We start from the raw sequence: 266,252 nt of genomic DNA on the forward strand, positions 1-266,252 counted from the left end.
CCTCTCCAAGGTCACCTTGGAAGTAAGTTAGGGAGACAGGACTCAAAGGAAGGCAGCTTGACACAGCCTGCACCGGAACATCTTCACTGCTATGGCAGTGAAAACAGACAGCAAAGACGAGAAGTGAGACCAGCAGTCCTTACACTTAGGATCGTTCATTTTCTGTGCCACCTTGACTCAGTGGCTGCCCACATATTCAGTCTGACATTATTCTGGGTATTCTGTGAGGGTGCTCGTCACTTTACTTGAAAGTGACATTTAAATTGGCAGATTAAGTAAAGCAGACGACCTCCTTAGCATGAGTGGGCCTAATCCAGTCTCTGAAAGGCCTGATGAGAACAAAAGCTGATCCTTCACCTAGCAACAAAATTACTGTGGCCTGACTGTCTCCAGACTGGTACTCCAGGCTGCCAACCTCTGGACCAGAATTGCAAACCAGCTTTCTGGAAACCAAGGCTTCAGACTAGACTTGAAATACACCATCAGCTCTACTGGGTTCATCATTGTGATGCCCCACTGCACCTTAGGAATGTGTTAGCCTCCATAAATTTCCTTTATAATACATAAAGCCTAACCTTTATAATACATCTCTATCTATCGCTCTCTCTCTCTCTCCAGACAGACAGACAGACAGATCTGCAGATATATTTAGATATACACAGAAGTAGGAATTTGAGATAGCTGGTCACATTGTATCTGCAGTTACACTATATCTACAGAAAACAAGAGATGTGTGCAGGCCAGTGCTCACTTTGATCTCTTCTTTGTATTCGCTCCAGATTCCAGTGCATGAAATGGCTCTCACATTCAGGTGGGAGCTTCCCACTTCAATTGGTCCAGTTAAAAAAAAAGTTTCTCACAGTAAAGCCAAGCTCATCTAAACTCACTAAGATTCTTCCCAGGTGTGGTGGTTTGAGTGAAAACGGCCCCCATAGGCACATAGGGAGTGGTACTATTAGGAGATGCGGCCTTCTTAGAGTGGGCACGGCAGTGTTGGAAGAAGTGTGTCACTGGGGGATAGACTTTGAGGTTTCAGAAGCTCAAGCAACGCCCTGTGTCTCACTCTCTTTCTCTCCCTGCTGCCTGCTGATCCAGATGTAGAACTCTTAGCTCCTGCTCAAACACCATGTGTGCCTGTGTGCTGACATGCTTCCTGTCATGATGGTAATGGACTAAGCTTCTAAACCTGTAAGCCAGTCCCAATTAAATATTTTTCTTTATAAGAGATATTTCAATCTTCACAGCAATAGAAATCCTAAGACACCAGGTAATTCTAGATTGTGTCAAGTTGACTAGTATTAACTAGTCATTACAATGAATAGACCCAGTTAGTTCTATTTCTATGAAGCATCCTTGTGAATATAATACATCATCACCATGTGCCGTGGAGATGGAGGTTCTTTATTAAGGTCCTTTGAGTTGTTCAAAGGAAAAATGAATATTTCATCATTATCCTTTCAAAATGTAAAAACATACCTGACCTTGTATTATAATTTACAAGTCTGGAAGTTTTTAGATATTCATATAAAAACTGATTTGAAATTTAATTTCCAAATGATCAACTTCAATACGTAAGAGTTCAGCAATTAGTATTCATATCTCAATTTAGTCACATAACAAACACTCTAGAAATAAAATTTGAATAAAGGTGGGGTGCTGCCTTTGAAAATTTGTTAAAATGTGGGAATAATTTAGGTTTTCAGATGTCACTATTTTTTACATTATCTATTTATTTGGAGAAAAAGGGCGAGGCAGAAGAAGGAGAGAGAGAAGGAGAGAATGTGTGTGCTGGCACCATGGTGCACATGTGAACATCAAAGAAAAACTTGCAGGAGTCAGTTCTCTCCTTCTACCATGTGCTCTGTGGTAATTTGAAAGAAAATGACTCCCAAAGGGAGTGGCACTACTAAGAGGTGTAGTTGATGTAGTGGGTGTGATCTTGTTGGAGGAAGTGTATCGCTGTGGAGGAGGGCTTTGAGGTCGCATCTATACTCAAGATACACTGAGTGTCACAGCCCACTCCCTGATGCTTGTACTAGATGTAGAACTCTCAGGTACCTCACCAGCACCATGACTGCTTACACACTAAAACATTCCAACATGATGATCATGGGCTGAGCCTCTGAACTGCAAGGCATCCAATTAAATGTTTTCCTTTATAAGAGTTGCTGTGGTCATGGTGTCTCCTCACAACAATAAAAGCCCTCATTAAGACAGAGTTTCAGTGATCAGACTCAGATTTGTCAGCCTTGACAGCAAACACCTTTACCTGTGTGCCTTCTTGTTGGCCTAATGGTAACCCATTTTAAGGGATAAAGTGTTTTTTGTTTTTCCACTTTTGAATGTGTTCTTCCTCTGAAACATTTAATCTATTAGTCTGTAACTTGATTTTGCTTTAGGCTCAAGAAGAAAGCTGTTCTCGGTTGCTTCCTTCTTAAGCAAGTCTCAACCATCCCCACATACCTTCCAATTTTTATTTGCAGGTCTGATTACCACATGAGCTTTGGGACTTGATTTTCAACCAAGAAATCTTACTCTTGGGAGCTGTTCACTCATGTACTTAATTGATCAAATACATAATCTCATGTTGAAATAGCATCTGAAATGTCAACAGCCTGTGGTTTAGTTCCTTATATGGCTATTTCAGGATAATTTATTCCTCTTGTTGATAAACAAGTTTTGACAAAGAATGTGTTCTCTCATAGTTAGTGTTCTGAGGTCTAAATAGATAAACGTCTAACTATTTCCTTTGCTTTATGGCCTCTTAAAAATTGCTCTTTGGAACATGAAGATTAGATGAATCTTAATCAAAACATTAAAAATAGAACTTCTCAGAATATAAACTAATATGTCTATGGTTTTCTAATGCTGTTATTCCTCTAATATAATATTTACAAAATAGAGCCTCATTAGATATAATTGCATTTTTTGAATTGAATCAAGGGGCCTGGGCAGATGGTGCCATGGGCAAGGCGCTTGCTCTGCAAGCATAAGGACTTGAGTTTCACACCCCCAACTCTAACCCCAGCATAGAGAAGCAAGGCTTTCATTTTTACCATATTCTGATTTCTCATGCCACAGGTTTCCAGGATGTGATCTTTCTTTATTGACTTTTTTTTTTTATCCTTTTCACTTTCTTCCCTGGGGGAAAAATGAAGGCACTATGTAGCATATCATTTTCAAATCAGCTGTTATTTCTGTTCAGTTTGTTTGATTTCATGTTTGTGACAAGGATTTTGGCTTTTTTTTGGGGGGGGGGTGATGGTTGTTTTACATTACAGCATTTTTTTAAAATGTGTGTGTGTTGCATGTGTATGTGTGTCTATATGTCTGTGTGTATGTGCACGTGTGCTGAGAACACGACTCGAGTTTTAGCTGAGTTGTTTGGTATGGAGCTCTATCGAAACAGAGAAATAGATGTAGTAGTTACACCAGTTCATTAGCCTAGGGACACAGTGCTCCTAACATCACAGTTGAGTAGATCCAGCATTGAGGGTAAAACCAGGATTTTACTTTCTGTTTAACAGGACAATGACATGCTTGATTGCTGAACGCATCTTAAAATGGAGAAATGAAGGACTTGATTTGGCCGTTTAGAGGCCAGTGGGAGAAGCAGTTTGCAGGAAATATTAGCATAGTTCGAGTGTAAGTCGAGGCTTTCACACGTTTCCTACAAGGTTAATGTTACTAGCTGTGAGTGATAGACTGTTCACAAGATAAGACCCCCTAGGAGCACCAGCGGGCAATGCTCAGAACACATTGCTTCCCTCCAGTTATCTACTCTGACAAGATTAGAGAGCCTCTGGGGGCTTGGCATTCCTCTGCATTGAGCCAGAAGTCAGATGGAAAACCACAGAACTGAGAGTACAGAAAACTCTCTTTCTGGAAAAAAAAAAAGAACAAATAGTAGTTGATGGTATATACAGATTTGTATAGGAAATGCTGTTAATAATTCAAATAAAATTAACCATTGGTGCCTGTCAGATATTCAAGAAGGAAGAGTTAATGCAAGTATTTGCAACTGCCATTGTTCATCAGCGGCAGAACATCTGAGGTATACAAGAACACTTAAAACTGTCAAATAGATTGCAGAGACAAAACATACAGGAGATAAGGCAGTATTGCTACGATTCACTCTCAGCAGGCCAAACACAGAGCAGAGCACTCTGTATGGTACAGTGAATAGGTCTTACAACAATCTGAAAGTTAAGAATCAATACGCTGATTGTGCAGGTGAAAAAATGGGTGTTGGTTACACAGCACACCGTCAGGTGTCAAGTCACAGTGTCACCGACTCCTTTCAGTCAGTCTATAGCTTTGCCTGGTCCTGGCTCATCACAGATGAATGTGTGCTGCAGAGAGATTACCAGCCTGTTTGAGTTATTTGGGGGCACCACAGGGTGGAGGAACCACGCCGGGAGGCAGGATTAGCCAAAGCACCAGGCAATTCTCAAATCAGTTATTTTAACTTGGATTTTGTTTTGTTTCCTTGCTCACATTCAAAATAGGGATTTCTGAGAAGTAGGTAGCTTTCATATAAGCAACGATTCAGCTCCTTCCTGCCAGGGGCTGGTCAGGTGTCCATTTTGCCCTTTCTGTTGTGTGGAAATGGAACATGCCAGAAGATGTAAGCCCTCACTGAAGGTGAGTCTTCTGGTGCTTTGGTCTTGAATTTTCCAGCCTTCAAGATGTAAGAGACACATTTCTGTGATTTGTAAATTATGCAGCTCATTCCCATAGATCAGTCATCATCAGAGAGGCTTCTTCTTGCAATAGGTGGGAATTAACACAAACACAACAGGACAATGTATAGAAAGACAGACTTTGGAGCATACGGTCTTACATGGGATATCTTCATTAAACCCTTCCTCAAAGCTCAGGGGTCTTTGTGGAAGAGGCAGAAAGATTCTAAGAATCAGAGGTGGTTATGACTGTAAGAAAACAGTGTTGTTCAGACACAACAGGACGTATGAACTCACAGAGAATGTGGCATCATGCACCGACCTCTGCAGACTCAAGACTGACAGAATCCCAACACTGAAAAAAAAAAGTGGACACAAAGTTCCACCCCTAATCAAGAAGCTGTTTGCAAATGACACCTGATAGGAAATAGAAAATTGGTTTCTCCCATGGCATGTCACTGGATGTATCGACCACAGCCAGGCCCTAAGCCCAGGAGTAGTTAACCAACACAAAAATGGACTCCATGTTTGTTTGTTGGCTTTTGTGGACTTTTTGTTTTGTTTGTGCAGTTTTTTTTGTTTTATTGGTTTTTATTTGTTTTGATTTGATCTTAGTGTTTTTGTTTGTTTTTGAGAAAGAGAAAAATCATGAAGTTGGTTACTTAGGGAGGTAGAAGGGATTTGGGGGAGGGTAAAACTTGATAAAAGTATATTATGTGGAAAAATTAATAAAAAAGAAAAGGAATATATATTTACATACATATTTCATTATAGAAGTAAAAATGCACTAAAATACTGAATTATCTATAAGAGGGATTGAGTTTGAGACTCTGGCTTGCTGTCATCAAGAATAGAGATACCTCAGCCCGCCCACACTTCCTGGCCATCCTACAGGGGCTATACTGCCCAAACCCCCTCTCTCTTCCTATCCCACTCAGCTTACATCCAGATCCCCACACCCCCTGTCTCCCTCCCTCCTTTGGGGCATAGCGCCTCCCTGCCCAGCCTGCCAGGGCGCTGGGACCGAATCTGAACCGGGAGGACATAGGGGTGGCCGGTAGCTCCTTTGTTCCCATAGCCTGCCCGCAGCAAGCAGGGTGGGCCCTTTGTTCGCGAGCTAACCAAGCAGCGTGGAGTTTCGTTCTGGGCACCGAGTGAAACATCATTGTGGAGAAACATCTCTGGGGAGTGACATCACTGGGAAGGTACATCAGGGGGCAAGAAGACCTGATCCTATAAAAGAAGATCCAAAGGGGAGTATTGGGAGGAAGAGATGGGCAGACGCCAATGCAGGAATTCTCCCAACAATCTGAAAAACAACACGAAACCACCAGAAGCCAGTGACCCCACGACAGGAGGACATGAACACCCTAATCAAGAAGAAGTAGAAAAAACTGACTTCATGAAAGTGATTGACACCCTTCAACAGCATATAAAAAACGCCCTTATAGAAATGGATGAGAAGTATAATAGAAAGTTCGAGGAATTGAGTAAATCAGTGAATGATACCCTAGGAAACCAAGGAAAAACAATCAAGCAGATAAAGGAAACAGTTCATGACTTGAAAACTGAAATGGAGGCAAAGAAGAAAACACAAACAGAGGGCCGACTGGACATGGAAAATCTAGGTAAACGAATAGAGACTACAGAATCAAGTATAACCAGCAGAATACAAGAGATAGAAGAAAGAATCTCAGATTCTGAGGATAACATAGAGAAAATAAATACTCTGATCAAAGAAAACAGCAAGTCCAACAAACTCTCATCACAAAACATTCAGGAAATATGGGACACAATAAAAAGACCAAACCTAAGAATAATTGGAGTAGAAGAAGGAGAAGAAGTGCAGCTCAACGGTACAGAAAATATACTTAATAAAATTATAGAAGAAAACTTTCCCAACCTGAAGACAGATGTACCTATGAAGGTTCAAGAAGCATACAGAACACCAAATAGGCTGGATCAAAAGAAAACATCCCCTCGCCATATAATAATCAAAACACAAAATATACAGAATAAAGAAAGAATATTAAGAGCCGCAAAGGAAAAAGGCCAAGTTACTTATAAAGGTAAACCTATCAGACTTACACCTGACTTCTCTATGGAAACCATGAAAGCCAGAAGGTCCTGGATAGATGTTCTCCAAAAACTAAGAGACCACGGATGCAAGCCCAGACTACTATATCCAGCCAAACTTTCATTCACTATATATGGAGAAAACAAAATTTTCCAGGATAAAAACAAATTTAAACAATACGCAGCCACAAATCCAGCCTTACAGAAAATAATAGAAGGAAAATCACTAACCAAGGAGTCCAACAATGACCACAATAACTCAGACATCTAGAGACTCTTCACCAGCGCAAATCAAAGAAGGAAAACACACAAACCCTACTACTTAAAAAGTGACCGGAGTTAACAACCACTGGTCATTAATATCACTTAATATCAATGGGCTCAACTCACCTATAAAAAGGCACAGGCTAAGAGATTGGATAAGAAAACAGGATCCAACATTCTGCTGTCTACAAGAAACACACCTCAACCACAAAGACAGGCACCTACTCAAAGTAAAGGGCTGGGAAAAGGCTTATCAAGCAAATGGACCTAAGAAACAAGCAGGTGTGGCCATACTAATTTCTAACAAAGTTGACTTCAAACTTAAATCAATCAGAAGAGATAAAGAGGGACATTTTATACTCATAACAGGAACAATTCATCAGGAAGAAGTCTCAATCCTGAATATCTATGCCCCTAATATAAAAGCACCCACGTACGTAAAAGAAACATTACTAAAACTCAAGGCAGCCATCAAACCGCACACACTAATAGTAGGAGACTTCAACACTGCTCTCTCACCAATGGACAGGTCAATCAGACAGAAACCTAACAGAGAAATTAGAGAATTAATGGAGGTAATGAAGCAAATGGACTTAACAGACATCTATAGATTATTCCACCCAAAGAGGAAAGAATATACCTTCTTCTCTGCAGCTCATGGAACCTTCTCGAAAATTGACCACATACTTGGTTACAAAGCGAACTTACACAGTTACAAAAAAATATTAGTAACCACCTGTGTCTTATCAGATCACCATGGATTAAAGTTAGAATTCAACAACAATGCTACCCCCAGAAAGCCTACAAAGTCATGGAAACTGAACAGTCATCTACTGAACCATACCTGGATTAAGGAAGAAATAAAGAAAGAAATTAAAGTCTTCCTTGAATTCAATGAAAATAAAGAAACAACATACTCGAACTTATGGGACACTATGAAAGCAGTCCTGAGAGGAAAGTTCATAGCACTAAGTGCCCACCTAAAGAAAACAGAGAAAGCACATATTGGAGACTTAACAGCCCACTTGAAAGCTCTAGAAAAAAAAGAAGCAGACTCACCTAGGAGGAGTAGAAGACTGGAAATAATCAAATTGAGGGCTGAAATCAACAAAATAGAAACACAGAAAACAATCCAAAGAATCAATGAAACAAAAAGCTGGTTCCTGGAGAAAATCAACAAGATAGATAAACCCCTATCCAAACTAATCAAACGAAAGAGAGAGAACACGCAAATTAATAAGATCAGAAATGAAAAGGGGGACATAACCACAGACAAAGAGGAAATTCAGAGAGTCATTAGATCTTACTACAAAAGCCTATATGCCACAAAACTGGAAAATGTAAAAGAAATGGACGCTTTTTTAGATAAATACCATTTACCAAAACTAAACCAGGACCAGGTGAACAATCTAAACAGACCTGTAAGTCGCGAAGAATTAGAAGCTGTTATCAAAAACCTCCCTACCAAAAAAAGCCTAGGACCAGATGGTTTCAATGCAGAATTCTACCAGAACTTCCAAGAAGACCTAATACCTATACTCCTTAATGTATTCCACAATATAGAATCAGAAGGGTCATTACCAAATTCCTTTTATGAAGCCACAATTACTCTGATACCAAAACCACTCAAAGACTCAACCAGGAAAGAGAACTACAGGCCAATCTCACTCATGAATATCGACGCAAAAATCCTCAACAAAATACTGGTAAATCGAATCCAAGAACACATCCGAAAAATTATCCATTATGATCAAGTAGGCTTCATTCCTCAGATGCAGGGCTGGTTCAACATACGAAAATCTATCAATGTAATCCAGCATATAAATAAACTGAAAGAAAAAAACCATATGATCATTTCATTAGATGCTGAAAAAGCATTTGACAAAATTCAACATCCATTTATGTTAAAAAGTCTTGGAGAGATTAGGGATACAAGGGTCATACCTAAATATAATAAAAGCTATATACAGCAAGCCGACAGCTAACATCAAATTAAACGGAGAGAAACTCAAAGCCATCCCGCTTAACTCAGGAACACGGCAAGGCTGTCCACTCTCACCATACCTCTTCAATATAGTGCTTGAAGTTCTAGCAATAGCAATAAGACAACATAATGGGATCAAGGGGATTCGAATTGGAAAGGAAGAAGTTAAACTTTCGTTATTTGCAGATGATATGATAGTGTACATAAGCGACCCCAAAAACTCCACCAAAGAACTTTTACAGCTGATAAACAGCTTTAGTAATGTGGCAGGATACAAGATCAACTCCAAAAAATCAGTTGCCCTCTAATACACAAAGGATAGGGAAGCAGAGAGGGAAATCAGAGAAGCTTCACCATTCACGATAGCCACAAACAGCATAAAATATCTGGGGGTAAATCTAACCAAGGAAGTGAAAGATCTATTTGACAAGAACTTTAAGGCATTAAAGAAAGAAATTGAAGAGGATACCAAAAAATGGATGGACCTCCCTTGCTCTTGGATTGGGAGGATCAACATAGTAAAAATGGCAATTCTACCAAAGGCAATTTATAGATTCAATGCAATCCCCATCAAGATCCCATCAAAATTCTTCACAGATCTGGAGAAGACAATAATCAACTTTATATGGAAAAACAAAAAACCCAGGATAGCCAAAACAATCCTATACAATAAAGGATCTTCTGGAGGCATTACCATCCCTGACTTCAAACTCTATTACAGAGCTACAGTAATGAAAACAGTGTGGTACTGGCATAAAAACAGAGAAGTCGACCAATGGAATCGTATAGAAGACCCGGATTTTATCCCACAAACCTATGAACACCTCATTTTCGATAAAGGAGCTAAAAGTATGCAATGGAAGAAAGAAAGCATCTTCAACAAATGGTGCTGGCACAACTGGATGTCAACCTGTAGAAGAATGAAAATAGACCCATATCTCTCACCGTGCACAAAACTCAAGTCCAAATGGATTAAAGACCTCAATATCAGTCCGAACACAGTGAACCTGATAGAAGAGAAAGTGGGAAATACCCTACAACAGATGGGCACAGGAGATCGCTTCCTATGTATAACCCCAGAAGCACAGACATTAAGGGCAACATTGAATAAATGGGACCTACTTAAACTGAGAAGCTTCTGTAAAGCAAAGGACACTGTCACTAAGACACAAAGGCAGCCTACTGACTGGGAGAAGATCTTCACCAACCCCGCAACAGACAAAGGTCTGATCTCCAAAATATATAGAGAACTCAAGAAACTAGACTTTAAAATGCTAATTAACCCAATTAAAAAATGGGGCACTGAACTGAACAGAGAATTCTCAACAGAAGAAGTTCAAATGGCCAAAAGACACTTAAGGTCGTGCTCAAATTCCTTAGGAATCAGGGAAATGCAAATCAAAACAACTTTGAGATATCATCTTAAACCTGTCAGAATGGCTAAACTCAAAAACACCAAGGATAACCTTTGCTGGAGAGGCTGTGGAAGAACGGGTACCCTCATCCATTGCTGGTGGGAATGCAATCTTGTGCAACCACTGTGGAAGTCAGTGTTTCGGTTTCTCAGGAAATTCGGGATCAACTTACCCCTGGACCCAGCAATACCACTCTTGGGAATATACCCAAGAGATGCTCTATCAAATGACAAAAGCATTTGTTCAACTATGTTCATAGCAGTATTATTTGTAATAGCCAGAACCTGGAAACAACCTAGATGCCCTTCAATGGAAGAATGGATGAAGAAAGTATGGAATATATACACGCTAGAGTACTATGCTGCGGTAAAAAACAATGACTTCTCGAATTTTGCATGCAAATGGATGGAAATAGAAAACACTATCCTGAGTGAGGTGTCCTAGACCCAAAAAGATGAATATGGGATGTACTCACTCATAATTGGTTTCTAGCCATAAATAAGGACCACGGAGTCTACAATAGGTGAACCTAAAGAAGCTAAGGAAGAAGGTGAACCGAAGGAAAAACATATAGTTGTCCTCTTCGCTAAGGGAAGTAGACCAAATTTCCGGGGAGAAAATGGAATCTTGGGGGGGGGTGGGATGGGGGTAAGGGGAGATGGGGAGAGAAAAGGTAGAAGGGAAGGAGGGGGGACCTGGGAAACGGGAGAATTGGGATAAAGGAAAGGTGGATAGGGGAGCACGGAACCACAATTCTTAGTTAAGGGAGCCACTTTAGGGTGGGCAAGCGACTTGACCCTAGAGGGGCTCCCTAGTGCCCAAGATGAGGTTCCCAGTTAGTTCCTTGGGCAGCTGAGGATTGGGAACCTGAAATGACCCTATCCTAGAGCAATACTGTCGAATACCTTGCATATCATCATAGAATCTTCATCTGGTGATGGACAGAGATCAAGACAGTGACCCACACAGGAGCACTGGACTGAGCTCCCAAGGTCCCAAGGAGGAGCAGAAGGAGGGAGAACATGAGCAAAGAATTCGGGACCACGAGGCGTGCATCCACCCACTGAGACAGAGGAGCTGATCTACGGGGAGCTCACCAAGGCCAGCTGGACTGTGACCGAAAAAGCATGGGATAAAACCGGACTCTCTGAACATGGCGAACAATGAGGGCTGATGAGACACCAAGGACAATGGCAGGGGGTTTTGATCCTACTTAATGTGCTGGCTTTGTGGGAGCCTAGCCAGTTTGGATGTTCACCTTCCTAGATATGGACGGAGAGGACCTAGGACTTAACACAGGGCAGGGAACCCGGACTGCTCTGTGGACTGGAGAAGGAGGGGGAGAGGAGTGGGGGGAGGGGGAGAAGGGTGGGAGGAGGGGGAGAAGGGTGGGAGGAGGGGGAGAAGGGTGGGAGGAGGGGAAGGGAAATGGGAGGCTGGGAGGAGGTGGAAACTTGTTTTTTGTTTATGTTTTTTTTTCTTCTTTTCGCAATAAAAAAAAAAAGATCTGTAAGGATCTAAAGAAAAAAAAAGAAAAAAAAAGAATAGAACTACTGTTTTAGTTAGGGTTCTATTACCGTGAAGACACCATGACCATAGCAACTCTTACAAAAGGAAACATTTAACTGGGGTAGCTTACCGTTTCAGAGGGTTAGTCCATTATCATGTCGGAACATGGTGACATGCAGGCAGACACGGTGCTGGAGAAGGAGCTAAGTTACATCTTGATCTGCAGGCAACAAGAAGTGGACTGTATCTATACTGAGCATAGCGTGAGCATAGGAGACCTCAAAGCCCACTCTCACAGTGACACATTTCCTCCAACTAGGCTATACCTAGTCCAACAAAGCCATACCTCCTAATAGTGCCACTCCTGATAAGCTACACTCAAATTACCACAGCTGCAGAGGCACACAATTGATTTAGTACTGATAGCGAAAAATTGTTGCCCTTTTGTATACTTAACTGACCACTGTCTTTGATTCTCATTTTAAAGGTACTTTTGCTAGTGCTTTCCTTCCCTGTCCATGTTTTTTTTTTTTTATACTCTGTCTACTGAGAGATTTTTCTCAAATAGCTATTTCAAAACAGTACACACAAGGGCTATGCATATGTGTGCATGTTTGTAAACTTGAACTTTTCAGAGTTGCATAAATGTAATTTTGACTTGTTTTTTGTGTGTGTGCCTGCATGTGTGTGTGTGTGTGTGTTTATGTTCGTGAATGGAGGCATGTGTAGCCCATGGCATACATGTGGATGTCAGATGACAACCTTAGGTTCACATTCGATCTCATCAGCGTTTCTTGTAGCTGACCCACAAGCTTCCTGGTATTCTGTTTCTACTTTGGAAATGCTCAGATTATAGATGGACACGTCTGAATCTGATCTTCCTGAGCTATGGGAGCTGAGCTTAGTTCTCATGCTTTCTTAGCAAGTAACCGCATCTAGCTCTTAGAATCGTTCTGCCTCTCCTTTTAATTCCCCACCAAGTAACCAACACCATCTTCCTAGCCCTTGTTTTTTGTTTTTATTGTTACAGTGATTTTTCTTTTTCACACGACAAATACATCAATTACAAATATACCAAAATATTATTTTATAGAAACGAAAGTATTAATAAAATGTGTGCTTCTGCTGGAATAAAATAACAGAAAAAAAATGCCTTTTATATTTAACAGCTGAGCATGGAGCAATAAATTTAAACGGAGACTTTTCTGTTACGGAGTATCTGTCCGTTAGTGCCATCGTGCTATTCTATAGTTTGGATCTGGAGATTTCTCCCGAGGCCATGTCTTAAGTGCTTACTCCTCACTCAGCATGGTCCTATTGGAAGGTGGTGGGACCTTATCCATGGTCGGGGGCAGTGGGAAATGGTAGGTCCTGGGGTGTGGGTGGACTTTATACAAGACCGTGGAATAACAGGTACCCTATCCTGTACCCCTTTCCTTCCAGGGCTGAAGACATAGAACTAAGTGAATCTGTGTTTCTAAATTGACAGTTTCAGGTATTTTGTTTCACACTGGGAAAGTAGCTAGCAGGATCCTCACCAACAAAAACAATACATTGAGAAGACAGAACTTGCACTTACTCTTATAAGAGACAATTGAAGAGAGAAGAACATGCCAAGGTCTATAGGGGTCTCCAGAAGGATTTGGCTGAGTTCTGATTTTTAAGTAAAAATAATTAGAAAGAGGCAGTTCCGCCGGCACAAGAAATCCAATTAGGTCAAATCAAACCAAATCAAAATGCCCATCGTTTTATTAGGAACGATGCTCTCGAGTGGTTGAGCACATGGCAAGGAGACAGAAAAGCAGGGAGCCCATGCAGACCACGTGTTTCTACTCTGGGAGCACACTTACATAATCTGTAGGAGTGGTCCAGGGAGGGGGTCAGGACCTGGCATGCTGGGATTTGGAGTCCAGACCAAAGCAACTCCCAGGCCAGGGGGCCTGGGATGGATGCCAGGGTCTGGGGCTATGCTCCCAACTTAACACTGATGTGCATATGTATGAGATGAAACTACCCTTCACATCTTAGGAAAGAAAGGCCTTTAGCAAACAGTAAGCAAAGAATTCACACAGAACTGGTGATCCTGTGTTCTCACCAGCTGGAGTGGACAAGCCTTGAAACACACAAGCGCTGGGTACAATCCTCAGAGAGAGAGAGAGATCTCCTAATTAGTGACTAGCATAACTTAGATCTAGTCTAAAAGTCTCTCTGGACACATCCTACAAAAGTTAAAGCTAGCTTGAAAGCCTAACTAATTCTAAGCGGTTTAACTTTTTTTTTTAAGCCTGTACTGTTTAAAGGGATATAACAAAGTACAGCACAAGGTTTACAAGCCAAAAATCACTATGGTATTTGAAGACAGAGGAACACATACACACGCAAACAAAAATCAGGAACATATCCTATCCACAGACATAGATGTAGACATGATAAGGTAATGAAACAAGGAGATTTTAAGAACACTGAGACTCACTTTAAATATGACTTTCATGTTCAAAATAGCATGAAAAAGATAAATGATACAGAAATGCAGAAGATTTCAAAAGGTTAGAAATTGTTTAGATTAATAGTGCAGTTTATACAATGAAAGTACACTGGATTAATTAGATAATTAGCAGCACATTGGACACTACAGTAAGATCACTGAGTTAACATAAATACATGTCTACAGAAATTAGCCAAAATGAAAAAGGCAATTTTTTATATTCATGAACAGATTTCCTGACATGAAACACAGTATTATGTTCTTTGTTGTTGTTTGTGTTTTGTTTCTTTTGCTTTGTGTTAAAGAAAGAGTCTCATGTAACCCAGGTTGGCTTCAGATTCAGTGTGTAGACTGGGATGGCCATGAGCCTTTGACTTCCTCTATTCACCGCTGAAGAGTGTTATGAGTTACAGGTGTGCCAACATGCCTAGCTCCTGGTATTAGGTGTTCTGACATACACATAAGTGGAATCCTAGGATGGGAAGAGGAACATGGGAAACTAGTTGTAGCACTAGTTCCAAATTTAACAAGAAACATAAACCTATAGATTACAGAGAGTCAATAAACCCCAAGCAAAATAAATTCAACAGGTCAACACCACAAATACGTTTGCTGTGTCCGGTTGGTGCTGAGCTGAAGACCATAGGTCAGTGAGAAAGCCCTGCAATTGGTTGCAAGTGTGAATGGCAGATGCCTGTAATCCTAGCACTCAAAATGCTGAGGCAGAAGAATCCTGAGTTACAGGTCAGCCTGGGCTACATAGTGCAAAGTACCCAGTGTTTGGAAAAAAGAAAAGAAAGGTATTGCATTGTGGGATAATCTTTGGTGCACTGTGAAGAAGTGCCAATCAGAAGGTACGTTGGCAGAGAGAGGAACTGGGGGAAGAATCTGAAGCTTGCAGGATTCGTGGCCTGCAAGACACAGAGAGTGTAGGACACGCGGTATTGCGGAGAGATAATGAGCCACATGACAGAATGTGGATTAATATAAATGAGTTAATTTAAGTTTTAAGAGCTAGTTGGGAACAAGCCTAAGGTTTCCATGCCATTACCTGGAAGCTGGCAGTCAAAAGAAAGTCCGATTACAGTTTTGTCAAAGAAAAGTATCTTAAGGGCAGCTTGAGAGGAAAGAAAAGGAAACACAAAGTTAAAAATAAAAAACTTCTTGTCAGTGAACAGGGACCAATATAATTTTAATTTTTTGTTTGTTTGTTTGTCTGAGACAAAGTGATGTAGCCTAGGGATCCTAGTTACGCTTCCCTCCACTGCCCTTGTAGCATGATATGCTCCTGCCTCAGCCTCCTGAGTGCCGGCATCACAGAACAATATTTCTGAAGTACTGAAAGGCAACAGCAAACCCCCTGATCAAGGATAGACACACAGGGAAAATCTGTTAAATATATTTCAAGAATAAAAGTAAACTAAATGACATTTTCCTGGCAAACAAAAGCCAAGCAAGTTAAACAAACAAACAAATTGAAATTATAAAGTAAAGGAAGTTCACCAGCAGAAGTAAAATGATACCAGATAAAGACACTAAAGAAAAGTCCCTGTTCCAGGAGATGTTCAAAAGTGGATAAAAACACATGGCCTGCAAGTGTGAGGACCTCAGTTCAAATCTAAGAACCATATAAAAACAGGTCACATAGCAAGAGTGTCTGTAATCCCAGCACTCCTACAGAGCATGTATATGCCCACACACATAGAGGAATATTATATATACATTGTACAAATACACAAGCCAAAAACAAAAAGGAAAAAATTTATAATTTGAAAAATCACATCATCACAAATATTGAGTTGACACTGTGAGCTGGTGGCCACCCTTGAAATAAGATCCTAGAATGGAGATAAGGTCACTCTCTGGAAAAGCATGAAGGCAAGGAATCTACTAGTAGAACAGCGCCCTGTTCCAGGAATTCCAGGATTGCGAGCATTCATAGAAGCCTAATCTGTTCACTATAGGAATCTGCTAAAATGTTCCCGGCAGCTTTGGCTGCTCTCTTACCTAAACAGAAAGAGTGATTCATTGCAGCTAGTCCACTAACTGACTTCATGCTGAAGGCATCAGGTAATATGGCAAGCTGGAACACTTGTAATTGCTACCTAGCTCCAAAGCGCAAACAAACAGGCCACCTTGACGATCTAATGAAGGCCAACTGGTTCTGGACTTAGGCTTCACTGTGTAAAGGACAGATGACAAATACTTTAGAGAGGGATGTGTGTGAACGGTTTTAGAGTCTGAGGCAGAGCATATCAAGCTACAAGGGCAGTGGAGGGAAGCGTAGCTAGGATAAAAAGGAGGCTTTAAACTAGGGAGCATGTTGGAGCTCCTGCCAGAAAGAAAGTTAGAAGGAGCTGAGGTTGCACCTGTCTGTCTTAAGGCTCACAAAAGGCTTGAGTGACTTTAATGCTCTGCTAAGCTTTTCTTTCTGGCTGTTTATTTACCATCTGGTTACTTATTTGCCATTTAAAGACTTAATTCTTATTACATTGTTACTAGTCTATTTAGAAGTTCTCCCATACAAGGAAGTCATTAACAAGGTTCAAAAACTTGAATGAACACAGTGATACAGAAGAGAGAAAACTGAGCCATCTTCCCCAATGATCGTCCTTACTACCAACCCCTCAATGGCTGTCGCAATGCAGTGACACCCACCCTACTCCCCAGGGCCTACAGTCCTAGGCTCAGCTGGTCTTTATATTTCTGACCACACACTTAGTTCCTCTCCCACTGATTTGCTGTGATTCTTGACCTCTCTGCAATGCTGAAAACATTACATGTACATAATGATAGATGTTTTTATTCTTTGCTTAGATATTCTTCTTAGATCTTTGTGTGTCTCATTCTACTATATCACCCAGTAGTCTGTCTGCTTATATATCAGCTGTTTGGAAAGCCCTTGCCCAGATATTACCCCGGCAGATCATTATCTTGATCCCCTTACCCTTCTTTAGTAGTTTGTATAGCATTTGTTTTCACTTTAATGGAGTCTATTCATCCTTTTTTTGCCCATAAGACACACCAAATGTTAGCTCCTTGAGATTATGGATTCTCTTTGGTGACATCCAAGAAAGTACCCAATGAATGAATGAATGAATGAATGAATGACTTTCAGCAATGGTAAGTAGATATTTTGATGAAATGTTTCCTATCGTTTATTTCCTATATCCCCACGATTCTGTGTACAAGGCACAAACAAAACTGGAAATGTCTATTGTTTTCATTTGGAAAGAAAGCAAGGAAGGCACTAATCGAAAATAACTGAACCAATGCCGTTTCTGGTAATTAAAATACTGCCAACAATCCAGCACACTAGAATGAGTGATTAATTATGTGTTGAAAACTGAGTCCCAAAGTAGGTAAAGGGAAAACAATACCAATGAGCACAACATTAATGTTTGTGTTCTTAGAAGACCGTTTATTTCATTTATCCTGTTTAGACGGTGCTAAGCGTCTCCAAAGGAAAGCAAGTTTCATGTGTGTTGACCACACACGTGTTTGCTATGAACAGTCTCCTGGCTTTCCCCAGGCTTCAGCAATGCCATTCTATATTAAGCTGGACACTCCAGTACAGCAAGTTTTGGAACACTGCCAAAGCCATGGATGTCTTCAAAGGCCATTTTCAAATTGCAGGGAGGAGCTGTGTTCTCTAGGAGCTTACTTGTGTTCTTCTAGATGTTGATGATGACCTTTTCCCAACTCCAGCCATTGCTCAAATATGCCTGCAACCTATGACTGCCCCAAGAACTCTCTACATAACCCAGAAAGGTGACGTCTAACCGCCTTTTCCGTCATTCTGTTTTAGCAAATGGGATACTGGAGTCAATAGCTCCCTTATTAACCTCTCTCTGAGCAACTGTAGCGATCCAGTCCTGTGCTCTACACTGCAGTTTATAAGGCAGATGATACCTAGTGAATAAGTAAGACAGCTGGTTGAGGAAAAAATGTTTTCTCTATGGTTTCTGAAGTAGTACATAGTATTCTTTTTTTTTAAATCAGTGTTTTAGTCTAAAACATCTGTAAGAATGGGATTGTCGAAACTCCACATATTTAGATGTGCTTTGCAAGTATTACATGGTAAAATGGCTCTCTTTTTACCAGGAAAGCAATAGAACTTTCAAACATGCCAATAACTTTAGGAATCACTGTTGTAAAATGGCGGGAGGTGGACCTTGACAGGTGAGGGCCAGAGGTCTGACGGTAGGCGGGAGACAAATGCACCAAGCAGACAGAGCTTGAGTACTGAGTTTATCGAGAGAAGGGTAAAGGGGAGGGGAGAAAGAGACCCAGAAAAATAAACACAGAGAGAGACCTGCTTGCCTCTTCAGGACAGCGGGAAGAGAGCAGGCGTAGGCAGGGCTTGTCTCTTAAAGTGACCTTTGTACCTGCGTACAGTCAGGGTGCTTCCTGCCATGCACAGAGGAGTGACACACTGTGCCAGGTTCCCAAATGGATGCGAACAATCACCTCTTGATTTGCAGTAATGAAATTTTAAACCTGCATATATGAAGAAGGTGGATAGCAAGAATGAGCACAACAAATCTGACTGTAAACTTCTGCCTTAAGCCTAAGGCTCTGTAAACTGTCTAAATTGGTCAGAGAAGGATACAAAAGCAGCACCGCTGAGAACCTTTGGCAATTGCTGCCAACAAGCCTCAGAGCCAATAAAAAACACCAAGTGTTTCTGGATGTCACTGTTATATCTGGAGATGGGACAACTGATTCATGCCAAACTCAAGCAAGTATAAGATTCACCAAAGTTTTTTTTTTTCCTTTTTCCCCAAGTGCTGGGATTTTAGGAATGTGCCCCCACAGCCTGGCAGGATTTACAACAGTTAAATGCCAGGGTACTTATTCAGTCCAACTCGTTTGGTCCTTTACTCTCATGTTAGTGTCCTGTGTGGACAAATGACACCTTAACCAGGAAAATGTTTGGAAGATCATGCTGAAACTATAACAAACCTGAGCTTGGCCCTCAGCTAGCACAAATCGCCAGTCAATAAATCCTTTTCCTGCCACTTCATATGTTATCTTATCTTAGAAATGATGCTTGTGGTGTTTGTTTAGATGCTATATCACTTTTATCTTTATCATTTGCTAGAAAGTACTATGAAATAAAACACACACAAAAAACTTTATTCCCAGACTTCTGTTACCACATTCGGAAAGTCTATGAGTATTTAATTTACAGTTTCCTAACTTAGTGATTGTATGAAAGTGCTGTGAAATCAGTAGAAACTTTTTTTTTTTATTTTATCCTGGACTAGAGAAAGGTAAAATGAGATTTTCAGCAGCAGTGAGCCACAGCTTTATCCAAAACCTGCTCATGAGACTGAACAGCTGGGACACTTGCAAAATCGACTCTGCTGCTACACTATGATGTCCAATGCATTATATGTATACTGCTAAGTGCGTTTCCAACTTAAAATGTTTTCTATTTCTAGTGAGTATATTGTGATATAGCCTGACACTAGTCAAGGCGCATGATCTTAGAGCTTCCTTTAAAATTTCATTTATGGTCAGAAATTGCGGTGCACACATTGATCCCAGCATTTGAGACAGAAGCAAATGGATTGCCATGCATTTGGGGCTAACTCAGTCTACATACTGGAGTTCCAAACCAGGCAGAGCTACATAGAGAGACTTTGTCTCAAACAAAAGTTATTTATAACTTTAAAGGGAATAAAAAGTAAAAATGACTCAGTCAGTAGTGAAGTAGTAGAGCTGAGGTAAGGATCTTTGGCAATGCCCTTGCAAAGAGCCATGATAATCCCATATTAAAATGCCAATAAGCTTGCACAAAGAGCTCCCCGCTACTGTGTGGCATGTTACTCAGCCTGCAAGGAGGCTCTTTTGTTCTTTTTATCTCAAGGGCTCTACAGCACTTAGGGTTTAAACAGTGGGTGTTACTTGTCATTCTTCGACAGGCAACAATAACAGCAACAAAGGCATCCCTCGGAAAGAAAAGAAAAATTCAGTTTAATTTATCTATGATTGTATTCGTCTCCATTTTTTTTTCAAGGACATCAGAATGGTTTCTTTAGATGAGAATACAATTGTATTACATAGTAATTTTATCAGTAATTTTATAATTTTAACTACTGAGCTTTAAAAACAGCCACTGAACTTTTAAAAACTTCAAGGGAAGGAGAAATCGAGAGTTATCTAATTAGTATAAAGTCTTGATTACTAAGGTAATAGGTTGTAAAGCTCTAGAATGGTTATAAACTGCACAGTGGAATGCTGGTAGTTAATTATGCTTTTAAATTGCTGGAGTAGATCTCACACTAATTTTATGTTCACTGTTAGAAAACCCCAAATGGACTCAGTATTGGGAAATTATGACTATGTCTATGAGCTTGATTCTGATGCCAGTGTCTTAAAGTGTATACACATGACAAAAGTCAGCAAATTATACAAATAAAATATATACAGTTGACTTCTAAATAAATTGTACTGAAGAAGGCAACATAGATCCCCTTCAGTGATGATTCAATATGGAAGTGTGAATTTTAGTCAGTGCAATTTAGTCAATTTGAATACCATTATGTGGCCAAGCCCCTTCTAAGATTTGGGCATACTGAAAGCAGGAACCAAAGTCCTGGCCCTGTGGAGCCCAGATTCTCTTGAAGGAGGATTAATCTCGAGCCCCCTTCAGAACACCACACCCTGGAGAGATTCAGTAAGGATCTCAGCAGCTACATTTGCTTTCTTGATGCCGAGAAGATAGCAGTGAGACATCTGTCAAGGCACAGATGTAGGTTAATTTAAGAGATATGATGATATGATGCACGTCATTACAATCATGTCCTCGTCATGCAGAGTCTAAAAACGGGAGAAGCTTAGTGGTAAGAAACTGCAAATCTTTGCCTCCAAAGAGAATAGTAACTGAGGACCAAGAACATGAGATGGGAGCTGGAAAGAAGGTTCAGTAGTTAAGAGCACTGGCTGCTCTTTCAGAAGATCCTTTTTATTCCCAGTACTCACATATAACTTACAACTGTACATGGCTACAGTTCCAGGGCACTCAAAAGCCTCTTCTGACTTCCTTGGACACCACTCATGCAGAAGGTTTACATGCATACTTGCAAACAAGCTAATACACATAAAATAAAATTAAAACATTTTAAAAGAACTTAAAAAGGCCTCTTTGCAAAATGGTGTCTTAGTAACTTCAGTTATAAACCATGGACTGCTTCATAACATGTCCACAGAAGACCCCAGAGTTTTAAATTAAATTCACTTCAAAATAAACAGAAGAAATATAAATTTTGACACACACACTGTTTTGCATTACAGCATTAGGGGGCTGGGGATTTGGCTCAGTGGTAGAGCATATGCTTAGCATGTGTGAGGCTCTGTGTTTAATTACCAGCACGCGGCGTGAGTATGAGCACGCGGTTATACACACATGCACACACACTCGCAAGCACACACGCACGCACGCACACACACTGGGGATCCTTTTTCCAAGAATTCAAAATACAAACTGACAAGGTAGACAGGGGTGCATTAGATATGTTATTATGGAAAATTACATGATGCTCTCTGAACTCCTCATTGCTGTCCGTAATACCACACTCCATTTTATTACTTTACCCTCATTGGTACCATAAGGAAAAACAACAGAAATATCATTTCTCTTTTTGAGCCCACAGAAATGAAGACACCAGTGGTCTTGGCTGCACGTGCTTATAACCCCAGCATTGAGAACAAGGCAGTCAGATCTGGAGAGTTCACTGGCCAGCCAGTCTAACTGAAATGACAAACTTCTGGTTCATTGCCAGACCTTGTTACGGGGCAGTAAGACAGAGAACAGGAGAGAAAATGCACAGTTTCTTCCTCTGGCCTTCCCACATCCATACTTGGATATGCATGCCTGCACACACACTTGCTTGCATACTTATCTCTCTCTGTCTCTCTGCTTCTCTCTCTCTGTCTCTCTCTGTCTCTGTCTGTCTCTCTCTCATACACACACACACACACACACACACACACACACACACATGCGCGCACACACAAGAAAAAGAACAAAACCAAAGTACTGTTTCATTTCAATCAACGGCCAGTGCCGTATGGAAATCAGAGCTTGAAAACATTGACTTTTATCAGCAGGCTTAAATGCCAGTGTGGTGAGGTTGAGATCTTATCCACAGGATCCAATGTGGGAGAATCTGATGCTGGACATTCGCTAGAAAAAATAGTGGTTCCTTCCCCCACCTCTTCCCTGGTATGAAAGGTAGAAAAATTACTCCTTGAATAATAAACTTTGGTGGCCTCATCTGTAACTGTAAATAAAAATTGTAGCTGCTTCATAGAGTTGTCAGAATACAAATGTACCCCAGAGCCCTCCCCCCAAACACTGCCATTGCTATTGCTCTTGATTGCCCACCATAACTAGATGGTAAGACCCTCTTGCTGAAGACACAGCACGCTTTGGTTGCAGGGCATGGAGAGAGGTGGAGCTGGCCTGGAAACGTCTTCCCTGCTGGCTAGCTTTCAAAGTGCTAAGCAGGTCACTGGGAGAAGGCAGTCATTAATGGATTTACCTGGCAGTAGACACTGCATGCTATACTACACAATAGTGACAATATAATTATGGGGATAATCAACTAGTTTCTGATTAGATCTGAGACCTGCTCCACCAAAGGGAATTCACGTATGGTTTTGTAACCCAAGCCCAAGGTCAGAGAAGTCTGTAGGGGAACCTACTACTGTTGTTTCGCTGAGGACATGTAGTCACACTGCCTTCTAAGTAGTTACATGTATATCCCTGTGTCCGTACCACTCTCAACTTTGGCTAGAGTCACTTCTTTTGGCGGTGGGCAGCAGTCACTGCAGAGACTCACAAACGGTCAAAACTCTGAGAATCAGTGACTGTCGAGTGCTTGGCCCTCAATGAGACATCTATATTAACTCCTGCAGTGGTCAGCACTCTTCCCGTCTTCTAGCTCCTGCATTCTTCTGCTGAGAAATGCTTTCTTCTGGGCATGACACGACTCTTGCCCTCATGAACTCTCAGCAGCTGTCTGTCAGACAGGCACAAGATCAAGCCTGCCAATAACTCCACATGGGAATGGGGAGGGACTCACATGGCTCCATCACAGTTTAGGAGTTACTGGCAATTCATAGCTTCTTTTGGAGCGGCAGCCATTTTGCTCCAGGGGTGTGGCCATTGGTGGTTGTCCATGTACTTGCAGACAGGGTTAATAGGACTCAACAGGTTGTTTTCAAAGAAAGAGAGGGCATGCAGGTGGAAGGGGCACATGTATGCGTGTGGGGGCTGTCAGGAGGAATGGGGAAAGGGAGTTAGGGGGTTGGGATAGATATGCTCAACAGACATTGTGTATGTTATGAAATTGACAAAGAATAAATTACAAATGGTTTAGAAAAAAGACATGTGAAACAACTCTGCCTCCTATCTTGAACATCTGTTCACAGTTTTAAAAAAGGGGGCGGAGTCTTTATTATTTGCTATTTTTCTTAAGCCAAGTATGCAAAAACCAGATGCAATTACAATGAAACATTTGCTTGTTAAATAAATATTTAATGAATATGTATCATGTTGCTTAGTACTTGCTTACTGCTAGGGGCAATATAGTGAAGTAACAAAAGACCACATTTCCCCTGAAGATACTATTATTTAAAAATGATAGATTATTTTCCATTGTCTCCACAGTCTGAAACTATTACTGTAGATATCAAATTGTTATACTCAGAATCAACATAGGAAAACTTTATTTAGTGGACTATATTAAAATTGTGGGCTATAGAATTTTAAACACATAGCTTACAAAGTCGAGGTCCTGTGCCTGTTTACATGAAGATGTATCCAGCTTTGTTTTCTTTGGATAGTTTCTTTACATGTTTGTATTTTTGGACATCACTGCAGCATGGAAAGAACACTGACGTCAGGAGGTCTGGGTTCTATTTCTGACTGTTGATCTTCTCCTGCGAAGCCATGAGGGAGGCATTTTATTAAAGGGGGTATTACTTACTTAGGTCACAGAAGCTTAACACAGAACTACCAGCTCAAGCGAGGACAGCATGTGTTCGCGACAGAGGGTTCCTCAGACCTCTCTCTTCTTTCGTGTCAGCATTGCACAGATCTTCCTTTCAGCTTAAGCACCTCTTTGGGGAAGGAAGGATCTTATTACCTTAAGATTGAAAGGAAAGGAAGAAAAGACCCTAGCAGTTCTTGATAATGAATAATTAAATTGGAGCATAACGAACTTGAGAGAAAGAGAAGATGAGAATCGGGGGCTTCAAGCTACATGAGAAGTATCACCTCCTCAGTGATTCTGGTGGACCTCTCACCGGCAATAATCATGTTGCTCTGAAACCCATTCCTGTTTTCTCAGAATGTCATTTTCTCCAGTTTGTTTTTTGTCAGCAAGCTAGATACCCCCTTTCTCTGCTCATTCCTTGTCTCCTCTTTTTCCTTCTCTACTGCTTTCTTTTCCTGCTTAGCCTATTTTCCTCTCTTGATTGATTGCTTTACCCCACAAGAGTATGATCATTCAATAAAAGCCTTAATAAACAATCAAAGCAAAAATCTGTCATAATAAAAGACTCAAAAATTGCTACTCAGTGTTATGACAACATACCAGGATAGCAAAGTTGCAACAAGTAACACCCAAAGGCCATTCATTGCTCATGTCCCCAAGAGGTACTTACAAGGCTCTCACTTACAAGAAGCAATATTCTGTCACATGATGCTACTTAAAAAATTTTAAAGAAGCCAGGTGGTTGTGGCACACGCCTTTAATCCCAGCACTCAGGAGACAGAAGCAGGCAGATCTCTATGACTTTGAGGCCAGCCTGGTCTACGTGAGCTAGTTCCAGGACAGACACCAAAGCTATAGAGAGAAACCCTGTCTTGAAAAACCAATAATAATACTAATATAAAAGTATGGAGATTAATAAGAATTATATTTATGTTCAATGTATAAGTCACTCTGAGCTAAATATAACTCTTGATACAGTAAGATACTTTTATGCCATTCTGTATTGGCACTGCAAAGAGATTATCTGTAAGAGTTGTAATTGCATAGACAAGAAAACAAATACAGGTAAATGCATGTGAACAAAAATGTTTGATTTAGATTTCACAGGATTAGCTGTAGGATTTCTTTACATTTAAAAACTAAAAAGAGAATTACTTCTGACCAGAATACTTACATCCAACATTTTATTTGTATGTATGATATTAAACTGTGATCCTTTCAGAGTTATTACTAATAAAAACATGCTATCACAAGAAAATTTTTTATCAACCCCACTGCCTAGGTACTATATGGTTCTCTTGCCAGCCACCATGGTGAAGGAGAAAAATCCCCTTTTGGTAAGCATCACAACCAATTGTGTCAGCAACCTATAGAGGAGAGGTTTCTCCTCTTTCTCAATGTTTTTCTTTTGTTTGGGAGAGGGGAGGAAGAAAGGGGAGTGGGAAAATGTATAGCTCAATAAAAACAATAAAAAAGAAAAAAAGAATATGCATCAACTGACATTAATGGAATGTTAGACCTTCTACCCCAAAATATGATACCATGGCATTTTAGAAAGCAGAAGAAATGGGAATTTAGGTCTCCATGTCCCACAGGAATAGGTCACAAAAGAATTTTGACTTTCCTGGGAAGCAAGAATATCCTGATGAGAGGCACCGTCTTTAAAACATAACCTAGGGTTATGATTCTTGCTAAGTTCCTCTCAGCTTCTTATAAGCAGATCAGTTTTTCCCAATACAACTTTTTCCCAATCCTCTGCTTGTTCATCAAACTTCAAACCACTCAGACTTCACTATTTCTTCACCATTTTTGAAGACTATATCACACAAAGCTTAGAGTGGGTTTGTGTGTTTTGTTTCCTTGTCAAGTTGTCCTTTGTTGTGGGTGATTCAGCCACAACACTAGCAATCTTGTTTTCCCTATGATGACATGGTTGGTCAGGACGAATTCTAAAGGATTAGCAAGGGCTGGCTTGGGGAGGAATCCACTCAGGACAATGAAAGAAGTTATAAGATGTCTCGCTATGATGGCAGAGTACATCTACTTTGTGAGTCCTCTGCTGATTTGTACGAGAGAGAGCTAATCAAAGAGAAATTCAGATAATCCAAACCCTCTTGAAATTGTTGCCATATTCTCCAAGTATGATGGTGCTGGAGGATAAGGGAGGAGGAGGATGATGAATTCTTGACCTTCATGGACTGTCTCAAAACATGTCCAGTTTCAAGATGCTTGTAAAGAGGGTTAGTATAGCAATTTAGATTGATATCATGTGAATACCTGAAGGGAAAATCCATTCTAATAATTTCACAGATAAATATTAACAAAATCATTAAATGGACAAAAAGACAAAGCCATTTTTTTTAATGTTGTTCAGCTTGAGAACCATGCATGAACCTTGAATCCTTGATAAGTTCTCATAGAGATAGGGTTACTATTCTGTCCTCCTTTATTTGTCTTCTTAATTGCCATGTAATGTGGTGTGTGTGTTTGTGTGTGTGTGTGTGTGCATGCGCGTGCATGTGGTTTGTCTGTGTGAGTTCTGGAGATCATATACAATAGCACACATGGAAGTAGGCAGACAATCTCAGATGCTTATCCTTGCCTTCCCCCACAAGTGAGTGCTCTTTATCACCAAGTATGCAAGGCAGTTGGCTCATTAGCTTCCAGAGATAGCCCTGTCTTTACCTTCCATTTTGCTGTAGGAGAGCTGGGATTGAAGATGAACAACAGTTTTTGTGGATTCTGGGGTTGTATAGTCACATGCTCTCACTGGCACAGCCGGTGCTTCAACCCCAAGTCATTTCCCCAGCTCTCTTCTCTTTACGCGCTTTGGGAAAAGAAGAAGAAAATAGGCTAGAGTTCTTTCTCTGACATCCACAGAAGTTGGAAAATTCTGAGATTATGTTTTCCAGCATTCAATTCTAAATGGCAAATGATAGGAAGGCGGTAGATTGTATAGTCAGAGGTCAATAGTAGTGGATCAGGTTTCTTCCTGAAGTACAGCAATGTGCCTTGGAGTTTCACTCAACATAGAGGACTTTAATATAAAATGGCATTCCCATAGATAAGCTGTAGTCATAGCAGTGGCATGCCTCTGTGTTTCAGTAACAGAAAAAAACAGAAACCAAACAAGTTGAAAATGAAGATTTGAAACTCAGCTGTTAGAGGCTGTCAAGCCCTGGGATGGGAAGAGGTGTTATGACTATCCTACATTCCTTACAGAAGTGAACACCCATGGGAAGAGTCCATCCCCTATAACAGCTACCATCCATGGGAAAACCCCATCTCTCACAACAGCTACCATCCATGGGAAGAGTCCATCCCTTACAACAGCTTACATCCATGGGAAGAGTCCATCCCTTACAACAGTTACCACCCATGGGAAGAGTCCATTCCTTACAACAGCTATGATCCATGGGAAGAGTCCATCCCTTACAACAGCTACCACCCATGGGAAGAGTCCATCCCTTACAACAGCTACCAACCATGGGAAGAGTCTATCTCTTGCCTTAACAACATGACTTCCTGAAATGCTTGCCTCTCTCTTAATTTCAATCCATATGTCAGCAATGTTCTTATCAAATTGTATTTTCCTGTTACAGTTTTCTTCATGTAAGATAGCTGAAAGACTGAAGAATGCCTTATAAGCATCTTTTTAGTGTGAATTAACAGAGAGATGTTCTAGGCTTTTATCACCTTCTAGCAAGATTGTTTCCTAGCATGAATGGGTCTTGGCATACCTTTCAATTATATAATTGGACTAATAAAAGTGAGTCTCTGAACATACTTAGTTTTAATTAAAGAACATCTCTCACCCCCTCACATGTACTTGCCCTGGGAATTTAAATCTGAAAAGAACCTGTTAAGTCCTCTCATTACCAAATTTTAAATACAACATTAATGAACTAAAACTCTTACTATTTTATGTAGCATAAGAAGCAACCTGTGAGATCTTGTCAGGAATAATGTTTTTTTTTTTTTTTTTTTTTGGTTTTTCGAGACAGGGTTTCTTTGTGGCTTTGGAGCCTGTCCTGGAACTAGCTCTGTAGACCAGGCTGGTCTCGAACTCACAGAGATCCGCCTGCCTCTGCCTCCCGAGTGCTGGGATTAAAGGCGTGCGCCACCATCGCCCGGCTCAGGAATAATGTTTTATTTAACTAAAGCTATATACAATTTTTTGATGCATCAATGATAGTAATTAGTGAGTCTAGATAATGAATACATTGGAGTTTATTATAGCATTCTTTCTATTTTGTACAAATTTGGCAAGTCCATAACAATAAATTAAAACAAGAACAAAAAGCAAACAAAAAGACACACCAGAAGATTTAAAAGACATTTTCAAAGAAATTCCCACAGTAGAGGCAATGTGGTTTGTTCTCTGCCTGGGTTCTTCTTGTATCTGTCTCCATAACAAGGAAAACTTTAGCTCCAGTTACACGGGCAGTGGTATCAGGTGTCTACTCTGCCTCCGGCTCTGTGTATTCCTTTGCCAGAAGGCACTATATTTGGATCTGTGTCTAACTGTCGACACTCTGGTTCAAGTTGTAAAGAATCAACTTGTTTCTTTTCTAGGTGGGATTGATTCTTGTCTGCCTTTGCCAATGATTTTGAAATATCTGTGGCAGAGGATTTAAATTTTCCTAGGAGATGTTTCCGCTCTCTTGATAAAATACTAGAAATTTTCTTACAATGCCAATTAATGCATTTTATTTTAACCAAACCCATCACTTACTTCCTCCCTCCAACGTCAGCTGGGTCTCTCCTTCTACAGCCACCAGAAATTCTGTCCCTCTGCCTCTCTGCCTCTCTTTCTCTCTGACTGTCTCTCCCCCTGCCACCAAAACAAAAAACCTAACTGAGTCCAACTAGAGTTGACTGCAGTGCACATGGGTATAAGGCTGTCCACAACCTGAACAACCAGAACTTACTCCTGAAAACCTACTTTTTCTCCTCCAGGAGCCATAGACTGTCCATAGCTTCTCAACTAGGTGTAATGCCTTGTAAGCCTACTCACCCATTGCATAGCAGAATATTGACAAGGTAGACCTTGTGTGGGTCTTTCGTAGTCAACCAGAGGTATTGCAGGTTCACCAGTGCAACTGTCAGTAATGTCCAGAAGACAGTGTTCCATGGCAGGCATATCTATTGTAACACCATGTTACAATAGATTCCACATTGTTTCTTGAGCCCTGGGGGATTGAAGAATATAGACACTCCCTTTGGAGTGTTCACTTCTCAGTCACTCATTCCCCATGCCTCGATTGTTTATGGGTCTCTGTGTTAACCTCTGTCCACCACAAAAAGAAGCTTCTCTGAGGAGAGATGAGAGCTGGACTCATCTATAGATGTAAGGATAGTATTTAGAAAGCAGTTGCACACCATACCAGTTTATCAAAATTATAGTAGTAAGTCCTTAGCTAGTGCTTATGGCCTCTCTAGCCACAGGTTCTTGGTCAGATTTCTCAGCTTGTTTGTCCTTTGTGTATAGGAGGGCTACTCATTTGTGTGTGTGTGTTAATTTTATATCCTACTATTTCCCTAGAAGTGCTTATCAGAAATTTCTTGGTGGAGTTTTTAGGTTGTTTTCTGTATACATTATATGATTACAAATATAGATACTTTGACTTTTTTGTTTTCTATTTGTATCTTCTTGATCTCCAGTAGGTATTGAGAGTGGATATCTGTAGATAGTGGCTGCTTGTTCGTTCCCAGCTGCCCAGACCCAAAACAATCACACAGAAATTGTATTAATTAAAACACTGCTTGGACAATCACTTGCTAGCTAGCTCTTATATCATAAATTAAACCATTTCTATTCATCTGTGTATTACCAGGAGGCCATGGACTACTGGAAATGTTCCAGTGGACTCCCATGAGCATCTTTCTCCTTTGGCAGCTACATGGTGTCTTTCTGACTCCACTTATTTTCTCCTCCTGTATCTGATTGGAATCTCTGCCTTGCTTTATTCTGTGCTCCAACAGGCCCAAAGCAGCTTTTTTATTAACCAATGGTATTCACAGCATACAGAGGGGAAGCCCACATCAGATGTCCTTAGCTTGTTTCTGATTTATTTTCCTTTTAGGTTGCTGTTGGTCATTAGGTTGCTGTAAACTACTTTTATTATGTTGAAGTATGCCTTTGTATCCCTAGCCTCCCAGGGACGTTTATCATGAAGGAATATTGGCTTTTTTTTTTTTCAGTCAATGAGATGATCATCGGTTTTTGTCTTTAAACTGTATTGTGAATTACATGTATCAATTTATGTATGTTTAACAGTCCTACATCTCTGGAATTAAGTCATCCTGATTTCATGAATTCTTAGCTCTAACTTGCAAGTATTTTATTAAGAATTTTTGTATCTATTTTCATAAGGGATATTGGTTTGTAACTTTCTCTGTTGGGTCTCTGTATGGTTTTAATAACAGGCTTTGTGAAAAGAATTTGGTAATGTTCCTTCTGTTTCTATTTTGTGAAATAATTTGAGGAATATTGGAATTAATTCTTCTTTGAAGGTCTGGCAGTATTCTGTACTGAATCCATCTGGCTCTGGGATTGTTTTGGCTGGAAGATTATTAATTACTGCTTCTATTTCACTAGGAGCTGTGGGTATATTTAAATTCTTTGTTTTGTCTTGATTTAACTTTGGTAGGTTGTATTTACCCAGAAATTTACCCATTTCTTTTAGGTTTTTTATTTTAGTAGAATAAAAAAATGTAAAAGTGTGTTCTTATAATTTTCTGAATTTTCTCAGTATCTGTTGTAATGTCCCTTGTTATCTCTAATTTTATTAAATTAGAGCTTCTCTGCATATATTTTGCTTAGTGTGGCTAAGTGTTTGAAATTTTTGTTGATTTTCTCAAAGCACTAACTCTTCATTTCATTGATTCTTGGTACTTTTTGTTTATGTTTCATTGATTTCTGCCCAGAGTCTGATTATTTCTTTCTGTTCACTCTTTTCGGATGCCATTTCCTCTTATTTTTCTAGACCTGACTGGTGTGTCATTAAGTTACTAATATGAAATCTCTCCCTTTTTGTACATAGACTTGGTCCTATGAATGTGCCTCTTAGAAATGCCTTTGTTTGAATCCTATTTTAGGTATGTTGTGTTTTCATTTTCATTCAGTTTGAAAAGGCTCAAATTTAATTAATGAAAAGGTTCAAATTTAGGTAGAAATTGCTTGTTTGTTTTTATCCACAGATGTTTTTCTTTACTGAGTATAATTGATAATTTTGCTGGGGATAGTAGTCTGGGTGGTCCTTAGAGCTTTTAGAATAACTGCCCAGTTCCTTCTGGATTTCATAGTCTCTACTGAAAGTCATGTTTTTGAACCTGCCTTTATATGTGACTTTGTGTTTTTCTCTTACAGGTTTCAGTATCCTTTCCTTGTTCTGTATATGTTTTGTTTTGATTATTATGTATCCTGGGGAATTTCTTTCCTTGTTTTCTCTATTTGGAGTTCTGTATGCTTTTTGTACTTTGATAGACATCTCTTTCTTTAGATTGGGAAATTTTTCTTCAATAATTTTATTTAAAATATTTTCTTATCTTTGACTTGGGTTTCTTCTCCTTCCTTTATTTCTATATTTTTTAGATTTGGTATTTTCATAGTGTTCCAGCTTTCTTGTTTTTTTGTGCCTGGATTTTTTATATTTAACATTTTCTTTGACTGAGCTATACATTTCTCCTACCTTATTTTCAAGACCTGAAATTCTCTCTTCCATGCTTTGTAATTTGTTGGTGAGGCTTATTTCTCAGGTTTTTTGTTTGACATTCTAAGTTTTTCTTTTCTAATTTTTTTTTTTAAATTTCAATGTTCTTAGTGATTCTATTTCTTTGTTAAATTCTACTCTCAAGTCAGGAAATGTCTTCATGGTTTTATTCAAGCTGTTTGTATTTTCATGGTCTTAATGAAGTCATTTATTATAATCTCTTAAAGGTCTTTGAATATATTTATAATTGCTATTTTGAAGTCCTTGTCTCATGCTTCAGCTAAATTGTTTTTCTCAGGCCTGTTGCAATAGTGTTGCTGACTTCTTGGTGATACATATTGTCTTGGCTGTTAATGATTTTGTTTTGCACTGAGACCCAGGCAGCTGGAGCTATGATGTCTGAAGTGTTTCTTGGTGTAGATATCTGGTCTCATCTTTGTTGACTGGGTATTACATTTTTTGGTTGCTCTTAGCCATTCTGGATCCTAACCAAGTGTGGTGCCTGTAGAGTCTCTTGTGGGAAGTGCCTCTGTTGGTTGGCAGTTACACAAAAGAATCAAATGGATCAGAAGGAAAGGCTTGATGGGGCAGTGGGAAAGAACTAGGGGTTCCTTGGTTCACACCAGGAGGCACAGTCCCCAGAGGAAGGAGAGGGGTGGGAGAAGAGGATCCTGTAGCTAGGCTGCAGCAGAACTAACAGACTGGAGTGGAGTATAAGAAAGACAATAAAGGCACCTACTGATTCCCAGCCTATGAGGCTATTGGGGGTCCCCATTAGAGAGTGGTTTTGCGAGCCTGTGGGTGATACAAAGGAATGGATATGGGTCCAAGGAAGGGCTGAGATGGGTGGCAGAAGAGATCTGGTGGCACCGTGGGTGTTCACCAAGGTGTGTATTGTTCAGAAAATGGGTGTGAGGAGCCAGGAGAAGCATCTGCAGGCAGGCAGCAGCGGATTCTTGAACCATAGTTTTAATTAATTATTAGATAACTTTCAGCACTCCATCCCTTAGGTTTGGCAAAGAATGGCATACCTTAATGCTTTCCACTGTGCCTACCTTCCAATAAAAACAACAGTTCTCTTGCTTTCCCCACATATGTAAAGGGATTCTAAACACCTTTAGCAGAGGTACTATTTTTTTGGATGGTGAGGTTTCACTGTAAATAAAGTATGGTAAGATTATGTTTCCCCAAGGATATTTCTAATCCAAAATACTACTTAAGACCTCATTTGTCCATGAGCTTGTTAATTATGTCCTTATAACTCTACCCTTGATGGAGAAATGTGTGGAAAGGTGTGACATTCAAAACCTACTGCACATAAATCTAAGAAAGACTGTTTAATGAGTCAGCAGATTAATTTTTTTGCCACAACCAATTAGTAAGGTCTGCTCCAGGTCCATTTTTTTTTTTTTTTTCTTTTCTTGACTTCCTCCTCAAACATCTTCTTCTGCCAGGTCTTTTCAATTACTGCCCACATATTACCTCCGAAATCACTCATGGTTTGGAACCTTTCAACCACCGTGTGAGAACTCAATGGGTTCACCGAGGAAAACAGGGGCCATGTGAGAAATTTTCCTCTCACACAATCGCAGACACAGGGTTCTCTGCACGTCTTTCCATTCTCAATTCCCAGTCACAGCTTATTTATCAACCCAGTCTTTTTGTTCACTAGAAACTGTCAGCAGGATACACTGTCTCTTCGAGAGTATTCCTTTTCCTTTGGTAGCAATTCTTAATATCACTTCCGAAGGAGAGACTTGAATCCCTGAAGCTAACTGAAACCCTTCCTTCTTACTCAGTTGTATGTTTCCTCAGTTGCCTAGGTGATCTGGTTTTATATTCGCTCTCCTTCTTCTTTTCTGTTTCCCATCCCATGTTCCTTCTGTTCTCTCCATACCTAGCCTAGTTCCTTGGAGTCCCTTCTTCCGTGGTTCCTCGGAGTGCCTTTAATTCCCTTTAGAATAACACAGTCTTTTCTGTTTCTCCTCAATGCTGAATAGTAAAGTGTGAGACTAGGTAACTCTGCTGTTCTGTCCTAGATTTTAACTGTTAAATAGTCTCACCCTGCTATTGCTTTGAAGACTTAGAAGAAAAATTGACATAGAGCAATTAGAAACCTTTAAAAGACTGGTGGTTTATAAAAGTTCATCACGGCCACGTCATCTTGCAATTAAAAGTTTCTGTTATTTTTGAAGGACTGCAGAGGTTCTGAGTCATATATTGGATAATAAAATGCTAAAGCAAACATTTGTACACGTAGGTAAAGACTATATTTAGATGGAATAGTCTGCAAACGCTTCAGCCAAGTTGGATAATCTTTTGATCCCCACTCCCTTCTTCTCTTCCAGCTGGTTTTGGTGGAGTTGGGAATATGGTTTCTTCTTTGGTCAGTGCCTCATTGTTTTGCCTGTGAGAGTTAACAAGGCTGCTGATTTTGTTTCCCAATGGTTACTTCTCTTCCTGCTTGTTCCAAGTCAAAGACTGTCCTTCAAATCATGACCAACCATTTTATAAATGGTGGGTATAAAGAAGATGGACGAGGGGAGTCAGATGGGTCAATGGCAGTTCACAATAAGGCAAGTCAAGGCATCTGTTCTCTGGGATGTGGTTCAGAAGTTCATTTTCCCTCTTGTTGGATGGATCTTCGGTAGAATTAGAGAGCGGTTGGGTACAAGGTGTGTGTGCCCCTATTGTAACCTTAAGGATATCAAGACATTCATTTAAGGTTCATTGGCCTCATAGTTGTGTAGGGCTGTTGGTTGTTTCCCTCCTTTGGAATTTCTCATGTAGATCTACCTGGTAACACGAAAACTAGTCCTCAGGGAGGAAGCTTTGAGACCAGATCTAGCTCAGGTCCTCTGGGTCCTGTGTCAGAAACGCATGGTGTCTTCAGCAATAAGGACTTACCTTGTGCTTCTGTGGGCAACTAAATGCAACCTAGGATGTTTTGGGAATCTCCTGGAAACCCTGACCCTCAAAAAAGAATTCTCATGCCTTGTCTTGTTAGATAGTCTATGGCTCTTGAGGAGAGAGCAGTGTGTTCTACCTGCATGTAAGTCTATTTACCATATGAATACCCTGTGCTCTCATGGCCAGAAGAGGGTATTAGATCCCTTGGAACTGAAATTACAGATGATTGTGAGATACCATGTAAGTTATGGGGATTAAACTCCAGTCTTCTGGAGAAGCAACCAGTGCTCTTAACTGCTGAGCCATCCCTCCAGCCCCATAGCTACCATTACGTTTAATCATGCCCTTCAAGTGTTTGTTTCCAGCTCTGAAAAATACATGGTTGAAAGAATTAAATAAGATACTTGTACATAAAGAACCATAAACACAGTGCATGCATAGAGGGTGCTGGAGTTCTCCACTTGTCTTTTATGATTCAGCAATCTAATCACTTAATTAGGGAAGTTTTATATAGCTATCATTTAACACCTACTTGGTGCCAAGCATGTTTTGTATATATGGGCCACCCTCTGTAGCTGGAGTTTTGAATCAGAGGATTCAACTAAGCACAGATGTATACTGTTAGAAAGGATTTCATGACTATACTGAATATCTACAGACTTTATTTCTTGTCACTTTCTCTATAATGTAACATAATAGCTGTTCACCCTGTGTACCAGAACTATATACATAGTCTATATGCAAACTGCACAGCATTTAACACAATTAATGTTAGCATCTAAGAACTTTCATATTGGAAGGCATTCTGGAACCAATAAAGTAATATAGTTAGTATCAAGCAATACAATGGAATCACTTGATAACCTCACAGTTATTTATGATTTCCTTCAAGATGAAGCAACAGATAAGCACTAATCATCTAGTCACTGAATACAGTTAACTGGGATCCAAAAACATTTCTAGGGAAGTAGTTTTTCTTTTTAGGGGGGTGGTGTTATTGGTGCTGGGGGTGGTGGTGGTAGAAGTGATGGTGGTAAAGGTGATGGCGGTGGTGGTGGTGGCAGTGGATGTGTTGGTGAGAGCAGTGATGCTTAGGATAGAACCAGGACCTCATAGATGCCACACAAACCCTCTATGTCTTCGAGGCATACACAGATAGGGAAATAACTTTGGAGCATTATAGTTTGATAATTCCTTGGAAATGTGACAGGTACTGTTTGTTTAAAAGGAAGACTTTTTTCAGAGCCATATGCTAAGATTCTGTGTGGATGAAACCCAGAAAAAAGTGGGCTTTCCAGGAGAGCAATTGGATAAATATCAATTTATGCATAACATGCTCATTTTATACCAGAGGCTTTGGACTGCAGTGGGAGTGGGGGAGGAGGTTCAGGGTCAACTTTGGAATAAGGGCTAAAATTCCATTTATATTTGGGACACTATTTACTCTCAGAGATTCCTTCATCATCTCAAGATGCTTATTCTCTTCTGATACTGCTTGTCACGCTAGTGAGATTTCCTTGATCTAGGCTCAACTTTGCTCTGTCAGCCACAAACAGGTGAGGGCGTGAAGAGATGAACTCTTACAGGGTAACACTAGTGACTGACTTGTTACAAGTGGGTCTATCACATTATATAATCTGTTGTAACTTCAGTTTTTAAAAATTGTAAATAAGGATGATATTCATCTTATGAAGGCAACTGTAACACTTTCTATTTTGCCTAGCATGGTATTCGTAAAATGTTAACTGATTTTAACAATTTGTTTTACTTTTGAATGAGATGTGAAACATAATATATATCAAAGAACTCTGAACGGTAAAACACAGTAGTCAAATCTCCCACTGGAAAAATCTTCCAACAAAAATAGGCGAGTCACACTCATAATAAAATTTCTAGTATACACATTAAAAGATAACATTAATTTTAATGTTTTAAATAAACAGATAACATAATTTCAATATGTAATCAACACACATATTTTTAAATTTAAAAAGATTTAAAATCCCAGTACATATGTGTCAAGTTAGTCATTAAATGTTCAACAGTATAGTGAAATGTCATCCTACTGAAAGTTATATAATAATGGAAATAGTATCCTACCTGTTTGTAAATTTAGATTCATTAGAATAATATAAAACATTTCCAAGGTGATTTAAACTCAAACTCTAAAAATTTCAAATAGTCATAGCCACCTGTGGGCAGTGGCTTCTACTTATTTAGCTTCGCTCCCATTCTAGAATTTTGCTTGCACCTCTAAAGAATCATGGATTTCTGTGAGTTTTATTTTTGTTTGATCCACTACTTGACTAACACTTGTCTTTTTAACATTTCAAAAGACAATTCAAAGGGTAAGAGAAAACTGCAAGTTTCTTTTGGAGTGTCGACTGAACAATTATTAATGTTTGCTTGTGAGTAAACTCTCTGGGCAAAACCAAACAACTTTACAGAAGTAGGTAAATGTGTTGTTGATTTGAACTTAGAAAAAGAAGTCGAGGATATAGTGCCTGAATCACTTTTGGCCTCTACTTTCTATGGCTGTCTTCTAGCGCGACGACAGATTTAACTTCTGCCTATTAGGGTTAGCGATTTTCACCTTGCTGACAAGCAAACTTCAGAGTTTGCACTTCTCAGAGTACACAGACGTCTTTCACGAAACCAGGCGGTAGTCGCTGAACTTGCGTCGCGAGAGATTCAGCCAAAGCCCCTTTCTATTTTTAGCTAGACCAACTGCGGGTCAATTCAAGTTTCTGCAGAGTGAAAAGCGCTCAGACACAAAACAGAGAAGCGGAAGCCTAGCTCTCTGCCAGGTACCATTCGAAATCCCCGGAGACTACACCCACCGAAACTCCACAGGGGAATTGTTTTGAGGCCGCAGCAGCCAGCCCCAGCAAGTCCCGGCACCCTGCCTGGAGAAGCCGCCGCCTTCTAAACCCTGCTAGGCGCGGCCCCGCCCAGCCCGGCTTCGGGGTGTGGCCAGGCGCGGAGGGGCGTGGCCAGCCTCGGGGCGAGGCGGGGCGAGCGCGGAGGCGGAAGTTCCCCGCCGGTCTGAGAGGGGACAGCGCACAGGCACCGGGAGCCACTTGTCAGCGCTGATCGGAGGCGGAGGCTGCGCCGCGCGGGTCCGGAGGTGAGCGGCGGCGGGCGGCGGAGGAGCGCGTCATGATCCGCTCCGGGGGAGAGGAGGCGAAGGAGGTGGCGGGGTGTTGCGCGCCGGGGACCGCGGGGCTGGAGGAGGATCGGGCGCGCGTCCCCCCGGGGAGCCGCGGCTCCTCAGGTGCTCTGGGTGCGCGCGGTGGCGGAGGTGGCAGAGGTCCCCGGGGCAGGGAGGGCGGCGCGGGAGCAGGCGCGCGGCGGGCAGGAGGGAGCCCCGCAGTCGGGGCTGTCGGGGACTGGCGCTCGGGAGAGCCGGGCGCGCCAGGGGGCGCCCGCCGTGAGCGCGGGCAGGCGGCGAGGGGCAGCACCTCGGGCCCCCCGGGACGCTCGGGCGTGCGGAGAAGGTGCGCCTGTATGGGAGAGCGGCGCTGTTTTGTTTGCTGGATTCCAGGCGACGGAGAAGCGCTTCTTTCCCCTCCGTTCATTTTTTGCCATTGTGTAACCTGCTGGGGGCAAAGTCGTTGCGCCCAGAAATAAAGCCCATCTGGCAAATTGGTCGTGATCGCCGGGGTTTTGAAATCGGTTTACTTTGTTGGGGCTTTTGCCGGACGGCGCTTCTGCTGCGTTTGACAATGAGTGGAAAAAGGAAGGGCGTCTGGACTGGGCAGAACTTGGAAAGAAAATTCGTGGCTGGGCTGGGCAGGGCAGGTCTAGGGTGTGATCGCCGGATCCTATCCCAGGTCCTCCTCCTTGACCCGAGGACGTCTGAACCCGCCTGCCACGGAAATTGCTGGCTGGGGAACCTTATTTGGCCAACAGGGCTAGGCGTGAACCTCAGCTGGGAAACGTCTGGTCCGCTTTCCTCTTGCGCCTGAGTTCTTCAACCCTCTCACCATTCTATCTCAGCAGGGGAGAAAGAATCTCTAGACAGTCTTCTTTAAATGAAGGGCTTGTCCCTAGAGGTGGGTCTCTCTCCCTTTTCGCTCACCAAGGAAGCGAACTTAGAAGTGTGGGGAAACCACCTCCAGCCTCCCTCACTAGCTCTAGATGGAAGAATAATTTAGATAGTCCCCCTCCCTCCAAAACCCCCCAGAACTCCGCAGAAATTCCAACATTTTTACTTGTTTGAAAGCAGAATAAGCTGTTATTTCCTGCCTGTTCTGTTGGTATTTTAGGGTTTAGGGTTTGGGCTCTAATAACCACATGGAGGAGACTTGGAAAAGGCCAATAAAAATATTGTCATTGCTTAAGGATCAGAGTATTTAAAGACAAATGAATTCCAAGTGAAGCTAGCAGAAGGGGAAGTTAGAGAAAAAGACAACCGGTTTTATGGTGTGGCTGACCTGGCCAGTGCTAGAAATTTTAATAACAAATGGGAGAAATCGGGAAGGGAGTCCCTAAGAAAAGGGAAAATACATGGATGCCAGTTGATACATACATAAAATACCTTCTCTCCTAGGGAAGCGTGGAACCGGGAGGAAATTCAGCATAACTTTCACGTTCTTCCCTTGACATAGTTAAAGATTAGAAAAGGACAGTGGCCTGTGAAGTATAGGTTGGCTTACAGATTTATTTGTACTGCATGTCATTATCAAGACTGCCTCTGCTGGTCTTTCTCTACTGTTCCTGCAGAGATCTTTTTCTAAGGGAAAAGCGATATTGTGTGGCATGTTATTAATTCCCTCCCATTCGTTTTTCACCTGCAGTTTAACGGTTTGACTTCTGACGCCCTTTGGGTATGGCCATTGCTTACTGTCTTTTTTTTAATCTTTACCTGAGCCAAGGGAAGAATGTGAAGGCTATGCCGAGCTTCCTCCAGCTCCTTGCTTCCCTGGGAGAGTGTCTGTGCTAAAGCAATGGCACTCTGTAGTAGTTCAGCGCTACCTCTCCATCTGAAAAGCTTCACATTGCACATTGTCCCTCAAGTCACTTTCCTTTAGAAACTAGATTTTTACCCTTTTGAGAAGAAGGAATTTGTTTGCCTTCTGCTCAGGGGCACATCTGCTGCTGGCCTTGATAGGATGGCTAGACCTCTGTGTGGATTTAAAACATAGTATATGAAGGTGGTTGATATAGCATGACAGATTTTCTATGGAAGTCAGAAATATATTTTTGTTTGCTTGTTTGTTTTTGCACTGGGAATTGGTCCTAAGCTCTCACAGATGCTTGACAAACTCTACCATTGAGCTATATTTCCATCCCTTAAAGCTTTGTTTTGACAAGTGTTTTTAAAGTTATGAAATTATACTGCCATACTTTTTAAATGGAATGACTGTATGTCTTTAATATTCTTTTTAAGGAGGAAACTACCTTCATTCTTCCCAATGCCTTCAATTATTAATAGGACACTGTTAAGTAAATTTTGAAAGATCTACCCTGGAGTCATTATGAGCCTCACTACAACAAGACAGGGGAAAAAAGGACAGTATCATGGTAATTTTTAAAGGCTCCAATTTGGTTTCATTAAGGTTAACCTTGTATTTCAGTTATGGTTAGTATAGCCTCATTTACTGGCTCAGGAGACTTACTCTCTGCTGGATGATATGAGTATAAAAGAAAACAAAAATTTAGACTAAAATACCACTTGTTCTAGAATATAGCCTAGCATTGCCTGTATAAAAAGACAATAAGGCCTTAGGTTCAATTCTCACCCCAGAAACAAACAAATCAACAAAGAACAACAACACAAAACCCCCAGTTTAAGACAAGCATCATTCTTCCTTAGAAAATCTGAACCGATAACATCAGCCGCCTTATCTTTCCTGCCTTAATATACTTTTCTACTTTTAAAACCCACTGAAACTTCTGTCCCAGCATACTAAATTCAGAAGCACAAGTAGATGTCTGAACCCACTGAGAGTAGAGCAACACTTGAAATTCCCTTGACTGTGGGAACTACCATATTCCTGTAGAAGAGACTATGAGTTACCGTCCTTAATTAGAATCGTTTGGGCTCATCTCATCTTTGAATAGTTAATTATTTAGAAGACACAAACAGAGCCAACAGACCTGCAGTTCTGTGATGTGGTCACATGACTGAAGTGAGTGAGATCCAAAGTGTTCCTGCTGAGGACAGTTGCAGCAGGACAGTCACACTGAGTTATAGTCAACGTAAAATCACATTCTGTCTGGGTATATAATTCCGCCAATAAGATATTGAAGTTCGTATGTGAGAACCCACAAAGTTTGGTTTTTGCAATTTGTAAACCTGGACAGATGTCTAAGAGTACTTTCTGACGGGGAGTTGGCATGAGCATTAAATAAATGTTGATTAGCTCATGGATTCCTTTTCCTCAGCTGAGATTAATCAAGAGTTTGCTAGATATAATCTGTATGTCCTTTCATCCCAACCCAAAATACTGAATAGTTTTGTTGGCTTGATAGACAATGCATTGATTATATGTAATTCGGTTTCTAATAAACATTTTTACTAACCATCTAACTTTCTTTTGTAGTTTCTTGCATTTTTTCTGGAACTCCACATCGAACCTTGGAACCATGAGCAACTACAGTGTGTCGTTGGTCGGCCCAGCCCCTTGGGGCTTCCGTCTCCAAGGTGGCAAGGATTTCAACATGCCCCTGACAATCTCTAGTGTAAGCACCCTTTTCAGATGTTACTCCATTCATCCACTGTTTGGTCCTGGGACCCTCAGGACTGTGCTACTCAAGTCTCTGTTGACTTGTACTACACTTTCTACACGTGTGGGATCTTTGTTTCCTCTTATCAAGTTTGGCTATCTAATAAAGATGACGAGGGAAGGTACTTAACAAGGACAATTTTATTTCTGTTCAACTTGTTTTCACTTCCTCCGATATTAACAAAACCAAAATAGAAAACCTCTAACCTAGGAGCTAATGCTAAGATTTTGAATTGCCCCTAGTTTGGGAAATTCTCTGGGCTTTAGTTTCTTCAAAAATACTGTGTGGCATTGTACTATCAAATTTCAGTGGCTCCTTTCAGTTCCCAACACTGTCATGACTGGATTTGGTATTGTTTCCTCACCCCATATTCTGGTGGAGGCAATAGTCATGAGTAAGATGGAAAAAAGCCACTCAGATCTGTGGAGAGAGTGAAGGGTGTGGATCTCCCGCTAGACTGTCAGCCTATGACTAGTTGGGATTTGACTTTTTACCCCATTGGGATTTAGCTGAATGCAGTGTGTGTGTGTGTGTGTGTGTGTGTGTGTGTGAGAGAGAGAGAGAGAGAGAGAGAGAGAGAGAGAGAGAGAAAAGGAATGAGTCATGGGAGAAAATAGTTGAGACTCACTGTAGCTCTGGATGGCCTGGAACTTGCTGTGTAGAGCAGGCTTGCGTTGAACTCATAGTGATACACTGAACTCTAACTCCTGAGTGCTGAGAGTAGAGGTGTCTGACTTTAGAATGTCTTAATGATTCTGAAAAAGGAATAATTAAGACTTCTATTTATTGGGACTGTGTCAAGCACAGTTTCACTCACCAAAAGGGAATTATTATTATTATTTATTTGCATAACTTCCTTGTGTGTGTGTGTGTGTGTGTGTGTATTTGTACGTATGTGAGTATTGGTGTGCACACTCATGGACAGGCCAGACAGGAAGTTGGGTGTCTGCCTCCATCACTGTTTGCCTTACTGCTGTGAGACAGGGAATCCCTGAACCATAAGTTCACCATTAGACTGGTTGGTCAGTGAGCTTTCTTGGGATGGCCTGTCTGCCCACTGACACAGCCTTTTAAATACGGGTGTCAGAGGCCTGCACAGCAAGCATTTTTACTCAGTGAGCCATCTTCCCAGCCTTCTACTTGTTACATAGTCTTCTGAATAGGAAACGAAAAGTTAATATTAAAAAAGTTACGATAAAACCTTGATTTCCTCTCTAAGTTTCTTTAGAGTCACATTCCCCCCATCTCCTTTTCACCCTACATACCTCCTGGCCTCCCTCCCTCCCTCCCTCTCTCCTTTCCTTTTCACCCTACATACCTCCTGGCCTTCTTTCTTCCTTCCCTCCCTCCCTCCCTCCTTCCCTCCCTTCCTTTTCACCCTACATACCTCCTGGCCTTCTTTTCTTCCTTCTCCCTCCCTCCCTCCCTCCCTCCCTTCCTCCCTTCCTCCCTCTCTCCTTTCCTTTTCACCCTACATACCTCCTGGCCTTCTTTCTTCCTTCCCTCCCTCCCTCCCTCCCTCCCTCCCTCCCTCCCTCCCTCCTTCCCTCCCTTCCTTTTCACCCTACATACCTCCTGGCCTTCTTTTCTTCCTTCTCCCTCCCTCCCTCCCTCCCTCCCTCCCTCCCTTCCTCCCTCTCTCCTTTCCTCCTTTCCTTCTTTGTTTTTTCTTCTTCTCCTCCTTTTATTTAAGTAAAGTTTATGCCTCCTGCTTATTACAGATATTACAAATCTCCTTTTAAATAATGGAGTTCTATTATTTCTTGGCAGCAAATTTACAAATAGCTTATTTTTAACTGTTGCAAATATTTTTTTTTTTAGATTTTAGGTTAATTGTATTTTTCAGGAGAGTGTATTTAAATAATATTCTAAGACTTTGTGTTTCATTTTAAATGTGCAGTTTCCATGTGAAAGTGTTGTGTTAGGATTTAGTTTAGTCATGTGAGGTAGGACTTCTGTACTGAAGATCTGTGATGAGGGTGAAATATTACGGTTTTATCGTAACTTTTTTAATATTAACGTTTCGTTTCCTATTTTAATTTACTAAAGAAATTGTTGTTTAAAAGCTTCTTCCAGTACGTATTGTTTACTTGTGTGTGCGTGCATGTGCATGCATGCGAGTACTTGTGCTGGAGCATGCTGTGGTACAGGGTACAAGTCAGAGGACAACTTGCAGGAGTCTCTTCTCTCCTTCCCCCTGGGACTTCCTGGGACTGAGCTCAGGGACCTTTTGCCTGCTCAGCCGTCTCACCACCCTTAGTTTAAAGTATTTCAAGCTTTGCTGAGAAAAGGGCCAGAAATTGTACCTCAATGAAGCAAACTCCATCATTGCTTTGTTGCTTGGTAATAAGGGTGTAAAACATACATATCTGTTGTGTTGTGCCAACATCACAGAGTTTTCTGTGCTCCAGTTCCCTGGCAGACAGTGAGGTGCTAGCTCAATGTTGCGATGCCGATACAAGGGAACACTGCATATATACATGCATGCATGTTTTTCCCTGGCCCACAAATGCTTTCCCTGTGTAGACAGAGTGCTAATTAAAGGATTTTGAACACACTGATTAAAAGCAACCACGATAACAAAGCTGCTGAGTTATTTCTGTTCTCTTACAAAAGTGTCTGCCATCTCCTGTGACCTTTTTGGGCCTGAGCAGTGGGGCATGCAATTCATTCTGGACTGGACAGGATTGGGAGGGGAGGGGAGGAGAGAAGGGAATGTTGGCTCAACTTGGCTGCAAGGCTCTTGGCCTTTTAGTGTAGTTATTTTTAACCCCTTGTATGATTTATTTTAAACATGCCCAATAATAATGTCTAATGAAAAATTTGTGCCTAATAACATTTATATTGCGTTAAGATTATTAATGCTACAAATGCTTTACTTATTTTAATTACCCCTCTGATTACATTTATTCTGCTTTTTTATGTAGAATTGCAGGATTTTTTTTGTGATCACCGTGTTCTTTAATTAATAGCATTAAGAAGCAGTTAAAACCTGACAGTGTGCCTTAAGATATGTAATTTAGTGATTGTTTTATGTAATGATGCATATGAAAATTTTAGCAAAGTTTGATACATTAAAATCTCTCAGTTAATGTCTTTTGTAATAATGTGTAATAAAAATGAAAGTTATTTAGGAGTGTGAAACAAATCCCTCAGTTCTAGGGAATATGGCAGTTAATATATTGTTAATTAATATTTTTACTTAAGGTATGTTATAATTGAAAATGGAGAAAAAGAGAAACCCAGACGCTTGTGTATCTTTATTTTTAGAATTCAGAAGCACACAGTTTTTCTTGGGATAGGATGTGTTGAACTAAAGGGCCATTTCCATTTCTTAGAACACTGAAACTTTGGGGTATTAAGTTAACTTTGAGGTAAGTAAGCTGCTGGCAAGGACTTGAACATTCTATTTCTCCGAAATTTTGTTATATTAGTGTTTAGTGTATTAATATGCTGAACTGGTTCATAAAGAATGCAAACTAAGCTTCACATTTCTTGGTTCATCATCTGTATTGTGCAGTATTTTGTTGGTAGGTTTCTAAGGTAGGCTGGGCAGTGCCTGCTGACTTTTCTAAAGGATGCTCAGACTGTGAGAACAGCACGTTCTGCCACTGTCTTCAGTTTTCTCTTTAACTGGAGTGTTGCTGCTGGAGTTTGCAGGCCGCTTTTCATGACCCTGTGTTTATGGGAATAGCCCTGAAGCCATGGAATGTGGGATGGATGGGTTTCTCTGGAGCACTGTGGGTTCGTTGGTCTTTGCCAGTGTATTTTATAAGAAGAAATAGGAGACTAGTTGCACAATTCAAGGCTATATTTTGACAAGCTGTTTTTTTTCTTCTTCTTGGTGGAGTTATAAGGACCTTTTAGATATAAGCGTTTTTTTTTTTTGATTTAGGATCTCAAAGTTGCAGTACCTGCTGTGTCGTTATTTGCTGTGTGACCCCAGAGAGTCTTCATTACTAGAATTTGGATTTCTCCAGTGATCACCCAGTTCTCCATTAGACATGTTTTAGAAGTTGCTTTAGGAGTTTAGAATGAGGTTAGATTTTTTTTAAAAAAATATTCCATTGATTCTCAAGGGTTAGAGGAGAAGAAATTGTTTTAAATTCATACAGTTTCATTTCGAGTTAAAAAGTTTAATAAATAGACCATTTTCTCAAGTATGGAACTCAGTTTGGTGAGATATCATAGAATATAGAAAGACAGTTGTGAAACACTTGGCTGGGAATTCATATACTTGGAAGTCATGGACATTCCTCCTAGAAGCCACTGAGGAAGATACCAAGTTCTGAGGAGTACAGAATTAATATGCTAAAGAACTAAGCACCACCCTGCAGTACTGGATAGTCTGTTACACCTATCTCATGAAATGACAAACATGTTGGCCAGTGTTTTTCAGGTTTGGTGTGTGTAAATCTTTTGTATTTGGAGGGATTTACTTTAAAAAAAGGCATTAATTGAAATGGTCCTCAAGGGATGAAATTTGAATACCTCCACTTTTTCTGCCATTTTTCAGTACACTGTCGTGGCTTGACTCCCAGCTAAGCCGTGAATACAGGGAACGCTTCTCCAGCCAGGCCAGCTGCAGTTGCTCTCCTGGATAACAGGCTGAAACACCCTGCAGGCCCCTTAAGCCAGATTTAGATGAACAAACATGACACGCGCATGTGACAAATGCAACACGCATGAAAAGCACAACAGGCGTGGTCGAGCCTACACACACGCCAGATGCAGCACGCGCGGCAGATACGACATGCAGCACGCGTGTTGGGGCGCGCTCGCATTCCCGATGCTGCACACCTGCCACATTCGGCGCGCCGGTCGAAGGCGACATGCATGTTGTATCCGTCACGGCAGCCACACTGGACACACGTGATGGCCCTGACGTACATGTCGTTTTGGCCACACGTGCCGTTTCGGTCACGCGTGGCATGTCATCTGACACGCGTGTCGAATCGGCAACGCATGTTGCGCTTTTCATGCGTGTCATGTTTGCCGCATGTGTAGCTTTGTCGCGTGTGTCATGTTTGTCGGTCTTGAACGGTTCAGACCGGTTCAGACCGGCTCAAACCAGTTCAGACCAGTTTAAAGAAAGGAAGAGAACTATCTTACTTTGAATAAACGGGTTCATTGTTAGTTTAAAGCTGTTGACTCACGGTGTCCAGTTACAATGTTAATTTAGTTTATATAAGTACATAATGTATATTTCCTATGTATATTCACTCTCTGCTTTTAAAATATTGCTTTTTTTTTGAGAGGGGGTAGGTGGGGGGAGGGACTCAGAATTCTGACTTGTCTGATGTGGTTTTCTCTTTGTGGTCACAAATGTGCAACCACCTTTAGATAATTCTGAAAATGCTTTTCTATTGTAAAGCAATAAAATCAATGTATTTTATTACAAATGAGTAATTTTAAAGAATTTTAAGCTTATTTGCTTTTTACCAAACACTGGTTTTTTTAGTGTTTTTAGAGAAGTTATTTTTAAGAAGAGAATTTTATGGGTAAGAAGGACTCTTATCTCCTGGAAGAAACAATACTGTAGGGCTTTAAACTTAAGTAGAGAAGAGAAGAAAAGGATTTCATTACTTAAGAGTTAGTATTGCTCACATAAATGAAGAGGGCTGACTGAAGCCTGTGGCTTTTTTGGTTAGTTCTGAGACCTTTTTTGGTGGTTGTGGGCCAGGTGCATGTGAGCATGCGGTCAGCCTGCTGCCTTTGTTTCTAACATCCTACGTGTAGTCCTTCTTGCCTGCGTTCCCATTTCCTCAAGTTGAGTCATAGCCTTTCTCCCAGTTCTGACTGAATGGCGGAGAAATCTTGGTAAGATTCATGAACCTAGATGCTAATACTGGTTTTGACAGAAAGGAGCCTGTTTCTTTGGCTTCTTCAAGGGGATTATTTATTGTGCTTCAGTTTTGGTAAGTGAGACTCTAGGCCCTTATTTCAGTTCCTGAGCTGGAACAGAGATTGAGTATGGGTGGAAGAACTTGACAAAGTGATACACTGTCATGCGAAATAGCAGTGTTTGTCTGTGTGCGGAAGTAAATGATGTAGGGGAAATGGAAGGGAAACGTTAATTGAGTAACTAAAGGGCAGTCACTTCATTGATCCTCAGCTGCTTCAGAGGCAGAGCACCGCCCAGCCAACACTGAGAAGGCGGTTCAATTTCTACACGAAGAGAGAAAATCAGAGTGTTTCTTTAGGTAATAAATGAAATGGACAAAGCAGTACATGCTGTTTAAGTGGACTTTCTTTTTTTCCCCCTTAAAGATGCATTTATTTTTACTTTATGTGTATGAGTGTTTTGTGAGCATGAATGTAAGTGGACTGCAGGTGTCACAGAAGCCAGAAGAAAGTACTGGGTTCCCCACTGGCACTGGAGTTAGGGTCTGTTGTAAGTCATCACGTAGGTTCTAGGAGTCAAACCTAGGTCCTCTGCTAGAGCAGCAATGTTCTTAACTGCTGAGCCATCTGCCCAGTCAGTTTTAGTATTCACATTGCCCTTTCTTCTTTACCTTTCGTGTTGAGTAAGTGGAGTAATCTACACTTTCAACAGATACTCTAGTTTCTTTTATTGCCCATAGATATGTTGCTATCCATTTATCTATCTGTCAGTTACTGGGACAGAGTTTACCCTGTTTGTTGGCATTTAGGCTTCTAGTGCTCACTGAGGGCTAAATAGTGGCAGCACATGGCCCAGGGAGGCTTAAATAAACGCAGGGTCATAAAGTGAATATTGAGCATTAACAGGAAAGAATGTAAAAAAAAAAGTGAAAAGAGAAAAAAGTTGAGAGCCTACAGACTTCGTCAAATTTGGTGTTTAAGAAATCTTGCTTAATCTTTTACCCCTTCCTGCTATAAACGTTTTCTTCAGAAAAACATTCATATAGATTAGAATTTAAAGATGTGAATGTTTTTGCCCTGTTACTCATTTCTTTCTGAAACTTTCAGTTTTAGTAATTTCTTGTTTATATTTCTGGAGATAATGTGTACATCACATAACTAATAACATATCCTTTTCATAACACAAGAACTAATATTACAATAAAGAAAATTTTTGCAGTCTCTTTTTTTTCTTTTAAAATCAGTTAGCATATCTTTATTTTTTTAAAAAAAACCCTGTGTTTGGATATGTCATAATTTGTGTTAGCAGTTTATATCATTGGACTCTTAGGTTTATCCTAAGTCTTTTGTATTTACTGACACAGGTATAATTTTTGCATGCAAGTGCGCACACAGACACACCATTATATTTGTTAGAAGAATTCCTAGAAATGGAACAGCAAGTTAAATGCTTGAATACGTTTGTAATTTTGGTTGGTATTGCAAAATGTCTCTGTAGACTCATACCTGTGATATGAGCCTGGCTGTTTCCCCATCCCTGTGAGTCTCAGCAGACTTTGATCTTTGTCAATCAGATGGGCCAAGTTCCAGCTGTTTTCCTTTTTCAGGTTTAATTACAAGTGATACACTACGATTTCTCCATCTTAAAGTGGTTCATTATTTTCTACTTGCAATCAGATGAAAGAAAATTGTTCTGTCTTTGGAAATGAAATAGCTAATTTCTTAGGGATTTAAAAATTTCTTTATCCAGAAATTTTATTAATAGTTTTTTCTTTCTTGCTTTTTTTAAAAGCAGATTTTCTCTCTGTTACCACAGTTCTCCCAATACATGACAAAAGATGATTGTGTGTGTGTGTGCGCGTGTGCGCTTGTGAAGGCCAGAGGTCAACAACTGATACTCAGCCACTTAACATCTTATTTTTTGAGACTAGGTCTTTCACCAAATGTGGAGTGCATGGATTTGGCTAGGCTGGTTGTCAGGGAGCCCCAGGGATCCTCTTGTCTCTGCTGCTCCTGGATTACAGGCATAGGCTCTTTTACCTGCTTTTGTTTCTGTCTTTTTAAATGTGAGTGCTAACCTTAGGTTCTCCTGTTGGCTTTGCAAGCACATTACTGACAGCTGTTTCTCCACTTTTCTACCCCTGCCCCTTTCTGGAATCATTTTTTGACACAGCTCTGTCATAGCTGTTTGAACAGTTAAGCAAACCATATTTAAGAGTTTGAAAGTTGTTACTTTTGGAGTTGCTCTAGCTGCCTGGTGCACTGCATGGTTTTGTGTCCCACTCTTCTGCCGCTCTCTTTAATGATTTGACAAGGTGCTGGCCTTTAGAAGGTGCTTGGTCAGCTTGTGGAGCGTGATAAATTCACCCTTTATTGTACTGCTGTAAATACTTAAATGTGAAGAGTTTTGAATTTCTGTGAACTGTTGCGTGCTCTTTAAAATGTCTGACAAGGCACCCTTCCTTGGGACTCCTTCCTTTTCTGTATTAAACCGTGGTGGTGGAAACATGCTGACACTTATGAGCCCTTGTTTTTGTCTACGTCCTATTGCAGGTGTTTTGTTCATGTGTAACAGTATATTAATTCCTCTTAACATTTCCAGTGGAAAGTATCTTCATTTTAAATCTCTTAATTTATAGATGAAGAAACATGCAAGTTAAGTAATATAGTCTAAGTTGTATACTAATAACCAAATAAGTAATATATTATAAGCTACATACTAATAACTAGATAGGCCCAGGACTTGAAACCAGCTGAACTGTAGTAAAAATTCTTTTAATCTTTATACCCTGTCACCAGGGACAGCTGAGTATGTGTGTTCTACTGGCCATGTCAGTACACACCTCTAATCTTGCCCAGTGTAGAAGATAGGTAGAGTTTAATTGCAGAGTAAATTACTGCAGCACTCTCAACAGCTGTGAGCAAGCATTGGCCAAAGAGATCATTGTACCAATCTATATTCTAGGAAAGTTCTATATTGTATCTAAAATCTCTAGAACAAATAGCTTTTCCCAAGGGGTATTTTCCCAACCTGCTGACTGACAGGTCCATTTGGGGACTTATGGGGAGGACTGGTATGCCCTTGTTCTTTACCAGATAGCTTCTGGCTAGATGGTAATCCTGTGATGTTCTGTGCAGTCAGAATAATTTTATATGGATTTGACCCAGCAGTTCTAATTCTGCCCTTTAGTGCTATGCACAAAAGATACTTATGGCCCCATATTCCAACATTTCACATAGTTCAATGAGTTATGTTTCTCCAGAGGGCAAATTGCTTAGCATGCCCAAGGAATAGAAAGTTTTGGGACTGAAGTAAGCAAGAGAAAGGCAGAGGTAGATGAGGGGATTGTACAGTGTGTCTAAAGCAGAATGAGCAATAAAGAGGTTCATATGGTGATGAGGATGGTGTTAGGAGTGACGATAGGCAGTCCACAGATTGAGAAAAGGTTTCCATTTGATTGGGTTGTAGGCAGGCAAGTGTATAGGGAATTTTCTTCATTAGTGATTGGTAGCTGAGGGTTCAGCCCATTGTGGATGGGAACACCCTGGACTGGTGGTCCTGGGTTCTATAAAAAAGAAGGCTGAACAAGTCACGGGGAGCAAGCCAGTAATCAGCACCCCTCCATGGTGTTGCATTAGCTCCTGCCTCCAGGTTCCTGTCCTGTTTGAATTTCTGCTCTGACTTCCTTCAGTGATGAACAATAATATGGAATCATAAGCAAAATAAACCCTTTCTTTTCCAAGACTCTTCTTATTGTGTTGTTTTATCACAGCAGTAGAAAACCTAGCTAAGACTGTGGTTCATTTTCTTATTACATCTGTCATGGCATAAACTATCATCAAAGAGATTTGAAAGAAAGTCTGATACCCTGGTGCATCCCACTAGACAGACAACTATCCACAGTGATAGGCAGTCATTGTAGGTTTTTTTGTTTGTTTGTTTGATTTTGTTTTTCCTTTCAAAGTGACATGATAGAGTGTATTTCTAATGAGAAGCGGTTGTTTTAGGGAATAGTTTTCACTTGTGGTAAAGAATAAGTTTAGTTATAAATAAATGTATAGTCTAGAGAAGATAAGCCATGTCTGCTATTTGTCCTATTGCTTTCCAGGAGTGCTGTCAGTATCAACAGCCCTTGTGTGTAACTTTCTACATCCCTTATCTCTTGTCTGAGCCACAGCCAGCTTTCTGGATATGGGATGAGTGCCTGACCAATATGAATCCATTTATGGACAAAATGAGGAGATTAGTATTTGACCATGCTAGTTGCGGGCTGCAAGAAGTTCATGAAGTCCAAAGTTCAGCTAGTCAGAGCTTTAGTCATGTTAGTACATAGAAATAATTGTTGCTCCCTCTTAATTTATTTATCCGTTCTACAAATATTTATTAAATTTTTAATATGCTAGATAGTCTAGGAAATGACATAATAATACAAATAAAACAAAGATCTTGATGTCTCACATCCATATTTAGGGACTCAAGGAAGAGACAATAAAGACAGCTGATAATAAAACAGTGTTTTAGATTGTTCCGTACCATTTGAAATTGCTTTTGTATATTTTACTTTAAGGAATGCTTTGGTTTTCTCCATTTACACTTGGCAATAATGACCTCTTGAAGACATTAATACAGTGAAGACACTGTACATACACACTAGTAAACTTCTTTGGAGTGTACCCAATAGATACTAGAATTTCTCAACTTCCTGTTTCAAGCTAAATTAAGTCTAAAAGATAAAAACCTTTCATAAAGGCAAAAAATTTATTTCATCTTAATGTTATAGGATGTTATCAATGGAAAAAAGGGTACAGTCACCATCCCATAAGTTATCAGTGAAATACATTTACTCCCATCCTACAATCCTACGGAACAATGTAAATGCCTGTAAACAGAGACTATTCTTTCATTTTCCTGTACCCAAACTTGAATAATCATACAGAAGCTATATTAATTACCATACCATTTGGCCGATGGCTCAGGTGTATTTCTAGCTAACTCTTACATCTTAAATTAATCCATTTCTTTTACTTTATATATTACTGTGAAACTTGTGGTTTGTCACTCCTTGCTTCTTGAGCAGGTACATGATGTCTCCCTGACTTTACTTCCTTTCCCCCTCTATCTCTGCTTGGATTTCCTGCCTTGTTCTATTCTTCCCTGCCATAGGCCAAAGAAACTTCTTTATTAACCAGTGCTAATAAAATATATTCATAGCATACAGAGGGGAATCCCACATCATTTACCTCCTGAAGCTAATTTATCTAATGAACTGGTAACCATAGGTCAGTTGTCTTGGCTTCTGTTACACTCACCAAAATGGTTTGGTTCAATTTTAAACGGGGAAATATTTTCTTTTGAGAGGGCAGTTTTTTAAAAGTGTTTTTATTTTGTTATTTCAAACCTTCATTTCCATTAAGATACACATTTTTTTTCTAGATAATTATCTAACTTATCCTAATTAAACATCTTATACTTTTGTTATTCATTTACTCTCTTAGTATAACCCTGCCCCCCTTTTGGCTGAAGGAGGTATAGAGGTGGGGATGAGGGAGATATAGAATGCATATGAAATAAAAGCTGGAAAGAGGTTACTGTGCTGGAAAAATACAGGCTGGAGGAGGAGGATAAACAAAACCAGTTATTTTTTGAAACTTAATTCTTTGCCAATTGAAAATGATTAATAAAAGAAATTTCCTTATTTAAGGAGCTTGCTGTAAAAAGAAGGAAGGGATCCATTCTAAGTTTAGTTCACTGGCAGTGCTCTAGATGCAGAGTGCCTCCCCAGACCTGGTGACGATTTTACAGTTCCATCTCAGTGATGATGGTTTCTTAAAAACCTGGGAGCCGATTTAGCAAGTGGCTTAGTTTCATGTCTTGGTATATAGATGTGGCTATATGTATTAGGATTGTTACTCTTATTACTGCTTTTACTTAGAGTTAGTTGTGCCTGGATACTTAGTGATTAAGCTTGTACAGCAAATGGGAAAATAGCAGCATTTTGACATGGACTAGAAATTAAAAATGTTGACAAGTTGATGTAATTTTTTTTTTATAAATGATGTATACAAAGTGAATAGCTTATAAGTTTTTGTTTCTTATTGGATTAGAAATACATATATTTTTTGAAAGATTTTATGTATGAGTATTTTCCTGCAATAATGTCTCTACACCATGTGTGCATGAAAAAAATTGATCCCTGGGACTGGAGTTGCAGCTGACTCCAGATACCTGGTCTGAAACCCATGATGGAGATATTCAGCCATAGCTGGCAACAGGTTACCAGTTTCTTGACATTGTGCTTCGTGATCCACCTTGTGCATGCTGGGAAGGAAATTTGGGTCCTCTGGAGAGCAGCAAGTATTCTTAGCTGCTGAGCCATCTCCAGCTCCCATCTTACTATCATTTTATGCTTTTTATGATGTGTTTGTGTCTTAGTAAGCATTCTGTTGCTGTGAAGAGTAACCATGACGGCAGCAGCTCATGAAAAAAAGCATTTAGTTGGGACTTTTAGTCCATTATCCTCATGGCAGGAAGCATGAAGGCATGCAGGCAGACATGGTACTGGAGAAGTAGCTGAGATTTCTACATCCACAGGCAGCAGGAAGAGAGAGAGAGCTGGGTCTGGCTTGGGCTTTTGAAACCTCAAATCCCACCCCTAGTGACAACAATGCCACACCTACTGCATCAAGGCCATACCTCCCGTTCCCTCTCAAGTAGTGCCACTCCTGTGGTAACTAAGCATTTATATATGCTGTCCACAGAAGATATACATAAGGATTGTTAAGTGCTTTTTTTTCCAGGTTACAAGTAATAATTGCATCTGTTTTCTGAGTTTGAATGTTGTTCTCTAACCCCCTTACCCGGCAAACACAGGCAAAGATGCAGCAGTCACGACTTTGTATTGTCTCTTCTCTTGAAAAAAGAGGTCTTGCTTTAGGTTCTAAGTAAGCCAGAGACTTGTTAGTAAAGTAAAACCTCTAGATCCTTTAAGTAAGAAAATTTCATATGGATATAAAATAAATTGTGGTATGCCGAGAAGGGCACATTGGTGAGCAACTAAAATAGGCAACAGCGAAAAATCAGGGCCATTCTTAGGGCTGAGGGGTGACGGAATGTGATATTACCAGAGCCTGCATGTAGGGCTATCTGGCAGGAGTGGAGACAGCATAGAAGGCCTGGAAACAGAGCTACCAGGACCCAGGAGCAATCTGACTATTGGTCAGACTTACCTAGAAGCTCGAGAGCTAGGAATCCTGGGGAATGTAGTTCCTTGTTACACAAAGAAAGGCAAAGCAAGGCAGGGATAGGTCTAAAAGCATGGACCAGTGGGAGGAGGTAAACAAGCAAATAGGTGAATTCGTTGCTGAAGCTGGTGTTATTAGTGCTTTTGTATTCTAAGACAATTTTCTTTCCTCAAGGCTCAGGATTCTTTATGAAGGAAGGAAAATTTTATATGTGGTACATTTTCATAATGCTTGGTACGGAGAAGCAGTAAATCGTTTGCTGCGTTATTTTCTACCGGTCTTGTAGGTTGTTTATATATATCATGCAATGAAGATAAGATAAATTTATATTTCCATTTGTTGATTATTTTTAAAAAAATACTTCTTCAAACTTTGAAAGTCATTTATACTGTCATACTTGCTTTTTTAAGTTTTAAAAAGATTTGTTTGCTTGTTTTTTGAGATAGAGTTTTGTTCTGTTAAGCCCATGTTGGCCTTAAGCTGGATTTGGCCTTCCCATCTTGAGAGTATTGGGATTGCTGGCATGCTTCACCATACCTGGCTGATTTTCAATATTTTTATTGATAAGCTTGAATTACTCTGCAATTAGTTTTGGCATAGGATTAATATATTATTTTTTATATAGGTAGCTTAAAACAGCTTGTAACATTTTATTTAAAAAATAATCATTTTTTCCCTTAGATAGTTTTGTTTGTCTCTGCTGGGCTTATGTAAGTTTATTAACGATCTATGATTATAGTCTAAACAACATTTGGCTTAAAAATTGCGTTCATCTTTGGTTTGTCTTGAGAGTAGCTATCAGCATTTTACCTCCATTATATGAAGTAAAATGTCTAATATGTCAGGTGTTTGGGTTAACTTAAGGCGTTTAATATTAGCCAACAAATAGCTCAGTTCAGTACTGGTACATGCATAGTTCTTTTTATGAGTATCAGCGAAGAATTAGCGTGATTGTTGTTTTATCAGTTTAGTCTTTGGGAAGGTAAGATTTTGAGCAGTGAATGTCTAAGAGTATCCTGTTTTGGATTAACATTTTAAAAATTAGTTACTGTAATCATATTTTCAGATATTTGTGGACATTGTCTAAATGTGGTGGACAGAAAGTAAAATCCCGAGCATCAAGAGGAGGGATGATGATGTAGTTAATTTAATGATTAACTTATTGATTTGCGCCGGCTTTATTTATATATTTTAACATTTGAATCAAGATTCAGATAAGGCTTATAGTTTGGTATTCTGTAAATTTAAGTCCATTTTTCCCCTGTAAGTTTTTTTCATAGTTATTGCTTGGGATTTTATATTAAACTAGGAAACATTGAATAACACATTCTTTGATGGATAACATGGAAAAGATGAGTGGCTTGATGTCAGTATTTAATAAATTGGCTGTTTGTTGCTATAGTCATAATTACTGACATAATCTAGATTTGTCATTTGTCTACTTTTCTGATTATTGTCCTATTTTTAAAATAAAACTCTGTGTTCTGAAATCATTCTAATTCATATTTGTAGAATCATGCACTTGATGTGTTTATCATAAATACTTAACTATGAAGATAAATTTTTTATTCATTTACTATCTAAAGTCACCTTGAACAGCACACACTGGGAAACTCTGCTGTAATATTAACACTTCTCCCGTTCCATCCACTCACCTCCTGGGTTGATATCTAATCAGGTACCTTAGGCGGGACCTATTTGAAACCTTAGAAACCTTTCCTGTACGTGTCCAGAAAGAAGGTACATTTTGTACAATGGTTTTATTGCTAGTGAGGTTTGGTACCACTATGAGATCCTGGTTTAGCCAGCTCAACATTTTTTATCTTTCAGGTTCAAATTCCATTACTGTGACATGTCAACAGCTTTGCAGAGGGTGGAATAGAAACAGGAGCCTGCCTTTGGATTGCTATTGGAGCTTAAGTTTGTTATTGATAAATGAAGTTAAACAATGACTGGAAACATTTCTCTGCTGAATAGGATTCAGTTTATAGGAAAAGTCAAACAGCGATTTAAAGGAAAATAGCGATTTAAAAGGAACCTGAAAATTGTGAGGAGGGTAATTCAGTCAGCTCTTATTTGCTTAAAGATAATGAACTTTGTAGGGAAATAGAATTTCTTGATATGCCTTATGTAGATTTTTGTATGTAACTATGCATATATAAGTACTGTTGTTTACATTTAAAAGTAAGCATATTGTAAATAAGATTTAATGTTCTTATGTTCACAGAGTTATCCTTATTTTTAAACTCTGCAGCTAGAGTTGCAGAGGACAGAAAGAGAAGGGTAAAGAGGAGCTCATGTTTAGAGAACTGACTCCCCAGGCAAATACATGCCTGGCTACTTGTTACCTGGTGCTAATAGGAGCAGCAATCGTTATAAAGGTGAATGCAGACCATGGCCCTTTTGATTGTGGCCATGGTCAGTAGTCTTCAAGTGCATTTCTCTGAGGCATCACCTTTACTAATGTCGGTTCTCTAGATTTTGAGTACAGTGTGTCTTCCTTAGGATGCATGTTATTATTGTGTTGGACCTATGCCATTCTCTGTCTTATAAAATAGTCTAGAAAGGTATTTATTTACACAGCATGTGGTTTATACGACATGATTTTACAATATTATGTGGTTGAAGTTAGTGAGCCTAAGGACTTTTTAAGCCTTGTTTTTAATGAAAAGCTTGATTACTAGTGGGCTTTTTAGTTAAATCAGGTAACATCTCTGTGGGTAAAGGGCAGTTAATTCTGAGTGAAGATTAAGCGTGGATATGTGGCCCAAAGCCTTCTGTGTCCTCATGCTCTTCCCAACTTCGCAGAACATAGCTGTAGGCTGTTTGCTGGGACTATCTAGTTTGGTACTGGTATTCTTTCTTTCGAACAATCTTTACATTTGTTTTTGCATTTGAAAACATGACCAAACATTAAAATACTATATGTCTTTTAGCTCGAGATGGGCTAGGCAAAGTTTTACAAGTAGTCTGCTCACTTATACTGTATGGCTGAAGTCTAGGTGATGAAAAGAATACCCTTTGTAAGCAGATAGTGATGTATGAGACTGAGAAGGTCTACTAAGTACTTTCCATCCCTTCTCATGAGTAGACTGTGTCTTTTACTAAACATGATGGTTACTGACTGGCTGCATTGGCTGGCCAGTGCTCCTCCTCAGGCCTCCTGTGTCCACCTTCCAGTGCTGAGATTACAGGCATGTACTGCCATGCCTGGCGTGTTTTTACATGGATGTTAGGAATCTGATCTAAGCCATCTCATAAGCCTCTGGGAGACTGTATTCTAGCAGTCGAAGTGATGTAAGGGCAGAAATGTTCAGGAAATACTATTATTTTTAATCTTGTAGATTGTGCAGGTCCAGCACAGGCCTCTGTATTCTAGTGTCAGATCAGCCTGTCTCTTTAGACAAGTGCATCTCCCTGTTGATACTGACAGTAAAGCACTCTAGCCTGCTGAATAGTGGCTTTGTAATATGAAATCTACTTTTAGCTTGTTTTTATGTGACTCCTTAGTATTTGAGGAAATATTTTTCTTGGAATAATTGAAACTATTCTTGAATGGAAACAACCTGGTTTTCTACGGTTGGCTAAGGAATTGGTTTTCCATTAATGGTGCTTGCCCAATTTGTAGGATTTATTTTCAGGCTTTCCAGAAACTCTCATTTCCTTCATTTAATTGGGGAAATTTCTCTCTCTCTCTCTCTCTCTCTCTCTCTCTCTCTCTTTCTCTCTCTCTCTTCTTATTTATAAGTGTTAACTTTAGTCACTCTTTCCCTAGAACACTTGCAGATGATTCTCTTTTTAGTTAAAAACAGTATAGCTTACTTACATTTTGAGTGGTTTTTAATAATATAGTATTATTTCTAGACCCTATTTTTGGCTTTAAATGTATATCACAGATAGCTATGGAACAAACACTTTTTCTTTTCCTATTTTTTCTGATATAAATTTCACTTCCAAATAAAACACATAAGCAAGCACACCTTTATATGCATGTGTAAATGTGCACAGTAAAGTAAAACTTTGCACATATTTTGAAATGTTCCCACCTGTTGTGTAAGTTCTTTAGTCTAGCTGGGAGATGTTTTTGAGGGCTTCTTGTTGAGCATGTGGTTTGCATTCCTACTCTCCACCCTCTTTGTTTATTAGGTTTTTATTCATCCTAAAATGCTTTACTCTTTACTGAAGCACATGCTATAAAGGAGCTGCCTTAGGGCAATTACTTTTCTATGAGTAACATACAGGAAGAGCCTCGTGGAGGTAAAGCAAACAGTATACTTCATCTCCTTTTATGGAAAGTAATTTTGCAGGAAGAATCACTTTGTCATCCTTAAGAGTCAGGCATTTCAGAAAATGGCCTTTTGGTATGGTACTAAAGGTGTCTTTTCTTCTCTTGATGAAATATAAATAGACCTTGAAGATTTGGCAGTCCTTCACTCTTGGACTTGTGGGCTGTCTTTGGTCTTCAGGGAATAGATAGTCTAACAAGACAAACATCTATCCAAGCAACTATAAATCAGGCCTATATCAGTCTGGGACATTCTGTTCCTGGTTTGGGAACTTTACAGGCCCTGGCAGTATCTGTCTGTAGGTTATACAATGTGCAGTTCATTGGAATGCATGTGCATGTCTGTGATACATACCTTGGACAGAATTACATAGGAGTGTAAAGTTGGGTGTGTATTAAAACAGTTCTAGAATTTGTTGTTTTATGGTTTGGGTCACAATATAATCTTTCCTAATTAGGTGCAGAATGTTCAGAATATTTAGTGGAGTCTTGTAACATCTTTTTTTTAAAACAAACACATAAATGCATATTCTAAAAATTAGTGATTAATAATTTGTAAAATATTAACATCTAAGATAAACATTTCTTAGCTTCTTTCAGCTTCTCTCTTCTTTGATGAAGTCTTGTTTTACTTTTATTCTGTGCTGTACCTTGTGCCACTATCCTCTGTAAATGTATGGTCTGCAACCTTTCTCATTATTTGACATATACCATGGGTTTATTATCACAGTAATACATATAAGCATCTATTTGTGTATCAACATTTTTGGTCATAGTAATTGTTTATATCAAGTTTAAAAAATGATTGCTTATCCTTCCCTAACACACACACACACACACACACACACACACACACCTTTATATTTGTGTAAATAAGGAAAATTAGATTCAAAGTATTATTCGTTTCCTGGTGAGTATTATTTGCAATTTTACTTAAAATAAGTAAACATTTTCAAAATGTTTTATAGAAGAATATTGAGGACAGGCAATGTCTTACTCTTCTGCTTCTGTGATAGACACCATGACCAAGGCAGCTTATAAAAGAAAGCATTTAATTGGTTTAGAGTTTCACAGGGTTAGACTCCATGATACCAAAGCATGATGGCAGGAATAGCCAAGAGCACGCATCTTAATCTGCAGGTAGGAGGCAGAGCACTAGTTCAAAATGGCATGAGTCTTTTTAAGTATCAGAGCCCACCCACAATGACATACTTCCTCCTGCAAGGCCACACCTCCTAATCCTCCCTGAGTGTCCAACAGGGAGCCAAGTGTTCAGGCATGAGCTCGTGTGGTCCTTTCTTATTCAAACCACCACAGTAAAGTATATGGGAACTCTACTTTCTAGTTTACTATTTTGAAAGTGGTCAAAAAAGAAAATCTGTGGAAAAAAAAATTAACAAAACACATCCATTAAAACAAATGCCTTTCCTAGTTATCTGTGTATTTAACAAGTCCAACTCAAGGTTGTGTGTTAGTTTCACGGAGGCGGGAGGCAAGGCCACCTTGGTGGGTTAGAGCCAAGGGGCCCCTCAGAGTAGCACCATAAACAGAACTCATGGGGGGTTTATTGGAGGGAGGAGGAAGTGCAGAGGCAGTCCTCTGAGCTAGAGAGACAGGAGGGCCTCGCATTTTTATAAGGGGCTAAGGAGCATGCACATAGGGAGAGTGCTTTCCTAGTGGCTGGAGAAACTACAGTACCACTGCTAATCGCTGAGCACAGGCCAGCATAAATGCCTGAATACTAACTATCAGGATACACTAAAGTGGTTAGGACTCCACACGCTGTTATCAGATTCATGCTAACTTGTCTGTGGGTGCTCCACCATTTGTCCTGGTGGAGCTAGGAGGAGGGACTTCTGAAGATTGAAATTCTAGTTTTTTAGTCACTATAGGGAATACAAAAGTTTCTCTTTGCTTCTTCTCAGTTGCCTTCAAATCAGAATAATACCTTGCCATCGTCTCAGGTGACACATTTAGTGTAGCATGGTAGGGGCTGTCACAGTGTTTCTCTTTTGACAGTTAATTCTTTCATGATCTTGTTCCTTTGGACACAATATGGACATAGCATCTTTTATTGGGATGGGGAAATACAGGCTGGCAACAGGAAGAGAGAAATCATTCTCTGGGAAATATGCTGAACTTAGGTCGGACATATGTGAAACTTCAGATAAAACCAAGTCTATCACCTCTACAGAGAGCAGTCTGCCATGGACCGCACACCAGCCCACATCAGCTGCTAGCAGCAAGAGGCCACCTTGGAAATGGGACGAGCATAGCATTCGAGAGCTCTGAAGCAGTTCCCCTCAGGCTGCAAACATGGACGCCTGAGCTGACGTCACAGTATCAGCCTTTAACCTTATCTGTCTCTTCTCTCTCATCTTTTGCAGCCTTCTTGCAGCCTTGGTCCCTTGGCTATTATTCTCTTGTATTTTCTGGAATATGGCTTCAATTTGACCTTATTTGGTGTGTGAAGAATAGCACCTTTTTTGTTCAGGGTATACATGTCTATTGAGTCTGAAAGAAACCTGTATTTTCTTGCCATGGATACTCAATATTTGATATCATTCTAGGAAAATGTTCTGGGATACTTTTTTTTTTGTCTTCAAACTGATATCTCTATTTTATTTTTCTTCATCATGCTTGTCAGCGTCTAATTTTCTATACATTTGTTTATGATATATTTGTATGCATATGTACTATATGTTTTTTAATTATTATTTATTTATTTATTAAAGATTTCTGTCTCCTCTCCACCACCGCCTCCCATTTCCCTCCCCCTCCGCCAATCAACTCCCCCTCCCTCATCAGCCCGAAGAGCAGTCTGGGTTCCCTGCCCTGTGGGGACTCCAAGGACCTCCCTCCTTCTTCCAGGTCTAGTAAGGTGAACATCCAAACAGCCTAGGCTCCCACAAAGCCAGTACGTGCAGTAGGATCAAAACCCAGTGCCATTGTTCTTGATTTCTCAGCAGTCCCCATTGTCCGCTATGTTCAGCAAGTCCGGTTTTATCCCATGCTTTTTCAGACCCAGTCCAGCTGAGTCTGAAAAAGTATGGGACACTTTGTTAATAGTAGATAGGAGAGCTATCAGAGGAGGAATGGTCTCTTATCACTGAGTTTTTCACAGATTTTAATCTGATCACAAGTTGGTGAAAGGTAAACTTTACTGTTTTCTGTAGGATTCTTAGCTTTGATGATATCTGGTTGTTTGATATGTTCTGTTGAAGAAACTTTGAATTCCATTAGATGTTTTGTGATCTACCAGAAAATCATATTTTCCTCACCAAATTCCTCTGTAAAACGTTTCTTCAAGTGTAGTCACTTGAGTTCAACATTTTCAGGACCTCCTGGGAGAAGACCAAGGCAGCAAAGGTAGGAATATATACTATGTGCAGCTCACTGTTGAAGGAGGAGGACCTGCTTGTTTGTTCGTCCTGGCCACCCGGCTAGCTTAGAACCGAAATAATCACACAGGAACTGTATTAATTAAATCAGTGCTTGGCCCATTAGCTCTAGCTTCTTATTGACTAACTCTTACATCTTAATTTAACCCATTTCTAGTAATTTGTGCATCACCATGATGTCTTGGCCTACCAGCAAAGTTTCAGCACTTCTATCTCTGGTGGCAGCGCCATGGTGTCTCTCTGACTCTGCCTTCTTCCTCCCAGCATTCAGTCCAGTTTTCCCCACCTACCAGGCCAAGGCAGTTTCTTTATTCGTTAACCAATAAAAGCAACATATAGACAGAAGGACCTCCATTCCACACTGTTCAGAATTTCTAATAATTAAGCAGATGAGAAATAGCAGCAGAAGCAAACAGTTATACCTAGTTTGTTAATCATGTAATCCAGATATGAAAAGCTGTGAGATGATCTAAGAAGTGATAGTTCATGATGTAAAATTGTATTGGTAGGCCATTGCTTTTATTGATACCAATGTTGCATTAACAAATAATTTGATTAATTTGAATTTACTCAGAAGGAGGTAGGACTGGATTTTTGATAAGCTTCATGCCTGTTTCTTTTTATACCACCACATGAATGTGAATTTTATACTGTAAGTGACTGTATGTCATTTTAAAAATTAATCCTTATTAGCAAAAAAAAAAAAAAACCCAAAAGCAAACCCCAATTTCCCATCTTTGTCATAAAGCAATGTGTCTATACTGACTGGGACGTTTTACGTGCAGGTGTGTACCTTCCTTGTTTTCTCTAAGAGTTTTTTAGGGATGTGGTCATTTTTGCCTTTTGAAGGCATTGTAGTGATTAACTTTGATCAAGAAAAGCCAGGAATTGAATGACTGCTGTGGGATCAATGTAGCTGACACTCTAGTATTTGTGCTGGTATTAGTTGCTATTTTTATTACTATAGCAAAATACCTGGGATCAACAATCTAAAGGTAACATTTTTTTTTTGGCTCATGATTGAAAGGTTTTGGTTAGTGGTTCCTTGGCCCTTGCACTTAGGAGAAGATTATGGTGGAGGGATAGTGGGAGAAACTCTTCCTAATCAGCAAGCAGAGCTAGATCTAGAGGTCAGGTGTAACTGTCAGAGACCCACCCCCTCCTTCAGCTAGGTCCACCTCCTGCTGTTTCCACAACCTCCCAAAAAAGCACCACCAGCTGGGGACTGAGTTTCAAACACAGAACATTTAAGGGTCCATTCATTTCCAAACCATGACAGTGCTTGAGACAAGAACTCTTTCAAGTTTGTGAGAGATTCAGTCGGGTGTTTGGTTAAATCACTTCCTGAGGGCACTTCCTAACTCTGACATTTATTATCTTTAGCTGATATTTTAGCATTAACATTATAACATTACAGAACTGTTTCCTATTTCTTGTTCCTACTTAAAATCTTGGAACAGTTTTCCTTTCTTCTTTTGGACCAAGAACAAATTGGATATTAAATAATCTCTTAGGAATGCATCCTCAGTGCCAGTTAACTTGTTGAATACACCATTGGCATGTTATGATGCTTCTCTTTCATGGCTTGGAATATTTTTCAATAACAACCAAGGTTTATAACCATTATAACTGGGAAGTATTAGCTGTTCTTCATTGAAAACATCAGTTAGATGAATTCCTATTTTATCATCTTAAGTCATCAGAATAAAAAGACTATTGCTGTAGAAATCCTGGGCCTGTGATAGGGCAAAGTAGAGCTAGGTGGGGAAAACTAAACTGAATTCTGGGAGAAAGAAGGCAGAGTAGAGAGAAGCCATGCAGCTCCCTTGGAGACAGACGCTGGACCTTTACCCAGTATTCCACAGCTTTGTGGCATACACAGATTAATAGAGATGGATTAATTTAAGATATGAGTTAGCCAGAAATACACTAAAGCTATTGCAAAAAGTATTGCAAACGCCTGGCGGTGGTGGCGCACACCTTTAATCCCAGCACTCGGGAGGCAGAGGCAGATGGATCTCTATTCCCAAGAGAATGTTGAGCACCAAAGACACTCCACCTGGAGCCTTTCTTTTTGGCAGAACTGGCCTTTGGGCAAAGAAATGCCCATACCTCAATGACTGACAAAGATACAGAGCGTGCATCAATGGATAAAACAGGACTGTCATATCCTGCCAAGACAGGGTAAGATAGTTTTGAAAAGTTGCTTGCCTTAGAAAATGGTATGTCAGTTATGTTAGGCCTTAGCCAAAGTTGGTTGCTTCAATGCTGCTAATGTGACTTTGGGTGATTGCCCAGGTCGCTAGTTGTCTCTGTGATTTGTTGCATGTTTTGGAAGTTGTTTTACTGAACTTCCTAATTACCCAGGTAACATTATTTCCCTTCTCAGATCTTCGATGGGGTTGAAGACTATATAAATGTAGTTACTTTCTCTCATGACTTGGCCAAGTTATTTATTATACAAGACCAAGCTAGTTAGAATAGGATATTTGTACTTATTGTATATAATTTCATGGTAGGTTTAGAACTCTCTTATTTAAACAAAAGGGGGAGGTGTTACGGGAGGTCCTCCCACTCCTCCAGCCTATAGCTGCTGAGATACCAGCCCATTGGGGCGTGGTCTCTCTCCCTTTAAGAAAGCGGCCACTTCCCTCTCCTCTCCCTCTTCACTGTTGTTTTTTTAGAAGGGGGCTTTTTTGAGACAGGACATCATTATATAGCCCTGGCTGTTCTAGAGCATACTGTATAGACCAGACTGGCCTGGAACTTTCAGAGGTCTACCTGCCTCTACTACAGAATGATGTTTTAAGGTATATGTCACCACAGCCAGCTTTTCTTTTCTTTTTTGTTATGTTTTTTTTCTTTTTTTGTAGTACAACTCAGGCCTTCTTTTTAGATACATTATTAATTACATTCATGCTGTCATTTTAGTAGATCTCAAACCATAAACCTTTTATGTGAAACTTTGTATATTTTGATCAGTAATTCTCTATCTACTTACTACTCTCAAATATCATTTAAAAGTAATTTACATAGTTGCCAGTAAGGTTTTGTTTTTCAGCTGTAAGACATTGAACTAAACTTGAAGGATTTATTAAATTTTTAGAATTGTTTTACCCCTTGCCACCCACTTCAGATTTGGTAAGGAATAATAGATCACATTAAATTTATGATTTAGTATCTTTATTAATTTTCTTTCTTAAAGCATATTCCACATCTTTATTTTAATTTCATGTGTTGTAATGGTCTGACTTCATGTTTAATTGTGCTTTTTATGTATTATCAAAATCAATCTGTTTATTGATTAATTTATTAGGGTCTTCAATATGAAATGAGCTCTTTTGAGAATATTAATTCATGTAGGATGAAATTACTGATTTTAAATGCCACTATAATTTAGTGACATTTCAGTACATTTAGTATTGTAACCTAGCTTCTAAACATTTTCATACCTAAGAAGAAAGTCCTAAATATCCTTCATTTTTATTTTTAAAGTTCTATAAGGTAATATCTAGAGGAGTGGATATTAGGATCGGAGTTCTATGTGATTTTAAGTTTTGGGATATTTATTATCAAGTTGCCTTCAGAAAACAGACTGTTTTAAAATTACTTGAGTTATTGAGAACAGTTTCTAGAAGCATATATTTATCATAATCATGTGGTCTGCCTGTCCATGATATTTTGGCCAGGTACATTTCTTGTCCACTATTTTTTGTATGCTTCTGTATTCCCTGACTAACACAATTTTTATTTCCTTCTTTATATGTTTCTTATGAATGGTTAAGGCTCTGTGTTTCTTTGAGCTTCTTTGCATGGATGCCTTTAAGTTAGGATAGATATTTTAAGGTTCAAAACACTGTGGTCTTTCTTATGGAAGCCCCAGAGTACAAGATTACCCTCAGCACATGCAACATTTCCTGTATTTATCACTGGATTCTGGGATTCTTCTTCTTGCCATCTTCGGAGTATCATCTTTGTTTCTGTGAGGCAGTGTCTTTCCTAGGCTTGGCCTCAAACTTGTATTCTGCCTCACCCTCCCTAGTTGCTGGGGTTACAGGTGAGTGGCACCACACAACGTTTCATGTGATTTTAAGTAACCTTTAAATCTAATTTTATTTATTTATTAGGGGTGTGTGTGTACGTGTGTACATGTGCACATGCAAGTGCATGCGGACAATTTTTGAGAGTTGTCCAGAGCACTGGCTCTTTCTCCTGTGAGTTCTAGGGTAGAATTCAGGTCATCTGACTTGGGTGGTGGGTGCCTCTTAGCCACTGAATTAACTCACTGGTAAAGATTTTTGGTGTTTTCGGAAGGTGAAATTTCAGATTATTTTTGCCTTTAATCTTGTAGGGTTTGTAGGGTTTGGTACATGATTTTGTGTGGTGTAGCAATTGATAATGATTAATTTATTTGAAGTGTATGAGTGTTTAGCCTGCAGGTATGTATATGCACCGCATGTTTGCCTTGTTCCTGCAGAACTTAGAAGTGGGCATCAGCCCCTGGAACTTATGGCTATACAAGAACACAAATTGCATCAATAGTAGGATTGATTGATTACACATGATTTTAGACATTTGTAGGGTAAATTCCCAAAGGGAAATTGTTGCACTTGTAATGTTAATGTATATTATTGACAAACTGTCAGTAATGTATCAGAGTGTCTTTTTCTCTATACCTTGGTAATGTGTATCATGTTAATGCTTTAGCTCCCTAGGTAGATGAAAAAAACTGTAGTTTAGTATTTAGATACTTTTCCTATAAGTTAAAACTATGCGTATTTCCTTCTGCAGGAAAACCTATAATTTAAGATCTTTGTAAAGGCTAAAAATCATAAAAGTGATCATTACACATATCTTAAATAAAAGTAGACTTTTCTTTTGGATAAGGTACTGTGCCTTTTGGAAAAATAGCCACTTTCAGAATTTCTGAAACCTTGTAAAAGTATTTGAAAATCTGTGAACTTTATTAGCATCTAAATTCTTTAAATAATTTGGTGCCAAATGAATATGGGCATATCTTGTTAACATTTTAATAGAGCTTACAAACTAGCGGATCTGTATTAATAATATTCAGAAAATTCTATGTGGAGTTATGTACACATATATTTTAAAACACTGGAGAATTGAAGATTGAGCAAAGACTGGGAAGAAAAACAAAACAAAAAAAAGAAGTGTAAAAAGAGAAGACTGGGAAGATGGTTCATTGGATGAATATATGCTATGCAGATGAGGACCGGTGCTCAGATTTGGATGAATACATGCTATGCAGGCATGAGGACCGATGTTGAGATTTCTTAGCACTTTGTAACTAGCTGGCTCTGGCAGTTTCAGGGCTGGGAGGCAGAGACCGGAAGGTCCCTGGGACTTGCTGACTAGTCATTCCAACCCGTCAGTGATTTTTGTGTCAATCAGAGATGCCCCAGTGTCTACCTCTGGCCTCCACAGACACATACACAGGCAAACATACTCACACACTTGGAGACATTGTACACATAAGACAGAAATTGTCTAGAACATTGTGAAAAATGAAACCATAACAATTAGAACAGTGTTTACTTTTATAAATTTTATTTATTTTTAGCTTTTATATTTACTTCCACTGACTTTTCATATACGAAGTGTAACAATTTATTTTTTTTCTTGGTATTTCTGTTAACACTTAAGTATTTCTTTTTCTTTTTTTTTTAGCTTTTTAAAATTTATTATTAGGGTACTAAGATAGTCTTTGATAGCTAACATAGGAATGCTGTCTATTAATTGTCAGTATGTGATAACACCAAATTGGATACCAAGAATAAAATTTAGCTATTTTTAATAGAAATTTTTATAGCAGTTTGAGTTTACCATAATTCTGTTGGTTAAGTCTAACAAAAATGTAGGATTTGTGTGTTTGTGCGTGTGTGTGTGTGTGTGTGTGTGTGTGTGCGTGTGTGTGTGTGACTCATTAGACTGAAAGATATTGGAGATTTTCAAGGAGTAGTTCTTCTGAGATAGTTGGAAACCTGTCTTGTTGTTTCATTAATCAGTGATATATGAGATGTTTATATCCCTGCCTTTTATACAGCCTCCTCAGAGAGAAGCTTCCATATCCATGAGGTAGAAGGAAGATCCTCCTACCACGAGCAAATGTTGTCATGTATGTGGGTGTGTGCGCCTATGAGTGTATGTGCACTTGTGTGCCTAGAGGACACAGGAAGGTGCTGTTCTGTTGTTTTGCCTTGTTCCTTTGAGACAGGTTTTCTCATTCAGTCTGGAGCTTGGGTTTAGGCGAGGCTGGATACAGGCATGCTTTGTTGTGGTGCTGAAGACCCAGGTTACACTAACTTTTTCATAGTGACAAGGATCTGGATTCATGTCCCCCTGCTCGCATAACCAGAACTCTGAACTGCTGAGCCATTTCTTGACCTAGGATTTCTTCTATTATCAGTAAAGTCACACAGACTCTTAGGGACTGTTTTGTGTTAAAAGATACTAGCTATGTGGAGCTATTTCTCCATCTACCAAGCAATGGATTGCCAGGGGAAGATGGCTGGATATCCTCTGAGACATCAGTTCTGATGCTATATACCCCTGTAGACAATATCATAGTCTGTACACTGAGGACTTAGGCCCATCAGACTGTTCCCATTTGATGCCAGTTGTAAGCAGCAGGTTGTTATTTACATTCAGGGTGTATATTGAGGTTCCCATATGCCCCTCTTTGGGTTTGATTGATTTGGTAGAGTGACATCTTTTACTTTTATTTCCCATAAAAGATACTACAAAAGGTATAGATGAACAGCTAGGTGGAAAAGATTATATATTGTCCAGTACCATGCAAACTTGATTGCCTTCAGATGATCCCCTCAGGTGAAGAATGAAGGTCAAGTCAGTGCCATCTTTGCAGGCACTGAGTCAAAACTTCGATGTCCGACCTCGTGTTTATTCTTCTCATACATTTAACCACAGTAAAACTTTGGCAAGGAGTTTCTAGGTGACAGCTATCACTATAGAGCTTTAGGCAGAGCAACATCAAAACTCCCTAGCAAGGTAAAAATGCACCTGTGACCATTACAACAAGAATGAGTTCTAGTGATTGATAAACAGAGCTCAGGGCCTGCGCCTAGAGGAAGGATCAGTAAGAAGTATAAGGATAGATTCTATCGGTGGAGGATGCAAAGTCCATAGGGCCTTTTTTTATGGGGATGGGTTGTATCCACTGAGAGACAGAGCTCAGGATTAGGGTCTAAACTAGTGGTTCTCTACCTGTGGGTTCTGACCTCTTTGGCAAACCTCTCACTCCAAAAGTATTTACATTATAATTCATAACAGTACCAAAATTACAGTAATGAAGTAGCAACAAAACTAATTTTATAGGCCTGGAGAGATGACTCAGTGGTTAAGAGCACTGGTTGCTCTTCCAGAGAACCTGGGTTCAATTTCCAGTATCCACAAGGTGGTTTACAATCATCTGTAACTCCAGTTCCAGACATCCTCTGCAGGCATCAGGTGCGCATGTGTGCACATGTGTTGCACACACACACACTAAAGCAAAACCCCATACAAATGAAGATAATATAATAATAATCAGGAGTTGTAAAATTTAATGGAATAACAAGGAGTCACCAGGTTGGCCACTTTTCACTTTGGCATTCTACGTGACCAGGAGTCATTCGTTTCCTTCCTTTGAAGAAAATAGGCCCCTGTGATTGACAATTCTGGTTTCTTCAATGCTTCCTGTAAGCTGTGCTCCCCACAGTATATGACAAGGTGTATAGGAGAGGCAGTGTCCATGCTGCCTCTGTGTGCACCACTTTCCAGACACTACCATATCTTCAGCTATCCAGAAGTTCTTTGTAATGTTTTTATGGAGACCTTTTTTATATGGCTAATTGGTTAGATCTTTGCCTATTGCTGACCAATTCAAATGCCTCCCCGTCCCCTTTTTCTTTCCAGCTGAATGTTGGGCAGGATGTTTAAGCTCTACATTCATGCCTTGGTCTTTCTGCTCTCCTCATCCTGGTGCTGTCCAAGGCCTCTGAACTATCAGTCATCTCAGAAACAGACACAGTCGTTCCTACCAACTTAGAACTTCAAGAACTGGACTTTAGAAGCTGTGTGACAGAAATCAGGAATGAGAACAAAATACCCATTTCATAGTATCACAGTTTAATTGTGCAAGAATCACTACTTTGTGAAATATTGTGCTAAATATTTGACATTGGTTTATTATTGTATTGCCAAAGGTGGTTTTTTTGCATTTTTAATTCTTTTTTTGAAAATTTCATACATGCATGTGTAAACAGAGACTGCTTCTTCGTTTGCCAGCTGCCCTGACTTAAATAATCACACAGAAACTTTATTAATTACAGCACTGTTTGGCCTAGTAGCTCAGGCTTCTTATTATGTAACTCTTACATCTTAAAATAACCCATTTCTATTAATCTGTATATCGCCAGGAGGCCATGGCTTATCAGGTAAGGTTCTGGTGTCTGTCTCCTTCAACAGTTACATGGCATCTCTCCAATTCTGCCTACTCTCTCTTTATCCCTGTTCTGATTTTCTACCTGGCTTTACTCTGCTAAGCCATTGGCTGAAGCAGCTTTATTCTTCAACCAATAAAACAACACATATGCAGAAGGACATCCCACATCATGCATACAATGTGCTTTGGTTCTATCCATTCCCTACTTTCTCCAACTCTTCCCAGAGGATCCCTCAAATCTCCAGCCTCATGTTCTCTTTTCTTTTTATTTTTGAAAATAACCTACTTAGTCCAAGTATTGTTGCTTATATGTGCATGATTGTGGGTGCTGTCAGCAGCCACACCTCCGAAGAAAAATGACTGAGAAGACTGAACATTGTTCTATAGTAGTACTTATTTGAACCCTTGCCAGAGTCACTGTTAGTGCTTCTTTTCCAACATTGTCTGCTTTTTCTAGCAGGTGCTGCACTGCAAACACTTCTAATCAGTATCTTAAGCTGCTTCCTTCGGTTTTAGGTATATATTATAGCAGCACCCCATTGCTCAATAGCACTTTATGTCTTAGTTCATTTTACTGTTACAGCAAATGTTTTAGCTGTAGAAATTTATAGCCTGCACCCATTCATAGCTCATGGTTCTGGAGGCTGAGAAGTCCTAGGTCAAGGCACCAGCAGAGTCAAGTCTAATGAAAACTCATTGGTGCTTTATCACCATGTCTCACAAAGCAGAAGACCAAAATGGCTGTCTAGAGGCTCTTTTGTGAGAACACTAATCTTTTTCACAAGGATGTGGCCCCTTTAACCTAATCTTACTTGGTGAAGTCCTCACCACTAAACGTCACATGGCAGGGCTAGGCTTCAACACAGGAATTTGGGGGCATGTAAACATTCAGAGGATAGCATTTGCATGATGTAAACATATACAGTACAGTGAACATAGTATTTTTCCATCTAGGAATAGGACTAACTGCAGCTAAAGGTGATAGTTCTACTAAGAAAAGAAAAACAAAAGAAACTATGTATACCATTAACTCTAAAACTTCCTTGATTTTTATCTTTGTCAAACCTTTGTATTTTTATTGAATTTAGGTTTCATTTGTATTTTGTTTTTGGATCCAAATACTGTGTTTTACATTCATCATATTTTGCTTTATCTTGAAGATGTGAAGAACTTTTGGGTCTTTGTTGCAGAGTACAACACACTCTTTTCTACACCATTTTCTCGTGTCTTCAGGTTGATTTGCATTTCTTCTAAATTTACCAAGTTGATTTGGAATGAAGTTGTTAGAAATCAGTGTTGAATCAACTCTAAGAATTGGAATTTGTATTACTGACTTCTCTGATTATGGACTTTTCAATGTGGGATTTTAGAAAAGACACCATTGACTAGATGCCTAAATATATGCGTTAGTCTGCTTTTTTTTTTTATCTCTATGATCAAGTACTTGATATTCAAAACTGGGGTTTATTTTGGCCTACTGCTTCAGAGATTTCAGTACATATTTTTTCGCTTTATTGCTTCTGGGCTTGTGGTGAGAACAAAACACCCTGGTGGCAGAAAGGGATGGGGGCAGATCATTGTAGTGGCAGGAACAAAGGGCCAGAGGAATGAATATATTGTACTTGCTGGTTTCTTCCCCTTTTCATTCCAGATAACCCCCTCCTTTGTCTTGGGAACTCTCACGGCGACATCTAGGACATGTTAGTAATATCTTAATTTAGTCAAATTATCACCAAAATTTAACCATTACAATATAGTTTTACAATTTTGAATGAAAAAAAGATGAATATATCTAAAATTGATTTGAGTTAAGGTTGGGCCATGTTTTCAACTTTTTGTTTTTATATCCATTCAAGGAGATGATTTTGGTTTGCAGATGGTTTCAATGGAAAATATGATGCCCAGTACTTTCCTCTTTGATTTCTTCCAATGAAAACAAAACACAAGAAACACAATGCTTATTTGAAAAAAAAAAAAAAAAACAACCAAAACCCAAAACCTACCATTTCCTACATCTGAAAACTGGGAGTGGAGCGTGCCTCAGGGTAGCACCCTTCCCCCAGTCTGAAACTTGCCCTAACTGCCTAGAGAGCAGTTAGTGAAAATTTGTTATTATTCTAGTAGTTTTGGACTAGAGCCATTTTTATTCCATAGAATGTGCTATTGACTTAGAAACATTTGGTGGAGTCTATTTCCCATCTGAGTATTTCTCAGTAATAAGCTGTATGTGTCAGCATGTTAGTCTGTGTCTTGCTCCTGCAATCTTACATAGATAGCTGGAGAAATGATAAAATATACTCTTTTGCTTCTGGAATGAGAGTTTCCAAACTTGAAAGATAATTTGCTATTCTCTCTTCTTTCTGTCTTGCTTATCCAGAAATAAACTTAATTAGAATGACCAGCTTAGAATAATAAGTAACTAGTGGCTTACTGAGTGAATTTTCTTAGAAATACATTCTTAATGTTTAACTTTTCTGATGTTTATTAAAGAGATATTAGCATAATGTTAATTTGTAAACTAAAAGGGTAAACTAACATTCTAAAAGTGAGTTCTTTAAAACCTTTTTCTATCTGATCCTTGTCAATTTAATGCAGAAACAGAAAGTGTAGCAATAAAAAAACTGTCTCGTATACTGCTTGGTGATTATTTAGTCAGTGGGTAGGGACGTATATATTTTATCTGCCCATTATTCCTACTCAGACTTTAAAGAATGTAACTGTATATTACTCTTCTCTTTCTGCAGAGCTATACCTATACATAAAGGTAGTTTGTGTAGTGTGGTATAGTTAATGTTCATATCAACCATTTGCTCAAAGAATGGAACCCATGTCTGACAGCTAACTCCAGCTCCTTAAATTATTGCAATAGTCTCTCACTAAACTTGGAGCTCACTGATTTGGCCAGACTGCCTGCTTAACAAACTTTAGGGATTTGCTTGTGTGGCTCCCACCTCCCACATGCTACTGAGATGCTTGCCACCATGGCTGGCTTTTCACTGGGAGCTGGGGATCTGAAGTCACTTTCTCACAGTTGTGCAGCAACCCTTTTTTGCCAATTAAGACATCTCCCTAGCTGCCAAAGGCTCAATGTTAGAATATCTTAGTCCTTTCTGTAGCCTTTCTCTATTCTGTTTTTCTCCCTCCCTTCCTTACTACCCCCCACTTGCTCTCTCTCTCTCTCTCTCTCTCTCTCTCTCTCTCTTCTTCTTCTTCTCTCTCTCTCTCTCTCTCTCTCTCTCTCTCTCTCTCTCTCTCTTGGTTTTTTGGGATAGGGTTTCTCTGTAACTTTGGAACTTGCCCTGAACTAGCTCTCGTAGACCAGGCTGGCCTTGAACTCACAGAGATTCCCCCTGCCTTTGCCTCCTCAGTGCTGGGATTAAAGGTGTGTGCTACAGCTGCCTAGCTCTGTTTCTCTTTTTATCTGTCTGACAGTGTGTTTATCGTTTGCTTCTTTTTTCTTTACGTGGGTGAGTTTAAGTTGTGTTTATTGTTGTATCACCAAGCTGGGACAGCCTGAAACATGATAGACAATAAATGCTTGCTCATTCTTTATCTCTACCTAGTTCTCATGCACTTTAGTGCAGGTATAGTGAATGTGTTAGGACATAATGCAGTATTAAATGCCTGAATAGACAAGGGAATAATTTGTACGGTCCACTTAAGCTCATGTGCACCATTTAAAAAATATCTTCATTTAGCTGGGCAGAGGGGTGGAAGCCTTTAATTCCAGCACTGGGGAGGCAGAGGCAGGAGGATCTCGGTGAGTTCCAGGCCAGCTGGTCTACAAGAGCTAGTTCCAGGATAGGCTCCAAAGCTACAGAAAAACTCTGTCTCAAAAAAGAAAGAAAGAAAAAGTATCTTCATTTAGTAACATTCTAGCTTTTTATCCTGCCCCCCCTCCATGCTTCATTTGAAGTGGTTTTTCTATTCACCCATTTTACACATTTTCTACTTTAACTAATATAGACATCCCAGATCTTTCCATAACTTACTTTGATTCCTGGATATTGAAATTTATCTTGTTTCTTTGTTTTTAATAGGGTCTCTCTTATATAGCCTTGACTATTTTGAAACTCATTGTGTAGACCATGCTGGCTTCAATTTCACCTACGTCTGCCTTCCCTGTGCTGGGATTCAAGGCATACACTAGCATGCTTGGCTGGTCTTGATTCTTACTCACTTATAATATTAATTTTGTGGCTGTCTTTGAACAGTTTCATAAAATCTTAGTGTTTGGTTGTATGGCTAGTTTTAACGATTTTATACAAACCCAAGAATTTTCCCAGTATAATGTTTTGCAATAGGAAAATATGAATAATATATATTAAGCATTTGGGCAGGAATTAAAATTATTACCATGAATATAGCTTCTAATGGTAATGGCAATTAGATAAATGAAAGATTATCATTGTAAAGTATTTATTATCTTAGAGTTGAAAGAGATTCTAGAGTTATTTTATCCTCCTGTCCCATATGGCTCACCAGAATTCAGACAAATGTAGTGGCTTGCTTTGAGGCACAGATCTGTTAATGGCTGACCTAGAACAGCCCTCAAGTTTCCTTGTAATAAAATGTTGGGTGGATGTTGGTTATCATACAAGTACATACAGCTTGTGATATTATAATTGGCCACACATACTCTGGACATGTTAGTGTCATCTGAAATTGAATTGTGCATATGAAGTTCACCTTGACAGATGTACAGTATTTTTCCACTCTATGTTTGACATGAACAAAATGCCTTTTATTTATACTATAGTAGATGCTTATTCTGTTTAATCCATAGACTGAAAGGGAAGATGTGATATGATCTTTTTTTGGGAGCAGCATGCTTGCAGTTTGGTCTGTAGAGCAGCAGCTATGTGGACAGCCTTGACATATGGAAATGGAGAGTAACTATTTATAAAGTTTTGTAGTGGTTGGACAGGATAAGTGTGTGTGCGCGCGTGTGTGTTCATGTAGCATAGATATCTGGAGTGAGTACTCTTATTTTTACAGACATGTATTCTGAATTATTGCTGTGTGATAATCTAGGGAGAAAGTGGACTCTAGTCACAAGCAGTCTGAGGAGTTTTAGCTTTGTGTAGAGAAGCAGATCCCTGTGAAGAGTGAGATTATATAAAACAGATCCCTGTGAAGAGTGAGATTATATAAAACAGCAGACGAGAGAAAGGGCTGTGTCCTTTTTAATACTTGTTGTCAGGATTGAATGCATCGCTTTATTGGAATAGTTATTAGATATTTATGTCATTAAGACTGTAGTTTTAAAAATTTAAAATATTTTTAAAGCTACGCTATCTCTTTATTTCATGAGAAAATCTTTTCACCATTAAAAATAAATATTCATTCTTCTTTTAGCATTCCTAAATTTTCCTGACATTAATGGAGTTTTATCTTGAGACATCTGAAGATGGTTTCTTATGGGTTATGGGGAATTTTCTCCTTGCTTTACCAGTATGCTGGTACTAGTGGTTAGGAGCCACACTTTGAAAAACTCTGTTCTAAGATTTCATTAAATCATAAGTTCTTCTGTTTTGGAGTCATACATGCTTTGAGAATTTGGGGAAAGTTTCACTAGTTGGAAAATATGTATATGCTTGCATGTGTTTTCAGATGGCCTGTGAAAAGAACTTGCTGGATGAAGGAGGAAATCTGCAATATCTGGTTATCCTTTTTAATTTGTTCCAGGGCAAGCTGGAATTCATTAATTCTGTTTAACCTTTTAAGTTATGTTAATTGTGACTTTGTTTTTGATTTTTTAAAAAGCCTTTTCTCTAATTATTCCAGATAGGAACACTGGTTTTTCTATTTGTGACAAGTTTACTTACTTATGAGATGTTAGTGGGTGCATTTTTCTTATAAACAACCAAACCTTTACATTTCTGGTAGACTGATGTTTACATACTAATTGCAAAATGCATGAAATCTTTGGGCATAGACACACAAATTGGCTATAAAATGCAACTACTAATGCAGTATTTCAGAAGTAAAGCACAACTTAAGAAGACGCGTGTGTTTTATTTGGATGTGGTGGGATAGAATAAGAAGTGGTGTCTAGTGAGCCGGTAATAGCATAGGTCTTGTGTTTGAATTAGGTGGTTCAGGAACTGCATAGGCTAGAGACGTAAGCACTGGCTCACCTCTGTTTGGTTTGTAATTCATACTGACACATACTTTGAGGTATTCTCTTTGCTGCTTCCATATAAGGTATTTTCCCCTAACTTTTGGGTAAAGTTGCTTACGGTTTGACTCACAAACCAAAAGACAGAACCCATAGTTAAAGTGCTTGCATGAGTCAGAGTCTTATTTTTTTATTCAGTGAGGATGTCAGGGATTGCTTGTTAGCTCTGCCTTTCTCCTGCTCCAGCCTATAAAGAGCCAAATCATTTTATTTAAAAGAAAAAGGCATCAAATACAAAGCAAGCTCAAGCTTTAAAGGGATACAATCAGTTAGCCATCTGGTAGTCTACTTTCTATTGCTGTATCAAGATTTTTGGTTTGGGGTATTTTATAAAGGTCAGAATTTGATTTAGTTCATAGTCTTGAAACACATTAAATCTTTGAGCCTAAATTTGTAGGATATAAAATAAAGTGAACCTTTGTATGCTTATATTTTTTTGGGTTTGGTAGAATAGATTAAGAAACTATTTCAACAAATGAAGGAAAATATAGTCCTTTTCTAAGCCAATATCAGCATACTTGGATTAGTTTTGGAGAATGAAAGTTCAGGATTAGGCTACATCTTAGTGAAGGCCTTCTTGTCTGGGTAGCCATGTGGTAGATGGCATCATGTGGTGAGTGAGTAAGTATGTAGTAGGAAGTCATGTGACAAGATGGGAAGCAGGGGGCTGTGCCCAGCCTTGCTCTAAACTTGTTCTTGTGGAATCTGAGGGTTCACAGGAGGCCCTCTGAGGACCAGCAGTCTTCCAGTATGTAAACCACAGCCACCCCATCACAGCTTCCAAACCAGTGACAGTCATATTAAAAAAATCCTTTAGCAGCATTTGAAGACTACTTCATGTACTGACATTATACAATAACATAAGACAGACATGAAGTAATCTACTGTAATAGTGTAAGATAGAGTAATAAAGATTAGAGTGACAGTAAGCAGGTTGGGATTTGAAAAAAGCCTCAGTGAATTCTTTTTAAAGCAATACTTAATGATCTTTTATTTATTCATTTACTTTTTACTTTGCTTCTTTTGGCTTTTTAGCCTCTAATTGCTAATAAAACACCTGGCATTTTATTGCGATATTGATGCTAGGGTGTCATTCACTCATCGTTGGCAAGAAAACAAGTTCTCGGGTATAAATAATGGCCTTTTACATTCTTGCATGTTTTTGAGAGTTGATGCGGGAACAAACTACATTATAGTATCGACCTGGGAAATGCACTGGAGACAGGTTCTTAGAAAGTTTCCACCCTAGACCCATGGTTTTGGATTCAATTTTTAAATTCTGTAAGAGATATAGTGCATATTAGAAAATATATTTAAGCCGGGCGATGGTGGCGCACGCCTTTAATCCCAGCACTCGGGAGGCAGAGGCAGGCGGATCTCTGTGAGTTTGAGACCAGCCTGGTCTACAGAGCGAGTCCAGGACAGGCTCCAAAGCCACAGAGAAACCCTGTCTTAAAAAAATATATATATATTTTAAAACAAAATTAAACCTTACTTATTAATTAGATTAAAAATCCCAAAATTTCCAATTTTTTGCCTCAAGAAAATCCTATTCATCAGATAGATAGAACTTTTTACCACCACCCCCCCAACCCCTCAAATATGGTTTTCATAATTGCATTAGAAAAACACTAGCTTTTATTTTCCCATGGTTTGGTTCTCATGGTTTTTTGACATGGGAAACTAGCGTTCCTTTCTGGAACTATCATATTTATTGTTCCTTTTTTACGTTTACTGAGTTGTTGGCATTCCTGCCATACTGGTGGTGCTAGGGTCATGTGTTTCCAAGCATTCCGAGTTTGTTGAAAATATGCAGAAGGCAGAAAGCTTGGGCTTGGTAATGTCTCATTGTGTAGGTATATGTCTCCCTGCATGCTGTCTTCATTACAGGACACTTTCCAAAATTAGTTTGCTTCAGACTAACAATAACTGCTATGTTTAGTGAAATTCTGAAGTCAAAGTGTTGTTATGCCTATTTTAAAGATTTCTACGGTGAACTTGGGCTTACATATTTTCTGTGTATCATATCTGTGCTGGTGTTTTCTGACTTTTTAAACTGCTACTTAGTTTCCAGTTAAAGGAAGAAAAGGTTTTTACTTGTTTGTTGAGCATGTCTTCCAATTTGGAAACGTAAATTTCATTAGAGAATTCTAAGACCAAGTCTCTACTGTAGCCAGGCCTTGCACAGTTAAGCAGCTGAGTAGAACACTGTCGAGGGGACTCTTAGGAGGTAGACTGCATGGATGGTCTGTGCTCAGAGTGGATTGGTAGGGTTTTTTAAGTGGAAGCTTTGTTTCTGTGAGGAAGGTGTCCTCCAGTGTTGGCAGCTCTAGCTGGGTAGGGGTGACAGGGCAGTGTCAGCCTTCAGAAGTCATGAGGAACTTTTTAGCGGTAAGATAGTCTTTTAACCCTCATCTGCGGGAGATCCATCTTGTCTTGGTAGTTTGCCTGTCGCAGGTGTTTTCTTTTATTTAATTGTATAAAGATGCAGTGCTGCTTTTTTCTCTTCCCTTAAACAGTTTGTGGACCAAACACTACTAGAACAATGTATTTGCAAGAGAGCTAAAGTTTAGGTACTTGTAGTTTTTAAGTTTACTTAGGTTCTTGCATAAAATTTTTTATTACGTAAAATTCTTAAATAAATTAAAAAGCTACTTAACTTCAATGATATAAATATAGCTATAGAAACACTGGCTTTAAATCATACTAATTATAGCCATTTTTATATAGTGTTATTTTTCCAACATCTATCAAGATGTGAAGGATTTCTGTTTAACTTACATAGTTTGTATGTGTATGTGGATACATATTGAGAGACAAGGTTAGGTGTGTTTCCTGTCCCTGGGTGCCTTTCCCTTGTTGTCCTGGCTCCCTCTTCAGCTTCTGTGATAAGTACCCTCTTGTTTTATGTTCTCCTCCGTGTTTTATGCTTTGCTTTACTTTTAATCCTTCTCTCACCTTTTACTCAAGGTTTCTTCCCCGGCATCCATTTAGAATCTGTTAGCCTCTTGGTACAATGATGCACTTAATTCTTACGTGAAGCCAGTGATAAGTTATCACCATACTGTGGTGATGGAGTTTGGAGCTCTGATTGGGGTTGTAGAAAGCAGGACAGGAAGATGCTCCAGTAGACCAGGAAAGACAACAGTAGACAGGTTTTCCATTAGGACACCAGCTCACAAAAAATGTCACAGAGACTTATTATTAATTATGACAGCTTGGCCTTAGCTTAGGCTTGTCCAACTAGCTTTTATAACTTAAATTAACCTGTATTTTAAATCTCTTTTCCTGTCCGTGTCTCGGTTACCTTTATTCTGTAGTGTCCATTCTGTTTCCCTAACTTTGGTCTAGAGATTCTGTCTTCCTTCTTCCCAGAGCTCTCTCTGTCCAGAAACCCTGCTTATATCTCCTGCCTAGCTACTGGTTGTTTCGCTTTTTATTAAACCAATCACAGTGACAAATCCTCACACAGTGTAAAGAATATTTCAGAACAGACTTATGAGTGAAGGAAAGGAATAGTTGGCCTTTCTTTTAGGAAGGGAAGGAAAAGACAGAAGCAGATCTGACCAATATGAATAATAAGATTTAATCATATGAACTTATAAGAAAAATAGAGAAAATTTATTGTGTGATTTGACATGTATTAGCATTATGGTTGTCAGTAAGTGGCTCCAGGAGGCATACAGAATTTTACTCATCATTTTCAAAGATAGCTGGAGCTTAGAGAGGTTAGGGCAGGTGACACAACCAGCAAAGAGAGTGTGAATATGGACTCTTTATTGTCTCTCTTCAAAGCCTGTGCTCAGTAATGCATGAATGTACCAAGTCCTTCAACCAGTTGGAAGCTCTTTTTCTCAGGTGCAGAACAGACCAAGAGTACCTGACAGCAATAAAGAATATTGAAGGGTGTCCTGAAGTTTCTCACAGTTGATGTTCAAAATAGTACTATTTGCTTTATGACTCCCTCCTTTCTTAGAACAGTAAAAGACACATGAGCTACCTCCTACAGTGCTGGAGGAAGGGTTACTGTTGGGTATTTCCAGTGAAATAAGATGAGCTGAGGGAAGCCCACGACTCTCATTCTGTTTTCCACATACCTCAGGCCATCTCTGTTCTCTACTTAGTGAAGTCTGCATTTCTTTTTAAGAGGAAAATGTAATGCATAATTACAGATAATGGGTTAAAATTCACCTATTCCTATAGAGTAGTGATGATCGACCCTTACCCTCTAAGTAAAGATACTGATTTCCTAGCACACAGTGTCCTGTATTGTCTCCTTTTCAGTGCTGGCAAGCAGAATTGAATTCAGAGCTAGTCCCAATGTGTGCAGCCACGTTAGCTAGCAACCTCAGTGAGACCAGATAGTGAAGAATCTTTAAAGAAACATGTAGCTACAATTAATTCTACAGAAAATTGGCTAACAGTGCTGACAGATGGCTAGAAAGAGTAAAGGGAGAAGCATTTCCTTGTCGTTAGTTTGATTTATATTGAGCTTGACTCAGGAACCTCTGATGGCTGTGTATTCCTACACTGTGTCTTTACAGAGGGCGGGCGACTGCTGTATAACACCACAGGGCACACTGGTGACAGGAAATAGTTATTACTTCACATAAATGTAGCTCTTCAGACTTTCTTACACATTGTAAAAGATGAACTCTATAAATAGTGAGTGACCCTAGCTGTTCACTAACTGATGAATAGAAAATGAAAATATGGCATATTTACAGTTACTTCTCAGCTAGTAAGAAAAGTAAAATTGGTGGGTAAAAAGGTGGACCTGGAGAAAATCCTGACTGAGATAATCCAGGCCTAGAAAGATAAACATTGTATGTTTTCTTTCATTTATGAATGTTAGGTATGTGCTTTTCATTTGGAATACTCCCAGAGGTCAGGAAATCACTAGGGGTCATGATGGGTTCTTTTAAGGGAAGGAAAAGGCACTGGTGTAAGGTCTTAAAAGAAAATTATGGACAGGGAGGGATAAATTGGTGTTGGGGAGGGGAGGACAGGCTAGAAGATGGAAACTGGGAGGGATAAGTGACACTAAAGACTTCAGAGAAGCCATATGAAAACCTACTACTGTAGATGCTTCCTAAGATGTATCCACACGTACATAAAAGATTAATATGAATTATAAGGATTAGGATGGGACAACAGTGACCCTAAACAAATAAAGACCCAGGCCCAGAAATAGTTGTTAGCCTTTGACATCCCCGAGCCCCCAAACATTTCAGGGTATTATGCCTGTGCTTTTAGTTTCTCTCCAGAACTTGCCAGTTTATTTTCCTTTTGCCAATAGTGCTGTAACAGTGTGTGAGCTATATAGAGAACAGTTTTATTTAGGATTACCATTCTGGAAGTCCAGGGTTAAACGGCCACATGTGGTGATGGCATTCTTTCTAATAAACCCCCATGCTGTGCAGAGAGGATGTCACTTCGGAAGGCAGGAGTGGCTGGGCAGACTCCATTTCTGTTCATTTTATATCCGCCAGGATTTTATAATGGGAGCCCTATCCTAATGACCATATTGAATCCTAATCACAAAGGGCTCAACTTCAAACATCATAGTCAGGTTAAGTTTCACAATGAAGATTAAATCTCAGCACATAGATCTTTGGGGATACATCCATACCATATTTAAACCTCAGCAACCACCATTTTTGAAATGTGCAACTAGATAATAGGTGAGATTGAGGTGGAAGATGATCAGGGTGTGGTCAGAAAAGGAAAAGAATAGGACCAACAACATTTAGTTATTTTCCTATGTGTGGTACTCAAGAAAGAGATAGAATTCATGAAACTGTATGAGATTTTTATGTTTTATAACCTAAAAGTAAGGGCAAGATAAAGACAGGCCTGAGAGAATGCTGGGAAGTCAGTTGTGAACATTTTGAGACTACGCTAGGATCTTACCACATAGTAGGCATATGGAGCCAGGGAGTATAAAAGTTTTATTGATCCTGTTTTGACATTATATTCTTTCTGCATCATGTCTTTCCTTTGTATAAGTTCTGGAAAGAAAGTATTTAGATTGTTTCTGTTTAGCATATTTAAAACAAGTGCCACAGGCTTCCCTGCTTGTGTTTTAAGTGTGTGAGGATGCTGAGGTAATTGAGCTGAATATCTATTTCTGGTTGTTTATTTTACTTATATGCTTGTTCCCCTTGACCAACATGAAGTATAGGATGAGCTGTTTAATTTATGGTTGCCTTCATCATCTGGATTATGAATTTTAATGTATTTGCTTATTTTAATAGGGATTAGCTGTCCCTTTGTATTTTGGGCTAATTTTTATTTTGTGATGAGACCTGTAACTTTGTAATGGTAGTTTGCATATAGATGAACTTTAAGAGCTGTAGGATGCGAAGACCTTAAGATCATCATTTATGTAACTTCCACAGTTCTCGTGACAGCAGTCTAAGGTCTAGTGAATAGTAATAACTAGCCTTTACCAAGCTGTTATCTCATGTAATCATGTAACAATCCTTTAAATGTGTGAATTGACCTCCCCAAATCACATACAAGGGGGCTGGGGGAAATGGCTCAGCAGTTAAGAACACTGGCTGTTCTTTGAGAGGACATAGGTTCAATCCTCAGCACTCACATGACAGCTCAAATCTGTCTGTAACTTCAGTTCCAGGGAAACTGGTTCCCGCATACATACTTCGAGGCAAAACACCAATATATATAAAATAAAAATAAGCAAATTATTTAAAAAATATCACATACAAAGTAATGGCATGGTTGGTCTCAACAACTGTTTCCTGTGTAAATGTGCCTCACAGTTTCTATAATCTAGTTTTGTGCAGTTGAGATGAATATTAATGTATTTTCTAATCTTGAGTAAATGTTTTCTTTTATATTTAAATTAATAAAAGGAAATACATTACATTAGCTTACATATTATTTAGCACAGTGAAATCATGTTAGTAGAATGCATGCTTAGTGAAATGCTGGGTTACGATGAAATATCATATTTGTCAGTTTATTGCTCAGCACAGTTTTCTTGAATTTTAGATCTAAATGATTACTTTTGTGCAATGGGATATGTCTGCCTTAAGGAAATAATTTGAAAACTGATAATATGGAAAACCTAAATGAACATAATGTACTGTATTTATTTTTTTGTCTCAAATTATATGATACAGCACTCAGTTTTTGTTAAACTAAGAGTTTGTTTTGTTTTCTTTCTTTGTTTTAATTAGTATTTTTTTTTTACAAAATTTCTTTTTAAGCCTAGACAACAATAAGGACCTTAAGAGAGACATTCATAGATCTAATCTACATGGGTAGTAGAAAAAGACAAGACCTCCTGAGTAAATTGGGAGCATACGGACTTTGGGAGAAGGTTGAAGGGGAGGGGAGAGGCAGGGAGGGCAATAGAGAAAATGTAAAGCTCAATAAAAGTCAATAAAAATATACTATGATGATGGGAAATGTTTTTAACTTAAGAGCTAGCTACTTAAGTATTTTTAAGTGTACAATTAGGCTGTATTAATTGTATTCATAGTGTTATGTAGTTGCCGTCACAGTCTATTGGAAATTTTTATTGTCTCAAATAGGATCGCTATAACATCATACTGGTTACTTTTTGATTTTGTCATGGTCCATCTATCTTTCGCCACCTATATAATGTAATAATCATAATAATCTCCTTAGACTAATGAATGTTGAGCTTGTCATGGTTAGAATGGTTCCTTTTGTTGGGATTTGTTTCATATTTCTATCTATTATGAAAACTGCATTGTTTTTCTACATATTGTAGTTTTATATTTACTTTCTAGAGGCAGTGAAGCACATATATTTGCAGCTTGTAGGAGATCAAACTAAATGATGTAAACATTCAAACGTTTTTATTGAGTATCCAAAGAAACACTGGGGGTTAAGGATTGTGATACACAAAAAAGTCTGGCAGTCTCAAATCAATGCATTTCCTCTCCTTTCTGTTAGACGCCTAGAGCAGGAAGCACACCCAGTGGAAAAGATACTTGGCCCTGTGATCTAACAGAAGTTAATCCGCAAATGCGGATGTAAGCTGGACTCAGGAGAGGGAGGATGCCAAGATCCTCCTTTCATGTGTGTGTGCAAACAGAAATGCAACAGTTTTAAAGAGTTTCAAAACCTATGTTTAAAATTAATACTTTGGTTCGAGACCAGCCTGGTCTACAGAGCTAGTTCCAGGACAGGCTCCACAGCCACAGAGAAACCCTGTCTCGAAAAACCAAAAAAAAAAAAAAAAAACCAAAAAAAAAAACAAAATTAATACTTTGTTTTAGATTTTATTCCTTTTCTTTTGCTAAAACACAAAATTTTCATGGATACTTTGCTTCTCTTTCTGTTTCTTAACCATCACACACTACTATTGCATAGTAAATAAATAACGAAATTATAAGAGACCATTTTAGAATATTTTAGAATATTGTTTGTTTTTAATAATTTAAGAAAAAGCATGACAACCATTTCAATGTAACTTCTTTTATCAAGCAAGATAATTTTATGTTGCTCTAATAATATATTAATACAGTTTTTTTTGTATTAACAAAGTGTAATTTTATCTACATTAGTGTTCTTGTGTTATAAACAGTGATGTTTCTAATAGCGTTTATTTATTGCAGTTGAAAGATGGTGGCAAGGCATCACAAGCGCATGTAAGAATAGGCGATGTGGTCCTCAGCATTGATGGGATTAGTGCACATGGAATGACTCATCTTGAAGCCCAGAACAAGATTAAGGGTTGTACAGGCTCCTTGAATATGACTCTGCAAAGGTAAGATGAATTTGTTGCTGAGAGAGAACTCAACCCTGAGAAACTATTTCTGTATGTTTGATTCATGCTATGCAAGAAAAAGTTTCTATACTGCTGTTTCAGGTAAATAAATAAAAAGTATAGTGGCTCTTCAATTGGATATTCCTGCAGCATGTGAATTGGTGAAAACTTTGAGGTATTTTTCATATCATCCACATCTTCATGAACATTGCTTGTATGGTTTTGAGAATTCAAGAATTCTTAAAAACTTTCAGTAGGGCTCAGGTTAAGAATTCTTACTGTAGGATAAATATTTCTTATTCTGAGCAATATATTAGGGTAGGGCCTTTATGGTATGGTTTGACTTTCTCTAGTGTCTTTTCACCTTTATTATTAAGACTGGACTTTTAAATATTATGACTTTTTGTTTGTTGTTGTTAAAGTATTCTGTCTGCAACAATAAATTGTACACTTACTGATGATGATAAGCCCGTGTTTTGAGAATCCCAACCATGGGCCTGCTTTGCAGTCACTGTATCCCAGTGCTGTTAGAAGCAGTGTTGGCCACGCTGAATCAGGCGTGGATACGAGGATCAGCGGTGTATGCAGTTGAGCTCCCTGTTATTGTCTCATATTTACTGTGAGAGGCACTGCAGCATCTCTGGCTTAGCATGGAGGAGAATCAGCCTCTGAACTTTATGTATAAGGATGGAGCCTGATCATTACCAGGTCATAAAGTCCTGGTTTTAATGACTTCTATTAGGAAATAATAGTATTTTTATTTTTTGAGAATTCATGCATGCATACGATATATTTTGATTATTACCCCCCAGCCCTCCCTAAGTGGGTGATAGCATACCTACCCCTGAAACAACTTCACCTCAGTCTGTCCCATCATCTCGGGGAGGCAGGACCCTCCTCCCCACCTGGCATCAAGGAAAATTTTTAGTACTTATAGTTACTTAGACTTATAGATCTAGTTTGTTGTGTTATGATTGTCTAACCAATTGAACCTTTGCGTTTTTTGTAAGTTGCAAAAAAAATTTTCAGTGCTACCACTGAATCAGCAGTTATACATACATAAATTTTTGATAGCTGTACGTTTTAATCGATGGAAAGATAATCTGTGAATAATAAAACCAGTCTAATGCTAATGTTTTCTTTTCATACTGCTGGTCTATAGAAGCATGCAACATAAGCATTATTACTGATTAAATGAAGATACACATTTTTCTTCACAGGCGTTTTTGCCAAGTTTGATTTTGAAGGGAAACAGTAGTTAAGTTTGTCTGAGATATCAAGAGTATAAAACACATACATATGATGATGGCTACTTCTTACACCCTAAAACTGAGTTCATTTATCTGCATAAGCTCTTTTGTGGGCTTTGATCATTTTTTAATACCAGCCTTCCTGTTTTCACATTGTCCTCTTTATTTTATAATCCAGACACTAGATTCCTTATTTTTATAAACCAGGATTCAGTACTTTGTTTTCTTTTGAAAACACTGAGTCTCATAAGAATAGATGAAAACCAGATGTTACCCTGTTTGGATGCATTTCCAACTCCAGCCGTCTGCTACTAGCTCTAATAAAGCTACGGAAGCACAAAATCTGACTAACATAAAACCAGCTCAATATTATAAACATTTGGGGGTTCTGTTCTGTTGAATTTTATCTTTTTTTTTTTTCCAACATTGAGATTCAGGGACCCAGAATATAAGAATTTTAGATTTCTGTTTTAATTAATTGTAATTTTTCTTCATGTTCCTAAATATATATTGTATAATATGAGCGCTTTATGACATTAATGTGTGCATGTGTGTATGTGCAATGTCTCTGTCTCTCTGTGTGTGTGTGTGTAAGTAAGTTAGATTCACCTCGACTCTCATTCCTCAGGTTCCACCTACCTTGTTTTTTTTCAGTTTTCGTTGTCTTGGTACTCATCTGTTAGACCTACCTGAACTGTTAGGGAGTTCTAAGGACTAACCTGCCTGTTTTTACCTCCCCAGTGCTGGGATTGTAAGTATGGGCCATCACTCCTGGCTTTTTTCATGAGTTCGGAGGGTCAGCTAGGTCCTTTGGCTTGTGTGTCAATCACTTTGTTGACAAAACTATCTCTCCAGGCCTAATATGGATATTTTTCAAAGTGTATGACATAACATTGACAGTTCTACTGAAAAAGTGCTTTTGCTTTTTAAAGAGAAAATACAACACTGAAAAACTGTCATTGAGTCTTTCCAACTACGGCCCATCTCTTTTTCAGTTCTTTTTCTTGTATCCCAGCAAATATTCTGAACTTGAGTACTGTCATTAACTGCTTTTTTACCAGTCAGACTGTTCTTAATTGCTCTTCCATACTGAATTACCCACAATGGTATTTTGCTATGGGACTCCTTTTTTAATAAACAGTTTTCTTTGTGAATATGGAATATTCTATGCAGATTCACCTTAGTCCTATTTTCCTAGAATCAGAGTGTGAGAATAAGACTTCTTCCAATAAGAGTCTCCTTTTAAATGTTACTTACAAGACAGCGAGTGGAGCAGGATTCGGAGGCAGGAGGAGCTCACTTGGACAAAGGTGTGATTTCATAGGGATACCACCTACCTTCTTGTGTTGTCTGAGGTTTCTGTCCTGCCTGGTCCTGCAGTCATTCAGTCCCAAAGAATCACACAGAGGTTTACATTAATTATAAACTGATTGGCCCAGTCTCTCAGTCTCTTCTTATTAATTAATTCTTATGACTTATATTAGCCCATAATTTTTGTCTGTGTTAGCCATGTGGCTTGGTACCTTTTTCGGTGAGGCAGTCACATCTTGCTTCCTCAGCGGCTGGGTCACAACTGGAGACTGAGTTTCCTTCTTTCCAGAATTCTCTTGTTCTCATTGCCCTGCTTCAACTTCCTTCCTGGTCCCCCTGCCTATACTTCCTGCCTGGTTACTGGCCAATCAGCATTTTTTAAAAAATAATACAAGTGACAGAATAAATGACCATTGTCCCACAGCATTCTTGGATCTAGCAGGAAGCTGGGGAACAAAATGCAGCTTACTTTTTTTTGCCTTGAATCAGGGAGCTGGCTGGGCTTTGCTTTCCTGTTTTGCCTGTGTTAGTTTTTGGTGGGTAGCCATCTTGGAGGAGCTAGGAGAGGAAGGGAGGGTTAAAAGGTAGTTTAATTTTGTTCCACAGAAAGTTACTGCCCTGAGCATTTAGGAGCAATGAAGGAAGCCCTAGGGCTTTGGTGTGCTGAGATACAGGCCTGGCAGCAGCCTATTGTAAGGTTTCTGCCCACACCTGAGGCCTCTGCTTAGAAGCTTATGCTCTCGTTTTATTAGGGTTGGCCTGTATTCTCTGATCACTATTGCTCATTAGTGAGCGCCCTCCATTCTGTTTGACAGAGGTTTCTCACATGTCTTTTTGCTGCCTCATCAAATTCTTTTTGTCTGTTTGCTGCCAATGCCTATGCTATTATGTCTACAAAACCTGTTTGGAGCTTCATCTCCTGCTGTGCTAGTTTGCTTTCCGGTTGCTGTGACAAAACATTGATCCAAAACAACTCCAGGACAGAAAGGTTTATTTGACCCACAGATTACGGCCATCACAGGGGGAAGTCAGGATGGAGATTCAAGGCCAGAGCCTGGAAGCAGGAACTGAAACAGAGACCATGAAGGACTGCTGCTTGCTGGCTTTCTCCTCACAACATGCTCAGCCTTCTTTATTCTACAAACAGGACCACCTGCCGGGGTGGCACTGTCAGCAGTCTGATGGAGGCTGTCTTTCATAGGATTTTATTGCTGTGAAGAGACCCCATTATCAGAACAACTTTTATAAAGGAAAGCATTTAATTGGGGTGATTTATAGTTCATGGATTCAGTACATGATTGGCATGATGGGAAAACACAGGCAGGCTTGTTACTGGAAAAGAAGCTAAGCCAAGAGTTCTACTTATAAATTGGCAGGCAGCAGGAAGAGAGAGTGACACTGGGCCTGGCTTGAGCATTTGAAACCTCAAAGCCCACCCCTTGACACACTGCCTCCCACAGAGGCTCAACTCCAATGAATGCCACTCACTCTCTAGGAGCCTATGGGGACCATTTTCTTTCAAACCATCACAGAGGCAGTTCCTTAATTGAGGATTTCTCTTTCCAGTTTGCATGTCAAGTTGAATAAAAACTCACTAGCACCTTGTCTGTGATCTCTTCTTACTGCAGCAACCTGTTCTTCCTCCCCCTCCCCCCCGAACTTGAAGGAAACAGTATATGCATTTAATTGCATACTAGGTACAATCTGAAATATCCAGGCTAATTTCATGAGTCATTTACAAATAAACCTAAATAGCTAATAGTCATACCTAGCGCTGTCTGTTGTTAAGCTAATTATCCCATACATTTTAGTTCTTCTCTGTTTAGACTTTGTGAAAGCAAGACCATGCTTTTTGTACTGTTTGTATTTGATGATAACATATTGTATACTTTAGTGTTTTAAATACACAGTGAATCAATTGGTAGTCAGCATTACTTACCAAACTTAGAATTGTTTATTTATTTCACAAATATTTATTGAACTTTACTATAATCCAGGCATTATTGTAGATGCTGAGAACAGAACAGTGAACACAACAGACTTCCCAAAAATCTCTTCCGTTACAGTACTGTCAGTGGGCAAACAGACCAAAGCCAAGAAAACTGAGTGTATAATACATTCGTTGAAATAAGCACCAATAAGGAAAAAAAAAGCATTTAGGGGACATAGAAAGTGCAGGCAAAGGGGTTGTTATTTAAAACTGTGGTGAGGAGAGCTTTTCTAGCTTATTGGGCCTCGGGGCTCCTGTTAACTGAGGCAGAAGGACAAGACAGATATTAGTTCTTCAGAGCACTGTAAGTGAAGGCCATAGGAGAAAGGCGAAGTCAGAGTATAAAAAGTGGGCAGAGATAGCTAAACCTGTAGGGCTTTGGGGGTTATTACATGTTTGCAAATATAAGTTAATTTTTTTATTCTATGGAAGTAAAATCCATGAAAATGTCTATAAAGTTCTAACTGCTAGAGCAGAGTATGAGAGATAAGTGACTTTGATAATGGAAAGAGAGGCTGCTGGAGGGAAGGACATCACGCTTCTCTCACGTCTTACTAGGGAACTACTGCCCTTTTCTGCTTAGCAGTGTACAAAAACTAAACGAAGACACTTGATGCTAGATTCCGACCTCTAGCCAAGATGCTACAGAGCATGCGTGCACACATGTATGACTGCGTGTGTGTCTGTAAGAGAGATCACAATTCAAAACATTATCAGCAATTTTGTGTGTTGATTTTTAAAAATTTTTGGCTTTAAATATTATACATTCACTAATTTTTGAAGTGTATTTTTAAAAAATAATTTCATCATAAAGTTAAAACTCAGTTATTATACAATAAAGTTTAGAAATTAAATAAAATTTAAAATTTAGAATACGAAAGAATTCTTATTTGATAGGATTGGTCTATAGTTGTTATTCCATATCTTGTCCAGTTTTGGAACACATAATAAGGTAAACACTGTGTTTCTGTAATAACCTAAAACAATCACACTTGACTCTTGTTCTACTGTAGATATGAATGTATAAACTTATGAGAGACTTTAATTTTCTTTCCCAGAACTGGGTGAATTATTTATTCATTTTTTTGTGTGTTTGTGACTTAAACTAATTTAAGAATATTACACTGCATTATGAGATTCTACTTAAAATTACTTCTCCAATTAGAGTAATCAGGCAAATAGAAGTGATTATTTTAAAATGCCAAATTCACTTTATTGTTTTTATCTAAGTCAAAGTAAATCAGTTTTAAAATAGCATTATTTCAGTTGACAAGTAAAGAAAATTACACTCCAGTGCTCTTAAGTAACTATTGGCTAAATAAAGTTAGATTCTATGAGTAAGACTTTAAACTGCTTCACATTACAATAATTCTCCACATGGGGCATTAATAATAAACTTGCTACTAACTTACTGTATGATTTGGGGAACGTCACTAAACTGGTACTTAATTTTCTTGACTATAAAACGAGAACATACATGATTTCAAAATCCCATTTTTGCAGTAAAATGTCTGGGTTTTGTTCTGGTTTTTCAACTGTAAAGGGTAAGTTCCCTAGAGCTTTCTTGCTTATCTTGGCCGAGAGAATCAGGAAATTGGGCATTCTTCACCGGGGCCTTCTTCCATTGTGCCAGGATAGCAAAGTTGCTTGGAGGTGAAAGGCACGTCAGATAGAGCTGTAGATAGCACTTCATCTTCAGAGGGTAGCATACACTTTCATCCTTATTTGTTATTTTTTCATTAGGCCTGTTGGAATCATGGAAAAATTCATGTATGACTTTTTTGTTCTTCCTTGTTTTTCATTCGTGGTGGCATGTCTGAGGTTCTTTTTTTGCCTTTTGTTTTTCTTCTTCAAATTTCATTTAGTGTATAACTTGATCTGATTGGAAATGAAAGGTCTAGAAGAGTTGAATTTTGAAAAATATTGGTGTACCCTTTTTCTGCCTCTTTGGTCTATATCCTAAAAAAAAAAAAAAACCTCAAAAATTGTCAGTGGTCCAGTAACTACTATTAATGAATGACAGATTGGAATAATTTAACAGGCACATTGAGTTACAAGAAAAAAAGAGAAAGTAGCCTTGAACCAGACTGAAGCTATTAGTCATTTTCTGTTTTGTTTTACCGGATTGCTTAATACCCTGTTACTGTAAGCTGTACTGGTTCAGCTCCACATTTATTTCACTAAGAGCATGGAGGTAGGATTTTAGAAAGTTACAAAGTTGGTTTGTTTTTAAAATCAAATGTTTTCAGTTCTGTATCTGCAGTATTTGGATTAAGAATGTTAAGCCAGGGCCTGTTTTGTTCTTGTCACTTCACATGTCTTCCTGGTACCTGTTCTGCAACTTTGTTTGACTTTTCATGCGCAACCACTTTGTGCTTAAGTCAGTGCAGTCAAGGTCGGTGTTAGCATGCCCACTTTTCATAGTTTAGAGAGTTTATCTGATTCGCCTAATAAAGCCATTTCAAAGGCTATATACCTCAACCCTCCTTGCCTTTTTTTTTTTTTTTTTTTTTTTTTTTTTTTTTTTTTTTTTAAGAGACAGGGTCTCACTGTGGAGTCTAGGCCTGGCTTCAACTCAGGATCCTCCTCCTTAGCTTGCTGGGATCACAGACCTGTAACACCATGCCTGGCTGTCGTAGCAAAGACTTAAAGACTTACTGTTGTAGCAATGAGTTCGGTGATTAGATGAATTCCTCATGTATATTTTAAAAGGTGTCACAGAAGCACAGTAGAAACAGCTGAGTCCTTCACGTGAAAACACTTGCATTTCTCTGAAAAGAGTACTTTTCATTTCTCTTACTGTTCAGTATTCTGTAGAGATTAGAACCCAGTTACATCCTTTGGTTTAAAAGGACTCTACAGACAAATAGGCTAGTGAGCCGTTAGATGGAGTATTGGGTGGTGACTCTGTGTATTTGGTTGCCCATTCTAAATTTGAATATATTTTTTTTTCTCCCTGGTTGACTGTTTTGCTAAATTATTATTTCTGTATTAAAGTTTAAATTTCTATTTTTTAGTGTTTTATTTTTCGAGACAGGGTTTCTCTGTGTAACAGCCCTAGCTGTCTTGGAACTAAATCTGTAGACCAGGCTGTCCTCGAACTCATAGAGATCCGCTTGGCTTTGCCTCATGAGTTCTGGGATTAAAGGCACCAGTCACCACTGCCTGGCTTAAGTAGGCTTTTTATATGTTACTATGAGTAGAGATGTGTTCTAGAACTAGAAAGTATCTTTTAAGGGACTATTTGCTTAATATAACCAGAAAAGTTATTATTAGTGAGACATAGACAAAAATGTATGTCATCTTGTTTATCTGTCTCTTTCTTTAATTCAGTAGTGATAAAGATTGTTGGAAATAAACATGAAAGTTCAATGTAGTTCAATTGTTGAATTATCAATAGTGAATGAGTTGAAATTTATGCCCTGGCAATGCTGAAGCATGGATTGGCAGCCAGTATATGGCAGTTCTGTTGACTTGTCCATATATTGGATTTCATGGTCTAAGTTGATGAGGACGACTGACCAGATCTCTTCCTCAAGAGGGCACCAGATCACATTAGAGATGGTTGTGAGCCACCATGTGGTTGCTGGGAACTGAACTCAGGATCTTTAGAAGAGCAGGCAGTGCTCTTAACCACTGAGCCATCTGACCATATTCAAACTTGGTAACATGAACTTCACATCTTGAAAGTGTGCAGTTGTTTTAAGCATGTTGTCATTTATTGTTCAGAAGAAGAAAATTTCAATGTTATTATAAACCTCTAGGGGAAAACCCTAGTAAATACATTTAAAGAACGAGAGCTAGATCCAGGACAGGCTCCAAAGCTACAGAGAAACCCAGTCTGGAAAAACAAAACAAAACAAAACAAGAGACTTGTTTTTTTATTTGTAAATGGGCAACATAGTGCCTGCTTTACAGAGTTATTATAACGCAACAATATATAGAAAGAGCCTACAAAAAATCAGGTATTTCTTTCTCCTTTTCTCTGTCTTAAATTGAGGCGTGTTAATGTGGTGTCCACTGTAAAATTACATGGAAGTCGTGTTTGTTTTGTCTCTTGGAAACATGGGTGTAACTGCAGGAAAACAGAAAATGAAAGAACTTAGCTGGCAGGCACTTCTGAGAAAGGAAGATGCGAATATTAGAAGATAGGGTTCTTTAATTTTCACACAAATGGCCTTTTTAATTGAAACCTTCCCAAAGAGTGTATGGTTGCAAACACTGTGCTTGCTGCTTATTCACTGCTGCTTTGGTTTATGATTGTCGTCCTCACCAATGGTTTATGTCCCATTTGGTAGGAGAAATAGTGATGCAAAGAGAAGCCAGGACACACCTTGTTTTCTCTGCTGAGTCCTCTTGTTCTCCTTAGAGGAGCCGTAGAGCGAGTTCTTTGTCACTGCGGTTCAGATGGAAAGACGAGCAGAAAGTGACGTTTGTTCTTTCACTTTCCTATTTTTTTTTTACTTTTCTATGGAATACAAAATTCATTTGTATTTTCTTAGGTAACATTGAACTCAAGTAACTTTCTAACTTCACACTTCTGGATTGTGCTTTTATGAAGTATTTAGAAATAATTTTGTTTTAATATCTAGTGTTTGTCAACACTATTATTAATACTAACATTTAGTTGGAAAATGTCAGCGTTCATTTAAAAATGTACTTTTTCACCAGCTTTACCTCATGCCTGGCAGTTAAGGATAGATAGCGATTTGTAATTCTTTCCTTTAAGAAACAAAGAAATGTTTTCATTGGGATAAGTCATAAAATGTGCTCCATGCTCAAGGAGCACAAGATCCTGTTCAGACGAAAGACTTCCTGGAGGTGCTCATGTAGAAGAGGCAGTAGAGATTTCAGGTGAAAAGAGCCGCTCCCATTCTTACTGTATGGAAAGGAGGGTTCTCAGCCTGCCATTCTGGTTGAAACAGAAGACACTCGCTATGTAGTTACTGCCTTGAGTTGTAGAGAATGCCACGCTTTACAATACAGTAATTTTTGCTGCTATTGGCTGATACATTTAGAAGTGTTTCATAGGAAGTTAGTAGTGAGACAGACTGGCCATTCTTCTATGTTTAACTACAGCAGTCTCCTTTGAGTTCCAAATAAACATCTTTGCCCATAGCTTAAGGAGCCTTTGAAAGAGTTGAAATTCAAGCCATTCCCAACTGTTTACCAGTGGCTGCTGTTGCTATTATAGTTGGAAAGACTGAAATAGTGCAGGCTTATAGGAGATGAAAAGTAAAAAGGAGTGAGTGGCGGCTTTAGACACAAATACACAAACAGTATTATACTGTCAAACTTGTCTAAATTTGCCTCCATTTTCCAAAAAAAAAAAAAAAGTCAGCTTTATAACTCATTGCCTGGCGACTCTGGTTCTTTTTTATAATTACTGTTTTCTTCCATGATCCCCAGTAGCAATTTTTCTCTGAAATCAATATGAACTTAGGGTTTTTTTTTGGGGGGGGGTAATTCAGTAAGGGTCTGTTTTCATGTTATATTAGGCATTCAGTTGATTATTCTGAATTAAAGTCCTCCTATTAAAGTCGAGTTCCCTTTATCTTGACTCTTTTGTACTGTTTTCCTGGGAAACTCATCTTGTAACAATGAACGCAAGGGACTTTCCAGATTCTTTTGTTTTACTGGAATTATGTTATGTACACCAGACTTTGAAATAATAAATTATTTATTAGTCCCATGTGTTTTTGCTATCTGAAAATATTTTTGGTTGTCAAATTGATTCTAAAATCTAAAGATTTTGTATTTGGAAGATAAAGTTAGCTTACCGACTCACTTAAGAATTTAAATCTCTTTGACCTACTAAAATAAAGACTAATAAGTCTTTTCCAGATTTCAAATACTCTATAATGTTGGTATAAATTTCATTTTCTAATGCGAAGCCTGGTTTACAGTAATTTGTCAAAGAATTGTTCTAAGGCATCAAAAATTAGTTGTGGAATTTTGCTGTGATGTTTTTTATTTTTGCATGTAAATTCCCTTGCTGTGTGATGTTTACTGTTTATTTTTAATAGTATAGAGAAGTTCTTTCATTTTTGTTTATTCATTTGGGAATGCTTATATTAATTGTAACAATATTTGTGTTTCTAAGAACTTTTATGTTGGTTTTTCTTCTGAACTGTAAGGGAGAACATATTTGGAAACTGTCTTTGTATTGTTTTTAGTGTAGCATAAGAATTCACTGAGTGAGGAATATTAAAGAAGTAAGCTGTCTTTCCAAGGTATTGAGCTAAGAACATAGTATACATTAGCCAGTTAATCTTATTATTAACATTTATGACAGATGCTACCTTATAATAGTTAATGTGTATACAAACCAGGATTCAACCTGTCTTTTTCCCTAATGTAACTTATTTTTCTTATATTACTACACTGTCTTTTTTTTTTTTAATGGCTTTTTGAGGCAGGGCTTCTTTGTGTACCCCTGGCCGTCCTGGAACTCCTCTGCAGACCAGGCTGACCTTAAACTCAGAGACCTTCCTGTCTCTGCCTTTCAAGTACTGGCATTAAAAGTATGCTCTATCACCACCCAACACCTGTCTCTTTAAATATAGAAATTGAAAAGTACAGGTGTTTCAAATGATGCTTGTTCTTCAAAATATACAATAAATAGTTTGATATTAAATATATCTCAAAGGAAACAAAGTTTCCAGTAATTTGACTTACTAAAAATTTAGTTGCATCAGTAATACTAGCAAGGAGTTGATGCTGTTTGAAAAATTTTAATTAGAAGCTTACAGAATAAATTCACAAAGCTCTACAAAAAAAAAAAATCTGACAGCACCATCACCTCCTTCATTCACTCAATAGTCCCAGTGAATAGACTGCTGAATGAGGTCCAGCAGCTTTAATACCCTCTTCTTATGAGGTAGCTTTTCAGTTGAATGAAAAAGCATGACCACTTCCATGTATCTTCATAGATTTAGAGCATTTAGAATTGGAAGAAACAGCACCAGCCACATCACTGTTTTCTGTTTGTACTTTGAAGAAAAGTTTGAACTTGCTTCTTGTTATGTGACAGCTCAGTCATAGTACAAGCCATGGAGCTGGAGTTAGGCAGAGGATTAGCAAAGAAGAGCAGACAGGCCTTAGCCTTGTAAACCTCACCTTTGTGCCACGCCTGCTAATTGACCTTCATCCGCTGCTTTTCCCACGAGTTTTGTGGTTCACTTACACAGTTTTTAAAGCTGTCTCCTTAGTATCGCCAAACACCGTGACTATTAAATGCACCAGTGTTTCCTTAGATTGCTCATTTTTCTGAATTTCCTTTTGTGGAGTGTCCACATTCTACCACTGGCCACTAAGGTACCAATATGTCCTCTCAGTACTATATGTGTCTGAACTTTGAATTAACCATACATATGTAATAGAGTTGCAGAAAGGCCCTGGGTTCAATGCCTAGCAGACAAATAAGTAAGTCAGCCAAATATTTAGTAATGGTGATTGGTATTTATTACTGGTAGCTCAGAGCAAGTCAGAAATCCTCCATCACTCACACATGTCTTGTTTCATTTTTTCAAGAACTATTAGAGATACAGTTGCTATTTCTGTTATTGTTGTTGTTATTCACTTACTGAAACGATAAAAGTTGGTGCCTAAGTAATCTGCGTATTACACAGCTAGGATTTAAAGCCCAGGCATTCTGCTTGGTGCAGTGAGCAGGGTGGAGAAAGAAAAGACTCTGGAGCCAGTTTCACAAGTGTAGGGAGGAACTGTCAAAGGCTAGATCAGGGTGGAGTGGGAGTTGTTGCTGATGGCTGGGTCAGTCCCAGAACAGGTTGAGTGACTTTCTGCTACTCAGCTCTGCTGATCTTTGTCTCTGTGCACCTCCTTCTGTTGCATATCTTACATTTAAAACTGCTCTGCCCTTTCCTTTAGTTTTCTCTCTTAGTAACACTCCTTTAACAGATACTTGCCAAGTTGTCCTTGGTGTGGCTCTGCTTTAATTGTTCTGGTACAGAGGAAGGAAAGAGCTTGTCTTGCTTTACAGGAGTGTGTCCTGGGGAAGGACAAGTATGATTGCAAGCCCTGTCCCATGTCAGTGTGAGAAGACTGTCTGAATGACAGAAGTTTCTGGGGGAGCCATTCCTCCTTTGTTATGCTTGTCTTCCCATTGCATTCTTAGAAAATATTTCAGATACATGCATATGGACTAGTGAGTTCTCTAGCTGCCTGTTTTCCCTAGGTTAGAAATTTGCATCCCAACAGCATTTGCCCCTCCTGGTCCTTTCCTTTACCTGGGTTCCTCTCCTCCCAGTCCTTCTCAGTACCTCCCCTCTGCCTTCCCCCACTCCTCCTCCGTTTCTATTCAGAAAAGGGCAGGCCTCCCATGGATTACAGCAAAACATCACAGGAAAACCCTCAGAATCAACTAACATAGGCTCATAGGGCCTCACCCTATGAACTGACTACCAAGGAGCCTGCATGGGACTGAGCTCTGCCTATGTTACAATTGTATAGCTTTATCTTCTTGTGAGGACTCCTAACAGTGGGGCAGGGCTGTCTCCAACTTCTTTACTGGCTTTTGGAACCCTACTTTTTCTACTGGAGTTGCCTTGCCCGGCCTTAATACAAGACAAGGTACTTAATCTTACGCCTTGGCCCTCGTTAGTGCCATGAATCTTCTCTCTTTACAGGTGCAGAATGCTTCATAGCACCTAAGACCCCTTCTCAGTTTTCCAGAATCTTATCCTTAGGAGGAAAGAAAGGATCTTATCTTGTAAAACCTCCGTAACATCTGCCTTGTGACTTAGTTCCTGCGGAGGCAAAGGTTATTCCTGCCATTTCAGTGTTTGCTCTGCCTTCCTTACACACTTACTGTATGCTAGAGTATCTGCTGAGCTGAGCATAGATCTTATTGTGGAAATGACTAAAATAAATAAAACCACAGAAAGGGAATTATTTATCATCATATATCAGAATATAACAATTACTATTTGTTAATTTGAAATGCATTTATTGGGAAATGAAGTATAATTTTTAAAATTTATTTCATAGAAAAACAAGAAACATATTTTCTACTTCTGAGAAATACAAGGGACTATATTTGTATATAAACTGGCAGGCCTCTTACATAGGATCATTCAGTAGTAGTAAAGTTACTGCTGTTTATTTTATATATAAGGACATTTGACCATACTATTCCATCAAATCCTTCCAACAGTTTTGGGTTAGTTGAGTAGTTTTCTTGTGGTCACAGAATGAGTTACCCCAGGCTGAGAAGCTGAAAACGACAGGAGTTTACTGTGTCTCATGTCAAGCATGAGTGCAGAAATTTGAAATCAAGGCACTGCATTTCCATGGAAAGAGACTTCTTCCTTGCCCTTTCATCTTCAGGTGGGTGTTCTCCTTCCACTAAGAGACCTTTTAATATTTTGTAGATTGTATAATTTATATAACATGGCATTTTGAGGTATGGTTAAGCTGATTGGCATATGTATGACCTCATATTAATTTTTTGTGGTAAAAACATTTAAAATTGACTTTTTGGTTGGGTAGATGTCTCAGTGGGTAAAGTGCTTGTCGTCTGAGTTGGAGGGCCAGTTTGGGTCCCCAGCACTGTATAAAAAGGCATGGGGGTGTGCTTCTATAACCCACTGGTAGGGCCTTAGGGGCTTACTGCCCAGCAAGTTTATTCTTAACCACATGCTCTTGGTTTCTTGAGAGACCATATCAGAGAAACACCTGTGGTGGACTTCTGTTCTCCACAGGCACCCGCACCCGCACATGGAGCGCACTAATGAATAAGAAGGTCTATTTTTTAAAAGCAGTCTCAAGAATACAGTACATTGTTCTCAGCTATAATGACCATGTTATAAAATGTTTTTACTTTTAGTGGTTTTCAAGAACATGATACACTGTCATTAGCCATAATTACTATCTTACACAACAGACCTCTTGAACTTATTCCTCTGAAATTTTGTACCCTTTGTTCATTGCCTCCCGAAAGACTCTCCATCTTCTCTACCCCTAACGACCATCATTGTGCCTTCTTCTGTGAGCTCAGCTCTTTGGACTGTGCCTATAAGTGAGAAGAGTGATATTTTCTTTTAGTGTATCTAAAACAATTTTGCATCTCTCGATTAGTAGAAATTATATATTTTTCTCTTTTATTTTTAATGAAAGCTTAGTGGTAGAGTATGTGCTTACCAAAATACTTAAATCCTGGGTTCAATTTCTGGCACCAAAATGATGACAGCTAAAGTGATGATGAAGATGTCTTTGATGTTTTTGTACTACTTTTTCTTGATGTTTTCATTCATTGATTAACAGTTAGCTTAATTAATTTCCTATCTTGGCCGTGCAAATAGTGGTATAATGAACATGGGATACAGATATTGTGTCACTATACTTAGATCACCTCCTTTGGGGATATATACATATACATGTATACACACACATATATTCATTCACTAGTAAAAGTGTTAGATCAGCTAATAGTTTTATTTTAAAATTATTGAGAAACCACCTTAAGTATTTAACTAACTTGCTTTACCATTCACAGTGTATATTACATCCCTTTCTTTTTTTAATGCTGGCATTCCTTGTGGTTGCCTCTATCCAGTTTCTGCCTCACAGGTCTATTTGCCTCTTCCTCTTCAATGTCTGTCTTTTGTCTTTTATAAAGACAGTTGTTCTTGAATTTAGTTAGGGCCTGTGTGGATAATCCAGGATGATCTTATTCAGAAGTTTTAATTTAGTTAGTCTGGAAAGAGAGCTAATACTTGGGTCTGTAGTAGGACATATATTCAGTTTAGTAGAGCAGATATACAGTGTGTAAAGTTAGACAGTCACGTCCTCATTTTACAGGAGACTCTGAGGGAGAAAATCCCGGCACTGGCCAGACATGAGTAGGAGCTGTCCCACTTCATCTCCACAGTGTGTTCCTGAGTTCACTATGCATAGCTGGTCAGCTTTCATTACTGACTGTGTCGCTTCTGTTTTGGAACGTACATGCCTAAGATTTATTGGTGCATATTTTAATGTAAGGACAGTGTTCCCTTTTCTCCTGGTTTTCGCCTCTGTTCCTCTGATGCTTACTAAAACTAGCTTCAGTTTACAGTTTATAGTTCATCATCAAGAGAAGTCAAAACAGCAGCTTAAGGGAGGATATTTGAGGGAGCAATTAAAGCATGAAGAAACATTGCTTTTTCAGCTACGTTTCTTATATAGTTCATGTCCTCCTGCTTAGACACGGCTCCACCCACAGTGGGCTGGGCCATCCTGTATCATTTATTAATTAAGAAAATGCTTCACAGATAATTTCCATAGGTCAGCCTGATGGAGACAATTCTTCATTTGGGTTCTTCCTTCCTAGGTAACTAGGTTTGTGTCACGTTGACAACTGAAGCCAACTGTAACATATGCCATGATTAGCTCTCACACTCTCACAGGAGAAAAGGCAATGCCAACAGCAAACTTGTTTTTCTTGTTTAGTGAAACTAATCAGAAACATCAGACTTTTAATCCTGCTTCATCACTTCTTGGCCCTGATGAACAGATTTCTCTAGTTTTTTAGAATGCGTTTGTTTACTTTTAAATCGGGAAACTCCAGTTTGTAGTACTGTTGCGGTGTGGGGCTTGTTTGTAGTGATGGCAACTGAACTCAAAGCTCCATACATGCTAGACAGGCCCTCTTTTGCAAAACTCTTTCCCAGGCCATTAACCTACTTTTAAACTTGATGTTAAGATTCTATTGCTGAAGATGCTGATATAGGAACAGAACTGATAAAAATGAAGTATATACATATATATATGAATGATTTATAATAGCTTATAAGATGGGGTCTTAGTCCAGCCATGCTGTCTCCTGATAGAACAGCTAGGAATATCGTAGTGGCTCAATCTATCAGATTGAATGCTTTTAGCAATCCCAATCTGATGCTGAAATCTCAGCACCAGAAATCTAGAGACCTTCTGATTTTTAGTCTGCTATAGAATCCAGAAGAAGTATGTTCAAATATCAGTGAAGTAATACCTCAGCAACAGGATAGATGAATTTGCCAGTGAGATCAAGTAGGCAAAAAAGCAAAAGCCTTCATTTTTTATCGTTTTATATAGGCTACCACCAGAAGGTGTGGCCCAGACTTAGGGTAGGTTTTCTAGTCTTATGATTTCTTGATTGCAAGAAAATCCCCCATAGGCATGCCCATCCTGAGTTTTAGTTGATTCCAGATATAGCCAAGTTGACAGCAAAGATTATCCATCCCTTGTTATACTCAACTGATGTTACAGCGTGGAGAAATCATGCTGGTACTGACAGGTTTCTGATCTTACTTAAAGCTCACTTCACAAGTTAAACCCATAGCTGGTACCCTTATTGGGTTCAAGAACCTGTGGCCATAGACCTAGGGTAGAACCTGCTACTATTCTATTAAACGAATGCATTATTAAATTAACTATTAATGACTTATCTCTGTACCCATAGATTACTGCATTTCTGAGCCCTCATGAGGGAAACTTCTTGCAGTAGATTGCAGTTAACACAGACTCACAACTATGGATCACTCAACCTTAAAATAGGACATCAATATTTTCCCTTCCTCCAAGGCTCAGGAATCAATGCTTAAAAGGGGCCTAGAACAATCACAAGAGCCAGAGGCAATGGATAAGTATAAGAAAATGGGGCTATTTAGACACAACAGGGTAGCTAAACATGAATTCACAATGAATGATGGATAAGTATAAGAAAATGGGGCTATTTAGACACAACAGGGTAGCTAAACATGAATTCACAATGAATGTGATGGCATGCATAAGACCTATGCAAGCTCAAACCAGACAAATTCCAGTATGAAGCAGGGAGATGGGCATGCAATCCCACCCCTAGCTGAAGAGATGGCTTCTGGGAAAAGGAGGGTCAGTGTTCATTAAGGCTTGGCTCCTAGTAGTTTGAACATGATCCAATGGATGGCCTCACACCCAAGAGTTATATGGGCAGCATAAATTAAACAGGACAGAGGTAGGTAGGTAGGAAATGGGGGAGTGGATCTGGGAGGAGTTGGTCGGAGTATGAATATGATGAAAATACATTGTATGAAATTTGCAAAGAATTATTATAAAATTCAAAAAAGACAATCAGAGTGAATCTAGTTTTACAGGAAACAAGGCTAGGAATTTGGTGAGTACTTTGCTTGATTGTTTGAAATTTGAATCATACAACTGAATTTTCTATTTATGTGTATGGGGTTTCTGCATGTCTGTGAGCCGTGTGTGTGCAGTGCCTATGGAGGCCAGATGGGCATCAGATCCTCTGAGCTGCCATATGGGTGATGGGAATTGAACCTGGATCTACTGGAAGAGCAGCTGGTGCTCTTTTTACTTTAATATGTGAAGTTGGGCTTATATTTGGGATCCCTTAATCACATCAATAAAAATTTACTGATATATATATATATATATAGTGTATATGAGTCCAAATATGCTTTGTATCTAAATGACAAGCACTTTTTGCCTCTAGCAATGCTTAAAGACTCTATCTAAGCCTCTTTAATACTATGTAAATATCTCTAATGGATAAGCTTCTAGAAATGAAACTGGTAATAAGGGATGTCCATAGAAAAGTAAGATACTTTCTTTTCTTTTTTTTTTTTTAAAGTATAACGATTTTTTTTTTAGCAAATAGCCAAATACTCTCATATAAAACCTCCTCACTGTGAGTATGAATCTTGGAAGTATTATGTTGCCCAGAGTACAAATGAAGACCAATTAAATTCACATAGTGTCATAAAATTGACCAAGGGCAAATATGAACATAACTGATACTTTATACAAATATTAACTTATAGCAGTCAAGAATGTAGGAAACTAAGAGGGGTAACCAATAGGAATAAGGATAGTAAGACTGATATTATGTAGATACTTAGCAGCTCAGATGGCCTTTTCAGCTCATATACACACTTCCAGGACAGTGGAAAGTTGAGGATTTACATAGTGAAGAAATTTAAACAAAATGGAGAGCCTGACTGGATGAAGGACATCAAATCGCCATCCCTAGGAAACTGCATAGGCAAAATGGAGAGCTGAGAAATGCCTGTTTATCTGTTAACTGTGCAGGACTTACAGGGAAGTGGGTGTGCCAGCCGTGAAGAAGATTAGATGAATTCCTAACATGTTTTTAAAGCAGAGGACTGTGAGTCAGTGGTAGAGAATAAACAGGCACTTTTTATTTGATGTCTCTTAGTTCACCTCTTTAACCATTTCTTTTACCTTCTACTAAGGAAAATGTGGTGAAAACAGTCCTTTTTTGGTCTCTTATTTTAAAATATCAGAATGTCTATGAACCATTTCTACTAAAACTGCTTAAATGTAGCCATTGCCTCCTTTGTTCTGTCTAGTGGCTCTCAGAGTAGTGAGGAAGAGGGAGAGTACTTACTGATTCATTGCTTCTCTGTCTTCCTGGTAGTAAATAAATATGCTTCATGTTAAGACCATGCATCTGCTTTCAGAATCCTCTTCAGAAAGTGTTACGGCACATAGACTTAAAGAAAGCAAAAGATTTTATATGTAAAGATTATGTGGATCAGAAGTGTTGTAAATGCTAGCCACGTGCTTGGAGGTTTTGTTGCCACACATCACACACACATATGTAAGGGAACACTATGACTGTCTCTAGACCTTATTACATCTGAGAGTAGTTTGGTGTATTATCTCCTGTGCTATACTGGCTAACTAATGCAATTATTCAAAGTATCCCTCTAAGACACTGTAGGCCCATAAATAGCTATTTTGGAACTCAAAAAATGTTTTGAATTCTAAAAACTGTAGTTGTAAAATGCAAGTGTGTCCAACAGAAATTCTCTGTACCCATGGTGCAAAAGTGAATAGTTAAGGAATTTACAAATTAATGGTGTTTAATTATTTCTCACTAAAATAATCCATCATATCTTGGTATATTCAGTATATAAGATACAAAGGAATTCATGAAATTAATAAGTAACTTTCCTTGGAAAGTCACCACCCAGACTGAGACTAAGGTTAGAATAAAATTAAATACATGTAGAAAGAACTTTTAAAAGAAAAGGAAGTCATTAAGAGAAGAGAAAGCCTGGATTTTACATTCTGATTTAAGGCCTTAGGTGAACAAACACAGCCCCACGAGCAGTTTAGAAATGCTAAAGGACAGGAGAAGGGAGGGACTCCTGTCATAGTTCAGAATATAAGCTAAGGGGAGAAGGAAATTTGCGCCAGGCAGCCACACTCATCTGATGTCAAACTAGAAGAGATTTCTGTAGGTTAGGGTAATGTAAAGGGTTTTGTTGTTCTTTTTCAGTGAAGCTATTTAAGTTTTCACATTTTTTGGATAATGTTTACTGTATGCCTTCCTGCCGATGATGTTGGCAAGTGCTGCAGACAGAAAGATGAGTCTCCTGAAGATTGCTAGATAGATGTACCATTTGTGAAGTCTCAACCGTAACATTCCCATTTAGGTTAGCATGCCAAAGGCAGACTGTAAGAATTTATAAATGATCCCGAAATCAATAGACTTTTAGCCGCTCCCGAAATAAGACCCCAAAATTTGACTGAGTTTGTCAAGTTTGAAATTAATGACTTAGTATCCATCCCAAAGATAGTGAGTGTTTAAGACTTCTAACTCTGTGTCCCATGTGTTGTGAAATATTAGGGTCCTTGAAAAGACTCACATCTTACTCAGCTGTTTGTTACATTTCTAGTGCTATAACAACATTTTGACAAACAGGTGATGTAATTGGTCATCTGTCCATGTATGAACTGTGATGAAAGACACAGTAAAGATTGAATTCAGCTCTCAAAGGGAAATAAGTCTTCCTGTGCCCAGAGTCTGAGTTGTTTTCTAGAAAGAAATGCAGAGCTGGAAGAATCTTTTCATGCAGCCTTCAAAGAGGCTGATGAGTAATTTTTTTCCTGTGTGTGCTTTTATGGTTATTTAGATGTTAAGTAGTCAAAGAGATTGCATAGTCAAGTTTTAGATAAGAAAAGTGTTTTGAAGATTAGTCATTGTTCTTAGCTGCTACCTAATTCCTGCAGCTGAGATGACCTATGGACACACATTTTTACTACTTTAGTTGTAAAACAGACATTTTGATGACTGTTTTTTATGTGTTGTGGTAGTTAGTTATTTTCAGAGTTTGGAGAACTCCACTTCCAGCAAAAGCCATACATTTGGTGACACTGTTTCTTGATGGTGTAATATAATTCTACAAGTCTTCACATTGAATGACTGAGAGATTTGTTCAAAGAAATTTGGCCAATGTTCTTGTGGTTGGAAAAATGGGAGGGGGTGAATGTATTGTTTAAAAGTCCATATGGTGAAATAGATTATATCTGAGACTTAGTATATTTAAATTAGACTAAATTCCAGCTCTTTTCCTTGTTTTTGTGTTTGAGGCAGTGCCCTGCTTGGTAACCAAGGGTGGTTTGAGTTCTTAATCTTTTTGTCTCAGTTACCCTCCCAAATTCCATGATTACAGGCATTTGTCACCTCACCCAGCAAAAGTATTCTGCCTCACAAATATTATCTACTTAACATTTAAACTCTGAAGAGATAGTGTTGCTTTTGACTTATGACTATGATTAATATGACTGTAGGAGAACATTTTTTGATCATCTGAATGAAAATACGTATAAAATACCTTAATTAGCTGCCTATTCAAGGTGTAAATATATTAATATGTAGTTCTCATGTAAACATTGAGCAATAATGTGAAATTTTCCTCATGAAAGAGTGCGTAAGAGGGCTGGAGAGATGGCTCAGTGGTTAAGAGCATTGCCTGCTCTTCCAAAGGTCCTGAGTTCAGTTCCCGGCAACGACATGTTAGCTCACAACCATCTATATTGAGGTCTGGTGCCCTCTTCTGGCCTGCAGGCATACACACAGACAGAATATTGTACACATAATAAATAAATAAATATTTTTTTAAAAAAGAATGCGTAAGAGAGTGAATCATGAAGGAAAGGGCTTTCTGTCTTAGATTATGTTTATAAAATAGTAGTTTTTGAAATTGGCTAAAATCACAGAGATCTAGATGTAGTAGCTGTATATATTATATGTATATGAACATGTAGGTTTGCACGCCTGTGCTCACACATATCAAGCCCAGAATAGGACATTGGGGTTTTCCTCTGCTGTCCATGTTATTGTGCTGAAGTAGGGTCTCTCATTGAACAAAGCTTGTCGTTTTGCCTAGATTCACTGGTCAGCAAACTATCAGGATGTCCCTGTCATAGTTCCCCAACACCAGAAGTTCCAGCCTGTCATGAAAGTGCCCTACTTTTGATTTAGATGCTTGGGAACTCAAATTTAGGTTCTCATGGTTGCTAAGCAGGTGCTCTTAAAAACTGAGTCATATCCTCTGCCCTTTAAATTTCTTTAGCTTAATTTTCTGCAGTGCATAATTAATTCTATGATAGTAACATTTGTTATTAACAGAGGAAACCTAGAAATTAGTAGAGACTCTTTTAAATAATGGCATTGAGCTCTAAGTCTTGCTTTGCTCCAAATGCAGTTTATATATTTTTTAAATTTTTTTATTTAAATTTTTTTTACATACTACCCACAGTTAATCCTCCCTCCCACCTTCCTCCAACCCCACATCTACGCCTCAGAAAGGGTAGCGCTTTCTAAAACATATGCATATCAAGTTGAGACAGGACCAGTCCCCCTTCCTGTATCACAGCTGAGCATGGTATTTCCCTAGGGAATGGGCTTCACAAAGCCAGTTAATGCACTGGGTATAAATTCTGGTTTCACTGCCAGTGGCCCGACACACAGCCCAAGCCACAGAACTGTCATCCACATTCAGAGGACCTAGTTTGGTGCTATGCAGGTTCCCCATCTATCAGTTCACAGTCAGTAAGCTTCCACTAAATCGAGTCAACTATCTCTGTCTGTGGGTTTCCCCATCATGTTCTTGACCCCTTTGCTCATATAATTCCTCCTCCCTCTCTTTAACTGGACTTGGCCCAGTACTTAGCTGTGGGTCTCTGCCTCTGCTTCTATTGGTTACTGGATGAAGGGTCTATGACACCAATTAGGGTGGTCACCCATTTTATTACAGAAAGGCCAGTTCAGTCACCCTCTCCAGTATTGCTTGGAGTTTTTTAACTGTGGTTATCCTTGTTGATGACTGGGAATTTCCCTAGCACCAGGTTTCTCCTTAACCCTCATAATGGCTGGCTCTGTCTATCAAGATATCTCTTTCCTTGCTTTTCCTCTCTGTCCCTCCCCCAACTCAAGTGTCATATTCCCTCTTGTTCTCCCTCCTTCACCCCAGCCTCCCAACCCCCTGCCTCCACCCTCCCTTCCAATTTACTCAGGAGATCTTATCTATTTCCCCTTCTTGTGGCATCCTTGCACAGCTCTCTTACTATCCTCCTTGTTTCCTAGCTTCTCAGGGGTTTTTATTTCCGTGACAGTTGTTGTTTGAGAGGGTAAATGAGAATGCTTGTTTTTGTATTTTAAAATAAAGACACCAAAAAGGTGCTAACATTCAAATACAATATAAAGGGGGTACAAAATAGTCTTTAAGCTGTTCTTTCTGAACTTTGGTTTTCCTCTCTCTATGTAAGACTCCTTGACATGTCAGACTGTCCTGTAGGATCCGAGCACAGAACTGCCAGGAACTAGGGGAGTTTTCTGCCTTTCCTAGTACATCACCCAGAGATGCTCTGATTTGATCGGTTTTTCACAGCATAACTTTAAGTATTTCGAGTGCAACCAAGGATTATAATACTACCTTTTGTAGTATTATAATTTTGGATTTGATTGCTGCTTTTGTTTTGTTCTAGGTAAGATTATAAAAACATCACTTCTCCCTTTTATTGTTTTCTATAAAATTACCTGTTATTTTCTGAGGGTTAGGCAAAACAAAGTCATTGTAAGTGAATGCTGATCTTGGGTGTTTCCAAAACAGCTGTGATGTGTTTGTTGTCTAGCGCAGTGGTTCTCAGCCTTCCTAACGCTATGGCCCTTTCAATACATTCTTCATGTTGTGCTCTCTCCAACCATAAATTATTTTCCTTTCGATTTCATAAGTGTAATTTTGCTGCTTTGTAAACAGTAAATGTCTGTGTTGAAAACAGAGATGTCTAAGATGGTCTTAGACAACCCCCATGAAAGGGTTGTTCAACCCCCAACAGGGGTCATGAGTCACAGGTTGAGAGCCAAAGTATAGAACATTTCAGTTGTAACAGTGACAGTTTGACTTAATTTGCCTGCTGTCTTTGTAGACTAAAAGAAAATAATTCATACTATGAAATTATGATTTTAATTTTATTAGGATATTGTGATAGCATGATACAGAATTTCTCTAATAGGAAAAATAAATGAAAATGATTTATCATGACTTCGATGTTTATACTGTGTAAAGGAGGTCTGAATGGTGTGATGGGGTCTTTGTCATTTTTTTTTCTTTTTTCATCTGCTTCTATAACCATTGCTGAAGAACTTTTTCAGGTTTCAGAACCTGTCTTACTCTCCAACTTTATCAGACATAGACCACAGAAGATACTGATACTTTTGTGATGCTTCTGAAAAAAGTATGTTCTGAACCAGATCTTCTGCTACGGTTATTTGTCCATGCTGTACCTCTGTAAATGTTTCTTATAAGTAGTTGCTTTTAGCCACTTTTAAGACTATCCTAATACCGTTAACTACTAGTCTACAGAACTCACTCAGCTTACCAAGCATGGTGAATCATTCTCCATCTTGTTTTCATAGAGACTCAGAATTATAAGCTTATGCCAGTGTTTGCTTTGGGGTAGTTTTCCCTGGAAAAAGATCAGCGAGATGCCGAAGTGCATGCAATCTTATGTGACAGACAGCTGAAAACAAGGCCACGGGTGAAAGCAGCCAGACTCTTAGATGTTGTGCATGTCAAAACGGAACAAAGTTCAGTGTTCTGTAAATGTGGATCCCATCATTAATTTAGGTATGTAGCTCACCACAGCATTGGGTGTGGTCTGCGAACACAGCTGCCTCTTTGATCTCTAATTATTACGTTTTATTGCTGTGTACGACTGGGCCTTTGGGTTATAACTAGGGATGCAAATGAAAGAGAAGGACATGTTGGGTTTACAGAAACATAGATGTTTTTGGCTTTTGTTGTTTGTATCATTATGCCTTTTTTTGTTCATAAAAGTTACATAGTTGGAAGCACTTTTGGAGAAAATTTTAACATTGTGGATTTTTTTCCCCATGGGAATTAGGAATCATGTGTGTTTTCTCATAAGTTTTGTGGTAACTTCTTTTTATTGTTTCTTTTATTTTGAGATGATAATATGATCATTTGCCATTCCCTTTCCCACCTCCAAACTCTCATATATATCCTTCCTTGCTTGCTTTCAAATTCATGGCCTCTGATTTCATCGATTGTTACCCCTGCTCTTCACACACACAGACACTAGTTTTTCAATAGATGAGTACAGCCCACCTAGTCTGTAGAATGTTACTTGTGTGTATGTTTTTAGGGCTGACCATTTGTTACTGGATAACCAATTGGTGTGCTCTTCCCTGGGGAATAATTTCTTACCTATTTCCACTTTCAATTGCTGAACTGCTTTTAGAGGCATTCACAGCCCACACTGCACTGAAGCATTGTCTCTGATAGCAAGTGCACATCACTGCATGCTGTGGTGCTTTAAGCATTGTTTAGCATTAAAGTCTTCTCTCATAAAAGACAAGATTCTAGGGGAAAATTATAGCTGCCATTGTATTCAGTTTTTCAAATCATGGAGGTTGATAAATATAGCATACAGAGTCTACTTATGTGGCAAATACTGCTCTAAGCCTATCACAGTCATTTTGCATTTAGTTTTCAAAATACCCTTGTAAAGTTGATAACCATTGTTAGCGTTTCCTTCTGATTGAACAGTCGGTAAATGGAGGGCATAGGGTTAGAATCTAGGCAATCTGCTTTTAAACCAGGTGCCATCCTGGACAGTTTAGGGCTCTGACAATGGCTTTTCAAATCAACCAGATAAAGATGGGTAATGAAGAAAATTTGCTTATCTTTTGAGGCCAGTATAAGTGTTAGGTTTATATTTGGTAGTCTGTTTCAGTTCTTCCTGCCTCTCCTATATGAGAAATACATAACTGTAAAAAAAAAAAAAAGCAATTAGTTAATATAAACAGATTGACAGAATAAAAAAGAAAAAAGAAATAAAAAAAATGTATGGCCCGGTCTATGTGATAAAGATACCTGTGCTTTCAATCCGGGCAGCGGTGGCGCACACCTTTACTACCAGCACTCTGGAGGCAGAGGCAGGCGGATCTCTGTGAGTTCGAGGCCAGCCTGGTCTACAAGAGCTAGTTCCAGGACAGACTCTAAAACTATAGCGAACCCAGTCTGGGGGGAGGGATACTTGTGCTTTCAGCAGCAGTACTGGTGCTGGCTGGGCGTCGTTACTTAATGGCCATTTTAGTCACACAGCTCCATTGTGGAGAGTATACATAGAATTATAAACTCGGTATTTGGCAAGAATATTTTAAAATATATCTTTTATGTGCGTGGGTGTTTTGCCTGCATGTATTTCTGTGTCCCACATACATGTCTGAGTCCCTAATGAGGCCAGAAGAGGGCTGTTATTCCCCTGGAGCGGAGTTACAGTCCATTAGTCACTGTTATGCCCAGATAACTTGAGTCCTTCAAAAACCAACTAGGAAACCAAGTCCTGCATGTAAAAGCAAAGAGCCTTTATTCTCGTTCAAGCTTGAACTTGGACTCTCTGTGTGTCTAACACATGGCCAAATCGGAGAACCCTGAGCTCACTTGGTGTGGGTTTTTATAATAGCAGAGGGTAAGGTGAGGGATTTCTAAGGATCAGGATCCCTGATTGACTGACATTAGTCTTTCCTGGTGAAAAGCAATGGGTGTGTGCTAGCAGGTGATCCTATCTACAATGGCTGGAACGTTAGGAATTTCCTTTGGATGGTCTGTTCCTGGGTGGTGCCTGGGTGGTCTTCCTTAGTGGTCTTTCTTGGAACCAGGTATTGCCTTAGGGTAAATTACTGAGACTCAGGTCTCTATGGAGCTTTTCACAGCTGGGTCCTATAGAGCTTAGGTCCCCTAGAAGAGCAGTTGGTGGTGATGATCTTAACTTATGAGCCATTTGTTTTGCCCCAACAAGAACATTTTTAAGTGAAAAAAAAATTAGAAAACAAAACCATTTTGAAAAAAGAATGGTTATCTTGAGAGAAATAAGGAACTTTGATGCTGAAGTTAAATAAACATGTTGGTTTGTTGTAAATGGTTCTTTGGAGATGAGAGGACAGGATACATTGTGTTTGCTTTGTTCCTCTCTATCCTTTGAGTGCCCATAGAGAGGAAATGGGCATGATTGGAATCTCCTATTCCCATTCTTTTGCACGTCTTTTCAGAGATTATTGCTGACCAAGTTAGGAAAGCAGTAGGGTAGAGGGAATGCTCCTTTTTCATGAAAGAATCTGCTGCGTAAGTTAGCCATTGTAAAAGTTAGCTTGACTTGTCCACATTTTCAAACAGGAAAGCTCTATTTGTTTAGTCAAGCATTATGAGTCCCTGCTAAAGGACATCACTGTGGGAGCAACACATCGATTCTGTAGTCATTGTTTGTATTCTCAGTGGTTGTGTCAGAAGCAAATTTAGTAAGGATCAGCTTTAAAGAAATGTCTTGTAGAGAATCTTTTGTTGCTAAGGGTGTTGTTACATCTGTTTATTTTGTTCATTTGAGTATATTACTACATGCAGTATTCTTCAGAAGTTAAAACTAGTTTGCTCTTGTTTTACAAGGTTGCTATTTCAGGACAGCTCCGTGAACACTAGCGTGTGACCACTATCAGCCAGAGTTTCTGTTTGTTAAATGGCTATAAAGCTCTCTCTGCCTTTGAATCCAGATTAGTGCTTATCATAGGCTCAAGATCAGTGTTTCCACACACTGCCCACTGCCCCTTTTTATTTTGTAAATGAAACAGATTAGAACTGAATACATTTTGACAGTTCACACATGAAAGTGTGTATATTATTTGTTCATACTTTCACTGAGTAGATCATGACATTAACTATATTTCTGATTATACATTGTGACTAAAGCGACTAAATGTTTAAAAATAGTTATTTGAGAGCCGGGCGATGGTGGCGCACGCCTTTAATCCCAGCACTCGGGAGGTGAGAGGCAGGCGGATTTCTGTGAGTTCGAGACCAGCCTGGTCTACAGAGCTAGTTCCAGGACAGGCTCCAAAGCCACAGAGAAACCCTGTCTCGAAAAACCAAAAAAAAAAAAAAAAATAAATAAATAAATAAATAAATAATAAAAAAAAATAGTTGTTTGCTTGGGCCAGAAATACTCAATTATTTGTGGTCTCTGGAGTAATAGCACTGTGACCTTTTTGTTCCTTATCTCAATGAGATAGATACAGAAGTTGGATTAATATGAAGACTGTTCATAATAATTGGACATTGCTAGGGCTTTCAGATTTGATCAGAGGAATCATCCACTGAACAGGTATAGGCTAGTTTAGGTTCTGAGCTTCCATGCTTATGTTGTAAGCAGTGTCCTGTTGAGCACTGTTCTAGATTGCTTACTAATAATATAAAGACAATGATGGAGAGAGGTAGTTAACTTGGATGAAGACCTTCTCATTTATTGTATTATGTTTCCTGTGAGGTTAATTACCTGTTGTCAGATTTTCTCTCTATAATGTGAAAAAGGAGTTAGAGTTGAGAAAATAATTTATGTTTCATATGGTTGCTCTGTTAAAAAGAAAATGTAATACTTGTTAATATCGAAAAGCTTTGGATTTTGATTTGTCTAAATTTTACAACAAAATCTTTTAAATTACCAGTCAGAAATGAAATATAAGCGGCGCTGTGTTCTTTTACAAACAGCCCAGTTTCTATGAACAGAAAGTTTCCTAATAAGTAAAAAGAAAATGGAATGAGTGCATGTTCTTTTCTCTGTAATCATAGAAACATGAATAGATCACAAAGGACTTAGTAATGTTCAAAAGGATTTGCAAGTTCAACTGGCTATTATTTTTCTTTTATTAGATTTAGATAGGATCACTTGGATTGATTTGAAATTCAGTAATGAGAATGCTGGACAAGATTCTATTTCTTAATCAGTAAGTGAGATTTAAGAACTGACCTTGAAACTTAAGCAAGGATAGGCCTGGCCTATCTGTGTCTACAAACAATATATTCAATAATTTTAAATGCCCTGACTCTGAGTGCCAAAACCTATAGATTAAAAACAAAGCAAAGCAAAACAAAAAAACTGAACCCACCCATTATTTTTTGAATGTTAAATCAATGGAAAAAACTAAGCTATGAGATGCTAATAAATAAAAAGTTTTCATCTTCTGTGTTACTGGAGATGTATGCCTAATAAGGCTGTGCTGAATACTGGAATGCTTATCCCTTTAAATTTTACTGAAATACCTAAAAATACCCTCTTTACAAAAATTTGTAATGAATGTGTTTTGCCTAGACAGAAATAGCAGAGAGGCTGTGTCTGGAGAAAGTGAACCGCAGACAGTCCTGAGCTTAGGGCTGGGCAGGACGCAAAGGCACCCCAGAGAGCTTCCCACTGCTAGATGATTGGCAGGCCTAAAAACAATGTAGAGGACAGGAGCTTTGCTGCTAACCTAGACTTGCATCTCTTCGTTAGTTATTGGTCCTGCTTCTCAAAGAATTATTACCCTTACTCCTGGAGAGTTTAGATGAAAAAGCAATAGTGGTACCCCTCTGGGACTCTTGAGTTTTTCTACGGAGAACAAGCTGCTCTTGAGGGTATGAGTTGTGACTGCCTGTGCCGCCTATTTTACCAAGGTTTTCCTTAGTAGTTAACTTTATCCCTTTCTTGAAGTCTGTGAAAATAGTTATGACTATTTCTTACTCATGCTTTCTATTATATCATGAACCAGCTCAATCTTGTGAGCATTGTAGCATTATGACAATAGAGAAGAAGATGGAGAAGTGCAAATTAAACTCTTCCTTAGTTACAAACAGATTATTAACTGGGTGGGGGTGCCACACACCTTTAATCCCAGCACTCAGGAGGTAGAGGCAGGCCAATATCTGCAAGTTTGAGGCCAAGCTGGTCAACAAAGCATGAAATTCTGTCTCCAAAAACTAGAAGCTAAACCACCAATAACAAACAAAAAAACAGGCACGTTATTTTCATGTAGATCATACGTACTGTGAAGGTAAATTTTTTTTCTCTACCTTAAGACTGGAAGAGAAGATTTCTCTGTTTTGTGTTTTTAATAAACTATAAAGGTATTGGCTTGTGGTTGATACAAAATATAGATTTGGTTTGTAAGCCTGGGAATTACATTGGTCAATTATTTTCATGAAAGAACACAGGGTTTTCTTTCACTTGTTCTTTTAGAATATTTTAAGACTGTTTCTAGTAGTTAAGTGTATGGGTGCAGAAGACAAAAGTTTTTAGTAGTGCATAAGAAATGAACTGAGGTGCAGGATAGATATAGCATTGTTGACAGTAGGCTTGAACCAAACCTATCCTCTCCCCAGACTTTTGAATCAGTGTCTAGTTGTGTGACTTTTATTTGAAGGTGGTGTGGAAATTTAGATTCATTTGCAAGCAGTGGGAAAGTTTGAGCTAGAGTTGGTAAGAGGATTGAAGTGATTGTATTGTACGCCAACAAAAGAATAATGGAATTTTCTCATTTCTTATACCTATCAGCTAATGGACCTTCTGAAATGGTTTTTACATTTTGCAGAATGATACTGAACTTGGAAACCCAAATACCTTGTTCTACAGGATTAGCTCTTAGATGGTTTGTTGAAGTCCAAACTGAAGTAAGCCACCTATGGTTGCACAACTTTTTCCCCAGAATTTGAGAGAATTAAAAATGAGGATTGAGGGTTCAAAACCGCCTGTGAAACCATCTGCAGAAAAACAAACAAAGCAGATCTAAACAGAAGCTGACAGCTTGCCTTAAAATCCAAGTATAGTTACATTCTACTTGTGTGAATAAAGTTTTTATTGAAATACAACCATCCTTATTGGTCCAGGTTTTATTTGTATCTTTCTTTCTACAATGACAAAACTAAATAGTTTGATTAGAAACAGAGCCTACAATATTTGCTGTCATTTCCTTGTCAATAAGTTTTACTATTTTGTAACAATTCAATCGGACATATATTTTACTCTAAATATAAAATCATTTTTTGAAATGGTACTTTCACTATAATGAAATTTCAAAGTCTGGATTATTGAGAACTTTAAAATTCCTTGCATTTAACCTTTACCATATCTGTGAACTATCTATCTATCTATCTTATACTCCTTTAGTCATAAAACATTTTGTAAATCACTGTTTAAAAAGTTCAGTTTTCCCTTAAGTTATCATGAGGTTGATTTTAGTGTGGATAAAGGAAACAGTGGAGAGGTAGATATTTTTTTTCCTTCAAAAATATTATTGTTGAAATAAATGTAAAGTATAATTTTTCTTCTGAAATAGAAGTTTCTGAAAATGAAAGTTTGCATATAACTTAAAAATAGCCTTAAGATACACAGAAATAATTTATAGAATATAACACATGTTTAAAAAGAAATATAAAGTATAGTAAAATTTTTATAAATATATATGATAGCTAATTGTTCCATCTTTTTTTAGAATGCTCTAGAATATTTAATCTTTGGCCAAGCCTATTTTTGTGAAATATCACCAGATCTATTTGTGGTGTGTCTTTATTAATTTGTTTAATTTTTTCCTTCATATTGAGTAGAATGACATTAAAATGGATTCTTCCTCCACAACACTATTCTCTATAATTTGGGATTCTTTTGTCCTTAACGATGACATGTGCTGAGATTAAAGGCACATGTTGCTATGTTTAGCTGGCTTATTGCCTCTTATGATAAAATCCTGGAACTCTGAACAAGTAAACACTTGGTAGGTTTGTAAATGAGTGAGAGGCATCAAGTGATACATACAAGTTACCAAAGCTAGTTAAATTGATTAGCAAATTGGTTTGAATTTCCCAATATAGAGTGAAATGAGCTTCACTTACAAAAAGGAAGAAAGGCTTAGGGGCTGGAGTTTCTTGTGAGATTTGATATATCAGAGGGCAGGGAAATGAGAATATTGATGACAAAACTATCACTACTCCAAATTATTTTGTTATATCTAGGCTTTCTTTCTGAAAATGTGTGTATTATAGTGTTTCAAAAGTTCTGAATTTATTGTTGAGCTCACAGTAATTCTGACTGATCTTCATGTTTGCATTTAAGTCTTAAAATTTAGCTTGATACAGCAATAATCCTGCGTCCCCTCCACCCACTGTGAAAATGGCATAACCATTAGGCTAGAGATTTTAGCCGATCTAACTTCTCCTCCTCCCCATCCCTGCCAATTTCTTTTCCCCTTCCTCTCTCCCTCCCTCCTCCTCCCTCTCTCCTTTCCTTTCTCCCATCCATCCTTCAGCTCTTTAGCCTGATTTATAGTTAGTTGGTTTAAATTTCTTTTCAAATTTTTATCAACTGCTATTGACCAACTCACAAGGAAAGTTACAGCAAAAGCACTCAACAGAAGCAGTTGCCAGGAGATGCCTTCCTGTCCTTGACATCTCAGAGATACACTTGATTTACAGCCCTGTGTTAGCACAAGGTCCGGGCTCTAGATATATGGCCAGCGCAGTTCCCATGCACCTGTTCCATTTTCTTTATCTGTGCTTAGATAGTCCATCCAGATTTGTGTTCCATCTAGGTGTGTTTTGTTAGTTCCTGTAGTTAAGAGAAAATGTGAACGGGAGAGAAAACATTCCTGCAGTACATGTAAGGGGAGCTTTTGATGAGCGGAATGTTTTTATGTCTGATGCATAACTATTTAAATACTTTTATTTGTAGGACATATTCTTGAGTAATTTAGAAAAGTCCAGGGGATTGTTGTCACAAGTGTTTAAAATACTCAAGGTCTCTGGACAATGAAATACAGAGGATTCCTTAAGAGGCTTCCTCTGGACTCTTGCCTGTTTGCTTTCTTTCACATTTGGACTTGCTTTGTTATTATAAATTGACATCATTGTAATTAAAGTGATTAATGATGTGCCCTAGTGTTTGTGGGTCCTAAGGTCAGGAGGTCCAAAGATGGCCATCCTGTGGGAAATTGAGAGCTCACTTCATAAAAGATGAACCAGACCTCTCATCCTTTCTGCATGGCTATTTATGAGTTAAATGTTAGATTGGACTGAAAAAGTCTCCTGGTTATCAAAAGTAATGTAAATTAATTTTTATTCACATAGTTCTGTTTTTCCTGGCTACTTTGTTAAATAAAAAAAAAATACATGATTTGTTCATACAGTATTAGCAGACACACAAACATGGTTTCAGTACAGCTCCAACTACTGGTTGTATAGAGTTGCAGTTTTGTCTGATTTTTTTTTTTTTTATCTAATCCATAATAGAGCTATTGCTACCTTATGGTCATTCTTTTATGTTCTTCATTCTAACTAGGACATCACAATTCTAGTTTTTAATAGGTTTGTTATAACTGCAAACTCGTTTCAGCTGTTAATCTGGAAGCTCTGAAACTGGTTTTACTTATATACAACAACAAAAACCAACAAAACAACAACAAACTAACAACTTTGAAAGCTTATTCCAGCCACAGGGACAGCTTTGTTCTTTGCATTCCATATTACGGGGATAGTACTGAGCTAAGGCACTGGTATCTCACCATGCAGGCTTACTCTTGTCAGGGCTTTCCCACTACGGAGAGAGAACAATAAGCCAATTGTTGAGCCACGGCACTGTGCCATTGCCAGGACCTCAGCAGATTGGAAACTCACCCTGCACAGGAGTGACGCGCAATCCCTGCTGCCCGAGGGGAGAGGCAGTATATTATGATTTTTTAAAAAAAATCCTTATGCCATAGTTTTTTAAATATTCATTTGTTTAAATGTCTTAAATTTACTCTTTTTCACGTAATATGTGACATTGCTAAAGGAGAAAGTGCTTACTCTTTCTCCAACTTAAAGATAATTATAACAAATTTAATTTGGGCAAATGCTTTTCCATATTCACATATTAGGGCTTTCTCCACAGAGAATACTGAATACATTTATTCATATATATATATATATATATATATATCAGAAGTAGATTTTCTTCTTTAAACATGGTCAAATTATGCTTTAGGAAAGTCATCCTGAGTATCTTGTTAAACACAAAGTTCAAGAGAGTACCAGCGAGACAAGAAAGATAATTTGTATAAGCAAAAGTTTTTAGATTATGCATTGTAAAGTTTTACGATTATAAATTATAACATTTCTTTCCCTTAATTTTATCTGCTACTCCTGGGAGACTTAAGTAAACATTTCAGACATTGCAAAGATCTGTTCATTCTTTAAATATTTATTTTAAATGATGTTTCCCAAGCCCCACCCTCAACTCTACTCTTGAGAACTATTCCTGAATAACAAGCTGTCTTTCAAATATGTACCGTCGACAACCCATAGGATTTTCCTTAGTATTTGCAGGCTTGTGATTGAGATGCGGTGTAGCTTGGACCTTCATGCTTCCCACATAGCTTTCCTAATAGAATGCGTTGTTTAGATTTTTACAAGGTAGTTTACTGTGAAATAAACTTTGAGAAAGTTTTCCTTATAAAAAGTACATATTGATTCTATAAGTTAGGGAAGAGTTACACAAAAGAGAAGAAATAAGTATCATTTAGAGAGAACTTTTCCTAAAATGTTTATAATAATGTGAGTGTTTTCTAGCACATCAGTAATATTGTAGGAAACATTTTATCATACAGTGCTAAAATGAAAATTTTTTTGAGAAGGATTTTAAAGATTAAAAGAAAACTGTTGGCCTAACTTACAAATTTATTTCAAAAGGCAAATTAAAAACGTAATAACATAACCAGCTTAACAGAATATTTTAAGCTTTTGCTGCAATTTTGAACTTCCATAAATATTCAGAGATGTCACATGATACTAATGGCATATAAGAAACCTTTTCTTTCAAAATTTAATAATTCTGTGGTTCATTTTATGGTTAGTGTTTAAAGCAAGGGAGTTGATTTTTATTGCACTTTGTGGTCCATCAGCAGCTTCATTTGACATTTAATGATAAGCCAATCTATTTTTCCATGCAGTAGGGCATTTGGATAATGACCCACCCTGGGATTTTGTGGGCGTATTGCCCTTCTTTCTGAAATGCTTATCTTATTTCTTGTGAAACCTTGTCAGAAGCCAAATGGGGTGTGTTCAGATTTATTTTTTTTTCTGTAAATTCAATTTTTTTTCAAATACTGTGTTTATATTACTTTCAATTAATTATGATAACATTCATTCTGAGCAGAATAAGTTGCTGATACAACAAAATCAGTGCAAATACGGTTCTGGGCCTTTGTTGTTGCTAACACTACTTAAGTTAGAGGGGACACTAGAACAAATGAAGTGATTTCTTTTCGTACATATAAGATATCTGTGTTTATCTTGAATGCAGCAGCCTTGTGACTGTTAGTAGATTTTTGCTTGCTTATTGTGTTGCTGAGGATTGCATCCAGGGCCATTGTTGCCCATAGTGGGCAAGCTGAACTACTCACAGCCGTATAGCTGACCTTTATTTACAAATTATATCGCTAGACACGCTCCATGTATCTTAAGACATCCAGTGAAAAAGGATATTGGCTTCTCAATCTTGGCAACCTTTCAGTAATGTCTTGGGAGGTTTTAATGACTAGATCCTTTGCGATTAAATTGGATTGTGAAATTTGAATGAAAGGAAGATTCCACTGCTCTGCCCTTGAACTTGCCTTTTGTTATAATAACCCTGCAAGCTAAAGAGAACTTGTTTGGGAATTCATGGGAAGTTATGCAGTGGTACAGGGTATGATTTGTACTACAGCAGCTGAGTGTTAGTACCCACTGGGCCTTTCCTTAGGCCAGCTGACTAGTCTGTTGGTGCCTGTTGTAGCTAAATTTGTTGTTATTGGAAAATTCAACTGCTGCTAAAATGTTGATCAGAGTTCATTATTCGAATATGTTTATTAAATGAATGAAATGAAAAATGAATTTATGCCCTGGTGATGCTGAAGCATAAAGTTCTGTTGAACTTTTCCATATTGGGTTTTACAGATTAAGCTGATGAGGACGACTGACCAGGTCTCTTCCTCAAGAGGGCACCAGATCTCATTACAGATGGTTGTGATACACCATGTGTTTGCTGGGAATTGAACTCGGGACCTTTGGAAGAGCAGGCAATGCTCCTACCACTGAGCCATCACTCTAGTCCATATGTTTATTGATAGGCACATTATTCTAAGTTATTTGTGGTCTGTTATCTAATTAAATTAGAACAACCTCCTGATTTATATAGTAAAATTATCAATATTTACCTACTATTTTTACATTCTTGGAATTCTACCTTGATGTTTTATCCTTGGGCTGGTGAAATGTGAAAGGAATTAGATTGCTTCTGGTATATTAAAAAAATAACTTGCTGTAGGAAGATAGAGGAGGAGCTGGAGGGGCTCAGTTTGACCAAAACACATTATATGCATGTGGAAATTTCTCAAACAATTCTTAATATAGAAAATCATACCTTAAAGTCAAGTAAATACCCTATAAAGTATCAGTAGCTTTCTCATTTTTTAATAAATATAGTTATCATACTATAAAACATAACAGCATTTATATTTGGGGCACAGCTCTAATCCTAAGCAATTTACATGACCTTTGAAGCTCCTGTTTTGAAAGATGAAGATAATGAAAGTTTTATTTCCTAAGAGATACTTGCTTCAAACCAATTATTGTCCTTCTTTAGGCCACCATACCAAGCACATGGTGCAAAATAAGAACAGGTTAAAATTATCAATCCAGTTGAAATATGAATAGCTGTCATGTGCCTGTAGTTTTGTCAGACTTCCTTTAATCTTTTCCTTGCACCTTCATTGCTGATAACACATTACCTGCCAGGTGCTATACTTACGTAAGGATTAAAAGCAGAACATGGTCATTGCTTCCACTGAATGGAACCTGGTGAATTAATTAAACTCAGTTTTTAATGTTACTCTTCTCACTGTTGTGACACACTATCCTGGAAAAATTACTTCAGGAAGGGTGTATTTTATCTCACAGTGCGAGGGTATATGGTCCGTCGTAGTGGGAAGGTCTGGTGGCAGGAGCTTGAAGCAGCTGGTCACATTGCATTTAAGCAGGAAAGATAGGTGATGATTTTCCTGCACTTGGCTCATTTATTCAGTCTAGGACTTTGGTGTATGGGATGATACTTCCCATAATTAAGGTATCTCTTCCCACCATCCATTAACCTAAGCTAGATAATCTCTTACTGACATGCTCCTAGGGGATTCTAGAGTCTGTCAAGCTGAAAGTTAATATGAAACATCAATGTTTAGCAAATGCATCAATTTGTTTAAGTGTTTAAAAATATAAATATAAAGTAAATTGCATAATAAAGGACTTAGTTCAACTTAAATATAATGGAAAGAGACCAGCAGTGGTACATATGCTCATGAATATCAGGAGAAAAGGCAGGTACTTCTGGAAATCAAGATTTGGGCTGGGTTACTGAAGAACTGCCAAGGATCAGGAAGTCCTGCTACTTTATCTTTTAATGTGGGGATTGCCTTAGCCGAAGAATTAAAAACTTGCATATACTAGCAAGCAAGATTGTGTCTTTTCTCCTCATTTGTGCTTATAGGGCTAGAAGGACATGAGAATATTGTGTCTTGTGGCATCTGACTTGTAATTACATGAACTAATGAGAATACTGTGAATCATGAAAACTGAATTATAGAGTTATAATTCTGATTATTTAATATCTCAAAATATATAAATAGTAAAATTCTGTTGACAATGTTTCTAAAGTACCAGAGGTTCATGGCTCATGTTTTTTTTTTTCTTTCCCCACCAGAGCATCTGCTGCAGCCAAGCCTGAGCCTGTTGCTGTTCAGAAGGTATGTTTATAGTTGACCATCACTAGACTCAGTCTATCTAGAGCGGCTCTTCTTATCTCAGATCATATTAACGTGGAGTTTAGTTTGAGCACAGTTTTACTCATTCTCTTCCTTAAAAGACAAAGAGGAAAGGAGAACCCAGATCTTACAAAGTTACTGTGTTAGACAGGGTTCTCTGCAGGAACAGCACTTATAGAACAAATCTAAGTGTACATGGACAGAAAGTGGGTTTATTAGAATGGCTTACAGACCAGTTTGTCCAAAAATGTCTGTCTACCAGCAGTATGTCTAAGAATCCAGTAGTTGTTCAATCTATGAAGCTAGATATCTCACCTGGTCTTTGGGGTACGCTGGAATCTAGAAGTAGGCTCTAATGCCAGTGAAGAAATAGACTTTCTAGCCAGGCAAGAGCAAGCAGGCAAAATGAGAAAGCTTCCTTCTTCAGTGTCCTTTATACCAGCAGCAGGCTTGGCCCACATTAAAGGTGGATCTTCCCACCTCTAAAAATCTGGATTAAAAGTGATCAGTTCTATTTGAGTTTTAGTTAATTCCAGATGTAGTCAAGTTGACAACCAAGAATACCCATCACAGTTCCCTTTTGTAATAATACTATAAAACATTATTTCTAAGTCCCTACAGTGCCAATAATGCATGTCCAAATTCCTTTCATATTTACTTTTAATTTTTCTATATTTACACATTTATTTTCTAAAAAGAAATAGTAAATAGTTAACAAAAATGCCATTCTAATGTTGGATTAGGTTAGTGATCTTGGATTAGGTTATTGGCAAACTCCTGATTTTCATTATATCTCACATTACCTCAAACCAGTGTTTTTAATCATCTGATTTATTCTCTTTGAAGATTTTCTCCCTCTTTTTGGGGGGATGGGCAGTGCATTCATTTGTTAATTTAATTTACTTGTTTCAGCCCTAACTTACTTTTATCAATTAATGAAAATTTATAAGATTTATATGCCCTCCCCCCTTGAAATTAAGCATTTGAGCCACCAATATATATTTCTTAAAGATCTGATTTGGGATGGTAGAGTGAAAGTTTTTGGGTTTTTTTTTTCAGTGTTGTAGAAATATAATCTCATTTTAATGAGGGCTTTTAGAATGTGTCCAGATGAAGGTTTACCAACACTGGTAATTTTAGAAGGAATTGCTCTTCTTACCTTGCTTACATTTTCTTACATTGCTCCTGGCAATGAGGAGATATATAATATATTTTCTTCATGAGACATAAATATTTTATTTTCAAAAAGAAAAATAATTTTATCCCTGAATAATATCTTAATTCACTGAGAAGGGGAAACAGAAGTAGATCATAGGAGAAACGCAGGATAATTGTTTTTTGTTCACCTGCTTTACGTTTTGTCCCCCCAAATTCTTTATCCATAATAGTGTGTATCACATACTTTGAGTTTGGTGAATTCCTCATTCTTTTTTTTTAATTGAAGAGTTTAAAACTTCGTGATTTTCATGACTCAAGTAATTATACTGTGGAAAGAAAGAAAAAAATGCTAGAAAGATGGAGTTATAATTGAGCCTTTGCGTATTTTAATAAGATGTTTCAGTTAGTAGCATTATGTTTATGTGTAATAAAATTATTCCTTTAAAATATATCTAAGTTGACATTTAATGATGGCCTTTAGGGTTTTTTTTCCCCTCTCTTGGTTTTCCTTCTCTGTTTCCTAAATATTTTGAAACTGTCATTTTTATAGATGAAAATGTGTTTACTATGTACATTCTTGCTACGCCTGTTGAGATCAGTTAGCATGCATGCTATGCTTTATCAACTATTCGTTTTTCCTGAAAATGTTTTTGCACTGCTTACATAATTGCGTTTCGTCTTTTTAAAAATCAACATGTTTGCACTCAGTGTGTTTTGCATGTATTTGCTGTGTTTTTGTATGTTTATGTGTTTTTTTTTTGCATAGGGTGAACCTAAAGAAGTAGTTAAACCTGTGCCCATTACATCTCCTGCTGTATCCAAAGTCACTTCCACAACCAACACGGCCTACAATAAAGTTCCTCGGCCCTTTGGTTCTGTGTCTTCACCAAAAGTCACTTCCATCCCATCACCATCGTCAGCCTTCACCCCAGCCCATGCCACCACTTCATCACATGCTTCCCCTGCACCTGTGGCTGCTGTCACTCCTCCCCCATTCTCTGCATCCGGACTGCATGTTAATGCCAATCTTAGCGCTGACCAGTGTTCATCTACACTGAACACTGGTAAATCTGCAGTTAATGTCCCACGGCAGCCCACAGTCACCAGCGTGTGTTCCGAGCCTGCTCAGGAGCTAGCAGAGGGACAGAGAAGAGGATCCCAGGGTGACATTAAACAGCAAAATGGGTAGGTGGACAAGGGTAGTTTCTGCTCTTTCAGTAATTTCCAGGAAACCATCTACTTTTTCTTCAGCTGTTCTTTGAAGAAAGATGAAGTTATACTTGCTGCACTAACAGTGTCCTTCGTTTATTTACAAAGTACTTGTATAAAGCAGTTAGAAGTTAATCAGAACTTAATGATGCATTTTGATGTATTCTGAGCCTGCAACATACTCTTCAACTTTTCTCTCCACGTTCCTGCACAGTGTTGAGCAGCTGGCACTTACAATGCAAGGCAAATCTAGCCTCAAAATTTCCATCCTTTTCCTTGTCTCCACAGGTTTCAGCAGTGTGATTGTAATTGTTCTCAAAGAGAGAGGACATGAGTTTGTAGCAATCTCTCTTCTCCAGGATGTAATCTAGAAAGCTGAAAACATGTCGACTTCTGACTCACGTCTCTGTATAAATTGTTAGCCCAGAGCAGATAGTTAGTATTCGTTTTTGGTATATTTTATCAGGAATTTATTCTTTAAATGCAATCAGTAATTTAAAAAAAATGAGTGATATTCAGCACAAGAAACAATACATAGATTTTTTTTAAAAAGATGAATGCATTTAAACTATAAGGGACATTAAATAATAGTAGCAATTTTTGAAAATTCAGTTACAATTTTGTGTTTGGGCATTGCAGTTTTAAAACTGTGTTGAACACACTAAAATATTTGAAGACCCAAGTTTTAAGGTTGCACATACGTTTTTGAAGCCTTATACCTAGGTAGCTAATTTGGGTCTTTCAGAATTTAGTGAAGTTATTTGAAGATAAGATGATCTACATACAATTTTGTTAGGATTTGTTGTGATAAAATGTTCTTTTAAAGGGAAATACTAAGCACATGTGATAAACTTCGCTGATCACGTCTCCAGGAAATTTATAATTAAAATAATTGTGGAGATAGGCTCATTCTGAGAGATGTAACCCCTCTGGAATGTTAACTTACTTAATGAAGAGGATGTGCTTTCTGTTGGATTGTTGCCATGGCAGCTCCTGGGCTTTAAAGAGGAGGTGGCACAGCTCCAGGCTGCTGCTCAGGGAGCAAGGAGAGCTACTGGGTTGTGCATCTTTGGTCCTGTGGTTGTGGGTAGCTTTTTTAAAAAAGTATTAATGTAGACATTGAAATCAATTAGTGCCCTTCACAAAATGTTAAGTCTCTTCTTTTGAAAGGCAAACAGTATGTGTATGTTTGGTAATATTTTTTTCTTCTATGTCTATTTTATGACAATAATACTGAAATAATCAGACTAGGTAATCAGAAGAAAATGATTTGTCTATCAAATGCTGAATCAGGTTTACTATGTTTCTTAAATTCTAGTTTGTGTAGATAGAAAGCCCACAGGAGGTAGTCAGGTCTTAACTATCACTTAACGTATCTTAACCTTTTAACACTTCTGGAAATTTTATAATAAAGTCTTTTTGAGGCAAAAGCAAAGTGAAGTTATGGAAAAGTCTTGAGTTCACAAAGTTTCAATTTGTGCGTGGTAAACATTCCTTTAGTAATTAGGCTTGAAATGATTTGGAGCTTATTTCAGGCTAAAATGACAGTGCTCTAGTTTCAGGGCCTTAGTGGCAGCTTCCTAATGAGTCAGCAAGTGTTCATCAAGCACATGCCTTGTGCTCACCACAGTGCAAAACTGAGGATAAAAGGGATTATTACTTGTTTTGCATCATTAACAAGCAAGCTACTGCTTTGCATTTGCAAACTGAAAGTGTTTAAAAATAGCTGGATGTCAAATGCTGTCCAGATGTTAGGCCAGTAAGAACACAGTTTGGTGCCTGTTAAATTCTAAGGCCAATCTGTAGTGTTCTTTCTGTAGCACATTTAGACTGGAGGAGTAAAAAGTCACATACTTGACCAGTCAGCCATGGGCCTTCCTGGCGGTTAGTGTTTTGCAGCATTGATGTACACTTTCTCCATGTTAGGTATCAACCTGTCAGACTTCTGACTGCTTGGCTTCTCAGATTTTTATGATGTCAGTAAAACAAAGCTCTCATAAAGTTGAGGGTGATTGCTCTTTATTAATTACTTTTAAAATAACTCCCACTAATGACCAAAGGATTAAAAGTTCAAAAGGATGCAAGAGTAAATGGCTGAGTTGTCTTTTCCTCCAAATATCAGGACTGTTAGTTTTTAAGCGATTTGAAATGGTTGGCTAATTTGTTAGTTTCATAGGTATCCCGTCCAAATTTGTATTGAATAAGTAAACAGGAGACACAAACACGTGTTTATTGGGTGTCAGTAATAAGATGTAAACTAGCTATTTCCCGTATAGTAGGAAGTCTGGCTAGTGTATTATTGGTGGTTCTGAGAGTAACTTAACATTATGGTAAGCATTCTTTTTTTTGTAACTAGTAATGATTAAGGCACCTTTAAGAAATTTCAGGTCTCTTTTCTGTATATAAATTATTGTTCTTGGCATGCCGCTCTCTCTGGTACCTCCTTACTCCATGAAACACAGAGCGAGGCTTTATATTCCTGACTGGAAACAAACTCTTTTACATGAACTAGATGAACTGATTTGCATTTCACTGTCCACATGCCCTGCATTATAATGTGCCCCTGCTCTCAGGAGGTAAGTCTTTCATGTGGCCTGTATTTCAGCTTTCTTGGCTGCAACTACTAACAGTTTGTTATGTGGTATTTTGAAGAATCTGGCCTTGAAAGATTAGAAAGTTAATGATATAATCAAATAATGGTTTAAAATGCTTTTCTCTTCACAGAAGACACACGTGACAAAGTTAGTATCTGCATTACTGGAGAGGAAATATGGTGATTTATATATGAGTAAACAGCATGACTGCTCAGTTTTTGCAAAATTAAATTAAATTTTGCAAAAGAATTGTAACTTAAAAAATGTTTTCAATAAGCTTTGGTTTGCACTGGTATGTTATTGTGCTTTATAGTAGTAAGTAGTATTACTTAAGTTATATCAAAAGATGCGTGGGGTTTTCTGTGCAGTGGCTGAAAGGAAATGCTTGGGGGATTTAATTCTCATTAGTTAAGAGTGTTACAAGACATAGATGAGGAATTATAAAAACTTGTACCAGTAGTAAAAAATATATACAAAACTGAATTACTTCTAATTGACATTAAAAGTCAGTATCACCTAGGTTAAAATACCTAATACCTATATGATTTCCTGGAGAATTATATCACATAATACTACTAGCAGATTTATATGTCTTTGTGTAGTGTGCATGTTTCTGTGTGAATATTGAAAAGTCCATATATTTTTAAAATTACTCAAAAGATAAAGTTACCAGTTTATTAAGTGTATCACTTAGTAGACATAGATGTTGAAAACCACTGTTTTTTTTTAATTCATGCCGACATTAAACTTACTAGTAATGATGATCTTTACCAGAAAATTAAAAACTCATTCTAGCAATAATTTAGCAATTTTTTTATTAATTGAGCTGTGATTATTCTGAACATGTACTGAAGGTTTTTTTTTTTTTTTTTTTTTTTTTTAAAGCTGGACACCACAGTGAAGCCTCTTTGGAAATAGGGAATGTGTGATTCAGACATATTCAAGAGAGTTAGCTGTTTAGTTGTTAGAACACCTTTCTGATTTACTGCAATGTATTGATTGACCCAAACACATTAGTAAAACACTCAGACACCATAGTTATTGTCTATTTAAAATTAACTTATTGCATATAAAAACTGGCCAGCTAGTAGTTTCTAGTGTAGCACATAACTTGTTTGAAAAAAGGAGAACATGCCACTTGAAATTAAAAAACAACAAGAAAAAACCCAGTTGAAACATTTATTTTAAGCAGATATTTTCAAAGCTCATCATTCAGATCCATTAAGTTATTGGGTATTACTCTGTATTTTACTGTGTTTCTAATTATATGACAATAACCTAATTCTCATTCAGCTGAGTGAGCAGAAATATATTTTCTTGTGAAGCTTCTTGTATGGGAACTAAGATTTGATCCTGATCCAACTTTGGATGTGTCTTTCATTATGTCACCTGTCGTCACTGGATATCGTTCTAGCATCTTGATTTGGTATCTATTTGTAGAGACTACAGACTCAGGTCGTGACCCTACATGTGGATTAATGTGCATAGGCTGCACTTGGAATGCACTGTTCTTGAGTATTCATGAACTGTTGGGCCTACAAACTAGTATTTGAATAGCTCTCAAATACTTTTACATGTAAGCCCTTGTAAGAATGCGAAAGGACAGAAATAAGCAACCCATTTTACCATTGAAGAATATGAGCCTCTTGGAAATGTACTTTGCCCCTGGCATGAGAAATGTACATCTTAGCTAGAACAGGCTATCTGGCTATCAAATTGACATCGCTACATATGAAGCTTATCTATTTGAGCATTATTTTCTAAAATATGTGAAAATATTTTTTGATTATATTCAAATAATTTCTTTAGGTTCAAATCAACTATCTGCTTATGCCATTCAACCTAGAACATTGCCTCTACAATTTCATATTAACACGAAAATATTTTCCATCAACTTTAAACTATTGGACTACATCTACAATTGTATATAAGAAATTAAGTTGCAGAGCAATATTTCTGCATGGTGGGATAGAAAGTGCTTTACGCCAACGTTTCTCAACCTAGCAGTCTAATAACTCACAGGTCGTAGGACCCTTTATGATTCATAAAAGTAGCAAAATTACAGTTATAAAATGGCAACAAAAATAATTTTATTGTTTGGGGTCACCACAACATGAGGCACTGTTTTTAAAGGTCACAGCATTAGGAAGGGTTGAGAACCACTGCCTCTGCTGTGAGAAAAGAGTAAATACAGATGATCACCTCATTGTTGTGTCCAGCCTCACTCAGTGGAGCTGAGCCCTCTGTTATGTTGATGTTGATGTCAACATGTAAAAGTACAACAACTCTATTCAGTTTTAACGTTAAAGCTGGTAGGCAGTTTTTTTTCACTTTGTTTATAATGAATTTCTACTCTAGGTTTAATTGCAGAGTCGAAGAACCAACAACATGTTCTTTTATAAAGCAATATAGCATTTATACTTGGTTCTCGATCTGTAATGGAACACAGATGTATTTGTTGTTAATAATTCTGCTCATGTTAGGCTGTGTGAATGAATTGTGTCTTGAAGTTCCCCTTCTCCAGGTATTATTCAATGAGTTCTTTTACCATATCCCATCAGATAGACCTTTCTGAGCAATAATTATATCCCCAGTAATACAGAGCTATGTAGTTCCCACATACTGCTTCTCAGGTTCCTGGCCTTAGGAATGAGTGTGGTGGTCATGGGCAGAAGGGAGGAATGTGGGCACTGATAGAGAGCTCACTGTTCCTAGTCTGCTGTGCTTTCTACCCTTGCATCAAACACTACATTTTAAGAAGAAAATTCAGTGTAACACTCTCTTATGTAATGATTTATGGGAAGAGATTATAGTTGCTTTTAATATATTCATGCAACGTGATACTGAACAGTTTCTTTTCTGATTTTAAAATACATTCTAAATGATTTCTAAGTGATATATAAGATTCTACTTTATCATGTGCTTTTATAGGGAAATAAGAGTTTGATTCATACTAAAATAATTTTTTTTTAAAAAAAACCTAGACATTAAAAGGATACATGGTTTTTTTTTTTTGGTATTCGGAAACTTAGGACTAACATTAATATATAAAGTCGTTGTCAGTGTTTTGTGGGATAAACACGGCTGTTAAACTGCTGGTCTCACATTAGCGATGCAGCAGAAGGTTGACTAACATCTGCCTACTTCTCTGTGCTCCTGCGATTGGTTTGAAGCATGGTGCTCATGTGCCTTCTTTTAAATTGTTTTGGATTCTCTGTTTCTTTTCTTTTTTAATCCTTCTTCTCCTCCTTTTTGCTCCCCTTCTCTGCTGTCTCTGTTTTCCATCATCCTGGGAACGTCCATGTCTCTTCTCTCACATCTTTCCTGTGTGAATTATTTCTCCTTCAGTAACCCTGGCACTGTGTAAGTACTTTCTAATGGTTTGTCTGATAATTCCTATTATTCTGTCTCTAACTTTTCAGTTTCCACCCCAGCAAATCTTAGTATTATTTCATTACAAGAATTATTGAATATATTAAGGAATATTTTAAAAACGGGCTTTTCACATTAGAAACCTTCATATGAATACGCAGTGGGTATGTTTGGAATGCCCACATCTCTACAGTAGAAAACTTTAGAAAAGCTAACTTAAGGGGCGTGGGTACCATTACAAGCATCATTCACTAGAGTAGAAAAAAAAAATACGTGTGGGTGAGCTTCCTAATTTTGAATGTCTGTATTTTGAAGTACATTACTTACTCTTCTGAGTTAAATTTATTCTATTTTCAACGATTTTTAAAGTCCTTAAAATTCATTGATATTCCTTTTTAACACAGTCATCGTATTCAAATTTTCACAATGAGAAAGAACTCCATAAATGTTTAGAAAAATCCTGTTATTTAATCTGAGAATTTTGGTAGTAAGTGCCGTAAGGTCTAAGATATACTATGTTATCTATAAACACGTCATGTGAACTACTCCATGGTGTTATATTATTATTCTTAGCTTGAAGCCATTGTTTTATGATCTTATAGCTGGAACCTGCACAGAGGCTAAACCAAATCAGTGTTCCATCCCCACCACTGCCTGAGCTGAGTGTGACTGCACAGCCTGTAATTCTCGTAGTGCTGGGGAGATGGAAGCTGGAGGATCAGAAGTTAAAGGCCAGTTGAGCCGCCTACCAGGCTTTGAGATCAGCCTGGACTGCGTGAGAACCTAATAACACTAGTAATTGGTAATAACTTAATAAGCAGTGCTTACTGACTAATTAAAGGGAAGCTTAAAACTTAATAAGTTTGTTAGCTGCTACAAATTTTTTCAAGTACTTATATAAAATTAAGAGCTGTTTTATATATGCCAAAGGCTATGTTTTTATAAATAACTTCAGTCTTTTTCCTAGTTTTTGGAATTTTTGTCTGTTCTTCAAAGGGTTAGATATTGCTCGGTATTCACAAATGTCGGTTAGGTAGTTTACTTCCATTGTCGTGAAATATCACTGTAAATTATGTGTCCTGCTGTCTCGCTGCACACATACTGATTCTTCTTTTATGTATGTCTGTCACTCACACTCATGCATCACAGCTAATTTTCTATTCTCTGAAGGACAGTATGATGATTTCTGTGAATCATGACCCATGGAAAATCTGTTCGCATGTATCATCCTCCTTATTCATTCCTCAGAACCACCTTGAAGACTCAATTCCCCTTTTTCAAATGGAGGATCTGAGATTTAGAGCAGTTAAGTTACTTCTGGAAAACATATTAAGTGGGGGACAAGGTCCTTCAAACTGTCCACGTGACCCCAAAGCCAGCGTCACTAGCTAGGAAAAGCTAAGGTGCTGAGGTAGGTTTTCGATGGCGTGCCTACTAGAATGCTGGCAGTCCTGTGCACGGTGATTGTCTGTGGTACGCTAACCTAGTAGGTCTTACATCTGGCCTCATTTAGAACATTTGCTCTACTCAGATCCTAGGATAACAGTCTGCCAAATAAGTCCTGAGCTCTTGTTTATTTTCTGAAATATTTCATTTGTCTTATTTCAGGAGAAGTTGAAAGTACTTATTCAGTTCAGTCGATCCTGAAATGATAAATAATGAATATTGTGATTTCCTTAATATTTATGCTATATTAATAAAAATATGAATTTTCTTGGCAAACTCATTATTTGGATATCTTACTATTTCTTTCTGTCTTTGGCATATATTATCAGCCTTAATTCTCAGAACACTACTTTGTGTTTTCTTTGTTAATGAAAACACTGAGGCTCAGTGAGATGGACTTGTCCAAAATCACACTTGTGAAGAATTCTAGAGTCAGGGTCTCAACCTTGGTCTCTTAAAGAAACCACAGAACTTCACTGTGTTCATTTGGAACATACTTTGTGTAAAATAAAAATGCTGTAAACACGATTGAGAAGGTTGTTAGGGTCCTTTCCAAAATTTCCAAAACTTTTACATTTGCTACTTAAGATGTAAAAACCAATCCAATGAGGAATTCTAGGATAAATTCTAGGATATTTAACTGGCTAAGTCATAGTTCATATTGGTTTATATGGCACAGTCATTTCAAATCATTGGATTTTTACTGCTGTAGACTCTCATTGTCTGCTTTCCTTATTCTTCTTTCGTTTTCTTCATGTTGGGAATCTTTCTTCTGCTGCCTCCTTCTGTCACTTAAAAGGAAAATTCCACCGAAACGGTAATCTTGCTGTTCAGTTGTTTATTGTTTATACATTTATCATTGTTTGTACTAACCTATAAAATTATTTTACTACTATGTCTTTCTAGAAGGGTATTTTAATTTAATATATTTACACAAACAATGTATATAAAAGGGATATTGAGAAGTAAATGTATAAATTATAGATAGTTCATCAGAGACTATTTTTTTTTATCATCAATGTAGTTTAAATTGTAACTATTATTATTTCCTTTTCTCTAGCCCACCAAGAAAACACATTGTGGAGCGCAACACGGAGTTTTATCACATCCCAACTCACAGTGATGCCAGCAAGAAGAGGCTGATTGAGGACACTGAAGACTGGCGCCCACGGACTGGAACAACTCAGTCTCGTTCCTTCCGGATCCTTGCCCAGATCACTGGGACTGAACATCGTGAGTGAACGTTTAGAGATCTTAGACGAGGAATGTTTCTGGCTCTGAGAGTAGCATCTAGGCTTATTGGCAGTTACAGAAAAACAGTCCTGGTAAAGATTGCATATAAATTATGTTGTGTATAGCAAGATTTCAGCTCAGGGAGTTGCATTGAGAAGGGGGGGCGCACTCTAGCCTTGGTATATAGCCAGTGTAAACATGGTATGGGTTTGTTTTAATTGCTCCATGTAGTTTCAACAGCTGACATTAATTCACACAGATAATTATGTGAGTGATTTTAAAGTTAAAGAACTTAAAAGTTAATTTTGAATCTTATTTACATTGCAGTGAAAGAATCTGAAAATGAGAATACAAAGAAGGCAAAGTAAGTTCTCTTTTAGTGAATCGAATGCTTTGTTTTCATGAATCAAATGCTTTCTTTTCATGAATGGTCTTAATTTGCTGTTATCAAACTTTCAAGTGTAATGTTACAGTTTTGTTGTTTTAGTAAATAGAAACTAAGCATTTAACCCATGGTGCCTTTAGTGTGACCTAAACATACAACCTACAGATTTCCAATTTAGTTGATACTGTCTGGATTTTTTTGTCTAAAACATATTTTCTTTAATATTGACATAATGAGTGGGTACAGCATATTTGGGGAATGTTTTACTAACAGTACAAATTTCAGTGAATGGATTTCCTGTGTTGTCTCGAACTCCCTTTATTTGGTGCATAAAAAATATTTTCAAGAGGACTCTGTAGACTAATTTCTGTATTTCCAAAAACTCTATTCTTTTGAATGCTGCTATTTTTAACAAAACAGCTGTCTGAGATTCAGCTTTTACAAGGCATGTTTTCTGCATGTTGGAATTAGTATAGAATCTTTTCCTTTCACCTTTTATGACTCTTCTGTCACTCTTTTTTATCTCCACAGGGAAAAGATACCCCTTCACGTCTTTAGTCCCAAATATACAAAATTACGTGACTGGCACCATGAAGTCTCAGCACGTGCTCTTAACGTACAGTGACTCTGAGCCTTGCTTCCCCACCCAAGCAGCCAGCCATGCCTTTCATTCACCTTCTCTCTTTCCAGTTTGTAGCAGTATCTGCTTCACATTTGTCTCGCGAAAACTAGAACGTTTCTATACTATCCTAACAGTTTCCAATTGTGAAAACGAGAAGAACGAACACGTTTTGTCCTAATTGGTAGCTTACAGATGCAAAACCAAAGGAAAAAAAGGAAGTGACTAGACCCTTTCAGTATATTTACATGTATTTTCACTGTTTGGGTCATGGTTGTCCTTTTGTAAGGTTGATCTGGTTTGTCGATTGAAGCAGGGGTAGATGAACAAATAATGTCCTTGTCTAATTAGGAAAGTGATTTCCTTATGCTATGATATTTCCCAAGTTTACCTTCAAGTTCACCATTAGGGGATGTTCACACTGTAAACATTTAAGAGAGCAAATATGAGGAGGCAGCTTCAGTAGAGAAGACTATTAAAGCTTATTGTGGACTCGGGTATCTTTAAAAGCCTGTTGCTCACGTGGCTACAAAAAAAGATATTTTGCTCTTGCTTGCAGTGGAGAAACATAGTATTGTTTTACTTCAGTTAAAGATTCTGTCATCTACTGAGGAAGTGTATCTAAGCTGGTAGGTGTTTTCATGGAATATCCAAATTCTAGGTGTCAACAGTAAGATATGTAGAAGATAGCTCTGCTTTTTCTTTATGTTGGAGGAAAATAGCATAAAATAAGTTTCAATTTAAATGTTCCTGATTTGGAAAAATATTTTAGTGTTTGAAACTACTGTGTGTTGCTGCTATTCTTACAAAGCTGTATTTTGGGCAGTACAGGGAAATGAAGTATCTGATTATAACTGCTTTCTGCCTTGTAATATAATAGATTGTATAGTAGGTCTAAACTTAGTGATAAATGCATTTTGAAGTTTGGAAAGAATTGTAATAAAGTTGTCTGTACCTTGCTTCTGTACTTATTTCTTTGAGGCTAGTGACTTGCTGTTCAGGGCTTGTTAAAAGGTTACTGTAGCAGGATGAGTCACTACATTGTCTTTTCATTTGGAGAAGTTTTCCATTCATCAGGTTATCAAAATGTGAAAGTAACACATGGCAAAAACCCAGCCTTCTCTTTTGTCCTCCAGAGTTGTTAGTTATTTAAGGCAGCATCTTATGTGAACACTCTATTATCCATCTTCCTGGACAAAGCCAAGAGTTCTTCCTTGTAAAACAGTGATTACTGGGGTTCTGGCCCACATTCAAAGATCAAATTTTAATTTTCCCAGTGTTCTTTACTTCAGTGTCAACGTAGACTAGAAGTATTGTGGATAAGTTGAAGCAACTAATATTAATTTCAGTTAGTAATTTGTTATTATGCAACAGTTGTCCTGTCAGATGCATTTGAAAGTAGTTCTAGGATTTAGCTGTGTCTGCCACTGCCCCTGTGATATGAAGGATATCCTTTTTGAAGTATTTCTTAGATATTCAAAGGCTTGCCTTATGATCTTGATGTTAGACCCAGTGTTTACTGCATCTCTGTCCTATGAAAGAAACTCTTTCTTTTACCAGGCCTTTCTGTACCTAGCAATTATTCATTATTTCAAAAGATAGTATCTGAAAGAAGATTGAGTTAGTGTCTCTGAAAAATGAAGTATCAGAGTAAAGATGATATATTCCCATGAAATTCCAGTTTTCTTGAGTAACTATCGAGTTCAAAGAACCCTTAGAATAATTTTAGATAAATAAAACATTTTTCCTAATACAAAGAATATGTGTAGTACTTTTTTTAAACTTGAAATAGATGGTGTTGAAAAAAGAGTTGAGTACCTTGTCTAATGCCAATAGTATCTAATATATCATCTCAAGTGCAGATGACCGAAGTCGTCTGCCTTCCCAGGAGTGGGAATCGGCGTACAGCCAGCATCGGGAAGATGTTCCATTTCGTCCTGCCAGAATTGGAATTCCTGAACCCAGTGACTCTTCTGGGACAGTGTATATTCCTAGCACAAAAATCTAGCCAGATATTATAAAAGTTTACACAATGTATTTTGTAAGGATAGTTGCCTGATTTATATATGCCTTGTTTGTGTCTTTCTTTTATGTACTTTATAACAGGCTTATTTTTAATATGAAATTGGGAAGTTACTCTCCAGTGATTTTCAACATATTTTTTCCATAATGTTTTACTAGTCAGAATATGGGCGTGTCTTACCCAGTCATCTACTTTTGTTACCTCTCACATATATTACTCTTGTGATAGGGTAATGCTCATTTCATTATCTTTGTGCCCTTAAATATATTATAAAGTCATTATATTAGGCTGCAGAGTAGCTAGTCCATTTTTTCATTCCAAAGTATAGTATAGAATTGGATTCATAAAAATAATTCATTAATTTTCAGAAAAATCCCATCTCTAAAAACAAAAAAAATAATTTATTAAATTTTATTTCATGTTTATTGCTGTTTTGCCTGCATATATTTCTCTGTGAGGGTGTCAGATCTTGAAATTACAGGCAGTTGCAAGCTGCCATATGGAAGCTGGGAACTGAACCTGTGTCCTCTGGAAGAGCAGTCAGAGCTCTTAACCACCAAGCCATCTCTTCAGCCCTAAAACTAGGTTTATCCAGACCAATAATTTTGCATTTGCTTTACTTTTGATATGATTTATGACCACTCACTCATTGATTCAGTCATTCTGTGTTCATTCTTTCATATGAGTAATTATTTGACTGTCAGCCACCAATCTGTGTGCTGTGGATACCACAGTAAATAATGGGCAAACATATAAACAAGATGGTCCAAGGTAATTTTATTAACAGATAATAAAGTAGGTTAATATAAAACAGATTTGGCTTAGGCAGGGCAGGATTGCTGTAGATGATGTGGCTCTCTGTGAATTCAGCTTTACTGCTGACTTTTTGTAGAGAATAAGACCTGAGCTGTGTGATGATCTCAGGCAGAGTTCAAGGCAAAGGAGACAGGTGGAAAACAGTGGGGGCAGGTCTCTAGATCAGAAAACACGTTGTAGCAGAAAGGAGTAGGGGAAACAGATATGAACGTAATTCTTAAGCATGTGAGCAAACAGTTTTTATTCTGAATTTAACCACTTGAGTTAATTTTAAAGTGAAGAATCAGAGCATTGGGGAGGGGGTTTGCCAGCTTGTTAAATAAAGTATATAACTAGTAGTCCAGCCCTGACCACTGTCAATTTATTATTTTTTTCTATTAAGATTCAGTGGAGATTTAGAGGGGAAAAAGGCTTCCTTCCATATACTGTCTTTGTGGTATGCAAGGAACAGAATATATTATGGAACACAGATAAGACAGCAAAGTTGGAATGTAATAATTTAGTTGGTAGGTTTAACGATTCTGGCTTCTCTGTAAAAAGCTGGCTTGATTTATCCCATCCATTAAAATTTCATGACGCAATTAAGTATTTCCTTGGTGATTCTTTGCAAAATAGGTATCATAGCTTAAATTGCTATTAGAAAAAGCAAGAAAGAGAGCGATCAATACTCTCAGATTTGTAGCTGACTGAGTTTCCACTTCAGCGGAGGACCTGATAGCTGTGTGTGTGATGTGTGTGAGCCAGGCAGCTGTACTCTGACTCACCCCAGCACTCACTTCAGTGAGCTGATCCTGTTGATATGGGCAAGAGGAGATCGAAGTCCGATCACGTTGGCCTACCAGAGACAGCTTCTAATAGCTGTTGTGTCTCCAGGACTGCTGTGACAGGTTGCCTGGAGCTGCCTCCTCCACAACAGCACCTCACCTGTGTCGAGTCCTGCTACCTGGCCCCTCTCTTTCCCAGCTCTTGACTTAAGAAGTGTTTCCTAATAAGCACCTTCCATGCTAAACCCTGAAAGCTGGTCACCAGACTTGGTTACACAGGTCCTACAGCATGGTCCTTTTACTAATCTTCTCATCACTTTTTTTTCTTCAATCTACTTTCCTTTCTCCTTGATCTTTGACAACAGACCACAGCCACAAGATTAAAGAAGTCTTTGAAGTAAAAGATTAGTTACAGTGCATGGAAATTAAAAGGAAGATTCATTTACTTTTTTTTTTTTTGCCTTGAATGAAAAGTGTTTCTTTGTTGATTACATTATAGGCCATCTAGACTTAATGAATAGGTATTGTAGGTAGAGCTGTGTCAATGAAGCGGTGAAGGAAGAACTCTTAAAAGGAAAATCATGAGTACATGTAACGTATATCTAAAGGATTACTGTTTGAATGTTGTAAATGGAAGTGTGCAGCATTTTAGAATCCTGTGTATTTGTCTTTTGATGAGCCATTTAATAAATTTTCTCTGGGTACATCTCTTCTCTGTACGTTGTTAACTCTACTTCCTGGTCTCTCCATATCTAATGGGAATGAGTCGGGTAGTGGGCAGGTCCACAAGGCTAGAGATGCTGCTAGGAAGTTACTGAAGATGTGTCCAGTACCAGTGCTGTGATACAGTACCAGTGCTGTGATACAGTGCCAGTGCTGTGATACAGTGCCAGTGCTGTGATACAGTGCCAGTGCTGTGATACAGTACCAGTGCTGTGATACAGTGCCAGTGCTGTGATACAGTGCCAGTGCTGTGATACAGTGCCAGTGCTGTGATACAGTGCCAGTGCTGTGATACTGAGAACAACTGGCTTGAATGCTGCTGTCCTCCCCAGAGTTTTCTTTGTGTGTGTGTGTGTGTGTGTGTGTTTAGTTTTTATTTATTTTTTTTATTGAGAAAAGGAAAAAAAAAGTTTCCCCCTCCTCCCAGCCTCCCATTTCCCTCCCCCTCCTCCCACCCTTCTCCCCCTCCTCCCACCCTTCTTCCCCTCCCCCCACTCCTCTCCCCCTCCCTCTCCAGTCCAAGGAGCAGTCAGGGTTCCCTGTCCTGTGGGAAGTCCAAGGTCCTCCCCCCTCCGTCCATATCTAGGAAGGTGAACATCCAAACTGGCTAGGCTCCCACAAAGCCAGAACATGAAGTAGGAACAAAACCCCTTGCCATTGTCCTTGGCGTCTCATCAGCCCTCATTGTCCGCCATGTTCAGAGAGTCCGGTTTTATCCCATGCTTTTTCAGTCACAGTCCAGCTGGCCTTGGTGAGCTCCCAATAGATCAGCCCCACTATCTCAGTGGGTGGGTGCACCGCTTGTGGTCCTGACTTCAGAGTTTTCTTATTCCATCTCACAACTTGACTTACATATTCTCTGTAATTCACTTTCTCCACATCCACCTCACAGTGGATGTCATGCACTTCTATCTTAATTTACTATACAGAATTTAACTTTCTTGATACCTCTTTTTCTGGTTTTGCTTATGGGTGTTTATCTATATATCCTGACTTTTTACCTTGTTCCTTGAAGACAAGAATCTTCATATAAGAATACAGATTGGAAGAAAAGGCACTCTCATAGGCATGCTATTTCCTGCTGAATGCATTCAGCTGTGAGTATATAGGTAAAGGAAAGTTTACAGAATGATTTGCCTTGAAGATGGATTAGAATCTACGATTCCTCTCCCATTTACCTCTTAATCAGAAAAATACTATATTAGGCAGTCCTGGCAACAAGAAGCACACGTGAAGTAGATTAAGCAATTGGATTAATTCCTAGATCTCCATACCAGAAATCTTGGTTTTCCAGTGAAGCCTGTCTTTTTTGCTGGCAGGTGGCCACCTCCTCAGTGTCTTCATACAGCCTTTTCTCAGGTCAAGCTCACAGGATAGCATAGTATAAAACATGGCAGGTCAGAAGAGTTAGCATTTTAGTTTTCCCTACTTCTATAGGTCACTAGTTATATTGAACTTGGACCCCATTCACCCTTAATTCCAAATTTGAAGAACTTATGGCTAAATTGAGTCACACTCAATTTAATTTATGAATCAGGGTGGTAATACAGCCTAGTCTATAACTATACCATGGCCTTTCCACTCATTTGACAGATATGCATGCACTCAAGAAATGAGTCTGAATATCCTACTCAGGGCTGCCCGTGACACCAAGTAATATCCATAGAACTCCTGGCTTATAACCATCAGAATGGATTTTTACCCGGAAGAATGGATCTAAGTTACTTCTGAACAGAGACCTATCATATTTACTTATTCGTTGATAATTTGGAAACAAACTGCGGGAAATTTTCCTAATACATTCTCTTGCAAGTTAATGGTGTTTTTTTTAAAGAATTTTTTTCACAAGTGAATAAATACATATCTATAAAAGGTGGGAAAAAACTTTCTGGCCAATATCATGTCTTCATTATTCTATTTCAGAAACATTGGTCTCTTGTTAAATAGTAAGATATTTAAGACACATGCAGGAGCTGGGGAGATGGTTCCATCAGTAAAGTACTTGCCTTGCAAACATGAGGAGTTGAGTTTAACCCCCCAAACACAGGTAAAAAAATCTGTTGTGGTGCGTGCTAGTAAGGTGGAGACAAAGGTGTGGGGTTGCTGAATTGGTGTGCTCCAGGTTCATGGAGAGGTCGTCTAAAGTTAAGGTAGAAAGTGATAGAACAAGACACCACATGTTGACTTCTGGCTTCCATATGCACAAGTGCACACACACACAGAGACACACGACACACACACACACACATACACACACACGCCTGTATACACATACGTGTGAGTATGAACACACGAGGCTACATGCTAGTTAAACATATTTGCTACCCCAAACTACTATTCTGTAGAGGAAGTGAGAATTGTTCCCCAAAAGACATTTGCATACATTTTTATGAGATCAGTTAACAATCACACTTAAACCCAAAGGACAGAATGTCAACACCTCCACATCCATCTAATTTTAGAAAGTGATTCTGAAAATACCTAGCTCAAATTCCTCAGCTGCTACTGTCTCAAACATTCCTACACAGTATGTATGACAATCTGGAGAAGAAGCAGAGGTCAACACTGGGCACACGAACAAGTTGTCTTTGTGGGTTGAAAATACAGAGTATTTGTGTTTGATCTGCCTTCATGCTCTGTTGGTAAGTTGTTCTGTGGTATAGCAACAGCGGGTTGGTGACTGTAATGCAGATGTTGCCATCTGCTGAATTTACGTGGTCATTACACTTGAGTTGCTTCTGAGAGCAGTCCTTTAGAAATCTTTGAGACAGTTCCTAAGTACTCTGTATTTTCATGTACAAATTGCTTTCTGTATAGCTCTAAAAACTGTTAGAACTTTGCAAAAACTATTAGTAACTCTTTGCCTTTTATAAAGCTCTTTTATTAATAAAAACAAGTATTTGTGATATGTAGACTTGACTCATCTGTAGAGTCCAGAAAAATGGCAAGCACCATGCCTTAGAACATGGACAAGCTTACAGAGCAGTAACCCTTATGCTATGATGCCGCTTGGGTTAAGTTTTTTTCCCCTACCTTCAAAGAGGCAAACACAATGTTGTTATCTGTTCAAAACTGCAATATCAAGTACATCTATCTCCTCCAGTCTTTCTAACATAGTCCACAAGCTGAACAACTTAGAAGCATTGGTCATAGACAGCTTCACCGTGACTGTCTTCAATTGACCCCTTTTGCTTTTCGTTCATTTCAAGTATTTCAGCCACACCGACATTTCAGAGTACTTAACTATTCGGCTTTTACCTTTATATGATTTAGTTATTTTGGTAGTATGATTGTTTTTAAAGAAATTAGGCTAGTACATTACATAGTAAAAGTGATGAGGAAGGATATTTAAGCAACTTAATTTTCCTTTCCTTAAAGAACTTGGTTTTCTTTCTTTTTTTTTTTTTAAAAAAAAGATTTTATTTCTCACGCATACAGTGTTCTGCCTGATTGTACACCAGAAGAAGGCACCAGATCTCACTATTGATGGTTGTGAGCCACCATGTGGCCGCTGGGAATTGAACTCAGGACTTCTGGAAGAACAACCAGTGTTCCTAACCTCTTAGCCATCTCTGCAGCCTGAACTTGATTTTCAAATTAAAGCCAGTGTTGCTTGTCCCTTCTCTTGCATTTCTCTACTTTGGTACATACTGAAAAGCTGTCTGTTGAGCTACCCCATGTCTGCCTTAGTGACAGGTGCTCATCTCACAGATGCAGTTAATTGTTCTTTGGGAGTCTGAATTCACTTCTTTGCACAGAACATGCCAAGGGTGGATAACCATGGGGAACTTTTGAAGTAACTTCGTCTTTTCATGCACTTTATTGTTTATGATGGTAGTCTACAAATTTATAAAAAGGAAACTGAGAAAGAACTGGAAGATTTTTATAACTTCAGATGCTTCTATATCTTGATTAGACAGTGGATAATTTGAAACTCTTATACAGAAAAGGAACATGTTTAGACAGCTGTGTTAAAATCGAGGGTATCAATGAATCAAACATTCATAACTTTTATATAAAAGAAATTTGAAGCATATCACATGATATTAAGAAAATGTACCTTTTTCTAGTTTGCTTTTTGTTGCTATGCTATATACCATGTTCAAAGAAAATTTGGGGAGGAAAAGGTTTATTTGACTCATGCTTTCCAGGGCACAGTCAATCATTGAGGGAACTGTGGTCGGAAGTCAAGGCAGCAGTTGAAGCAGACACCATAGAGGAACTCTGCTTACTGGCTTGTGCACTGGTTCACGCTCAGCTAGCTTTCTTACACAGCCCAGACCCACCTGCCCGGGGTTGATGCAGCAGACACGGGGCTGGGCCCTCTCGCAGCAGTCTCATTCAAGACAGTTCATCACAGACATGATGAGTTCTTTAATCCAGGCCTCCTCTCCCCAGGTTGCTTGTGGTTGTGTCGGGTTGCTGATAAAGGCTAACAGGCACATGCCTCTGCGTAAATCAACAAAGTGAAGCTACCAACCGACACTAATTTGGGGTATTACGTAAAGGAAGAAGCAGAAACAGAAGTGATGCTTTCAATATTTCAATATGATTGTGAAACTTGTGTTAATGAAAGAGATAAAGGAGCAAAAATAACCCAGACTCAGAAGCACATAGTGAAAAGGTTTTGATTTACTTACCTTGATTCATAGACATCATAGTTGAATAGAATAGTTGGTTGCTTCTCCCCATTGATAGCTTGCATGGGACCTTCTGGTGACATGAAAGCTTGTCTTCAAGCAAGAAGTATTCAGGTCAGTTTCCAGTTCAGTGGTCTCTGGGCCCTGTTTCTGAAGTGCATAATGTCATCAGCAATAGGAACTTACCTCCTACCTCTCTGGAGCAATGGAGGCCCAAAGCAATAGCCTGTAATGGTTTGGGAATGTCTTGAACAAACATCCCTGACCAACAACTCAAAAGAAGGCTTTTTGTGCCCGATGTTTGAGTTTTTGTTAGATGGTCTTTGATTCTTGGAGGGAGCCTTGTCAGCTCAGATGGGAAATTCCATTTTGATTTTGTATGTTTATTGATACATCAGCCTCATGTACTATAGGTATTTTTAGGAACAGTGAGTTTGCTGTACAATTGGGTTTTCTAGGAATGTCAGAAGCTACAACCAGAAGTTTCACCAACATGACTTAATAAACATGAGTTGAACAAGGACAAAAACAATAGATATGCAAACAAGTATGGGGGAAATCCCAGGAGACCTCAACTGTACACTACAGGGTCTACAGACCCCTACATAAGAACTACAGGCAAATAAAGAATGCTGAGAGCAGGAGAAATAGTCTTCCCCAAGGACGAGCACACTAATGGTCACTCCCTAGAACATACTACACATCTGTAACATTTTACAGCTGGAGTAGAATGTTCTTTTCAGAATATATTTATAAATATACATATGTCTATGTAAAAACAGCTCATTAAAGGAGAGGCCATGAGTTTGCAAAGGAGCAAGGAGGGTCACATGGAAGACCTTGGGAGGAGGAAGGGAAAATGATATGGTTATAATCTCAAGAAAAGAAAGGTTTGCTTTTGTAGGGAATTCATTCTTGCATAATTTGCATAGAATTTCTTAAAGTCTGAATGAGTGAAATTAGCTTGTTACTAATGGAGCTGTTTAGCATCCTGTAGTCTACTTTCTTTCCTCCATCCACTACAGCTAGTGGATGGTTTTATTATAATTAATTTAGTAACTATACTAAATGAAATAGTTCAGAAAATTTCCATAAATAATTTTAGGACTTATATTGTACATTTACTGGAAGGATTATGCAACTTCTACATATGAAATAATGAGAAAACATGTTCTTGTCTTACTAAAATCTTAATAGTCTTTTGAAATGAAATTAATGTTACAAGTTAATAAGATCATGAATTATGGAAAAATTACTTCCAGAACATTAAATGCTATGGTGTGAATGAAATATAATAAATAAAGGAAAAGGTAGTTTACAAAGATACTTGAGAGAGATTCCAAAGTTCTCTTGGGTAATTGTAGAGCCTGCAAAGGATTTTGAATATTGCCCTAAGTACAGCAAGTGCCCACTGAAGTTTTTAATACAAAGAATGATATGAAAAAAAAAATTAAGGCACTTTGACTAAACCAAGACAAGTCTAGATTGGGCAGAATTTGGTAAGTGTAAAGTAAGAAAGAAAGTAGATAATCGTTCCACTACTGATAAAAAGTGCTTAGACTATATGGAGAAAGGATGATGGCTATGCTATGGAGCAGGAGGATGGATTCAAGATGCAATTTCAAGGTAGAATAATAGGGACATGGTCATAGAACTTGAGGTCATGGTGGAGGTAGTGTATGTACAAGGTTTCCTTCCAGGTTTTTGATAAGAATATGGCCATCAATTTGGATAACATATTTTGGGGGCCGTCTTAAGAGTTTATTTTGAAAAAAAGTTAATTTAATTTTGGTATCAGGTACACGATTTAAAAGTGAATTCACAACATAGGCTGCTGATGACAGATCACTAAGATAGAGACACTGTTATATTGAAAGAATATAATGCCGTTCCCCAAATTATATTGCCGTGACAGTGACCTTGAGAGTAGGAGTAGTCAGTGAAATACTGGCGTATGGCCAATAATGGGGTCATGGCACTGCTACCAGAAGAGATGAATTGGTCAGTTAGATCAGATACCAAGACTAGGTAAAGAGATGATTCCCCTGTGTAAGGCAAAAGTAGTGCCAAACTCATGCAGACAAATTAGAATTGTAGAATGGGTTAGCACTGCAGACTTCCAAAATGGAAACATTTTGGGGTCGTTTCATAGTGTTATTTATTTAACAATATTGAACATACATTAAAATGATGATAGCACACATATGTTTTGTAGTTTTTAACTACAATAAAAACATGATAAATACACTTTTTTGTTGATTTGTTTTCCCAAGACTGTCTCTCTGTGTAGCCCAAGCTGTCCTAGGACTTGTTCTGTAGACTAGGATGGCCTTGAACAAGGTTTACCTACCTCTGCCTCTCAAGTGCCGGGAAAGGTGTACACCACTACCCACCAGCCTGGTAAAGACTGTTGATAATCCAGCTTAGCTATGAGGAACTCCTTAGTGGCCCTGGCAAGAACATGGTTTTATTGGGGCAGAAGTGTGACAAGTGGTGAGTAGACAGTTATTTCGTTTGACTGTAAAGGGGCATGGAAAACAGGAGATAAAGGTAGTTTGTTGTTGATGATGATTTCTTTCAAAGACCCCATGGCGTTTTGACATGCCTGGTGTAGGAGGAGAGTTCAAGGACTGTGCTTGAGAGAAAAGGAGTTGGAGAGCACAGTCTAAGGTTACTAGACAACTGTGCAGGCTGCAGGCCGGAAAGCTTTCTTCTCCTTTGGTCTGCAGAGTGGCAAAGGTGGTCGTGACCGATTTGCCTCATAGAGTATTAGCATGGCTGCTAATGGAGACACTTAAGCCTGGTTGCAAAGAAACACGCAGTCTGCAAGTAACTGAGAAAAGCGGTCTAAGGCTGCAAGCTCGTTCCTGCAGATATGTCTGGGGGCAGGAGCACCAGTCCCCTGGTGGGAACCAGTACTCATTTAAGCAGTAGATAAGGCAGAAAGCTAGACCGCTCTAAGTCTGCTATAAATCAGAACTTTCAACTCTAAGAGGAATGACTTTTAGGGATGTCAGAGAGAGAATACACGGTGATGTCTACTCCATATTAAGTGCAGTAATTTAAAAATCCCCACGAGTCTTTATGGAGGCTGGCTAAATAATAGATAGGACACTCCCCAAATACATTGTTCATAACCTCAGAAATCTGGCTTTTAAAAGCATCATATATATTTTATAAATTTTAATCCTCAAATATTTCACCAGCATGGCTCCTAAAAGCAGGAGAAGAATTCTTCAACCCACTCTTTAAAAAGTAAACTCTTTGTGTGTGGATGCACCCCTCGCGGTCCTGAGTTCCTTGCTCATGCTCTCTCTCCTTCTGCTCCTGATTTGGACCTTGATTTCTGTCCGGTGCGCTGACAATGAGGACTACTGAGAACTCAAGAACAATGGCAATGGGTTTCTGATCCTACTGCACGTACTGGCTTTGGGGGAGCCTAGGCAGTTTGGATGCTCACCTTACTAGACCTGGATGGAGGTGGGTGGTCCTTGGACTTCCCACAGGGCAGGGAACCCTGATTGCTCTTTGGGCTGATAAGGGAGGGGGACTTGATTGGGGGAGGGGGAGGGAAATGGGAGGCGGTGTCGGGGAACAGACAGAAATCTTTAATAAATAAATAAAAAAGTAAACTCTTATTGTTAGCTGGCATATAAGTAATGAGAATTAGTTACAGGTCTCCTAAAATTGAAGGGCTTATTATAGTATAGAATACATTCTATGTGCATGGTTTTCAAATCCTAGTCATTTCTTTGATCATGTATCTTTCTCTAGGCAATAGCATTTGATTAGCTCTGGATTGTAACATGTCGTTAGAGGTACAAATGTTCTAGGACAAATACACATATCATGAGTTCTGTATTTGAAAATAGGAACTTTCATTAATTCAGTTGGTAAATATTTAATTGTTTATGCTAAGTACTTTACTATACTTCATTTTATATGGATAAATATCACGGGTTCTCAGTTTAGGAAAATTTTTGTTTGTTGAGGGAATCTGACTTTAAACAAATTGGCCACACGAGCAGTACAATATAATAACAACACCTTACATGCAGACAAGAACAGAGTGCTGTGAACACATGTAGCAGTGACAACATCACAGAGGAGGGAGGGAGGGAGGGAGGGAGGGAGGGAGGGCGGGCTCAATGAGAACCCTGGAGAACAGCTAGCATGGTCAGCTATCCTCAGCTCAGTGCCGGAAGATTTAAGCAACACATGATGAAGTTTGCACTTTAAAAGGGCAATCTGATAGCTCAGTGTTATTCTCTTTCTCTGGGACAAAGCTCAGCATCTTTTCTTTCTTTTTTTGGCTTAATAAATGTCCAGATCACAAACACTTTGAGTTTTGTGCGTAATATAGTGTGCCATAATTTCTCAACTCTCCACAGAGTATGAAATAGCCAGACATGCATAAATGAAGGAGCTTAATGGTATCCCAATAAACTTTATGTATACATGCCAAAATATGAATGCCATAAACTCTTGATGTGTGAAGTCATGAGAAATGTTCTTAATTTTGAAAAAAAAAGTTTGGTGCATGCCTTTAATCCTAGCACTGAGAAGGCAGAGGCAGGAGGATCTCTGTGAGTTCGAGGCCAGCCTGGTCTACAAGAGTTAGTTCCAGGACAGGCTCCAAAGCTACAGAGAAACCCTGTGTCCAAAATCCCCACCACCCCCAAAAAGTATGGAAATCATTCTTAGTTTGTAACCTTGCGAAAGGAGATGGTGGCTTTTTTGTATTTTATTGTAGCTTTGCTGTAGTTTACTAACTTGTATAATTTTTTATCTTTTCCTGTACCTCTCATGATACTTTTTAAAAATATGGCACGTTCTTAAGTTGTTTCTAGTTTTTCAGCACTCTAGTAAAGAGATGACCAATTCTAAATGAAAAAAGAAAAAATGAGACTATAAGTACTCCTTTTCTAATTCTTTACCTTACTATTACATTTTCCATGGACGAATCAGTGTAATATAGCTGGCCTATTCCATTTTTCCACATATGGGATTTTAAGAAAAAAGGTAATTTTGTCTTTTTCTTGTTTAATTCCTTCCAGTGTTAGATTTGGTGCTTGCTTGCATTCAAACCAATACTTTGATGTTTTCACCTTTTCTTTACCTGGTAATATCTTTTCTAAATTTAATTTTGTCATCCTGTAGTCATTAAAAAAAAACACACAATGAAAACTACTACAACAACAAAACATGAAAGTAGGAGAGAGATTTAGGAAGGAGTTTGGTGAGGGCACATAAAAGCAGGTAAGGGATGACTTTGATCAAAGACCATCTTTATATTATATATTTATATGAATATAATAATAGTTAAAAGAGGGATTGTAGAATTGAGAATATCAGTAGAGTAAATTGTATACAAGTGTTATTATAAATTTTTAAAAAAGATTTATTTATTATGTATACAATATTCTGCCTGCATACGTCCCTATAGACCAGAAGAGGGCATCATATCTCATTATAGATGGTTGTGAGCCACCATGTAGGTGCTGGGAATTGAACTCCTCTGGAAGAGCAGCCAGTGCTCTTAACCTCTTAATTAAAATTTTTTAATTAAGCAAAAAGCACCAAGCTGCTTGCAACTGTTGGCTGTATAATTGGATAAACTGCTTTCTTTATATACATCAAGATGAATACCATCCATATGATTTGAGATCTATAAAAAAATGTTTTGCTTATTCCTGCTTGCTCTTTTCTTGTATATTACCCAAGCCAGTGGAAATAGTAAGAGCAGACTAGGGCCAAATTCCATTTGAACTTTATTCTGTGTGCAGTGTTAGACAACTTAATACGTTCTTGGAGCTGAAGTGTTCTTATGTAATTCAAAACTGCATGGTCACTGAATGGGAATTTCCACCCACCTTTCCCTTTTAAGCATAATCTTTTATCACATGACTGTAGCCGTGTTGAATGATTTGGGAGAAGAGCAGTCATCATATGGTGTCAGAGACAGTATTTGTTTTGATTTGTAGATACAGACCTAGACAGTAAGAACCAGCTAGAGCGGTGGTTCTCAACCTTCCTAACGCTACAACCCTTAATACAGTTCCTCATATATTAGTACCCCAACTATAAAATTATTTCACTGATACTTCATAACTAATTTTGCCACTGTTATGGTTTGTAATATGGTTTCTGATATGCAGAATATCTGATATGTGACCCCAAAGAGGTCACGACCCGCAGGTTAAGAACCACTGAACTTGAGTATCCCAGATAGGAATTACTGACTTAAATAACGATATACATGGTGAACATGGTCTCAACTTTTCATTAATCTTTCCTTTGCCTTGTCCTTTTTCACTTCTGAAAACCTAGGTTTGACAGTTCTCTGGAAGACCTACTTAAGAGCGGACCTCACCCACCTGCAACTCCCCACGTGTTAAATATTCGTAATCAAATAGCCACACTTTCTAAAGTAGCAGCCACTTACTCTAGGTAGAGTTCTTTTCTTCTCAGTTGTTTCTGTTTCAATGCTGGTGATAAATCTAAATACTAAACTCACTGAAAATGAGAGCACGATCATGGATTAAGGAGCTGATGTCATTATTCTTTGTGTGCTTTGGTTTGGTTTTTAACTTATACTATAGAATGAGAAAATCTGTGTCTTGTTTATGCACTTTGTGATTTGCTAAATGAACTGAGTTTGGCTTAAGTCTGTTCTTAAATTCAATCGTGTATCTCTAAAAGAAGAGAGAGATGTTTCAAACATCCCAGACATGTTCTCAGAGTATAGGGGAGAAAGATACTACCTGTAAGATGTTGATAATTCTTTCATATTATTCCTTTTATCACTGGATAAAGGAACTTCATTAGTTTCCTCTTCTCCCAACTACGGGATGGGTTAGCTGGATGTATTTTTAGCTGACTATTTTATACCATGTTTCTATTTATTACTCACCATCACTTTTCCCCAGTGGCAACTGCTGACTCTAAAGACAGTGATTCAGAAACCCAAACAAACATTAAATCACTAGGTAACTGTTCATCTTAGCACGCTTTGTCATTCTGCATAAAAAGCATCTTTATTTTCTCTCTCCTGGCCCCATTCTTCTTTTTCTAACGATTCATAGTTCAAACTTAGCCACACAGTTCCATTTCATGGATTACTTAAAAAAATGTGTACATCACGTTTCTATATAATATGTTAAACTGACTTCCTGTAGTTTCTTCCCTTTTTTTCCAGTGGTTTATAAAGCTATGTCTGTGGAGTTGGGTGCTTCCCAAACTCTTTAGAAAAGATTGTAGACCTAGGCCCGCCCTCACAGTTTCCTACAGCTGTAGCCTGTGTTGGGGTTTGGCCCATGATGTGTTGGAGGTGGTCATTGTGTCACAAACTTTTAAGACAAAAGTAGTTATTAGTAACTTACACCCAAAGAGGAAGAGGGAAATCCCACACCATGTTTTTTAAGACTATCCTGTTTAGTTTAAAATGAAAAAAAAAACTTAATTAAAATTTGATAACCAATTTTAGGAGTACATTCCTATTGCTGGAATGTAATTTCCTGACCATATATTTTATTGTTTGAAAAAATAAATACTTTAAGTCTTAAGTACTCTTCTGAATATGAAATTTTATCTCATTTAAAAATGTTACAGAGCTAACTCAAAATAGAAATGGAGAACGTCACAAAGAAGGGGAAGTTTTGTTACTTATTTTCTTGTAATTTATATTATTTGTATTATTGTATAATGTTATTTATATTCTTGTAATTACTGTTTTTTTGGTTTTTCGAGACAGGGTTTCTCTGTGGTTTTGGAGCCTGTCCTGGAACTAGCTCTTGTAGACCAGGCTGGTCTCGAACTCACAGAGATCCACCTGCCTCTGCCTCCCAAGTGCTGGGATTAAAGGCGTGTGCCACCACCGCCCGGCAAAAGGTTTTTTTTTTTTTTAAAGATTTATTTATTTATTATATATACAACAGTCCTTCCATGTATGTTTGTATGCCAGAAGAGGGCACCAGATCTCATTATAGATGGTTGTGAGCCACCATGTGGTTGCTGGGAATTGAACTCAGGACCTTTGGAAGAGCAATCAGTGCTCTTAACCTCTGAGCCATCTCTCCAGCCCTACTGTTTATTTTTGAAAAGAGTCTTACCATCCAGAATAATTCAACTTAGATTATTTTAAAGTTATGTCTTGTTCATGTTAATAAATGTTGCTGCTTCTAAACATGTAGGCAGTTCTGCTTCTAAAAACACATCTCATTAAAGTGCCATGTCCTTGATGTACATCTACTCCGAGACAACACTTCTCATGTAAAGCCTGTTTAGGAAAATCTCCTTATCCGTGCTTATAGAAATCCGGTGTTTATTTTCAGATTCGGTTTCTACTTTGTTGTATATGTGTCACTCTTCCAATATGTGTTATATAATATCAATGCACTTATCATAGGAGGGGGTATAATTGATATTTTAGTGTGCTTGGTGACAAACAGTCTGCCTTAGGTAGGCTCACACATTTAGTTTAAATGTCTGGAATTGGGGACATATAAGTAAGTGCCTAAACAGTTGTCACACTTTTAAATGAGTGGCTCACCTTTATGTCTAATACTGATCTAGAGTGCGTGCTGACTTGTGTTTATTCTGCTGCCTTTTCTTACTTTCATTTCCTCTTCCTCTGTCTTTCTTTCCCTATCAGTATAAGCAGCTCTACAAGGACTGTAGAAGGTTCTGGAACCTTTTCTGCCTTCTCCCCTCCTGCTAGATACAGTGCTGCAGTTGTCAGTGGTGCGGCTGCCACTGTGTCTGCTGCTCTTGCTGCAAAAACCAGGTAGAATTGTGAGTGTTGTGTCTGTCTGTGGTCCCAGCAACCTCCAGTGTCTGGCAAGAGAGAACAGACCTGACCCGTCCAGTTGTAGGATTCTATAATGAGCTCCCCCTCGTGTGGTGAGCATTTCATACAGGTTGTGGGTAAATCCATGGGACTGGAGAATGTTCTTTAGTTGCTCCCTGTCTCTTTTTGCACGGCTGCCACTTACATGTGTCTCCCAGTTGTGCCCACTATTATGGAAAGTCCTACAGACTTTTCATAGCTTCCAGTTGTGGTTGAAGCGGAATCAGAAAGAAATCACGTATCTGTTGAGGCTATCTTATTCCACAGCATGGGTGAACTGAAGCCTAATTGCTCTCTGAATCAGCCCTTCTGTGATCTTTGTTTCTATGTTACTCCTATCACATTTATTGGTTTAAATGCTTTTGAAAGTCAGCCTTGAGTGACTGTATTGAAAATTTCAACTTTTTTTTTTTTTTTAAGATAAAGTCTCTCTGTATAGTCCTAGCCATCCTGGAACTCATAATGTCTACCAGATGGCCTCAGACTCACAAAGATCCACCTGACTCTACTTCCTAAGTACTGGGATTAAAGGTGTGTGCCACCACGGCCAGCCAAATTTCATCAATTTTATTTCAATGAGTAAAATAATATAATGAATTCATAATATTCCTATTCATTCTTCTCCACTGCTTTGCATTGCTTTTCTCTCTTCCTCCTTCCTATTTATCTCTCATTCTTAAAGGAAATATTGCAGATCATAGACTGAAAACCCACTTTCTTCTGTGGATACTGCGTGTTTTCACTGAAGCCCTTCTCTGAATGCTTGCCAGGCTCTCCGGCCCTGAAAACTCCCAGTCCCTAATGAATGCACTTTGCATCAGCACTGTTCCCAAGCCTCTAGCTTTTTCCTGTCTTCAGTTCTCCGAAAAGTCAAGTGGCTTTATCCATGTTAAGGAAAGCAGGTACTATGGGAAGGAACATGGCGCATGACGTGTGGAGGTTTGCTTCCTCTAACAACGTATTAACTATGGTAACAGGCCATATGAGAAACTCAAAGAACTGTTTATCCAATTTGAGTTAGCTGCAATTTCAGTGTAATGCATTTTAGTGTACATGCATGCTATTTTATTTGCTCATCAACTCACCTTTTAATCCTCTGTGATATCTTTTACTAGCACATTTGATGTTTGGTATGAAGTTATGAATGTTTGAACTGTAGTGGAATCCTGACTTTTATCACATGACTATAGCTGTAGTACTTCTTCTAGAAGCTTGGATGGTTAAATATAAAATACTATATTATAGCCATTTGCCATAGAGCCCAGAGCTAGGTGGATATCATTCCTTTTGTCAACTAGATGTAGAATTTGGGTGCTTGCAGAAGAAGGTGGAGAGGGGTACCTGTTGTGTGAAGTCTGGGTGGGGAAGAAGTAAACATAGTACAGAGAATAAGGCTATCCAGAGCCCATAGTAACACAGCAGCAGGAGAGCTGATTTAGGCATATAAATTATAGCCGAGTCTCACAGACCTTGACCAACATGCTGTCAGCTCTCTACTCTGTTAGTGACCATGCCCACTTCAGTGTTTCCATCGTCTGCCTGAGTGCCTCTCAGTTAACAGGGCTGTCGCTTTGTAAGGCACAGGGCTTGTGCTTTGAGTGTGTCCATATTAGGATTGCACCCTTTGTAGAACCGCATCCATCTTTCTGAAGATTGTATTTATGAGTAGTACACAACAGATAACCGTGTATCGTCAGCCACATAGATGTGCAAGGGTTGCCAAGGTCTTTTCATACCTCGGGCCATTTAGTAGTATTGCTCCTTCTGACAACCAGACTCACTAGCCTTGGCATTGGATTCCTGTCATCCAGTTTACTGCTTCACAGATTTGGCAGGTATCCTAGAGGTGAATTTTAATTTCTTCAGATGATAATATGGTAATGATTTGGACTTGAGTATTTCTGAATTTCATTTTGGATATAAGCTCCTTTTTAAGAGTTTCGGTTTTCTAGCTCATTTTTTTTATGATCCACGTGAGTAATTTAATCTCAGAATAGAAAGTTCCTGTGTATAGTATTTTAAAGCTAATTTATTGGCAATGATTAAATATATTGAAGATAGTTTTTTCATGATTTGGATATGTTTATTAGCCTTTCATATGTTAAGCTCACATTCTATACCTTAAATTGGCCGGACACTTTATATTTATTCTGTTTGGGTTTCATGGGCTTTCTGTCACCAAGTGTAAATTGCCTTATTTAAAGTTTAGATAGATAGTAGTCTCTGGAAATAAAATAATGGCCTATCCCAAAGCCTTTAAAAGATGATCATTTATCCACTATTCAGTAATCTTTGAACTTTTTCCATTAATGTTTTTGTGTTGACTTTAATGTGTGTTCAACATTCATATTAAGTGGCACTTTTTTACTATTTATAAGAATTATTAAATTTTTTAAATTTTTCATTGTATAGTATGTTTTATCATCTAGCAGGTTTTAACTTCTCACTAAACAAATAAGGAATCATAGAAGATGATGACAGTATTAAACTTAAATTTGAGAAAATAAAAATAAGGAATGATATTTCAATAAAATTCAAGTATTCTATGATTTCTCAAAATTGTTTTGGGTCGAATATTCTGGACTACAACTAGGTTTTTATTTCACTATAGGAACCCACATGATTCCTATACAGCCATTCACATGACTGTGAGAGAGAGACAGAGACAGAGACAGAGACAGAGACAGAGAGAGATGGATGGAAGGAAAGGAAGGAAGGAGAAAAAGAAACAGGGTTCTGGATGAAACCTGAGCTGCAGGGACTCTTTACTAGTGGGCTCACATAAACAAGTTTTATTCCTGCAGCAGGAATCATAGCATATGTGCACAGCAGTGTCTGCTGCGGAAGCCCATTAGAGATGGAGGAAAGGTGTTATTGGGGCATAGTACATTAGTCTCTCTGTCCCCAAATGGGGCCAAAATTCTAGACTCGAAATGAAAACAGGTATCAGCATAAGCCATATTGCTTACACAGTTTCAGACAGTGAGACACTCGTCATTTACAGATAGTTTTATAGCATTGTAGGGGACAGTTTGCCCAACCAAATTCCCACATGCTAGCTAAGGCTTTGCAAATAGACCTTCCTAAGGCTAGGCTAGGCAGTCACATATCTTTCATGCTAAAAGTTAACTGAGGTTCAAGAGGCTTCAGGGAAGAAGGTACTCTCAATCATTTGGTAATTGAGTGAGCAGTGAATCTGAAATGTAACTGAAGTAATCATACATTGTATAATGTATTTTACTGAAGTCATTTATAAAGAATCTTATTTTTGGTAGTCTTTTCCTATAGCTGTGTATTTCAATTATTGAAAAATTAAATGTCTGTGCATAGAATTATTTAATCTGTCTATATTAAAGCATATAATGTATAAAAAATAGTCATGTATAAAAAATTGGAAGTTTATTATTGTTGTTATTGCTATTATTATATGCCACAGTCTAGAAAAAATAACCACTTTGACATTACTGTGTGATTCCAAAGCTTGGATTTTATAGTTTTGGGCTCTTTAAGTTATTAGTCTGGATATACATGTATGATTATAAATATCAAATGGTTTGGTAACCAAAGCTACACGATCCTCTAAACTAAGGTGTTGATAGGAATAGACGGGAAACCACTACTGCAAGGACTGCTTATATAATTTTCAGTAGTACAATTTCTTGTAGACTTGTTAAATAATTTCCAGCATTCAGAACAAATGTTACCTGCTTCTTTTCCTTCTTGACAAGTCGAAGCCCTTCATGATTTCAGAATTATTTTTGTATTATTTGCATGTGAAGCACTGGGCTTCCTTGTGGTATCTTCATTTAGACGTGACTTTTGTTGGTTTCTCTCTGCTCATTTCCGTTTCCCCACGGACACGTTCCCCCACCAGTGTCCTCTCCACTTTAGCATCACGTGTGTTCCATTCACTTTCAGGGTTCTCTCTTTTTTTTTTTTTTTCGTTTTTTGAGACAAGGTTTCTCTGTGGTTTTGGTTCCTGTCCTGGAACTAGCTCTTGTAGACCAGGCTGGTCTCAAACTCACAGAGATCCACCTGCCTCTGCCTCCCAAGTGCTGGGATTAAAGGCATGCGCCACCACCGCCCGGCTACAGGGTTCTCTTTTTTAAAAATAAAAGATCATCAGTATTTTGTTTTTCTTAAAGCTCTAATAGATCTGGAAAAAAAAAAGAGTCGTTGCTAAATTAGATTGTGCCCCCTCACCACAGCTATCTCCTTCCCTTCCCTACAGTAGCACTCAGGAGCCTTCTCAGCAGTCAGCATCACCTGGAGCTTCACCTCTGAGCAAGTCTGAGAGCTTAGAGACCCCAGGTTCAAGCAGGCCAGGCGTGGCTGGCCTCAAGACGGCTGCTGCCTTCAAGCCTGTAGGATCCACAGGTGTTGTCAAGTCACCAAGCTGGCAGCGTCCAAACCAAGCAGGTATTTTTTTTTTTAATCTTACTTGTGGCTTTTCTTTGAAATTATGAAAATGTGGTCTAGCGTGTACAGTAGACTTTCCTAGTGAAACCATTCTCAACCTTGCAGGTTTAGAAGAACTATAAAGAAAGTCAGTGGTTGCTTTGCTCTTCAGAGTGCCTCGCTGTCACCCTCTGTGCCTCATACAGCTGCCCTTTGCTTGTTCTGGAGAAGTATAGAGCACAAGGACAAAACACTATAGATAGGGCATTTACATCCTTAACACCCAGCACCTCAGACTCGGTGAGAAAGCTCAGTTCTCAGTCAGAACTCTGAAATCACCCACCTCTCTGACCCTTGGTCTTCTGATACATAAAATGCAAGAAGTCTAAACCTTACTTACTGTTTCTCCAACATAAGCAGCATTTATGGTTAGATCGCAGTAGCAGCTCTGTTAGGAGTAAGGATGTAACTTAGTCAGATCCTTACTACATCAGTCAGGAGACCTGATCCAGAACTCATGTAGACAAAACTTTCATAGTTGTGTGTGCTTGTAACGCCAGCATCAGGTCTGAACTGAATTGAAAAAGGAAGGTCCCTAGCCTGCCTGGCCTGCTCAGCAAGTCGCAGTCTCTCTCTCTCTCTCTCTCTCTCTCTCTCTCTCTCTCTCTCTCTCTCTCACACACACACACACACACACACACACACACTAACTCTCACACACTCCCTCTCTTAAATGAAGGGTGAAACTACACAAAATGTTGCCAGCCCCAATTCAGCTTCACATCTTCTCCTGGATGATGGTGTCACATAAGTTCTTTTTACTACCTGGCCATTTTTTTCAATCTTGTATCTAATGATCTCAAGTATCTCCAAGCCCATTGACATGTTTGCTGTGCTATGATAACAACAAATGCAGTGTGTCTGAACGTGTGATTTCCTACCCTGGGCAATGGCACATCCACTCAGTCATCAGCAGCAAATTGTGAACTTTGGATCCCACTCCGAATTCTCACAGTAACTAATGTGAGCTGGCTGTCTGTTCTAGTATTTATCAAGCATTTTTTTCTCTTTTGCCATGCGAGCTGTTGCTATGTCTCAGACCCTCATTATTGTCTTGCTACTTAATGTACTTTGTAACATGCTGTTGATTCTGTGGAGAAGCTAAAAGCATTTTTTTGCCCCTCAGTATGCATGGAAGATTGAGCAAAAGCTCACTTGCAGATGCACAAATCCCTTATTGTAAATGACATAATATTTGCATTCCCTGATGGCCAAAGATGTTGAACACATTATTAGCCATTTGTATTTCTTCTCGCAAAGAACTCTTTTCAGTTCTAATGCCCATTTGGGGGTTGGGTTACATGTTTATTTGATGTTTAGGGTTTTTTTTTTTTTTTTGTCTGCTCTAGATATCAGCCTTCTATTAGATCTAAAAGTGTTTTCTTGTTCTGGAGGGGCCCCTTTACTTGATTGGAGATTTCCTTTAATGTAGAAAAGCCTTTTAATTTCATAGAATCCCATTTGTCAGTTATTGGCCTTAGTTTCTAAATAGCTGGAGTCCTATTCAGGAACTCTTTACCTGTTCCAGATCTTTAGTGTCCTCCCTGCTTTTCCCATTAACCAAGAGCAGTTCCAGGGTTACATGCACAAGACAACAGACTGGGCCCCTCCCTATTCTGGACTGGTTGAAGGAGGCTCATGAGGCCCCGCCCACCCCTTCCTGGGAAGCTGGTCACAGTTAGTGAGTTGCTATGGATGGGCACACTCTCTTTGTTAGTGGTGTCGCCACTAATTAAGTTGGCCATAGTCAAGTAAGTGGTCCTCCACCATGTTCATGCTTCCAACCCTTGAAGCTCAGTGAGTCCCCAAAGTATACCTTTGTGCTTCTGCTTTAGCCTGTTCCTAGGTTACCTACTCAGTGCAGTGTAAGGAACGTGTGAACACTGCTGCACTGTATTGTTTAGGAAATATGATGTAGATGGTTAGTACATACTTCTTTTTTCCACAGACATTTTTTACCCATTGTTGGCTGAACTTGCCAATCTAGAAACTTCAGCACGGAGAGCTGCCTGTGGCTGTGCTGTGGTGGAAAGAGGCTAGGTGATTGCATATGATGCAGACTTTTTTAAAAGAAGTTAGACTGCTGTATTATTTCTAAAAGCAAAATGCTCAGACCAATGCTGGCTGCTGATACCTGTGGGCCATGGAGATGGCAGAACCCATTCCTTTGGGAGGAAAATGTGATAAAGCATAGCCATACTGGGTTATTTCCATTTATTTCAGACCTCGTCTGATGACAGGGACTCACTGTAGTTACTATATATGTGCATTTAATGCCAAAAACAGTTTTAAGAAAAACATGGCTTTGATGTAATTAGAAGGTGACAGGACATTGCCTTATAAAATAAAAAGCACTAAATTCCTGAGGTCGAAACTGAAGTGCAGATAGAAGACATAGATGATGGTTATGGTAGTTCAAGTAAGAATCCCTGGAGGAAACAGTACATGAAAATGACCACAAGAGGGCGATAGAACCCTTCTCCAGTGAGTCTTATTAGAGCGTAATCAAATCAGGCAACAACAAGCACCTGTAATCATGACCCGTATGCTTAGTGTTTAAAACATAATATTTTTGTAAAAACCATAGGTAATTTAATATGAGAAATATTGTAACCTGGTAAATATCATATAACATAAAACAGTATTACCAAATATTTTTCTGTTGTGAATTGTAATTGAATTACATCATGACCCTTAGTTTAAATTAGAAAATACTTTTGAGATAATTCTGTTACCTTAGTCCAAGGACCTAAAAATAAGCACTTAGTGTTTTTTTTTACTGATGAATGCTAATTAGTTTACATTATGTTGTAGAGTTAAAAAAAATCTAATTCCCAGGCTCTTACGTTTTTAATATAGTGTACCTGGAAGTACGTCATTGAAAAAACACAAAAAGAAACCGCTTTAGAATCTTTTGTATTTGACAGCTATAAGGGTTTCCTAAAGAAGATTTGAAAGTCCTTTGGAATTAGGACATTGCTGGTGGTTCTTTACTTCTCCTGTGAAAGTAGCAATGCAGGTCAAAGAGCTGCAGAACCTGACTGTGCAGGTCACTGGGCTGTGTGGCGCCCAGCATTAAAGCCGGTGACGTTGCTGCTGCCACACTAAGAGCTTCACACTTGTTTTTCTAGTTCAGCCATAGCTTTGCTCTAGTTTCTAGCAAGGAAAGAAAAAGATTTGTTCTTACCCTGCCACCAAGTGAATTATTTTAAAATAATCCAACAGTTGTCTCGGAGAGAGGATCAAAGTCACCGAGTTCCAGTCGGGTCGGCCCAGTTGATTCTGAAATCAGTTTAATATCTCAGAGATAGCATTTACTTTGGCTTTATGTCTGTTGGGACATATTTGTACACGTTTATGGGGTACATTCTGATAATTTGGCACATGTATACAGTGTTTGATGATCAAATCACTAATAACACTTCCATTTCTTAAACGATCTATCATTTTATTGTTTTGGAATTTTGTAGTCTTGTCTTGTGCCAGCTTGCTCCCAAAATGAAATGGAATGGTGTAGAAGATACCAGAGTGTTTTGATGTGCTATTAAAATACTATGAGTAATTGTCATTTTACAAACATGCTCTTGATACACATATACCTATATAAGAAAATGGGTATATTTTCACAAGCTAGCACAGATATGTTTTGTGTTAAACGGTGAGGAAGTATCTTTCTTACTTTGTATTACAGTTTAAAAAATAGTTTGAAAGACTCTGATTTTAAAAATGTATTTCAGTTGTGCTTTTTATTGAATTGGTCATGTACTTTTAAATGAAAAGGTAAAAAAATCAAATCCAAAGAAGGACTTCATTACAAAGATTCATGGAAATAATGAGACCTTCTGGTGATTTCTCAACTTTTGCTTTGCTCCTCTTAAGTCTCCTGAAGTTCTGTCTTTAAATCTCAGGTGCTTTTCTTGTGGTGGTGATAGTTTGTAGTATTCAGTCCCCTTTCTGAGCCACAGTAACACTAGGCCAGCACAGTGTGCATGTGGCAGCATTATAGTTTAAGTTAGCGTATGCGTATAGTTTAACGTATACCTCATCATCACGGCTACCTCATTTCATTACTGTAAGCCATTCACAAAAAGCTAAATATTTTAGGATGCAAAGTATTTAAATGTTTATAGTCTAGATAAAAATATTAAGATACAAAAGAAGTAAGAATCCAAGTCGAGTTCTGAGTTGTCAGCAGCAATACTACCATCTGCTTGCTCATTTTTGTGAAATGATTTTCATGAATAACATGTAATGATCTTTTTAGAAATAGTGACTTGACTCTAGAGAAGCGCATTATTTCTTTATTATTTCTTGTTGATTGTCAGAATTGAGATTTCTGGGTTTTTTTGTTGTTTTTAACAAAACTAAACATGTTTTATCTATATATTTCTGACGAACATTGATGATCAATGCAATCCAGTTTCTGTGCTTTAGGAATGATTTACATATGATCTGTTTATATCTTAATTTTATACTTTAAAAAAGCTTTTTAACACTTAAAAGCTTAATTTTAAAAACTATAGCTCGGATGGTAGTTTTCTAGAGATAATTATGGCCATCTCCCCATAGTTATTTTCAAAATCTTAATCTGACAACTCAGAAAGGTAAAAAAAATTGAAAAGAGTCAAACACATGAAATGAATGTAATTTAGTTTTAAGGTAACTTTTCAAAATACTTTCAGCAATTTGATAGTACCATAATCAACTTTTTAATGTAACTTAATATAATGAGGGATGCATTAAGCATTTTCAACATTCGGAAATCTTACAATTATATAGCATCCATATTACCACTATAGATGTAGCTTTTAAAAAAATCTATATTGAATTCACTTTTATTTGTTTGCAGATCCCGGGTTATACCCAGGGTCTTGCACGTGCTAGGCATCTGCTATAGCACTGAGCTATATCCTTCAGTATTTATATATCTATTAAATTTTTATTCATGAACGCTTCATATTGTATATAAATAAATGGTTAGATGAATATTTTTAAACCTTTGTGGATTTAATAGTAAGAGTTTAAAAATGTATTTCTGTGTTTTTGTAGGTGACCTAATTTGCTATGTAATGCTTTTTCTAGATTCCTAGTAAGTTATGATTACCAGATTAGGTAAACTTAGCTCACTAGATGCAAATACATGTATAAAAATATTACTGTCTTACCAAATATAGTAAAGCATATTTTCAAGAAGGCACAAAGGGCCACTTTGTGTTGGCATACATTAATTAGCTTAATCAAACACAGAATGAGAATGAATTTGCTAGAATACAACCAGTACCTTACTAGGCCAGGCTCCGTTGTTCATTGAACTCGGTTTGGTGGTGACTTTGGCTCTGGTGTGTTTGATGTGTGACCACGGGACATGAGTTTTAGAGGGCTAGCCTTTTCAGTTTTCTGTTTCTGGTTTTTGCAGGGTCTCATTGTATGGAGATTCCTCTGCCGACACTTCCATAGCAGTTATGATTGTAGGTTTGTACCACTGTGCCCAGCTCTGTGCCTAACACTTTAGACTCTACAATTTCTTTGTTAAAATAAGGCTCTTGAAGTACCTTTGTAGCACTGTTTGAACGGATGATCTGATGTATTGACATGTGTGTAAAAGATAGGGCAAGAAGGGTTTGGATTCCACCCTTTGATCCTTTCTTAACAGTGCCCATTATTTACACTGTTATGAGCCAGCAAAACAGATGTCACAAAACTTCAGTATCTGCAGATGTTTTTGAGCTTCCTGCGGCAGACAGTGTGACTTCTTCGTGGGGCCCTCAGTCACCTCCACTGTCTTCTGCAGCCTCGTTTTGTAATTGTGTAGCTCCATCCTGCTAAGGTTCCTAACATTCTTTATTCACAAACCCCCGTGCCTTATACAGGCTACTCTTGTGTGAAAGACTTCGCCTGGCCCCCTACTCCCCAAGTTCTTCTGTTCAAAGACGGTTTGCCACTTTGTACAATGTCATTGAGCTCTCTGGCTAGGCACTTATTCTTTCTCCTATACAGCTTTGGTAATGTCCTTACCATTGAATTCGTCACACTCATTTTAATTGTTTCTGTGTGTCTTCTACCACTATTGATATAGCCCATGAAGGGCCAGGCCAAGGCTTACCATTCCTTGCTTTAGAGCGCCTTCCCCATGCGTGGCAGTTCCTTTGGTAAATGCCAGTGAGTGAGTGCACAGACCAAATTGTCTTATTTTGGAACTCTTCATGTAATTTTGGGGATAGAACATTCCTTTTGGGCTTGGCATTCCTTTAAGGGTTACTGAACAAAGACAAAAGCAGTATCTGACCAAGAAACTATTTAAAAACACCAAAGAACTAAGGACAAGAGCATGTTAGTCTCATGAAGCATTAAATTAAAGGTGGTGAACATAAGCTGTAATTGGTGCTGTCTTCTATTCCAATAATTCAAAATATTAGCAGTTATGTAACCATGACCAGATTTACTATAGCAGGCTTTCTTGTTGGATTACCTTTGAACCACCAGCCTAAAAACAATGGCTTAGAGACTTAAATATAATGAAAGTTTGGCCTTAGCTTAGGGTTTTCCCCCAACTAGCTCTTATAACTTAATTAACCCATATATATATATATACATATATGGGTTAATTAAGTTATAATATATATATTTAATCTACTTCTGCCACATGTCTTGGTTATCTCTTAGTATGACAAATCCTATTTGGTTCAAGTCTACTAGTGAAACCATCACCTAGATTTTTCCTCCCAGTTTCTTTCTCTGTCTGTGTCCAGAAATTCCACCTATTGCTCCTGCCTAGCTATTGGCTGTTCAGGTTTTTATTACACCAATCACAGCAATACATGCTCACACAGGGTACAAATATCCCACGACAATTTTCTTTCTCTTAAAAAAGTAAGGAATTCATTGTACCTAAGGAGCCAAGCAATGGAGCACAATGGGAATATTAAGGATTTGGGCTCACCTTACTTTGAACAGCAAATTTGGATGAAAAGCACCACTATATTGCATAGAAATGGGCAACAGATATACACATAAAAGTTAAGTCTGATTATAGGGCCTGGGTCAGAAGACATAGAAGTCTGTGAAAGGGAGTAGAAATGACTTGAATAAAGAATACAGTTTGGAGTTGAAAAATACATTTGCTTATGGTGAAATTTTATTTTATTCAGGAATTTCATGCATACACACACAAAACAAAAGCAAAAACCTCAAGAGTTTGATTTCTTAAAGGAAGTGCAAGTTGTTCAGGGTGTTTTAGTGGCAAGAGAGAAAGTAGGGTTATTGGATTAATGGGGAACCTGGCCAGAAAGTACTTGGAGATATCAGTGTGGGCTTGCTTCTGGAAGGAAGCTATTACAAGATCTGTAATCTGTATTAGTGGAGTCAGATTTGCTCTATTGACAGATCAGTATAGCTTTAATGTGCTTAACAGACCACACTGATTTCTCTGTAGTGACTAAGAATGGAGTCCAGAACCCTGGGTTAGAAGTTATTTAGGTGCTCCAGCATAGATAGAGGTTTGATGATGGATATCAGTCACCCTAGGCACTGACAATAGCAATGGAAAGAGTTCCAGGGTGCACAGACCTGCGACCTTAGCATCTTTACCTGACTCCGACATTTTTAACCCTGTTTTCCTAGGGAAAATACTGTGATACAGTACTTGTACATCATATTCTAAAACACTGGCAGAGTGATCATGTGTAGCTTATAGAAAGAAGATGTTCATCCTATCTCCGTCTCACTCCTGTATCCAGGAATCTACCTCCATGGATTTAGTCAGGCGAGGACTTAAATGCTACCAGGAAAAAAGTGTATCCGAATTGAAAATACACATTTTCTTTGTTATCATTCCCTTAACAGTACAGCGTAACAGCTATTTGCATGGCATTTGCAGCATCCCTAAGGATCTGAGGTAGTTTAAAGACATGCTTAGTTTATAGTCAAGTACAATGCCTGTTACACGAGGAGCTTGTGCATCTGAAGATTTGAGTATCTACGGGGATTCTAAAGCAGATCTCCCATGGACACTGTCTTAGAGTGTCCATTGCTGTGAAAAGACACCATGACCATGGCAACTCTTAAAGAAAACAGCCAATTGGGGTGACTTCAGTTTTAGAGGTTCCGTTCATTATCATCATGGCAGGGAGCATGATAGGGTGGAGGGAGATATGTGCTGGAGTAGTAGCTGAGAGTCCTACATCTTGTAGGCACCCGAAATCGACCGAAACACTGGATGGTATCCAGTGCATAGGAAACCTCAGCTCCTACCCCAACAGTGACATACTTCCTCCAAGAAAGCCATCCCCACTCCATCAAAACCATACCTCCTAGTAGTGCCACTCCCTATGAGACTCCAGGAATACTTTGTATTCAAACTACCACAGACACTAAATGGTTATGATTGGTTCTAAGCAATTGAGACCATGGCATAGACAATTGGCTGACTATATACTTGGTTTTTAATGTAATGTGCCAAGTTGCACCATATAAATCTGGATTGGCTGCATCTTGCACTTCATTCAAAATAAACTGAAGCTTACTTTTATGATGGCCTGATTTATGCAGCTTTTTCTTTTGCATATGCATTTATTTTTCCTAATATATATTTCCTTCTTTCTCATTTTCAGAATCTTTGATGGGATCTGTAGGTGATCTTCAATAAATTTATTAACATTATGTATCTTGATAAATTCCTTAGAATTCCTTTCCCCAAATCATTGAACTATATATGAATTAATACTCAATTCAGAGTTTTTTGTTTGGAATTTTTTTAAGTAAAAGAGTCATTAAAAATGAAATATTTTGTTATTTTCCAGCCTAGTGCTTTTGTTGCTGCACAAAACACTATGACCAAAGCAACTTGGAGAGGAAATGGCTTATTTGGTTCACACTTCCAAAGCAGTTCATCACTGAAGGAAGTCAGGACAGGAACTCAGACAGGGCAGGATCCTGGAGGCAGTAACTGATGCAAAGACTATGCTGCTTACTGGCTTGCTCAACATGGCTTGCTGAGCCTGCTTTCTTATAGAACCCAGGACTACCAACCTAAGGATGGCACCACCCACAATGGGCTGGGCCCTTCCCATTAGTTACTAATTAGGAAAATGTCCTACAGGCTTGCCTACAGTCCTGTCTTATGGAGGCATTTTCTTAATTAACGTTCCCTCCTCTCAGATGACTTTAGCTTGTGTCAAGTTGACACAAAACTGTCCAACACATTTCCTCTGACAGTAATGTTGGCTTTTCTGAAACTTTTCAGTTTGCTGTTTTCATTAGCAGTTCTTACATGTTAGGACAGCATCACCTGTATGCTTTCTTTAATTGTGTGTACACACAACTCCCAGGTGAGCCTTGTTTACTTTCATGTCTGCTGACCGTGCCAAGAAATGAATGGATGCCTTTTTTTAAAAAAGCTTTTATTATTAAATGCATCTATGCAGGTATCAGAAAAAAACAAAGGCATCTAGCTCAAACATGGTGGCCATGTGTCATTTTATTGTTCAGCGTTCCTAACTTCTGATAGTGCATGTTGAAAAAATATCGATGTCCATGTCATTTTAAGTGGAGGCTTGCTCTCTAGACTTTGTTGGCCTCAAATTCACCTTATTCCTGTTCTCCCAGGTGCTGAGATTACAAACAGGCGCTTGTACACCCGGCTTTCCCAACCTTCCTTTTAAGTCATCATTCTCTTTATATCAATCAGTGACACAGTTTTAATTAATAGTTTGCTTTGTTTTCTTTTTTATGTGTGAGTATATGTGGTACATGAGTGTGTAAGCACACTTGTGTGGGTGTGCTTGTCTATACATGCCCCTGTGGAGGGCAAAGGTTGGCCTTCAGTGTCTTCTTATTCTCTATTTTATGGTTTTATGACAGGGTCTCTCACTGAACCTGAAGTCACAATTTTAACTAGATTGTGTCCTCACTTCTCCCCATTGCTGGGGTTACAGAAGCATTCCACTTGTCTGTTTTTTTTTTACATATGTGCCAAGCTCTTGCTTGCTGCTTGCACAGGGAACACTATACTACGTTATCTCCCCACCATTGACTTGCTTTTCTTGTTATGATGCCAAAAGGCTTTAATATGCAGTAAAAGCAAGGGATCTTAATTGATGGTGATTGTGTTGTAAAAGTATAAAAATCAATGCTTTCTAAAAAAAAAAATATAAGTTGTAGTTTTGGCAAGTACAATACAAAGAAGCTTGTTTGTATTATGAAATATAAAAGTGTTATCACTTAGAAATATTTTAGGGAATAGTAAATTTGGTACAGTCAGATGTAAAAGGAAAATGACAAAACGTAGTTTACAGTGTGCTTACTTGCCTTTAGTTCTTCTTATTTTGTTGAAGGAGAACTCATTGTCCTACTTGAATGCAGTGGCGGCCTAGAAAGAAACAAACTGCATCAGCTAATACTAAAATGGTAGATATCCTTGATCATTAGCAGTAATCATTTTAATGGTATTTTCCGTTTCAAAAATTATCTATGAAGACTACACTTGAAGTCATTACATTTACAGGCTCTGAGAAAAATAAAAGGAACTATCCAATTTATAATATGACGAACTCTTACTCTGACCCAAGACAGCACATTTCTTGTGTTAGGAGAACACCAGTGATTACTTAAGAAGGACTAGATTACTTAAGAAGGACTAGATTTTGTAGAACTAGCATAGAAGGAATTCTTTTTAGGACAGTTAGAATTAACTATGTGCCTGGCAACTGCTGAAATCTGCTTTGAGTGGCATATTCTTTGCATCTAAACTTCATGTTTGAAATTCAGATGTTTCAGCTACAATTCTAGTTAATTCACCACCATTTTCATATGCTGTGGGTATTTTAGAAGTAAAATACAGCCTTTTTACTTTATTATGGGTAGATAGAGCATGGGTTTGATTTGATATGTTATTTTTCTCTCCAAGAAAGACTCATTTGTTTGTGAGATTTGATTAGATCAAAGACTGAGTAATGTTCATCTCAGCTGTAAGTGGATATAAATTCTCTCTTCATTTGAAAGCTAAAGTAGATATGGGTGAGAAAGGAAGTTACTGCTGCTACAACCACCCCAAATTTCATTTTAGGCTTTGTGCTATACTAATAAATCGAAATAACTAGATTTGCTTAGCTAAGATGGATAGATTTATTGGTTCTATTTTTAAATTTTTGTATGAGTAAGTAAACTGCTACCAGTTGCATGAATTTCATCTCTTCTAATAATGTTTTATTGCCATCTGCCCTCTACATTTCCACGTCACTTGCCACAAAGGCCTGAGTGAAGTTGTCCACTTCTGTCAGAATTGGGATGTTATGCGGAGAATGTGCTGGTTATCCTCGTATAGTCCTCCTTTCTTTCCATTTTTATTTCATGCTAGCATATTAATCTTTTTTAAGACAAAATACCTAGGTTCAGTTATAAATGCTTTTCCTAAAGAGTTGCTACTCTTATTATTTAATGTATGTGGTTCAAGCGCCCTTGATCACATCTGTCCCTCCTGCCGCCTATTTTTGTAAACAAAGTTTTATCAAAGAGAAATCATGCTCACTTCTTTACATACCATCCAGGGCTGTTTTCAGGCTTCGGGGGCATAGTTGAATATTTACTGTCTTAGTTGGGTTTTATTTCCGCAAAAAGACAACATGACTATGGCAGATCTTATAAAAGAAAACATTTAATTGGGCTAGTATGTTTTAGAGGTTTAGTTCATTATCACAGCAGGAAGCATGGTGGCATGCAGGCAGACATGGTGCTGGATAGGTTGCTGAGCGTTCTACATACGTATCAGCAGGCACTGGGGAGAGAGAGTGACACTGGCCCTGGCTTGAACATCTGAAACCTCAAAGCCCAGCCCCAGTAATAAATATACTTATTCCAAGCGTCATTAACAGTGCCCCTTCCTGTGAGCCTATGGGAGTCATTTTTATTCAAATCATCACATTTGCAAAAGAGTCAACAGTCACATGAAATCTGAACTAATAACTTGATGGTTCTTTATAGAAAAACCCCAACTCTGGATTCAAACCATATGTATGAGGAAAATGCTATGCTTCTTAATTCTGCTCAGTAGATCCAAACTTTCCAGGGAGCTGGAAGCACCTTTTACAGCACTAACTCTATTTCGCATGTGATTACTTATTGCCTCATCAGGATCAACCTCCAGAAGATGTTCAGAGGCAGGTGCTTATCCCTGGGTATAGCTTTCTAGTAGAGTTCTTGGTATAGATACTGGGTCTGGCCTCCTGGTAGTGGTTGAATGAATGACTGAGTTAATAATATGAAGTCCCTTGTCAGAGTTCAGCACCTGACATTGGGAAGCATTCTGTGCACACCCCATAATGTAGTCAAGGCTTTGTTTACAAGGCTTTGCTTTATTTTTTTTTTTTTTTTACATTTTGTGTTAGTTATTGTCTTCCAGATTGGGAAACTGAGCCCAAATGATGGCTTTTCTAATGTTTCAGCTTTGAAAACAATATCATTTAACATGATAAAATCTTGCATTTTCTTTTCTTTTCTTTTTTGCATCAATCATTTTGTCTACCTAATGAGGACACTGTGTATAAGGGGAACATGAGTCCTACTTCTCTTCTTTCCTTTTCTTTCAGATTAGGCTGCTTTTTTTGTTGAGAAAATGGTAAAATTATTTATATAGCATCTTTGAAAATAATGAAATAGTCTTACTGTATATACTTACATGTTTTCTTATCCAAATATGAGACAAATTATACAATTATTTTTTATAGTCATTTGAAACCAAGTCTTATGTTGTCAGGTCTGTCTCAAACTCACTGTGTAGCTAAAGTTGACCTTGAACTCATGATCCTTCTGCCTCAAATTCCCAATGGTAAGCTTGCAGGACAGAAGCACCATACCCAGTTAGAAATTTAATATCCATTTGTGTGTGTACATTGTGCACACATGTTTGTATGTATTGAGGATGAAGGTCAATGCCATGTTTTCCTCAGTAGCTGCCCCTTTTGATTTTTGAAACAGGGTTCTCTAGATGAACAGAACTTACAACTTGTAAAAAATGTGTGTGTGTGTGTGTGTGAGAGAGAGAGAGAGAGAGAGAGAGAGAGAGAGAGAGAGAGAGAGAGAGATGCATATATAAGAGGAATTTCTTAGAATGGCTTACAGGTTGTGGTTCAACTAGTCCAACAATGACTGTCTACAAACAAACGGTCCAAGAATCCTGTAGTTGTTACATCCACTGGGCTGAATGTCTCAACTGGTCTTTAGTATACTCCAGAATCCCAAAGAAATAGGCTCTAATAGCAGTGAAGGAATAGACTTGGCAGCAAGAGTGAGCAGAAGTAGGCAGAGAGAGAGACAGAGACAGAGAGACAGAGACAGAGAGAGCAAGAGAGCTTCCTTCTTTCATATCCATTATATAGGCTGCCACAAGAAGGTGTGGCCCCGATTAAAGGTGGATCTGGATTAAGTGAGTCTTCCCACTTCAAATGATTTCATGGGACTGATCAACCCAGCTACCACTCAGGCCTAGAACTGGGGCTATGAGTTGGCCCACCCCAACATTCACCCCATTTATGAACTGCTGGAGCACATGAAGGGGCCAGTCCTGCAGACCCAAAGCTGCAAGATCTCTATGACACAGAATAGCCACAGGATATCCAAGAGGAGTCCCAGTGAGGGCCCAGTATAGATAGTGTGGTAGAAACCAGAAACCTCAAACAGACCAGTAACTCCTTGCAGTGAACACTTGCAAGTAAAGATATATGGACTAAAGGATAAAAACTCTCTGATGCACCGCGTCACACTACAGCTTCCATGATGAGATTTTTCCTTTCCTTTTCTTTCAAATTTTACTTTGTTTTATCTTATAAGAGAGGTTAAAGGGCAGATGGTGGCTGTGAAAGGATGGGGAGATGAGTATAATTGAGATATCAAGATAGATGATGTGAAATCCACAAAGAATCAGTAGAAAGTTATATTAGGAAAAAAGAAAAGAAAAAGATACCCCACAGGTATACCCAGCCATGTGAATTTTAATTCATTCCAATAGTCAGGTTGGCAGCCAAGAATAGCCATCACACAGGGTCTCCTCCCTGGCTATCTAGACTGGCTAGCCAGCGAGCACTAGGGATGGTTTTACTTCCCCAGGGCTAGGATTACAGGCATTTGTCACCATGCCTGGCTTTTATGTGGGTGCAGGGTATTCAAACTCGAGTCCTCATGCTTGCATGGCAAGCACTTTAAAAACTGAGCTGTCTCCCAAGCCTTCAGGTAAGTTTAGCAATCCTTTTTAATATTCCTGAGACTATAGGTTACACTTTGGTTTTGCTTGTTAAAGTAATGTTTGTGCTGGTAAGATTGCTAAGCAGTTAAAGGTGCTGCCGTCAACCCAGCTGAGCTTCCTTTGTTACCTAGGAACCCACACGGTGGAAGGAGAGAACTGACTCCCGCGGCTTTAATCTCACCTCCTCATGCATACCGTGGCACACACACATACAGACACACGCTAAATAAGTTTTCTTGATTTTTAAAAAATAAATATTTTATCTGGGTTCTTTTTTGTTTCTTTTCTTTGCTCCTATTTATCATTTTTTTTATGAATATCACTGGCTCCTCACAATTAAAGCATGAACTTGTCTTCCCACCATATGTCACACAGCAATGATAATTATTCAGGAAATGCTGTGCGTATTATGATAAATGAGTTATTTGTTGACTTCAGCTAATGGTACTAAAACCCTCTGTGTTTACGGCTTATGTTTTTAACTGCTATGTAATTGTAACTGACTGAAATAAAACTTTTTTGTAAACTCAATAGAGAAAAACAGTCATCTGTGTACCGACTGATATTTGGTTACATGCAATATAAAAAAAAATTAAAAGAGAGTGGTACCTAATCCAAGCCTCTATATTCACTTTAATTATGACTTTCTAGATCCAGTTTAATCTGAGTTCTTAGAGTTGAAAGGGTGGTGCTAATGGAAGAACCTGTCCTCATGGAGCTGTGGACACTTGATACTTAGCCTTATATGCACCTGTTTCAATTCTTCATGGCATACATGCCAGCATTGTCCCCTGCTGAGATAGATGAGAATAGTGTAATCTGTCCAATTTAGCTTCTAATCATTGAATTAAGCAAGTCTTTTATTCCATTTAATAAAAATTACACAAACCCCAGAATGTCCTCTGATCTTAGATCTTTAGCTTAACGTTTTCCATTTTTGCTGGATATGATTTCATGCCTGGATTATGAAAACTAGACTGCTATTTATGCTTTCAACATAAGGAGCTTGATAGAAAAGAATGCACAGACCCTGTGCATTTTCTCTTGGCCACCATCTGTTTAAGATGGTTGGAGAAGGGGCAGAGGCGTAAGACTCGCTGTCCACAATTATGTGCACGTGTGTTCCCAATTTCTATGTGTAAACTTCTATGTGTAGCATACCTTTGAGAACATACTCCACTGTTGAATTACAAGTCTTTCTCTCCCCAGGAGTGGAAGAGTGTCACTTCAATAAGGACCGGTTATTTATATGAGCCCTGATTAGCCTCCGTATTTCTAGTAAGAATAGCCTTTGCCATTCAAGCAGTTATTTTTCACATCATAACTCATATATGACTTCTGTTTTGTTGGAGCAGTGGATACCTGTCTCTTTTCCTATCTGGAAACATTCATATTTATTAACATTTTCAATATCAAGCTCGTTCTTCTGACAGTGAAAATAAAATATTACACAATTTTTATAAGGAACTACAGTTTTATGGTTATTTATAGGTTAATTATCATAAATTTATTTTGCTTATTTATTCATAAATATACAAACACAAATACATACTCCCTTTAAATGTTTTTTAATCATAAGATACCCAGCCTTATATACATATGCTTTATTTAAAGAATTTTGCATGTATTATCTTTAATGACTTAAAGAATAGGTAGTCATGTTTACAGAAAGAAAAAACTATCATTGTGGAATATAAGATAGCCTATTATAGACTATGCTAATGTCTTAATCTAAATATTATCTTAATCTAAATATAATCTAAACTGTTAGAGGCACTAGAACAAGTTTGTTGTATTTTGAATAATGGTTTTATAAGCAAAAGGGGGGGAAATAATGCTTTCATACATTATTCCTGAATTATCCAAGTATGCTCATTTTCTAGTTTGATCTCTGTTGCCGTGATAAAGCACTCTGAACAGAGGCAATTTGAGGAGGAAATGGTTATGTGGTTTAGACTTCCAGATCACAGTCCATCGTTGAGAGAGGCTAGAGCAGGAATTAAGACAGAAATCCTGGGCAAAGGCTGCTTGCTGACTTGTTCTTCTGCTTTCTCTCAGGCTTTCTTACCCTTATTTATCTCAGGGCCACCTGACTAGGTATGGTGCCACCCACAGTGGGCTGGTCCCCTTCACCTCAGTCATCAATCAAGACTCCCTCACAGATTATGCCACAGGCCAGCCTGATCTGGGCAATTCCTTGATTGAGTGTTCCTCAACTGAGATGCCTTCAGATGACCCCAGACTCTGTCAGGTGGACAACTGAAGCTAACTAGGGCAGTGCTATAAGGAAATTAAAAGTTAAAAGAGTGGAAATTAATCAACTTGATTATGATTAGTCCTTCCTAAACTTATCACTGAGTTAGTACTTCCAGATTTCTGTCATGCCTTTGTATTATAGTGAATCAAAGCATTCGCTGTGATGAAGTCTCATTGTGACAGGGGCATGTGGCAGAGGAAGCCCAATCACCTAACAGCCAATATCAAGAGACCATGTTCCTACCAAACTCCTACTAGTCTCTCCACCTATTAGAGGGTCTACCACCATCTCATACCATAGCACCTTGGATGGGGACACAAAGCCACATCACCTGTGCCTTTGAGAAACATTTCCTGTCTACACTGCTTCCTGATGTTAACAAAATCAGTTATTTACTGGTCCATGGCCTTCTTTAAACTTCATGAAGGCAGAAGTAGTTCTTGTTCATACTGGTAAGCCCAGTAGAATGCTCAATGCTGAATAGTTCATGGATCAGTTGCTTAATTCCATGTCCTTGGGTAATCACTGTCCTTTTTGTCTGTGCATTCTTGATCTGCTAAGTACTAACAGCGACACTGTAATGATGAAACAGTCCTGTTCTTCTCTATTCCCTTTAACTTTTTAACATAAACAAAAGTCCATAGATGTGTGGATGGTTTTGTGTGTGTGTGTGAGTGTGTGTGTGAGTGTGTGTGTGTGTGTGAGTGTGTGTGTGTGTGTGTATGTGTGTATGTGTGTGTATGTGCAATAGTGTATATGGTAAGAAATGGGGAGATGTAAGAAGTCACAGATTAAAAGAGATACATCATGACAAATACTTTTATAACTATCAATTCAATTACTTTTCATTCTGCGTACTTTGTCTAATTTAACAAATCCTTTTGTATATTCTGAGTGCCATCCAGTATACTGATACATTATCTAATACCTGTCTAACTCATTTGGTGGTATTCTCTGTAGACCCCAAATCCTGTAAAGCAGAAAGGAGACCAAATATGGATTTGCGTCATTTATAACCCTTAAAAACCTCAGGTCGCAATTTTAGTTCATGAAAGAGACATTCTCAGTGATTAGCTGAGAGTTTTGCTGAAATATGCTTATTATAAAAGGAAAATACTTTAAACAAAGTTCTAGTCAGGTAGAGATCTTCCAAAAAGAATCCAGATTTGATGAAAATTATTCAGGATTAACATTGAAGAAGAAATCTAGTCTAAAGTGGAGCCCACTTCCCAGGGCTCTGGTTGTGGCATTGTGCTGACTTGTGGCTGATATTTCCACACTGTGAAATGGATCTGACTCCCTGTTCCTATGTGATGGTCTTACTATAAAGTACAAGGAAAGAAAAACAGTTATAGATAAGTAAATTATCATCAAGGTAGCCCATTTTTCCAATGGGTTCATTATGTTTGAACCATGATCTCACTGGAAGACTGTTTTTCTGAGATGGTGCAGTAATTACCATGGGAATAGGACTCACTTTTTACAGTATCTGTCACCCAGTGCCTCATGCTCCTACACCTCATCCTGCCTCGAGCCATAGGATGGCTCGTCATTGCTCAGATGTCAGGCTCCCGTACTGGAGGAGTGTGAGACTCAGTCTGGAGAAACAGTATTTTATCCATATTGTAAGGCTGCCTTGGAACTGCTCAGGGCTTGGTTGTTACAGAGACTGCATAGCTTTGTGTGACAGCCAGTGTGTTAGCACACAGAAGCAAACGGGTGTGAGAATATTCTGCACACCAAAGTAGTGGGCATGAGACTAACAGAAAGCAGTAAGACTTGGAGCCTTCTTATTTGTATTTAAGATACAGCCACATGGTTTGTGATTAAAGATGCTTCTCATATAAATAAGTTAGTGCCTTCTTGAGGCCTGCGCCAGATGGGTTATGTCCCATTCTACAGTGGCTGTTTGAGAATTTTTGTACTCGTTGATTGCTTTAAAGTGTTCAGATGACTCAGTACTTTAGGGCTTACGCATAGATAATGTGATACAGTAGATGAAAGGGTTTCATTCTCTTTGAGGTCTGATTTCCAGATTTTCCAATTAGTAACTTCCCCATTTGAAACCCTAACCCTAATCCACATTTGAGAAATAGCTTTCTGTATAGTTTAAGGGCAGAAACAACAAAGTGAACTGTGACCTTCTCTCTTCCGTTTAATTGTCTTTTCGCTTTCTATCCTTGAGGCAGTTTTCTATTGGCAAAAAAAAAAAAAAAGAGTATATATTTTTGGAGAAGAGAAGATATTAACAGGAGTTTGACAAATCATTTGTGAATTCTCCAGGCAAGGTGCGATAGATTTTAAAGAGAACGAGAGCACTTCCCCTCCAGTGGTCAGGGGAGACTTTGGAGAAGAGAGTAAAATAGGTATGATCTTGCACAATAGGGCAAGGTAAAGTAAATAACACTTACTGGACATTTCATTGGCTGAAGGTTACAGAGGTGGGGTCCAATATGGTTTTCTGAAAGGAACCTGAACTGTGTGTGTGTGTGTGTGTGTGTGTGTGTGTGTGTGTATGTGTGTACACGACTGAGCATGTGTCTCAAGAATTGGGGAAATGGAAGAAGTCACAGATTGCTGCTGTAATAGTGACGAAACTTGTTTAGACTTCAGGAATTCAAATGTTAGGGTACAGTTTGGATAAGGGGGGCAGGTGGATTGACTTGAAAACAGTTTCTTGAAAGTTACTAGAGTGTGAGCTTGACACATGAGGGGCATGGGAGGCAGAATGCTTGCCCTCTGTGCCCGCCTACATGGGAGATTTTTAAAAGGGAGGTTCTCAGGAAAAGCTGTAATGCGCCCAAGAGGCGACCCATTTATATGCTTTAAATGTAAAGACTTTCAGATTGAGCATGGAAAACGCTTCCCAGAGTTTCGGGTGATAACAAACCTGCACACAGAAACTGAAGAGCCATAGAGGCGAGGTAGCAGTGTACTGTGAGAGTAAATGAAGTACCAAGGAAGAAGATGTGTGAATGCATATGACAGGAATGTCCCATATTTTAAGAGACTATGTAATCCAAAGAGAGTGGAAACCCATTCCCAACCCTGTCAAGCTCTCTAGTGTTGAAAACTCTGTTTCATAGAGCAAGCAACGCACATAGTACCGTAGAAGTGCAGGGCTTCTGCATCTGTAATTGCAAATCCTTGCAAACAGCTTTTATTCCGACAAAGGAGAAGCATCCTTATAGCTGTCTTACTTAATTTTCCACAGTTCTAGTCACACCTTTAATAGGTGTTGTCTACTTGTGTGGGCATAGAAGAATATATGCTTCACACAATATTGGTTTTGTATTATATGCACATTCTTTTCATTTAAGTTGTTCCCTTTAAACCGTATTTAAATGTGTGTCTTTTCTAGTCCATTAGACTTTAATTGCTTGTAGGTGAAGAGAAGGCCTCTCCGTTGGTTCCAGACCTATTTGGGCTTATTCATGCATTGATTTATTCATTCATTTCAGAGATTGTATTGTTGGCGAATAGGCTTAAGAGTTCTTGGGAATGTGCTATGTTGAAGAAGATACACAGAAGTTTTAGTAGAATAATTAAGGCATTCATGGAAAATTATGGGATCCTAGGAGACAAACATTTGATCTGTTATGCGGAAGGAACCATGGTAGATGTGGGTCTGAAATAGTTTACAGAGGAGTTGAGCCTTACATCATACACGGTAGTTGCTATGCAAACAAGGAGAAGGATAGAAAATAATGGCATTCCTGGGAGCAAAGACAGCCTGTGCATAGAAGATCATATGTGAAAGAAAAAGCGAGGCAGTTTAGTATTGCTGTAGCACTCGGCGAAGGCAGAGTGGTGAAAAATGACATTGAGGAGGATGTCACAGGAAGGACTTGTGTACAGAACAGGGAGACATGAGCTACATTCACTGGTCAGAGAGCAGGGAGACTCCTGCAACCCTTTACAGAGTTGTGGTTCCCAGCATTACAATCTTCAGTGGTCATTGGGAAAATGGCTGTAAAGGAGATGAGTCATTTTGGCAGCTGCTCCAGAAAGCAAACATTTGGGACCTCAATAGGAAGCACTGTAGGAACAGAGAAGCGGAGACAAAGTTAATGAAATCTAGAACTGTTTTTACCAGAACTGTTCAGGAAGGATGGGGATGGTCCTGGGTGACTAGCTACATGCCTGGTAACAGATGATGTGATCTTGGGAAATACACACTGGAAGAGAATAGAGTGAGCTCTTTATCCTCAACACACTGAAGTTCCTTATATGCTGTGATATATTTCCAACTAAGCTTAATTAGTTCAGGTGAGCAGAGATATCTAGATGGAAAGAAATATGTCACCTATGATAGTTACCTTACCATATCTCCTTGTGAAAGTAAGAAAGAAGTGGAGTCACACCCTGGCTGTCACTCATATTGTGTGCTAATCCTTGGCTTTATATTCTCTGTTCACCTGTTTAACTACAATATCAGTGGATAGCCAGTAATTTGTTATTATTGAAAAGTTCATATTCGGCTTGTTCACATTCTGCTTCTCTTGTATTTAACTTCTAGCGCCTTCTACTGCAAGAATTACAAACAGCGCGACTTCTTCAGGTACAGGGGTACCTGTGAACTCAGCTGCGGGGCCGCCCCAGCCAAGTGACCAAGACACGCTGGTGCAAAGAGCCGAGCACATTCCAGCAGGCAAGAGAACTCCCATGTGTGCCCACTGCAATCAAGTCATCAGGTCAGTCAGTTTTGAAGTTTTCTTCAAAAATACTTAATACCAATGTGGTTGTTTTTTAATGGTCTTTAATGTGTATAATTTTATTAGTAAAAAATTCTTGCTAAAACCCTGATAGGATTAAAGTATATAACCATATCAATTTTAATGAAAAGTAACCCCAGGCTCCCTAAAAATAAAACTAAAATATTGATTGTGTCAGTTACTCATTTCTACCAGATCTAGAAAAATAGTCATTAATATAGTAGTCCTTCAGAAATATTAGCATTGTAAGGCTTGAAGGGACTCTGAGATCATTTATCTCAACCTCATTATTCTACAAATTATACAAATGAAGACTTTCATTTACTTGGAAAATGACTTGTAACACGAAAGAAAGAACTTTGAGCCCCGGAGAAGAATCTGTGATTGTAGACCTTTGTATCTCTTCGCAGGCACCCTAAGTATTAGAATGGGTTAGCACCTCCGTCTTTAGAGTATTTCCTTCCAAATCTATTTTATTGTCTCTTAAATTCCAAAAAGAGGGAAATGCCCAGAGATCTTTTAATCATATTGTAGCGGAGCTTATTAAATCTCAGCATTCTTATGAGTGGCCTTTAAAATGTTATGAGGTGTGTATGCGAATGCTGATGCAGACAACTCACCAGAAAGACCCTGTTGCCTTGTTGGCAGTAAAAGTAGTTGCTTGAAATTATTGCTTACATTCTCTTCTTTTTAAACTGTCCTGTTTGGAAACAGTTGAAACAATGGGGCCTATAAAGGCAAAGAAGCTTAAGACTGACATTTCCCCCTTCCTGTTACATTAATATTGCCTAGCATTGTATTTCTAGGTCCCTTTTAATATGGAAGGTAGGATGCTCCAGTGATTTAAACACAAAGTACAAATAAATATTCCTCTTAACCTTTCAGTAATTGGATACCATGTTGAGAACTCAGTACATAGCTCAAGGTTAAAATAGATTCATTCTTCTATTTTAAAGATGTTCACGTGTGACAATTTAAAAACGTACAAAAGACAGAAAGGAAAAGCCCCAAAGCTACCGGCTAACATAAGCACTATTAATTAGTCTTCTAGCTTATAGATTCTTAGGGAAAGGCAAAGAGCGGTGCTAGCACAGGTTTCACTCCAGCCTAGAACTTATGTCCTCTAAACTGGCCTCAGACTCATGGTGACGAGGTACGGTTCTACTTGTGAACCACCTTGCCCAGTCTAGTTTAAACTTTTAAAACATGCACACAAAAACCAAGTCTTATAGAAAAAGAATATATTTTTAATTGTTTTTCATGTAAATTGTAATTATATCTTCTTCATAAAAATGTGACTACTAAGAAGGTTTGAACAATGACACCAGCAGACATGCTAACATGGAAGAGGGAAATTTCACAAGCTCCAACTTTAGACAAAGAATTGTAGCTAAGTCATGAAGGCTAAAAGAGGGGGAATTAGTCCTTAAGTCCTTAGAGATGAGCCCCTAATTGGTTATCCAATACCAAATGGTCAGCCCCTGAAATCATATACATATAAGCAACACTAAACAAACTGTGTGTGTGTGTGTGTATAAAAAGAGGTCATGAATTTGTGAGAAAGTTAGGGAACAGGACATAGGAGGGGTAAAAGGGAGGAAAGGAAAGGGAATAAACAATGTACTTAATAGTATTTTAATTATTTTTTTGTAAAAAGAATTATCAAATAGCCGCAGTGGTAGTAATAATGATTCTGAAGAAAAGGGCCAGAGCAGTGGAGGTCTCCAGTCTAGGGCAGCACACACTGAGCAGAAGGCATTGAGTAAATTAAGTATTTAAAGAACTGGGGCATGACTCAGAGTTCAGTCAACTTGGTTTTAATTGGTTAGCCATTTTTCTGCAAGTTTTTGTAGAGTTTCTACTTCACAGAAAGAATCTATATAAAATCTAGTGTAACACTGCTTTATTCTAATTAGTAAATCAGTGATTTTAATTACTACTTGCACTTAATTAAATTTTTAGATTTAATGTTAATAAATACAAACTCTGACATGAAACATGGTTCTGCAAGTTTCCTTACTGTGGTTACCCATACTGGCGCTAAGTGATACGGTATTCTGAATTATAACATCCTTTGTGGAAATAGAAATCGCCGTATTTGTGTGCTGCTGTAAGCTGCTGCGTAATAACCTAGAGTCTCAGAGCTTGTCAGTTGCTAATTCATGGCTGATTATCAACTTGAGTCCTCTCCTATAACCTTTTAGTGTCTCTTTTTAATATGGCAAAAATAGGACACTCAAAGCCGAAGCGTCATGCACCATTCTTCCTTGCCTTAGTTCCAGACTTAGTGGTAGACCGAGATGCTTTGATGTACGGACAGTCAGTTTTAGGAAATAAATATGTATTCAGCCAATGAAATGAATGGCCATCACTAACTGTTCCCCCATCTGCTCAATTTTACATTGTTCTTTATGATCCAGCTCTTGGTATCATTTAAGCATTGGAGCTTCAATTACTAAGGAAGTGAACAGGGGTGGGGATTAGCTCATGTCAAGATCATGTAACAATAATTAACATAGCACATTTGCCTGGTGCTCAAGTGCTACAGCAGCTTGCATACCCTGCAGTCGGCTCAGAGGCCTTGGTCAAAGCATAAATCCAGTTCTTGCCCTTGGTGTCAGTATTACTTACCAAAGCAAGAAGGTGTTGGATCAAGTGACATTATCTGGGACACCTGTTTTTAAAATGAGCTGCAGTTGTAGGCATAATATTATACCCTGGCAAACTGGGAAGTGTAAAGTTGAGTTTATGTTGTTAGTTTTCCATTAGTTATGTTTTAGAAGAGTTAGTTGCCTTCAGAAAACGTAAAAGATCTGACGTTAGCAACTGAAGTCATTGTCTTCATAAGGCATACTTACCCATACTTGATTTTTCATTTTGTTTTAATATTTAAGTTTTTGTGTTTATTTGAATCTTGAGAAGTTTATGGGTGTTACCCCTTAACTCATACTTAAAGGCATATACTTTGACTACTTACAAATGCATAAGATATAATATTTAGAAAAATTTCTGAAGCTTTCATTTTGTGATAGAACATTTCAAATTCAAGTAGGATGGAACTAACAGTTTTTCACGCTCATGCTTGTGACTGGATCGACTGAGTACAATAGCAGCACGTGTGGAAGGTGACTAATGGAGGCCAGGCCAGGTTCTGTTTCCTGGTGGAGCAACAGGCATATGAAGGACCCAGCGTACTTCCTGAATGTAACATATTGCGTCATTAAAATCGTTGCTATTTGTGTTGCACGGGGTTAATGGAGCTGCTCGTGTTTAGTGTCTTAACAACTTTTTGAAGGAGTCAGGAATACGTGATGCTTGGATTTTGTCCTAGGTAGAGAATGTTAGTATTGAATGGTAGTCATGTTACTGTTATTCCATCTTTCCTGCACCACAGCACCAGAACCACCTTCAAGCAACTCCTTGTTTATTCTGTAGAGAAAAGGAATTTTTGTTTTACTGAGATGTTTTGCACAGTGATTTTCAAGCACTTTCATAAGGAGAGCTTTTTGCCTACTGCACCATCCATTTCAATCTCTGAACTCTTTTCAACTCCTTTATTTATAGGTCTTTTTTTATTGTCCCTTCTGGTTCAGATTTTATTTGAAAATAAAAGGTTTCCTGGCTTAATGTATCAACTGCTGAATTTAAGAAAACAATTGAAAACATTGACCAAGATTTATAGGCAAGATGTAAACCAAGATTTTATTGTTCACTATACAGAAAAAAAAATGAAAAGAACGGAAGAGTCTAGCATCTATATTTGCAGTACAATGTCACCATTAAGATCCTGTTTGGATGGCAGTGCTTAATGAGTTCTTAAATATTCCAGATGTTGTGCAGAGTATTTTACCTAAATGTGTGTTACCAGCTAGTGATTCCATTTCTATTGATGCTGTGGATCCCACGTGAGGAGACTGAGGCACAGACAACTCACACGTTTGTCAAAACTGCTTAGATTGTAAATAATATTATCCAAGTTTTATTTCATATTTATCTAACTCCATTTTCTTCATGTCTGTAACAGCCACTGTCTAGGAGAATGCCTACACACATGACAAAAGTTTAGAGCTATAAAATTAGGATCAAACAAAGTTAAGCAAGGTAATAATAAAGCCAGCTGTGGGGTGATATTTTGTTTGTGCTGTAACAAACAAAGCTCTGAAGATCAGAGAAGCAGAGTAGCCAGTCACTAGGGCTCTTACCTCTACGAAATCCTCAGACCAAAATGGCCAAGAATGAGCCTGTCTCTAGGAATCCTCAGACTGAATGCCTTGAGCTCCTGTCTTTTCTTGTCTTATTCGCTCTCTGACCAGCCATATCCCTTCCTGTCTCCACCTCCCTAGTGCTGGGATTAAAGGTATGTTGACTCCCAAGTACTGGAATTAAAGGTATGAGCTACCACCACCTGAATCTGTTTGTCTTTTAGATTGGCTCAATCTCATAGAGCCCAGGGTAACCTTCAACTCACAGAGATCAGTCTGCCTCTGTCTCCCAAGTACTGGGATTAAAGGTGTGTGCCACCACTACCTGGCGTCTATGACTTACTAGTGGCTGAGCTCTGCGTTCTGATTTTCAGGCACACTTTATTTGTTAGATTACAAATAAAATATCACCATATAGCTGTTTATTAAATGTTAATACTGCTCAAGAACTCTATTGGTGTTTTGTGAATTGTTACTATTTAAAGAGTGCAGATTGGCTGGTGTATAACTTTCCATCCTGAGTTATTAGAAAAAGTGAAGACTAAACAGAAGAAAAGAGAAACAAGGATTGAAGCAGAAATTAATGAAGGGTTGGAGATGGCTCGGTGGTTAAGAGTACTTGTTACTCTTGCAGAGGACCTGGCTTCTATGTCTAGCAGTCATAGGCTAGCTCACACCATCCATTAGTCCAGTTTCTAGGTATCTGATATTCTCTTCTAACCTCCATGGGTACCATTCATGTACTTGGTTTACATACATATGTGCAGGCAAAACATTCTTACACATAAAATAAAAAGTATATATTTTTTTTTAAAAAAAGAAAGTAATGGAGAGAGAATTAAAACAGAAAAAAACAGTGAAACCAAAAATTGATTCACTGAAAAATAAAAAATGCGTATTAACTTAGTAACTTTTCTTTTCAGTTCAAGATTGTTTTATGAGAAATAATAGAATTCAGAATTTTGGGAGCAACCCACACGTGTCTACGGTTTCTGTGAGTTGGGAGGAGTGGTAGATATGTTTTAGCTGAGTCCCTGGTGATCTGGCTCTTCGTCCAAGCTCCTTTGGAGTGTGACTACTTGCAGAATTCAGTATCTAAAGCTGAAGGGCTGAGTTGCTCACCCCCTAGAAGCTGCTGCCACCCTAGGCAGCTGATGTGACTATTCCCCTCTTCCTTGGCACCAGCCTCTCAGCATCTTTCCTACAGAGCTCCCTGACTAGGTCAGGCCCTTCTAGGATCATACGTCCTTTCATTGCTCAGTGTTGACAAGTAAAGGAATTCTTTGTACAGGTTATATAATCTAATGATAGTAGCAGCGTCTTATTTAACATCCAATGGGAGCATTTATTCCAGGCATGTGTACATGTGTACACCTTCTCTCCTCAGGTTTCTCCAGCTTGGTTAGTAATATCCCTGCTCACAGTTGCTCAGACCTCATGTGATTTGTCTGCAAATCTGTTTGGTACAGATAAATTGACCGTGTGTGTGAGTGTGTGTGTGCATGTGTGTCCAGTGTGAATTATTCTCCTTGTTCACTTCTCCCTGTTCCTACTGCCATCCTAATCCAAGACAATATCATTTCTCACCCAGGGTAACAGAGTTCATTGCTAAGAAATCTTTCAGCTATGCATTTGCCCTGTAGTCATCACCAACACAGGAGCTCTATGAATCTCTTCTTCCCAGTTCAAAACTACTTTATTCATTAAGTAAATAAAACAAACAAAACTAATCTACATATTCAATAATTGCTTTAGTAATTATAGGTAATACGTATTATTACCTTATTCAAACAAGTGGTACTCGTTTTGTTTTACAAAGCATATAAATAACTTTGTTTTTAGAACTGCCAAACTTCCTTGTATGGTGTCTATACCATTTTGCATTCCTGCTACGCTCTATGAGAGTGTCCACACAGCCTCTTCAGCACTTACTCAAACAGATCATGTCAACTCTCTGGCTTAGCATTGTGTGCAAGTGAGAATCTATGCAACGGATTCTCTGAAGACTCTACTTAATTGGCTCTGCTCCATCCCCCTTCATTATTTCTCTCCAGAGTGGGATGAAATGGACATTAGTGAACATTGTTGTGAGAGAGAAAGAAGTACATTTTATAATTGTAAGATGGTGTAACAATTACATAAATATATTCAGCCATCAGTAGATCCATCTGTACCATCTGGCCTTTGCACGATTATAACTTTGTAATTTGTTATCTACATGATCTTGGGAAAGTTGGCAAATTCTAATGTTTTCTTCCTCAGTGTAATGGATTCATTTCTGTTGCTGAGGCTGCCTGTGGATTAAATAACAGGGGACGCAAACAGTCAGCGCTGATATGTAAGATAATCTGGATTGCTAGGTTGTGCTTCTTGCGATACCAGTTTCTTTTCCCTTTCTATTTGTAAGTTTTTGTTTTTCTCCGCTTCTTTCCTTCTTTAGGAGGTGGGAGCAAAAGACAAGCAGAATTGAAAAGTTGTTTGCAGTAGCCATTCCTCTCAGCCAATCAGACTCTTCCCTTTCTTTCTTTTGCCAGCCAACATGTCTTTAGTAAGGGCTGAGGGTGGAGTACTGTAAGGGGAGATGAATATTTAATTCCACCTTGCAGTTATCCAAGCTTGTCATTCCAGTTCACAGGTGGAAACCTAATCCCATCTGGAGAAAGAACTTCTTTAGTGTTAATCCGCTGTTAATGAATTTGTTAAATTAGTGTTTGCTGACACACAGAAGGAAGTATTTCCTTCTACGTAAGCGGGCTTGCTGTTTAATCTACACATAACCCCATGGGCACTGGGGGAAGCTGTCTTTCACTGGAGCAAGGAGGATCTAGTTAGGCTGGCTTTTTCCCTCTTGTTCTGGCTTAAAGAGGAAGGAGCTCTGATAAAAGCAAGACCCACTGTCTCCTCATATTTTAAAGGTACAGAGTCATGTCCTCTCCTGTTGAGTATTTTCTTTACTGCTCATGTTTGAAAAAAAAAAACAGTGAGATATTTCAAAGTTCTTCTTTTAATAGACTAGACTATATTTTTGATTGTTAAGCTTCGTGCCAAAAAGGTATTTTTTAATAACTTTTAAAGAATATATGTGATGGCCAGGCGGTGGTGGCAGTGGCACAAACCTTTAATCTCAGTACTTGGGAGGCAGAGGCAGGTGGATCTCTGTGAGTTCAAGGACAGCCTGGTCTACAAGAGCTAAGTCCAGGACAGGCCCCAAAGCTACAGAAAAACCTCGTCTCGAAAAACCCATATATTATATGCAGTGTGGTAAGGAAGAGATGGTTTAATGAATAAAAGCACTGGTGCAAAACCATGATGACCTGAGTTCAGATCCCTAACCACAGAAAAGCCCGGGATCCCCAGGGCAAGCTAACCAGCTAGACTAGCTGGGATTGGCATGCTCAGAATTCAGCATCAGATCCCTAACCACAGAAAAGCCCGGGATCCCCAGGGCAAGCTAACCAGCTAGACTAGCTGGGATTGGCATGCTCAGAATTCAGCATCAGATCCCTAACCACAGAAAAGCATGGGATCCCCAGGGCAAGCTAACCAGCTAGACTAGCTGGGATTGGCATGCTCAGAATTCAGCATCAGATCCCTAACCACAGAAAAGCCCGGGATCCCCAGGGCAAGCTAACCAGCTAGACTAGCTGGGATTGGCATGCTCAGAATTCAGCAAGAGATCCTACTTCAATGGGCAGTGAGGATAGTGCTCAAAAAAGAAAGCTGATGCCAGGTTTATGCTTCTGAACACACATGCATGCATATGTATAAGTATGCATATACTGCACATAGCTGCATCAAAACACATGAGAACACTCAGGCACAAGCACCAAAAAGGAATACATGAAATGTTAGCCTTCTGAATTGCAAAGGGGTACAGGAGTGAAATAATGGGCAGGGCCATTCAGAGTGAAAGAAGTGTTTAGATAGACAATATTATCATAAGGACCCACAGAGTTACCTGTAATCAGGCTACCCATGTGATTTCTGTTTGGTTTGGTTTGGTTTTTTGCAATCTACTGCTTAATGTGATTAAAAAATAAAATGATTACTCAAGGGAGTCCAAACTGCTTGTTGCAGAAATCTGGTAGGAAATTTTTCACAGAGCTCATGTGAACCTAACCCTGTGTGCTCTAAGAGGACCCTCTCATTAGCTCCCAGAAGAACAGGGATGAACATCATGAAGCTGCTTCCTATAGCAACGGTTTATATGGGCTAATGTATCACACCAAACATTGCTCATAAAAGAATGATTCTCAGAGGGCTAGGTCTGGTCAAGTGATGTGATTCATAGATCCAATTCTCTTGGGTTCTGATTTGGTGATAACACATACTTCAGAAAATCTAGGAAACAGATTGTATGCTCCTTACCTAGTTATTAGATGTCTGTGTCCCATCTGCCCCCCAGGGAAGCCTCCTCAGCTATTTGGGGTTAGTAGATGTGCTCCAGTGTCAAAGCTTTCATTTTAACCCAAGCCCACATCAGTATTTACATTTCTGAAGAATGCAGAATCTGAGGTTGAACTGACTTCTTTTAAAAACTGAGTAACCAATAAGGATCCAGGCTTTAAGGCCATTGAGTCTGTGATGAGGTGAAGATGTTTCCTAATGAAAAACTCAGGCTAACAATTTTTTAAATGCTTACATGTGTTTTAATATCCATACAGAATGTGACATAAATCCCAAAGTCCTACTGCACCCTACATTATAGTCACAATAAGTTTATCCTGGAAGTTTCTTTGACCTACACAGTCCAGATACCTAACTGTTGGGAAAGCTTAGAGCACTTAGAAAATTTTGTTCACCTTTGAGACTGTGACTTCTTGATTGAGTTTGTGGAATGACAGTATTTATAAAGCAGTTACAAACAGAGGGATAGCTGACTGGAGGTAACATATTTGTTCACAGTAGATGACACACAGCTATTTCTTTTCTTTTAGAAATAATGAACAGATGCCTTCCTTACTAGTCATGCAAAACCATAGTACCTGAAGTACTCCCCTGGTCACCCTGAAATTTTAATAATAGTAAACTAATTACTTCAACTGTTGCCAGCCCGTGTACAAAAGAGTATCATATTCCTAATAATCAGGGTAAGAAAAACTTAAACTAGAGAACACTTTCTTATGTTTCACAGAAAAAAATAAGTTCAATTTGCATCAATACTGCCTGACTCTTGTAGAATTGAGGACTGGATCTGAGTTAACACTAGTGATTTTGTGAAGAAAATTAGTATGTGGATTTGGATATGTTGGTACCAGACTTGGTGATGGGGGGGGGGGGCAATCACCAATTACCGAATAGGTTTTTTTTATTGGGTTGCATATGTGCGTGTGTGTGTGTGTGTGTGCGTATGAGTATGTGGGTGCATGTACTCATGTATGGGTATGCAGGCCAGAGAAAGACACTGGATGTGCTCTGCCATGCTCTGAGACAAAGTCTCTCTCACGGAACCAGAAGTTCACCTTCCCGACAAGGACAGGCAACCATGGAGCGCTCAGTTTCCTCCTGTTCCCCACCCCAAATCCGTAGTTACATGCTCATGAAGCCATACCCTATGAGATAGCGATTTAATGCAGATTTGTGTTTTCACAGGGTAGAAACTGCCTTGCATGATGTTCATTGCCATGGCATCCTGTTAGTACTCTGCCTAGACGTCCAGTGTCCATGCTTGCTAACAGTTGCAATTGCCTGTGATTGACCTGTGATGCCGGTTGACAGTATTGAGGTAGAAAGCAGAGTCTCAGTGGACTAGAGTAATACACTGGGAAGTAGAAGCATCAGCCCTTAGCTTTGTAATGTTATGATGTTTGGCATATCTTTCGAATACTCTTTCTCCATCTGTTGAACTGAGTTCATAATAATGCCCTGGTCTATCTCACAAGAATGTTGTATGAACAAATTAAATAAGTGTAAAAGTGCCTTGGAGGTAAAGCCATTCCATGAATAAAAGTTAGTGTGACGTAGCTACCGAAAAGTGTGTTACAGAGGCTAGTCTGCTTCATCTCCGAAGGCTTCTAACCAGATAAGGCTTCATAATGGGTTCCTGTTAGGGAACCAGGCACGTCTTACCCATTTATGTCTATAGTATTTAAGGGGACAGATCTCTATATAAATGTTTGTTACCTTGGTAAAAATACGCATTAAAATCAGTCTTAACTGGCCATCATGTAGTTCATATCTATAATCCTAAGTGCTTGGAAGGCTGAGGCAGGAGGATCATGAATTTGAAGCTACAAGGGCTACCTCTTCAGTTTTAGGCCAGTTTAGGCTACAAAGTAAGATCTTGTCCCTCCCCCACTCCCAATTCTGTCATATTTAGAGAAGGGGAAGGAGGGATTGGTATTTTGAGGGTAGATCTCATATTGCAAATAAAATTTTAATTAGTCATATTTGAATGAAATAAAAGCCTTCCAACTAGCTTCAAACAACTGATAAGGTACAACTCAGATTCTGTGATTAATTTAGAAGCTGAATTTGAAACATTACTAAAGTTGAGAAATACGCATATGACATCATATGTAGGGAAGTAAGGCTGAAGCCTCTCGGGAAATCATTATTCTTAAGGATAAACATCTCTAAGTTGAGATTTTTTTTTCAGTTTTGCTCCTGTTTTAAACATGTATTGTTTTGATGCTGCTTCTCCATCTCAGCGTTCTCATTCTCAGTCATAATGATGTATACAAAATGTCTCACTGTAACGCAATCAGAGGTGCCTCAAATCCCAAGCAAATGGGAAAGAGAAGGAGATAACTTCACTAGGAGGATCTGCCGAGCACTCTTGTTTCTCTTCCCCTTTGTCATCACTCAGTCTCCGTGCAGGTTGCCAGTTCCACCATGCCAGTGCTGAAGAAGGACATCAAGCAGTTAACTAGACATATGTAAGAAGAGATTCTCCCCAAGCCATCAAAAGCTTTCACCTTTGGGTTAAGTTGATCTCTTTCCTTTGGCAGGGGTCCTTTCCTTGTGGCTCTGGGGAAGTCTTGGCACCCAGAAGAATTTAACTGTGCTCACTGCAAAAACACGATGGCCTATATTGGGTTTGTTGAGGAGAAGGGAGCACTGTATTGCGAGCTATGTTATGAAAAGTTCTTTGCTCCTGAATGTGGCCGGTGCCAGAGGAAGATCCTTGGGGTAAGTGCTTGAAAATTCTCTGTTTTGGTGTATACTAAAGCTAGGCTGATTCTTATAATAAATCTTTTCATTATTTTTACTTTTTATTTTTTTCTTGTTTTATCAACCCTCTGCTTTCTTTAGTTGTGTTTATTATAAAACAAAACTAAACGGAGCTTTAAAGAAGTATATCAGACTCCTGGGGTTAGTTGTCTTTGGTTTTCCCTTACTGAGGGCTGGCTTGTCTGGTGAAAGTCTAGCCACTATGGGAAAAATAATTTACTGTGGGTGTGCTACCTCAGCAGGACCCTGTTAGCTGAGGAATGAAGAGGTCGTCCAGGACCACACACAGGAGCTTGCAGGACTGACACCTTCGCTGGTGTAAATTAAATTCCATAGCTTTTATAAGAACAGCCTTTCCCTACTTGTCAGAGTTCAAGCATAGGACACTGATCTCATAAAATATATAAAATATGAAGCTTATAATATTTTTATTTGAATAACTATAATGTTTAAAACTGTGACTTCAGTTATAGAAGTGTACATATGATAGGAAAAACATTTCAAGCTATACTTTTTGGCAAAAGAAAGAAATAATGATGAATAGATGCACTTCATGTCATATAACATCCAATTTCAGTGACATTGAAGAGTCAGGTGTCTACTATAGGTGACCAGTAGTGTGTGTGTGGGGGGTTGATTTTAGAAAAAAACAGTGTTCATGGCTTTAACATATACAAGTTGGAATGGCTTTGCTGAATTCTACCTACTACTCTTAATCTCAAAATGCAATAATGAAACTATAGAAAAATTTGAATTATGGAGAACATGCTTAAGTAGCTTTAAAAATAGTTACAGTTATAAATATGCCACCTGACCAATTTCTATGCTATTAATTTGTACAATGTGTTGGTAATAAATGATATAATGGCTAGCCTGTTCCTCCTAAGTGCTGACAGATAATCAGTTAGTAAGCTGTATATTAAAGTGCTATTTAGTGAATAAACATATTCTGTGGATTAGAGCATAATTAATAAAATCAAGAATTGTAAAAGCCATTAGACTATAGGAAGTGAAAGAAAGAATTTCCATGTTATTAAATATTCTTCAGAAATTATTTTTCAGTTGCTTTACATCTTCTCAATCAAATTGTTGAAATAATTCTTGAAAAACTAACAACCCAAACCTTTTACTGATTAAAATCTCTTCCTAGCCTGGTGTCTTGGAGTATTTAACCAGGAGGACATTGTGGGCTAGGATCCTTGCTTTTATGGTTCACACTTTACTCGATGGAGTAAGTGCACAGTGCAGCTACAGCTGATTCCGAAAAGCTAAACACTCAATGAGCTGATTGGATTATACTGATTACATTATTGCTTCCATAATGCACTGGAGTTTAGGTTTGTTTTAGTTTTTAAATGCTTTCCCTTCCTTCATGACATTTTCAAGATAATGCCACGAAAGTTTTTCAGGTTAATGCATCCTGACACCCTTTGAAAGAAAGCAGAATGTGTTGCAGCGAGCATTTATGTGATCCTTCCCTTAATCACTGCTTGTGAAGGCTTAGTAATAGTGATTATTTTGTATTTATGGAAAGCATACATATTGAATAGCTTTCGGTGATGGATGTGTGAATCTGTCACAACGTTTCTCATTTCTTTGATGAAAAGTTCAAGACAAAGATGAAATACTATGTCTACGTTAAGCTAGCATGGTACAACAGTAAGTGTAGGTATTGGTGTGTTTATTGTCTTCTTTTTTAAAAATCCATCTGCCTTTCTATAACAGGAAGTCATCAATGCTTTGAAACAAACCTGGCACGTGTCCTGTTTTGTGTGTGTGGCCTGTGGAAAACCCATTCGAAACAATGTTTTCCACTTGGAAGATGGAGAGCCATACTGTGAGACGGGTGAGATAATAAACCTTTAGTGCCTCAATTAAGTATAAAGCTAAATCGTTTATGTTTCTGTAAAACTGAAAGAGAAGTGTAGGCCAATGAAGTTTCCTTATTATTTTAGAGGCATTGCACATTATATATGACTCAATATATAGCAAAACAAAATAATAAAAACTGTTCATGACTTTGTCAACATAAACATTTCCAACTTCATCGATAACATCATGAACATTCAGAAGATTAACATTACTTAGTAGGAAAAATATTTTCGAATCTCCAATCATTATAGATATAAATTCCACCCAAAATGTAGCTTAAAGCTACTTGTTGTGATAATGAATACATCGTGGTTATAAATAGACATGAGAAATGTTTAACATTTGAATGTCATTGCTTTGCTTTTTAAAGCCACAACCTTGAATTAAAAAAAAAAAAAGTGAAGCCATTTGCTACCTTTTCTGAATAGGAAAGTAATTGTGGCTTAGACTGCTCTCCAGTAAAGATGTTCTTAATGATTTAGGTTCTACCTGAACACCCCAGCACTTCATTTCCCTTTGCCACATTTGCAAGTGAACGTTCTTACCATTTACTCCTTATTCAGATATTGCATATTTCAAAATATAAAGCATGCTTTCCTTTATTTTGCCTCTACTAACTACCATAAACTGTTGAGTTTTAATCTTATTTTAGATTGAAATTCAAAGTGTGCTCCTAGAAGAAGGGATTATTGCCCAGTGGTAAAGTTAAAGAGACCATCAGCCTTTGTCTGCAGCTGGTTCAGCATCACTTACCTCTTTGCTCAGTACTCTGGTTTTCACGGTCCCCTTAGCCCCTTCGTTAGGAAGGGTTTGGCTCTGTTCCAGATTGCTCACCGGGAAGCCCCAGAACCTCCAAAAAAAAATACCCCATGTGTTGTTAGCAGTATAAGTTGACTGTAAAGTTCCTACCATCTTCAGAGTATCTCATGTTCTACAGCTTATTTTTTCTGAAGAGAGACTTGGGATTTGTTTAGTTGATTGGCTGGTTTGTGAATTTTTTTAGCAGCTTTGTAAGACATTATGACTAACTGAAAAACATAAACATCTATCTAGGCTATGATGCTTAATGTCTTCTAAGAAATCATGACATAAAACGAATGCATTGCTAGCAGAGGGGAATCATGGTCTAAATTTTATTCTTTTCCCTTAATCTTCAACTAGTTCTTAGTAGTGTTCCCATCTCAGGAGATGGCTGCATTGGCCACTGTCCAAACACCGAGGATTCCCCTCTCTGATCTTCCAAAACAGAATCTAACAAGTAATTCTGGCAGTTCCACATCCAGTGGATGTTAGATAAGCGTCTCCTTCCCTCTCCAGTGTGCCCAGCTTGTTCTCACTTTTTGTCTGGACTTCCCAAAAGCAGCTGCAGAGTAATTGGTGCAACGTCAACAATAGCAGATTGTGCTTGTATCCTGTAAATGTCATTCACTAGAATGAGAACCGTCCTCCTTGCTGCTTTGCCAGATTTATCTTCTGCCTCTTTACATTTAACTAGATTTAACCCATTTCTTATCCCTTTATTATTTCTGAACATGACTAAGATTTTATTTCTGGCTCCTCCAGGGCCTTCATACTTAACAATTTCTTCTAACTAGAATATTTTCAGTGTGATTCCTCCTGTTTTTCGAGTCTCATCATGACTGTTATGTACCAGAGAAGGTTCTCCTCACTCTCCTATAATGTAGTATGTACTTGTGTCCCTACCTGTTCTGTCTCATAGCACTGAGTTTTGCTTCATTGTACTTACCACAGTCTTAACCAAAGCCTCATGTAACAAGCATCCACGCCTGTCCTTTTTACTTCTCTGCCTCTGTGGTGCCTGGAGCCCTGCCTCGTAGAGTCTATGGAGGTGTATTCCACATGTGGTGCTAAAGAATATTTGTCTCAAGCTGCATGTTATATGATCCCTCCCCTCCAGTGTCTGCTGGGTTGACATTAGTAAAGGCCGAAAGTTGGCTCATATGTCAACACAGTAGTGAAGTTGAATGTACGAGAATAACAAGGTGACAGCACTCCTATTTAATACTAGAAAAGGGACAAGGCCACTTTCATCAGAAGGGAATCCTGTTAGTATTTTAGAACTAATCCGTCAAGTTATTCGTGTTGTCTGACTAAAGATTTCCAGTATGGACTCATAAAATTGGAAGGAAGATACAAGGAAAGAAAGTGTGGCTGGTTTTATTGACATAGTCCCGCTAGGAATTCATTTGTGAAAGTGTCCTGAAACCTGTATTTGAATGTTAACCAGAAAGATTTGCCATGCTTGCTCTCAGTTTATCTTAACTAGGTTCATTGTTAAATGATTGAGAGTCCTCTTACCGTTCCTCGACACGTCCAAGTGTACTGATGACTTGCACAGAACAGCGGTTTCCTGTGCATACATCTGGACATTTAAATAGAGAGACACGGAAAACAGGGTGTATAATAAAAAAATAAATTTCATAGTAGTGTTTGCCATGCTGGACGTACATCCCAAGCAAGGCAAGTGGTTCCTCTGCAGAAACTGTCCTGTTTCCCATCCAGTCCAGTGAGGTCCCCACCAAGCTGCCCCACCCCCAGTGGGTATTGTATTTCTCAGTTCCACCTCATTCCTAGCCTTTGTATCTCATTTAACTCCCATTTTACCACTGTCTTCTGTGACCTGCCGTTCCAAAGCTTCACCGTGTACAAATTACATCTCTCTCCTAACATGATGCAGATTATTATGCTCTTTTTGGAACTATATGCCGTGGATGCGAATTCCCCATAGAAGCTGGCGACATGTTCCTTGAAGCTCTGGGCTACACCTGGCATGATACTTGCTTTGTATGCTCGGTAAGTCAACTACTGTCCTGGTCAAAGTTTAGTGCTCGAGAAGTAACAGCACTTGGGTCTTTCCTTTCCTCAAAAGAAATGAATACTGTTTTTTGATGTTCTTAAAAGTTGGATTTGACATTATTTGGCATATAATAAGATCTTACCCCAAAGAAAATATGACTTTTAATGTATTCTTATCTCTAAGAAGAAGATTTTTGCCTTTTTTAAATATGAGTTCTTTTCTTAAATTCCTTTATTAAACAGTTTAAGTTATTTTTGACACACTGGGTATTTCTTTTTTTTTTAAAGATGTATTTGTTTATTATGTATACAATGTTCTGTATGTATGTATGTATGCTTGCTGGCCAGAAGAGGGCACCAGATCTCACTACAGATGGCTGTGAGCCACCATGTGGTTGCTGGGAATTGAACACAGGACCTCTGAAAGAGCAGTCAGTGCTCTTAACCTCTGAGCCATCTCTCCAGCCCTGGGTATTTCTTAAATAGAAAACAAATTCTGAAAAACCAGATAACCAGCAAGATGTCTCAATTTTTTTACTGACTGAGAAATAGCACATCAATTTTCTATTCTTTTTGAAATGGTAATGATCATGCAAAAGAATTTTACCTTTTTCACTTGCTACTTTAATGATCTTGGTTTTGATTTTATTTGTTTTGGTGTTTGTATGTGTATGTGTGTGTTCGTGTGTTTACATTATTACAGAGACTGAAGGACGGCCTCAAGTGTCACCTTCAGAACCCTGGCCCCTCCTTTGAGACAGGGTTTCTCATGGGCCTAGAACCTACCAATTGGGCTAAATGGGCTGGCCAGATAGCCCCGGGGGGACCCTTTTTTCTTCACTTTTCCAGCCTTGGGATTACAAGCATGCATGTAGCATGATACCCAGCATTTGTACATGGTTTTTGGGGCTCAAACTCAAGTGCTTTGTTGACGGAGCTATCCTCAACAGCTCCTTGTGGAGACTGGAGACTGTCTCACTGCGTGGCTCTGGCGGACCGGGAACTCCCTATGTCAGTGATAAGGCTGACCTTAAATTCATAGCGATCCACCTGCCTCTGCCTCCTGAGTTCTGCGACTAAAGGTGTGCATCACTATACCTGGCCTTCTGAGTTTTATTTTTAATGATTCAGACAGATCAAAAGATTAACAATGACCCTAAGATAAGTTTGATCATTTATAAAGCTCATATTCAGCATTGATGCTATATTCTAGTATTTGGTATCTGTTACTGCTGTTAGATGTAATATATCTAACAGTGTTTGATACCCCTTCTATAAAAGAATAGATAATAGTGAAATCAAATGATTTCTCCCAACATTTTCTTTGAACACTCCTTGTTTTTACTTCATTCATCGTTTAGACTTCATAAAGCTTATAAAAAGCAACTTTACATATTTGCCTTCTCATGAACGTCGTCATTTGCGAGATAGCAGAAACAACATGAAGGGAAAAGTGGGGGTGGCCTGACCACAAAACCACCGAGCAGGAAGATACTGCCCAAGGTGTTCACTGTAGAGTCAAGTTAAATCAGTTCTTTCACAAAGAATAGCTTTATCCAGAAAGTAAATGAAAGTCAGCCTATTGAGACTGGAAAGATGGCTAAGTGATTAAGAACTCGTCAGCCTATTGAGACTGGAAAGATGCTAAGTGATTAAGAACTCGTCAGCCTATTGAGACTGGAAAGATGCTAAGTGATTAAGAACTCTCTTGCTGCTCTTGCAGAGGGCCTGAGTTTGGGTCCCAACACTCATATCAGTCAACCCCCAACCAGGGCTCTCACTGCCTCTCATTTCCCAAGACACCTCCACTCTGATACACACCATACTCAGACTCATACACATAATAAAAAAATCAAGTAAAAGATTAAAATAATCTTTGGCCAGTATATAAGAGAACAGACTGACATTGGGTTTGGTCATGCTTGACAAAGATGTTGAGCTGTTTCTTTTTTAATTCGTTAATTTTTTATAAGAGGAAACATTTAAAAGATTGATTAGAATTTGTATACTTAGGGTGACTCTTTGATGTATTAAAGTTTTCATTAGGACTAAATGCTTCCCTCTCGGTAAAGAAGAGCAATCATCAATGTTTTGAATAAACCAGACTATGTTCCAGAAAGGAAAAAAAATCACACTGCTTTTCCAAGATGACATAAAATGTCATAGTAATCATGACGTGTCTGTTTGTCTGACACGACTATCCACAGAGCTTGTAATCTTACTCACTGGGGACAGTCATTTCCCTTCGGGAGATTTGGTTTAAATAATGATATTCTTTTAAGTAACTCTTCTTTTTTGCAGGTGTGTTGTGAAAGTTTGGAAGGTCAGACATTTTTCTCCAAGAAGGACAAGCCTCTTTGCAAAAAACATGCTCATTCTGTGAATATTTGAAAATCAACAGTTCCAGAAAAGAGAAGAAATTTGAAGAGAAGGGGGGAAAATTAAAATTATCATTTAATTTTTAGTTTTAATATTTATAAGGAGTTATAAAATAATAATAATTCTGAATGGATAAACTCCAACATTAAAACCCCAGTCTGTGAGAAAATGTTTGGCTTCAGAAAGTCACAGACAGTTTGGGGTTTATTATGACTAGCCTGTATTTTCTGCCCATGAAGTAGCCTTTATAAAAATCAATTTCCTGACTACCAAACTCTTCTTAGAATAAATTAGCAAAGGATTACATTTTAGAATTAAAAACTCTAGCCTCTATGCTGAAGTTATACTTTCTTTCCTTGTAACTTTGAGAATCCACAGAGGGCAATATAAGTGCCTTAGACTTTATTAATAAGAATAATTGTTTAATAAACTCATTTTATCTTTAAAATAGTAAGTAGTTTAAATAAACTTTATGAGTAGGACCATGCTATCTTTTTTTTTTTAGTCTGTGTACATGCTTTGGTCTTATCATTGGTCCTCTTAGTAAGACAGCCCAAGGAAGTTTTTGATCATAGTTTGTTATGCAATAAGAGATGCTGTAGTCTCCTGTGTTCTTCCCAAGGCTGCCATGTTGCTTATAGGTCACAGATACTGATGTCTTCAGATGGGGTAGTTTGTTTGCCCTGTGTGTGGCTCATCACCTGGGCTAGGCTGCAGTGTTTCTCATCTCTGATGCTGACGTGAAGATAATTCAGTAGTGCTAGACTAATAGTTTTCACTCTCTCTTTAAAGAGAGTAGGTAGAAGATAAAGGAGCTAGAAATTGGGAAAATAAAGCAATTGAGAAGTAAAAAAGAACCGCTTGCCCCTTTCAGATAATGAACTAGTTAGTGTTTACAGTTGACTGAATGACCATCTGGAAACTTTTTGCCCGGTAATTTTTTTCGATTGAGGATTAGGATAAGATCCAAGTTAATGTTGTTACTGTTTGTTTTTGTTGTTGTTGTTGTTGTTTGCTTATTTGGGGTTATTCTGGGATTTTGTTTGTTTGTCTGGGATTTTTTCCTACCAGTAGGAAGTAAACCCCTCTCATTGTGTGATCATGGGGTTAGGCAACTTTTATTCTCTGACATTTGGAAGTACAGGGAACCATGATCCATTGCTCTCATTGTCCTGTCATGTGTTCTCCTTGATTGGGCAGAGCATTGTAGTCAGGAAAGTAGCGTGGCTCACTGCCCAGTGAGAAAACAAATTATGGCATTTGATATTTTTGTCTTTGTTTCTACAATGAATGAAAGCCCATGATCCTGCTGAGTTGTAACTGTTGTAAATCTGTTGGGAGCATGGAGCTTTCAAAATTCAGATAGGGCATCCAGTTCTTGCTGCCCCATCTTTAAAGAGCACCTGTGCATGTGTGTGCTTGTGTGTGGAGGAGGCCATAGGCTACAGTATTTGTTTAACCACCCCCCCCCATAACTTTCAAGGTATCTGTCCTGAAAGCTGCTAAATTATGGTCTAATAAATTTATATTATATGCAGATAATAACGAACTGGGGGATAAATGAACAGGAAGGGTGGCACACGTTGTAAACCAGAAGTGTCTCCAGTAGCAGCCCAGCTGGCCTCCTCACCTGTGCTTGTAGGAGTCAGTGCTGGAACATAGTGCTCACGTTAAATCGTGACCGATAGCAGACTCGCTGGCTCAGGTGCATTATTTCTCATCTGAATGTCAGGCTTTGGCATTACACTACAAAAGAATGGGGTTTTTGTCTTTTAGATGCTATGCCCTGATAATATTTCACAACTCATTGGCAGTTACATGTTCAAATAATTTTCTTTGACTTGGATTTTTTATAAAGTTGCCTTTCCTTAAGGTTTTCACTTCTATTAAACCTTTATTTCTCTGTTACTTGTGAAATATAATACTGCATTTTATAATGCCGTATTTCTCTGAATTTACTCTCTGAAATGGTAGTGTGGTTCACTAGTTTGGCCTTGTGTCTTTATTCTTTGCCTATCGTGTTGTACGGCAACTTTCGTTTCGGTTCCTAAAACAGTGACTCCTGGGAGTTGAGTTCTCACCATAACCAGAAGAGCCTTCTGCAGTGAGATCGTCGTGCCTTGTGTACCAGCATAGATTCTTTAGTACCTGGCAGAGCACTTTACTCTTCTGGCAGGCTCCCTGAGTATCTTGTATAAATCTTCTGTGCCAGTAGCATTTTTTCATTATTACATTTTCAACATAGAACACTGAGTTTTTCTCGTGCTAAATGTTTATTTCAAAAGTTTGCTTGATGAGCTCCAGATGAAAACAATAGTGCATAATTCTTAATGTCCCTTATTCGATTTCTCATTTTTGAGACTTCGAGGGGCCCGGATTGATACTGTTTCTCCAATTGTTCTGGACGGCTGTTGCCTATTGAAATAGGAACCTCTGCTTATGTTCATAGCCACTCCGTGTTTCCTGTTAGTAGGGTTACCTTCTCCATGTAAAACTAAAGCCAAATTATTTGGCCACAGTATTAAAAGTGATCATTTATCTTTCAAATATTGATATAAAACCGTATTTAGAATTCTCTACAACAAAATGTACTCTTTTCAAGGAACCGTAGATACTTAATGTGTAATTTGCCATACCCGTCAATCATTGTCTTTTGTTTCCTTGCATTTTTAACTTTGTATGTAGTTACTCTTTGCTTTCGGATATGTTTTCTAATTTTGATTTTCTAAAATCACACGAGAAATCTAATCTGTATAGTGATACCTTCATGAGCACGTACTCAATAAACACCTGCAATGATGGTGACACACACGCCTGCTTTTTCTCTCTGGGTGGTATGTGATTTCATTTAAGTGAACATGTGGAGAAGTCACCTTCCTTCCTCACAGGACCAGAGAAGATGGAATAGCCCCGCGAAGAGCCTCTGCCATGGTATTGGCCAATCCCAGTGACCCAGAAACAGGTCATTTGAAAATACTGCATTTACTGTATTAGCCACCTTGTGTGCTTTGCATGTATAATGTATAAAAGACATGTTTATAAGTTAGTAGGTAAGTTGTCTTTAAATATGTTTGTTGCTTGAAATGACTCATTGGGATGACCTAGTATCATGCCTTGTTATGTCATGGATCGTAGGCAGAGAACAAATTCCCTGCTCTTTCCATTTGGCTGAGCCAGCTATGCACAGCTCAGCTCAGTCTCATTAGCTGACTGGTCATTGTCGGTAGGCTCACTCACCTTTTACTCATTTGTTTAGTGGCTGGAGGGGGATATTTTTTCCTAACTGTATAAATTAAGGGATGTCTGCGTTTCAGGCTGTACATTGGGAATGGGAGAGAAACTCAAGTCTATTTTGCCCACAGTATATTAAACTCCAGAAGCCAAACTTTTAAGGGCATCGAGTCTGCATCTGACATTTTAATAGCTGCTGTTTGGTTTCTGTCAATCACGTCATTGCACATTAAAATGCACCTACAGAATAAGAGATCTGTCATTCCTTCGTTAAGAAACAGTAATCCAGTACAAGATTTATAGGCTTACGTCTCAACTGTGTGTTCACAATAAACCCCCCTTCGGTGCTGAAACCAGAGCAAGCCTCCCTGCCAGTCACTGTTTTCTACTCACATGTCCCCAATATAAGATTATCAAAGGTTTTCTGACTGAACTACATATAAAAATCCTTTTGCCAGCAAAAGCTTAATTTAGCTTGGCAGTTTCCCTTTCTGAGTACTCTCGCAGACAAGATCTTGGTTATATCAGAAACACATAGGCACTATGTATTATTAGCGGGCCTGGTGCTAATTAGGGAGAATTACCAGAAATAGTTTGCCTTGTGGAAATTTATTACAGAATCACACTTGACTGATGGCAGAATAGGAGTTGCTGAGAGAGAGCAGCTCCCACTCATAACCACTAATTAATAGGGTGCCAAAATTCCGCAGAGAAAGTTTCATCCCAAGTGTGGGAGCCTCACAGGGAAAATGGTTCCTGTGCAGTACTTAAAATTTAACAGAGGAAAGGAACCGGACACATGGCTACCTAACAGAATAGCAGGCTGCGGGGGCATTGGGCTGTATGAATGAAAGGGCTTAACTCAGTCAGTGCCGAGCCCCAGAGTGGCCGGAGTCTGAAAAGATTATGCATTTTGTTTTGTTTCCTGACCGGATCTCACTATGTAGCCTAGGCTGGCTTGAAATTTGAAATCCTCCTTTTTCCTCGATTTCCTGAGTCCTGGGATGCCCTGCTAACACCATAATGCCAAACTCATGCATATTAACTATTTTTAATATGGCAAGTATCTGCTTCCTCGGCTTCTTTTTATAAAAAGAATTTGGTGCTCACTATGCTGCCTGTGGTATGTCATTGAATTCTTCTTACTCTTGATTCCATGATTCGCAGCCTATCTATATAGATGGCAGGATCACACAAGTGATGTTCAATAAGAAAGGTGCGGCTTCCACCCTTGAGTGTGGAGTAGGAGGAGGACGAGATGCATTTAATGATTGGCACTAATGGCAGAGCGCTGGGGGAGCCCTCCTAAATTACAGCTTGTCAAGAAATCAATTTCTTTCCTGTCTGTATCTGCTTGTAATTATACACAATAAAGCTTGGGGCTGTTGTTTAGGAGAATAAAACATTTCCATGTCAGAAAACCGCTGATCACTGACCTCAGGGAGGAAACTAAAACGACTTAGAATTCACAGAGGGTCTAATTCTTCAATTTCTCAGTTATGGTGAGTGCCAGGCCCAGATAGGATTGACACAGACAATTGACACAGGGCATTCATGTATTAAAGATCTCTGTGTCCAAAGTGTCCTAATTGGATTCTAAGTTAGGTTTTCATTTTCATATTCTAAACTGTCACATTTGTTGTAGTTTGGGTGGTGTCTTACCTGTTATCTGAGGAAACACTAGTGATTCAAAGCACTCACTACCTGTAATAAAGTTTACTCTTTTTACCAATAAATTTCATCCTCATATCAATATGATGGTGAACCTATAGAATATGATCGAAATACAGTTACTCTGAAGGCCAGTTTAAATTGTTGTCCCAAACAATGATAGTCGTGTATTTTTAATCCTTATTAGAAGTTAGGAAATGAAATAACCCTGAGAAGTTCTTTGCTAAGAATATACACCGACTACCTGGGAAATCTGAGAGTCAGACTTTTTACTTGACTAGGGAGAAAATGCATTTACTTGGAGTCCCTCTTACTAATAAGAGCTATATATACACTAATAGTAATGCCGGTGTCAAGAAAGGCATAGCTTTGATGAAACACGCAGCACTGAATGCTGTATCTGCCTGACGTGCAGTTGCCTGCTGCACAGATGTCAATATTTGGGAGTCTTTCATTGGACCATCTGTTCTTCAAGGGTATTTGTGATGCGAGAGTCCTCTCTGCAATGTGCCATTTGCTGTCCTTTGTGTTTTCGCTACATTTCACAGTTCACATGCCATGGTGCTAAAAAGCCACAGGACTCATGAGAGAGGGTTGGCTTGAAGTGTACATCACACCAAACGTGCTCATTAACTAATTAGAAAACTGCAGGAAATAAATGCAATTAATATTGCTTCCTCACACCGAAGTCCACGATGCTGGGTATAAGATGGTAGAAAAGAAGTCAGCATGGTTGACACCCAGTAGTGTTACCTTACCTGTGTGATGAATTTAGATGCCAGTGCCACACTGGAGAATGAAAGATGGCAACAGCAGAGGGAGCAAAGCTGCAGACTCTCCTGACAAGGTTGCATAGATCCTGGTTCTATTCAATCAAAATGAAATCTCTGCTGCTTCATAATGGCTCACACCAGTGCTAAGTCTGCCGAAGCAAAGCTGGAAAACCCAGCTGCCTACACATCTGTTTTGCATGAGCCCTCAATCATCAGCTGACACTTCTGCCATAGGAGTGGATGTCTGGGAAGGATATGGCTCTGTGACTTTCTAAACTATCACTCTGGAAGACATTGAAACAAAATTCACGCATGCTATGTCCTGTGCCCAGAAATTATAGCCTTGTCTGGGTGGTGTTAAGGATTTGACCTATTGAGTGTGCTCACACCTGCTTCTTACATTCAACTTGTTAATCCTTTGTTCAGAAAATGAGACATTGTGAAATATGTGAACGGGCTGCTATGACTTAAATCCTAAGTGTTTAGGCTCTTAATCTGACTGAAGCTAAAATAACACTGATGGAATTGGTGGTTTGGACTTCTATTGCATCCTTTATGCTTTAGAAGCCTTGACTGCTCATGTTGACATCTACAGCTCAGAGTGTCTGCTTGAGCTCCAAGGGATGAGCATTCGGTTTAATTATTTACTCTGAAATATTTTTTTTCAGTTTGGTTTTTGAGACAGGGACTTGCATAACACCAGCTAGCCTCAGACTTGCTATGGAGCCAAAGCCAAGGATGGCCTTGAATTTCTGATCCTCTTGTCTCTACAGTCTCTACATCCTGAGTTCTGGGATTATAGGTGTACACCACCCATGCCCTGATGAATTGTTTTGTAAGTTATTTTCTCACAATTACACACACACACACACTCACACACACACTCACTCACACACACACACACACACACACACTGTAATTTGATAACATTACCCATTATCTTCTCAATCCTTTCCCTTCCTTCGCACCATGACTCCTCTTCCTTTCATGTCATGTACGTGTGTTCATGGTCCACTGCATTTAGTTCAGGCTGCTACAAGATCTTAGGTATCTTTATTCACTTGAAGGACACAAGGACAACTTCTCAGTAGCTACACCACTGTGGACTATTATGTCCCCTTGGTTAGTTTTCAAGGACACCCTGGCACAGGGCATTATACCTTTCACAGGCCTGCGTAGCAGATGGTACTCTGTCTCTTTAACTCTCTCTCTCTCCATATATATATATACCTTCCTCCCCACTTTCCTCCCAATACCCTCTTTCTAAATAAAACTCCATACTCAAGCTCTCTTTGCATGGCGTATTCTGTTTCCCACCCGTGTTCCTCACTCGCCATGGAACACACCAAGGTCTCTCTCACGTGGTATCTTACACCCTTCCCCTTTTTATATGAAAAAAATCATTAAAGAGTCTCTTGAAAGGATTGTAATAAAATTTAGTCATTCAACTAGTAAATCTCATACAGCAGTATGATGAAGAACCACTGTAACATGATCAAGACTGGCTTAAACTGTTGACAAACTGAAATCAATAACCAGTATAGGAATTATGCCTAAATATGCCAGTCATATGCTGAGTGGGAGATGATGTTATTTACAAGAACACAGTACTGGCACTTGAGAGGTCTTGTCATTTGAATGTTGACTTCACTCAGGAGGAATTTAGGCATAAGTCTCCTATAGGCTAGGCCAACAATTTGAATCAAAATGCAACCAATACTGTTTTTTTAAATTATCAGCCAAATTGTACATGGCAGAGACTGCTTACCAGTGTCTCCTGCTCAACCCATAAAATTCTCAACCTAGACTCATCTAGTGACTACTTGTCATTCCTCCTCTCTAGCATGTCCAGAGTGATGTTTGAGACATGTCCCAGGGACTTGTGCCAGTCAACTGAGGTGTGTTTTGTTTTGTTTTGTTAATTGATCTCAAGTTTAGGAAACTTGGGACCTTGGGAAAGTGGCAGAGCTGGTTGAACTTGCATTCCCTCACTTAAGTCCCCTGATCCTCTTGTAGGAGAGAGTACCAGTGTTCAACGAAGGTTCAACATTTAAGTGAGGTAGCGCATCTCTAAAACACTAAGAAACCCATGCATCCCTGTCTACTAGGAAACAAACAGGCATTATACATAAAACAAAAGATCTAATCCTATGTTCAGGAAAGAATCTTATGGAATATGTAAAAACTGAGTTTAATGATCCCTGCATAAATTTCAGGTTACATCAACCGTCTACCTTTGAAATTTATAATGTGCACTTTAGCTGCATAGTTTTGCCACTAATTTCAAATAATTAATAGTTGTAATACAGACTTTCCAAAGACATTTAATCAATCAGGACATATGCACACACACACACAAGCACACACCACAGTCCACGGTCAAAATACAACTCTCTGGAGTTCTTTCTCCCTGCCACCTTATACATGTGAGAATTTGAATATCACTCAGGTTGTCAGTCCTGCGTACAATTGTTCCTTTGCTGTCTGAACCACCACACAACCTCAGGAATTAATGCAGTTTGGAAACGGGGTTTATTCTTCCTTTCTTGTAGGGCGTCTGTCCCTTGCCATGCCTGTTTTTTTGTTTGTTTGTTTGAATTAGACTAGTGTAGAGTGTACTCAAAGCTACTGGAGGGTTTTGCAAGCACTGCATTGCTGGCCTTAACCCCAGACCTTCTGAAGTAGTAGGTCTGGAGCAGGACAGAATATGCCTCTTTACTGGCACTCAGCAGCCTGAACCAGTCCCCTAAGAAGCCCCTCAACAAGTTCATGTATACCACCCCTTCTCACCAGGATGAATGCCTTCAAGTTCTTTTTCCTTGAGAAGCTGGGGTACCTCTCCAAGCAGCTTTACTTAGTGAGATGGGGAGCAGGGTGCATATAATTGCTTTTCTAACAAGCCCAGGTGACCTGCTCTGACACCACGGAGGGCTTGGGCATCCTGAAACAACACAATGAGCCCCTTCCTAGCCTGCTGGTGGTAATATCTTTCCCCTTTGTGTCTGCTAAAATCAGAGAAGTCACACTTAGACTTCTGAAAGTTAGATGCTTAGAAAAATATAATCTACATCGGGAATCTCACAAGTTTTTCCCCCATGCTTTTCTTTGAAGAGTTTTATGGCAGTATGGGGGTGAAGAATAAAAGGGTTGGCAGTGCAGATTTGCCTAAACCAGAACTCCAAATGCCTGCTAAGGCCATGGACCCAAAGAAGAGTTTGGAATTTGGATAAATCACAAATGGCATTGTTTCCCCACCATTTTTAGTACTGTTAGCCTCCCAGCCTTTTATGACCGTCCCTCTCTTAAACTCCATGCATCAGTACGTAGGCATTCCCAGTAAAGGGCAAAGTGATGGATTCTGCAGGCTGCCAGGTATTCTCTTGCTCTAGACGCGGCACTTCACCAGGTCTGACCTGTGCTTTCTTCTTGTGCTGGCTATTTTTATGTTAACTTTACATAAGTCAGAATTGTTTTGGAAGAGGGGATCTCAACAGAGAAAATGTCCCCTATTAGATTGGCTTGTGGTCAAACCTGTGATGAATTTTCTTGATCAATGGCTGAAATGGGAGGGCCTGACTTGCTGTGAGTGGTACCATCCCTGAGCTGGTATACCTGAGCACTATAGGAAAGACTGAGCAAGCCAGGAGAAGCGAGCATTAAGTAGCTTTCCATCATGGCCTCTGGGTGGACTGTGATATGAAACCGGATGCTAAAATAAGCCTTTTCTTCTGCAAGTTGCTTTTGGTCATGGTGTTTCATCACAGGAATAGCTACCCTAAAAAAGAAGCACTTCTCTGTAATCTCCCTCAGTGGTCTCCACACTGATTAGTAATCCTTCACATGTCCTTTTCAGAATCCAACATCTGAGGGAAAAGGCAGAGGGGACCTGCCGTGGGCTTCTTGGTCTTTTAGAGGAAGGTAGTTTTAACTTAAAAAACCAGGAGAGGAATGCCAACTTTGGTCACCCACTTTCCTGGAAGGTCTTGTGAATGTCTCCTAACATGAAAAGCACCATGGGCCTGTACTGTATGATACACAGCCATTCAAATTCCCACAATGACACTGGCTTCTCTTTAAGAACAGATTAGTTTCCGTTCTGAATTATATTCTTTATCTTTGGGGTTTCCCTGCCTCAAAGCTAACAAGCTGATTTCCTCCACTTTCACCTCCAAACTGTTGAAACTTGCTTTTCTCCTGGCAAAATGAAACACTGACCACAGCCATAGTGTGTGTGTGTGTGTGTGTGTGTGTGTGTGTGTGGTGGACGGCAGGGGAAAGGTAGTGGGGAGGTGCTGGGAGCTGTTTTGTTTTCTTTTGCAAATGAACTGAAGGTTTAACACTTAGGCACTGTTTGAAGATGCAATGCAACGTGTCGGGGAACCCCATGACCTCCCTTACTCAAGGCCCCTTCAGTACAGCTGTTCTGCGAGCTGCAAAGCTCAAACTTTGTTGCCATGGGCTTTAAACCCAAACAAACCCATGCCTGTTCTGGTATGTAGATTATGTTCTCCAAGGACAGCCCTGCTCACTTGTTCCATGTCCATCTGTGGGACCTTTGGGTTTCAATCATTCCTGCACCATGTCCCATGCTAAAGCTGCAGCTTGTTATGTGATATAGTGCCTTGTCACTTACCAGCAAGCTCTGGCACATTTGAATCAACCCTGTTCCTCCTGCAGTCCCCAGCTATACTGGAGCCTCTGTCCTCGGGGACCTTGCTGTGGGACCACCTTGCAGGCGTTAATACGTTTCCCACTAAACCTGCTTGGATGGAAGCCAGCTTGAATGCTGCATTCACCAGGGCAATGGAGATTCCAGGATGCCGTTTAGGTCTGAGTCTCGGAGTGCAAAATGGCTTCTATCTTGAATCTGTGCTTGTCCTTCTTAATTTCCCACATCCCTCTCTGACTGCCCACATTCTGGGAGGTGACAGTCCCTTTAGTTTCTTCCAGTGCAATGATATCTGCACCTGCTTTTGAGTTCCATTCACATTCTTGAGGACTCAAAGCAATTTTAAGGCCTAAAAGATCTTCTAGAAAAATGGTAAAGAGGAATTACCTCTAATTCCTACAGCATGTTAAAGAGGTGGAGAACGCATGAACATGGCTGAACCTCAGCGTAATCAGCAAGTTTAACAGAGATAATTTTCACCAGAACTCCCTTCCGCATTTGCCCACAGGTATTTGTTTGCCATGGCTAGGGAACTAGAGTGGCATTATTTCCCAGGCAGCTGAGAGCAAAGTGTTCTATGTCCTGCAGTCACTTTAAGACAGTGTATAATTGTTCCTCTAGAGAAATCTCCAAGCCCTGCATAAGAACTGCATTGACCTGCATGAGCGACATCTGGTAATGGAACTGCCCCAGTTGACTTCACACTCAGAGTGGGTAGGAGAGGGCTTCGTTTGCATGAAGTCACCAGTTCTTATCCCAGAATGCATTTCGGCAAGAGGCAGGGAAGCACCATGATCCATGCAGAGGGCTTCAGTCACCCTGCCACAAGCTCCTCTGCTAAGCAACTGAATTGTGAGCAGTAAAACAATCATGGTCCACGTCAACTACTCCGGATGCAGCAGCAGATGGCAGACCTCTCTGAGTTCCTGAAGCTTGCATTCTGATGGAAGGAAACACAATACACAAAAAGCACCCAAATCGTGGCCATTCTACCACTTTGGGGTATGTACCCAAAGGATGCTCAATCATACAAGGTCAGGTGCTCAACTATATTCATAGCAGCATTGTTTGTCAGCCAGAACCCAGAAACAACCTAAATGCTAAATGCCCCTTGACCAAAGAATGGATAAAGAAAATTTGGTACATTTACACAATGGCACAATGGAGTACTACACAGAAAAAAAAAATCTTAAAATTTGCGGGCGAATGGATGAATCTAGAAAACATCATATTGAGTGAGGTTACCCAAACCCAGAAAGACAAATACAGTATGTATGTGCTCACTTATAAATGGCTTTTAGACATAACGCAAAGAAAAAAAAAACAGCCTACAATTCACAATCCTACAGAACCTAGACAACAAAGAGGACCCTGAGACAGACATACCTGGATCTAATCTACATGGGAAGTAAAAAAAGATCTTTCTCCTGAGCAAATTGGGAGCATGGGGTTCATGGGAGAAGCTGGAATGGGTGGGAGGAGGGCAGGAGGGGAGCAGAGAAAATACATAGTTCAAAAAAAAAAAACAATTTAAAAAAAATAAAAAACACTCGAATCCAAAGAATGCCAGGTGTAAGTGGCTTGCAATCTTGCAAGGGTGTGGGGCAGAGGCTGGAAGCCTGGGTGAGCCATCAGGAGTCTGGGAGAAGGTTGTTCCAGGTGAAGAAGAAAGGCTGGCGTTTTCAAGGACCAGCTAAAGCCAGGATAGCTGGAAGCAGCAAGAGGAGGAGAGACTGGGGAAGGGAGGGACTAGGGAGGCCTCTGAGTGATAGTTACGGACTTTGACTTCAACTCTCATGATAAACAGTAAGGTTGGTATATGTTGTTCATACTGTCTGTTTCTCCCCTTTATTTTTGAGGCAGGTCTTTGGCCTCTGGAGACCACATTCCAATGTCTGAAAGAACGAAGGCCTGAGTGTCGGTAACATTTCTAACCATCTCTGCCTTTTACTGTGATTCGCTCACAGGGCAGGGCTTCCTGAACACTCTATTTTTGACTCGTAAGAAAAATTATGTAGTTCTCATCTTGATGAAATTTCACAAGTCTGGACTCTCCATAATTTCCGTAATATAAATTTTAGTAGTCTTTAATTTTCCTTCCCTTGTTTCTTGCTGTTTCGCTGCTGGGAGGAAGCTATTTCTCCCAGGGAGGGCAGTGCTACTAAATGTGTCTTGAGGTGACCCCTTATTGAAATTGGCTCTTGAGCAGTGGGAAGAGGCGCTCCTGGGTGAAGGGGGAAATGTTAGAAGGTGAGGGAACAGATGAAGTGACCCATTATTCACAGGGGATCGCATAGGCAGAAGGCCTGCCGGGGAAGGAAATGCCTTGGTCTTTGTCTGGAGCCACCTACCAGAAAACCATTGTGAAGTTAAATCATGTGATTTGTCTGTTTGGTTTGCTTTGGCATTTTAAAGCATTCTCACCTGTTTCAGAGATCAACAAAGCTTCGGGGGAAATCACACCCTAATTCCGATCTCAACCATTTTTATTTTGGAAAATAACTCTTCAAAACAGTTTCAAGGCAAAGTAGTGTCTCTGAAGGTGTCTTGAATATGTTGGAGATAAGAGTGAGCGCTTGAAAGGTTTTCCCTTGTTTTTGCCATCGTACCTGAGGGAGATGAGGACTGTGGACTCACAGCTGTGACTGAGATTCTTGGGCCTTCTTTGACTCGACATCAAAATGGCTTCCTTTGCGCATCTCCTGCGTCCTGCCCTGTGCTTGCCTTCTTGAGTTACTGTCCAGCCAGACAACATTCGTGTTGTTCTTCAAACTACTTTCTGGCCACATCACAAAGTTTTTGAAGCTTTACAGATAGTGCTCCTTAGGTACACACAAAGATGTTTTATACTCGGGATAATGTTTGTTCCTTTGGGACTCCAGGTACATCAGGTACACTTGTGCCTCTGTGTGTCTAGTTTTTATGAACCCTGAAAGGTTATAAGCAATTGGTGATCGGTCATAGAGTCCATGCAAGGAGGGTGGCCAGAGCCGTGTCCCTCACATACCTCCCCCGCCCCCTGACCAATCATTTGTCAGGGTAATTCCCCCAAACACTTCTCTCCAATTCTCTTTCCAGATCACCACCTTTAAGTGACATCATGGGAACTCAACACAAATAAATCTCCACAGAAGCCCATGCTGGACAGATATTGAAATGGATCGCCCCAGAAGGGCATTCCTTATCTCCTCCAAGAGCTGGCTTTATCACTCAAACAAGCTTTGACAAGAAACACTCCTGGGCCTTCTGTGTGCCTTAGTGAATCCACCTGCCTCAAAAATCAGGTCTAGATGTCGCCCCAAGCAGAGTTGGAGCGGAATCCAATTAGCAGTTGGAGCTGGGGCCACATTTCGGGTACAAGAGGAAGCAGCCGTGACATGACATGCTCGCAATATCTTAATTCTTGAAGCTGTCGTTAATTTAAGCTGCAGAGTAGAAGAGATTCCTGGTTGTGGATGTTGAAATTGGTGACCATCAAAAGTATATTCTTTTCAAAATTTGAATTGTTTTGCACGGACATTTGATCTCAATGCAGGGAGATTGTATGGTTTTATGTATGGGATGATCTGTGACCCAAGCAAAACTAGAAACGTACTCAGTTTTTCAGAGAGATCTCCTTGAATCATCTCACTCCTTCTAACTCACATTAGGCTCTGGTGAGAACTGGTGGTCACCTGCAGTGCGGGATGGCACAGAGGAGCGACAGGTGGAAAGGAGTTTGGATGATGACAAAACTGAATGCTACTGGGGAGAATCAGTTAAAGATGTGACCCTTGAAGGCAAAGGTCTGCGGGGCGGGGGCAGAGCTAGAGTGGGGTGTGGAACAGAGGCTTCAAAGAAATCCCACACTAGCTCAGAATTGAGAAATAGATGGCTATTTATTTAGGGGTAAACTCACAAATCAGAATTCTCTGCTTGAATGGAAAACAGAGATGAAATCCAGCAATACAAAAGAGCAGCTGGAGAAAAGGGGGCGGATACAGGCTCTGCATCAGCATATATGGTCTAAGAGGCCACACCCCAGTAGGTGGGTAACCACAAGCCGTAAGACTTCCTACAGCAGTGGGGTCTGGATGTGGGGAAGGTACTGGAAGGCTGAACAGAGAGGAGCAGAGCACAGTGAAGGTAAGGGTCAAAAGTGTGAGCCTGGGGCCTCCAGCCTGGAAATGCAAAGAAGATGTTTGTTCGATTGCACATAGGGAAGAATTCCTTTTTCAGACTGGAAAGATGAAGGTCCAAAATCGTCAGATCTTTCAAAAGTAGCAACGGGCAGAACTGGGGCCCATCAAGATTTGTCTTGCAAACCCATGTCGCATCTCCTCTGTGAGAGCATTGTCTGACTCTGCGGCTGACTCCAGGAAAGTAATGAAAAAGAATGGGTGATATGAGCCCTTAAGTAAATCAGGTCTCTATACAGTGTCTTGTTTTCAGAATATTAGTACATCACCTCAGAAATGATAACTGTTCACATTTCAGGGGTCATAAAAGCTAGCCACACAAAGACACAGGTGTACCTGATGTACCTGGAGTCCAAAAGGAACATTTTCCTGAATATCCTCACCTCCCTGTTGTGAGTTCCTATGGCTCCTGCATTGAAGCTGCTTAAATTGGAATACCTGCAGCTAAAGATTATATACTCCAAGGGTTAAGTCTTTTCTGAGTAAAGACAGACTTAACAACTTTGAACTGTTGTGGTTGGCATTGGGGAGCAAAGGCTGAGTCCTCACTCTACCTATCTGTGGGTAGTAACTGATGGTCTATTTGTCCCTAGGTCCCTAGAGTTGCCACTCTCAGGTGCAGGCTACAGTCACTTGCCTATTCTAAGTTTAAGGTAAATGTTAGCATGCCATCATCATGAAATTCTGTGTGTGTGTGTGGTGTGCATGTCTATGTATTGTATTATATGCTTGTGTGTTGTGTCAGTGTATGTGTGCATATGTATGCCTCTGTGTTGTGTGTATTTATGTACCCACGTGTTGTGTGTTGTACATGTATGTGTGTTGGTACTGAGGAGTACCAGAAAGGAATGGAATGAAAGATGAGCTTTGAGAAGCAAGAGAAAGACGAGCAATAATGGAAACAGACCTCACACCTGGTACATATGACGTGTCAGGCAACGACTGGAGATCCTTGGTATCCACCAACTTCCTTGCAAGTTTTCTCACTTACCCAGCTGTTCTAGGGAGCAATGTGTTCCTTGTAAGCCAAAGCAGTCAGTAAGTATGTAATGTTAGTGTTGGGAGTACTTCAGCAGCTCAGTCCAACACTTGCTTTTAGAGTTGAAGACAGAAACCCCATCTAGGAAAAGTGTTTATACCCAAGGTTGCAGGGCTGGAAGTATGTTCTCTGTTAACTATGTGTCAGAAATCGTCTCTGTGTGTTGGTACCCAAGAATTAATGGCAACAGAAAAACTTGGGATAAAAATCTTAGCAGAACTGTGAATTGCATGATAAACCCGATGGTTGATCCTCTGTCTCTCTGTATCTCTGTTTGTTTGTCTCCCGCTCCCTTCTTCTTTCTCTCCCTCCCTGCCTATCCCTTTCCCCCCATAGGATTCTTGAGTTGACAACAACTGGTCTGCAGTTCTCTACATAAACCTGTTCGTTTGCACTGAATGAGCTTTGTAGTTGGGAACAAACACATCTGAGTTTTCTCCTCCCTGCATTACTTTCCCTGCTCCTTGGAAGGTTAGTAGATCGGAAGGCAAGCCAGTGGCTTAGAACATACAACTGGCTTTTCGATCAAGAGGTTTACAAAATGTTTGTAGTAATGGGGCTCGAACCCAAGACCTCACACCTGGGTGGCATGTGCCCTTCCACTGCATTACACCTCCACCCCCCTCAAAGGTTGAGCAATTTTAAGTATCTCACCGTTTAATAGCAGTTATTTCTGTGGGAATCATTGCATAAAGAAAAGACATGCTGGGTCTGGGGAGATGGCTTAGGGATAAGAGTGCTTGTTGGGCAAGCATGAGGACAGTTACATCCTCAGGACTCATGTAAAAGCTGCCTGAGGCTGTATGCACCTTTAACCCCAGTATGATGTAGGAGGCAGAGGCAAATGATTGCTGGCTCCCAGCCTGCTCCAGGTTCAGTGTCTCGAGGAAATTAGATGGGGAGCGGTAAAGCAAGACACAGGGCAGCCTCCTCTGGCTTCTGCACGCACGAATGGGTACATATATGTACCTCCAATCGCATGCATCTGCCACATGTATGCACAGAAGGAAGGGGGTGTTGACTTGAAAGCATCAGGAAATGCATCATCTCAGAATAACAACGTTTCCTCAGGAGGGATTGTTGGCAGCTGAGCCAGGACACGCATGTATTTGTGCATGAACTCTATAGGTGTGTCTGACTTTGTACTGACTGCAGGGAAGATTGTAACAGTTTAGATTTGGCTACCTGTGCTCTAAACAGCCCCTAAATGCAAACTGGAGCATTTTTTTTTATTATTTCCTTGATGCTTCTTTGATTGCGGCTTTGTTTTCATATTAAAATTTCGACCAAGTTGTTCCAAATCTGTAGGAGACTTTAAAAGCCAGGAGAGGAACCAAAAGCTACGGAGAAACCCTGTCTTGAAAATCCAGAAAAAAAAAAAAAAAGAAGAAGAAAAAAGAAAAAAAAAGCCATTCTCACAACATTTTTCTAGGCTTGCACAAATCAACTTGAGATATTTATAGTCTGATCTGTCCACTTTTAAGCCCATTCCCAAAGTTTTGCAGAAAGGAGTTGCCTGGCCTGAGCTTTAGGTTCATAGTCCTGCCTGTGGCCACTGTGAGTTCTGTTTAGCATGAGTGGAAGTGACTTGTGCCTATAATCATGGGTAAGGCAATTATGAAGTCTGACATTATTCTTGGAAGGATTTTAAGCAAAATATCATAGTTCACCAAAACCTGTCTGCAAAATGCCAACACGTTAATAGTCATTTATGTACAGAAGGAAAAAATTATGCCTGCCAGACCACCTTCATGTGGGAGATTTGACCATAAATTTTAAATATCCATTGTGAGAATTATATTATGTGCAAGGAAATCAGCATCCTGCAGTTTTACAAGCATGCCTTAGAAGGGCATAATGCACAAAGACCCAGTATGAACCGAGGGACTCAGCATGGAAGCAGCACAGTCCTGCAAAATAGGCATCTCCGGGACTGCTGGCGCCTCCTGGGAGGCTCAGACATGTTTCCTAAAGCATATTGCTTTCTGAGAGACAAAATGGTGTTGTGTGGTCCTGAATTCTTTACGCTCAGAACTACTCCTGGGTTCGAGTGTTTATATGTGCAGTCTGTGTGGGTCTAATGTGTCAACTTCAGAAGATCTTTGTGAGGTGTAGATACTGGCTAGGAAAACTCACCCAGTGAGAGGTAGGTGACTCACACAGAGGCCAGGTCTGGTAGGGTTTGGCTAGCCTGTCCTGAACAATGGCAATGCCAGCTGACAAGACAAAGTGAGTAGGGGAAGTTTTGTGGAACATGTCCCTAGCTAAAGAACTCTAAGGCAATTGACTGCTGCAAAAAAAAAAAAAAAGAAAAAAAGAAAAGAAAAAGAAAAAGAAAAAGAAAGAACTAGTCTTCCCCCAGTGATGAGCTCCCTACATGATTATCCAGTACCAAGGGGTCAGCCCTAAAAACATATAACACAAATAAACTCCGCAGGTAGCAGCTACATATTTATTTGTACATATATATTATATGTATACATACATGCACACACAGATGCATATGCATATATGTGGGCATATGTATATGCAAATATATATAATGATACTAATTGAAAAAGAGGCCATGAGGTGGGTAGAATAAGTGGGATGGAGGAAAATGGGGATGGTTTTAATCAAATTTTAATATTTTTAATCGAATTTTAATATTTTAATTGAATAAAAAAAGGTACCCTGGTCATAACACTTATAGAGGTAAAAAACTCTCTGTGTACATAGTCAGGGGATGGTGCTTATGACATCTTTATGGATACAGACGAAAATGTACAGTACAAAAAAAGTAGGCAGGGATGTGCTTCAGTGAATCAGGTCACATGCCGCCAAGACGTTGACTGAGTTCAATTCTGGAGCTCAGCTCACATGGTGGAAAGAAAGAAGCTATACCTACAGCTGGTCCTCTGACCTCCACATGCATACTGTGGCATGTATACATGCATATTCATGCATGTATACACACACAAAGAGACAGACAGACACTCACTTAAGAAAAGAATGAACATAGTTGAGCATATGTCCTTGTGGTATTGCTGGGTCTTGAGGAAGGTTGTTTTCTAATTTTCTGAGAAATTATCACACAGACATTCAAAGGGGCTGTCCCAGTTTGTACTCCTACCAGCAATGCAGGAGTGTTCCCTTTACCCCACAACCTCTCCAGCATAAGTTGTCATCAGTGTTTTTTATCTTGGCCATTATGACAAGTGTAAGATGGAATCTTAGAGTTGTTTTGATTTGCATTTCTCTGATGGCTAAGGATGTTGAACATTTCCTTAAGTGTCTTTCAGCCATTTTAGATTCCTCTATTGAGAGTTCTCTGTTTAGGTCTGTACCTCATTTTTTTTTTTACTGGATTATTTGTTCTTTTGATGACAGATTTCTTGGGTTCTTTATATATTTTGGAGATCAGACCTATATCCAATGTGAGGTCGGTGAAGATCTTTTCCCATTCTGTGGATTGCCATTTTGTCTTGTTGACTGTGCCTTTGTTTTACAGAAGGTTTTCAGTTTCAGAAGGTTCCATTTATTAAGGTTACTCTCAGTGCCTGTGCGTTTTCTAAAAGAATTTATATTGCTCATACAATCACATTTTCATACAACTTTAAACTTTATTTGGATGTTATAGTCAAGTCACACAAATGAACATGGTCTTAATAATTTATAAGCCATTTTCAAAAATATTTTTTAATTTGCCACAAAAGGATTAGTGACTGACTCTGTGTCCAGCCAGATTCAGCCCCACCCATCCTTCTCCTTCCTACATTGTTAACACAAGTCTCATTCCCTACTTATTCCTTTAAAATGATTGATTTGCTTGCTGGCTCCCCTGCCTGTCTATAAACTCTGAGGACAGAAACCTAGTTTGTCTTGTTCAGGCCTAGTAAATATTTAATAAGTATTTTCTGGGCTATGGTTATAACCCAAGGGCAAACGACTTACCCAGTGTGCAGAGGCCCTGGGGTCTATCTTCAGTGCTTCCCTTCCCAAATCTAAGTAAATAGGTGAAAGTCCCATGGAACTGTATGGTACCTGGAGCCAGAGGTCACTGACTCCGTATGTAAGCAGGTGCATTGTGCTTAACACACCTTTCCCCAAAAATCATGGCTCACTGGTGACCACATGGTAAATAAAGTGGGTATTACTGGAGGCCCTTGCCTGCCTCTGAAAGATAATGGTTTGTCTTCTTTGACAGAGTGGTGCATACACACACACACACACACACACACACACACACAAACAAACACAGCATCTCTCTCAGCTTATCAGAGCACACATACTGTTTCACCTTCATAAACCCAGAATATATGTATGCCCCTTTGTAGCTCATGTTCTGGTTTAAGAACTGATTGTGGCCGGGCGGTGGTGGCGCACGCCTTTAATCCCAGCACTCGGGAGGCAGAGGCAGGCGGATCTCTGTGAGTTCGAGGCCAGCCTGGTCTACAAGAGCTAGTTCCAGGACAGGAACCAAAAGCTACGGAGAAACCCTGTCTCGAAAAATCAAAAAAAAAAAAAAAGAAAAAAGAACTGATTGTGTATTGGCCATATCCTGTCAGTTCAATTCAACAAACATTTGCTAAGTGTTTGTACTTGGAGGCATTAAATTGGATTCTAAACTTTAGGCAGACAGTCATTCTCTTGGCTATTATTTGAACATTTTATTTCTGTTGAAAAAAATTATCACAACTGTAGTGTGTCAAGATAGCATAATATAGTTTATCTTATAACCCTAGTGATCACAAGTCTAAAGAGAACTTTCATCACTAGAACCAAGTTGTTGGCCGGACTCCATTATGCTTCTGGGGCTCCAGGGAGGATTTGGTACTTGACTTCTCCAGCTCAGCCACCAGAGCCCCATTCCCTGGATCCTGACTTCTTCTTTCCAATGAGGACATCACTCTTTTATGGCTCTTTTATGGCTCCCCCGTTCATGGCCATGTGATGATGTGGGCCATTCTGAGAAGTTAGGAGACTCCCTCTGTCACAAGAGCCTTACTGTAGCCAGGCACAGTCTGTAATCCCAGAGCTGGCGAGCGGTGGGCAAAGTCACTAGCTCGAAGTTATCCTTGGTTATACAGTGAGTTTGAGACTAGCCTGAGAAACATGAAAACCAGACTCAAAAACCCAAACAAACCAAACTAGACCTTAAAAAGATCCGCACTGTAATCACATCATCAAAGTCCATTTTTTAGGTCAATATTCCATTCAAGATTGTGGTTATCTGGAAACAGACATCGTGAAAATCATGGTTGCCTACCCCAGCTGCCTTACAGGGTGTATGCCCCATTTATATTTTAAAAATAGTGTGGCCTTTGGAATCAATTCCGAACCAATTCCAGTCTCATGTGCTCTTACTGAAAATACAGCCTTAGCAAAGTTGATGCATTGAAGTCTCAGTTTTATGATCTGTTGAAGGACAAAGATACTATTACATGTGTCACGGAGTTTTGAAGTTTATAGACAGCAATATGTCACCGCTTGTACCTAGTAAAACATTTCAGATGTTAGATATTATCATTGTTCATGCCTTCACCTTGAGAAGGAAGCCACGACAAAAGCTTGAGCTCTTTGGGGTCAGGAAAGTTTTCAGAGATTTTCTGTATCTTTTTTTTTTCTTCACAAAGATTTTGATAATGACTTGAAAGTTGCAGTTTCCATAAAAGGAAGTTACAGTAGACTCTGAGTTTAATCTATTCACAGAGAGCTATGCAAATGTTCAAAACCAGCCTTCATTTCCAAGAACTGGATTTAATTTAGGGAGAGTGGGCTCTTAGACATGTCTTAAAGTGCGTTTCCAGCTCCATGGGTTTGGGATTCCACCAATCTCAGGGCTTGCAATGAAAGTCTGTATTGGATTCTATTTCTCTCTCCCTTTTGAACATTGGCAAAACCTTTTTCTAAAATTTCACCTTCATAACCCTGGTGTACCTAGAGCTGGCATTATTAGTTAGACTGCATGTCCTAATAGCTGTATCAAGCTGAGTTCCCAAACAAGAGTACTTATCTGCTTCTGGGTTTTCCAGTGATCAAGTTCCTAAAGCTCAAAAATTTTGATTTGAAATTTAAGATGGAATTTGCTGTAAAAATTTGTATACAGCCCTCAGCAGAAGCCTAAACTTGAACCAAGAGCAAGGGTTCCAGGCTATTCTTTCCCCTCCTTTATCAAGGTCTGGTAGCTAGCCCACCTGCTGCCCGAAGCCCTGCACACTGCTATTGGCAACAGGTACTGAGTCGCAAGAGATCCACGCATTCTGTCTTTGTGTGTATTCTGAAAAACTAGAAAAAAGCAGCATAATTAAAAAATGACCGTGTTTACATCCTTTCCTATGCTTTTACTGTATAAATATATACATTTGCATATGTACACACAGATTTATTCATGGATGTAGTATAAGAATCCCTTGAAGTCTTCATGTTAGCTACTATAGAATGATGCAGTCAGTAAGGCCATTGCTAGACACTCAGAATTTCACTGTTTTCAGTTCATATGGTTTTTGTCTGGAGTGTCAGTAGTCTAAGGTCTTGGTCTCTTTCCATGCTGCTGTTAAAAAGAACCTTGACCAAAGCATCTTAAGGGAGAAACTGTTCATGCTGGCTCACAGTCTATTGTGCACTATATTATGTCAGACAAGGCAATGCAGCATTCCAGAGAGGAGTTTTGGTTCAGGAAACACAGACACTCTCAGTTCCATTATCTCTGGCATTGTGAGTTGAACTAAAAGCAAGAGATCAACCGTGGTGCTGTCTCAAGTACGTTTGTTTGGCAAATTTGACATCATCTCCCTTGCATAGCCCCAGACGGACCCTAAAATACATTGGGATATTCCCAAGGTAAAAGGAAAAGCCTGTAGAACCGCACTTTCTGACTCAGACAATAAGTTGAAGTTCCCGCTCCACTTCACTTCTCTAAATTAATCTCAGAGATTAGACCAAAGGCCAACAGATTCTCCTCCCAGACTTCTCCATGTGAGGGTCCTGGTGCACTCTTTGTGAGCCAGGGCATTGAAAGCGGTTCATTTACAAGATGCACTAGGTAAAGCTTGAGGAAGTTGCCATGTCCTTCTCACCCTCCAGGGTTAATTCATGACCAGGGGTTAATCTGGCCACCTCCATGTCATAGCAGGTCATGTCTGTTGCTACACTACCGAAGTGAATCCAAGCTAGGTGAAAAGAGCTGCTACCTTAAGGCCTACTTCACCCAGCATCCTTGGATGTTCCCAAGCAGCCGTAGATTATTCCTGCTAAATCCTCTGACTTATGGAGACGTGACAATTGTCCTATGGAGACAGAACCCAAGTTCAGGGTTGAGCAATGGCACAGAAAAGGCTCTTGGCCCTTGGTTTGTTTGCACAAACATCCCTTCTGATTTACTGGCATCCACGGGCACCAGTTGCTATACATAGCAGTAATTACCGTTTCCTTGCATTCTCTATCCTAAGTCCACGTCTCTACTGGGGCAAACTATGTACTGCATTTAGGCGTTAGGCATAGCCTAGCCCTCATTTTGTTTCTTCCACAAATCCACTAAGGATTTCTTCCTCTCTAAACCCACAGTTCTCTGATGACCCAGATGCTGTTTTCTATGGGATAACATAAATGGTACTCTCTGGACTGCCCCATCCACATTGAGAGCTCAGGGTGTAGATCAGCAGTAGAGTGCTTACTGACCAGCACAAGGCCTTGGGTTCGAACCTACTGTCACCAGGAGGAAGAACAGTGACGTTCACGATGATTAAAACAAGGAAAACATAATTATTGTGATCTGTAAATTTTAATAATAACACGATTAAAGCTGACTTTCTCTCTTTTAAAATGTCTAGTACCAGCTGGCCTTGGTGAGCTCCCAATAGATCAGCTCCACTGTCTCAGTGGGTGGGTGCTCCCCTCGTGGTCCCTACTTCTTTGCTCATGTTCTCCCTCCTTCTGCTCCTCATCGGGACCTTGGGAGCTCAGTCCAGTGCTCCAGTGTGGGTCTCTGTCTCTGTCTCCATCCATCACCAGATGAAGGTTCTATGATGATATGCAAGATATTCGTCAGTATTGCTCTAGGATAGGGTCATTTCAGGTTCCCCATCCTCAGCTGCCCAAGGAACTAACTGGGGACCTCGGCTTGGGTATCTGGGAGCCACTCTAGGTTCAAGTCTCTTGCCAACCCTAAGGTGGCTCCCTTAACTAAGAACCGTGCTTCCGTGCTCCCCCATCCAACCTTCCTTCATCCCAATCCTCCCCCTTTCCCAAGCTCCCCCCCCCCATTCTCCCCCTCTCCCCCCTCTCTCCCCATCTCCCCTTACCCCCATCCCACCCCACCCCCAAGATCTCAATTTTCTCCCCGGCAATTTTGTCTACTTCCCATAGCCAAGAGGACAACTATATGCTTTTCCTTTGGTTCACCTTCTTACTTAGCTTCTTTGGGATCACCAAGTGTAGACTCCGTGACCCTTGTTTATGGCTAGAAACCAATTATGAGTGAGTACATCCCATGTTCATCTTTTTGGCTCTGGGATACCTCACTCAGGATAGTGTTTTCTATTTCCATCCATTTGCATGCAAAATTCGAGAAGTCATTGTTTTTTACCGCAGCATAGTACTCTAATGTGTAGATATTCCACACTTACTTCATCCATTCTTCCATTGAAGGGCATCTAGGTTGTTTCCAGGTTCTGGCTATTACAAATAATACTGCTATGAACATAGTTGAACAAATGCTCTTGTCATGTGATAGGGCATCTCTTGGGTATATTCCCAGGAATGGTATTGCTGGGTCCAGGGGTAAGTTGATCCCGAATTTCCTGAGAAACCGAAACACCGATTTCCAAAATGGTTGCACAAGATTGCATTCCCACCAGCAATGGATGAAAAAGCATGGGATAAAACTGGACTCTCTGAGCATGGCAAACAATGAGGGCTGATGAGAACCCAAGGACAATGGCACGGGGTTTTGAACCTACGTAATGTGCTGGCTTTGTGGGAGCCTAGCCAGTTTGGATGTTCACCTTCCTAGAAATGCACGGAGGGGGGAGGACCTAGGACTTACCACAGGGCAGGGAAATCTGACTGCTCTTTGGGCTGGAGAGGGAGGGGGAGAGGAGTGGGGGGAGGGGGAGAAGGGTGGGAGGAGGGGGAGGGAAATGGGAGGCTGGGAGGAGGAGGAAATTTGTGTTTTTTTTTTCTCTTTTCTCAATAAAAAAAAAAGTTAAAAAAAAATAAAAAATAAAATGTCTAGTACCATACCTATCTATTAACAGCAGAATCTGTAAGTTTTGGCTTGATTTGGGATGCCCCAGCCAACATTTGACTGGAAGAACAGTTGGTAATGTCTGCGATCCTAGTGAACTCACTGTGTTTGCTCCGTTCTCTTCCACTCTGGCTCCCAGATTCACATCTCCTGTGGGCATTTGGGAGCTGTCTGGACTCCCAAGTTATAGAAGTAGAAGTAATATTAAAGATACTTGTGATGACACTCAGTTCAAAGGATTAAGCTTCTGTTCTTCCCTTACTAGGTCTTAGGGATACATATGGAGAGCAAGCACTCAGTCTACAGCGGCTTTCTCCTCTCCTCCTCTCTTAAAGCCAGCGCCTAAGGAAACAGAGCCCAGCCTGTGAACACAGTATACACCTTCATTTATTTAGATCCCTTTAAAAGTCCTTCAGTAAAGTTTTACAGCTTTCTACATAAAATCTCTATGTAACTTTTGTTGCTTTTATTTTTTAGGGCATATTTATATAACTATTTTATAACTTAACGTTGCATTTTACAACTACTGTTTTGTTAGTAAAAAATGATTGGAAGATGAATTAAGATATAGATCCTCTTTTTCTATGCCTAGCATGTTTGAATGCGATAGGGTGATTTTTTTTTTTTTTTGTATAAAATGTTTGTTAGATGTTTCTGGCGAAGACTTTGAAGCCCAGAGGTTTTGTGTAATTATTGTTTTAGTGATGAGTTTTAACAATTAAAACTTCTCATCTCCTTACAAAGTTTCAGAAGATTTAATTCATTCTGAGTAAGCTTGGGAAAATGAAAAGTTTTGGTAGTTACATTATATCATTTCTATGTTTAAATTATTGGTAAGAAGCTGTTTGTAATATCTTAAATTTTCATGTTGGTTTCATTCATTTCTCAGTCTGAAAACTGTATTTTATTTCTTGTTGTCATTGATAAGAAATTCACCAAAGTCTGCCAATATCATTCTTGTAGGGAGCCAGCCTATATGTGTATTAAACCTGTATCACACACTTTTTCTAATTTATTCATTTTTGATATTTTAAATTTCCTTTGTTACCTTGTTTGAATTTATTCTGCTTTACTTTGGATTTTTGTCTTGAGACAAGTAGTAAGCTGTTTAGCTTCTAGCTTTTATTTTTTGTAATATGTGACTCTGAGGCCCTAAGGTTCTTTGTTTTACCTGTCCATTTTCATACAACTTGTTTAACGTATTGTTCCATTCAAAGTATTTTCCCGTTTGATTTCTTCTCTGATCCTTAAATCATCTAGAAGTCATTTCCCAAATCTGTAGAGCCCTAGTTATCTCCTTGATATCTATAACTAAGTTAATTCTGGGGGTTATGGTTTGAGAACCCTCTCAGTATCGAATTTCAATTCACTGACATAAGATTCACTTGATAGTTAATCACGCTTGCCCGTTCTCAGTCTGTCATGAATGCTTGAAAGAGATCCGGAGCTGTTCTATTCTCACAGTTATTTCTCTGTCTGAATGTCTGCATTTGCATATCTGCCAATTTATATTTGTATGTATGTAGCCTTTGTGCCAAGTTTGTTAATCAGGTTGCCTATGTTTCAAAGCTACCAATTACTCATAAACTCTCTATTGTTTCCTTTCATTGTGTAATTTGCTCTTATTCCTTGAAACTACCTTATTAAGTGCATACAATTTTAAACTCCTATATATTTTTGAAGAGTTAAATATGTATGTTTTATCATCATTAAGTTACTTCCTACATTTTTACTGAATTTTTGCCTTAATGTGCAATTGTGATAATCGCTTGGTCAACTGCTAATATAATTTCCCCAGATAGCCCAAGGTGATCTGAACAAATCCAGGGAAGCCGGGCTTTACAATTATCATCTCAGTTTCGTATGAATGGAGATACCTGGGGGGTATGTGCATGTGTGCACGTTTGTATATGTATGTGTATATACATGTGCATATACGTATGTTTGTATGTGTGCATGGGTATTTATGTGTTTGTGTTGTTACATGTGTGTGTGTGTAGTGAACATACGTGTGAAACTTTTCATCCTGTATGCCTCCAGGCCTCTGAAATCTCTCCCCCTGTTGATTCAGCAAACCCATTCAGGCAAACATTGACTCTTTTTTGTTTGTTTTATTTTGTTTTTGTTTTTTTGAGACAGGGTTTCTCTGAATTGCCTGATTGTCTTGGAACTCGTTCTTTAGACCAGGCTGGCTTGGAACTCAGAGATCTACCTGCCTCTCCCTCTTAATTCACGGCCTGGAATCCAAGGCCTGTGCACAACACCTAGGAACAGTTGGGAAATTCTTGAAGGAGGAAGCATCTATCATATGACTCATAAGTGTGCAGAAGTCAAGGCAGTTTATTTGATAATTAGATAAATAATAAATTTTAGCCGAAAGCAGTTACAAGAAAGTAGACAAAATAATGAATATGCTTAAGTGCTATATTTTCCAAACATTTGAGTTAAAAATAATACACATGACTAGCATGATAGCTCAGGATACAAAACCAGATAGCTTGACTTCAGAGCCTATATAAGTGGAGGGGACACAAAGAAAGGCCGACGTAAGCGAGGTCTTCCTCTCCATATGCTAGCGCCTGACTATGTTTCTACACACTGTGTCATGTCTGGACCCTGTTAGAACACTGAAGTTCCCCTTCTTCCTACTGGTAAAGGCCTCTTAGAGTCTTCATTGAAGTGCTACAGCCTTCATGTTCCCAGTCAATGCTGAAAGGAAGCGAGGGTGTGGCTTTCCACAGCATGGAATCATGTCATCTAAACCAATGTTCTTCCTAACGTGCAGAGCACATTTACCTTCTACGCTGCAGGCCGCATGGACAAATCATCAATGAGCTGCGATGGCGATGAGCCTCATTAAGAACGCAGCATGTGCTCTCCTCCCTCCTTAGGCTTCAGCATCCTTCAGCTTCTTCCAGGGAATCTGAAGTCTTTCCAAGGACTTACATTTGTCCTGCATATTAACCAACTCCACTTTCATCACCTCAAGGGATTCGTTTTCTTTATGGCACACAATACTAAAAACAGGTGTAATGTGTAGAAGATTAAAAAGATTTATTTTCATCCATTTTTCAATAATTCTGTCCTCTAGAATTCTCTCTCTCCTTCTCTCACTCCCTCTGTAATTGGGGGACCTTTGGAACTTTGTGTGTGGATCTAATACTTCCAAGAGAATAGTTAATGAGTTGGTGGCAGTTTTATTGTCCCTTAAACATTTAATGGGCTTTCTGCATAATTTCTTAATGTGTTCTTATTTGTTTACTTTTTATATTTTTAGTATAAAACTGAAAACTTGTGGTTTTGAGTTTTATGGGCCCGGCACCATTCCTCTGCTGGGGTTGTAGTGTACGCTGCCTATCCGCAGGTCTCTACTTTCCAGGAATTAAGCGGGAGTTTCTCTGCAGCCTGGCATGGCCCCTGCAGGTTATGTTTGGATCATTGTTACAAGGTGGACTGTGTTCTCTCTATTGACTAAATAAGACTATAGCTATTGCATTCTTCTTTTAGGTTGCTCCGTATTGTAATGTACTGAGGGTGGTCAACTCTGTATTATTATAAAATTGTAAGGGTCACCATCTATTTGATCACATTTTTTTTTTGCTTGCCCAAGCGTGTTCTGACTAAATATAACTGGAAGGAGGAGAGGGGAGGGTTGGGAAATTGTCAATTACATGGCCTGTGACCCTGGGTTATGACGGAACTTCCTAAAATATTTAATACTAATCAGCCATGTTTAAGCAAACTATGAGCAGGTGAAAATCAGAACACATTCACTAAAATAGTGGAATGGGTTATTTTTATTAAGTTGTTCGGTCATTCTAAGCCGATGTGGCTCTTTTGATGAAGCAAATGAGAGGCGATGGGGCCTAGAGAGGGGCCCTCATTTGCTCGATAGAACTGGCTTGCCCTTCCTGATATTTGATTTACAAGATAAGTAGGCAACTTGTAAACAATATCTGCAGATAGATTAAAAAAAAAAACAACTTTTCATTCTGTGCACAACCACACCTTTTTAAAAAAAAATACGTTGCTGGGTACCTAGAAGAGGTGGTTACAGTGAGCTGGGGGAGACTTTCTTATGGGCTTTGGATGCTATCTGATGACATTCTTAGCTTTAGTAAGTAAAAGTATGCTAAGTCAATAGATTCCAAAGGTTTTTATCTATTAGTAACAGGATTTTTACAGAGGTGGCCAAGGAATGGCTGTTGGGGGTGGGGCACGGAAAGCTTGCCCATAATAAGGTAATTAGCCTCCGGACCTGTCACATTCCAGTCTCTCCACAGTACTGAGCACCTGAGCTGCCAGTCTCTGCAGACACAGCTTCTTGCCAGCACTTTTCATCCTCAGGTACATAATTCAGAACCCATTGTCAGAAAAAAAGAACAAACAACGAGACTGTGACTATGTGTTACATCTTCTTGTCCCCACTCTCTGCAGAGGAGCTGTGACCAATGCTCACTTGTGTTCCCTGGCTTTAGCTTGCCCTGTTGTCCTCAACCAGCCCTAGCAGCCCCCTAGCTAGGATGTGACATTCATTGTCTTTTTAAGTCACATTCACTAATTACTGTCTTTCCTTTTCTTTTTAGTAGATTCTTACATGGAGGTTGGAATTTACAGTTTCTTTTTTTTTTTATTGAAAAAAAAAATTTCTCACTCCTCCCAGCCTCCCATTTCCCTCCCCCTCCTCCCGCCCCTCTCCCCCTATCCCCACTCCTCTCCCCCTCTCTCTCCAGTCCAAAGAGCAGTCAGGGTTCCCTGCCCTGTGGAAAGTTCAAGGTCCTTCCCCCTCCATCCAGGTCTAGGAAGGTGAACATCCAAACTGGCTAGACTCCCACAAAGCCAGAACATGAAGTAGGAACAAAACCCCATGCCATTGTCCTTGGCTTCTCATCAGCCCTCATTGTCCGCCATGTTCAGAGAGTCCGGTTTTATCCCATGCTTTTTCAGTCATGGTCCAGCTGGCCTTGGTGAGCTCCCAATAGATCAGCCCCACTGTGTCAGTGGGTGGGTGCACCTCTCGTGGTCCTGACTTCCATGCTCATGTTCTCCCTCCTTCTGCTCCTCATTAGGACTTTGGGAGCTTAGTCCGATGCTCCAGCGTGGGTCTCTGTCTCTATCTCCATCCATCGCTAGATGAAGGTTCTATGGTGATATGCAAGATATTCATCAGTATGGCTATAGGATAGGGTCATTTCAGGTTCCCTATCCTCAGCTGCCCAAGGAACTAACTGGGGACATTGGAATTTATGTTTTAAGTTCTAGGAGTGAAGACAGAGTCCCCACTAAACTCAGGTCCTCTTTCTCCAGGCTGGCATGCTAATAAGCACCAAGCTTATAAAAGGCTCCCTTTTCTCTGGCCATTTTGGCGTAAATCTTCCCCGAAAGAATTTAATCAGTACTCCATTAACAGTTTGGGGTCCTATTTCATGTACACGCTGAATTAATTAGCATGTAATAATTTTATTATTGACGATTAATGAATAATTCTTGTACAGTGGGCAAGTGGAAAGGAGTTTGGTTCATGAAGGTGGGCAAATGTGAACATCCTGAGCACATCCTTAATCGGTTCTTTGAAACATTTATTGTTTACTCTACAGGGAGATGTTTACAATCTAACGAAGGGGGTCCAAACAATAAAAACAACAGCAAAAATGTACTTTTCCTTCCCACGTGGTTATCATTCATGCTTGTGCTTGTCTTCTTGCAGAGAGGACAAAAATCCCTTTGAAATATACTGTTTTCACTAAAACCCAAAATGTGGTTTATGGTATAATTCCACATAAAAGCTTCAGGTCTTGCACTGTAAAATACAGCATTATACCTTAAATCCTAAACATTCCTGCTTGGGAGCTGAAAATTAAGGCTCCAGTCAAGCCCTTCCAATTGCTTTTGGAACAGGTGCCGGGCAAAGCTGTGAAAACAGAGAGTTGAGCGCCAAGAATTCCCAGGGCCTTTAAGAATGGAACAGACAAAACCTAAGGGTGGTCTGGAGGCCCTGCCAAGCACCGTAGCTCTCTCTAATCACTGTGTATTTTGAGAGCAAATGCATTGGAATAACAGAAACCGTTCCCTTTATTTTTATATTTTGAAAAAATAGGGTCTCTGACACTTGTGAGAATTTTCTGTCTTGGAAAAAACAGTCTTGTGAGGGAGGCAATGAGTTGTCCTTCTCCATTAGGAAGGCAAAAACACGGGTACCCATTTCTTGAGTCTCTCATGGTGCTCCCCAGACCTGGGAGATTCTTCATCTGGGTCTACTCAGGTCTGTACCCTACACTGACATCACACAGGGCACTGGGCACTCCTTGGTGCTCATGAGACCCGAAGCACTGCCTCCCTGTGGAGCTTTTAGACTCTCCCAGCAGAGTCTCAGCACTCAGGGGCCCCCACTTCTGTTTTGCTTCTTTTCCCCATCAGTCAACATCTCAGGAACTTGATTTTCTTGTTTGAATCCAGGGCCCACCTACTTCACAGAGTTAAGCTAAAACACCGGCGGCTAGCGTGCCTCTTTGCCTTTTCCCCTTCAGGCCCAAGGATGCAATCAAGAGCCATGTGCATGCTTGAAAGAGCTCCAATGCTCTATCCACAGCCCCTCCAAATGCTCTTTTAAATGCAGAAATTGACCCAATATGGGTACACACCTGCAGTCTCAGGTCAGGGGGCTGAGAAGCTGAGTGAGTTTGAGGCCAGTCATCTCTCTGTACAAGACCCCATCTCAAAGAATAACAAGCAAAAGAGACACAAGGAGATATTCCAATTGGCATTGTGAACTGTCAGCTGTAACAATTAACTATGTAATGGGTATTTTATTTATCATGATAGATAAGCACATAAAAATTATTCAATAGTGAAATAAAATACTAAAGCTAATGAGAAGTTGTACAGTCTCCATTCCAAATGACTGTATTAACTGTTAGGAGTTTATTGAGCTGTCTCTGGATGATGTTGACGTGTTTTTTTTTTTTTATTTGCAACTTATTTTTGCCATAAAAGAGTCTCAAAAAAAAACAATGTTATATTTCCACTCATTTATAAAACATCAAAATACAAATAAACATAAAGGAACAAAAAAAAAGAAATACTTAGAAATTTAAAAGAGACATGGGTAGAGGGCAGATAGAGATGAAGTGTTCTTCATCTACTGTGCCTGGAACTAGAAACCTTTCCAATTTCAGGTATATGAAGATTTTTGAATATTTGCATGTGAATAAATGAGATGTCTTGGAGGCGGGATGCAAGTCTAAACAAATTCGCATACCTTTCATAAGTACCTTATAAATACAGCCCAAAGATAGTTTTCTACAGTGTTTACTGTGTTTGCATTTTTACTGTGGCATGTCATATGAGGCCAGTTGTGGTGTTCAATGTGTTTTGCAGTTTGAAACTTTTTATTTTATTATTTATTTATTTTAAAGATTTATTTATTATGCTCTGCCTGCATGTATACCTGCACCCCAGGAGAGGGCACCAAATCTCATTATGTAGATGGTTGTGAACCACCATGTAGTTGCTGGGAATTGAGCTCAGGCCCTCTGGAAGAATAGTCAGTGCTCTTAACTGCTGAGCCATCTCTCCAGTCCCCACTCCCTGAACTTTTTATTTTATTTGAGAAAGTATCCCAGGTGGCCTAACTAACTCACCGACTAACTCACTACATATCTGAGGGTAACCTTGAAATTCTGATCCTCTCTCTTCTACTTCTTGAATTCTGGGGTTATAGGTGCATTTTACCTTGCATGTTAGGCTTGTGGGGGTGTTGGGGACCCAAACCAGGGATTTGTCTATTTTACCAGACAAGCAGTTTACCAACTGAGCTACATTCCTAGGCTCCAGAGTTTGGATTTTCAAAATAGGTTTCAACCTGCATCATGATTATAAAATTTTATTTTGCTATGAAAGAAGACTAAAACAAGATTAAGACTAAAGTAAAAGGAGATTAAAGATAAAGATGACTGTTCAGAAATACGATGTTAGTTAGGAGTCCTGTCCATGCTGTGCACTGGCTCTCTGGATGCATCAAAATCAAACCCTTAGTCTGGTGAGGAAAGTAGACAGGATTGAGTGCTGAGTGGGCGGGGACATGGGTAGGAACTGAGAGCACCTGAGCGGGTGTGGAAGGTGAAGCTATGGTCAACCAAGGCAGGAGCTGTTTTATCTAGTTACATCACCTGTTGCAGATAGGTCACAAACGCGTCCACCCAGGCGCCTTTCAATCTGCCACTTCTTCTTTCCCCGAAAAGGAACGAACGACTGCCTAAAGATTTAATTACCTGGAATTCTGTGATCCCTTTTAATTTAATCTTTTCATTCTGGGATAACTTCAACTTAACAGAGAGTTGCTCCACTAGTAGAGAAAGTTGCTGTGAGCCTCTTCCCCACCTGCAGGGAAATTAGCATCTTCTGTGACCACAGGCCATCGCAAGAGCCAAGACAGTTTTGATGACAGTACCTCCATCACATCCTTGTTCACGAAGGATCTTGAGCTCATCCAGATGCCAGCCACTCCAGGCTGCCATATTGCACGAATTGTTACGAATGTTTGGTCCCCTCTCCTTGGTGATGGTCCTTTTGTGACCTCTACACTTTTGAAAAGTCAGTCATTTGATGAACTGCCAATGGACTCACCTGACCCTGTGTAGGGTCAGACTGAAATATTTCCATTTTGGTGGGAGCATCTGGCAAGGGATGTTGGAGCCTTCTCAAGGCATTAGAATTCAGAGGACATGTGCAGTTTCCCTTTTTCCTGCTACCAACTTTGCCCACTTGGTTATTGTGATTCATGACTGCCGGACTTCTTTATTGTAAATTTGTGATTTTTACCCTGTTTTGATAGTATCTGGGAAGGAGAAACTATGAGATAATACAAAGATCTGTTGTTTCTCTTTGTATTTTTGCCCTTTCATTTTGACATCTATTGATGTTTCCTAAAATAATATTTGACTAATGGTGACTTCATATTTTTCTAATTCCTTTTGTATTTATTAAGAATTTCATGGTTTTTCTCATTTCTTGGCCTCTTGGTTAAGATCTAGTGAAGAATTCCTTTATTTCTTAATAATGATACTCACGCTACAGAAAATGAAACCTGCTAAAACAACAAAAGTTCAATTATTGAAGTTCAGTTTGAATTATTAAGGCTTTCCGCAGCTAATTTCTCCCAATGACTGTCTAATTCAATAATCCTAAATGTTTCTAACTCTTTTAGCCATATGAGATTCCATTAAAAAGTCATATAGAATCTTGGGAAATGAGAAGCTATTTTGTAACAGTTAAAAGACCTGGAAAGTCAGGGTAATTGGTATAATTAGGGAAAAGCCCCTCCCCATAGAAAACCATTATGACCAAAGGCATCTTGATTCTCATCAAATGGTGCTTGCTTAAGTCAATTTTCCAGTCCTGACTGATGTGATGTGGGAAGAAATATGTTTAAAGGGACATGGTTTCTTTAGTAAATGGTTGTGGCAAATATAGGGATTTTTCCCCCCAGGAGAGGACACTGTCAAAGGTGGAGGCAGCTTTACAAAATGATTTGCCCCATTGATAAATGCAGAAAGTACTTGGAGGCTCTGAGGTCCAGCCTTCACTCAGGAACTGCCCTAGGGGGAACAAATTAAGAACCTAGAGTAACCAGAAGGTGTTAAGGAGGCAATAAAATCCTTTCCCTTGCATGGCAGCCAGCATCTGGCTGAAGGAGAAGGTGTCAGGGACCATGAAAAGGTCCAAATAACTTAAACCTCGGGCATCATTTAAGATCTCATGCTCTGGTTGGGATAACTGATAAAACACTGTATAAAATGAAGCACAGGGTCCATCTATAAAGTCATGGAAAAAATTAGACAAATGGATGACATTTGGCTATCATTTGGTAAGACATGAATACATCAGTATTGATTTCCACAACAAACATCCTTTGAGTTTTCATGTAGTTTTACTCAACCATTTCAGTCCTCATTTTCTTATACTCATAAACGCATGCATTATTGAATTCTAAAATGCCTTTTAACACAAAATGTTTTGGCCACATTGCCTTAGGTAGTGAATTTACAGAGAAAGAGAAACACAGAAAAATTTTAAAGGCTGACTTGACTGCCTTTATATGATATTTATATAGTAAATGAATATTTATTTATTAAGCACTAGTTTTGTAGTAGGCGTTATCCTAGGATCTAGAAGTGTTAAGGCAAATAAAAAAATGTCCTTAATTCAATGAGGCTGTTTTGACATGACCATGAAAGCAAACTACTAAAATTGAATAGCTAAAAATGGGTTATTTCTCTCTGAATGAATAAGGCTGAATCTTAGAGAAGATTGTAAACCTGACTCACAGAGAATTATAAGAGACTAATCAAGTAGAAAGCAATCCATAGCAAGAGAGAAGTTTGAACAAAAGCATGGAAGTAAGGAATGGAAACGAACAGGAGTGTAAAGCTTAGTGATGGGCTTTACACTCCAGCACATGGAGAAGATGAAACATGAGTCCTTGTGGTAGTTTGGATGCAATTAGCCCTTGTAAGTTCACAGAGAGTGGCACTATTAGGAGGTGTGGCCTTGTTGAAGTCGGTGTGGCCCTGTTGGAGTAAGTGTGTCGCTGTAGGGGTGGACTTTGAAATCTCTGATGCTAACTATGCTTAGAATAGTATATTTCTTGTTGCCTGTGGAATCAAGATGTAGAATTCTCAGCTCCTTCTCCAGCAACATTTCTGCCTGCATGCTTTCATGTCCCACCATGATGATAATGGACTGAATTTCTGAACTGTAAGCCACCCAGTTAAATGTTTTCCTTTATAAGAGTTGCTGTGGTCATGGTGTCTCTTCACAGCAACAGAAACCTTAACTAAGACATGAGTCTCTGTATTTGTGACCATCTACCGTAGGGAGAAGCTTTTCTGATGACGGCTAAGCAAGGCACTAATCTCTTAGTACAGCAGAGTGTCACTAGGAGTAATTTTATTGCTACATTCCTTTAGCAGAGTGTTATTAGTATCTGTTTGGTGTCTGGACAGGACTGAGGAGGAATGGGCTTCCTTCTTCCCAGAATTCTCCTGTTCTCCTGGCCCCACCTCTACTTCCTGGTTGTCCTGCCTATACTTCCTGCCTGGCTACTGGCCAATCAGTGTTTATTTAAAACATAATTGACAGAATACAATTGTCCTGCACCACCCAAGCACTGTTGGGTGTGGGTTTCATCTCCTAGAGTGGGTCTTAAATCCAATCAGATAGTGATTGGTTACTCCCACCACATTTGTGCCACAATTTCACTGGTATATCATTCAGGCAGGCCACCATTGGAGCTTGGAGGGTTTATATTTGGTTTGGTACCTTTCTTTCTTTTCTGGAAATATTCAGTGTCTCTTCAAATACCATGAACACTAGTCGTTAGGGATGAAGTCTCTAGGTGGGTACCAGTTTGGCTTACCAGTGTTCAATGAATTATGTTAGGTGTTCCATGTAGCAATAGGACCTTCCCATCAGTTTGTGATAGCCTTTACCCTGGGTTGTTTGGAAGTTGCCATGGGGCCCCTTCGGCAACAACTTGATTAGATGTAATTCATTCCTGGCATTTAGAGGTTCCATTTGGTGGTTAGAGATGTTTAGTTAGTCTTAACTGCTAGTTAGTAATTTCATTTAGATGTCTTTTATATATGAATATAATTTTGTAAAACTTCTACTGTATTGTGTTTCCATTCAAGACATCAGTGGTGTAGGGCTTTTTCTTGATTGTTCATTGACGTAATGGTGTCACTACTGGGAAGGTGGTTCTGAGCTGTATATGAAGTCAAACTGAGCAAACCATGAGGAGTAAACAGTACTCCAGTTCCTGCCCTGACTTCCCTCAACAATAGGCTTACCTGAGAGTTGAAAGCCAAAAGAAATATTTCCTCCACAAATTCCTTTTTGTCATGGTGTTTTATCACAGCAACGACAACCCTAACTAAGACAGCCTGCATATATTATGTGTACCATTTGGACAGTTGGTGCTCGCAGAGGCCAGAAGATACTATCAGATCCCTTGGAACTATAATTTCAGATGATTATAGACCACCCCATGGGTGCTGGAAATCAAACCCAGGCCCTCTGCAAGAGCCATAAATGCTCTTGACTGCTAAAACATCTCTCTGGCTGCTTTCCATTCTTAACCAGAAGTTTAGAATTTCTATTGACTCGGAGTAGATAAAAATAAAATAAAATAAAATTGTGTGTGAAGTAAATATAAATGTTGTATTAAAAAGGCCAATGCAGGGGTCAGGATGTTATAATTAGTGATCCTAGAGAAGCTAAATAAGAAGGAGAACCCAAAGAAAAACATATAGGCATCCTCCTGAATATTAACCTTCATCAGGCGATGAAAGGAGACAGAGACAGAGACCCACATTGGAGCACCGGACAGAAATCTCAAGGTCCAAATCAGGAGCAGAAGGAGAGAGAGCACGAGCAAGGAACTTAGGACCGCGAGGGTTGCACCCACACACTGAGACAATGGGGATGTTCTATTGGGAACTCACCAAGGCCAGCTGGCCTGGGTCTGAAAAAGCCTGGGATAAAACTGGACTCGCTGAAAAACATCATTCTTGTCCAAGTCCTCCCCCTCTGATAATGTCATAACCAGTGTCAGAGAAGATCATGTACCTGATGGTTATTTTTTTGGTAAGCAAAAATAGTTTTTATTGAAAGTAAATTCAGAAGGAAATTAAAGTATGGATTTATTACTAAGAGTTTTGAAAAACTAAATAAATCCTATCATGAGCACTGTCCTGGCTCTATGGTTCTTTGAACAACTGCACAGTGCGGAGGTTAACGCCTCAGCAGTCTTGTGGAATCAAAGAGCACAGCACAATAGGTATTAAAAAAGAAGGAACTATGAGGAAGCTAGGAGCATTTCACTCACTCTGTATTCTGACTCTGTGATATTAATCATTAGTTCTGAGATTTTCACGGTTTTCTGACTCTTTCCAAGATTCTCCTAAAGACATAAAGAAGAAACATCTCACCAGCATGCTACAAGAAACCACGTGACCTGGTCAGTACAGCCTATGAGTCCCAAGCATAGCCAGACTGGGGAAGGAGAAACACCCCTGAGACTCCTGTTCCTGTTTGGTTAGCTAGCTTACGTACATGCTGGTTGTTAATACATAGATTGAAACATGTTCTTTCTAGTTTGCATTGCTCTGTCAACTCAGCACAAACCGCAAGGGAACCCAGAATTCCATTGTTTTATTTCATTCTTGGTGTTCTTGAAGGGAAGAATTCTTTAGGCTCTAGTTTCAGAACTTGTTGGCGGTATTTATGGTAGTCACAGAGGTAAGGGGTAGTAAGAGAAGCAGACAGTATACCTTATACATAGAAAGAGTGCATGGAATGGAACATGCAGTTTAGATAGGAGGTCTGAAGCCCCTGACATTCTAGAATATCATAGATCATTCCAACCATGTGTGAGTTTTACATATTACCCGATTTAAGGAGGGAAAGGATCTCAGTTTTATTTACATCTTGCTATTCCTCTTTTGCTTTTCATAGAATGGGCCTTTAAGTGTATAAAAGCACACAGGAAAGTAATGAAAGATAAATCCCAAGATGCCCTAAATCTAACTACAAGAGCCAGGGGAAAGGAGGAGAAACTTGATAGGCATCCAACTAACTTTATTGACAAAGCCAAAATTATTCAATCTTCCTAAATGTTTGTTAAAACTGAGTCAAGCTGGGTATTGTGGTGGCACATTCCTGTAATCCCAGCACCCAGGAAGCTGAGACAGGTAAGTGGTGAATTCAGAACTAATCTGGGCTAGACAGTGAGACTTTCTCTCCAAAAACCAAAAACCCATCAATCAAACAACAGCCAAAAACCCCAGACTGGAAGCCGAGTGATGGATTGCCAGGGGTCATTGCATTCTGCCGCTGGACCAGTCTCCAATTCCCAGATCCCGGGCTTTACACTGTTCCACCCTTCTCACCTATAGTCAACGGAGTCTCTGCCTCTTTCCCAGAATCTTCATTATAAAAATGCTCTCGGTCTAGTTCTACTGGATCTGTTTCCAGCTGCTGTCTAGCCCTGCTGGCTGGTAGCTGTGGGAACATGTCCCAGGACTTGGTCATTTTCTGGCTAGCATCTGTCATGGCTCAGTAAACCCATATTTCACTGATCCTTTCATCTCAAGTCTCCCTTTAACAGAAGAACACGTCGTTTCACATTTCTCGTACTAGCAAAGCCAGGTTTAAGGCCCGCCTCTCCTGACTCCTCCCTCCCTCCCTCTTCTTCTTCTCCCTGTCCTCCAGTTAATCACCCTTTTGCTTTTTAAAAAATGATGCACATCAAGGCTGGAAGATTCCTCAGCAGTTAAGCACATTGACTGTTCTTTCAGGGGACCCGACTTAGGTGCCAAGCACCCACATGGTGACTCACAAACACCTGCAACTCCAATTTTAGTGGCTATGATGCCCTCTTCTGGTCTCATAGCACCAAGCATACACGTGGTGCTCATAAATACAAACACCGAGACCACTCATACACATAAAATAGAAATAAATCAATATAAAAACAATGTATATTTATTTACTGAGATTAAAAAACAATGAAGACAATGTAGGTAGAAATAAAACAAGAGCTTGATTCTGTCTCCACACAAGCAATAGATGCGGATTGGCTGAAATATACAAATACCTGGAAACAAGTAGACATTAAGTTCTTTCATCAAATCGCAGCAACACCACAGTAGCTTGTGTTATTATAAAAGCATCAAATTTAACTTTGACTGCTTAGAAAAAGAAAAGCTGAAGTGGAAGAAAATAGCTGAATATACATACTTATATGTATTTATAGTTCAGGTATATATCTCGGGAAATAGAATCTTAAAATTTTTCATTAATACTCAATATTTTAAAAAATAACTTTAAAAAATATATCATGGCCTGTGAGATAGTTCAGCATATAAAGATGCTTGTTGCCAAGCTTGCAAACCTGAATTGGATCCCTGGGACAAGCTGTCCTTTGATCTCTGCGTGTGCTGCACAGGAGAAAACATATCATACACACACACACACACACAAACACACTAAACAAATGTAACACATAATATTTTTTTGTTAGAAATTGGCAGAACCATGAGATTTTTTTTTTTTAAAAAAAAAGATCCTTGTAAACAGTAGATTTGGTCCTTTGCTATGGAAAGTTGGACACCAGCACTTTCCTTCACAGTACCGCTTTTTCTCTTCATGTCCTGACTGTGTTATTGATCTAGTCGCCTTACTGTTTGCTCTGTGTTTGTGTGGTTATGTGAACATGTATGGGTATGCAGGTGGGTATGCCCATGTGGGTGTGGATGCTGAAGATTGGTGTCTGCTATCTTCTTCAATCTCTCTTCACCTTATGCTTTGACACAAGGTCTCTCATTCGTCATGAACTCTTTGGTTTGGTTAGGCTGGGTGGCTAATATGTCCCCGGTCTAGGATTACAAGCATTTGCCTCTGTGCCTGCCATTTACAAGGGTGCTGGAGATCTGAACACAGGTCCTTATGCTTACGCAGCAAGCATTTTACTAACTGAGCCGTGCTCCAGCCACTATACCACGGTTTTAATCCTCCCTAACAGTGCTTACATGCTGCTTGTTTGTTGCCCTCTGTTTGTGATTCTGGGGTTTACCAAGGACCTCTCGGTCTACTCTAGCCCTATAGAACACGTTTTGATCTTAGTAAATCTGAATACATTACTCAGTGTTGCCTCTGCCTTTTCCCTGTTCTGGTTTCCACGTTCTGAGTTTTGATTGTACTCTTAAGCATTCACAGTGATGGGGGGTGCCCTTGGCCTTGGCATTGTTCTCAGATCTGACTACTTCTGTTGATCCCTTTTCACTATTTGTCTGTCAGAAGATGACTAGGTTAATAAAACTGACTGTTTCCTTTCTTCTATATTGGGAGTTTTTATGAGAGGTCTCAGATTTTTGTTAGCCCACCACCATGGTTTCTGGGAAAGCTGACAACTGGGTCCTGAGCCAAACTCCATTGCTCCATTCCAGAACCAACTACTTTTCCTGGTGGAAGATGACATCTTTCTTTATGTGGTTTTTGAAGATGGTCTTTTCGCTGGTTTTTACAGCTTTAAGATTTTTGATGGGTCACTATAGAGGATCATATAACAAGCCATGCTTGCTGGTTTCAAACTCATCCCCCGCTGCACAGGAGACCAGCAGTAACATATTTAACACCTATGATGTTAACTTTCCAGTCTGCCAAGTACCTTAATGAGAGGGCCATTATTCAGATTAAATCATTTAATTCACATAATGCTTTTGAACATGCCCTCATAAGGTAAACAGTAGGAAATTCTTTTCAACCTCACACCTTAAACCAGAAACTTCTTATTCTATCTTTAGGGTAATGCTTCCTAATCTTTGTAAATCCGTGATTCATCTATGACCAGACCAAAAAGCAAGATGAGTTCCTCTGAGATACTATTATTGGCTCAGACTAGTTACAGCCTCTTTCATAGCAAGCAAATGCATTCATTATTCTCATGTTATCTTGTCCAATTATTTATTTATTTATTAAAGATTTCTGCCTCCTCCCCACCACCGCCTCCCATTTCCCTCCCTCTCCCCCAATCAAGTCCCCCTCCCTCGTCAGCCCGAAGAGCAATCAGGGTTCCCTGACCTGTGGGAAGTCCAAGGACCACCCACCTCCATCCAGGTCTAGTAAGGTGAGCATCCAAACAGCCTAGGCTCCCACAAAGCCAGTACGTGCAGTAGGATCAAAAACACATTGCCATTGTTCTTGAGTTTTCAGTAGTCCTCGTTGTCCACTATGTTCAGCTTTTAAAAAGCAAAGCAAAACAAAACAAAAACAGTGGAAAAGCCCATGACTTAGAGGAGTTTATTAAACAGCGAGCCACACATGGTATACATAGAAGCCACTGGTGAATGTTAATTAACTTACTATATTATTTATACTCTTCTAAGAAAGGTTTGATACCCCATTCATTTTTTAATGTATTATATATATTTAGTCAGAGGCTGCTTGTTCATTTCCCAGCTGCCCAGACCCAAAACAATTACACAGAAACTGTATTAATTAAAACATTGCTTGGCCTATTAACTTAGGCATATTCCTGGTTAACTCTTACATCTTAACCCATTTCTATTAATCTGTGTATCACCATATGGTTGTGGCTTATCATCTAAAGTTCTGGCGTCTGTGTCCTTTGGCAGCTACATGCTATCTCTTTGACTCTGCCTACTCTCTCTTCCCCTATCTGCATGGAATTCCCACCTTACTCTATTCTGTGCTGGGGATCAAACTCAGGTCCTCATACTTGTGAAGTAAAACAAGTCTTGATCCATCTCCATAGCCCAACCAGACATCTTTTATAAATATGTAAGTGACACAATAAACCAGGCGTGCCTTCACGAACCATCGGCCTGGAGAGCAGATAGGCAAATCCTTAGAAATATCTAAGGTCTGTGTAAGTGGATAACTTTTATGTTTTGAAAAGAGTGTTTTTCACAGTTTAGCATGAGGTCCAGAATTATTTGCAAATAAAAGCTAAATATATAGGCTCTTGAGGACCCAGCTTTCAGAATAATTAAAGTAAAACTCTTTATATGCATGCAATTTTTAAAAATTATTACATAAGTGTTGATAATTATGATTATAAGTTACAGTTGGGGGGCTGTTTTTAGGTAAAAAATGAGTAAAAGGGTGATTTGTATTTGATAATCTGTTGCATTTATGGGTAATATAGCATAGCCACTGAAAGTTATGGTCATGTGCTACACAGATAGTTTTATTTATAGAATACAGAAGTGAAACTTTCCTTGGAACCTACTTGTATTACTTCATGTAAAGCATTTTCCCCTCTCATAAACTCCAATGGGAGTATAGAAAAAGGAATCCCAGCTCATGTAAGGAACAGTTTTCAGTCTAAGATGAGGTTATTTGGGGGAATAGTATGTCTCCAGCTCACTGAGGGCGGCGTGGTAACCATGAGAAAGGAAGGCCAGCATCAGAGAATACCTCCACTGTCTGAATTGTTAAACTTTCCCCTCTCAGCTTTTCATCTTGATAATTTTTTTTAGTCTTGATCCAAGAATATTATTGTACAGTACTGGGGAACTACAGGCCAGTGGTGAAAATTTAAAATATCATGTCATCAACAGAAAACAGCTCCTACATTTTATTTTCATAAAAATGGGAATGTAACAGAGAAACCCTGTCTTGAAAAACCAAAAAAATAGGGCATGTAGATTTTAGACATATTTTTCATAGGTTAGGATTGTTACTCGTAATTATTCTTTCATTTAGTACTGTTAGTTCCTCTATTACTAATCTTATTGAGCATATCATTTTACCCCTTACTCTTCATGTTTTGAATAGCAGCATGGCAATACTTTAATCACTGTTTGGTATTGAATGCTTAATGTTTTTACTCTGGTATTGTAAACATTACAACAATGTCCCTACGTCAAAGTTTTATATGGATCTGCATTAATTGTCCATTTTTTTTCTTAAAAAATGCTTCACATTTAATGACTTACAATAATATATTTTCCTATTTTCTGAGGTGGGCATGAGAGGAAGGCACACTCTCTTGTAAATCTGTAGTCCACACACTAGCTGACCCTCGTGGTGGGGGGGGGGGTGAGGCGCATTCTGGCAGAAGCTTTAACTCCTCTTGTGTGGCCCATCCACTGGCCACTCTGGCTATCTCACGGCAAGGCAGTGGGCTTCCCTCCACAGGGAGTGATCTGAGGCAATGTCAAGTGTAACTTAGCCCTGACAGCCGTGTCTGTTAGCAAGTCTGTGTTGAGTCTGCTCCAAATTCAAGATTCAGGGGATAGAAGAAGGAGCGCTGAAAATGCCCGAGACATACTTTTAAAATCAGCGGAATAAGCAATCCTAAAATCGTTTCCTGAAGATAAGACTCAATCATCAAGGCCTGTGGCCTGTGAAGGTTTCTCTGCCTGTTTCTGACCTGCCCTCCGGAGGAGACTCACATCAGTGCAACTATCTGCTGGTTTTATTTCCCAGAAGCCCCAGTCAGTCCTTTCAGAGGAGTGCCTTTGTGATATTAGAGGATGGGGTTGCCTACACCAGGCATATATAGGCCCCAGTCAGGAACTGTGGCATTGCTACCCCACCTCAACTTCCTGGGCCTAGGACCCCAGTGCCCATCAACCTCACTCTCCTTTGTGCTTGTTGGTCATCTTGGAAAGAGTTGGGATTTTCATTGTTGTTTTTTTTTTTTTTTTATTTTGAACCCTTCAAGGAAATGTGGTTTCCTTTTCTTATTCTTCACTAAAGAACTACCCTGTCTAGTTTTCAGTTCTAAACTTGTGATTATGAATACCTGACAGTAATAAAAATAAGCTTGCCTGGGCTTTGAATTCCCATTTGTCTTGACTCGAGCCACTTCCTAAATAAGGATAGGGCTGTGTTATTAAATTATAACAAAATTATCTGTCAAGTGAGTCTTCCATTTGTGACGATACTAGCAAGATTGTGAGACACTGGCCAGGATCATCGTCTGTACTGAGAAGCATTGGTGACCTGGATCTTATTTATAGCTTCTGCCTTCCTCAGTTGTTCCATTTTCGTTTCCTGTAAGGGGAGGGAGGATAACCGCAGAGTTGACTGGGACTCTTACTGCTCAAACTTACACTTTATATTTCATAAAATACAGCAAGCACATTTATGCCACAGAACCTAAGAGTCCAGCAGCCTATTCACGTGTTTTCTGCTAAAATAAATATTTAAATTGTTTTATTTTATGTATGTTATTGCCTATACATAACTATTATAAAAATTACTTGATGTTGAGATAAATAAGTAAATTTTAATTTTAACGCCTTTTTATTTTATTGTGTGTCTGTGTCTGTGTGGTATGTTTTGCCTGCATGTGTATCTAAGTGTACCACATGCATACAGTACCTAAAGATACCAGAAGATGGTATTGGAGTCCCTCGGACTGAAGTTACAGATGTTTGTGAGCCACTATGTAGGTGCTGGAAATTGCACTCGGTTCCTCTGGAAGAGCATCAAGTGCTCTTAACCACTGAGATATCTCTCCAACCCCTCTAAAGTGGGTTTCTCTATATTCTAAATCACACTGTTATTATTATCCATTGTGACTTAGGTCTGTCCGTTCCTATACACCAAGTCAATTTCCTGATAGGTTTCACTGCTAAAAGTGTGGACTTAGAGGAATATAAAATGTAAGAAAAAAATAGAAAGGCATGAATTTGGGAGAGGGACATGTTAGCAGAGAGACCTTGGGAGAGGGGAGTTGAAAGTGAGGCGTGGGAGGGTGGTGGATATCACCAAGATGCACAGTACACATGCAAAAATTTTTCTTGATCAATTTTGTTGAAATAAAGCAAAAAGAACAGAATAGTTCAATCACCACAGGTTCAGTGTTCTAAGGTTTAACAATTGTGATTAATTGTTAAAATGAATATTTTATAATTAAAGTTTGGGGATCCTTCACTAATAAAAATCTGCTCAAAAGGTGAAGGATTTGACTGTTTTAGCTGCTGTGACCACAGTGGCTGTTTCGTCTGTGGCACTCACTGATCAATTCAGTGATAAAAAGCTGGGTCATGTGGCTGGGTGAGTGGAAGCCTTGGTGTTGTTTCCCTGCTGCTAATATCTGGATGTTATGCCGTCACCCTCAGTTCTTACGCCTTTTAGGGGGAGTCCAGCAGAGTTTTTCCGGGGTGTCCAGCAGCAGAAGCTCTGTTTTCACAAAGCCTGAGGGAATAATTGAAACATTGTTTAAAATATGATTGCTTTTTCATCAGAAAATTTAAGGCAGAGAGATCACTGTTGCAGGTATCAAATAAACTAAATTTAGGAAGAGGCCTTTAATACTAGTACTTAAGAGACAGATGCAATTAGATCTCTGTGAGTTTGAGGCCAGCATGGCCAGTTCCAGACCAGGCCAGTCAGTCAGGGATACCTGTCTCAAAACAAAACAAAATAACAAAATGAATGTATGAATGAATAAATAAACATGGAGTTTAAGAAAAGGAAGCAGTAAAAACAGTAATTTATCAAAATATATATTTTTGAAAAATTAAAAAATGATTTTTTTCTCAAAAGCATACAACTTTACTTGTTAAAAATGAGTTAAGCACCCCTAAATAAATACACAAGTTAGATAATTGTCATAAGAGTGAACAAATTCTAATAAAAGTCAAATAGAAAGTATAGCATGGCCCATTCTGAAATAGTCCCTCATGAAACTCGGTATCTATGGGTTAAGGACAGAATACACTCAGACACCTGCCCCACTGGGCCATTTGGTCATTATGTGGACATCCTATGTGAGCTAATGCAGACCCAGATACCATAGTCTACTGCACCCCTACATTGCACTGAAACTTAAGAGGACCACTGTGTGTATATGGGTCACTGATGACACAAACGTGTAGCGGTATTTTAATTTGAATGGAAATATCCCTCTCCAAATCATATTTTGATTAGAGCCTATGAACGGACTTTTGGCTTATGAAATCTGACTGTGTTTCTTATCTGTCAACCTGGACTTTATATCAGTCCAGAGGACGATGCTGGGGAAAGTTTGCTGGAGCCAGGAGTTTTGTTGCAATCATCCACTGAGGTGCTTATTGTCTCTCACCTCCAAAGAGAGGCCCATCAAAGGGCCTCCGGTGCAACTTTTGTCTTAGTACCAGATAAATTCCTGCACCCTAACCATTAGTCTGATGGAGTGAAGGTGCAGGGGGAGAAGGCTGGGTATAGAGGGCCAGTCTTCCAACTTTAATCTATGCGAGGAAATGGACTTGTTTTGTGAAGGAGTAAGCTAAGCTTCTTTCCTAACACATAAAGGCGTCATGAGGAACTTGATGGCTGCACACCTGTGGTGAGAACTAGGAGCGGGGGTCAACCATGACCCCGAGGTATTAAGATATACACACTAAAACAAAAACGACGGATGGGCCACTGGAAACAACTTTCCCCATGCAATGCAATAACAAGTTTTATGTGTATCGTGAAACTGGAATATTTGAATCCTGACCCAAGAAGTTGATTTTGCTGGCAGTTTCCTGATTTTTCCCCCCTTTTTGTTTTTATGCTGCTGTTGGTTTATGTTACTGAAACTATTTGCTCTTCAAGAGGAGTTGGCGATTTTTACAGATGTGGAAAGTAAGTTTTAGGAGGCCTTTCCAGAGGTTTGGTTACTATCAGAAAATAGACCTAAGTCCTTGGATGAGGTACCACTTGTGTCAGGTAACCTCACCTCAAGTGTTTTGGGGCAGACTGTATGTGGACACACCCTGCATTTCTCCACATCACTTTTTGGCAGTGGACAGAGGTCACGACAGGTGGGTAACGTTATTGGAATGCAGCAGGAACGGTTGTATTGCCATGAACACTGATTTTATTGAAACCTTTTTTTTTTAATACTACTTGGAATTTGGAACAATGTGAGGAAAGCTTTTCTGTTTTATCACTTAAGCTGGATGCAGAGTCTGGGGAAAACAGCGCCCATGGGCATTTTAGTATTTACTTCTGTGCCAAAGGGAATATGATTAGAGCGAGGAAAACCTGGTGTGTCTCTGTGTCCTCAGAAATGGCTGTTTGTAATGAAAGAAGCACAGGCTAACACCACCCGAGGGAAAGCCATGATTATAGGCAAAGCTCCCAGGGTAAAGGCTTTTTGACATTCTGTTTATTTCTCGGAGATGCCTTTAAAATGTGTGCATTATACTCCGGGACATTCAGTGCTCAATAAATGCATTTGAGTAAATTACAGTAGAAATTTCTTTAAGCATCCCGGCTGCCACACTAGCAGCAATAAGTCTGACTTATTTCTGCACCTGTGGGACCTTAAGGCCCCAGTAATGCCTCACATGGTTACCTCCAGGCTTTTGAAAGGAAGAGTCCTAATTCCAATGCCGGTTATGACTTCTGGTCACTTGGAAACTATTTGAGGGTGCAGCCCAGCTCTGGTAAGGTTTCCCCTAGGCATGCAGCCTTCTTCTCATCCACACCAGGAGGCCAACAGGGCTGTGTGTTAGGCTACTGTTTTGTATGCTAGGACAGAAAGGGGGATATGCCTTTTCCTTCCACACCAGGCTTTGCTTTGAGTTTTCTCCCTCCTGAAAACCTCAACTAGAAGCTCTGGAGACAACTGGTGAATAAGGTCACAACTGGAGTGGGATGGAGATCGAGGAAGGGCCAAGCGCTGACCCTCTGCCTTGCTCTGACCACAACTCCATGCTCTCATAAAATGTTACAGATTTTCTTGGAGCATTTGACTTGTGTTTTGAGATCCGCTGAGAAAGTTTTCCAAGGCCGAGTGGGTGAATAAGCATACGAAGAAGTGGGTTTGGGTAGCCAGGTGTATATCTTTATTTATAATCTTGACTTATATTAGAAGATAACAGATCAAGTCCCCACGTGTTATCGGTTGCCACAGTGAGTTTGCATTTGAGATCACTCATCACTATCTGTTGGAAATAAAAGGTACTTATTACTCTGTTTTCTATTTTTATAGAAAACCTCTACTCTTTCTGGTCACTGAGAAGAGAATCAAGAAAGCCTTGAGTTTGCTCTATGAGCCTCACAAGTTTCTAATAAGCCAGATGTTGAATGGATAACAGGAGATGGCCCAACAAATTCTCTAGGGGAATTCTAATAATCTTTGGTTCTACTTGGTTCACTTAAAAATAATAATGGGATAATGGGATAGATAATGGTCCCTAGAGTACCTTTAATGCCAGTAATTTGCTTTTAATTTGAAGACAAATCCTCAGTCACCCTCAAGCCACAGAGAGAATTGTGGTTTTTCTAGTCAGGGTGAAAGAGCGCTAGGGCTCCTGTTATTTCCGTGAGCTGTAACTTCTCAGCACCTCCAGCCAGTGCAATCTGCATTCCCACACATGTTCAACTTGTAGCCCTGCCTCTAGAAAATGCAGACTCTGTCAAAAGGTTTGAAGCTGGCCTTTCTATTACTGGTAGAGTCTAAACTCCAGCTTGCTAAAGAGGTCCTTCCCGATGTGGCTCCACTCTACCTTTCCAAGTGTTTCTAATGTCCAGGGCTCCCCGTCCCATGTCTCAGTCTGGTGTGTATGTCACTGTACATACCATCAGATATTGTCCTCCAGGGCCACCATCCACTCCTTCTTCTGTGTCGAATACTCTCCTTTCCCTTTATGTAGCATGGCCTCCTGCATCCTTAGTAACTGCAGATGCTCAGGGCTACTTACGAGGGATCATTTTCTCCTACTGTCAGGTCCTTGGAAGGCTGTCTCTCTGACATCTCTTTTAAAGCAGCTGGTTATGTGACTCACATTTTCCAAGATGTTGTAAGCAGATGTGCAACGCATCAGGCCGTCATTTTCTGACAGAACTTTTAAGAGAGGTGAGAATTGACAAGGTTGTCCGCTGTGCCAGCTATCCTGAGGGTTCCTGTGGAGATGGAGTCTGCCACCCAAGCTTTCAGTGGCTGCACTTAGAAGTAGTTCTTCGCCAAGCAGAATTAGATAGGGAATGTGAATGAGGAATAAACTTCTGTGCACGCTCTAAATCAACAGAGCTCGGATGTGTTTGCTACTCTGGCGTAAGTTCATTGATGTGGATAGAGTCGCTCAATCAGATTCAAGTGTCACTTTAAGAAGCCTGGTCCTGGCCTCCCTCAAAGGTGCATCCACCACAGCACTTCCAATGCACCCAGTGCTCTGTGTGTGGCTGCATCGTGGCACTTGTTACAGCACACGGGCACTGTCGCTTCCATGATACACCCGCCGCATAGATGCACTCTTTCCATTTTTCTAGAACACGGTCTATGGTCAAGAGTTAATGATTATTGCCAAATAAATTACAGAAAGGCTGGCAGGCAACCTGCTTCCTTCTGGTGCAGAAAATGATTACAGGAAGTTTTTTTTTAATTTTTACTTTAAATCCGTCTCTTTGTTCAAATGAGAAAATTAGTACAGTAGATGATCAGACCAACCTTCTCACATGTTGTTCATTAAACATCAGGACCGCTTTAACTCTATTTAGCTATCTTATCCTAAAATAATTTCAAAGAACAACAACCTTCGCTTTCATGGCTATTATACATGATCAGTGTCCAGGTCTATATCTTCTGTCTCTTCTATGTAGCTTTACCTTCTGGTCTTAGTTATGTATGGTCAACTGCAGTTAAAAATGTTAAATTGGAAATTCCTGAAGCAAATATTTCATAATTTTAAAATACCTTTAATTATGATATGTTCTTGCTATATTTATTTCATCTTATTATCAACTTCTTACACATTTCATTTATAATATAAACTTTGCCACAAGAAAAATATTATATATCCAAAGTTTGGTGCTGTGACTTGAAGTACCTATGCAATGGGCATCTCAGAACGCTTCTTCCATTGGACTAGGGGTATTGCTGAAACTGAATTATTCCTACTACTCTCACCAAATTATCTGCCAATGTCATTTTTTCCTGTGGATATTTAATTCATTAATCAAATACTTATGGACAGGTCTATGATTGTGCCCAGGTTGTCCTATGCATTAAGAATATAGAAATCAGTAGAGCACAATATATATAAACGTGTGTGTGTGTGTGAGAGAGAGAGAGAGAGAGAGAGAGAGAGAGAGAGAGATGCCTTATGTGTCTACAGCAAGACTTTTCTGTCTTCTATTATTTTCTGCCTTATTGCCTCGAGACAGCGACTCTCATGAAACTGGAAGCTTGCCCTTTGGGCTAAGGCCAGCTAATCAGCAAACTCTTGGGATCCACTTGTGTCTGCCCTCCAAGGCTGTGATTACAGACATGCACAGTCAATGATGACTTTTTTTATGTGGAGCTGCAGATTTGAACTCAAGTCCTTATGCTTGCAGAGCAAACGCTCTTCCTCATTTGGGTGTTAAGATTTCAGAAAGAGTATGTGCTTACATCAACAGGATAAAACACACTTAAATTGATCTGTTTCACTTCAGTTTCTAGATAACCATTTTTTATATGACAAAGGCCTAACTTTGGACAGTGGTTATAAAAGTAGGCGTGCACAACCCCTGAGAAAAATAGATCATTGACAGCAATTGCTGCGTCTCTGAACTGTTCAAGGAAAAGAATCAAGGGAAACGGGCTAGTGACTCAAAATGAGAATGTCCAGGAAAGATTAATGTCTGACTACAAACACTCCCATTATTCATGGAGAGAATATGGGCAGAGGCAACTGTTCCTTGGAATTCTTGTCATACAAGACAAAGCAAGTTACCAAGCTGGTGATGTCACCAGGTATATGGTGCAACTTGTAATGTGCTTCTGGGAGGTTAAAGAATGCTGTTCAGAGGATAAATGCTCTTGTCCTAGCCTGCTGTGGCTGGACCTCAGGCGAACATCGTGTCCTATCTGTCACCACTAGTGTTTATCAGCACTTTGGAGAGAACACCCATGACTCAGACTTTTGGCTCTGAGGAGAGGCTGTATCTACTAGTCCAGTGGGGACCCATCTATCGTACCTGCATTGGACTTTCGTAGCATTCCTTTTTGTTCCAGACGTATCCCTTTAGGGATTTGTTCTGCTGAAAGGCCTAGCTCCTCTTTTAGCTTCTCCATCAAGGAGCTGAGATAAACTTTACATCCCACATGCCATTGTCCTAGCCTGTGGATGCTACAGGGTAACATCAAAGGCCTTAGTGATTGAGTTGATAAGAGAGGGAGACTAAGACAACTTCCAGAATGCTCACCTGCAGGGGTGAGCCTACAGTAGCTCTGCAGATAAAGTCAATGGAAATCATTATACTTAAGTGTTAACAAAGTCACTTGGAGCAGCAGCGTTGGAGGTATGGTGGAGCATTCAGACTGTACGTCCTTCATAAAATCAAAGGTGCCACCTTAAAGATTAAGAAGGTATGTACTCTACAGATGTAGATGCGGGTTGTGGCAGACAGCAGGTTTCCTTGGGAGCTAGCATATAATGAACAGTCAAAGGACCAAGAAATGCCAACATGGTAGAGCTATGGGTGTCATCAAGAGGCTGGCCTCAAATTTTTTTTTTTGTCTATTCTGATGATTGAAATTCTACTGACATTTAGTGCCCTGTAATGAAAGGACATTTATGTTTAAAAAAATATGTGTATGTATACATGCAGAGGCCGGAAGTCAACAACAGGTGTATTCCTCCATTATTCTCTGCATTAGTTTTTGAGGCCATGTTCCTCCCTGAAAGTAGTGCTCATCAATCTTGTTAGACAGGCTGAGCAGTGAGCTCATGGGATCCTCCTCTTTCTACCTCCCAGTGCTGGGAATACATTATGGCTGGGGTGTTGGTAAGCTCTCTCTAAACTCTACAAAGGTTTATAAAACATTGTCTCTCTTAGAACGCCCAGCTGTTCATTATTCTACAGAGAATATCTTTACTTGGCTTGTAAAATCGCCACTGATGCTGCAGACTCTGGACATTTGCAGGGATGTCTTATCCAAGTCTGTGTGGACCTCTTGCAAGGTTTCATCTTCAAGGAAAGTTAAGAGACTTTCTTCCTACTGGTCTTTCACCGAGTGCCATGGGTCCCTTCTGCAGGCCCATGGGTTCATCAGCATCTGAGTCTTCCGTGTGACTACCCTGACTCACGTGTCCTTCCTACTCATGGTCCTGGAATCAAACAGAGGTGTCAAACTTGAGCAGACAGGTTCTAGACGTCATTCGCTTCCTTGCTCCAGTGTCTAATCTTCAGTTTTTTCTATTTCCTGCCTGCAGATGAAGATCTTTGTGTACTGCCAAGGGCAGACTCTGACTTGTACTTTTAAATCTGGTGATTAATTACCGCTATCTTCATAGTCTTTTTTAATGCACCAATAATACCTAACAGCAACCATTTAATTCCATGATCTTTGTAACTACTTCCTCTACACTTCATAAATGCCTCTTCATGGTCCAGTAACCCAGAGCCCATCATTAGCTCTGCTAAACAGTTGCCCTGTTACAGCCTGCCTGCTACTATCAATACTGCACCTAGTTAAACCCCTTCCAAAGTCCCATTGGAGAGGGGTTCCCAGTCCATTTCTCATTCCCATATCCTGGGCTGAGTTTCCTGGAAGCAAATCCCTCTGCAGAGATTACACATAGCCAGTTCATTTGGGTGCATTCCCAGAGTAGCACCTATCCAGAACTGAGAAAAGAACATTGGGAAGAGAACTTGGCGGCAAAAGCTATCATGGCCGATCCCATGGTGGTGGCTTTGCAAGTGGATGGCCCTTCACAGGTGTTCATTTAAAGTAAGGAGCCTGGAGCCCCTGGAGCTCCATGGTAACCAGGGAGTATAGATACAAGCAGCCCTTGAAAATGGGACACGACCTTGGGTGGTGATCTACTTTTGGTCCCAAGTAATTCCCAGAGAAGGCTGTAGCTGAGATCTGTGAACAGTCAAGTTGTCATTATTTATGTCTTCCAGGGAGAAGGAAAGAGCTGCTGCTCCTAAGGGGTGACCTGGGGGTGGCCTCTGATATCATTGTTTACAGGTGCTGGGAGAGGAGGGGGACCAAGAAGACTTTAAGGAAAAAGAAAATGTGGATGTGTTCATGCTCTCCTCTGCCCCTTTCCCCAGCTCACTGCTACTTTCCAGTTCAACCATAATATAGAAGGAGCTTTGGAATCTGAGGGACCTGCTTTCAGATAAAAGCCTGAAGGATGCTAGTTGTATGACTTTAGACAAGATCTTCAAACCTGTCCCTTGGTGTAGAGTCTTTGAGGGGAGGCTGCGAAGCGTTCACTTGGGCTGCTTGTGATTAGTGAGCCACTATAGGTAACACTGAGTTTTCAGACATGCAAGGGGCTTTCCTTCGGGCTTCACATGTACAAACTCACTCGTCAAACCAGTCTAGGAGATGTGGGATACCTTGTCCAAGATCTCAAAAAGCACTGTGACAGGATTAGGGACTCAGGCTTCCAGTGTCCTCTTCGTGGTTTTAGCCTTTACTTGTTGCTTATGGTTCAGTTTCTTTAAATGAAGCATTTTATTGGAAGAACTCGTGTATGTAGAATAACACACAGTAGGCGCTCAGCAGATGCAACTGTCCTAGTTTCCTCTTGGGCAGATTTCTAGAACTGTCTAGAGAGGGGCCTTCTGTCTCCAGGCCTTGCTGAATGTCCTGTCTCCTCTTCCATGGTGCTTCCTAAGAGCCTTAGCACCTGCGGTGAAGTCATACCATGAGCACTTGAGGCCAATCCCATTTGCTTTATTCATGAGCTATATTCAAGTACTGCATTTGTAGGTGCAAAATATTCTCAATATATTCACTTATTAAATAAAACGGTGATAATGGGCACACACATAGGTCAAGCCACTGGTTTTTGGTGGTGCCGTGTTGCTCTTTGAATTGTTCAGTGTGTTCTTACTTTGTTGTCTACCCATCTTTTCTTCCACTTGGTGTAGTTGGGGTTGTGTTTCCGGTGGTCATTCAACCAGGCGCCAGTGAATCCTAGGCTCAGATGGTTGCTCCTCATGGTGGAGTTGGGGCCATGAGGGATGTCACTTGGCGGCAGAGCAAAGGTTGGGCACACGCCTGCGAACCTTCTTTGCCTACTAGCTGTGGTGGAGGTAGGGCAGGACAGGCCTTCCTTTCCTTCTGGATTGGATACCTTCCACTAACAAACAGTCTCCATATTACCTTTTGAAACAGCATCTCTCATTGAACCAGGCACTCACCAGTTCGCTGGGCTGGCTGACCAGTTAGCCTAGGGACCCACCTGTCTCTGACACTCAACACTATGTTCACAGATATGAACACAACAATGTGTGCTTCTTCTATCTATATAATAGGTTATCATGCTAACAGAAATGAAATGCTAGACTAAAGGCTCCCCAGGGGTACACATCTGAAGATACTAATCCACCCTCTCCCAGAATCCATCTTCTCTGGAGTCATTACAACAAACCCTGTAATTCTGAACAGGTCCCTGAAAGATTTACTTCCTAGTAACTTACTGAAACTTTGTATTTTTGATGGCATTATAGATGGTGTCTATTAGACATCATATTTTCTTGGTTTATTCAGGTATATGTAAACACTATTGGCCTTATCTATTTACGAGTGTTTAGCCGCTTTACTAACTGTACTAATGATTGTCTGAAGGTTCTATGGATAATCACAACACCTATGGATAATCGCATTTTTCTATTTAATTATTACCCTTTTGCTTGATTTTTCTTGCTATGTGAAATTATACTCAGCTTGAACCACTGAAGAGTATGAAAACTGTGTTACCGTTCATTGGAATGTTTGAAATTTAGGGCATTGCTCTGGGAGGTCTATAACCTAAGTGTCATCTAACTACTTTAGAATTTCCCAACTCATTTGTTCTGCAGTCACTTTCTGAAGAGAATACAGTGAGCAAACGTATAGCTATCTCAGAAACCACAAAACCTTTTTACGTTTTCTTTTCTGAACTTAGGAAGTAACATGAAAACTTTAAATCCATTCTTCTGTTCTAAGGAAATTCACCTTACAGAAATATTTGTTTACTTAATCCAATCTTAAATAATGAATATAAGAATGTCATCATTATGTTAAAAATTCCTCATTATACTCACCTTTCCTACCTGAAGACAACAAAGACTTCTCTTTCTTTACCTGAGTGCTCTCCTTGCTTGCCACATTCCTACCTCCCACCTCTTCCTCTGGAATGTCTATATGTTTCAAATTTACAGCTATCTACTTAATCATCACTGCATCAGCTAAACCTTCAAAAGCCCCATATTGTAGGAATTCCCATGCTCTGCTCTTCCAAGATTACTCAAGTGTCCATTGAGGAATCACTGTGTGTCTGATGCTTTTGTAGGTGTACACGCTTTACAAGTAGATATGTACGTGTGTCAATCGTTGATGGCTGGATTATCTAACAAGCACTGAAAGGAATAGTGAATCTGTCCATTGTCTTGTCCAGAGTCTATCATATACCTGGAACCCCTCAAATATTCACTGAATAGAAAAATTAAAGCAAGGGAGAAGCCGGGGAGAAGGTAAACTTCATGGCTTATATGAAGGCCAGGGATTCAGCCCCCCTCCCCTTGTTGCCTCAAAACAATGCCCAAGCAGAATCAAATCTTGGGCTTTTTAGAAATAAAGAATCTCCAGTCCCACAACTCCTAAATCTGCACATTAACAAAATCTATAGGTATTTGTGTGATTTAGTCAGGGAAGTCTTGTTCTCTCTTCGTGATTCCTTTTGGATTACTTGATCCAGTACTCTTTCATAACTTTAATCTTCTTAGGCTGTACCTAACTCTTTCCTGAACCCCTAGAACTTCCTATATCTGTCTTCTCTGTAGCATCTAATACATGCCAAGTATACTAGGAGTCAAGGAAGGGTGCCTGTTTTCCTGCTCCAGGGCCAGAGTCTCCTTCAGAAGCACAGCCAATCCAGAACAGAGATAATCTTTGCAGAAAGGCTTGAAAACTCCTGTATTTGTTTCGCCAACAGCGTACTACGAGTACAAGTTTATATGAAAAAATCATGGCAATTACTCATGCTTGTATAGCATGCCCAGGGGTCACTGTGTTCTTTATTTGCTTGAAAACTGTGTTAATGTGACTTTTGTTATATGGAGAGTGCCACACATGTTAATTAGATCACATTTATATACACACTCACACACCACACACACACACACACTTCAGCAGCAGTTAGGTGGAACACAAAACTAAGTCTTCTTCAAATCCAGCCTGCTGCTTTTAAGAAGTCTTTCTAGAAACCTCTCAACTTTGACTTTCCTGTCACAACACTTACCTGTGAACAAGGCTGACTCGTACAGGGTCTGGCTTGGGTGGCAGTGCGTTCAGTCCAGCACGCTTTGTTTGTTTGTTTTTTTCCTAAAAAATAAATATTTTCAAGAAACTAATAATACTTTTGGTACATAGTCCGAAATTGCCTAACTTCATTATCGCATGTGTCCTTCTGCTACTTGTAGCCACATCCTGGCTTTTCTAGGACCCGTGAGCTCTGCAATATTGTCTTATAAAAATGCTGCCCATTCCCTGTCACTGTCCAACCAGGGGTGCAGATATGATTCAGACGGCTCGCAAATTTCCAAAGCTGCTTCAAGAGCACTTGTTAGCATTCTCTACAATTCCTCATTCTTAGGAGCCATGATGATCCAGCTGCATGCTGCCTGTTCTCGGTCACCGTCTGGCTGTGCTTCTTGCATAGCTACACACAGGCCAGAGGTTCTTCCCCAACCCCAGTACCAAACATCATTCCCATAGCTTCATGCTCTCAAGGAACCGGTCTCTAAAGGGTGGTTTGGGAATCTGAGGTGTCAGCACAAAGTGACGCAATAGCAGATATGAGAAAAAAAAAGCAGCTGTCTCCTATTAGGCTGGATATTTTTGTTTTAAAAAGTGTTGTTTTTCTTGAAACTTTATTTGTGTCACTGTAGAAAGATGTATTATTACTTTGAAATTAATGAATATATTATTAATCTGTCAATTTAAACTTGTATAGTAAATATAGATGGACAAAATATTTGTAGTTCTCTAAAATTTTAAGCAAGTAAGCTTTCCTGAGACCAGAAAGTTTCAGAAATGCTGAGACAGGTAAAAAAAAAATGCATAAATTTTTTAAAAATAAAAGAAAGGGGAAAAAAGATGATATCACAGGCTTCACTTCTTAGCCTGTTTCTTAGCACGTATGTAATGTGCAGAGGAGGAAGAAAGGACAAAGCCCATGTCTGATGCTAACCTCAAGTGCCCAGTGTGTGTAATGTCCTGGAAACACCTCCAACCAGATTCTCAAGGATGCCTCAGGCTCTTCATGTCCAACAAGAAATTCCACTATTTTCTCTCAAACAGCTTCTTGTTTGTTCCAGAAAATAATACCCCAAAGTGCATTTAACAGTTTATTTTAAAAGCCAGAATGCAAAAGCAAATTTTCATGCCACTTCTTCTGTTTCTATATTGAATAATTATATTGACACGCTCTGTTATTCCTTGTTTTGTAGCAGCTGTGAGCTCCAGGGTTCTGCTTGTTTCCACCTCCTCTGTGCTGAGATTGCAAACATGTCGGTCACGGTACCTGGGATTTTGTTCTGGGCATCAAACTCAGGTTTTCAAGTTCACATGGCAAGCGCTTTACTGACTCAGCTACATCAGCAGCTTCCATGATCTGCGTCCAAGACAAGACAAGACACAGGAAGGTTAGGCAGTGTGTCAGACTTTTCTGTCAGGACAATAGATCCACAGAGCATTGTGCAATAAAGGATCAATTACTGTATGCACACATTCAGTATTATGAATTTCCAGGGAATGAGGGTCTGAAAGAGAAGTGGAAAATAGGGTGGGCCAGTCACCAGTTAGTCTGAAAACACGAGCACATGTGGACCCCCCATGGACTGTGAATGTATTGTCTGGACAGTCTCTGGAAAGCTTTGCCGTGGGTGGGTCTGCATCTGGTGTCTGGTGATGGCTACAGGGCTGCTCCTGGCTAGGGAAAGTTGAGCTGAGAAGAGCTGAAAGTGGGATGGATTTGAGTGAGGAGAAGTTGGGGCCATCCAGTGCCTCTGACTGCCTGCGCTCTTCATGGCTGTGAGGATATGGGAGGGCAATGGCTGCTTTCCCACTTCCGTCTCTTAAGTCCTGTGCAGCTCCTTATTTGGTCAATGTAACAGAACTCTTCAAGGAAAGAGAATGAATGTGAAATCTGACTCCCAGGGTAGCCAGGTTAGGAATGAATCAGCACTCCTCAAGTCTTCAAGACACGGCTTGTGAGGAGTCTGGCCAGGACTCGAACCCAGGCACCCTGGCCCCGTCGACAGCATCACTGCCTAAAATTTGTGGCTTCACATTCTGCATCTGGAGGACTTTGCCTATTTGAGTTTTCACACGTTTGTGTATTCCATCCTTTCTGTTAGCCTCCAGGATCTGTGGGGATCTGACTCTGGGATGCCCGTCTGATGCTCAGCCCCGTAGCATTCCTGTGTTAAATGCTATGCTGTGTACACACTGGTGCTGTTGACTTTTTTCCCCCTCAGCTAAGCTGTTTGGTTTAAATGCTTCTTACGTGGTAGCATAACAATGTGCATGGCTCCTTGAGATTCTGCACAGAGCCCTTGTGAGGACAGAGGTCTGTCTGTCTGCTCGCTGTACATACACATCACCTAATACCGTATCTATACTTTAAATTAAATTACAAGTACTGAATCACATCCTTTAGTGATTATTTATTAATTCATTGAACTGCTTTTGTGGACTATGAACCCAAGAGAAGAATTTTTGTCTTGTTTTATGTAGCCTCGGTATCTAACGGATGTAGCATTTGTTGAATTAATGAGGTCCAAAGTCTAGACAATTGAATATGTTTTGTATGTGGTTGACAAAAGACAAAGAGAACGAAAGTACTCATATAAATTGATTTGTATTCAATATTCATAAGCTTAGATCATTAGAGTTATCGCCATCTTTGTTCCTCTTTTCAGGCAGTTACTAAGGTAAAGTCGTGTTATGAAATCCTATATTTGGTTTTTCTTTCTCTGATTATGGTGACATCACAATAAGTGTGGTTTCTTAAAGGATTCAATGATAACCCTGCCATATCGATGTGAGTGAATAGTAGTTGCTGGGGGTGGGGGCAGAGTGCGACTCCTGCCAGTTCTTGCTGGTCATTACCATTGGGAGAGCGTGTTCATCAGTCATATGGTATGCAAGATCAGATAAATTCCAGGGGATGAACTCTTTGCAGAGTTTGCGCACAAGGAGCCTCCAGGGCAGAGATAACAGAGAGACGTAGTATCAGGTGTGGTCCTCTGGTTTCACACTGGATTCAGTAGGGAAACTGAAAAGTGAAAGAATATGCCAAGCCTTAAAGTGAATTCTAAATCTTCTAAATCTATCCATGAGAAAAAAAATGGAAGAGTAAATGACACACACTGCTTTGTGATCAATAAAATACTCTGTAATATTGTACGATGGCTGTGTTGGCATGCTACAGGCAAGGCGAATGAACCACTATGATGGACAGAATCACAGTGTTGGTCACCTAAAGCAGTAGGAGGGGTAAGTCTTTGAGAAATAAAGGAGGAAGTCTTCATTGGAAAGTTTATGAATATGGGTTGTTTGCATTTGCTTCTGAAGGATAATTATAATGTAAGATTTTATACCTTTAGTAGGTGTGTCAATCCAAACAAGTGCTGGCCAGGCTGCCATGAAACCCAAGATGCTTATGATATGTACACAAGTGTGGAAATTCGAATGAAGAGTTCTTTGTTAAACAAACACTTACGGTCAAAGTAGAAGTGTAAACAGGGTTGCAATTCACAATACATCCAGTTGTTCCCCTGTGATTGTTATTTTTTCCACCGTCACAGTAAAACCCATATGATATCCGCAAACCAGATCTGAGCTAAAGGATTTTAAAAGATCAAGCTTCACAAGCAAACAGAGTGTGTGTGCATGTCTGGCATGGGGGACAGGGAGAAGTATGACAAAGTCGCATGACTGGCTATTCACAGAATTCCCTACACCTCGAGAATGACATAGATGGTCATGGGGGAATGCAACTGTTCTAATCTTCTTCTATTTCTAAGTCTGTTCCTTTTACTTTGACATAGTCTTCATCTGCCTTTTATAAAGGAGTCAGATTCTGGTATCAGGGATTCCAGTTGTACAACTTTTAGATATAGATAGTATCTATGGAATATGACTGAGTAGAGTGATGTCTGATCACGGCTACACATGAGTAGCTTAATGTATAACATGTATGATGTGTTGATGTGTATGTTTATGTGCATATATGTGTTTTTGGAGGGTCTAAGAGGTTGGTGTTGGGATGGGTGTGTTCCTTAATTGCTAATCACCTTATATGTTGTGTTATGGTCTCTAATTTGAACCCACAGACCATCCATGTAGCTGGCCAGTTTGCCCTAGAATTTCTGGCAGGCTGCCATACTTGCCCCACAGATAGTAAGCATTAAAAAAACACACACACACACAGCATATCTAATGTTAATTTTTTGTTAGTTTGTTTGATATGTAATAGAAGTGTGTTTGAGAAAACAAATCTATATTATGTTATAAAAAACTTGATAGATAAAAGAGTAATGCTAGAATTGATACAGTTGGTTACCTTACATTATTACCATTTATCAAATCTATGCTCTATTCCAAGGTGCCAGATTACTAATTTTGTATTTATTCATTTGAATACACAAACACACACACACACACACACACACACACATATATATATATATATGATCACAACACAGTATAGTCTTGGGTCTGGAAGTCAGTGAAGTGCATAAATATTTGAACTCAAACCCACAGGATAAAAGCTGCATGTGATGGTGTGTGCTTTTAATTCCAGTGCTGGAGAGATGTGGGGAGAAGTGGATACCAGTGTCTCACTGGCCAACCAGCCTAGCTAACTTGGAAAGTCCCCAGTAAAAAAGAGACCTCATTTTTCAAAAGTTAAAAAAAAAACCCTACACTCAGACTGAGGAATAATATCTGAGGTTATCCTCAGGCTTCCACACACATTTGTATCCACCTACACATGAGAACTGAGATGAACATACATGCACATACATGCACACACGTGTACACACACAGTGTAAGTCTGTGTTCAGATGAATAAGAATGCTTTGTGTATGTGACTGCTTTCTTAGTATCACATGTTTTGATAGCTAATTTTGACCACATGCAAATAATAGTTCTTGAATTCCTGAGTCAGAAATAAGGAAATTTTACAACATCCCTTTCTGCTCCAACAGAACCATCCACACTTGAATAAACATACCTTATCTGGGCTCTGCTCATCCTACACCAGCCCAAATCACCAGTCAGGATGGTTCATGCCATTTCCCCCCTTAACCTTGAGGTAAAAAACACTTGTGTTCTCTCCTGTCTTTAAAATTATTTTTAGTTTTTTATAAATCTAGAATAAAACTCTCTATATCTTGCTGCCTACCCAAACAGTGTGTAAGATATTAATTGTTGTTTCAAAACAGCCCTTTGTACAGTAGCTGTACCAGGTGGGAATTAGACCAGTAAAATCTGGCTCTGTGAAGTTCTATCGTCACTTCATTGTCAAGGTAGGCTGCACGATTCTCATGTGCCTCACGATTCTCAGGTACAATACTAAATGAGGAGATGATTAAAAGGCACAGAATATGTAAATATAATAAAGTGAAAATAAACTAAGGGGAATGGAGAAGATTGGATGACAGGAAAGACTTGGTTGGTGTCTGCAGGAGGAGTTTTGGATGATGAAGGAGCAGTAGGCAGGGTCCACGTGTGTGGCGGAGCAGCCAAGGGGAATTGTAGGGTATGGAGAGATGCTTCACCAGCAGACTGCAGCCTTGCTGTCTTTGGGAAGAGATGTGGACACCAGAGGAGGATGAGCTGTCAAGGTCCTCCTGAGATGCATGGGGTTACCGTGAGGCATAGAAGAAAGTCAACATTGTTTTCTCACTTGGTGAGCTGCAACTCGATCTTTGATACCTCGTGCCATTTTAGCTCAGTATGTATTTAGTTCAGTTTAATGGACAGAGCTACCTAACAAAATTACAAACCTGACCAGTGCATTGGCAACAGAATTCTGCCTCAAAGAGGAAATGTATTTAAAGTGTGACCTTCTCCTATCATTTCCGCCTTTATTTCTGAAGAGTTGTTTGTTCATTTGTTTATTTTTCTGTTTTTGTTTAGTTTCATGGGAAACATCATCTCTCTTTTCGTTCTTTTCCCTTTTGACTTTGGTTCTTTAATATTCATTCTCATGAGAGTAGCATAAAGCCTAACACAAAGGTTCTAGAATTCAAGGAGTACTTACATTTTCTTCTGCATTAGACCTTAAATGTCACCAGTTAGTGATTCTGTGGCGTGGAAGTCCACACAGCTGTCAATACTTAAATATCAACATGGAGTAAACATAGGACTGAGAAGTTCTTAGAGTCAGATTCAGGTGTCAGCTTGACACATCTGGAAAGAGGGAACTTCAACTAGAAAATTTCCGCCATTGAACTGGCCCACGGACATAACTGTGGGGGCATTTTCTTGATTGCAAATTGATGTCTCCAACATTCAAGGGTTCCACCCCTTGTGGGGAATGACATCCCTGGGTGGATAGGCCTGAACTACATAGGAAAAGTAGCTGAACATGAGTCTGAAGGAACCCAGTAAGAAGCTGTGCTCTGCGGTCTCCGCGTTTTTCCGGTCTCTAGGTTTCTGCCTTGTAAGTCAAGCTGCTGTTGGTCATAGTATTTATCACAGGAATGGAAAGAAAATCAGCACAAATTGTCAGCAGTATCCCTAACATGTCTTCTTGCCTTGGACACAGTTGTATTCCCTATCATTTGTAGCGAGTCTTCCTCTCTCCCACCAGCCAGCTACCAAATCACGACATGAAAGTTTATTATGAATTATGAAAGCGTAGCCGATAGCTTAGGCTAGTTTCTAACTAGCTCTTATAACTTAAATCAACCCATTTTTATTAATGTATGCACTGCCGTGTGACTCAGGGCTTGTTACCTCATCTCCTACATATCATGTTTCCTCTGCATCTCCTTGTGACTTTACTCTTCTTCTTCCCACCATCCTGTGCCTGGTAATTCCACCTAGCAATTGGTCATTCAGACTTTTTATTAAACCAATCAGAGTGATAAATCTTCACAGTGCACAAAAAGATTATTTCACAACAATCATTCCTAAGGCTGGCACAATGTTAAACCCTTTTTTTTTTCTTTTTCAATATCAGGGCTTGAACACAAGGTCTTGTAACTTATTAGGCCAAGGCTCTACTTCGAGTTCTAACCCAAACCTTTCCTCTTTCCCCCATATTGATACGAGTCTCAGGGTTTGGAATAGCTAGGATTACAGGCTTGAGCCACCAGGTTCAGCTTTTAAAGCATTTTAAATTCATGTCCAGCACAGTCTCTGAGACAACTTTCAATCACTTCCATTAATTTAGAAATATTTGGTAGAAAGAATGGGTTTCAGTTAATATGATTCAAACCCCACCCTTTTCGAGTGGCTTAAGCAGAGAGCTGCTGTCTCTTTTAGTGCTTCTGCTGCTTCTATGCTTCTATTTTCCAGTCCGTGAGGAAACTGCTCTGTATACTTCTTCCTGAGGAGCACACGGTAAATATACTGTGAGTCAGGGAGAATGTGGAGACGCTCCAAACTGGCAATCACCGCAGAAGGAAAAAGTCATCAGGGACATGAGACTCAAAAGAAACAGATGTAAGAATGACTTTTTATAAGTTTTGTTACAGAATTTTTCCTAATTCTCCACTTTTAGGAATTATGTAGGTGTACGAGTCAGCATGGTCCAGGAAAAACACACACAGACACACACATTCACATGCAATACACACATACACACATATATACACACACATGCACACATACATATACACACATACATACACACATATACACAAACATACACACAGAGACACACACACCAAGCTGACTCTTAAAAATTAAAAAAGACGAAAGGGACGGTTGTGGTGGTAAATGCCTGTAATCCCAGAAAGCAGGGGTAGAAGACAATGGGTTAGAACTCAGCCTGGGCAACCTCACCTCAAACTAAAAAACAGAAAGGGAAAGGGAGGGGGACTTTAAAAATAGTACTAGAGAAATGACATTTTATCCAAATGTGATTTCAAAGAAAATGAAATTACTTTCCTATTTTTATTTCCCATTTTTTTCATAGTTCATGGTTTACTTCTTTTTAAAAGGCAGAATTCTGGTTTCCTTCAAGATGAATTAATTTGTTATCGGACTATAAATTCTATGCTATTTATTAGTGTGTAATTGAGGTTACTTTATATGAAATCAAATAAGATCAGAAGAAAATGCCAAAGATTTTTAGAATATAACAGTAATTGGATGATGGTTTATGTATTTATTTATTTTCATAGTGATTTTATAGAAATGAGAAAAAATACAGAGTACATGCCAAAGAACAAGAGCATATTAGATGAGTACTTTAAGACTGTCATTGATATATTTGTCAGAGTGAATTACAAAAGTATACCAATCCAAACCAATATGTATCAGATAATAATAACCATTTATAATTAACATTAGTTTTTACGTATTAAATATAAAATGCCAAATTTAATTGATGTTCTTTTTAAAAATATTTCATACTATTTATGTGGAGGACACAATCATAAAATAAGGGGACTTGGAACTCTTTTGAACTGTCTTTCTCACCACTGAAGTTCCCTGTAGCAGAACTCATCAGTAGTTCGGAGCTTAGACTCCCTCTGCTTTATCATGCAATCTGTTTCAAAACATAATCTAATTTTGATCTAAAAAAACCATTTTAGAGGGCACAAAAGATTTCGAATAAAACACCAGAAAAGAGTGGTGCAAAACGGGAAAAGAACCCTCAGGAAGCTGGGCAGAAGACCTAGCAGAGAATCTAAATAACGCCCCAGAGGACCTCTGAAGTTCCTCACACCATTGCCTTATCTCCAGCTACTATTGCTCCCTGCTGAACCCAGGGGAAGCCTGGAACTTGTTTTCCATCCTTTGTCAGATCAAGCTCATGTGTTGTCTTGATTTTACAATTTTTAGCTTTTTCTGTTCGTGTGTGGGCACTTGATACTTGAAAAATGTCCCCACTGCCTTAATAGCATTGATTGAAACTGAGGTGCTGCAGCCAGACTGTCTGGTCTCTACCTCTCCCTTTTCTACACTCTAGCTTGGCCTTGGGTGTGGTGTCTAGCTTCTCTCTGCCTTGTTTCCCTCATTTGTAAGGTGGAATAAAAATAACGCTGACTTGTCATGAGGCTTCAGTTTGCTGGTGAATCTAATCTACTTAGTGGAGTGCCTTGAATGAGCTGTAAACTTCACTTGTTATAGAAGCTATCCATACATCCCATAGACACACACTCTGGTAGGAATGAGCAAGGAATTAGTACATAGCTGTTGTGAGGCTTATCTTGTTATGTTGTATGCATAAAGGTAACACACAGTAATGGACTGCTAGGCTATCAAAGAAGAACCGAGGAGCCAAGAAAAAGGTTCCTTACTTCTTTTGAAATAGTTCCTTCCTTTGATTCCTAAAACAAAACTCACACTCTTATTTCATGGCTAGAAATATTGTAGTTCAAAACACAAGAAACAGCTCTAGGGTTAAGAGCGTCCTGCTTCTTGCAGCAGACCTGACTTCAACTCCCAGCATCCACATCAGGCTGCCTGTAATTCCAGAGTTGGAGAATCTAATGACCTTTGCAGGCACATGCACTCATCTGCTTTCAGACGCACACAGACACATAGGCATACGAATAATTACAGACAAAAATAATTCTTGGAAAAGGATGTACTTTATAATGTTACTAACACAGTGTGTCTCGGGTTGATACTAATTGTGAAAGGCATTTATAATTTATAATTAACTGTGAAAGGAGGAGCTAGAGAAGGAAAATTTGTAGGATAAAGGGGATCTGAAAGTATGGAATTTCATGTCATCCCACCTTAGGTCCGTCCAGTTTTCCTGTATGTGATTTCTTAGAATAGTTGATTTCAGTCTGCCTGGACAAATGTCTTCCTTAGTAAGAAATATGTCTGCAAATGCTTTGACAGCCTTTGCTGGTGATGTCTTGTTGTCTTTGTTTACAACTGAAGGGTAAAAGAAAATCTTGACTTGGCTGAAATTTTTCCTGTTACCAAATGAAGACCCTCTCTCTTCAGTGCTCTCTGTTGCTTTTGGGAGCACTGCAGAGGATCACTACCTCTCGTTGGATGAATCCTTCAAGGTTTTGTAGCTTGCCATTGACGTGACCCAGACCTTCATTTCTTGTCCAACCTTCTTGATAAATTGTGCCTTCTGCTTCTCCCTTTCCAGGTACTTCTAATGATTAAAAAAAAATAATCCCCATTTGCTTTTAAACCTCACAGCGTAACACCACTGCATTCTGCATCTCCATCAGCCTGTCCAAAGTCATTCCCTTCCCACCACACACACTTGTTCTTGCCACACCCCGAGAGCCTTTCTGTGCACTAAAAGCCGTGTATGCATTCTCTAAATGATTTATTTCTAATGTTCTGTTTTTAGAGCCTGTTTTTATTAGGAGTTTGAAGAAGGAAGGGTGCAGTTAAATCTCAAATACCAGTACCTGGCTTGCCATGGTCATTTGATGTAGATCACTAAATGGCTTGCTTTGTGAGCACCCTGTTGCTGCCTGAGGAAGTACTATATTCTAAGATCTTCATTGAACATGGTTTATGGAGCTCTCTTCTTTCCTTCTCTTCAGAGACTTTTTTTTTTTTTTAAAAAAGACTCATTCTTGGTCTGAAGACCTACAGAGGGTTTCCTTCTGATTTGGAATTTTCCAAGTACCTTTTCCCATAATGTTGAATTTATTTAACAATGGTTTATAAAGACAGAATTTCTAAAGAACTATGCATCCATCAAGTAAAGTTCACTAGTGATTTCCACATAACAGGGGATAGACCTAGTCAAGTTTCTCTCCTCATTAAAACTAACATAAAGAGATGGAAATGATGACAGATTGGATTGAAGAACAGACAGAAAAAGTAGAATAGTTAGATACTTCCAGGTTGGAAAGGAAAGAGGGAGGGTGCAGAACGGAAAAAAGTGAGGCTATCGTCTGGGACCTCCCAGGGAGGTGATCAAAGCCTGAACATCTATGCCCCAAATACAAGGGCACCCTCATATGTAAAAGAAACACTACTAAAGCTTAAATCATACATTAAACTATACACACTAACAGTGGGAGACTTCAACACTTCCCTCTCACCACTGGACAGATCACTCAGATAAAAAATTAACAGAGAAATAAGGGATCTAACATATGTTATGACTCAAATGGACTTAACAGACATATATAGAATATTCCATCCAAACATAAACAAATATACCTTCTTCTCAGCACCTCAAGGAACCTTCTCAAAAATTGACCACATACTCAGTAACAAAACAAACCTCAACAGATACAAAACAATTGGAATAACCCCATGTATCTTATCAGATCACCATGGCTTAAAACTAGAATTCAACAGCAATACATAGCCAAACTCTATTTATGAGGCTACAATTACCCTGATACCCAAACCACATAGAGACATTGCTAAGAAAGAGAATTACAGAACAATTTCACTCATGAACATTGATGCAAAAATACTCAAAAAATACTGGCAGATTGAATCCAAGAACACATCAGAACCATTATCTACCATGATCAAGTTGGCTTCATTCCAGAGATGCAGGAATTGTTAAACATACAAAAATCTGTCAATGTAATCCACCATATAAACAAACTGAAAAATAAAACAACACATGATCATCTCATAAAGATGCTGAAAAAGCTTTTGACAAAATACAACATCCCTTCATAATAAAGGTCTTGGAGAGAGCAGGGATACAAGGAATACACCTAAACATAATTAAGGCAATATACAGCAAGACAACAGCCAACATCAAACTAAATGGAGAGAAACTCACAGCAATCCCACTGAAATCAGGAACAAGACAAGGCTGTCCACTCTCTCCATATCTATGCAATATAGTTCTTGAGGTCCTAACTAGAGCAATAAGACAGCAAAAGAGGATCAAGGAGATACAAATCAGAAAAAAAAGTCAAACTCTCACTATTTGCTGATGGTATGATAGTTTACATAAGCGACCCCAAAAATTTCACCAAGGAACTTCTACGACTCATAAACACTTTCAGTAATGTAGCAAGATATAATATTAACTCCAAAAAAAAAATCAGTAGCACTCCTGTACACAGATGATAAATGGGCTGAGAAAGAAATCAGAGAAATATCACTGACCCTTCACAATAGCCACAAATAGCATAAAATATTTTGGAGTAACTCTAACCAAACAAGTGGAAGACTTTTATGACAAAACTTCAAGTCTTTGAAGAAAAAAATTGAAAAAGACACGAGAAAGTGGAAAGATCTCCCATCCTCTTAGGTGGGCAGAATTAACATAGTAAAATGGCAATTTTACCAAAAGTAATCTACAGATTCAATGTAATGACCATCAAAATCCCATCAAAATTCTTCACGGATGCCGAAAAACAGTACTCAATTTCATATATAAAAAAAAAACCCAGAATAGCCAAAAAAAATCCTATACAATAAAATAAT

At 39.2% G+C, this 266,252-nt stretch overlaps 1 protein-coding gene across 10 annotated transcripts; it reads left to right on the forward strand.

Annotated features, from left to right (window-relative positions):
• The first annotated feature begins 38,039 nt into the window (after positions 1-38,039).
• Pdlim5 (PDZ and LIM domain 5) lies at positions 38,040-200,196 on the forward strand. Of its 10 annotated transcripts, none has more exons than XM_041659869.1 (15): positions 38,040-38,177; positions 41,599-41,737; positions 85,815-85,966; positions 123,395-123,437; positions 125,380-125,798; positions 131,765-131,779; positions 134,034-134,051; positions 134,295-134,467; positions 134,795-134,831; positions 157,517-157,704; positions 178,753-178,927; positions 190,101-190,281; positions 192,049-192,169; positions 194,894-195,009; positions 197,314-200,196. In XM_041659869.1, the coding sequence occupies exons 2-15, from the start codon at positions 41,642-41,644 to the stop codon at positions 197,401-197,403; spliced, it is 1,824 nt and encodes a 607-aa protein (XP_041515803.1). In that variant the 5' UTR covers positions 38,040-38,177; positions 41,599-41,641; the 3' UTR covers positions 197,404-200,196. The 10 variants fall into 10 exon arrangements, with proteins under 10 accessions (XP_041515803.1, XP_041516065.1, XP_041515894.1 ...); XM_041660131.1 differs by having other exon boundaries at positions 125,707-125,798; XM_041659960.1 differs by lacking the exon at positions 134,034-134,051.
• Positions 200,197-266,252: the final 66,056 nt, after the last annotated feature.

This window comes from Microtus oregoni, unplaced genomic scaffold (assembly GCF_018167655.1).
Source record: "Microtus oregoni isolate MIOR12 unplaced genomic scaffold, Mior012 000000F_ref0000247, whole genome shotgun sequence".
In the NCBI taxonomy this organism is placed as follows: Eukaryota; Metazoa; Chordata; class Mammalia; order Rodentia; family Cricetidae; genus Microtus; species Microtus oregoni.

Excerpts from the sequence above, each read along its gene's own strand:
- Pdlim5 (XM_041659869.1), top strand. The coding sequence starts at position 41,642 with ATGAGCAACTACAGTGTGTCGTTGGTCGGCCCAGCCCCTTGGGGCTTC. Across the intron at positions 134,468-134,794 it reads GATCACTGGGACTGAACATC|TGAAAGAATCTGAAAATGAG; the intron begins GTGAGTGAACGT and ends TTTACATTGCAG. Across the intron at positions 195,010-197,313 it reads ATACTTGCTTTGTATGCTCG|GTGTGTTGTGAAAGTTTGGA; the intron begins GTAAGTCAACTA and ends TCTTTTTTGCAG.